This window comes from Myotis myotis, unplaced genomic scaffold, assembly GCF_014108235.1.
Source record: "Myotis myotis isolate mMyoMyo1 unplaced genomic scaffold, mMyoMyo1.p scaffold_m19_p_10, whole genome shotgun sequence".
NCBI lineage: Eukaryota > Metazoa > Chordata > Mammalia > Chiroptera > Vespertilionidae > Myotis > Myotis myotis.
In genome coordinates this window covers 12204405-12437355 of record NW_023416314.1, presented here as the reverse complement: position 1 = coordinate 12437355, position 232951 = coordinate 12204405, and the positions used below count along the sequence as shown (strand labels likewise).

The 232951-nt window shown below is 41.8% G+C and overlaps 3 protein-coding genes, 1 long non-coding RNA gene and 1 pseudogene across 9 annotated transcripts; 4 read left to right on the top strand and 1 right to left on the bottom strand.

Annotated features, from left to right (window-relative positions):
- The first annotated feature begins 9532 nt into the window (after positions 1 to 9532).
- Positions 9533 to 10723, top strand: LOC118662654 (annotated as a pseudogene).
- A 25868-nt stretch (positions 10724 to 36591) lies between these two features.
- EXPH5 (exophilin 5) lies at positions 36592 to 110511 on the top strand. Of its 5 annotated transcripts, none has more exons than XM_036324515.1 (6): positions 36592 to 36926; positions 77900 to 78060; positions 80935 to 81097; positions 90485 to 90533; positions 99141 to 99276; positions 102297 to 110511. In XM_036324515.1, exons 1-6 carry the CDS (start codon positions 36808 to 36810, stop codon positions 107666 to 107668), a joined length of 6000 nt encoding a protein of 1999 aa, XP_036180408.1. In that variant the 5' UTR covers positions 36592 to 36807; the 3' UTR covers positions 107669 to 110511. The 5 variants fall into 5 exon arrangements, with proteins under 5 accessions (XP_036180408.1, XP_036180409.1, XP_036180412.1 ...); XM_036324516.1 differs by lacking the exon at positions 36592 to 36926 and adding an exon at positions 56655 to 56822; XM_036324519.1 differs by lacking the exons at positions 36592 to 36926; positions 77900 to 78060 and adding an exon at positions 90283 to 90398 and having other exon boundaries at positions 80965 to 82050.
- A 6797-nt stretch (positions 110512 to 117308) lies between these two features.
- POGLUT3 (protein O-glucosyltransferase 3) lies at positions 117309 to 141576 on the top strand. The gene is made up of 8 exons (XM_036324512.1): positions 117309 to 117552; positions 127224 to 127421; positions 128191 to 128477; positions 131184 to 131400; positions 133349 to 133545; positions 135377 to 135571; positions 137228 to 137332; positions 138654 to 141576. Exons 1-8 carry the CDS (start codon positions 117351 to 117353, stop codon positions 138777 to 138779), a joined length of 1527 nt encoding a protein of 508 aa, XP_036180405.1. The 5' UTR covers positions 117309 to 117350; the 3' UTR covers positions 138780 to 141576.
- On the bottom strand, positions 123824 to 146018 carry LOC118664423. Of its 2 annotated transcripts, none has more exons than XR_004970317.1 (3): positions 145816 to 146018; positions 138341 to 138459; positions 123824 to 123976 (listed from the first exon to the last, which is right to left on the bottom strand). It is a non-coding gene; the product is annotated as an uncharacterized LOC118664423 (long non-coding RNA). The 2 variants fall into 2 exon arrangements; XR_004970316.1 differs by lacking the exon at positions 145816 to 146018 and adding an exon at positions 145046 to 145369.
- CUNH11orf65 (chromosome unknown C11orf65 homolog) lies at positions 145364 to 221437 on the top strand. Its single transcript, XM_036324513.1, has 9 exons — positions 145364 to 145523; positions 152356 to 152450; positions 163544 to 163636; positions 199898 to 199951; positions 200312 to 200512; positions 202131 to 202258; positions 208301 to 208471; positions 217637 to 217692; positions 221033 to 221437. Exons 2-9 carry the CDS (start codon positions 152364 to 152366, stop codon positions 221128 to 221130), a joined length of 888 nt encoding a protein of 295 aa, XP_036180406.1. The 5' UTR covers positions 145364 to 145523; positions 152356 to 152363; the 3' UTR covers positions 221131 to 221437.
- The last annotated feature ends 11514 nt before the right edge of the window (positions 221438 to 232951 follow it).

Below are 232951 nucleotides of genomic sequence, written 5' to 3'. Positions count from 1 at the left end.
ATGTCCATGTAAACATGATTCACAGCTAAGCCATGAGTACTCCCTGCCTGGTATAACTTGCTCTTTTTCCTAAAGTTAATAATTGTCTCATTTATTCCTTACATAGACTTTTTAAAAATATATATATATATATATATTTCATTGATTTTTTACAGAGAGGAAAGGAGAGGGATAGAGAGTCAGAAACATCGATGGGAGAAAAACATTGATCAGCTGCCTTCTGCACACTCCCCACTGGATATGTGCCTGCAACCGAGATACATGCTCTTGACCGGAATTGAACTTGGGACCCTTGAGTCTGCAGGCCGACACTCTATCCACTGAGCCAAACCAGCTAGGGCCCTTACATAGACTTTCAACTATCTTATTTTAACCTCACCTATATCCTGATTTTAGGGAGACCTGGCACCACCAATTCCACCCTCTCAGTAGCTTTGCAGTGTGAAGCAACTTGCTTTTTGCCTCTGTTGGTTCTGCTAAGTCAGTTAACACCAGTCCATTTACTTTTTAGCCTCTAAAGTTTCATTCCCAGTTCTTTTTTCTGTTTTCTTTGTCTTCTTGGATTTGGGGACATGTTAAATCTCTATTATAATTTTGATGGCATTTTAGCAGAGAGTAAAGGTAAAGAAGTGTATTCAGTCCACTTTTTAATAAAAACTCCATTGCTGAATATTTTAAATAATCTATACTAATAAAAGGGTAATATGCTAATTAGACCAGACGTCCTTCCGGACGTCATTCTGGATGAAGCTGGGGCTGGAGAGAAGCCAGCCTGGGTCCCAGGTGCCTGCCGGCAGTCAGAGAGAAGCAAGCCCAATTCCTGGGTGCCAGAGGGAAGCCAGTGCCGGCAGTTGGGGGAAGGAAGGCCTACTCTTGCATGAATTTCGTGCATCAGGCCTCTAGTAAGCTATATCACTCAAATGAAGACACAATGTTTTGGTTTATAAAGACAAAATTATTTAGTTAAAAAGAAAAAAGAGCCCCTAATGTATTCTTGTAACCATCTGAGCATTAAGGTCACATTTCGCAGCATGTCTTAGGAGACCCCTCGTGAATTGGTTCTCTACACAACCTCATTCTATCACCTAAGCAGGGCCACTGGAGAAAGGCCAGGACCTTTCAGATTACCCATAAACTAGATGATGACTTACTCTACCAATGCTACTGCTGCTCCTAATTTCTCTTTGCTTAATTGTCTTCATTTTTTTTTTTATAAGATAGAAAGACTGACATTTATCTCATTGAATGTGTTTTTATCAGATCAGGCCAGGAAATCTAGGCTACATTGTGAAAAGTGGCCTTTTAGAGAAGAGCTTCTATAGAAACACTGAAGTACTGTCGGTTAGCTAGCTTGCCTTCCAAGGCTTATCTGGATGAGCTGTTTTCCAGTTTTGTGTACTGACAGAAGTATTTCATTACTCACTGTGGATTAAGTTGAATTGCCAATTCCCCACCCACTGTATCAAAACAAAAGCAACTTAAAAGAAGAAGGAATTGAACAGAGCGTAGACTGTGAAACCACAGAATCTTAAATGTCACTGAGGTTTCAATCTATGTCCTTTCCTGCTTCATGAAAGCAGAGATTTGGCAGGTGAGATCTTACTTCTTAAACATTTCAAATGAAACCAAAAGAGCCAGTCAAATGAGGGCTGCTCAAATCTTAAAGGATGAAAGTTGCTATTCAGCCACAGGATAACTTTACTACTGCTGGAACATTTTTGTTTATAATATAATTGAACAGGAAGGGCCTGGAAACTGAGCTCTCCATGGACTTACATGCCAATATAAACCCTGCACCCAGAACGCATGCTAGACACAGTTGTGTTGACTCTTGGAGAAGTTTGCCTTTCACAATAATGCCAATTACACCATGGGGACATCTCTAATGCACAAGCCCCACCTCAAGTACAAAACTTTATTACAAGACAATGAGCATATACTGGCTTGTTTGTTTGGGACAAGCAATGAAAATGAACCTGCTCCTAAGAAAAAATTAGAACAACTGTGAGTTAAGAGGGCAAATCTGTTGAACAGGTCTTTCAAGTTGGTGGCCCTGAACCCTTGGGGATATTGGATGCAAGGTTTTAAAATTTCATATTTTCATTTCAATGATAATCAAAGCAATAATATAAATACTATAGGGATAATATTTTTTAAATATTAAACAGGCCATTTTTTGTTTTCCTTATTAATCATGTTCCTCAATAACCTGCTATCATTCATGCTAAACTAGATGGTGCCCCAGGAAAAAAAGGTATAAACTAGAAGGAAAATCCATTAAATGGGGAAGATATGGTAAACTTACTCCAAGACTAGGAAGGGAAGCAGAAACCCTCTGGAATGGAAAAGAGATGGAGAGAATGAGCCAAGAGGTCAGAAACCAATACCTTCCTCCTCATTGATTTCCCAATCCTCTCTCTTCCTTGTTTTTTTCTTCTCCATTCAAATGGCTTCTTCCTAAAGTAAATCCTTTGGTAGCTCTTTTAGGAAGCATCTGTGAGTGGTAAATTTCCTCAGATATGTCTTTTTTTAATATTTAATTTAAACTATTTATTGTTGGAGGTATTACATATGTCTCCTTTTTCTCTTGTTGACATCTCCCTGTCCACTCGCGCCCCCCAGCACATGCCCGCACCCCCTCAGATAAATCTTAAAATACATTTATTTTGCCTTATTTTACCATTTCAGTTGAATGATCATTTAGTTAGAAATAGAATTCTAAGGTGATAGTTTTGAAATTTCTATTCCATTGACTCTGAACTTGATAAGTCCTGTTTAAGTCCATTGTTGTTTTAACTAATGTTTTCTTTTAGTAAAAACTAGAGGCCCGGTACACGAATTCGTGCACCAGTGGGGTCCCTCGGCCTGGCCTGTGGGATTGGGCCAAAACTGGCTCTCTGACATCCCCCAAGGGGTCCCGGATTGTAAGAGGGTGCAAGCCAGGTCGAGGGACCCTATTGATGCATGATTGGGGCCAGGGCCAGATGCGGGAGATTGGTCAGCTGGGGAGGGACCACAGGAGGGCTCCAGGGCATGTCCGGCCTGTCTCACTCAGTCCCGATCGGCTGGACCCTGGTGGTCAGTGCATGTCATAGCGAGCGGTTGAGCGGCCTTAGCATATCATTAGCATATTATGCTTTGATTGGTTGAACGGCTGACCGGTCGACCTGACACTTAGCATATTAGATTTTTATTATATAGGATTGTAAAAATATCTTGTTGTTTTAATGTTTTCTTTTTATTTTAGGTGTAATGTAATTATTTATCCTGAACATTCATGTCTTTCATTAATTCAAGAAAATTTTCAGTCATTATCTTTTGAAATATTGCCTTTCACTCTCCATTTGTTCCTTTATAAACTATTAATACACACTGGACATCTCCCTTCTTTCTTCCATGTCTCTTAAACTCTCTTTCATTTTTTCCATTTCTTAAACCCTTTGATATTCACATTTTGTGTATGTTCTCTTAGTTCTATATTTCAGGTCATGAATTCTCTATTTAGGAAATTATGTTTTTAAGCGACAATTATATTTTTTAGTTTTTCTTTCACGAAGTTCTATTTTTAAAGCCTATCTTTTGTAGTACCTCATTTTCCTATGCTTGTTTTTCTTTCTTATCTCTTAAATTATTTTTATAAGATATATATTTTTTATAGTGCTATAAGCTGACGTTTTAGGGAGGAATGTTTGGAGAATGTATAAATCTATTGTTTATTGAATCCAATAACTTTCACGGATGGCAAATTGTTTCCTCTTTTGTTTTATAATTTTCAGAATGTGGGTTTATCTTCAGTGGGTAGTTTTTCTATACAAACTTGAATTTAGAAGTTCCCTCCCAAATAGCTTCTTGTATATTTGATTTTTGCTTTTGCCAGGCTGCTGAGTGGTACCACCAACAGGGACAAACTTTTACATTCACTTTTTTTAAATCCTCACCCGAGGATATTTTCCCATTGATGTTTTAAAGAGAGTGGAAGAGAGAGGGAAAGACAGAGAGAAACATTGATGTGAGAGAAACACATAGATTGGTTGCCTCCTGCACGAGCCTCAACCAGGGCCTGGGCCAGGGAGGAGCCTGAAACCACAGTGCATGGCCTTAACCGGAATTGGACCTGGGACACTCCAGTCCCCAGGCTGAGTTATCCAAACCGGCCAGAGCTACATTCACTTTTTTATGTGGGGTAGGGTGGGGTTGCAAGACAAGATTTTCTGGACCATGAAGAAGTTTCAAATCTTACATGGGATAAATTCGGTATTTTCAGACTCCAAATCCATACCTGAAGAAAACTTGGGGCTTTGATTTCTTAGGCATTGACAAGTTTCCTTTGAGTCTCCCTGGAACAGTGGAGAAAGTTTTTCTAGTCCTTTCAGAGGTACATCCCTTTCAGTATCCCCGCATAGGTTTAAAGTCCATGTCCCTAAATATTAGCGTTAATTTCTAAGTCTGAAAATTACCTCTGCCCACCCTGGTGTCTGCATAGTGAGCTGTGTGTTCAAAGTAGTACTCGTGTTTAATTCTTTTACCAAAGTTAAAAGGTGTGTTTTTTTGAGGTGATAATTCAAAATTAAGGGTCATTTCATAGAAAACAAGACTTTGGCCTTAGCCGGTTTGGTTCAGTGGATAGAGTGTTGGCCGGCAGACCAAAGTGTCCCAGGTTCAATTCTGATCAAGGGCACGTACTTTGGTTTCTGGCTTCTCCCTGGCCAGAGCCCTGGTCAGGGCGTATGCAGGAGGCAACCAATCGATGTGTTTCTCTTACATCAATATTTCTCTCTGTGTTTGCCTCTCTTTTCCATTCTCTATAAAAAAAATCAATAGAAAAATATCCTCAGATGAGGATTAATAAAAAAAGACTGGTTTCATAGAAAAGTGGATGCATTGAGGATTTCATTTCCTTGTATGAAAATGATATGAATGACTTTGACTGTTATAGGCCAATGAGAGAAAAAAAAAAACCACACAATAAGCAAAGGTAATACATGAATTATAGGTTCAAATCAAGTGCAAGCTTAATGTATAAATGAGTGGAAATTTTATAAGTAGTCCAAATAGAGACAAATGGTGGAAGAATTGAACGGAATCCTCACATAGCAAATATTGTAAAGGGCATGTTGTCATACATGGGAGAATTCCATCTTTGTACATAGACACTTTCAAGAGCTCCTCCTCAAAAAATGGATCACAGCCCTGCCAGCACGGCTCAGTAGTTGAGCTTCAACCTAGGTATGAACCAGGAAGTTATGGTTTGATTCCAGTTGGGGCACATGCCCAGGTTGCGGGCTCAATCCCCAGTGTGAGGTGTGGAGGAGGCAGCCTATCAATGATTCTCTCTCATCACTGATGTTTCCATCTCTCTCTCCCTCTCCCTTCCTCTCTGAAATCAATATTTTAAAAAATGGATCACAAACTCCAAATATGAGCATGTAGACAGACATACACCCCACTTCACCTGTAAATCTCTAAACAAATGTCATATTATTTTGTCTATTCAAACACAGCTGAATTTTTAAAAAATTATTCTCTTGTAATTTTATATTTTATTTATAAGTCTAACATATATGTAGACTAAAAGCAAAAATTAAGCCTTCTTGTGCCAGGGGAGCATACAAAAGGTGAGGAAAAAGATGGGGTAGGATACCGCTTATAGGAGTCTCTGACAGGTTAGATCCATACAGTCATTCTCAAAGCATCCTGCTTAAGTGGTTTGGGTAGCTTTTGCTTCGACTTAATTTGCTTATTTTCAATTTTCCCCAAATTATGCCATAAATTCATTATCTATTCACTAATCAAATACAATCCAAAGGCACTTTTAGCCTGTCTAGGACTTCCCTGGTTTATGTCTGGTGTCAATAGAAAATACAGAAAGGATAGAGAAGAAAGGCCTTGCTTGTCTGTCTGCACCTTTTCAAGGTGTCTCAGCTTTTCATATCCACAAACAGGAGGTACATCCCCTCTAGGCTAACAAGACTTAGTAAACAGGTAAAGCTTCCACCTCTTTCTGAACCACGGAACTATCCATGGACTAGACCTTAGTCATCTTCCTTCCCATCCCCTTCTTTCCTCTTTCTTCCATCATCTCCCTTTGTCCTCAAACATGATGCACCATTAACAAACAATACTCTCAGAGCGTCTAGGGAGGACACTGGGCAAGGAGAGGAAGGGCTTATTTTCATTCTCATGCAATGGTTTTAGTGGAATGTATTTGCTAACACACTAACCCTTGCCTATGAAAGAGAACACTGAGGACCAAGAAAATGTGTGTGTGTGTGTGTGTGTGTGTGTGTGTGTGTGTGTGTGTGTGTGTGTTTATTGGGGGGAGGGAGTAATACAGTGGATCCTAGAGTTCAAAAATCCAAAATAGCTCTTGGTAATATCCTCATGGTCCTTATTCTTACCTTACACATTTATTTCAATGTTAAAGAAAAGACAGCCTTGGGAACTATCTTATGATTTCCTATTCCAAAACGGGAGGCTATTTTGGGTTAGGTTAGTCTTTATGTCATTTTAAGAGATTGACATCGAAGCAATTGGCATGGCTTGTTACAAACCTCCGACCCTGTCTATTTTACTCAGTTGTACTCTAACATTTTCTACTCCTCTGCTAGGCTGAGAATTCTTACAGGCCAGGGACCACAATCATTAGCATTATACTGAGCAGAGTTCATGGAATATTTAAGGGATAGAATGGAATCATGTTATCCCTAATTCACTCTTCTGCCTCCATCCAGTGCCCTGGAATGTGATCACCCTACTCAAGTGTCACAGTGATGCTGAGCACAGCAAAAGGGAAACAGCCTCTCAGGAGAAACCAGGAGGGCTCCTTCTAGTCAACACACACAGGCCAGGGGATGATTCATATAATCCCAACCAGGCAATCATTAGACAATAGGATTTCAAGTCAAGCAGCAATTATGAGTCATAAGAGTCATGCTCTAAGTTTGAGTATCCAGGTTTGTTTTGCTCCTCAGTTACATAAGTAATGGGCAGCACACCTTCCATACAGACAAAAACAAAAGGCCCAGATCATTTGAGTTTTTTAAATTTAAACACTCATTACATACATATATGTTTTAGTTTTATGTCTATAAAGGAAATAAAATGAATCATATACATTTTCTTCAATTTCATAAGTCTTTTGTTTGCATTCCTAGGAGTTATATTTATTTCCCTCAAATATCTACTCAAATATCACATCCTAAATTATTGTGAATAGATATTTGAAGTGAGGACTGGAGAATACAGTTTTTCCCATAGGAAAGCCTCTCCTCACATAATTGGCATAACTGTTGCTCTTGAGAAAACATGAAATCTGTTTTCTCTCTTTTTAAAAAATATATTTCTATTGATTTCAGAGAAGAAGGAAGAGGGAGAGAGATAGAAACATCGATGATGAGAATCATTGATCGGCCGCCTCCTGCATACCCTCTATTGGGGATCTAGCCGGCAACCCGGGCATGTGCCCTTGACTGGAATCAAACCCAGGGCCTTTCAGTCTGCAGGCTGACACTCGATCCACTGAACCAAACCAGCTAGGGCTCTGTTATCTCTTAAATAATATAACTGACAAAGCATCATCGCAATATTAATAGAGGTGCTTAGTAGCAAAAGGGGGACAAAAGCTTAGAACCCCCTTAATGAGGTTTTTGGTAGAAAGAAATAGGCCACTTCTCTTTCTTGAGCCTTTTGAACCTCTTTGTATAGCCCTTGGCACGACTAAATTTTCTCTACCAGTCAACGTCCTTAGCAATTTTGACTTCCCACAAAGTGTCTCCCACACAATAGTGTCCAAAATACAGTTGATAAACGACTAGTGAATGAATGAATGCATTTCTCGACTTTGACATGCTGGGCTTATGGTAGGTCCTTCATATGAACTTGTTGAACTGCTTTGACACTATTGTCAACACTTCTGTCAGAGCTGCTGCTCCTCATGCCACCTGTTGATTTTGACAGTTGCCAAATAAACAACACTTGTATACACATCCCTACAGATATGACTCAGAAATAGAGTGCTGTGTTGTACCCTGGTCATTTGACTCAAATCTTCCTGCTTTGTAATGATCTATGTAGAGTAAGAACAGAGCATGAAACACAATTCCTTCCCCCATCATTGGTGGCTGTAATGTCTTTACCAGTTTTACTTCAGTCATCAGAGCCCGATTGATATGCTTTATAAATGTGAACTTAAAAATCATAACTAATCAGCACGATTAGCTATATGTGTTTTAAGCTACCTGTTGTGGACAATAGTAATTCATTTGGCATGTCTTGCTGAGCATTAGCACAATAATGAAATCTGACGACAGTTGCCTTTTTAAAAAAATATATTTTTATTGATTTCAGAGAGAGAGGGAGAGGGAGAAAGAAAGAAGTATCAATAATGAGAAAGAATCATTCCTGCACACCCCCTACTGGGGATTGAGCCAGCAACCCAGGAATGTGCCCTGACCGGGAATCGAACCATGATCTCCTGATTCATAGGTCAATACTCAACCACTGAGCCATGCCAGCCAGGCCTACAGTTGCTATTTAAATTTTACTAATTATATAGTTAAACTCTATATATGATCACCTTAATCTTCTTGTCACTTGTTAAACTTTTTTGAAAATGTATTTTTCAATCCAGAATTATAAAGGCTTTTAAAGTTTATTCTGATAATAATGTGTACAGGAATTAATAGCCCAACTTTTTTGAAATACTAGTTCAGAAATTCACATAACTTGTAAACTTCTTTTTTATAAGTACCATGCGCTAACTGATTGCACCACTGGAGCTCCTAAACTTCTTTTTAAAAAAAAAAAAATATATATATATATATATATATATATATATATATATATATATATTATTGATTTCAGAGAGGAAGGGAGAGGGAGAGAGATGGAAACATCAATGATAAGAGAGAATCATTGATCAGCTGCCTCCCGCAGGCCCCTACTGGGGATCGAGTTGGCAACCCCAAGCATGTGCCCTGACTGGGAATTGAACCACCATGACCTCCTGGTTCATAGGTCGATGCTCAACCACTAAGCCTCACCCTCATGCTACCTCAAATGGTAACGAAATAACTGATTATGTTCCTGGGATGTTCATAAAAAAATGAGGGGTGGTGCCCTTGCCAGTTTTGCTCAGTGGTTAGAATGCTGGCCTGTGGATCAAAGGGTTGCAGGTTCCATTCCTGGTACCTCGGTTGCAGGCTCACCCGGGAAGCAACCACTAATCGAGGGGTCTCTCTCACATTGACGTTTTTTCTCTCCCTCCCTGTCTCACCTCCTCCCTCCCTTCCATCTCTTTCTAAAAACAAAACAAAAAACAGTGAAAGGTGGAATAATAATTTCACAGTATACACATATCAAATCATTATGTTGTATACCTTAAACTAATACAATGTTATATGTCGATTATATCTCAGTAAAATGGAAAAATGTTGAGGCCCATGACTGCTTCTTCTCTCCCAGTCCCTGCCTCTCGAGAACCATGTACCCTTTGGTGCAGACAAAAAACAAGCAGCAGTTGGACAGGAAGTGAATGGCACTGAAACAGATTTCCAACATCAAGTGCTTGGGGGTTGGCAGAAAGTTCTTGAACATGACAGTGTTAGACTGAACTACAAAATGAAATTTGTTATCTACTTAAACCACCAAAAGCAAATGCCCTGTACTATATTGGCTGTCTGTTTTTTTTAATAGCGAAATCTGGTGATCATTAGGCTGCCTCAGCAAGTGGCCTTGTTGTCATTGTTCCAGATACCAACCCTCATAGCTGAAATATTAAAGGAGAAGGTGAGTCTGACCAGTGCTGCTCGATGGTTGAGTGTTGACCTATGAACCAGAAGGTCATGGTTCAATTCCCAGGCAGGGCACATGCCCAGGTTGTGGGCTCGATCCCCAGTGAGGGGCGTGCAGGAAGTATCTGATCAATGGTTCTCTCTCACCATTGATGTCTCTCTCTCTCTCTCTCTCTCTCTCTCTCTCTCTCTCTCTCTCTCTCTCTCTTCCTTCCCCTTTTTCTCTGAAATCAATAAAAATATATAGTTTCTAAAATAAAGGAGAAGGTAAGGTAAGAGCTGGGACTTTGGCACTGGTGCTGAGTTTTATGTGAATGCCACTGGAGATCCTTGGAACACTAAGCACAGAATGTACCCATATGTAACAGAGGAGCTTCCCAACTCATAAATGCCAGTTTTCCAGTGGACCCCCAAAGGATGTCTATTTTTGGCCACTCCGTGGGAAACCATGGAGCTCTCATTTTTGCTTTAAAGAATCCTGGAAAGTATAAATCTGTATCAGCTTTTGATTCAATTTGCAATTCAGTGCTCTGTCCTTGGGGCAAAAAAACCTTTAGTGGATACTTTGGAACTGATCAAAGTAAATGGAAGCCTTATGATGCTGCCCGTCTTGTAAAGTCCAATCCAAGTTCTCAGCTGGACATACTAACTGATCAAGGAAAGGATGACCAGCTTCTTTAAGATGGACAGTTACTACCTGACAACTCGTAGCTGCCTGTACAGAAAAGAAAATCCCTGTTGTTTTTATTTATTTATTTTTAAATCTTTGTGGTTGAAAGTATTATATATGCCCCCTTTTCCCCCCAGTGAGCCCTTCTAGCCCACCCGTCCCCCCAATCCCTATTGTTTTTAGATTGCAAGAGGTTATTAATCATAGCCACTACTTCATTGCAACCTTTATCACTAATCATGCAAAATAGCTACATGCCTAAAAAACCTTAGATAAGAAAATCTCTTCAGGATTATAAAAATTGTAATAAACAGAATTGTAGGGGAAACTATTTGAAAACAGTGTGTTTCATAATGCTAAAAATGCTTCATCCTATGTAGTTGAATCACTTTCTGAATAAATATATAAAATCTGAAAAAAAAACCCTGGGAAATGATTGATTGACTAACCGTATTTTTCTGTCAATGCCAGCGAATGACAGTCTTGAAGGACTCGGAATTTCTGAACATGTTCCTTTAAGGGCTCATTGTCCGGGGCATCTCTAACGCATCTAATTGGAGCACAGGGAGAAATGGTGACATTGCCAATGGAAGCAAGGATGTTGAGGAATCTAATGCAACATTAATACATACGTATCAGCTAAGGAGTTAGTAACCGGGATAACTTTATGTCTGACTGAGAAGAAGCAGCACTTCTATTTAATACCAAACACTATACCATAAAGGAATTATATGTAAGAAATAGATGTGCATTATTTAAATCTTCTCCAGACAAATGTAACTTTAGTTCAATAGTACCTAATAATAAAACGTTAATATATCTTATTGCTTTTTGTGTATTAGGAAGAGATATCTACACTCATGGTCAAAAGAACTCAGAGTACCAGCTTTGCCACTTACTGCCAGTATGTCCTTGGTATGCCCTTAGATGAGTTACTTAAATTCTGTGAGACTCAGTTTCCTCATCTTTAAAGTGGGGGTAATAAAACCTAAATCCTAAGCACAGTGCCTAGAGCTCAATAAATGTTCATTCCTCTATTAAATTTAAAAAGAGTTTTGACAAGCTCTAGTAAAAATGGAAACAAATTGTCAGATTTTGCTTCTCCAATGTCAAAAGTCATTAATAAATTTATCAAGTTCATGTATCACATTGCAAAAGAACTTAGAAAAAAATAGAAGTAAATGTTCTGGTTCTAGAGCCACAAAATGTTAGTGAAAACAAACAAACAAGTCTATGATTTTGAAGAAAGACTCAGCTGCCCTGTCCAGGTAGCTCAGTTGGTTAGAGCGCATCCCAAACCACCAAAGTTGTGGATTTGATCCCCCATCTCGGCATATACAAGAATCAACCAATGAATGCATGGATAAATGAAACAATAAATCAATATTTCTCTCTCTCCCTTTCTCTCTCTCTCAAATCAATCAATAAGTAAATAATTAAAAGAAAAGAATCTTCCCCTTGTGAGGGAAAAAGATGCAGTAAAGGAGCAATACAATGCAGTGGGAAATAAAAAAAGGTTTTGGAGACCATTAGGGTCACAGTCTAGCTCATTTATTAGTGTATAACCTTAAGCAAGAAACTTACTACCTTTAAGGCTCATTTTCTTTATTGCCAGGCAAAGGAGAATAGCATATTTCATTGAACTTAATAGTCTGTATATTGCCAGTTAAACACAATGCTTTCTTATAAGGTAGAAGTTTTATTTCATACTTATTTAAAGAGCTCCTTTAAAAATATTTAGGTAGATTTTAATCATATCATTCTCATATCACCCTGATCCTATATAATAAAGAGGCAATATGCAAATTGACCACCACACCCTCACAAGATGGCTGCCTATGACCAGGCCGGCAGTGGGGTTAGTGAGGGATGACCAAACGACTGAACAGCAGACTGTGTGGGGCGACCAGGCTGGTGGGGGGGCCATGAGGGGTGACCAGGCCATCAGGGGGGGCAGTTAGGGGCAACCAGGCCGGCAAAGGGGGGCAGTTGGGGGCGACCAGGCTGGCAGGCAGGTGAGCGATTAGGAGCCAGTGGTCCAGGATTGTGAGAGGGATGTCCAACTGCCGGTTTAGGCCAGAACTGGCAGTTGGACATCCTCCAAGGGGTCCTGGAATAGATAGAGTGCAGACTGGGCTGAGGGAACCCCCTTCCCCCATGCACAAATTTCGTGCACCGGGCCTCTAGTGCATAGATAAAAAGACAAACTTAGCAACATAAATTACTTAATATATCCCTCAAATTTTACATAGAGACAGCCCTCTGAGTCACTTTGGACTCAGAGTCATTGGTGTCCCCATTTTTCTTCACAATACTGGCATGTCATTAAGAGCATGGGCAATGCTTATTTCTTAAAAGCTGCCTCTACTATTGCTTCTAGGATGTTTTTCCAAGTCATGCCTTGATGCTGCCACTTTTATGACCCCAGAGTAACAACCCCATTTGCACACAAGTAGGCAATGACAACTACTGTCATCATGCTGTCTTTCTGACAGTAGCTATGAGACATCACACACCATCTAATGTATCCTAAGATGCTAAGTGTGAAAAAATGAGCATCTTAGAATTGTGAGATTTGGATAATACTAATCTTCATAGAACTACAGTGAGGATTAATAAGAAAATACAGAAAAAGGATTAATAAGATAAACATAAATAAATGGTAGCTATTTTATTACAGGGAAATGAGAAAATTGCGCCACTTCTGATCTGGGCTCCTCACCATGTTCCTGGGTTGCTCATAAATACTGAATTAGCTTATTCGATCCTTATGTATTGTAGACTTACTTGAGGATTGGCATTTTGCACATGATGGACTTTGCAAGTCTAAAGCAAGTATTGCCAAATAGGAGATTCATTCCAGTCTCTTACTCCTTCCCTCCAAATTAAAAAACAAAACAGCAAAAAGCCTTGTGGTCTCCTAAAATCATGGCAAAATCACCAGATGATGACCCTCTTTTTCCTTTTTGCTCTTCACCTCCTGGGTCTCACTCATCCCCCATCACCGCCATCTGACCTGCAGGTCCATTTCCAGTTTACATTTAGAAAGCCACTTCAGGCAAATGGCAAAGAGTGTATCAAAGGAAACATCAAAACTTCTTTCAAGGGTAAATGAAAACTAGTCATAAGAATTACTTGGGACTTTTAGAAGACAAAAGCCAACAGCGCAATGATGGCACTGAGCTTTGTTCTTTTACTCGGTTCTGCAGTGAGAGGTCTGAAGATCAGGTTAATCTAAAACAGGAAGGAAAGGGAGAGAAATCTTCCATGCACTTTTCTTTTTATTTTATTTCATTAAATATATATATATATTTACATATATAAATAAATATTTACATAAATTATATATATATATATATACATATATATAATTAGAGGCCTGTTGCACAAAGAGATTCGTGCAATAAGCCTTCCCTTCCCCTGGCTGCCAGCACCAGTTTTCCTCCAGCACCCGGGACCCAGGTCTTTGCTCCGGCCGGTGCCTTCAGTCTTCGCTCTGCCGCTTCACACCTTTGTATGCAAATTAACCGCCATCTTTGTTGGATTAATTTGCATACTCTCCTGATTGGCTGGTGAGCATAGCAGAGGGATGGCCAATTTACATGTTTGTCTATTATTAGCAATTATATATATTGATTTCAGAGAGGAAGGGAGAGAGAGATATATAAACATCAGTGATGAAAGAGAATCATTGATTGGTTGCCTCCTGCACGTCCCCTGCTGGGGAGGATCGAGCCTGCAACCCAGGCATGTGCTCTTGGCCAGAATCCAACCTGCGACCCTTTAGCCCGTAGGCCAGTGGTCGGCAAACTGCAGCTCGTGAGCCACATGCAGCTCTTTGGCCCCTTGAGTGTGGCTCTTCCACAAAATACCACATTTTTAGCAAAGGCCAGCTTAGGAGTACCCTAATTAAGTTAATAACAATGTACCTACCTATATAGTTTAAGTTAAAAAAATTTGGCTCTCAAAAGAAATTTCAATTGTTGTTCTGCTCTGTTGACTAATGAGTTTGCTGATCACTGCCATAGGCCAATGCTCTATCCACTGAGCCAAATGGGCTAGGACTTCTGCACTTTTCTGCAGAGGATTAAAGCAATAGTGCAAGGCTGAGCCTCTCTTACACCTTCGCTGCTCAGACACCACATGCTCTCTTGTAAACTTTATAATTTGTCCTAATTGGTCAGGCAGGTCCCACAATAAAGCTGGACCAGAGCAAATTCGTCAAGCCAAAAACCTGCTTGGGATGGAAATGTTAAGGGAAAATTAGCAAAGGATAGTGGGTAGGAGTGGGCCAGGGAAGAATGACCAGGCCCACATCAGGCAGGACGACATCAGATAGGACAAAGCTTTTCAATATCGCACTACTGACATTTTGGCCTAAATAATTCTTTGTTTGGGCGGCTGTCCTGTGTAAAGAAGGATGTTTAACAGCATCACTGGTTTCTACCTACCAGATACCAGTAGCGCCCCTCTTATCCCCCTCCTCATCCTTGGGTTGTGACGATCAAAAATGTCTCCAGACATTGCCAATGTCCCCTGGGAGGTTAAATTGCCCTTGGTTAAGAACCACTTACATAGAACCATGTGAACAAATCAAAGATCATGGATTGTTGTGAGATACCAAGGTCCCAAAAGGAGTCCGTGTACAGAAGACTAATTCAAGCAGAAATAATTCTCAGTGTTGTAAATGTTTCCCTCCATGTCCTGCGTGGTTCAGGGTTCAGGATCTGGAAGAGAAGCCGCACACAAATGAAAGAGAAAAGACAAGAGATAATTTGAGAATATTGGGGGCCAGGCGGAGAAGTCCAACTCAAGAGGAAGGACTTCCACCTGTGCTCAGGCCGCACCAACCATTTTATAGTCAGAGGTAAACAAGGTAGTGGTTACCAGAGTTACACTGTTCTTGTGAGTTTCACTTGTTTTGACCATAGTTACACTTCCTGCACTTCCCTCAGCCAATTAGCATCCCAGATAAGATCTAGGGAGTGTTATAAGGTCAAGCCTAATTATGCTAAGAGGACTGTGCCCTCTAAGCTGGGACTTGTTTGTGACTTTGCCAACAGGTCAGTCTGAGGCTTAACCCTATATCAGCTCCCCCCACTTGGGGGCAAAGGTTATGTGTTTCAGCCCACATCCTGGGCTCACTTATTCAGTCTCTCTCCCCCACCCTGTCCCCTCATTGATGATGAAGCTGGCCCCCCGCAGAGAGCAGGCCTCTAAGACAGAAGTCTTTGCAGTCTCTGCTCCAGCACTTCCTTCTACCAGCAAATGTAGGTGGCAGCCCAGTTCTCCTAGCTCAGTGGTTCTCAACCTTCCTAATGCCGCAACCCTTTAATACAGTTCCTCATGCTGTGGTGACCCCCAATTTCATTGTTACAAATTGAACATAATTAAAGCATAGTGATTAATCACAAAAACAATATGTAATTATGTATGTGTTTTCCGATGGTCTTAGGCGAGCCCTGTGAAAGGGTCATTCGACCCCCAAAGGGGTCATGACCCACAGGTTGAGAACCGCTGCCCTAGCTGCTGGGAAGGAGCTGCAGAAAAGCATAGAGGACTCCTCCTTCTGGACTCGGCAAATGCGCCTTCACCGTGTGCAAAGGGACAAGTCAGAAGAACCGAGCGTAACAGTGGTGTATCTGAAGCTTCCTCTGCTTCCAGAGCTTCATTAGCTTGTCCTGAATGCCCATGTTGGAAACTCAGTCATCACAAAAGCACCTTCCTTTTGAACTGAGGTGTTAATAGGTGACGAGCAGAGCCTTCCAAATCTTTATACTTTAGGGAAGTGCAATTTGAACACCCCAAAACCTAGTGTGGTTACAAACTTTACTGTGTATACTAGTAAGTATTACCTTACAGCACTTATTAAAATGTAGAGCCCTTAAATACATTTAATGGACTATTATTCAACCTTCAGAAAGAAAGAAATTCTGACACATGCTACAACATGGATGAAGCTTGAGGACATTCTGCTAGTGAAATAAGCTAGTCACACAAAATACAAATTGTGATTCCATGTATGTGAGGTACCTAAAGCAGTCAAATTCATAGAGACAGAAAGTAAAATGATGGTTGTCAGGGCTGAGGTTGGTTGGGGGTAAGGGGGAGTCATTTGTTTAATGAATATAGTTTTAGTTTCGTAAAATGAAAAGAGTTCTGGAAATAGGTGGTAATGGTTGCGCAAAAATGTGAATATTCTTAATGCCAATGAATTGTACACCTAAAATGGTTACAATGGTAAATTTTATGTTAAAATACTAAATTAAAAATGCAGATACTTGGTTACCACCCACAATTTGTTTCAGTTCGTCTGAATAGGCCCAGAAATTTGCATTTTTAATAAGTAACCTAGCTGATTCTTGTTTTTAGATAATCCTTTCAAAAATACTAGTTAGTAAAGGAACTAAAATCTGAGATCAGCTAGAAATGTATGATTTGCCAGAAATTCCAGGACACAATTTTCTTCAATGAAGACAAGATTTTAAAAACTGGTTCATGGGAAGAGCTCCGGAAAATCATAGTACAGAGTCCCAGGGCTAAAGAAATGTTTCTAGATTTGATCTAAGAGAAGGTAATTAGCAGACACATGTGATCTTGTTTGCTGTAACCGTGGGTGGAGGCATGGAAGATTAGTAAAGGGGAGGGATTCCTCACATGCGTAAATCACCGTGTGAGGAAAGTGGTAATAGCTTGGCATTTAGGTAATTACACATGCAAATCAGAAGAGCATATATATATGAGCCAAACAAAACAAAGACAATTATGAGCACATTCTAGAGCCACCATGCCCGTCGTACCACCATTTCCAGCTGCCCCGATGTAAGTACCAGCAAAGACACGATTTCCAATTGTTTATACTCTGTTAGATATGTATAGAGCAAAAATGTTTTCTTTGGAGGGGATTTTGTACATCCAGTGAGGAAAAAATATGATGGATTCTTTTCCAATCAACTTCATATTCTCCCACACTAAAACCCACATGACATTAAATAAATATAGGTCTAAGTAAGTTTTTGAAATAATTATTATTTTCAATGTTAACATTGACTGGGAATATAAGAATTAGAGTCTTTCAGTTCTTCCAGTTCTTCAAGGAATGTGAGTGACAAGCAGATGGTAAAGGGAACACACAGAAATGAGGCACTTCCCCCCTTTTTCTAAAATCTTATGTTGGTAGTGATATTCTCATTAGTAATATTTTACATTTGTGTTGTATTGATCTATTGTCTGGAACAGCTTCTGTTCATTCTCAGATTCAAAGTATGTCCAGAGAACCTGTATTTTTCAGACCTCCTAACCTTGTCTGTTCCTCTTGAGCCTCAATTTGATGGCTCTTAGACGGCCACAATGAAGAGTCCATCATTTGTGATTTTTGTAGTCTGTGAGGGTAAATGGAAATGTTCTCAACCGTTTGTAATTTTAAAAATCGATAAGTGGGTTCTGGCTGCTGTGGCTCAGTGGGTTGGGCGTTGCCCCATGCACCAAAAGGTTTCTGGTTCGATTCCTGGCCTGGGTGTTTCCTTTCTCTCTCCTTCTCCTTTCCTCTCTTTCTCTCTTTATCTCTCTCTCTCTCTCTCTCTCTCTCTCTCTCTCTCTCTCTCTCTAAAAATAAATTTTAAAATATTTTTTAAAATCGATAAGTGGTATAGAAAAAAATTGAACCTAGAGCCAAATGTGTGAGTTTAAAATAAAAATAATTAAGATATGATTCCTGCTTCACAGACTTTACCATCTAGCTAGGGGAGAGAGGTATGTAAACAAAAACTGCAGTAAAGAATTAACCCTTTGAGTGCCAACCAATATCCTAGGAACTATGCTAAAATTGCCAAGGCATTTTGAGTTAAGGTTTTTAAATTTTTTTTCCCCCACATAAAGCGTGAACTACTACCATCTAATAGTGACACTGCAGGAGGAGCGCGATAGCACTCCCGGCACTTTTGGCGAAAGACAGGAGGAGCACGATGGCGCTCCCCGGCACTCTAGGGGTTAATTCTAGGTGCTGTGATAAAAGTCTCTATGTGTCAACCGAGGCTTGGGGGAGGGTATCAGCAGGCAAGGATGAATCATGTGGGGAGAAGTGGGGAAAGTCTTCATGTGCACAGTGAATCTTGAGCTAAGTGTTTAGTATGAAACTGTCTTTAAAAGGCTTAAAATCAAGATGTTCACAATCTCTATAGAGAGTCCAAATAAAAAATATATGAATAAACAGTGGATTATTTAGCATTAAATTAATAGTGTGGGACTGATTAATAAGTCAACAAGCTTTTGGAAAAGTGGGTTGGAGCAGGCGCTTTATAAAGGAAGTAGAGGGGAGCCAAGCCGTAGGGTGGGCAGGAAATGGATAAGCGCAATGGAGGAGACGAGGGAGCACAAGCAGAGAAGACACCTGAGCCAACGCCTGGGCCTCCAGGAAACCAACTGACTGGGGTTGTCTGGAGGGACAACAGGGTCAATGAAGATGGGGCTGTAGAGGCAGGCAGGGGCTTTTGAGGATTCGTGTAGAACAAGCATGTCAAACGCAAAGGCTAACACAGGCCAAATAAATGAGGCATGCAGCCCGCGGGCCACGAGTTTGACATGCTTGATGTTGAAGGTGATGTCAATATCTCACAGATTTCTGATCAGGGAAGTAATGTGCTAAAGGCAACATTTTGGGAAAACAAGTCCAGTTTCCATTTGGAACTATGAAGAGCTTGGAGTGGAGGCTGGGAGGCCAGCACAAAGGCTGCTGCGATTCTCCAGGCGGAAGGTGTGGTGGGCCTTGGAAGGGAGAGCCGTGCAGAATAGGGTGAGAAGGTGGGAAGGGACCGTAAGTCACTGTCAGTCACTGCCTCCCATGGTGAATTATTACATCTGCATTTCTAGTCACCCTTTTCTCTTTTATGATTGTAAATTCCATATTCTTTTCTAACCAGCAATACTGAAAGTCAACATGATCAATTAGGATTCTTTAAATTAAATTTATTGTGGTGACATTGGTTAATAGGATCATATAGATTTCAGATGTAGATTTCTATGATACAAGATCTGTATATTGCACTGTCTGCCCACCACCCAAAGTCAAATCTATTCACATCTTTCAGAATGATTCATTATCACATAGGTCCACCATAGGATGGTCATGGCAAGCAACTTTGTATATTCTTTTTTTTTTTTTTTTAATATATTTTTTATTGATTAAGATATTACATATGTGTCCTTGTCCCCACGTTACCCTCTACCCCCCACCCCCCCCACCCCCGCTCATGCCCTCACCCCCCCGTTGTCCATGTCCATTGGTTAGGCCTATATGCTTGCATATAAGTCCTTTGGTTGATCTTTCCCCCTTACCCCCACCCTCCCCTACCTTCCCTCCAAGTCCCGACAGTCCAATCAATGCCTCTCCGTCTCTGGATCAGTCCTTGTTCATCAGCTTATGTTGTTCATTATATTCCACAAATGAGTGAGATCCTGTGGTATTTATCCGCTCTCAAGTTCCATCCATGCTGTGGCAAATGGTAAGAGTTCCTTTTTCTTCTTCCTCTTCTTAAAGAATACCTTTCAGCATTTCATATAATGCTGGTTTGGTGGTGATGAACTCCTTTAGCTTTTTCTTATCCGTGAAGCTCTTTATCTGACCTTCTATTCTGAATGATAGCTTTGCTGGATAAAGTAATCTTGGTTGCAGGTTCTTGCTATTCATCACTTTGAATATTTCTTGCCAGTCTCTTCTGGCCTGCATGGTTTCTGTTGAGAAATCAGCTGACAGTCGTATGGGTACTCCCTTGTAGGTAACTGACTGTCTTTCTCTTGCTGCTTTTAAGATTCTCTCTTTATCTTTTGCTCTTGGCATTTTAATTATGATGTGTCTTGGTGTAGTCCTCCTTGGATTCCTTTTGTTTGGGGTTCTCTGCGCTTCCTGGACTTGTAAGTCCATTTCTTTCACCAGGTAGGGGAAGTTTTCTGTCATTATTTCTTCAAAAAGGTTTTCAATATCTTGCCCTCTCTCTCCTTCTGGTACCCCTATAATTCTGATGTTGGTACGCTTGAAGTTGTCCCAGAGGTTCCTTACACTATCTTCATATTTTTGGAATCTCTTTTCTTTTTTCTTTTTCGGTAGGGTATTTTTTGTTTCTTTGTATTTCAAATCTTTGACTTGATTCTTGGGATCCTCTTTTCTGCTGCTGGATCTCTGTAAATTATTCTTTATTTCAGTCAGTGTATGCTTAATTTCTAGTTGGTCCTTTTTCATGTCCTCCATGGTCTCCCTATACTTATTGAGGGATTCATTAAATTTATCGGCGGTTTCCATAAAATTCTTGAAAAACCTTATAACCGTGGCCTTAAACTCTATATCCAATCGTTTGCTTTCCTCCATTTCTGCCATTTGTGACCTGTTTCTTTGTCTCCGCATTTTGGCAGCTTCCCTGTGTTGATAGAGTGGCCCTGTGCGCCAGGTGTCCTGTAGGGCCCAGTAGCTCAGCCTCCCCAGTTACCTGGGGTGGACACTCTTGGTGCACTCTTGGTGCCTTGGTTGTTGTAGACTCACTGGGAGGAATTGACCTCCAGGCCAATTGGCTGTGAGAATCAGCTGTGTCTAAAGTGGGAGAACTTCTGTGCTGAAGACACCCTTCTGGGGCAAGACTTGCTTCAGTGGGGCTTTGGTGCTCACTGAGTCTGCTCCCTGAGTGCGTCCCTTATGGATCTGAGGAGTTGCAGTCTGGATGGACCCCCTCTGACCACTGGGTACAGTGGCTCCTGGATCTAAGGAGGTGCTAATTCAGCCTCTGCCTGAGGCCACACAGCAGGAGCCACGAAGAGGCTCAGCTGTGAAGCAATGCAAGCCGCTGCGGGGCCTTGGGCCTTCTCTTGGAAGTTCCAGGTCTGCCTGGTTCGGCTGCAGTTAGGTACATTCACATGCAAAAGCCTCTGCGGCAGCCTGGGTGGGGCGGGGTCTCAGGGAGTCAGAGGGCGGAGAAAGCGGCCATGGCCGATTCTCCGCCCGGAGTCGCGCGTCTCAGTGTTCCGGTAACGGCTGCAAGCACCTCTGAGGGAAAGCCGCCCTCAAGTTCGCTCGCTGCCGGACAGACCAGCTTCTCCCCGTGTGAGACCTGGGTCCCCAGAGACTTCCCGGAACCGGAGTTCAGAGCCGTCGGGAGTTTGTGATTCAAAAAGACAGCCGCGTCCTCAGGTGCTACCCCCTTTCCTCGCGCGCGCGCCGCAGTACCTCTGCACTTCACCTCCGCAGCGCCTCTGGCTCTCAGCGTGCTTTTCTTTCCTTCTAGTTGTGGAATTTACACTCAGCCAGCCTTCCTGTTGTTCTGGATGATGTTTGCTCAGTCCTTTGGGGTAATTTTCAATTGTTGTGTGAGGCAATAATTTCCCGGTGTTTACCTATGCCGCCATCTTAGTTGCTCTTGTATATTCTTTTTAAAAATATATATATTTTATTGATTTCAGAGAAGAAGGGAGAGGGAGAGAGAGACAGAAACATCAATGATGAGAGAGAATCATTGATTGGCTGCCTCCTGCACAACCCCTACTGGGGACCCAGCCCACAACCCGGGCATGTGCCCTTGACCAGAATCAAACCTGGGACCCTTCAGCTAGGGCACAACTTTGTGTATTCTGATCCATCAGAGAAACCTTGAAAACCGAGTAGCTTTTCAGAGGACCCAGAGTTAGCAATGAGAGCAGCATGTCTCAGAATAAAGGTTCTCTCGCCGAAACCGGTTTGGCTCAGTGGATAGAGCGTCGGCCTGCGGACTGAAAGGTCCCAGGTTCGATTCCGATCAGGGGCATGTACCTGGGTTGCGGGCATATCCCCAGTAGGAGATGTGCAGGAGGCAGCTGGTCGATGTTTCTCTCTCATCGATGTTTCTAACTGTCTATCTCTCTCCCTTCCTCTCTGTAAAAAATCAATAAAATATATTTAAAAAAAAAAAAAAAAAGGTTCTCTCAATCAAAATCACTCCTATATAGGGTTTCTCAACCTCGGCACTATTGACATTTGGGACCAGATAATTCTTTATTGTAAGGGGCTGGCTTGTACATTGTAGGACTTTCAGCAGCATCTCTGGCTCTACAGTAGATGCCAGGAGCACCCCCTCTCCCCAGTTGTGACAATGAAGAACGAGTACATTTGCTGAGTACAGAAGGAAGGTGTCCTTGATGGCTTTCTGCAGCTCCTGCCCAGCAGCGAGGAGAATTGGGCTGCTACTGGCCTTTGACAGTAGAAGATAGTGCTTACGCAAAGGTTTCAAAGCCGTCTGTCTTAGAGGGCTGCTCTGCCAAAGGTTCTCCAGAGGTGCCAAAATCACCCTCAGTTGAAAACCACTGCTGAAATTTATCATGCAGTTTAATTTTTAGAAGAATAACATTTTCTCCTATGCTTTACTGAGGCAGATATTTTCCATTACTGTCACTGTAAACTTCAGGCGAGTGCTGCTCATACACTGAGTCTTTGAAGGATGAGAAAAATCCAAGCAGCGGAGTCACTGCTTCTTTGACCAATTCATTTTGGAAATAACAGCTACAATTCATTGGCAGTGAAAGGTTCTCTACCTTGAAGCACACTTACAAGGGGCTTCACCATCACACGCCAGCTCCATCTGGAACTTTGGGGATAATTGGTTTGGTGCTCTTCTCCCAGAAATTTTTTTTCTACTGAAACACCACACCAATCCCTGTGATCTAGCTCTTGGAGAATGTCTTTACTGTCCAGGGACCTCTTCTTCTTCTTCTTTTTAAAAAATATATTTTTATTGATTTCAGAGAGAAAGGGAGAGGGAGAGAGAGATAGAAACATCAATGATGAGAAAGAATCATTGATCAGCTGCTTCCTGCATGTCCCCTAGTAGGCATTGAGCCTGCAACCCAGGCATGTGCCCTCAACCAGAATCGAACCTGGGACCCTTCAGTCCACAGGCTGACACTCTATCCACTGAGCCAAATTGGCTAGGGCTGACCTCTTTCTTACTCCCAGTCCCTTCCAAGTTAGTCTGCTCCAACTCAGCTCCATACAACTCAATTTTACCTCTCTATCTGGTTCACTACATGATCTCTGAAACCCTTATTAACTTTACCAAATTATTCTATACATTTATAGGCTTTCTTTACAGTGTTCCTCTCCCCTTTAACCAAAAACTGATTTTGTTCTCATGACTTGGATTCCCTCCTTGAACAGAGGTGATGGCCACTTCTTGTGTTGTCGCCTTCCCTTTACTCCTAGGGCCTCAGTTATTGGCATTCTCTTTGACCGCCACATTCACTTCCAGACCAGATTTCTGGCCACTGTTCTTCAGTATTCTTTCCTTTAAAAGTTATCTTCTCAACATTCTTGTTGCTGTTCCACCTTCTCATCTATAAACCAGGACACTTGCTTATAGAACAGGGATTGGGGTCGGGAAATCTTTTCCTTTGAGTTCAAATTTTTAGTAATAATATTCATAAAATAAATATGAAAATCACTAAGGATGAGAGAGTAATGAGGGAAAGATGAATTGAAAGGAAGGAAAATAGATTCTCTTGCATCAGCAAAGACATTCAGCCCTTTCCCCAATTAAATACAGTAAAAAAAACCCTGCCTACCTCCAAAAATTAACCTAAATCAGATCAAGTACCATCAGAACATCTTCTGTTCTACCCTGGATCACTAGATATATCTCAAATGTATATTTAGTTACTTATGGATAATGGTCTTGTTAGGCTTCCCCAATATCATTCCAGAATCCCAACCATCTTTTTCCTTAAATTTCTGAAATCTGTATTGCTTCTTCTAGAAAATGCCTTTCTTCCCTCCAGCTCAATCCTTAAGGGAGCCCTGCTCCTTATGGTAATTAGGTGTTATTAGGAACTGCTCTCTCCACCCACAGGTGGAGGCCATATTTGTTGCAGGATTCAGAGTTATGTGGAGCAAACAGGCCATAAATCAGTACAGAGTGGCTATGCCTTTGACCCAATGCTGTCCTGCTGCACGAAACTTAAGCTTTACATTTTAAAAAGATTGAATTAATAATGACATTATGTTTGATACATTGAGTTCATATTTGAACTATTTCCTTGATTACTGGAGTGAAGATGGGGAGGTTTATAATTTTATTAACATAGACAAATACAGTGAAATATAATTTTTAAAAATTTTATTGAAGTGAAATTCACATAACATAATATTAATCATTTTAAATAGAAACATTCAGTGGTACTTAGTACACCTACAATGTTATATAACTACTATCTAGTTCCAAAATATTTTAGCATTCCAAAAGGAAATCACACCCATTGAAATATAATTTTTAAACCAGCCTAGGAAATTATATATGATTTGCACAATACTAGTAGTAGGCACTGGGTTTCTATTTGTTTTTCATATCTTACTGATCCCTTATAACCCACTTTGTGTTAAAGACAGTTTTAGTGAAGAGGGAGTCCAAGGATCACAGTCAGTGAATTACACAGAATAAAACTCTCCTAGCCCAGATAACCTTCCTGGAAATTTGATGAGTAACATGGATTTTTTATAGAATACACTCTTCAAAAAGAGAGGTGTAGGGGATGGGGGCAAATAACAGTTTGAAATGACCAAAGTAGGAATTGGAGGATATTAAACTAAAAAGAGGAACTACAATAGAGAAGTAAAGAACAGTGCTTGGCACATGCCAGGTGCTCAAAAAAGTGTTCGTTGACTGAATAAGTGAACACTCTACTCCCATAGGAATTAATGAAATAACCCAGAACGGATGAATGGGCAGATGGATGGATGAATGCATGCATGCATTGAAAATGGATCTAGCATGCAAGGAGTAGTGTTTCAATGAGCAATTGATAAGCCATGGGAGGAAGCACAATAAATGTTTACTATGTAATTGCAGCTGGACCAGCCTTAAAAACAAATAGGAAAAAGATGTAAAGAATTTATTATTTTTGTATTCAAATATTTACACTTGAGGCAAAAAGATGTCTCCATAGTTTTGCTGATTATCATAATTAACTATTTGAAATTAAAAACATTTTATACTGAGAGAAAACAGCTTTGAGGGATAAATATTGATTGAATTTGAATACTTAAGGTTTTAAAAAAGGGCCTGGAAGTAGAAGAGCTAAGGTTTTAAAAAAGGGCCTGGAAGTAGAAGAGCACCTGCTATTATATAAATTGTTGTTTATAAGCTTGGATTGCTCCTCGTATAGTCATAAATTTGCATGACCTTTCTTAGTCAGTCGTGAGGATACTATTTATGGTTTGCATTTTCTCCCATATGACTATTAATTGAAGTATGCTATTAATTTTTTAAAACCATCTATCCAGTAAACCCCTTGACTAGAAGAATGTCTAATATGATACATACCATCATTGATTATTGGTATTGTAACAGGATTAATTAAAGTACTGGCAAATTTTTATCTACAGGATAATTAGTTGAATAGGATTTAGCAAGACTTAGAAGTTATTCTCTTCTGAGAGTATTCATTTCTGCCCAATTACACTCAAATTAGATATTTAAACTCAGGGACCACAAGCAAAGACAGATATTTTTACCTTCAGCAGGATTCCATTAGCTGAAGGGAAAACCTCTATTGCAGGCAATTCTTTTTCATCCACAGGCTTAGCTAGAGGAGTTAGCTTCTTAATGCACAGCAACAACTTTCTGTATTCTTTCAACTGCTCATATGTAGAAACTTATGTATCATGATCCTGTTTGAAGGCACTTGATAACATTGTACCTGTCATCCACTTTGCCACTTGCCAGCTGTCCTAGCCCGTTTGGGCTGCTATAACAAAATATAGTAGACCAGGTGGCTTATAAACAACAGACATTTATTTCTCAGACTTCTGGAGGTGAGAAGTCCAAGATCAAGGTGACAGGAGATTCAGGGTCTGACAAGGATCACTTCCTGATTCATATACTGCTGCCTTCTCTCTTGTCCTCACAAAAAAGAAGCTCCTAGGAGCGCTCTGGGTCTCTTTTCCAGAGCACAAATCCTATTGATGAGGGCTCCCTCCTCATGACCTAATCACCTTCCAAAGGCCCTGCCTCCTAATACCATCACATTGGAGGTTATGTTTTAACATATAGTAAACTATAACCGTGTGACACAACAAATATGACTAGAAAAAACAATTGGGTATCATAGCAAAGGTGATGGCTCAAATCCTGAAATCTATGTGGTTTAGGTACCATTTGAAGCATGCCCATGTATCAGAACAAATGTCTAGTAAAGGCAATGAAGGACCAAAATTTACTTAGAACATATCCCAATTAAGAAATGAAGGTTAAGTTAGGAGGCCATAATTAGTAGTTAGATCTACTTAAAGTCTTCCAACCTTGTGGTCCTGGTAATGAATTTAGAAACAAGAAATGAAATTATCAAATTCTATTTAATGAAAATTTGTCTGCTTAATTCACAATACAAGTTTTGAAGAACTATATAATCTTGGTACTGTGGTAGTCACACTAAGGAGATAACTTTATCTAGTTTGAATAAATAGATATAATCTTGGTACTGTGGTAGTCACACTAAGGAGATAACTTTATCTAGTTTGAAATCTAGGTTTTTTTAATCAAAAAGAGAAAAAAATAAAAAAAATATATTCATAAGCTCTCTTTAAATGCACCGAGGGGAAAAAACCTTCCAGTTTAGCCTGAGCCACGATTTGATTTGATGTAAACAATATGTTAATTAACCATAATGGTTTAGTTCATTAGAGATTGCAAACAGGCCGCTGTGCACCAGTGGATGGGGAAAGGAAAATGTATGTAGGTTTCAATCTTTCTCCTTTCATTCTGAGGGGCCTGTTTTCAAAGCATGGAAGAAGCTGAGATCAGTCTTCATATTAGATTTTCCTTTGCTCTTTCTGTCCTACTCTCCCTCCTGTCCATGCAATACAACAGGGGATGTACTGGTATAGGGAAGTGTCTCTTCTCATCTCCCTCTTTCTTTCCAAGTTGCCCAGATAGCAATCTCCTGGACTCAAAGAGTAAAATCAAGCTCTCTGGGAAGAAACCAATGTATGGCTTTGATTTTGAAGAAGTGAGTTATTGAAATATTTTTTTAAATCTACTGAGAGCAGGGACAGCATTCTTTCTCTCAGGTTGGCAGTGCTTATCAAAGTCTCTATCCCATCATCACTATGGGTGCTCTCACTTACCCTGCTCCTTTTTACTGATGAGAAGACTCCCCAACAATGAACAAAAAAGATTTTCCAGGTGTCACTTCATGTGTTCAAAGGATATTTATTGAATGTCGCCTGGTCAGTGTGGCTTAGTGGTTGAATGTAGATCTATGAATCAAGAGGTCACGGGTTCGATTCCCTGTGAGTATACATGGCTGGGTTGTGGGCTCCATCCCCAGTAGGAGGCACCAGGAGGCAAGCAATCTATTTTCCTCTGTATCCCTCTCCCTTCTCTCTCTAAAACTCAATAAAAACATACTTTTTAAAAAGGGGCATTGTTTTCCAAAAGAAAAAGCAACCATACCCAGCCAGTGTGGTTCAATGTTTGAGCCCCATGAACCAGGAGATCACAGTTCAACTCCCAGTTGTTGTGGGCTCAATCCCCAAGGGGGGCGGGGCATGGTGCAGTAAACAGCCGATCAATGATTCTCTGTCATTGATTTCTCTCTTTCCCTCTCCCTTCCTCTCTGAAATCAATAAAAATATATTTTTAAAATAAGAAGAAAAGGAAAAGAAAAGGAACCACAATGGAAATAGGCAGAATTGTTCTAAGAAAGAATTTCTAAAGAATGAATACCACAACCAGTTACTGAGGTTTTATAAGAAACAGCAATAATCTTATTTCTGTAAAACACTTCAAAGTTCTCAGAGAAACTTCAAAATCATTTTTTAAAAATATATTTTATTGATTTTTTACAGAGAGGAAGGGGGAAGGAGAGGGATAGAGAGCCAGAAACATCGATGAGAGAGAAACATCGATCAGCTGCCTCCTGCACACTCCCCACTGGGGATGTGCCCGCAACCAAGGTACATGCCCCTGACCGGAATCGAACCCGGGACCCCTCAGTCCGCAGGCCGACGCTCCATCCAGTGAGCCACACCGGTCAGGGCCAAAATCATTTTTTGATCCCACTAGATTGTGAAATCATCTTCTGCAGAGGTCTTTCGGTAACAATATTAAGAGCCTTATCAAACTATACACAATGTGATTATAATTGAGCTATGAATATGTGTGTATACACAGTTGTTTTCATTAACTATATCTATACACATATATATGGACAAGAACTATAGGATCATATTCAAATATAGAAAAGAGTCCCTGAATTAGGATGATAGGATTATAAATATCTTTTTTTCTCTTTTACTGCTTTAGGTGTCATTCTGTTACTTATTTTTCCTTACCCGAGAATATGTTTTTTATTGATTTTAGAGAGAGGAAGGGGAGAGAGAGAGAAACATCAATCAATTGCCTCCTGTATACACCCCAATCTGGATCAAACCCGAAACCTGGGTATGTGCCCTGACCGGGAATCAAACCTGTAACTTTTTGGTGATTGGGTGATGCTCCAACCAACTGACCCAGAGCTAGTTTCTCTCTCTCTCTCTCTCTCTCTCTCTCTCTCTCTCTCTCTCTCTCTCCCTTCTCTCTCTCCTTTCTTTCCTTTCTCCCTTTCTCTTCCTCTCTCCCTCTCCCTCTCTCTCATCTCCCTTTTTCTCTCTCATTTATACATTATTTCATCAGAACTACTATGTGCTAAGCACTTCACATACATTGTGGCATTTAATTCTACAACTTTATGAGGTGGGTACTACTATCACTCTTATTTCACAGATAAGGAAGTGATATGACCATCCAGGGTCACACATCTACTCAACTGCACAGCCAGAGCTTGAACCCAGGACTCCTGACTCCCAGCCCATGCCCTTAGAATGAGATCTAAACTCCCTTGCCCTGACCTAATGCCTCATGTTGTAAGGCCCATGCCTATCTCCCCAACCTCCTTTTATGTCCCTCCTCCTTCCACCAATGCCCCATTTTTGCCATGGTCCAGAGACGTCAGCCCAGAGTATGTCAATGTCTTCCCCGCCTCAGCATCTGTGTACTTGCCTCTGCTTGGAAACCCCTTCTCCTGGTTCTCACCAAGGCTGAAGCATTGCCCCTCAGCTCTCGACTTCATGTCACTTTAAGGTAGTCCTCTGTCCACCCCATGTGAAGTTGTCTCCTTTTCTCCAAAATCACTCTCCGTCAAATCACCCTGTTAATTTTCTTCAGAGCACTTATTATGCTCAGTTAGTCTTTTATTTATGTATCTCCTTAGGTATTGTCTGTCTCTCCCCTCAGGAGTGCAAACTGCATGAGGACAGAGACCTTGTTTGTCTTTGTACTTCTGTGTTCCCAGCAGCTGGCACAGGGCCTGACACATAGCAGGTTGAACAGATACTAAGGGACCTTAACAACTAAACCACATTACCTGGGGCGGGGAACCCAATGGGTTATTTCTTGCATAAAAAGGATATAAGTTCAAAAGACATACATAGCATACAAGTCTATTTTTACCCACATTTTACTCAAATTTAAGCCACTTTGAGGTCATCTGTACATTTATTTTCCCAGTTCTTCATGTCTAACTTCTTAGCCTGCAGGTTTCAGCTTAAATGGCACCTGGCCAGAGCCTTTCCTGATCATCTCACGGAGTATGCCACCCGCCACCCCTCCCAGCCACCGCTGTGATGTTTGTCTGTTATCACACTCTAAATTTCTATTAATTTGTTTCTTTTTTTTCTTCCCCCCTCAGCCCATTCAATGTATTTTTTGTTAGGGCCAGGACATCTTTATGTTAACACTGTATAGACAGTGTCTAGGACATTTCCCAACACATTCTAGACATTCCATAATTAATTGTTAAATGAATCAGTGCACTGGTCACCTATAGGTATTCTCTTTTTGTTCTACTAGTTTGTAAATGGATTTCTTCGGGATTTTTTTCTAAGTAGATAATCATCATCTATAGTCAATTCTTTCTTTTCTGAGAGTTATACTCATTACTTTTTCTTTCCTTTAATGTATCAACTAGAACAAAACAATGTTAGATAATACAGGTAATACCAGGCATCTTTGATTTTTTTTTTTTTACTTAATTAATTCACCACTAATTATGGCACTGGGATGAACATTACTTACCACACCAAGGAAGCATCCTTTTAATCCTAAGATTCTGTGTTTTAAATTCAGTTTAGTTCAAACAAAAAGCAATCTGGAAATTTATCAAAGGACTTTTGATCATACAGTATTCTTTCTTTGAAATACTAAAGTGCACTACGTTAATTATAATACTCTTGCATTTCTAGAAAAACTGCACTTAGTCATTTCATAGATTTATGTTTTTAATTGATTTGCTTTAGAGAGAGAGGGATAGAGAGATAGAAACATCAACAAGAAAGAAACGTCAACGGGCTACCTCCTGCATAACCTCATGTGACCTCTTGGTTCATGGTCAATGCTCAAACACTGAGCCACACCAGCTGGGTTCATTTAATGTTTTCTATCTTCTAGAAATGTTTTCTAGCCTTTTTCTTAGGATTTTCCCCCCTATCTCTTTAGTCACAAGGAGAATTATATTGTGTTTGCCTGTCTGTGTAATAACCTAGTTTTTTCAGGTGTTGCTTTCAGGCTAACAACAAATTCACATAATGCCCTAGGAAACATGTACTTCTTTTGAGTTTGGGAGCAGAGTCTTGGGTGTTTGTACAAACCTCAGAGTCCACCACCTTCTTCCTTTATCCTTCCCCACCGCCTTCTTCCTTCATCCTTCTCCACCGCCTTCTTCCTTCATCCTTCGGGCGCAGGGGGAACACCGAAAGCCCCTCACGCCGAGGATGTGAGGCAAGGTGGAATTGAATGTTTAGGACTGGGATGAATAGCAAATGTGTGCTGCTCAGTTCCTTGATTTAGTCAGGATTCTTTGTTTTTATCAGGTAGATGTTGGTATCTAGACCTCATCCGTGTTGAATTCTGACATGAAAGCAGGAAGCTCTGGCCCCCTTGCTTTATATGGTACTTCGGATTTCAGATGGGCTCAGTGACCTGTTTAAACACTTCAAAAGCCTTTATGAATCTTGCACAGTGTTTCTCTTACTCAAAGGGCCATTATCCTAGGGAGCTCTATGCAGCCATGTAAGGGGTCGTTATAGAAGACTATTTAATAATATATTAGATATCTATGAAAAGGGGGGCTATATAAGGATGTAAATAAAAATATTTTTAAATAGCAGATTATAGATCATTGGTCCTTTTTTTTCTTTTCTATATTCTTATATTTTTATATAATGGACATTACTTGGGGGCGCAACCATTCCCTTACTTCTCTGTGCAGGTACTTCCATGACTAGAGTAACTTCCCAGCCTCTCTATCTGGTCCTTACTTTCTCCTTCTCAAGGTAGATGGAGGAGTAAATCATTTGATTGGAGGGTAGTAAGGGTATGAAACTCCATGACTCATTGCTTTTTGAATGAGTGAGACCAACCAGTAGGAAACTTTAAGTACTGGTGGCATTCTCCCTACCATCTTCCTACCACCAATGATATCTGCACCCCAGACCCAAAGCTCCCTCTGGTGATCTGTGTCAAGGTCTAGACTGGCGAGGGATGAGACTGGTGAGCCCATTTGGCTGTAGAACGAAGTCACATTCTTCCATTAACTTAACAGTAAGGAAGCTGAGATTTTTCATCTCCATCTGTTTGACTCCTATGTTTGTTTGTTTGTTCAGTTTTCCCCAAACTCAAGTAGTCAAAGAAAATGTTACTTTTAAAATTGTAGGCTGCTCTGTGAGCGGATAATATTAACAGGTGCCGTTTATTAAGCATCCATCTTGTCAATTGCTTTATTGCGTCATCTCAGTGAAATTTTACAATAATCTTCTAAGGCTGGTTCTATTATTATCCTTGTTTTTGTAGGAAACAAAAACAAACCAAAAAACTAACATTCAGAGAGTGTAAATGCTGTTCTTCATGGAACATTATTCTACAATTGTGGATTCAGGACTGAAGCTTCAGGGAAACCAAAAAGGGAGTTTTCTGTCTAGATTTGCAAACTTATTCACTACTGTTAGAATAGTGAAAACTGAAAGGAACAACTGTGCAAACTCTTTCCTTCTTGGAGTTTCGCGTCTCTTGTTTATTAATAAAGTCCTGTTGCCAACATCTAACATTCAAGCCGACATGTATTTGCTTGTTTAACTGAAAGCTACCACCCAAACTCACCCCAGAGCAGATGTGTGTTGGGGTGGGAGGGAACCCAACCCCATGCTAGAGAGATGATTTTCAAGGGCCTACTAGGGGCTTAAGTGACTTTAGGTGACAAAAATTCAGATATTTAACCAAGTATGTGATCAGCATTTCTCTTGGCTGAGTGAACTGCCAAGGGAGGGGGAAAAACTAAGGCATCTATTGGGGATTTGGCCAACAGACTGGAGAAACAGGAGACTATGGGAGATTTCTAAAGATTATTGCTATCTATCCAGCTGTTATTACTAAAAAAACCCCACAAAACTGATGAGTATCGCTTTAGCTGGGAGGCTGGGCAGGAGGTTGCCAGGGTTACCAGATACTAAAGTGAAAAATAGTTGCTTAGAGCCCATCATGCAACACTTTGAGAATTATTTTTACTTTAAAAGCATGATGTTTATAACCCCACAGAGATTATTCTGTATGGTTTCTAGAGCAAGCCTCAATGCCTTGCAAATTTCTCATTATAAAACCTCAATGTTAAAATGTCTCAATTGAATGCCCTGCTGTGCCACCACCCAGGGCTGAAGCATGCCTCGGTGACGATGTCTGAGGTGGTCATTCAAGGGTCTGAGCTCAGCCTCTACGCCCTGTCTACCCTCCGTTCTGGCCATCTGATCCAGTCTCAGGGTTTTGGCTTTTAGCAGATGACTCCCAAACCTACTTCTCCATCCCTGTTTTATTAATTTTCTGCCTCACATTCTCACTTTTGCTGAGTGTCTCCATAAATTGCAGGTACCTCAATCTCTTTATGTCTAACACTGAACTGTCAATCTCTTTACAAACCATATGCTTCTTGTGTCATCAGATAGATTACTTTCAGGCACTTCTCTTAAAAACCTGCATCATCTTTGTGACTCCTTCTTTTTTTTTTTTAATATATTTTATTGATTTTTTTACAGAGAGGAAGGGAGAGAGATAGAGAGCCAGAAAGATCAATGAGAGAGAAACATCGATCAGCTGCCTCCTGCACACCCACCACTGGGATGTGCCCACAACCAAGGTATATGCCCTTGACCGGAATCGAACCTGGGACCTTTCAGTCCGCAGGACGATGCTCTATCCACCGAACCAAACCGGCTAGGGCTGTGACTCCTTTGACCCTCATATCAAATGCGTTACCAAGTCTAGCCAACCAATATCTTTGGACTCCAACCCTCTTTACTATTCCCACTTCCACTGCTTTAGTTCAGGTCCTCTTTGTCCTTTCTCCCACATCAGCATTCCAGCACAGTGGTGTCCGTGCCACCATCCTCACTCTACTCTTCTTATTTCCTGCTGCCACAGCCATCTTACCATTGCTCCATTTCAACTACCTCATTGTCATCCTCAAACCCTGTGTTGATGCCTTATTGCTTACACCTGGAGTCCAGATTCCTTAGCCTAGCAATCATAGTTGGGTCTCAGCCTTATTTACTCTTCATATGCCCTATGCCCTAGCCTGGTGTTTCTCAACCTCATTTTCATTACTGTCCCCCTAAGGAGCCTTCCAAGGAATTTTTTTTTTAAAGAAGTAAGTGTCTATCATTTTCCTTTTTTAAAAAAATATGTTTTTTATTGACTTCAGAGAGGAAGGGAGAGGGAAAGATAGAAACATCAATGATGAGAGAGAATCATTGATTGGCCAGCTCCTGCATGTCCCCTACTGGGGATCAAGCCCGAGACCCAGCCATGTGCCCTTGACCGGAATCAAACCTGGGACACTTCAGTCCACAGGCTGACGCTCTATCCACTGAGCCAAACCAGCTAGGGCTCGAGGATATTTTTCTTAATCACCCCTCTTACGAAATGTTAATGCCACCAATATACTAGTGTATATCTGTTTATGCATTATACACATGTTTATGTTCTATACTTTATATTTAAAAGTAAGATGTTTTCACCCACCAAGAACCAATTTTTGCTTCATTAGGGGCAATATCTTCCCTATTGACAATGTATACTCTAGCAAAAACAGATCACTTACCAATTCCTGAATATGTCCTTATATTTTCTAGCTTCCAAGTGTTTGTTCACTTTGGCTAATAGTCAGAGGAGTTGAAAGAATATGAGAAGATTCCTGGCGTGTAAAGCTGCCTTGCCTGGGATTGACTCACACATCTCCTCTCAGCACCCTCCATTCTTCTGTTGAAAGCTGACCTTTGCTGTTGCAACCCAAATACCCTGTCCTCCTCCCTCTCATCCACTCAGAAGGAACCAGCTTCTTTCTGTGCCCCAGTAGAACCTTCTTTATGTCTCTATTGTGTTCTTCTTTGCAGTGTAGTGATTTTGCTTTTTGTGCTATCTCCCCTACTGTACTATAAACTTCCTAAATACAAGGACTAACTTCTTCACGGTGTACAATGCCTGCAAACAGTAGGCACCAGTATACATTAGTTAAACTCAATTCACTGATACCCTGGGGACAGGAACAAGATAAAAGTCTACCAGTGCTCACATTAAAAAGTCCTACACGCATGCTGAATAAATGAACACGCTAATGAATGGGGGTGGGGGGAAATGCACATTCCTAAACCAACATCACTAACACAGAGACTATGTATAAAGGAATGTGAGTGTTGTACAACATTGGTGAACTGAATTGATTCCTGCTGCAGAGGAATAACAAACACCCACTGAAAATTATTTGAATGGCTACCTGCCTACATATGTCTTGAACAATGTTGCTCAAGTTGAGTAGAGGACCCAGAGGCCAAAACATAAGTAGCCATTTTTGACACCATGATTTTGTGACATCACCACTACATAAGAAGTGACCAAACTGAGGCCTTGGGCAGGGAAGTTGATCTGACCAAGTTTATTTTTGTGTGGAGAGTGAAGCAAAAGAAACAACATTTTCTGGAAAAGATTTGATAATTTTAAAATATCAATATGGATATATTTAGAAAGTGCCATCATATCTTTGAATACTACTTTCTAAGAAAACCTGTTTCTGTGGTTTCATAGGATTACATTTGGCTTTAGTCAGAGGATTAGGTATTTGAAAGTGGCACTTGTATTGCTTTTCTTATTAAGACGATCAAATCTTTTTTTAAAAAATTTTTATTGAGGGCAAATTTCTCAGTCTTTTTACTGGTTGATGCTTTTTGGACTTTGTTGTTGTTAATCCTCATCTGAGGATATTTTTTCCATTGATTTTTAGAGAGTGAAAAGGAGGGAGAGAGGGAAGTGGGGAGGGCGGGAGAGAAGTCCATGTGAGAGAGAGATATGTGGGTCGGCTGACTTCTGCAGGTCCCCTAGAGGGATCAAGCCCAGAAACCTGGAGTGCATGGGAGGACGCCCAACCAACTGAGCCACACCATCCAGGGCTAAGATCAAATCCTACAGAAAGCTACAAACAGGTGCTTCCTATTATTCTTTGCCTCAGGGCTTTCTCCTTAAATGCCATAAACAGTTTTATGTTGTTTCTTTCCTAAAATCTGAAAATGACTTTTGTGGGACAATCGGATGGGGGTGGGGGGGCATCTGAAGGATGAGAGGCTTGGCAAAAAATAATTTATTTCCAAGGATGCTTTAAATTCAGCCCTTGGGACTAGTCTGCTCACAGAGACTTATAAAGTGTTCAGCCCTCTCCTGCCTTTCAAATAAGGTAACTAATCTTCCTTCAGCCCCTTTAAGGCGCCTACCGGTGATTCTACTTCCAATGGGCCCTTTACTGAAAAGGGAGCTTCGTGGCGAACCTCTTTCCTTTGCCCTCCTATTAAGCCAGCTCAAGTTCTGAAAGCAAACAGCAACAGCCAAAACAAATACTTTGGAGCCAACACTTAAGCCTCAGCCTCACTTAACAGCAGAAGTAAGTAGGTTTGTTGGTTTAGCAAACAGGATAGGAGGTGGAGGGGTGGGGAGGGGATGAGAAGGGGCCCGCCCCTTGGGAGCGGGATTGGTTCCCTCTCTCCCTTTAGCCGTTCATCTGGCACCTCGGCTGGGTAGGTGGAGACAAACTTGTCGTTCAGGTGGTGTCAAAATGAGCCCCGTAGGTGTGGGCTGTTCCCTAAGTTTGTGGTTTTAGATTTTCAAAGGGACAGACTTATTGGCTATGGGACCAAGACTTCTGTAGCTCGAAAGATGTCATCGTAACAGGAGGCGCCAAGGAGCTTAAGGGTAACTCACGCACGACCCAGAGAAAATGACGAACGTTCCTCGGGGCTTTGATTTTAGTTTCCTAAATGACGACGAAGCCAGGAAGATCCTTCAGGTGCTGGAAAGAAATGAGGAGCTGCAGAGGGCAGAGAAGGACAGAATCAGGTACAAAGCCGATGCGTTCTCTTTTTCCCTGGACCTGCGTCCGGCTGCGGCCGGGGCGTGGGGGAGGGAGGCGCGGAGCTTTCCCGGGACACCTGTCTGGGGTCCTCAGACGCGCAGCATCCCCCGGTGCGCAGCAGCCGGGGCAAATCTGCAGTGAGGTTTTCCCTTAAGGACTTTGGGGTGCCTGGATGGTGCTCTTTCTGCACAGACGGGCTCGGGTCCCGCGGGGTGGGGAGCGCCCCTGCCCTCGCCTGGCTGGCGCCTCGTACTCCGGGGCGCTTCTCTCCGAGTGGGTCCAGCGCAGCTGCCCCGCCTCCGCCAGGACCCGGGGGTGGGACCCGCCACTGGGGTCCCGCCGGTGGGACTCTGGCGCCTCGCTCGGCTGCCTCCCGTCCGTCTCAGGCGGGTGAAATGGGACAAGGGCGCTGCGCCGCGTGGAGCGGAATCCCGGCCGCACGCACCCGGGTGCTTTCACAGCTCCTCGCCCAACACTCTCTCGGTCGCAGAAACACCTTTCCCCGCCCCACGCAGACGGTCAGCGGGGCCAGGGAGGGCTGACCTCTCACCGGAGGCGAAATGATTCCCCACCCCGAGGGCTGGAGCTCCGGGAACTTGCCAAACTGTCCGGAGTGAACCGGGCTGGGGCTGGGATGCGCGAGTAGGCTGGGATGGGTGGGGCTCCTTGCTGGTGGTGCTATGGGGAAGTTGCCCGGGAATTTCACCCTTGACCTTACTATGCGGTGCTGGAGGTGAGGGAATGAAATCGAGAGTTTACAACCTGGGAGGTAAATTAACCAGTTTTTCTGTTGGGGAAGTGTGGGTTAAATCCTGGAATTGGTGCGGGAATAGACCACCCAAAGCCTGCTCAGTTGACTGTGGAAAGGAATTCACTCTCAGCCCAAAAAGCATGTGGCAACGACTGGGATTTGGAAAGCTGCTTTGTTTGTGAGTGATATTTGTTGTTGGTGGTGGTGGTGATGTGAGTTCTAGATTTCCACCTCTTATCAATTATCTCACTGCCCATCTGCCCTACCCCCAGTTAAAAACCTCCAAAGATCCTCTTCACATAGGGAAACCCTAGCTGGTCTTTGTTGTAAAAACAATTAGAATACCCTGGGCCCGATGCCCCATCTTTTCTTTTCCACTGGCTCCTGTGGGGATAAATGAATAGTTGAAGTTTGAAGATGTGTTTTTCACACCATCATACTCTGCCTTTCAAAAAATACACCCACCCCATCATTTCCTCAGACAGTGTTTAAGTGTGTCCTCATGAACACAGTTTGTCCACACCCACACACCCACGTGCATGTACCTACACATGTGGATGTGCACTATACACAGGCACACCCAACCTTGAAAAGAACTTTAGAACTGCGTGCAGTTTGTCTTCAACACATAGTCCGAAAGCAATAAGAAAGTGGTGTTGCTCTCAGTGTGTGTTCTTGGAAGTGTTTCTTGTCTCTGCAGAGGATGGGGCTTAAGTTATCCAGTGCTATGTATTCGGGGAAATTGAGGGGAGAATTGGGAACTATCGGGAGGGATGGGAGCTTCCATTTTGGATATTACCAACGTGGCTTCTCATGAACTATATAGTCTTAGAAACAGTGATGTTGCCCTGGCCCGGGTGGCTCAGGTGGTTGAGTGTCGTCCGATGCACTGAAAGGTCATGGGTTGGATTCCACCTGGTCAGGGCATATACCTGGGTTTTGGGCTCCATCCCCAATAGGGGCATCCAGAAAGCAGCCAATCAGTGTTTCTCTCTCACATCAATGTTTCTCTCTCTCTCTCCCTTCCTATCTCTCTAAAATCAATAAAAACATATTTTTAAAGAAATAGTAATATTCTTTATTTTAATTTTGATTCAATGGAATTTTGACTTTCTATAGTTGACCTGATGCTTGCCTTGTGTTTACTCTATAGCAGGTTTTGGTGGTCATGTCAGCTGACTTCAGTGGGAACTGCAACTACCCATCAGTGGCAAAGGCCATGGGCTAAGCAGGAAGGCCTCAGCAGGAAGGCTAAAACACATTTGCTGATTTCATGGCACTCCTATCCTAACTGGAACATCAATAGAAAAATTAATACCATTAACTATTAAAGTACTAAAAATAATTACCCCAAATTTAAAAAATATAAAATATATTTTATATTAAATATGTATATTTAATATATCCATATATACATATACATATTTTAAATATAAAAAATTTAAGGAAAGTAGGCACTTGGGCCAAATGCTCAAGGCAATTATATCTAATGCATTCTTTTCCCTGGATCCCACTACCAAATACCTGTCGCTGGATAGCAGTCTCAGTGGGATTGTTCTGCCTTCCGACCCATGTGCATCGGTTTTAATAGCAGGTACTGGCATGCAGAGAAGGCCTGAGATAACGTGTCAACTTGGCTGCCTCTTCTGCTTATTTTCCTGATATGTATGATCATCATATTTTCCAAATCAAAAGTCAGAACATGTGACTTATAATTCAAGATTATTATTTGAGACTCTGGGAGGCCTTTTTACTACATTGAAAAACAGTCTCAAGATCTCTTGGCTAGGATAATTAGGGACCAAATGAGGACGTTTGGGAAGTTTGCTGGTTGGGGGACAGCTGATGATTTCAGTTACCCATAGCTGTGCTAGGCTTGAGGAGTCTACAAGACAACCAGGAAAAAACATTTTGTAGAACTACAGTGTCATGCAGGGCCAGAGATGTCCAGAGATGAATGTTAAAGGAGTGAGAATAGTTGAGTTCAAGCAGAGACGGCAGACAGCCCCATTTAAGAAAGGATCCTGAACACACAGTACTTTCCCCTGTTCTCTCCTTATTGGTCCCGGACCTCATCTGGCTCCAGCTTCCTAGGAAAATATTTGCATTAAATATTATAATGTTTTTAATATATAAAGTTTATTCAAATTTTTAAGAAAAAACACCAAGATTCAAAATGATAGGCAAAGGTAGAAACAAATCATTCATGCTAGAAGATATCCAAACAGTAAACAAAAATACTACAGGAGCCGAGGCCGGTTTGGCTCAGTGGATAGAGTGTTGGCCTGCGGACTGAAGGGTCCCAGGTTCGATTCCAGTCAGGGGCATGTACCTTGGTTGCGGGCACATCCCCGGTGGGTAGTGTGCAGGAGGCGGCTGGTCGATGTTTCTCTCTCATCGATGTTTCTGGCTCTCTATCTCTCTCCTTTCCTCTCTGTAAAAACTCAATAAAATATATTTTAAAAAAAAATACTACAGGAAAACATTCACCCTCACAGTAATGAAGAAATGAAAATGGAAGTAACTACAAGATACCATGTTGCACCTTTAAAAATAACATAAAAAACTAGTGTGGGGTTGCAGTGAAATGGATAGATTCAGTGTATTGTTAGTGGCGTTGTAAATTGAATACAATCCTTTTGGTGAACTGTAAAGCGATACCTGTACATAATGCCTTACCCTTGACCCAGTCGTCCAATTCTTGGATATTTTTCATTAGTAGGAGATTAGGGAGGAGAAAATGGCCACACCAACATTTATTCAGTGCTTCCTTCTTATATAATAATAGTAATTACTATGATAAAAAATAACAGTATTTATTGGTCTCTTACTGTATACTAGGCACAGTACTAAACATGCTATCTATATTTAATTAATCCTCCAAATAACCTCATTAGGTACACACTTCAACTTTCATTTCACAGAGAAGGAAACAACTTACAAAGATTGAGTATCTTGTCCAAGTTAAGCGAGAGAGCCAGAATATAATTCCAGACCAATCTCAAAACTGTTTTACCCATCAGCATTGAATAATCCCCACAACCATCCCTTGGGGTGAATGTTATTAATTAATGACTTTGTGTAGAAGGGAAACTGAAAGTTAGCAAGGTTAAGGAACTTGCCCAAGGTCACATAGTTCATAAGTGGCAGAGCTAGATTTGGAACTCAAATCTGTTTGGCTTCAAAGCCTATATTTTTCCACTATACCATATTTTTTCCTGAGGAAATAATTTAGTAGAGGAAAAACAAGAAATATAGTCTCAGATATTTTTTGCAGTATTTCCTATAATAGCAATATAGTTGGAAATTTCAAATCTAAATGTCCAATAGAGCACAGTCCTTACGAAGGACAATTGTGAGGAGATAATGACTGTATCTCACCCGGAGTGATATTATAGTTCTATATTCCTGACTACCTTGGTTGTTGTTTAGCTACCTCAAGCTTATCGTATATAAAACTGTGGGGAAAATGCAAATGTGGCCTTGTTTTGTGAAAAAGCAGAACAAAAAATAGCGCCAATGCTATCATTGCACTTTCTTCAGGACATCTGTGCATGTGCTCAGCAGCTGGAAGAAAATGAGCAAAAACCTGTGCCTTTTGATGAATTTCTAGGGCTTGATGCAGCTTCTGGCACATGGTGAACATTCAGTAACTGTTTGTTTTTTAAAAAATATGTTTTTATTGATTTTAGAGAGAGAGGAAGGGACAGAAAGAGAAATATCTGACTGGTTGCCTCCCACATTCCCTGACCAGAGACACACACTCCGACCAGGGACACACACCCTAACCAGACAACTGAATCCACCTGGGCATATGCCCTGACCAGGAATTGAACTGGAAACCTCTCAGTGCATGGGGCGATGCTTAACCAACTGAGCCACACTGGCCTGGGCCATTCAGTAAATGTTTACGAAAAGCATGGGCTTGCCCTGACAGCTGGGAGAGCCTGTCTCCCGTCCTCAAGCCCAGCACTGCCAAGATGGAAAGTCAGGCCTGAGGGAGAGGAGGCCTGCAGGCCAGGCAGGGGTTCATGCTGGGCACAGGCCATCTTGGAGGCTCTGGGAAGGCAGATGAGGGGAGGGCATAGGATTTCATGGCTTGGAGGACAGGGGACACCAGGGACAACCAAGGAGCTTGCCTTGTAATAGGCCTCCAATAAACACTTAGAGGAATTAATGACTTGCACTGGCTGAAGTCAAAGGCTCCTGCAGTCCCTCTCCCCACTTCTGACTCTGTTTTGCCTTCCTGTATATTTCAAACATCCTCTGCCCAACCACACAAGATTTCTCCTTCCTTGGAACCCTGTCATGCACTATAATTTCTGTGTTACATTTATTCTCTTGTGTGAGTGTAAGATTCGTGCTATAGAAATATTTTCAGAGCCAGTTAAGGAGATAGAAATTGCCATTTAAAATCCAACCTGGCAGTTCCACTTCTTGTTGGATTGTGGACAGGATTTTTTCCTGGAGGTATTCACCTGGGCGTGACTTCTCAGGCCTTACACAGACTGTGGTTCTGGCCAGTGTGAAGAAAAATGGCTGAGAATTTGAATCCCTATTTATCAATTCTGAAAAGTGTCTTACTTTCTACAAGTCTTTGGAAAACACAACTACCTACCTATCACCCCCACTCCCACCCACCCACATCCCATAAATGTAACTGATATGGAAAGTACCAAGAGATTATATCAGCTCACAGAAGAGATATCAATATGTCAAAAATGTTTAAGTATAAGATGTTACAGAGCCTGACGTAGTCCCGTTGAAAAATGGCATGTCCAGATTTGGCCTATCCTTGCTCAATGGCAGGATTGCAGCCCAGGAGGGTTTCCCGAAACTTAGTTGTCTGTGAATGATTTCACTGGTGTCCTTGAGCTGTGGCGCAGTCCTCAGAGGGACTGCAGAACCAAAGCGGTGAAGTGGGTGGAAGCTGGTGGAAGCTGCCGCGTGCTAGAGGGATTGGAAGCCAGGTGCACAGGTTTCCTGTCTCTCCTAAGCTTCCCGCCTGCTCCCTCCTCTCCCAGCCTGTGAATCTGCCTCTGGCTGAGAGACAGACTTTCAGGAAACATCAGATGCCAGACCCTGTGAGGATACAGCAGAGAAAAAAAGAAATGGATTCTGCCGCGATGGCTTCGCACTGTGGTTGGTGGTAAATCCTGCAAGGTGAAGGTGTCCATGTCAATGTAGCTTCTCCTCCAGTAGCCCTGTGTGGCCTGGGGAGGGGGCCGTGAGAACTGCCTGGGAGTCAGTTCTGGAGGCTTGAGTGTACCTAATGTAACAAGGTCTGAGACGAACATGGATCTCTAAGGTGTCTGCACTTCCCAGTAATATCCAATTTAAGTCAATTCCTTTAAACCAAGGGGAGATCTTTCTCTCAGACACCTTCTCCTGCCTACTTACTCCTGTGGGTTGGTCTCCGTGGGCAATACACATGGAAACTACTAGATCACAGTTCCATATCCCAGGGTTGGAGAGAGTGTCCTTGTTAGGCTTTGTGACATTATAACTCTCTTAGCTTCTTTTCTATTTTCTTTTATCCTCATCGTAATCTGATAAAGCAGGTATTTTTACCTTTTTGTAAAGCTAATAACAACAGTAATAATAGCTAATACTTATTGACACTTGGCTCTGTTAAACTCTTCAAATGCATTATCTCATTTAATTCACAACAGCCTAATGAGTTAAGGGATTTTTTTTTTTTTTAAATCTCCATTCTACAGAGGAAGCTTAGAGAGGATAAGCAACTTGATTGAGATAATACTGCTAGGAAACTCTGGCCGGGTATCTCAGTTCGAGCATCGTCCCAATGCCAAGGTTGTGGGTTTAATCCCCGGCTAGGGCACATACAAGAATCAGCCAGTGAATGCATAAATAAGTGGAACAGCAACTCAATGTTTCTCTCTCACACTCTCTCTTCTCCCTCTACCCCCCCAATCAATTTTTAAAAAGCTGCCAGGAAGTATTGGATCTGTGAACTCCATGTGCACTTAATCCCTGTGCTGTACTGCCTCCCACAATGAAGTATGAAGAAGTTAAAGTGATCACCCCACAACTTGTAACAGAGCCAACCCTGACCTCTTCTCACTACAAAATTCTTGCTATTTCTACTGACCATGAGCTAATTTTTTTAAGTGCTGACTATTTCTTTTGACAATAAAGAAATGCAAGATGTTTGCCTTTTTAACTTTCACACATACTTTTGAAATAATTTGTTTTTAAAACATACTTGAGTGTTTTGCTGCCCTTTTCTTTATAGTGTTTTAGTAACATTAAGGTAGTCATGGCTAGGTTGGTTTCTGTACATTGATTGTGGTCAAGGGTTGTAAGGGATGGAGATTCTAGTCGTACTCAATTCCTAATTAAACGGATCTTAACTTCTGTAAGGGAATACAAAGGAAATGAAAGATCTGGAGAAACCACATGAAGGACAAAGAAGTTCAGGTGAAGGTTAGTCAGAAATATTTTTCCTCCTGTTAGCATACTTGGGCCTTGAAACTGAGAGACAGCTAGCTGAGAGCTTTGCTAAGGCGATTCGAGTCTGTTTTGCTGCAGTTAGTTATCTGCACAGACTGTGATATTTGAGAGCCGTAGGCTCACCTTCTTCTCCTTCTCAGGAATGTTTCCTTATTGGCATTGCCAGTGGCGCTATTTAAAGGCTGGATTTAAAATATCACCTTAGCATATCACAGGAGCCAGCTTCCTCATTCCACTGTGTTAGACTTTCTAATAATGAAAGAGGAAAGTGGGGTGCAAGGACCAAACTCCCCAAAGAAATGGGGTGTTTTACATTTATATCAAATTAGCCTTGGTCTCAACTTTAAAACAACGCATTGCATATCAGCTGAAGGGAGCCAGGGGTGGGGGTGGGGGTGGGGGTGGGGGGGTGGCGGGGGAGGCTGTTGGGAGGGATGGTCACCTGGCAAGCTCTGCTCTGCTCTCCAGGTCTGTTCTCAGGAGTCAGGGAGGCCAGCCTCCCTCGCAGACACTTGGGAAGAGACAGTTCCAGGCATGTCTCCCAGCTTCTGGTAGTTCCTCGGCGGTGGCAGCATAACTCCAGTCTTCACATAACTCTCCCTGCGTGAGTGTCTGTCTCTGTGTCCGAATTTTCCCTTTTTTGTAAGGACATCAGTCATATTGGATTAGAGCCCATCCTAAAAACCTCGTTTTAAGTTGATTACCTCTGTAAAGACCCGGTCTCCAAATAAGTTCATATTCTGAGGTACTGGGAGTTAGGATATATATATATATATATATATATATATATATATATATATATACACACACATTTTTGGAGGATACAATTTAACCCTTAAGAGCAAGGCTGGTTCAATATTTTAAAATAAATTACTGTAAACCATTCTATCAACTGTCTACAGAAAGCAGAAAAACACATGATCACAATAATTAATGCAAAAAAAGCGCTTGGCAGCCCTTGGCCAGTTTGGATCAGTGGAAAGAGCATTGGCCCACGGACTGAAGGGGCCCGTGTTCGATTGCAGTCAAGGGCAGGGCACATACCTCAGTTGCAGGCTCAATCCCTGGCCCTGGTTGGGGCATGTGCGGGAGGCAACCAATTGATGTGTTTCTCTCACATCAATGTTTCTCTCTCTCTGTCTCTCCCCCTCCCTTCCACTTTCTGTAAATATCAATGGAAAAATATACTCAGGTGAGGATTAACAACAACAACAAAAGCATTTGACAGAATTGAACATGCATTCATTATTTAAAAAATCTCAGCAAGGCCCTGGCCAGTGTGGCTCAGTGGTTGAGTGTCAACCTATGAACCAGGAGGTCAAGGTTCAATTCCCAGTCAGGGCACATGCCCAGGTTTCTGGCTAAATCCCCAGTGTGGGGCGTGCAGGAGGCAGCTGATCAATGATTCTCTCTCATTGTTGATGTTTCTATCTCTCTCTCCCTCTCCCTTCTTCTCTCAAATCAATAAAAAAAAAAATTAAAAAAAAAGAAGGAAAGACAATCCCCCAAGAAAATCTACCGAAAAGAATAAGTCCCAGAACTAGTAAGTGAATTTAGCAAAGTGGTAGAATACAAAATCAAAATACCAAAATCTACTGTGTTTCCATATATTAGCTATGAACAATTAGAAATCTGAATTTAAAATTTTTATGAAAAAACAAAGGAACTGAATAGGCAAAATAATTTTGAAAAAGAATAAAATTGGAAGAATTATGTGACTTGATTTTAAGACTTTCTATAAAGTCAATTTAGCATGGTATTTGTGAAGGGAAAGACATATAAATTAATGGAACAGAATTTAGTCCAGAAATAGACCCCCAAAATATCTCCAATTGATTTTTTTTACAAAGGTACACAGGCAATTCAATTAAGGGTAGTTTTTTAACAAGTGGTATTAGGATAAGGAGGCACAAGGCTAGAAACATTTTTATCACCCTAAAATAAAACCCATTAAACAGTGCCTCTCCATTCCCAGCTCCCTTCAGTTGCTGGTTACCACCAATCTGCTTTCTGTCTCTATGGATTTACCTATTCTGGATGTTTCATTTAAATGGATATGGAGCCTTTTTGTGTCTGCTTTCCTTAGCATAATGCTTTTGAGGTTTATCTACCTTGTAGCATGGATCCGTACTTCCTTTCTTTTTGTGACTGAGTAATATTCCATTGTGTGTAGATACCACAGTTTGCTTATCCACTCTTCTGTTGGTGAACATTTGGGTTGTTTTCACCTGTTTGCTGTTGTGAATAGTGATGCTATGAACATTCATCTATAAGGATTGTTTGGGCTTCTTTTGGGTACATACCCAGGAGTGGAATTACTATGACATTCGGTAATTCTGTGTTTAACTTTTTAGGAACATTAAACTATTTTCATCCACATTCACTTTATACAGTGTATATTTTTATTTATATAACATCTAACATAAAAATAACCTTTCCAAATTGACTCCTAGTCAGCATAATTTTGTGACTGCATACTATTCTCTTGCATGTATTTTATAATTTAATTAACCATTCCAGTATTTTAGCCATCTTGATTTTTTTTTATTGGTATGCTAAATAATCTGTGACAAACCTTTGTGCTTACATCCTTAATTCAGCTGAAATTGTCTCCTTAGGGTAAATTCCACAAAGTCAAATCGTTAGTTTATAATGTAAATATTTTCTAAGTTCTTGTTGCATATTACCAAATTGCTTTCTGAAATTGTTCTACCAAATGGCACCTTGACTGGCAATGTGGGAAGCCTCTATTTTGCCACACCCTTCTCAGCACTTGATGGTTTTATTATGTTTTTAAAGTCTAATTTTGTAGGTTAAAGAAAAAAGATTCTTATACTGGTTTAATTTCTAAAAATGTTTATAATGACCTTAAACTTTTTGATGTGTTTACTACTCATTTACACTTCATGATTTATGAATTGTCTATTCATAGCTTTGCCCATTTATGTTTGAAGATTTGTATTTGGGTTGCTTCTTGTCACGAATAACAGATCAAACCATGGCTTCTACAAACTGGGGATAAACTTTTCTGACATAAAAAGACATCTGGAAGTATGCAGTTGCAGGCTGGTGTAGTGTGTAGGATGTCAATCAGCATGGTGTATTGGCAATGCAAGATGTCTGCAACGCCTCCAAACAGCACATCCACGTTCAAGGCAAGAAGAAAGGGGACAGGATTGAGCCAACTGCCTCTGTCCCTTTTATTACTGAAGTAATAGCTTCTCCAGAGGCCATCCCACTAGATGTCCCCTCACATTTCACTGACCAGAACCAGGTCTTCAGGTCACCCTTCACTGCAAGGGAATTGAGCAAAAAAGGATTCAAATGCTAAGCTTAGACCAATCATGACCCATCCCCTGGGAATGAACACTTTGTTGCTCACAACAAAACTAGAAAGGAGGAGGCACCTGGAGGACATGGATTCTAGAAGGCAACCAACACTGATACAGAGTCTCAGTGTGGGTTTGTTTTTTTCTGCCCGGCCAGTGTGGCTCAATGGTTGAGCATCGACCCACAAACCAGAAGGTCACGTTTGATTCCCAGTCAGGGCACATGCTCGGGCTGTGGGCTCGATTCCCAGTAGGGGGAGTGCAGGAGGCAGCTAAACAATGATTCTCATCATTGATGTTTCCCTCTCTCCCCCCTCCCTTGCTCTCTCTGAAATCAATACAAGCATATTAAAGCCCTTTAGGAGTTCATTGTCTGTGTAGTAATCAGGGTCCCACCATGAACACAGAAACTACTCCCTATGTAAAACAGAATGTAGTGCAGGGAATTGGCAACATGGTGATAAAAAGAAGCAGAGAAACCAACTGGGACAGTGAGAAAACTAGAGATTGGTAGCAGCAAGAGGCCCGGAGGCAGTGCTGCGTGGTAACTGGCTCTCCCCGAGGAAAAAAGCCCTGATTTTAGCATGGGCCAATTTGATGCTAGCAACAGTTTAACAACCAGCTTGCCAAATTCCTAAATATTTACCAGCCTGCTCTTGTGAGTCAGTACAAGCCAGCTCTAGCACTCCACCCGCTGGAAAGGAAAAGGGAGCAGGTGGTGTTACCCACGCCCACAGGCCAGAATCCCCCAGGAGAAACTGGGACCCTGGCAGGCCCGCTTGGGGATTTGGAGAGACAATCACTAACTACCAAGAAGTCCTCCATGAGACAGGGGGAGGACAAACAGTCTGACTTTTCCCTTCTTCTCGCCCACAAATCTCCTGACCTGTGCCCGGCTGAAGCCGGCTGGAAGCAGCCGACCAGTAGTGAGAGCCTGGGAAATGCGGCTTGTAGGGCTGTCTCCCAGCTGCACAGAGCAGAGCCGGGGAGAGACCATTGCTGTCCTCCTCCTTTCTCTCCATCCCTGTTGTCTTTTCCTGTCGTCCTTTAGATTCTGCATTTTCTCACTGCCTTATATTGCTAAGGCTTTGCTTCCCTGTCAGAAAATTCTCAAAAGGGGAATTTTCCTTCCCCTTATCCTACACTGCGGATCATGCCCGTTCTGTGCCCTTCTGTGGGTTCTCTCTTGCTTCTTGCACCTTTTGGGAGTTGCTCTGTTCTGCTCTTCCCTTCTTTGTGCTACTGCTTCTGCCACCTGGATATTCCGCTATGCAGTCTCCGTCATGCTTGGGTGAGTCGGCGTTTTGTGTGGAGACGGGGAGTCTCACTCAGCGCACCAGTGGTAGAGAGGGCTTTGCAGAAAGGTTGCACGTGGACTGAAACTGGAATTTGACGGACTCAGGGAACCAAGATGGCTTTAGGGACCAGCTACCCACTCTGCTTGCATGCCACAGCCCGCACCATCCTTCCAGGATGCCTTCGATTCCCTCTCATGATGAGGCTGAATTCTTTAACTGGCCGATGTATTCCACATCAGCTGGTCCAGATTCCGAAGCCCATGGCTGTCCACGCCAGGTCACCTGATGCATCTCTAGCCAACCTGTGGATGGGCTGCCCTCCAGTCAGGCATCCAATCTGTAGCACTGCCCGGGGCAAAGCTTAGTGCTGGGTTTTCTCAGCAGGGGCTATCGCCCATCCAGTTCACCTAAGAGTGATGTCATGTTGGCATGGCAGGCACTGGGATTTACCTGTCCAGAAAGGGGGTGCACTTGCTTTCACTCTCCTCACTCTGCCTCTCCTCTCTCTCTGCCCACCTGGGCACTAAGATCCATTTGTTGTGTCTTCCTGCCTCTTGTGATGGCAGGTCTTGGCCCACAGACTCTAACACAGAGATTCTCAACCCTGGTTGAAATGACAACTGTCTGGGGAATTTAAGAAATTACCAACGCCAGGCCCATGGACACTCTGGCTTAATTGGTCTGTGATCAGGTTGGGCATAGGTGGGGTTTTTCTTTTTTGGGGGGGAGGGGGTTCGTTGTTAATCCTGACCTGAGGATATTTTCCCATTGCGTTTTAAAATTTATTTTTGTTTATTTGTTTTTGTTGTGTTGTTGTTGTTAATCCTCACCCCAAGATAGTTTTCCATTGATTTTTAGAGAGTAGAAAGGAGGGAGGGAGGGAGGGAGGGAGGAGGAGAGAGAGAGAGAGAGAGAGAGAGAGAGAGAGAGAGAGAGAGAGAGAGTCATCAATGTGAGAGAGAAGCACATTGATTGGTTGTGCCCCGACTAGGACCGGGGATCGAGCCTACAACTGAGGTACATGTCCTTGACTGGAATTGAACCAGGACTTTTCAGTCTCAGGCTGATCCACTGAGCCAAACCAGCTAGGGCTTCATTGCTTTTAGATAGAACAGAAGAGGGGGAGAGAGAGAGAGAGAGAGAGAGAGAGGGAGAGAGAGAGAGAATTGACATGAGATAGACACATTCATTGGTTGCCTCCCGCACGCACCCCCATCAGGGCAGGGAATGAACCTGCAACCCAGTATGAACCCTAGACCAGGAATCAAACCCATGACCCTTCGGTACCTGGGCTGATGCTCTAACCACTGCTCAGGGTCAGGGCAGGCATGGGTATTTTTTATAAGCTCCCCGGATGACTCTAAAGTGCAGCAAGGATCCCATCTTGGCTGCCTGGGCACTGGGCACTGACTTCACCTGTCACATCTTTCCTACACTCCTCACCTTTCCGTGAGTGGCACTGTTGATTTCTCAGGAAACTCTCTTGTTTGGGAAGGGAAAGCCTGGAGTCCTAGCAAAGAACAGTCAAGAGGGTCATAACTGACATCAGTGTAGTAAACCTTGTTTCTAGAACTTTCCCACTTTATAATTGCTTGATAGTGAAAGGAGTTTAGAAACAGGAAAGGCAGTTTTAGAGAAGGGGAGTCCACGGAAGAGGAATGCATACGTAATGGGAAGAGATGGCTCCAGACTAGAATGTTTATCTTACAAGAGGAGGGGGGAGCACTGAGTGGGTTCTGAAGCTTTAAAACTTAGAAACTGATACCATGTAAGGAACAAGGGGAAAGTGACCAATTGGGAAAACACAGGGGACATAAATTAAGGAAGGGACCAATTAGAAAGTGTCATGTTCAGACAAAGAGGCTAACAGCATTCATAAACCCTTAGACAAAGAGACTTGAGGGACTAGGTTTTTCCCATCTGCGGAGCCCTTCCCAAGGGGAGTTTGTATATGCTTACAATAAACTTCCACACTTTGCTTAAAATCTTTTCGTCCACGAATTTTATTCTTCAAACTTCGTAGGACAAGAAACCACAAGGAGAGTCCGAGAGCTTGCGAGTCCACGTATCAATAGGATCAAAAGGTCCTTCTGTCCCTGGAAGAATTGCTTTTTACTTTTCATTGTTTTTATTTTGTTTTACTGCCCACTAAGTGTGGCTTACACAGAAACACAAGTACTGTAATAGCCATGAGCTGGTTAGATCCTGGTCTGTGAACTCACTTCCTCGAACCCGACTCTAGTCATGGGTTCTTCACACTGGTGGTTCAATGGGGAGAAACGGGAAATGGCTCAAGAGGGGCAACATAGAAGCCCAGAGAGTTCTGAAAGGCTAAAGCAGCCTGGTTTCCATCCAAATTGGCCAAAAGAAAGAGGCATTAGGTCTCTCTCTCTCTCTGATGTTTCTGTGATTCTTCAGGAATTCTTGACTAGTGACTTTTAAAATATTAGTATATGTAATTCTTAAATACTAGAGGCCTGGTACATGAATTCATGCGTGGGGAGTGGGAGGTAGAGGGGGAGGGTCCCTCAGCCCGGCCTGCGCCCTCTCACAGTCTGGGGCTCTAGTAGTCCGGGACCCCTCGCTCCTTACGGCCCGCCTGCAGTGGAGGCGAGAGAGGCCTGTGCTCGCCAGCCATGAAACTTCTTCCTTCTGGCTGAGTGACACTCCCACTGTGGGAGCGCACTGACCACCAGGGGGCAGCTCCTACATTGAGCGTCTGCCCCCTGGTGGTCAGTCCACATCATAGCGACTGGTCGTTCCGCCGGTCATTCCACCGTTCGGTCGATTGGCATATTAGGGTTTTATTATAAAGGATATGCCTTCCACATTCACTTGACTCCCTCCCATACCTTTTAAGGTAGAAAGAGCAGATACCATTATCCTCATTTTTTCTGGATGAGATATTATCCATATTTTTCTCTTTTCCCAAAGAGTCTCAAGACCATAGTAATACCCAGGTGTGGACGTGGGACAAAACATAGGACTCCAACTGTCCCCTGTGGCGCTTGTGCAGCATGTCCTGTGGCTCTACAGGTGAAGCAATCCAGACACGGGCAATGGACATGTGTGGAAATGTGTAGGTTCAAAGGGGAGTTAATACCTCCGCTTTCAGGGAGTTAAATAACAGGAAGGGAACATGTGTGTATGATCTCAGTAATAGCGGTGTGAGGTCAGACTGAGGCCCTCCATGATTTCCATCAGCTACTGTCACACCAAGTGAGCTCATGATCTAAGTGAGACCCAAGTGCTGTCCATTTAGCAAAGGTTCGCACAGGACCGCCTTCACTGCCGGCAAGGGGCTTGCAGCACTCAGCCCCTCAGTGAACATCCTGGAGGTGCTGCAGGGATACAGGCCGGAGGGAGGAGGGATACAGGCTGGGGTACAGGATGGTGGGTCTGAGGAGCTCTGACGACAGGATCCTCAGAGGCCCCCAGATGGGCTGAGGACAATTTTATAGGTTTTAATTAAATCCCCTAAACAGCCAACATTTTTATTTAACTTGTGTCAGAGCCCAGATGGCAAAACGAGTTTTTTTCTTGTGTTTTGTTTTTCATTTTTAGGCTTTTAAACTGCAGGACTTTTTACAGCCTATTTTAAAAATTGCCGTCATGCACTCCGTGTGTGCTTCTGGAACGTTCCTTCCCTCCGGATGCTGGTGAGGTCCATGAACATGGACTATGCATGTTAGAGGGCAGGTCTAGGTTGCCGGCTGAATTACTACATTTGCACTTGAGCTTGCACTCCCCTCAGAATCACCAAAGGCCAAGTGAAAACTCTGCTGGCTCCTCAGAACAGAAAAAGCCCTGGGCTCAGCTGGGCGGGGCATTTCTGACAGGGGCCTTCCCCCTGGGGAGGATGCCGGGGGGCACCTAGCCACCCCTCTGCCCTCTCTGCTCTATAGTTGTGGGTTATGCTCTAGCACTGGCTCCATGGACCACTGGAAAGGCCAATAAATTAGGTCATGTCTGTCCACTGCCATCCAGGCAAAACTCTTAAAAAGGCTTATGAGTAACATATTCCCTCCAGGGTAGCTATCTACACCTTCAAAGCCACACTGGCCCCACCCTCACCTAGTTCTGCCTAGCACTCACACACCCAGTTTTACTGAGCTCTGGCTCCAGTTTCTTCCCCAGCTTTTTTTCACATCCCCATGTGTCAACTTATAACACCTTGTTCTGGCCTCTTAAGAGGAGGGATATCACAGGAGCAAAGTGGTACATGTCTTTTTTTTAAAAAAAAAAAAATCTATTTAAAAATATATCTTTATTGATTTCCAAGAGGGAGGGAGATAGAAACATCAATAATGAGAATCATCGATTGGCTGCCTCTTGGGTCATAGGTCAACCTTCAACCACTGAGCCACGCTGGCCAGGCAATAAGTGTCATTTTTTTAATTATAAACAGCTTACATGTGCCTAAAAACCAACTAACAAATGGTGTAAATGCCACAATTTCCAAACAGTGCTCCAAAACAATGATTTAGTTTTATCATAAAGTGATTAAAATGCTTTTCTGTTTTCAGCTCATCTCCGAGGGCTACAGGCACAGGCTCCTAAAGATGGGAGCTTCTGCACCTCTAGCGGCTGGGTCTCTTGAGGAGGGAAGCCAGGTCCCCACACTCCTTTGGCTTGGATCTGCCTTCCTTCCTGGGAGGCAGATAGTCATCAGTCAACTGGCTGCCAGATACTATTATTGGAAAAATGCATAGATGGTCTTTCCCTGTTGCTAGTGTGAATGGGGTTCTTGGGGTGCTACTGGAATAAGCATTTCCAGAGGCCCCCACGGGAGATGAGATGTGGTAAAAAGCTTTATTTTCATAGAATACCATCCCTTTAGTGAAGCCCCATTTCCCTTAATCCAGTCCTGGAAGAAGCGCAGTTGAGGACCCAGTAGAGCTAGAACAGCGGTTCTCAACCTGTGGGTTGCGACTCCTTTGGGGGTCGAATGACCCTTTCACAGGGTTTGCCTAAGACCATCGGAAAACACATATATAATTACATATTGTTTTTGTGATTAATCACTATGCTTTAATTATGTTCAGTTTGTAACAATGAAAATACATCCTGGCCGAAACCGGTTTGGCTCAGTGGATAGAGCGTCGGCCTGCGGACTGAAAGGTCCCAGGTTCGATTCCAGTCAAGGGCATGTACCTGGGCTGTGGGCATATCCCCAGTAGGAGATGTGCAGGAAGCAGCTAATCGATGTTTCTCTCTCATCGATGTTTCTAACTATCTCTCTCCCTTCCTCTCTGTAAAAAATCAATTAAAATATATTAAAAAAAAAAGAAAATACATCCTGCATATCAGATATTTACATTACGATTCATAACAGTAGCAAAATTACAGTTATGAAGTAGCAACGAAAATAATTTTATGGTTGGGGGTCACCACAACATGAGGAGCTGTATTAAAGGGTAGTGGTATTAGAAGGTTGAGAATCACTGCATTAGGCTATTGTGTGGAGGGTCCACACGGCCCCTGGCCATGTGGGCAAATGCAGAACATGAGAGCTTCACAGGCCAGGAGTCAAGGCACTATGCCAGGAGGCAAGAGAGAAAACTCCCTTGTTTAGGAGCTTAAGTGTCTCAAATCTTCCCGTGCTTGCAGTGGCCACACCTACTCTGGCCAATGACTTGTTCCCAGGGGTGATTGACAGATAGTTACCTTCCCTATTTCACCCAGACTTTACTGAGCATGCGTCTACTCTGCCCTTGTCCAGTCCTTCCCCAGAGGATCTGCAGGGAACAGACCAGTGCCTCCCTGGCGAGTGTTAACTGCAGCTTCCTGGCAAAACTGTCCACATGACATGCCTACATTGTTTGGCCTTTCCTTTGCTCCTTTCCAGTAATTAATGAACTAGGTTAATTACATTGACATCAATATGACAAGCTCCTCCATTTGCAGCATGAAGGCAATTAATTGTCTTTCGACCCTGTCACTGCCTCAGGACCCTCCGCACACACAGTGCCTCCCGGCATCAGGGGTCAGAGGTCTGGGTACCTCTGTGTCTACTTTAGAGTCAGAGCCCCACAGAATAGATTTTTTTTCATATTATGATTCAACAATATTTCTGTTAGGCATCAAACACTTCTTTAGCAGATACACTGAGATCCTACTATGAACCTAGGGTTAGGGGCAGAAATAGAATATTGGGGACTAGCTACAATTATAAGAAATATTAATCATGCTCTGTTAACTGTGATTGATCTGATTTGAGAAAGCACATTCTAACCTCGCCCTGGGACATGGGAGCTAACATTGGAATGCAGTACCTCCTCCTTTCTCAAGACCTGCCTACATTATGAAAAGATTAATAACCTTGTGGCTGAAACTATCTGGTTCAGGAGGCACCCACCCTCTGCAAACCGCCCCCCACCATCCCTGGCCCCAGCCCGAATTGCCTGTAACCATTATCCCGGGCCTACTTTCCCATGCCTGTAATTCTTACTCTCCCACATAATCTTTGCTTCCTACCCAATATAAGCAGCTGGCTTATGGGGAGGGGCAGAGCAGATTTTTGTGGATGACCTGCTGCTCTCCCATACTGCCGGCAGTATTGGAATAAACGCTCACATATGATTCAACCTTGTTCCTGCTTAATTGGCTCAAGTAGTGCCAGGCAGCACAGACCCATTGGTTATCCAATTACACACTATTATCAGAGATACAAAAATGCTCTCTACAATCTCTCAACATCGTGAGGGAGATAGATTTAAAAACAGTATCTTCACTAAAATGCAGCAGGTGATAAAATAGTTGCCCGCAGGGATACCGAGGCCATGTGACCTTATGTGAGGTGTTAGGGAAGACTTGCTGGTCATGGTGCCTGAACTGAGTGTTGAAGGAGGTGTGGGGCAAACAAAGATAGGAATGGAGCGAACAGCGTGAGATAAGGCACAAGGTGTGAAAGGTGAAGGGGAGCTGGAGGCACTGTCAGCAGTGCGTATCAGTAGAATGAGAGGCCATGACTGACCAGGGAGAGCCTGGTACAAGCTAGAGGCTAAGCAGAGTCGCCAAAATGCTTAGAGCAACAGTGACAATGTGAAATGGCTGTGGGTAAAGGGTTAAGTCTGGGTTCGAAGAAAGATGTGTTTAGGAACCTTGACTAGAGATGAAGAGAATGGGAGCGACTCAGGAAATACGTGGAAAGTTGAATTAGCAGGACTTAGTGGCTGACTGGCTGGGGGAGGAGGGAGAAAGGGGCGTGCAGACGAACTCAGGTTCAGCTTTGACGTCTTTGGCATTTGCGCTACTGTTTACCCGGGAACTGGTGGATTCAAGTGGACTCTACACTTTGCGAGTCCAGAGTGAGGTAATATTTCTGAATACTAAAGGCACCAATTCCTATGAACATTTAAAGATGTGTAGATACATTACCTCTCAATGAACGTTATTTCTTGGCAATAGAGGTCGTTTCGGGCCTGCGAGCAGGATTGGGGGTGAAGTGAGGAGTGCGCACATATCCAAGCAGAACCCTGGCAAGGGAGCTTAGCCGTGTTCCCAGCTCCAGATGGCCTGGGGGAGGACTTCTGGGGAGAAGCTGAAAGCAGCAGAGGGACTGATTGGCCCACAGGGACACCACCCGCACACGCTGAGGGGGACAGCCTGGCAGGCAGCAGGTGCCCGGCCAGCCAGATGCAACTGCACCTGGTCTCATTTCCTCCCGGTCAGCTTTGGAATTCTGTCAGGAGCTTTATTTCTCTCCTATTCTAAGCAAAAATAATTAAGACCAACTGATCCCTGAAATACCCTCCCCCACTCCCTTCAAAAAAAGCCCCAAGATATTTCAAGTGGCTATTTACCTCTGTAAAGTAGCAGCGAGCCGGCTTTTCAGCAGCACCCTCCTCTTCGGTCCGGGATCTGTAGAAATGTGTTTCCCCTTCAGCCAGTGATGGATTCTCTGTCTTCGGTGTGCGCTGCCCACCATCTTGGGGTGCTGGGGACCTTGGTTTGAAAGCTTGTCCAGAGTCACCGAGGAGAGAAGCGAAGCCATCATTCTACCGTTGGCTGCCCAGCACCTACCAGGTAAGCTGTTGTACACCAAGATGAAGCCCTTGGCAGGTCCTCTGGACCTGGTATTCCAGAATCGGCTTGAATGTATTGAATGCACATCTCTGGGTTCAAAGCAGCAAGGCTGAGAATGTTATCTCCAGCAGGTGATAAATGAAAAAGATACCCCTTTCCAAGTTTATCATGACGGGAATTTACTTAAATAAATCCCAGCATCTTTGGGGGATTAAGATTAGTGATATTTTCATTTTTATTAAAATAAGAGATACTTGACAAATATTTTGAGGACCTACTCTTTGGATGGGCTATGTAACCTACTATGATAAATACAAAGTGTAAAACTCAAGGAATGGATAATCTATTTGGGTGGACAGGACGCAGAAAATTAAATAATGTTATAAGGCTGCACATGGCTAAGTGCCCTGGTGAGTGGCATAGATAGACAGTAGGTTCTTGGAGTGAAAAAAAAGGTGGATAGGAACTGAAGTTATTAGGAAAGCCTTCAGAAAGAGGCTAGCCTCAAAGGGTAACTGGGTGTAGGTAAGTGGAAGGTGAGTAAAGGGAGAATGACTTGCAGTTATGACTTGTTAACACTTCCATTGAGCCTATTCTACATACCACACTTACTGAACTTTAATTAGTAGCTAGAATATGTAAATCTTCCATTCAGAAAGGCTATTTATGTCAATGTTGGTAACTAAAGTCCTTTAAAAAAAAGGTTTGTTTGTCTGTTGTGGGTAAATGCTGCCTTGCTAGAGCATTCCATCCCACCTGAATTCCTCCCCTCCCTGCCCAGGGAACTGTTCACCTTCAGTGGCTTCTACTAATCGTCCACTGATTTTTAACAACCTTGCACAAGAGAATGAGATTTAGGCTAACTGGCTTTTCTTTTTTTATTCTGTAAATTATAAGCAGCAGCATAGCATGAAATAATTTCTGATAAAATAGAAGTTAACTATGTGTTTAAGGGTTATGTGGTAACTTTCTCCACACCTCAGGTTTTTAGTTGAATGGGCTGAATCAGGGAGCAATCTCCCAGTCTGTTAGTGTTTGTGTGAGTGACAGGCATGAAGCCACAAAAAGAAATCTTTAGCTTCCCCACTCCAAGCCCTGTTCTTAACATGAGAGTGTAGGAAACCTCCAGAAGATTTTCATGATCTTAGCATTGACCTTCTCCTCAATACTATCTGTGTGTATCTATCAAGAAATTGAGAGAATTTCAGAGTTTAGGGATTCTTAGTTAATAGCCCAGGGACACAGGATGGCAATGAAAATATTAATAGATAATGGTTGACCTCCATGAATAAATTTTGACAGTTTCTGCTGATTACAAGGCCAGCAAATAAAAACTTCTTACGACAACTTAAGCAAAACAAAAACAAACTGTGGGGAGGAAAATAATTTTCCTTCTACCCTTCTAGGTTCTTCTGGTTGGTCTAATAATCAAATTGACATGAGATAGATTAACAGGGGAAAATAACCAAATTATTAACATATGTACATACCTAAGAATATGGAGCCAGAGGACAGTTTGGGAAAATTGAGGCTTATTTGCCACGGAGCTAAGAAGGGGGGAGGTTGTGGTTTGGGACATCAAAGGGCAGGAAGGCAGTTCCTATGGAGATGTAAAGCACATGTTTGGTAAACAAATGTTTTCTGGGTTTTCTCCCACCTAGTTGGTATTAAGCCATAGTTATATATCATGATAGCTCCCTTCCTGGAAAAGGTCCTCTATCTAAATTATTTCAGGTAGTTTAGGGAAAGGTCAGATGGTTTTCCTGAGTCTTTCATGTCTTAAAAATAACCAGCTTAAAACAGTCATTATCCCATAAAAGGCATTTTCGGGGGTTGCAAACTCTGCTTCCCTCAAAACAAAAAACAATTTTCATTTTCCATTTCCTTTGCTCAGATTACTCTCTGCTTATCATGGCCTTCACACACACACACACACACACACACACACACACACACACACCCACCACCACCACACCACCTCACCCCCGCACCCCTACACCCCTCACACCCTCCCCCCCACCACCGCACCACCTCACCCCCGCACCTCTACACCCCTCACACCCTCCCCCCCACCACACCACCTCACCCCCTCACCCCCGCACCCCTACACCCCTCACACCCTCCCCCACCACCACCACACCACCTCACCCCCGCACCCCTACACCCCTCACACCCTCCCCCACCACCACCACACCACCTCACCCCCGCACCCCTACACCCTTCACACCCTCCCCCACCACCACCACACCACCTCACCCCCGCACCCCTACACCCCTCACACCCTCCCCCACCACACACTCCACATCTACTTTCCGAATCATTGAATCATGCACTGGAGAATGTGCATCACTGGTGAAGAACAGTGGTGGATTCAGACTTTGGCCCCTTAATGGGGCTTAGACTCAGTAAGTCTACTTCCTCTGTTACAGAGCCCAAGGTCGTGTGCCCAACGCTTCGAAAGGCCAAAACTCAAAATGTCAGTTTGAGTAAGGAAAGGTGTATTGATTGAGAAGGAGCCAGCCAAGAGGGTGGGAGACCTAATGGTGTCTCAAACCCATCCTGCTCACTAGACTTTATTAATGGTTTTCTCAGGGCTTAGGGGAAACAGGTGTGCAGAATTGCTGCTGGGGCAAGTTTTAACTGGAGAACCTTGGAACTTGGCCATTTATAGTAAAGGGGCGTTAGCACCGATCTTCCTGTACAAGAGACCCTTGGCTTCTGAAATGGTTCCTGTGTTCAAGTTCAGGTTCTGTCCCAGTTCTTTGGTTCCCGGTTGGGGGATAGGAGACCGATTCAGGTGCAGCTGGGCATGCTTTGACTGCATTACTTGCGGTTTTGGTTTGCTGTCTCTGAAAAGTAACCCAGGTATCTTGTTAAACAGCATGGGACCATTTTGAGCTGGTTCTGAAGTTATACTATCTGTCCTTTGAGGCCCATCTTTGCAAATGCTTTCTCAGACCTTAGCCAGAATTCAGCTTATCCTTCTTTATGATCCCAAAGCAAGAGAGTGGTTTTCTATTACATGATAGCAATATAATAAGAAATATATATACAGATATATATGTGTGTGTGTATATTTGGTCTTTGTTCCCTTTCCTGGCACAGAGCTTCTTACACCCCTGCAATTTCCTGAGTGGTAGGGGTCAGAGGAGTATCTTTTCATAATAAGTCCCTTTCAACTACACCTGAGTTTACACTAAGGAGGTGACTCTAGAAGGCTGGGAGTTGGTTGCCAGAGGAACCAACCCTGTGATCGGAGGGTTGGAACTTTTAGCCCCACCGGCCAGTGATTTAATCAACCATGCCTGCATGATGAAGCGTCTCTAAACAACAAAGTTCAGAGAGCTTCTGGGTTGGTGAACAAGAATGTGTCTATGTGTCAGGATGGTAGCATACCCCAAATTCCATGGGACAGAGTGCCTGTGCTCAGGACCCTTCTGGGCCTTGTCCTATATATCTCTTCATCTGGCTGTTCATTTGTATCCTTTAAAATATCCTTAGTAATAAATTTGTGATAGTAAGTAAACTTTCATTTCAAACTATTATTTTATCCGAGTTCCGTGAGCTGTTCTAGCAAATTATTAAGCCTGAAGAGGGGGGTTGTGAAAACCCCGGATTTATAGTTGGTCAATCAGAAGTACTGGACTTGATAGTGGGGTCAGTTTTATGGGACTGCGCCCTTAACCTATGGGGTCTGCACTGACTCCAGGTAGTTGGTGTCAGAGTGTTTTGAGTAGAGAAACCTCCCCTTTTAATGATTTGTCCTGTGTTATATCACAGCTATTTTATGCATATTTTTTTCACTCTTACATCTTAAATTTCTTAGTGTCTTCAAATTATTCTTACAAATTTTCTTACTCATTATAGTTGAACTGATTTTTTATTTTTTTTTACTCAAAAAACATTTCTCAATCCGTTAACTAAGCGCCTGCACTGAGTTAGATCATAGGCAAAGAAAAGACTGTGTAAGGACGAGCATTGTAAACAGAAGGGAAAGTTGGAAACACATCCAGAGGTCACAGCACAGAGTTTAGAATGGTTGGTACCCAGGATTTAAATGAAAGGATAATGGGAAACAATCCAGATAGGTATGCACGGGCTCTGGTTATGAAGAATTGAGCTTTACAGATGAGGAAAAGGAGACACAAAGATGTCATTTGATCGGCCCAAGTAACAAAGGAATTAGAACCCATCATCTGATTGCACCCACCATCCAGGCCCAGCACCCTCACAGAAGCTCAGACAGTGGCTTTATGCAACCCTGCCAGGTTGGGATAATTGGCTGGGAAAAGATGAAGATATTATTAGAGAGTGTCCAGGACAATCATGTCTGTTTAGTTCAGCCACATATACCTCTCTTTGTATTTGGCGCTGCAACCTAAACTGAGGCAAATAACCAAGAAAATTCAGGACACTGAAGACGCATTCAGCGCTGCTCTATGGCATGCTGTAGTCGCCAGTCTGAGCCCCTGCTTAGAGAGGCACAGACCAGTCTATGAGTTGCCTTTGAAACAAATACCAAGAGTTGCCAAGTCTGCCATCTTTTTGGTCCTTTTCCTTGAGTTTTAAAGAACTAATATTTTCTTTTTCTTTTTTTTAATATATTTTATTGATTTTTTTTACAGAGAGGGATAGAGAATTAGAAACAACGATGAGAGAGAAACATCGATCAGCTGCCTCTTGCACACCTCCTACTGGGGATGTGCCTGCAACCAAGGTACATGCCCTTGACCGGAATCGAGCCTGGGACCCTTCAGTCCGCAGGCCAACACTCTATCCACTGAGCCAAACCGGTTAGGGCTGATCACAAATTTTGTTTGTTACTGAGAAGGAAGAATTTAGATACTAAAATCTGAAAGCAAATAACATATAACAATATTAACAGTAAAATAACTTTTACACAAATGTTAAGATTCCATAAATAAAATATAGAATTAGGAGAAGACAATGCATTTGTACAACTAGCATTATTTCATTTCACCCCAGGTACTGATTCTATTATAGAATCATTCTAGGAGTGCTTCTTACGAGTATGGGTAAATACTAGTAAGTGTAACTGCACATAAAGACAAAACTTAAGAAACTTCTAGATGAGATAACACCATATGAAAACACCATGTGTGTTTGGGATAACTGATCAGCAGAGTAATAATTCTGACAACGTGTAGTATAAGGATTCAGAGGAAAATGTGCAAAGTAAAGCCCTTTAATGGAAGTGGAGCGTTGGCTTGTCAGCTCAGTAGATGGAGAAAAAGAGTTTAAACCAAGCTAATTATGGTGCGGTAGGTGTGCTAGAGAGGACTTGGAAAAGGCAGCAACCATTTGGATAAGGGTTGCTCTGAGGGTTAACTCTTTTTGAAAATATACTACAAACTGTAATCCAATGAGCTTTAACTAACTGATACCCATATCAATCTTTCTCTGAGCTGGGCAGTGAATCCTGCAGGGGATAATGATTTGCAAGTAATGGACTTTCTGAGTCTCCGTGATCCCTGATGGGAATCCAGGGCATTTAGGAAACCATGGGGCATTTTCTTAGGATTCTGTGTCCTGAAGCAAAGACTGAACAGCTATTTGTGAATTATCTTTCTTTGCTTAGACATTTGGTCAGTAGTATATGTGGGTAGGAGTGGAAGGAAGGAGCCTCATTTTGCAACATTAAGTTCCTTAAAGTTAAGGCTACTTCCAGAATGTTGAATTTGGGTTGGTTTTCTAACATCTTCAAGTTTTCATGATAGAGTGAATTAATTTGAATATAACAATTGTGGATCTTAATTACAGTGGAGGCAATGTAGTCATGTGACCTTTCGGCCTGGACCTGGAATGAACTATGGGGGCATCACTTACTTCCAACCATGTGGAATTGCCTAAGCTACTCCTGCGCTGTCCCCTTTCTGTCTTCTTTTCCTGGCAGGACATGATATAAGAGATTAACCAATGAACTTATATGCTATGCATAATCCATGGACACAGACAATAGTGTGGTGAAGGCCTTGGGGGAGCTGGGAGCTGGGCGGGGGAGCCAATGTGCGGAGAAGGAGGATATCTGTAACACTTTCAACAATAAAGATACATTTTTGAAAATTTAAAAAAAGGATTAACATTAAATTACCCGAATACAAGAAAAAAGCATGCTCTGCATTCTTATTGATAAAAATGAAGGAGAGGTGCACTAGATCTGTATGTGTACAGTTCTGTCTTATTACCTAACTCTACACAACTAGCAGTAAAGAAGTGAAATCATATGGTATTTGCCTTTCTCTGTCTGACTTACTTCACATAGCATAATAATACCCTCCAAGTCCATCCATGCTGTTGCAAATGGTAAGATTTCTTTTTGTGTGTGTGTGTGTGGCTGAGTACCATTCCATTGTAAATGTACCACAGCTGCTTTTTAAAAAATTTTATTGTTTAGGTATTACAAATAGTAGTACATATGTCTCTCTTTTTTTTTGCCTTTGGGGTATACTTACCTTAGAAAAGAAGTCATGAATGATATATGATATGATATGATTTACTTGTTCCTGTGGAAAGTAATACAATAATGAATAAATAATAATGCAAGAATACACTCTGTTTTGAATATTCACAACTAGAAACCTACTCCCCCCCCCGTATTATAACATACCATAATAATATATACATATGCAAATATGCATATAAATAAATATATACTATAATGACAAATCCAAGATATTGAGATCATTCACTTTATGCATCAGAATTTATTGGCTCCAACCTGCTGTACAGGTGTGCTAGTAACAGCCTTACAACAGGTGTTTATGTCTAATTCTGCAGCTATGATCAGCTTTCTGAAACTTGTAGAACCCAACACCCAATTTGTATTAACTCTTTTTTTTTCACTGTTACATCTTTTACATTCAATATTATTCTATATTAATTCTAGATGTACAGATAGTGGTTAGATATCATATACTTTACAAAGTGATCCCCCAATATTTCAAGTACCCATCTGACACCATACATAATTATTACAATATTATTGACTATATTTTCTATACTGTACCTTGTATCCCCATAACTATTCTGTAATTACCAATTTGTACTTCTTAACCCCTTCACCTTTTTTACCCAGCCCTCAACCCTTATTCCCTCTGGCAACCATCAGTTTGTTCTCTATATCTATGAGTCTGTTTCTGAACACATTTATTTTATTCTATAGATTCCACATATAAGTGAAATCATATGGTATTTGCCTTTCTCTGTCTGACTTACTTCACATAGCATAATAATACCCTCCAAGTCCATCCATGCTGTTGCAAATGGTAAGATTTCTTTTTGTGTGTGTGTGTGTGGCTGAGTACCATTCCATTGTAAATGTACCACAGCTGCTTTTTAAAAAATTTTATTGTTTAGGTATTACAAATAGTAGTACATATGTCTCTCTTTTTTTTTCCCCCACTGACCTCCCCCCGACCTCCCCTAGCCCCCAGCACTTGCCCTCGTCACTCCCCCCCCCCACCCCCGCCGCCCCCAGTGTCTTGCGTCTGTTGGTTGTGCTTCTATGCATGCATACAAATCCTTCAGTTGATTCCTTACTCGCCAAACCCTCCCCTATCTTCCCGCTGTAGTTTGACAGTCTGTTTGATGCTTCTTTGCCTCTGTCTATTTTTGTTCAACAGTTTGTAATGTTCTTTATTATCCATAAATGAGTGAGATCATGTGGTATTAATCTTTCACTGACTGGCTTATTTCACTTAGCATAATGCTCTCCAGATCTATCCATGCTGTTGCGAATGGTAAGAATTCCTTCTTTTTTACAGCAGCATAGTATTCCATTGTGTAGATGTACCACAGTTTTCTAATCTATTCATCTGCTGATGGGCATTTAGGCTGTTTCCAAATCTTAGCTATTGTAAATTGCGCTGCTATGAACGTAGGGGTGCATATACCCTTTCTGATTGGTGTTTCTGTTTTCTTGGGATATATTCCTAGAAGTGGTATTACTGGGTCAAATGAGAGTTCCATTTTTAACTTTTTGAGCAAACGCCATACTGTTTTCCACAATGGCTGCACCAGTCTGCATTCCCACCAGCAGTGCACGAGTGTTCCCTTTTCTCCCATCCTCTCCAGCACTTGTCATGTGTTGCTTTGTTAATGATAGCTGCTCTGACAGGTGTGCGATGGTACCTCATTGTTGTTTTGATTTGCATCTCTTGGATGATCAGTGACTTTGAGCATGTTTTCATATGTCTCTTGGCTTTCTGAATGTCCTCTTTCAAAAAGTCTCTAGGTCCTTTGCCCATTTTTTGATTGGATTATTTATCTTCCTTTTCTTAAGTTGTATGAGTTCCTTGTAAATGCTGTAGATTAAACTCTTATCAGAGATAACATTGGCAAATATGTTCTCCCATGCAGTGGGCTTTCTTGTTTTGTTGATGGTTTCTTTTGCTGTGCAGAAGCTTTTTATTTTGATGTAGTCCCATTTGTTTATTTTCTTTTTAGTTTTACCACAGCTTTTTAATCCCTCTTGTCTGTTGATGGGCTGTTGGGTTGCTTGCATCTCTTGGCTATTGTAAGTAACGCTGCCAATTTGCATTAACTCTTGCCTTACACATTTTAGTGGAAGATGTCTGAGCAGATGTATAAAGGGGAATAAGTAGGAAGCAAAGGCTAAAAACGCTAGTTTTCAATTCTCTTGTATTTATTTGTTGGTTTATTCAACAAATATTTCATCACTGCTTGTTGTGTTTTCAGAAAGTCCCGTCCTCTGCTTAGTGAGCTGACAGACTAGGGGCAAGACAACTGGGATGAAAAGGAGTGCAGACACAGGCTCTGGGAAATAATACCTGTAGTCACTCAGCACCTGTTATCGTGCTGGGGCACAGGGGTCAGAAGCGAGGTAGAAGCCTAGCTCTTTCACTCACCACGTTATAACCATAGACAAGCTGTTTTACCTTTCCTGGTTTCAGTTCCTCTTACTGTAAAATGAGGATAATCATGTCACCTCACCTGTGGTGATTAAATGAGATAACTTATGTGGAAGCACCCATTGCAGTGGCTGTCACAAAACATATGCTTAGCACTTAATGACAGGCCCAATTTCCTCCCCAGGGAGCGCAGTGCGGTTGCGGGGTTCGGGGTTCCCATAGCACTCAGCCGCATTATGAAGGTACTAGAAACAACACAAAATTTTACCTCCATCTCCCGTAAATGCACTCTCTGTTTGAATCTGGAATGTGAAGGAGCCAGAGAGAAGCAACAGGCAAAGGCCATGAAAGGGCAATTGACACCTGGGAACAATATGAAAGACTGGGACTCTTCAGGCTAAAATACAGAGGCCCAAACAGGTACATGATGAGTAACTCAATATAATCTGGTAAATACAGAGGTGACCCTGGGTGCTTTCCCAGGTGGCGTGAGTAAAAAGAATAAATGGGTTTTAAAAAGATAAGATAAATCTAGGAAAACAGAAAAGCCCTGATATCTACATGAAGAATCGGGCCTTAAACTCTCAGTTTGACCTTAGAGTGGATGGACAGCCAGACTTTCTTCAGCACCTTCTTTAGGGTGATGCATTGGTAAGATGTCACTCGCTGTGATCTGAACTAGAATGGGAATTACACATCATTGGTATTACTCAGACAGTTTATTTCCGCCCTCTGTTGTGACTGTGTGTCACGTGAGGATAAATATCCAGGAAGGTTACAATTCCCAATTTAAAATATAGAAAAGACTGTCTTTTATTCTAGATTGGGCAACCCCAGCCACAGCCGTTCAAGGGGATTAAACGGGCTGATTATCCAGTGTGGCTTGCATGCTGGTGCCATTATTTTGCTGCTACTCTTTGAGTTCTAAAGATCTGTTGTTTTTGTCATTGTTGCTTGCTTTAGACAGTATCGCTTTTCTTTATCTGAGCTTCCCTTCCCTCAGGCTTCCTTCGGTGGCTTAACTTTACTCTCAAAAGAACACATTTTCCCCAGAAACCTGCTTGCTTTTCTAATCCCTGCCCTTCCCTGAGTCTTGGCTGCCAGCTGAACCGAAGAACAGGTTCTGGTGACAGGGGAAAGGCTCTCAAAAAACAATCTTGTAAGAAGTTCAGCAGGTAGAGGAGCCAGGCCCTGGATTGCAATGCTGTTGGGGCAGCCCTTGACCAGGGCTTTTGCTTTCTTTACTCTGCCCCTTCCTGGCTGAGAGCTCACAACAGTTGTCCTAAAGCTTTCCCTAGAGGATGAGCCCTAAGAAATCTGTACCTGGAAGTATCACCTTTCTGGGGCAGAAAAACAAAGGGGCAACACTTGCCTGAGTTTCCTTGGGGTTTGGGGATTTTGTAAAGGTCTTTCAATGGACAGACTATCCAGCTTCCTTGTGGCATTAACCCAACGTTTAAGCTCTGACTCAGAATACAATTCCTGCCCCATGCACACCATCTGTGGTTTTCTTCTGTGTGTTGTGGCTGCTGGGCAACACGAAACAAAAATGTGTTTGAATTCCTCTATGGGAGGAAAACTTTGTGCTGCTTTGCTCTCTTATAATTCAGGCAACAAGCCCACTTTTCCAGGACTCGGTGTAATTGAACAATTCGTTCTACGGTTCACTGATGACTGAACCTGGAAAGCCAGTATGGGGTGGGGGATTTGGAGACTATTTGGCAAAAGGTCCTTGAAACCAAGAGTAGACAGTTGATAGGGATCTAGATGCTTAACTGCCTAGAAGTCAGAACAAGGTGGAATAAGATGGGTCAGGTACAGGAAGATCAGCTATGAAAGTACACCATGTGTACAAAAGCCAAGAAAGTAAGAAAGTGGAGGAAAAAATGTGAGTGCTGAGACAAAAAAAGCTGGGTGAAAACACACAAAAAAAGAGGAATTGATGCCCTTGGCGAGAGGAACTGGTAAAGGGAACTATATTGAGAAATAGTTGAGATTTTTCTGACAAGGAAATGGAAGATACAATTCCTGTCTTAGGGCTTCAGGGACTTGCTTGCTTTCAAAATTTGTCAATCATTTTTAAATTGTCATTATCATATTTTTAATTGGCAAAAGTAACTTTAAGCTTATACCAGCTGCATTGCTTAGTAGTGGGGTTAGTAACACCCAGAGGCAGCGAGATAGAAGATGAGGAGGACAGGGGCTTTAGAATTGAAGTGCGATTTCTTGTCCCAGTGCAACAAATCCAGTCTGTCGAGTTGAATGCCGTCTCTAAATGTGGACATCTGTACCACCGAGTGTTGTGAGGATTAGCAAAAAAGATGTCAAAGTCCTTAGAGATAGTAGGCACTCCATACATAGCATCTGCTGTTAATATTTGTTGTTATTATTATTTCACCTGAAGACAGGGAGGTTGATGTTTTAAGGCCCTTTTTAGTTTTATAAGATTTCTTAATGATTTAAATCTGATGTAGGAATGATGAGTCTTTTGATCAGACATTTTAGACTAGAAGATATCTTCAAGATGATCTCATCTTTGTTCATGTTTTGTTTTGTTTTTAAATATATTTTATTGATTCTTTACAGAGAGGAAGGGAGAGGGATAGAGAGTTAGAAACATCGATGAGAGAGAAACATCGATCAGCTGCCCCCTGCACACTCCCCACTGGGGATGTGCCCGCAACCAAGGCACATGCCCTTGACCGGAATCGAACCTGGGACCCCCCAGTCCGCAGGCCGATGCTCTATCCACTGAGCCAATCCGGCCAGGGCTGTTCATGTTTTTAAATTGTGCATAACAAACCATCCCAAAGCTTAAAGGAATTCTGATCATTAACTCACCAGTCTGCTGGTTGGTGAGGTGCTTCACGGGGCCTCCCTCTGAACAGGACCTCATGCTCAAGGAAGCTAGCCCGAGATTCTGTATGCGGCAGTATCAAGATTCCAGGAGGGAGAGAGCAGAAGCTGCAAGGCCTCGCTCGCATTTCACTTTGTCACTTTCAGCTGGTCTGTGCAAGCACAAGGCCAGCCCAGGTTCAAGGTCGAGGAGAAGTGACAAAGTCACATGGAGAAATGCCTTTAGAGATGAGAGGAATTAGGGAGGCCTGCTTTGTAACAGGGTACCACGTCATCTAACCGTCCTTAGCAAACCAGGAAAATAAAGCCAAGGAAGTTAAATATTTGGCCCAGATCATCCAAATAAACCTGAGCCGCCCCCACTGCTCTTTCTACTACCTGAAGGCAACTCAAGAACGGGCTAGGGTTTGATTCACAGAAAGCAGACAAGTGGGGCCAAAGAATGGAGATAAAGGGACAACTATCATTTACTGCGCACATTGCAAATGGGTAGGACATGATCAATTAGTCATGGAAATAAATATGAGGACAAACACCTGCTCAGAATAAAGGTGAACCAAAAAAAAGTGAGTAACAAAGATCAGCAAGGGCACAGTCGGAGAAAATAAAGAAGGGGATTTGATTCATTACTCAAGGATGGAAAATAAAGGAAACAAATCTAACTCAGGAGGACGAACCTCAGGGGGCAGACTCATTCGGGAGATGCTGGAATGGAATCCAAGGCGGCACAGGGCAGGCTAAGATTCCTGCGAATGAAGGAGGAGCATTTTGCCTCGGAGTAGAGGGCCAAGACGATATGGCCCAGCAAGAGAAGACCTGATTTAACTTAGTCACGTTAACTAGCCTGGGGCTAGGACAAATTACAAGTGTAGTCAGCAGTCCTCATGATAATGTTGCGTCAAGCTGGACTGATGAAGCAAACCAGTTGTACACTTGTAATTTATCTATATGCATGCCATGTGTAACCCCAAGGTTCTTCTCATTGGCATAAAGTGGGTTGTCTGCTCTAGATGGCTGGCTGAGTGTATAACAAGCCAATGTAGATGAGGAAGAGTTCCATGCAGGGTGGCAATGAACTTGGTTGATTTCCACTTGTTAGCAAATGTTACCCCTGTCAGACTAAAGCCAGCTGAGACTTAAAAATACTGCCCTCTTAAGTCTCACGTATCAGGGCACCCTACTTTATGTTCAGAATTTCTTTTGCTAGTGTTGAACTAATTTGATACTTTACTTCTAAGTAAATGAATGAGTCTCAACCACTGGTTTACCATTATGCTCCTTTTACTACAAAAAGCTCACTTAACCATTATTAATGTACAGGCTATTTTATAGTACACAGCATGCTTGAGTGTCTAAGACTAAGGAGCTGAGCTATAAGTACGCAGGGAGTTTAGATGTTTGTGGCATTTCCCGGTTTCCCTTTCTGGGTTATCCTTACTTTAAAGGCTACAGCTATTTATGTTTTGCTTCATTGGTAATAGGTAAACACAGTGCTATTTTTTTTTTTTTTTTACTACTTTACCCTTGAATTTTCTGGCTGTACATGTTCCCCACTTTCCTGACAACGCTCCCCAGGGTTAATCTTGAAATAGTTCTTCTTTAAAAGTTTTTGAATTTCTCCAAAATCTTGCCCTTTTATGTATCTGCTTGTAACTACTGTCTGCGTTTTATTTCTCATGGTTTTCATGAGACAAATGTTAGCATATGCACACCTACAAATCAACTATGTTTTACCTACTCTAGCCTAGGCAGAATGCATTTTCTATGGCCCAACATTCACATTTAATCAGGATGAAAGTCAGAAACCTGGGAGAAGTATTTAGAGCAATTAGTTCATATTTTTATTAATCATGCCTTCGTCCAATGAAAAACTCTGAGACATGGATTCATAAATTGATAAAATGTACAACTGCCAAAACACAAAATGTAATTAGTAAACAAACATGGGAAAGTGTGCAAACCTTACTATTTATCAAAGAAATGTAGCATATTTTGTTAAGCAAAGAAAATAAAAAATTTTTGAAAGAAAAATAGCCACCCACAATCATACCTTGAAAGTATTAAATTCGGAAAATAAAAATACTCAAAATAATATTATCAGTCTCCCAAGGATGCCTAATGATAGTCTTGCACATTGCTGGCACGAGTGGTAATGCTACAGCCATTTTGAGTAGCATTTGGTAATGTGTATGAAGAACCACAAAAATGTTTTGACTTTTTGACCAATAATTCTACTTCAGTGTCTGTCATAGGCACTATAAAAGTAGAAAATGCTCCTGATACTCATTACAGCAGTATTTATAAGGGGGAAATCTCAATGTTCCACACCAGAGCAATAATAAATAAATTATGGAAAATATACCAGCTTGAATATTGTACAAATATTTAATGATTGCTCCCAAGATCAGTAATGTTAAAGGTGTTTATAATGTTGGGGTTTTGTTTTTGTTTTTTTAGATTATATGAGCATTGTGTCTATGAATAGCATCTTCTATGTACCCATGAAAATAAAAAATCTGGGAGTCTTCCAGACATGTCTCTGTCCCTAACCCTACAAAGTCACTTCACCTCTTGGTGGACACTTGGGGGTCAATTCTATCTCTCCTGTACGCCACTGGAATTTTCTCTCCGAAGGCAAGTCAGATGTGTCATGCCCTGCCACATCCTCAGTGCTTTCTCATTGCTCCAGAACTGAATGCCAAGCTTTCACCCAACCCCAAACACTGCGTGACCTGGCAGCCAGCTGCCGCCTCCTCTCCCTTCAGTGTCTTCTCTACCCTCAGCCAGGTGGGCCTCGTTTCAGTTCCTTGGGTCTTCCTTGGGCCACTTGCCCCACAGCTGCTACTCTTCTGCTTAGAAAACTCTTCCTGCCCATGACCCTTTGCCTCATCCTTTATCCTTCAACCTTCAGGTCGTTTGTCATCTTCGTAGGGAAATCTTTGCTGCTGCCTCAGACCATGTCCCCTTCTTACTAGTATATGCTCTCATCACATCTATTTACTTTTTAATAGATGCTATTAAAAGGGTCACAGGTTCTAGTCCTAGTCAGGGCACATGCCCAGGTTGAGGGCTCAATTTCCAGTTGGATTATCTGTGGGAAGCAGCCAATCAATGTTTCTCTCATTTGACCTCTCTCCTTCTCTCTTTCTCTCTTTCTCCCCCTGTCTCTCCCTCTCCCTTCCTCTCTTTAAAATCAATAAACACATATTTTTTAAAAAACATACCTGCTCTGCTCACCATTATACCTCTGTATCTGCACCATAGGAGGCCTTCCACAAGTACATATTGAATAAGATTTATTACAACCATGTGAAAAACTGTCCTGCATGTTCAATGTAAGCATTTTTGCCATAAACATCTTTGCTGCAAATATTTTGACCATACGACTAATTGGTTGTAAGGCAATTTCATGGTAAAAGACAAAGTAACAAAACAGAAAAGAGGGATATTGCCTGGCTGGTGTGGCTCTGTGGTTGAGCATCAACCAATGAACTGGGAGGTCACAGTTCAATTCCCCATCAGGGCACAGGCCTGGGTTATAGGCTCCATCCCCAGTAGGGGGAGTGCAGGAGGCAGCTGATCAATGATTCTCTTTCATTGTTGATGCTTCTATCTCTCTCCCTCTCTCTTCCTCTCTCTGAAATCAATTAAAACATTAAAAAAAAGGGAGGGGGGGGATGTGTGTGTGTCTGATACTTTAGTAAGGGAAGTAGCAATAAAGATAGGAGTGAGCTTTTGTCAGAGGGGTGGCAGTGGCAAAATGGGAAGCACTAGTGCAAATTATGTAGGCTGGACCTAATGATTGTTGCCTAATGCTTTTCAAAATGCAAGTCTGGGCAGGATGGCCTCTGGCTTCCTTCTCAATTATTTTATAAAATGACAGTATCATGGCCCCAAGCAGGAGCCTGCGTTGCAACTACCTCAGTTCATTGCCTTTAACTCCAAACTTGCCACTCTGAGCTGTCTTGCACCACCACCTTCTTAGTAGTGCAAGGCCCCTAAAACGTGTGCTTCACTGAGGACCCTGGGTAAAGGGCAACCGCTGCAGAGTCACATGAAATTCTCTCCAGAACAGCAGACCTTGCCAAGTCTGAACCCAGCAGCAAGCCTCACTTTTTCATCGGTGCTATGCCAAGCTGCCTCTTCATGGCAATTGTCAGGTTCTTCAAACTCCCCTCTCTGCTCTGTTTGCCTCAGGGCTGTCTCCCTCTGGACTGAGCACTTCCCATTTCCAAACACTTCTAGGAGCCTCCTGAAATAGAGGAAAATGACCTTTAAAACATATATATATGTTTCATTTCAGAGCGGAAGGGAGAGGGAGAGATAGAAACATCAGTGATGCGAGAGAATCATTGATCAGCTGTCTCTTGCATGCCCCCAACTTGGGATCAAGCCCACGACCCGGGCATGTGCCCTGACTAGGAATCGAACTGTGACCTCCTGGTTCATTGGTCAATGCTCAGCCACTGCGTAACACTGGCTGGACATAATGATCTGCTTTTTAAAAACAATCCTAAGGTTCTGGTCAAGATGGCGGTGCAGGTAAATGTACTCAGAAACCCTCACAACAATATCAAAATTGCAACTAAACAGAACAACCACCATGCAGAATCACCTGAAATCTAGCTGAACAGAAGTCCTGTAACTAAGGATATAAAGAAGAAGCCACCTGGAGACTAAAAGGAGGGGCAGAGAGTCGGAACAGGCTGGTTCCATACCCCTGTGTGGCAATGGGAAGGGATATCTCGGCTGAGGAGGCTCCCCCTAAGGAGTGAAGGGTTCCAGTCCCACATCAAAACGCCCAGCCCAGGGTTTGAGTGCCAATAAGTCCCCAATAACTACTGGCTGTGAAAACCAGAAAAAGAGATTGTGGCTGAGTGAGAGGAAGGCGCTGGAGCCCCAGGTATTCCTCTTAAAGGGCCCAAGAACAGATTTACTTGGACTTACTTCCTCTGAGCTCCAGCATTGAGGCATCACTCTGAAGGCACCAGGGACGTACAGAGGGAAACTGAATTGTATGGCATCAGGGCAAGGGCCGGAGGGGGAGCTTTATCCTAGACAGAAGTGCTGGCAGAGGCCATTGTTCCTTTGCTGAGTCCTCCCCCAACAAAGCCAGAAGGTAGGCACTATATCTAAGTCTCCATCAACCTGACTAACACTATTTGTCTTGCCCTAGTGATGCCCTGAGACCTTGCCCCAGTCAACTTTTGGATCCATCCAAGTCATTTCCAGTGGCTTTTCCATACAAAGGGCCTGTCTTGGCTCATTCTTCAGACTTTCCTAAAATTCCTCAAGCAAGCAGCATCTGGCCTCTGCATGGCATCTACCCCTCACTAGTTGATCCCAGGCCTGGTACAAGCAGCAGCCAGCCTTAGTTTGCAGCTTAGCCTGGACTGGGTACCTGCAAGCCCGGCACAAGTAGCAGCCATCTGCAGATCATTTTATAGCTCATGTTGGGTGGCCCCAAGTAGGGAATAAGTGGCAGCTGGCCTTGGCCTTCGCCTCCCAAGAAGCACCGGAGGCAGTGCACCCACTAAAGAGCTTCAGACGACACCAAAACACCACCCAATCATCACCACAAGCAATGCACTCAAAGGGTGGACATGATGAGTACCAAAGCCCCACTTAAGTGAGTCCTGCTCCATGAAGTCAGCCCCTGTACAGCCAATCCTCCATTGTAGTCATAGCCAGTCCTCAAAACCATTTGACCTGGGTGGGGGCTGAATCTCTCCCGTTGAGGTGCCAACAGCAATCAAGGATAAACTACATACACTAGGACAATGCACACAGCATACATAGGGCACACCTGCAGCACCCAACGCTGGTGTCTGGGGAGGCTGTACCACTGGGCCCTACATAAGGCCACTCTAGCAAGTTCAGGAGATATAGCAGCTCCATCTAATACATAGAAGCAAACACAGGGAAGCAGCCAAAATAAGGAAACAAAGAAACAAGTCCCAATGGTTATAAGGATGCTCAAGGAACTTAGTGCGAATGTCAACAGCATAAAAAAGGATATGAAAACCATAAAAAGAAACAGTCAGAAATAAAGAATACTGAAATGAAGAATAAATTATAGGGAATCAGCAGTAGACTAAATGAAGCAGGGAATTAAATCAACGATTTGGCAAATAAAGAAGCAGAAAACACCCAATCAAAACAGCAAAAAGAAAAACAAATCCAAAAAAAAAAAAAAAATGAGGAGAGTGTAAGGAGTCTCTGGGACAACTTCAAGCATATCAACATTCACATCCGGTGGGTGCCAAAAGGAGAAGAGAAAGAGCAAGAAATTGAAAACCTATTTGAAAAAATATGACATAAAACTTCCTTAACTTGATGAAGGAAATAGAAATACAAGTTCAGGAAGCACAAAGAGTCCCAAACAAGATGAACCCAAAGGGGCCCACATCAAGACACATCATAATTAAAACCCAAAGGTTAAAGACAAAGAGAGACTCTAAAAGCAAGAGGAAAGCAGTTAGTTACCTACAAGGCAGCTCCTATAAGACTGTCAGCTAATTTCTTAGCAGAAGCTTTGCAGGCCAGAAGGGATTCAAAATATTCAAAGTGATGAAATGCAAGGACATGCAACCAAGATGACCCAGCAAAGTGATCATTTAGAATTGAAGGTCAGATAAAGAGCTTCAGCCCTAGCTGGATAGAGCGTCAACCTGTGGACTGAAGGGTCTTGGATTCAATTACAGTCAAGGGTACGTACCTCAGTTGCAGGCTTGATCTCAAGCCCTGGTTGGAGCACATGCGGGAGGCAAGCAGTCAATGTCTCTCTCTCACATCGTTTATTTTCTCTGTCTCTCCCCCTCCCTTCCACTCTCTCTAAAAATCACCTTGGGAAAAATATCCTTGGGTGAGGATTAACAAACAAACAAAAAAAACAGCTTCACAGACAAGAAAAAACTAAAGGAGTTCATCTCCACCAAGTCAGTATTACAAAAATTATTAAAGGGTCTTCTTTGAGAAGAAGGAGAAAGCCCTGCCCTGGTGGCTCAGTTGGTTGGAGTGTTGTCCTACAGACCAAAAAGTTGTGGGTTCAGTTCCCAGTCAGAGCACATACCTAAATTGTAGGTTCAATCCCCCATCAGGGCATGTGCGAGAGGCAACCAATCTCTCTCTCTCTCTCTCTCTCTCTCTCTCTCTCTCTCTCTCTCTCTCTCTCCCTGAAAATCAATAATAATAAAAAACCCAAACACATATCCTCCAGTGAGGATTTTTAAAAAAGAGGATCCCTGGCTGGTTTTTATCAGTGGTTAGAGTGTCAGCCCACAGACCCTAGGGTCGCGGGTTCAATTCCCAGGCAAGGGCACCAAAAAAAGAAGAAAAGGATAAAATACATGAATAGTAAGATGGCAATAAATACATCTCTATCAACAATTACTTTACATGCAAATGAATTAAATGCTCCAATCAAAAGATACACAGGGACTGAATGGATAATAAAACAAGCCCCTTACATATGCTGTCTGCAAGATCCTCACTTCAGATTGAAAGACACACACAAACTGAAAGTAAATGGATGAAAAAAGATATTTCATGAAAATGAAAACAAAATAAAACAAAAAAGCTGGGGAAGCAATACTGATGCCAGATAAAATAGACTTTAAAACAAAGGTTACAAGAAGTGACAAAGAAGGACCAAGCAATTCTGTTTCTGGGTATTTATCCAAAGAAATCCAAAACACTACATCAAAAAAAAATACACCCATATGCTTACTGCAGCATTATTTACAATAGCCAAGCTATGGAAGCAACCCAAGGGTCCATCAGCAGATGAATGGATAAAGAAGTGGTGCATGTATACAATGGGATATGACTCAGCCATAAAAATAAAAAAAATAATAAAAAAGGAAATGTAGCTATCTGCAATAAGATGGGTGGGCTTAGAGGGTATTATATTAAGTGAAATAAATCAGACAGAGAAAGACAAATGCCAGATGATTTCACTTATATGTTAAATATAAAAAACAAAATAAGCAGAATAGAAACAGACTTAAAGATACAGAGAAAATTCTGATGGTTGCTAGATGGGAGAGGGGCAGCCGTGGGCAAACTACGGCCCGAGGGCCGGATCCGGCCCGTTTGAAATGAATAAAACTATTGAAAAAAAAGACCGTACCCTTTTATGTAATGATGTTTACTTTGAATTTATATTAGTTCACACAAACACTCCATCCATGCTTTTGTTCCGGCCCTCCGGTCCAGTTTGAGAACCCATTGTGGCCCTCGAGTCAAAAAGTTTGCCCACCCCTGGGTTAGGGGGTGGTTGAAAAAGGTGAGGGGATTCACAAGTACAAATAGGCAGTTACAGAATAGTCACAGGGATGTAAAGTACAGCCTAGGAAATATGGTCAATAATATTGTAATAACTATGTATAGTGTCAGATGGGCACTAGATTTACCAGGGTGATCACTTTGTAAGTTGTATAAATGTCTAATCACGAGGTTGTACACCTGAAGCTAATATAATATTGTATGCCAACTGTAATTTAAAAACAAAAAAATAAACAAAAAGCCTATTACAACCAATGATTAAATGAAAACTTAGAGTAGCTTTTCATTTGAAAGAGGACTAAGCAGAATACAGTAGGGGAAAAGGAAGAAGTAATGATAGAATTTCGGTTCTGGTATTCTGAAAGTGGGGGGCAGACACATTTGTGCTTGGGTTTCCTTTGCCAGCTATCTCAAATCACACTGCTTCTTACTACCTGAGTATTAGCTCTCTGTTCATTCATGGGCTTTTGTGTTTTTGTGTTTAAAGAATTCCATTATCTAAGACCACTTACATTCAACAATTTCTTTTCTGCAATTTCTTTTATCTTTGACCACTGGATGGGCAAGTAAATACCCTGTCTGTTGTATTCATTGTTGAATCCCCCCTGCCTACACAGGGACTGGTACATGGATATTGCTCAATAAACATGAATGAATGAATGAGTAATCAGAACTAGAATATTCTAGTTTCAACATGTCATTAAAACATCTGTCATTCAAATGCATTTTAAGTCAGGTTTGCACAATGTTCAAGACAGGTTGTCCTCATGGATTTGATTATTTTGACTACCAGCAAAAACTTATTTTTTTATTTGTAAGTGAGGATTGTTAGTGTATTTGTTAGAATACAACTAATATATATACACATACACAATCGTGACAAGGAAATTCTGACTACCACCAATTTCTGGCCTCCCCCCCCCCCCCCAAAAAAAACTTATAGTTTATGGAGAGTCTCCATTAGGTAAAGTTTAGCCCATCCACATGAGTTTACACTTGATGTGAAGAATTTAAGGGTGTATTTTATATTTTTCTTTATTTCAGCAAGCTCCAGAAGACCAAGAGGGATATCAGATGGCTTCAAGGAGTGACTGGTGAATGGTTTGAAGAAATTCAAAGAAAAAAGTTTTGCAATGAAACAGATGTCAGCCAAATGTTAAAACAACCCCTTACATACAGGCTAAGGAAGGGGATGGCAGAAAATGGTGAGAAAAATTTTACGTCTCGTTTGTTGTTTTTCTTATGGCACAATATTATAGATAATGGCTCAATGGCTCTTGACTCTAACCCATTTATCTTTAGGACTATTTTGAAATAATATGATACAAAACTGTCATAACACACACAATGAAAAGCGTGAACTGATCCAGAGACAGAGAAGCATCGATCAGATGCTCAAACCTCAGAGGGAAAGTAGGGGAGGGTGGGGGAAAGGGGAAGAGATCAACCAAAGGACTTGAATGCATGCATATAAGCATAACCAATGGACACAGACACCAGGGGGGTAAGGGTCTGAGTGTGTGTGTGTGTGTGTGGGGGGGGGGGTAATGGGGGATAAGGACACATATATAATACCTTAATCAATAAAAAAAGAAAAAAAAGTGGTTAAATAAAAAGATAAGGAAAAAAAGTGAACTGAAAATGTACTATAATATCTGGGATATCTGTTATTAGAACCAGGCAATATAATACAGTGGTTAAGAACACAGACATTAATAGCCCTGGATTCAAATCTCCACCGTATGTACATTCTCCATTCTTTCAGAATCCATGTGACTCTATTCAAGTTACTTATTCTCTATAAGCCTCAATTTTCTCATCTTTAAATGGGTATGATAATTCTTACCTCACAGGGTGGTTGTGAGAATTAAATAAAATTATATGTATAAAGTACTAGGCTGGATCACAGTAAGCACTTAGATTAGTGTGGTGATGATGCAGAAGAAGGAGACAGGAGAGGTGGGGAAGGATGGGATGGTGTAGAGGAGATGCGACCCTTTTGATACTTTGGTAACTTAAACCCTGCAAGCTCCAATAAACATCTTCTGTGGACAGCCTAACTATGTGACATCCAGCATGTCATTTACCTTCCTTCACCAATCACTTTTTTAAAATCTGTAAATAAGGATAACAAAACCTTTCACAGAGCTATAATGAGAATAACAAAGTACATTAGAAGTTATAAAATATGTACTATAACAGTATACAGTACCTTTCTACTGATAGTCACATTGACTACTTTTGCTTATATGTGACTAACATTAGTGACATCAGAAAACATGTAACAATAATTCTAAACTTACATATTGACAGTATTTTGTAACTCCCATAATAAACAAATACATCTAAAAGGACCCACATTTCAGATATTTAGATTAACCCCATATATATGTACTGAAAGGGTTAAAGAGAATAAAACAGGGCAGAGAGAAACTTACTGTGCTTAGCAGACGTCTTGCAGAAAGCTTGCAGCCTTGAGCACAGCATAACTCAGATAACCAGAAGACACCTGGCATGGGAGGAACCAAGGACGGACCAGACCTTTATGTCAGCAGAGTGGCTTGCAGCCAGCAAAAATTAATAAAAACCTATCTCTCCCTGCTCTCTTCTCTGATGCCTTTCTCAGTCTCAGCCCACTTGCACCCAGGTGTCGGGAATAAAATCTCTTTTGATACATTATAGCCTCATGTCATAGGTGCGCGACCCCGGCCCATCTCTGAAGCTTTCATATACTATGGTGACTTTCTCCTTACCTTGAATTCCTCTAATATTTATAAACTCAGCATGCCCAAAAGATGGTGTGCTACATGTGCATAAATGACTTTGTATGTGTTCATGTTGCCTTAGAATTTTTAGCACTCATATATAAAGCTATATGCTATCTATACATCTATATTCTACATATTTGTATTGCATGCATATGTACATATAAACCATATATGTAGCAATATATAGGGAAATAGATTCTTTACTTTAAACGGCTTAATTTCCTTTTCCTTTCATCTCTTTGATATGAAAGTTACATTGTACCTATCACGATGTTTTAAAATACTAAAATAAAAATTTCTGAAGGACAGGGTGGTTAAGAGCCACACGAGAACTGAATGAGGTCCCCAACACCTAACCTTAGATTTTCTTTATTTACTAGAGGTCTGGTGCACGAAATTCATGTGTGTGGCGGGAGGGGGGAGGGTCCCTCAGCCCCGTCCATATCCTCTGGCAATCCCAGACTCCTCAGGAGATGTCCAACTGCCAGTTTAGGTCCAATCATCCCTGCAGGATCGGGCCTAAACTGGCAGTCGGACATCCCTCTCACAATCTGGGACCACTGACTCCTAACCACTCACCTGCCTGTCTGCCTGATCACCTCTATCCACTCTGCCTGCCTGCCTGATTGCCCCTAATTGCTCACCTGCCTGCCTGATCACCCCTAACCACTTCTGCCTTGGCCCCCACTGTTGTAGCTTCATCCAGAAGGATGCCCAGAATGATGTCCGGAGGTCGTTAGGCTGTCCGATCTAATTAGGATATTACACTTTTATTATTATAGATTTTTTTTTTAAATCCTCACCCAAGGACATGTTTCCATTGATTTTTAGAGACAATGGAAGAGAGAGGGAAAGACAGATATCGATGTGAGAGAAACCCATTGATTGGTTGCCTCCTGCCCGAGCCCTGACCAGGGCCCAGACCAGGAAGAAATGTGCCTTTGACTGGAATTGAACTGGGACCCTTCGGTCTGTAGGCCAACGCTCTATCCACTGAGCCAAACCAGCTAGGGCCACCTCACCTTGGGTTTTAGATAGCCATGGGGAAGACAGGCTGAGTAAATTCCCAGGGCTGGTGCAGGGGAGGTACCCACGTGCTCCGCAGTGCACATGGATCTTCTCCACTTGGCAGAACCATGAGAGGAGAGGCACAGGACTCCCCTCAGGTCCTGAGGTCTCCATGTGGAGATGCCTGCTGCGCCTCCAAACTCCAGAGAGAGCGGAGGGAAGAGAGAATAAAGCCTTAGTTCCATGAGATTCGTTTACCTGGAAATATTTTAATGACGCAGAATTTTTACAATTTTCTTTTAGATCCTCTGGAATTACAAGCATCCAGATCTAAAAACACACCTACTCCAAGAAACCCAACACCCGTTCCCTCCCGGCTGAGCTTCAGATCCTCGTTTGCTTCCCTGTTCTCATTCAGAAAACCCAGGAAGGACACTTTAAAGCTTCAGTCGCTGGGACAGAAAGGGTGAGTCAAATTCAGGTCATGTGACAGCTCATTAGTTACCTGATCCCGGAGGCCGGCAGCCTGTGTGTGTTCAGAATGTTAATGTTTGCTCCCAGAATTTAAATTTAGATACTAACGCAGGAAACAGGACTTAGCTTGCAGAGGGACAAAGTCCTTATGAAACTTGGCTCACCTGAAATCCCACTTCTAACCAACTGCACACGTCCCAGGTAATAATTACTGACAATTTTCCCACTGCTCCAAATGCCTGGTCTATGCCTTGGTCCGGCAGATATACTCAAATCAAAGCAACTTCTTCCTGGGGGAGTAGGTGTGTCTGTGGTGGCAGAGAAAGATGGGGCACGAAATGAGCATTAATGAGATAGGCGAAGAGACCCCGGGCAGATCAGAACCATTGGGATGCTGTTGCCCAGAATTTAAACTTCAGGTGAATGGGGGCAGTGGGAAGCTTTGGGAGCAGTGGAGGCACAGCCCCAGATGGCTCCTGATTTAGATCGGCATAAATCAGGTCTACTTGACTCATATTGCTGGATTGTTTTCTGAAAAGCAAGCAAGACTGTTTGCTTCCGAGCAATTGAGCTGACTGCTAAATATTTTCAGCAAGCCTTCCTGGTTAAAGAGCTTCCCACCCTCTTAAGGTGTTGGCCTGGCGCGTGGTGTGTTCCGGGTGTGCGTCCAACCATTAAGAGTGCATTGCAGTGCTTCGGTAAAAGGTGTTAGAGGTCACTCTTGCAGAGAAACAGTAGGCAGCCAGCAGCTGGTGGGGGGTGATGAGGCTCCTGGACTCAGGAGACAGTTCTGTCCCCTCCTCTGGGGTGGATGGAAGGCTCTTTGCTCCTAGCTTTCACCGGAGGCTCTTTGGTCTTTGATGAAATAAGAAAGAGCTGAACAAGATGTAGATTTACGTGACTGTCTCCACCAGAGTCACTTACAAGCAAATTCTCTTCAAAGAGGTGAGTCGATTTGTTGTTTTGTGTGTTTTTTAAAATGTTTTAAACATCAGTCATTCTCTCATTTGGGAAATTAAAATGGAGGAGTATTTCCTTTGTAGCTAAAATTTCTTTTAAGGAGAAATCATCCTATGTGTATTGTAGCTGGGACTTGTGATGTAATCTGTGTTTTAAGTGATTTTCTTTTAAGGCAGAGTTTTATATTGCTGAACAATCTAACATTAGCAAACCAGGAAAAGTTGAAAAACCTGTTAGCTCTATGGACAAGTTATTTCCAAGCTCAGGTTGCAAGTTACTGGAGAAGGGGATCAAAGAAGATAAAAGATCTATGATCTTCATTCTGGGTGGCATGTGTCTTTGTTATACACCAAACTGAAAAGAAAACTGAAACTCCTGCAAAATTCTGTTTAGCAACCATCCTTCTCATCTACCAAAATGACGTGTAGCTTTCTTTTAACCAGATGAACTGAAACATGTAACACAGCGTGCAGAAATTAAACAGATTTTGTCATTTTTAAGTGTACACGTGTGCTTAGCTTTAAATATATTTTACTTTTTAATCTTTAAATATATTTTACTTTCAAAACATAATTAGGAATAAATATTTATTAGTTATGCTGGTGCGAATGTCATGAAAGCACTGTTTCTGCTCCTAAGAGGTTTCAGAGATAAAAATGTAAAAATATGTCCTTTTTATTTTTAAATATCAGTTTGACCTAACTATTTGGATATAAATCCTGAACGTGTACAGTTAAGGAAGTGTTTTCCTGTGGTAGGAATATCAGTTCCAAGGGGCTCTTTACCCTTAAGTAGAAATGAACTTTCTTTGGCAGTTCCGATCTTTCTAAATACAAAATCGACCTCCAAAATACAGACTCTGGTTCAGGAGCTGCTCCTTGCCTCTGAGTGCAGCAGGGGAACTGGCACAGGGCCCCGGCGACGTGCAGTCATTCGCGGCCAGTTTTTACTTGCTGAAGTCATCAAGGTTTGACTTTGTCACACTCCTTGCTCTGGAGAACAAGTCAGCAAAGCAGTTTATAGGATTTTGCAAATCACAGAAGGAGAACCAGCCTCTCAAGACAAAATCCAGCCTTCTGCTCAGCCCTAAAAGAGTTGTGTATCAGAGAGATTTCTTTTCCTCTTTTAAGGTATGGCTTAACTGAGCAATGACACTGGATATGGGGGTAACACTCCCCATGGCGGGGGGGGGGGGGTAAGGGGGTGGGGGGAGGGATGAGAATGGACTTTATCATTTTACCAGATATGCTTGTTCCTTCTAGAAAGGCCCAGCCAATAAGAGCAATGGCATTTTGAAGCTTTGATTTCCTATTGTCAGTGCATGAAAAATCATGGCAACACAGTGACCTTGGGAATTGATCAGAAGGCAAAAAGTTCTGTCATTTCTGCTTCAAATAGCACCAGTTTCGCCTCCAAAATCTATGCACTTCCCATATCACTCCATTATTATTTGAATCCTATATGGAATGGTCATACAGGACCCTCTGTGACCCCCAGCCCCAGGAAAGAAGAAAAATATTTTCCATTCATGTTTTATTTATTGCCGGCCAATCCATTTGAGAAAAGCATGCATGTTTAAATGTATCTTTCCCCCGGCATTTCCTTGTAAGCCGTACCTCCTCATGTCTTGCTATGGGGCATCGAGAGCCTGTGGCATATAGTGCTCACCCCCCACCACAGAGTGTCAGTCACTCCATTTGCCCCACAGATTCCTTCCAGAGTTCGACAAGTCACCCTCAGTGCATGTCATGAGCTTACAAATGCATGGCTGCCAGTGGCATCTACAGCTGTTCCTTGCTTATTCCAGACCCCAGGGGGTTGCAGAGGTGCCCTCCCCACCATGAGTAGGTGGTGTATGCGCCTCTCTGTTTCACGCTCCAACATACTGCAAATAAAGTCGCTCCTTCAAGGGGGCCACGCCCTCATGTCCACACACATTCTCAGAGCTGTGCAGCCATGTGGCACCAGCCCATTATGCCGTGTGTAGGGATATGGACTTTGGTTCCCTGCTCTTTCCTCTGTTGTAATCCCAAGGGCTGGGCAAAGTGCAAATACAAGAGAATTAGTTCACAGGCTCATGTACAATTAAGCTTAAGATCACTTCTTTCCTTCCAGGGCCATCACAGTGCTTGGCATATAGTAAGTACTCCCTCCTTAGCGAGTGATAACTGCTATCCTGGAGTGAGTGTATGCATGCCGACTACCCTGTTCCTTTAGGATCATTTTTTCCCCCTTGAGATGCAGAGTTTTGGTGGATCCAGCCAGCCACGCCTCAGACATGCCCAAATTTGCCTGATCCATAGGGTGTACACAGCTTAGGCACTCCAGCTGCAACCTCAGTTTACATAAGCAAAAAGTTCAAGTATTATTTTGGAAAACTTGAAAGGCAGATTCATATTTTCCTAGATTCTGGTTGGTTGTTACTTTATTTTCTCTTCCATGCCCTACAGATGTCCTACTGTGCTCTCTCCCCCGCCCCTACTTGAGTGCCTGTGCTTGCGTGGAGCACAGACGTCTGAGACACCCAGACTGAAGAAGTGAGAGTAAGGAGCTCCTTCTTAGGAAGGGCTCCACACCAGGTGTGGTGTCCACAGACGAACAGCGGGTGTGGAGACAGCAGGGCGAAGCAGGACAAGCGGAGTGGTCTTGAATTTCATCGCTGGGTGGCCAGTGGTTCCCCATTGATCTGATTGATCAGTATCATAATCTCATCAGCAATTTGAAATTAATGGCAGCCCTGGCTGGTATGTTCAATGGTTAGAGTGTCTGCCTGGTCAAGGGCATGTACCTGGGTTGCAGGTTCACTCCCCACCCCACCCAGTCGGGCGCGTGTGGGAGGCAACCAGTCCATGTGTCTCTCTCACATTGATGTTGCTCTCTCTCTCCCCCTCCCTCCCTCCCTTCCACTCTCTCTGAAAAAGCAGTGAAAAAAATATCCTCAGGTGAGGATTAACAAAAATAAAAAATAAATAGAAATAATGACAGATAATCAGCCCCCAACCTTCAGACGCTGATTAAGAAGTTCTGAAGTAGGGCACAGGGATGTTTATTTTTAGTTTTAGTTTACTTTTAATTCTGCAGGACGTTTGGATGTTCATTCAGGGTTGGGAACGACAGCAGCAGAGCTTCCTACTCCCTCTGTGCTAAGGGCTGTCAGAGTTCTTGGCGTGGGGGCCAGCAGCCAAGGCGATAGTTTGTCTTTCATTTATCAAGCTTTTGCCAAAGCCCTACTCTGGATCAGATACGATGTTTAGTGTTAGAGATAAAATCGTGGAAATAAGGCCAATCTCCGCCTGGAGGGCTTTGTAATCTAGTAGGGAACACCAGATTGCTGCCTCTGGTTGGGCAGGAGGTGCACCGCATCATGTTCTCTAGGACGTGCCAACCACATCAGGGTCATCGTGGATTCGGGTATTTATTATGGCAGTTTTCTGGCAAATGACAGTAAGGATCTTGAGGAAGGGATGCCCTTCAGAATTCACACAGGGATACCTTCTGACCACCCTGCAACCTGGGTGACAGCCTGGTGTACTGACGACTATGGTAGAATATGGCGAGTGCTATGGTGGATGCATGGCATTCCTGCCATGAGGACATATAGGAGAAGCACTTAGCTCAGACTGCAGGATCCAGGAGGCTTCCTGGAAGAAGAGAACCAATGTTTGAAGGACGCGGAGGGCTGAGCTAAGCAAGTAAGAGTTGGGATGTTGCACCGGGCAGAAAGAATGACACAGCAAAGATCCGGAGACTGGGAAAGGCAATCATCTGGGTCACTGAAGTTCAGTGAGCCAATATAATAAGGTGAGACTGATAGGAGATGGGATGGGAGAGGATTGCAGAGTCCAGGACAAAGGGACTCACAAGTGCAGTGCTAAGGAGTTTGGACTTGATTAATGTGGTAGACAGCAGGGAGCCATAAGTCATGTTTTAAAATAATACCATTCTTTTCCTTAATATATATGTTATATATGTTTCTTTATTTTATGTATATATGCATATATAGCAGACATAAATCACCCATGACTCACTGGACAAACACTAGTATTTTGGTGTATTTCATGCATGTGTGTGTACATATGTATGTAATTTTTTCATTGATACTTTTTTTAAAATATATTTTATTGATTTTTTACAGAGAGGAAGGGAGAGGGATAGAGAGTTAGAAACATCGATCAGCTGCCTCCTGCACTGCCCCCCCTCCCCCACCACTGGGGATGTGCCCACATCCAAAGTACATGCCCTTGACCGGAATCAAACCTGGGACCGTTCAGTCCTCAGGCCAACGCTCTATCCATTGAGCCAAACCTGTTAGGGCAATACCTGACTCTTTAGCAAGGGGTACTGACCTCTTTTCCCTTAGGTTGTCAAATTAATAAAAAATGACAGCAGTCAATATAACAATAGCCACCTGGTGTGCATGAATCAAAATTATACCTATTTTTGTCAGATCAGCAAAAAATATAATATTTTGAGGGTGTGCAACAGAATTTTAGTAATTAGTTTATGTGTGCCATGAGATGAAAAGGTTGAAAATCACTGATGTAAAGAATGGATTGATTAGAGCAAAACCTGGAGACAGAAAAACAGTTAAGGGACTATTGCAATAATAAAAGCAAAAGATGATAAAGGTCTTAACGAGGGAAAAGGCAGGGAGATGTAGAGATGGGGTGGTTTTGAGAGGGATTTCTGTGTTTGAATCAACAGGATCTACCCGACCATGAGACAGGACAGAGTGGATGTGGAAGGAGACATGCAGGGTCTGAACTGCCTGTGTTCACCCAGGTGGAGGTCTTCCATGGGCAGTAATTAGAGCGTGCCCACCAATACTTCGGGGAAATGACCCAGGGCTTAAGTTAGGGAAGAATATTTTTTCAAAAGAATGTTCTTGAACCCTAGCCGGTTTGGCTCAGTGGATGGAGCATCAGCCCAAGGATTGAAGGTCCTGGGTTTGATGCCAGTCAAGGGCACATACCTCAGTTGCAGGCTCAATCCCCTGGTCGGTGCACATGCAGGAGGCAATCTATGTGTCTCTCTCACATCAATGTTTCTCTGTCTCTGTCTCTTCCCTGTCCCTTCCACTCTCTCTAAAAATCAGTGGAGAAATATCCACTGAATGGGGATCTCTGAATGGTATCTGCAAAGGGATAGAGACAAGAGAGAATATTTTGGAGGAAGAATACATTTCGTAAGTCTAGCATACAGGTACCTATAGAAGGATGGAGGTTTTCTAGGGGACTCATCAGATGAAAGAAAAGCCTAGTTGAGATGTTGGAGTATCCTATCTAACAAAAGGATATTATGCAAATTAACCGTCACTCCATCACAAAGATGGCGGCACCCATAGCCACAAGAGGGCGGCACCCAGTCCCCTCAGCCCCTCCGCTGGAGTGTCCGGTCCTGTTAGCCCTGCTCTCTGGGATTCACCTGCACCCGGCATGTTCAGGGGAGGCAGCTGGGAGCAGACAGATCCTGGGTGGGGTAGGGAGCAAGCGGGAAGGGAGGAGGTCAGGGCGATTCATTCCAATGGATCTCACTGCAAGGCTTCATTCAAATGCAGAAAGCTCTCCGGTGACGTCAGGGCCTCGGACCTCGCCTCGGGCTTCTCTGAGTCACCCACCCTCGGGCCCACAGCTCACCAACTTCAGGGAGGGAGGATGTTTGAAAAACCGGCCTATCTGGGTGGAAAAGAGGGCGGAGGCATCCCTCTGTTCGCTTCTGTGTGTTTTCTCTTTGTAAATCCAATTTTTGCCTTTTGTTGTGGTTGTTTTCTACACTCTAAGGGTGACCTGGCTTTTGATCGCAGAAACAGACGCCTCTACAGTTTCACAGCGGACCTCATGGACAGATTCTGTTGCCTCGCCCTCAGAAACCAGCAGGTGTATACGTCGTGTTCACGGAAAAACATGCAAACCCGTAGAGAACTTTTATGAGTTTACTTGAGCCAAACTGTCCACACTTGCCGGGAAGCAGAATCTCAAGGGGTTGGGACAATGCTCCGGAGAATGGCTGTTTTTTTGCTTTGTTTTATTCATTCTTCTTTTTTTATTTTTTATTTAATATATTTTCATTGATTCCCAAGAGGAAGGGAATGGGAGAGACGGAAACATCATCAGTGAGAGAGAATCACCAGTCGGCTGTCTCCTGCACGCCCCCAACTGGGGATCAAACCCACAACGAGGCAAGCATCCCACCTGGCTGTGGAGAGCCTCTGGGTCGCAGAGAGCCTCTGGGCAGTGGGCACGGAGCGGCCAGGCCTCGCAGAGAGCAGAGAACCACAGGGAGTGGGCCTGAGCTATCAGGGCTCCCAGATTGGAGAGGGTGCAGGTTGGGCTGAGGGACACCCCCCACCACCACCACCATGCACGAATTTCATGCACCGGGCCTCTAGTACCTTATAAGATTTTAAGTAGGAAATTGATACTTATCGAGATTATATTTGCATTTTTTAGACAGATTTCTCTAGTGATAGGAAAGAAAGGATGGAGAGAAGTCCAGGAGAGAAACTGGGAGTTTGATATAAGAATGAGTGGAGTTGGAAAAATGGGGATATAAGTGAGAGATCTTTAAGACATGGCATCAGTAGGATTTGAGAGTAAGTGCAGAAGATGAGGTAGCTTTGTAAACCTTGAAATCACGAAGTCCAGAGGATTTTGCCAGCATAGCTTTCATGATACCACTGTCGCTTTTATTTCCTCTATGAACAGAAGCCATTCACATCAGAAACATAACTTTTAGGAGGCCCTGGGGGTGGGTGCAGAGACTCTGGGCCTCCAAGCCAGCTGAGTCCTGTCCCCTGCGGCCTAAATCCACAACCTCACACAGTTTTGCACACCCTCAGGGAGCATGCATCCTGAAACTCCTCCATGGCACTCTGTCCCAGGCATCCTCTAAAGTCGCACCTTCTCCACCTGCCACTCTCAGAAACTGACTCCTGCCCCCTGCCCACATTTTCATCCCTCCTTTTCAATCAGACTGGGGCCTTGGGAGCTGGGGAGAGTGTGGAGCTGTGTGGGTGCACGGGAAGGCTGCAGCCCCTCGGGGCTCTGGAAAACTGTTTAACAATCTGGCCGGTTCTCCTGGCTCCTGAACATTTGAATTACTTGCCCATTCCCAGCCTCCCTTGCTCTTTCGCATCTCCAGGCTTTTGCTCTGGCTGTCCGTTGTCTCTCCTACCAGTTTAGCCCTCATCTTCTCCCTGCCCCCTTCCCTGTTCACCCCAGGAAGTGTTCCCTGGCCCCTCTGCATTTTCAGCGCATTTTACTAACATCTCTCTATTGTCCTTACCGCATCTTGGCTTGTATTTGGGCTCCTTAGGTATCTAATCTTCCCAATTATAAATGCTCTCAGAGAGCAGGGTCCCTGTGGCAGTGGGCCGTGTTTCCTCCAAAGCACTCAAAATGGTACCAAGCAGGTAGGAGGCAGGCAAGCTCAGTAAGGCTGTAGGGAAAGGAAGAATTAAAATAAAAGCAGTATTTAACTTATAAATATTATTAATATAGAGCAGTGATTTTCAACCAGTGTGCCACAAGAATTTTTATAACATGCAATACCTGACTATTTAGTCAGGGGGCACCGACCTCTTTTCCCTTAGATTGTCAAATAAAAAATGACAACAGCCTGGCTGGTGTGGCTCAGTAGTTGAGTGTCAACCTATGAACCAGGAGGTCACAGTTCAATTCCTAGTCAGAGCACATGCCCGGTTGTGGGTTCAACCCCCAGTAGGGGGCGTCCAGGAGGCAGCCGATCAATGATTCTCTCTCATCGTTGATGTTTCTAACTCTCCCTCTCCCTTCCTCTCTGAAGTCAATAAAAAAAATTTTTTTTAACCACAACAGACAACACAATAGCTGTCCTGTGTGAATGAGTCAAAATTACACCTATTTTCTATCAGATCAGCCAAAAAGACATTTTTGGTGTACCACAGAATGTTAGTAATTAGTTTATGTGTGCCATGAGATGAAAAAGGTTGAAAATCACTGATGTAGAGCTTGGGCAGTGTCTCCTACCTTCTCTGTACCCCCATCTCCTGGCCTGTGAAAGGGGAATAGACATAGTACCCACTTCATGAGAGTGATGTATTTAAATGAGTTAATATGAGCATCTGCGAGAGCACTGTCTGCACATAGGCTAAGCACTCAACAAATGTAACCATGTTGCTATTACGTCTCATGCTGTGTTCAAATATGTAATTTCTCCTCGACTCCCTGGGTGACAAAGATGTAAAAACATCCCTCCTAAGCGATCATAGGAAAAGATTTCTGAAACTTTTTTCAACAATGCACTAACTAAGAAATCTACAGAGCAGTAGAAATACATCTTCTCCAGATAACAAGGTATAATGGCAGATGGCTGTTGATTTTCCTCCTGGTAAAAAAGTTAGGCACTTCTTCAAAGAAATTATTTCAACTTCTTTCCACAGGTGTGACGGCCACACGGGAGCTCCTGTGTCTGTGAGGGGAACTGCTGTGGTAAGTAACTGGAAACGTAAGGAATTCAGAATTAATGTAATCCCTGGTTGGCTACCTATTTCAATAGGATTCTTTTTGGCTCAGCGTTAAAATTACTTAGGAAACTTGGATTTCTCCTAGAGAGCTCACAGTGTTCCATGCGTGGTTGGTTTCCCGTTGGCTCTGGCTCTGCCAAGCAGGAGCGAGGCCACTGGGGGTCCACTCTCACCACCAGTGGCATCTCCGATACTTTACCACGTGTCCCTCCCGTTTAGGGCTAAAGCGGTGGGCGGAGGAAGAGGCAAGAGGCATCACCGCCACTTTTGCAAACCCATGTGGGTCTGGGCTGGACCTTTTTGGGTACGATCATCATTCGTATTCAGAGAGGAAGCCACTGATCAGTGGGATGCTTTGGGCCGGAACAAGCTCACAGGAGGGTACAGTCCCCACATGACTCTCCACCAAGGGCTTAGATGGGAATCTATCTGTGTGCTCCGTGCTTATAAGATTGAAAAGCGGTACATCTTCTATTTCTTGTTTGTTCATGGTCCTCACTTTGGTTCTACACATGCCTGTGACTGTCTGAGCCACTCGTGTGGTTTGGAGCTGAAAGAATGAGAATTTTGGAAGAGATCTTAGAGTGCAGGAGGAGGTAGAGGTATTCTTCAATTCATTGTGGTCTTAGTAGTCTTACCTCTCTTGTTTTTGTTTGTTTGTTTTTGCAAAAAGCATGGGGGAGAATTCTGGTGAGGAAAGCATATAAACAGAGGTCCTTTGAAAACAAAGTGAGCCCCTTTTCCCTTCTGAGTAATGCTGCTTCGTTCCTTCTTTCTGGATGACACTGAACCTTGTCACTCTCCTTTATATGCTTGAGCCCCAGCCAAGACACCAGCACCAGCTGCCATTCTCAAAGATCATTTCAGTTAATCCCCAGAGGAACTGTGCCAAGTCCCCATTTGAAAGATGAAAAAACGGAGGTTTAGAGAATGTAAAGATCATGCTCAAGGTCAGTGGTAGAGTCAGGGTTAGAAATGCTGGGTCTCTGTAACTCCCAGGCAGAAGTTAACGATGCCTACAGCGGCGTCAGCCCCCAAGCCCTGTGTGCCCATGAGCCCTGGGTGCTCACTCCCTGCAGACTCTCCGTTAACAGAGGAGCAGTGGACTGAGGGGGCACACACAGAGCTCTGCTCCCTAAGAGGCAGAGCCTGCTCCAGGATGCTTCTGTGTCCGCGCTCTTCCTTGGAGAGAAGCGCTCAAGCTCACTGGCCTCTCCCATCTGAGAGCTGCGGCCTCGGAAGCAGATGAGGAATGTAAAAAAAAATGCAAATGCCTAGAAGTTACAAAACAGTAGAGCCAATTTGGAATTCTCGGGATTTGAAAACCCAATGTGGGGATTAATAGATTTCTTTCTTTGGCACTGTCAATTGCTGCTTGCATTTAACTATTTCATTGCTCGTAGCGTGTTGATATAAAAGGTCAGAACTGGGAAAATACATGCAACTCGCACCCCTGATTGTTGATCCCAGTTAATAACTTTTATAAGAAGTAGGAGGGAGAAAATAATAAAACTACTGTCTAAAACCGGGTGGGGACCATCCAATCTCTGGGGTGTATAAGGCCCACAAAAGCATTTGGTCTGGCCCTGCCAAGCCATTAGGGGTGAGTTAATTAAATGTTTGACCAACTATAGCAGGCTCCTTTTTAAGTTGATAATTTTGTATGGCCCCAGAATGACGTTATAAATATCCAAATGACCCTTAGCAGAAAAAAGGTTCCTCACTCCTGGTCTAAAACAAAGGTTTTGTATGATATGTAGGTTTCCATTATTTATTCATGGAAGCTCTATCCCCTTAAGCCTGCAGGAAGCTGGAAGTTGGCTGTTGATGCCAGAGGGATTCTTGCTAAGGTTTAAGGTAATGAACTTCCCATTACTTGGTTGGCAACCTGGCAGGAATGGTGCAAAGAGGATTCTGGTATTTTATAGGAGACTGTGCTACATTATTAGATAACCTTCCACTCAAAATAGAAGAAAACTGCTATTTAAACATTTTGCTTCGGTTTAAAAGAAACAAAGGGTTTGAGCTAGCCGGTTTGGCTCAGTGGATAGAGCGTCGGCCTGCAGACTGAGGGGTCCCGGGTTCGGTTCCGGTCGGGGGCATGTGCCCTGGTTGCAGGCGAGTCCCCAGTGCGGGGTGTGCAGGAGGCGGCTGGTTGATGTTTCTCTCTCATTGATGTTTCTAGCTCTCTGTTCCTCTCCCTTCCTCTCTGTAAAAAATCAATAAAATATATTTTTAAAAAAAGAAAAAGAAAAGAAACAAAGGGTTTGAGAAAACAGAGAGAAATTTAGAGACATGCAGCTCAGAGTTGCTCGCACCCTCAGTGCTATTGCCATTTGAGGCTGGATAATTCTCTGTTGGGGCTGTCCTGTGTATTGTAGGATATTTATAGTATCCCTGGCGTCTACCTACTCGATGTCCATGGTTCTCCACTCAGTTGTGACAATCAAAAATGTCTCCAGCCCTGGCTGGTGTGGCTCAGTTGGTTGGGCATCGTCTTGTGCACCAAAATGTTGCCAGCTCAATTCCCCGTCAGGGCACATGCTCGGGTTTTGGGCTCCATTCCCTTGAGCAGGAGGTAGCCGATTGATGTTTCTCTCTCTCTCCCTCTCCCTTCCTCTCTTTCTAAAGCATCAACAAAACTATTTTTTTTTAAAAAAATATCTCCAGAAATCGCCAAGTGTTCCTTAAAGAACAATTGCTGTCAGTTGAGCTCCATCTCCTTACAGGTGAGAAATCCAAGGTCAAAGTAATCGATGAGAATAGAAACAAAACATATGGCCTTGGCCACTTGATCACTCCTCAGATCTGAACCAATTTTGGCGGGGCCTACTGTCAGGTAATATGTCAGCTGTGGGATCCTAGAAACACACCTCCAATGTACTTACCACTCTGGGCCAGTGTGGGCTCCTTGCGGCCAGGACTGTCTGCCCACCTGTGTGTATGCCCACGGCCTGGCACAACCTGAGCACTCAGAGACTGAAAGAAGAAATGAATGAGTGGTGGTTTTCAGCCACAAAGCGCGTTGGTGAATTTGACCTTTGCCGGAAAGCAGACACAGAACAAATTCAGGAACGTCTTGGAAAATTACTTTGTTGACTGTACCAAGGCATTTGATAACATCGGCGGGCTTAGACTTCTGCTCCAACAGCTGTTCTGCAGGTTTGTCTGCTCCAGGAAGTTCTCAAATAGTTTAAGGTTACTCTGTGACAGGTTTGTTTGTCTCGTCATGTCAGAATTGCAAACTATATCAGTAGAGTGCATTGGGTTGCTTTTAAAAGGCCTCATGTTGCTCACATGTGATTCACCATGTTTGAGAATGTCACTGAGATCCTAAAAGCCAGCATTTTGAGACTCTGGCCTCTAACCCTGTGGGACATTTTTCTAGCTCATTGTCAGTGCTCCAGGAAATCTTCTGAAACCACACAAGAGTAGTAATGACTAACAATACGGACTTACTAAGCGCAGGACACCATTCCAAGCTGTTCTACAACTATTCATTCATTTCATCTTGTGAGGTGGGGGTTTTGCTGCTGCTGTTATTATAATTTTTCCCCCATTTTACCAAAAAAAGAAACTAAGGTACAGAAAGGTGTGATAACTTGCCCAAAGTTATACAGCTATTAAGGGGCAGAGCCGGGACTTGGATCTCTATGGAACTCATGTGTTTAACCATTACACTTTCTCACCTCGGACATGCTTTTCTGAATCCTAATGTTATAAATATTCAGCATCTCCACTTCGTAATAATGTGTACTAGAGATTTTATAAATGTAATTTTCTACCTTGGCATATTGTAAATCAGCCCATAATGGTGGGCATGGAGAGCATGAAATGTTTAAAGCAAAGTTCCTGTCTTCAGAGAATTTACCATCTAATTGAAGATTTGTACATGAGTAAAAGCAACAGAGTAGAAAGAACAGGGTTAGGGATCAGATCCAGTGAGTGTGAGTAGCCAGTGCTACCATTTATTATTCATATCACTTACCCAAGACTCAGTTTGTTCATCTGCAAAATGGGAATGATAATCCTTACCTCATTCACAAATTTGTTCTAAGGATTAAATGAGATAGGTTATTTTGAAAGTGTATTGAAAAATGAACTTAGGAGTAATTTAAGAGTTGATGAGAATGTAAACGACTTTGCTGTGACATAATAGCTATCATACCAGAGGCGCATACAAATATACTGTGGTCATTCATTCTTCCTGGGAGAATTGGAGAAGGGCTCACAGAGACCATGATATGTGAACTAGACTCTGAAGGGTGAGCTAATATTTTCCAGGAGGAGAAGAGAAAGAGCGAAGGCCAGGAGCAGAGACGTGGAGGCCGAGGAAGATGTGTGCAGCATTTTAGAGAACTGTGTGGTACACTCAGAGCACGGGGCCCTTGAAGAGAGTTGGGGAGGGAAAGGCTTAAATCAAAAGCTGGAAAATTATTTGGTCAAAATTTTGCTGCATAGAGGTGTTTCAACCTCATCTTCTAGGCCAGGAATGGAAAATACACTTTATTTTTTATGGCAGCCTCATGGCATGGAACATTATTTTGGGGGGGATTCTGAGGCCAAAATTGAGCCCTGACAGGAACCGTGTGCTTTGGGCCCGGAGGATGTTACCTCTGCTCTGGGTATCGAGAAATTCCAGGTGTTGTCCAGCGGCTCTAAGACCTGTGCTTGGCCTCGGAAGATGCCTATCGCTAGGGTACAGGACACTGATAAGCTAGTAAAAAGTAGTGAGAGGTGATTCAGCCTGGGCTCCGTAATCCGACAGCCTGGAAATGAATCCTTCCCACTACCCCTGCGACCTGAAGCAAGTGACCTGACTTCTTGCAAACACACTTTTCTCAAAGTGGGAAAAATAATAGCACCAACTGCACAGAGTTGTTAAAATAATGAAATAAAGTAACCCATATGAAGCCCTAAGCACATTGCCTAGAATAATTAGTATATAGTTGCTGTTGCAGCTAATAATAATACCTCACATACAGCTTAAGCAAATGGGGTCCCTAGGGCACTGGTAGAGTTCAGTCTTCTCTGTCTGATGCCTACCACTGACTAGCAGTTAATTTAAAAAAAAAAAAAATTTTATTGATTTTTTTACAGAGAGGAAGGGAAAGGGATAGTTAGAAACATCGATCAGCTGCCTCTTGCACACCCCCTACTGGGGATGTGCCCGCAACCAAGGTACATGCCCTTGCCCGGAATTGAACCTGGGACCCTTGAGTCCGCAGGCTGATGCTCTATCCACAGAGCCAAACCAGTCAGGGCTAGCAGTTAATTTTTTACGTTTCATCACTGGAAAAAAATTCTTGCAGAATTAAAGTTGAGTGTAAGTAAATTCTCCATATTTTATCTTATTCATATAGTTTAGATCTCTCTGTGTTAGAAGCATTCTTAACATGTTGGGTGAGCAGGGTTGGTCTTGAAGTAGAGGATCTGGCAGACATATAGCCAAAGGAGGTTATTTGCAAGGTCTCTAGGTGGTAGTAATCTTTCCCAGGTTAAAGGGGTTCATCTTTTTACCTGAGCCCTTGGTTCCTATATTTTCATTTTAATATATATTTTCATTATAAAGGGTTGTGATCCAGGAGGCCACAAGAGTGTACTCTGGTCTACATAGAGGAAATCTGACATTTGTGTGGGTGTTAAAATGGCGGAGATGCCCAACTGGCATGGCTCAGTGGTTAAGCATCAACCTATGAACCAGGAGGTCATGGTTCAATTCCTTGTCAGGGCACATGCCCGGGTTGCAGGCTTGATCCCCAGTGTGGGGCATGCAGGAGGCACCCAATCAATGATTCTCTGTCATCATTGATGTTTCTATCTCTCCCTCTCCTTTCTCCTCTGAAATCAATAAAAATATATATTTTTTAAATGTATGAGAGACAATGAATTCTCTTAATTAGATGTTCCTAGTCTGTACCAACTACCAGACTGCAGATTTGGTAAGAATGGACTTATACGATGCATGACAATTGTTATTATCACAAATGAAGACTTGGAGAGACAGTAGGAAGGGCACAAAAGAGAACAATGTCTTGATGCAATTTTACAAAGAAAAGAATTTAGCTGTAACTGATCTCATTTCTCAAATGATTAGCTTCTGGTTTTATTACCTACAGTTGGTATCTCACTAGTTATGTTTTGCTTCTAACGTTTGTTCACTTCTGAATTTTATATTAATGTGTTAAATTATATGCAATGACCAACATATTATGATTGGATTGTTTCTTATTAATAAATCTTCCTTGTATGCATTCAGTTATGGCTTTCCCATAGAACTAAATGCCACAAGTCAATGAAATTTGGGCAGGGCTTCTATAATAACTGACCTAGATCTTGAGAAAGAAAACAGGCGGGAGTGAAAATACTAGATTGTGAGGAATGTAGGGATTAAGGGAACCTGAGCTTTAGAACTGGACAGACCTGTGCTGGAGAAGGAGAGAAGTTGGAGTTTTGGAAAGATTACAGATTTGTGCTGAGGCTTTCAGAGTGAGATGAAATGTAATAGTGAACATCAAATGGGAAGGGAAAACTTGGGAAAGGAAAGGAGTCAAGAGGCAAGGACTGGGTCGCAGAGGGGACTGAAAACAAAGACGCCAGAATGGTTCAGGGATGGGTGCAGGATTAGCTGAGGTGGAGTCAGGAGTGACAGAGCCAGTTTGGCAGAGGAAATGCAAATGGAGTTGTGGCGCAAGAAAGTGAAGGTGTGGGAGTGGATAATTCCCCCAAGGTTATGAGGACAAATTAAGCTTGAAAGTAGGGCAGTGATGGGTTTGATGAAATCAAAATAAACATTTGCTAGTAAAGAAAGCAACGTTAGCTCTACATCATTCTCCTAAATCCCGTAAAGCTAGCAATGATTTTTGAAAAATTTTACAAGGTCATACTTTTCAGCACCTGGGTTTCCAAACTATGAATCAGCATCTTGTGTCTTTCTGGTAGGGTCTACCATTCTGTGTGAACTCTTTGGATAAAAGTACTCCTTCCCCCCGCCCCCCACCACCACATCCATCAAGTTATTTAAAAAATAGTTTATTGATTTTTAGAGAGAGAGGAAGGGAGAGAGAGAGAGAGAGAGAGATCCATACATTGATGTGAGAGCTACTGAGCTACACAGGCCTGGGCAAGTTCACAAAATTATTTTTTAAATTTAATTTTTTCCATCACCTTTTGTCCCCTCTATGCCCTCTGCCACCGCCATCCACCTCCCACCCCAGAAATCACCACACTGTTGTCCATGTCTATGAGTTCTCTTTTTTCTTTTTAGCTCCATCCCTCCTCCCTTTCCCCAACTGATCCACCACCACCACCACCAGAGCTGTCTGCCAGCTCTCTCTGAGTCTGTCTCTATTTTGCTTGGTAGTTTAGTTTGTTCATTAGACTCCACATTTGAGTGAAATCATATATATGGTACTTGTCTTTCTCTGACTGGCTTATTTCACTTAGCATAATGCTCTCCAGGTCCATCTGTGCTGTCCCAAAGGGTAGCATTTTCTTCCTTTTTATAGCAGAGTAGTATTCCATTGTGTAAATGTATCACAGCTGTTTCATCCACTCATCTATAAATCTTGGCTTTTCTAAATAACACTGAAATGAACACAGGGATACATATATCTTTTCAAATTAGTGGTTTGGGTTCCTTCAAATAAATTCCCAGAAGTGTAATCACTGAGTCATAAGGCAGCTCCATTTTTTATTTTATTTTTATTATTTTTTGTTAATCCTCACCTGAGGATATTTTCCCATTGGGTTTGAAAGAGAGTGGAAGGGAGAGAGGGAGGGAGGGAGGGGGGGGAGAGAGAGAGAGAGAGAGAGAGAGAGAGAGAGAGAGAGAGAGAGAGAGAGAGAAATACCAATGTGTGAGACAGAGACACATCAATTGGTTGCCTCCCACACATGCCCGGACCTGGGCCAGGGATCAGACCTGCAAACCAGGTACATGCCCTTGACCAGGTATCGAACCTGTGACCCTTCGGTGCAGGGACCGACATTTTAACCACTGAGCCACACTGGCCAGGGTTCCATTTTTAACTTTTTGAGGTAACTCCATACTGCTTTCCACAGTGGCTGCACCAATCCGCATTCCCACCAACAGTGCAAGGATGTGGAGAAAAGGGAAGTTCACAGATCTTAAGGTCCACTTCCAGCTTCAGCTAACCACCTCTTGATAGAATAGGTACAGTGTTAAGAAATCTAAAATTCTAGCCATTGGGGCCACGGAGACAATACTCCCAACTTAAAAGAGTTCAATTTCTTTCCTGTTTTTGAAGAATTTCCCTAAGGTTTGTGTAGTGCCGTTTAAGTTTGTAGGAGTCTTTGGCAGAGAAAGACTCAATATCTTGCCTGAAGACTCATAGTAAAAAGAATTGACATAGGTAAGGAGAAGTTTGTGATCACTTGAAAATGACAGAAACAACAAAACACTATTAAGTTGAGGAACAAATGTTAGAAAAATTGATGGCAGTCCTTCGAGTAGTACTTTTAAGCAATGAAAATTTCTGTGGGAATATGTGAGTATTCTGTCTACAGAAGTTCCAGAAAAATAATATTGCATTTTCTATTTTAAAATCAGCAGGCAAAACGATACAATTCACCTCTGGAAAACCACCCAGTGGGCAGTGCATTTGCGCCCAGGCCAGCAGGCATGAGGGAGGGAAGCAGTGTGCCCCCGTGGGGTACTTCTGTGCTAGACAACGAGTTTTTCCGAGGTAAGTCTATGCATTAAATCCTCTTTGCAACTCCCTAAACTAAAGCAAATAATTACAGTTTATATGAAAATCCTCAAAACATATCAAACTCTACTTTATTTTTTAAACCCTCTTGTTTACCTTACTTAAAGAGGATGCTGTTATATGTTAGTAACACAAATATTAAAGACTCTTAAGTTTAAATATAATCTAAGCAAATATTCTCGGACCAAGGCTGATAAATCTATGGAATGGTCATAACGTTTAATATTTAACCTCAGATGAAAAGGAAATGCACCTTTAGGAAATGTATCAATAAAGTTTACTGTTCTTAGTAAGCTTTTATTGTTACTGATTAGGACCTACCTAAATGCACTGTGATGAAATCTAATTGTTGTTAAACAGTTAACCTTGTACGATAGATAGCAATAAAGAAAGAGATTCCAAAAGTACAACCCACGCATGGATGCTATTATTATGTGAACATAGCTCGCCTTTACATAGGTTATTCTGTATCAAAAGAAGCCTGGCCACTGGAAAAGTAACTCTGAAGTCACCCCCGGCTTCACTTGCAGAACTAAATTCAATTTGCAAAGGGCAGTGACATCACCTAAGCCCTGTAGTTGGGACAGGTGAGGGGGTCAGTGAGAGGCACCCAGCTGACTGGCAACCTGGGGACCCCTTCTAGTAAGATGGTTCCCGGCAGACAACTTGCTTCCGAGGAAAGAGACCCAGAGGAAAAAATCTGTTTCAGAAAAGGGTTTTGCTGGTAGAGGAGAGCAATGGTATATGAAATGGAAAAAATGACTTCGCCTCTCTGGAAATAAAGAGGAGAAGCAGAACAGGATATTTGAAAAAAGAAAAACAAAACACCTCAAGAGTAGTTAGTAAAACAGCATTGCCAGTTTGGGATTCTATGGGGATCTAAGGAGTGGTTCCCTCTGAGGAGGATTCCAGGTGATTTTACCTCTTTCGTTATTCTTTCCTGTATGTTCTGTTATAGCCACCTATTGCTTTTATAGTCAGCAAAAGACTTTATTTCAGGAAAGAAAAACTACGAGCAGCTTTAAAGGGAGAATAGCATTCAAAGAGATTTTGTTATAATTATTTCAAAGGCAGATTATGTTACTCATTACATAGTTTTGGGTTTTGTTTTGTTGTTGTTGTTTTTGGAGTATTTCCTTTTTTGCCCCACCTATAGTTTGGCATTGCTTGGTTATTTTATTTGTGGATATGTGGGATAAATGATTTCAGAGATGAGATAATTTTTTTTTTCATTAAAGCACTGACAGGATGATTCCCTGAGGAATTCCTTAGTTACAGATCGTTAAGGCTCCAGATCAGTTCTTCTACTGGCTGTGCAAACTTAATAGCACCAACTTACAAATAATACAGGGTAGGGGTGATCCAGAACAGAGGCCCCAAACCCCTTCAGCACCTGCCCTAATTGACATGTCACAAGTACATCCCACTTACATTCACTCAGATACTGATATGCCTCGCTTTCCCTATCATTGAAGAGTTAAAATCAAATACTTTGATAACAAATAATTTTAAATAACCGAGGAGAGTGCACCATTTTATGTAACTCAGAATGAAAGATTTCTGTAAAAACACCTTAGCAATTTAAATAATCCCCTAACTTGTTTCTCATAAAGACTTTACCTTCTTTAATGAACATTTCTTCAATAAAGGTGTCATCGACTTATAGTCATTGTGACATGAATATGGTAAAATTATATCTACTACAATGTGGGCTTTAGGGAATCTTAAAACTTTAGAAGATTATGGTCCTATTTAAATTCTAACAGGTTTTTATTGAGAAAAAGATGTCAAATATGATTAAATAAACACAATTCAAAGAGATACCAACTGCAAATACCCTGTGACTGGTCTGAGCACAGAGATGTGGACCTAGGAAGCCCGAGCACTGTTCTGGGGTTGGCCTAGGTCCTTGGCATGAGAAGGAGGTCAGTAGGTCCTAACTTGGACACCATTCTCTGACCTTGCTACTGAGAGAAAGATAAACATTGTTTGACAGTGGCCATTCACAACCTTGTAACATTGTGAGCTCATAGAGAAATCATCTCTATAATCCATTAAAAGAAATAGTGAAAAGTGAACTTTTACGGCACTGAGGTGGCCTTGCATAGCGGCTGCGTGTATGGCCTCCGGAGACAGACTGCCTGTATCCATGTACATACTAGCGGCGTGACCTTAGCAACTTACCTCATCTCTTTGTGCCTCCGTTTCCTCATTTTTAAAACAAGAGTAGTAATAACACCAAATCTTATAAGGTTAGGTGCGGATTTAATGAGTTAATAAATTTAAGTGCTTAGAATTGTGCATGACACATAGGAAGTGCTATCTTAAAGGAGTGCTAATGGGCCTTATAAATAAGTGGAACTACAAAAATCAGTGTTTCTCTCTCACTCTCTCTCTCTCCCTTCCTCTCTTTCTAAAATCAATCAATAAATTTTTTTCAATAAGTGAGTACTAATAGGTCTTAATTTTTCCAGGAAAAACAATCTACCATTAGCAAATCATTTAACAATATTGTATAGAACTTTAAATTTTATGAATTGCTCAAATCCATCCAAGTATGTTTATAAATTAGGTGTTAAACTTTTGGTGGTAATACTGTTTTCTTAATGTAGAACTGAGAAATCACATGTTGTTTACAGACTCTCATTTCTATTACAATCCTCTGAGGTAAACATGGCTGTAAATACTTTAGCCACTTAGTGACACAAAAGAAGTATTAAAAGAAGCCACGATTAAAACCTGTCATTTGGGAAAATGTAGCTTTATGTCCATTAAGGCATTATGGAAGGTTAACTTTGAAAAACTATGAAAAAGAAACTTTCATTACAGCTTTGTAAAAGTCAGACTATTGTAAAATTATAATCAAAACTAATGTCATCACATCTATGATAATATGATAAATATAAAATTATTATGTTTCTTCAAGAGGGGCCCCAACAACTCAAGTTATTAGGCTAAAATGCTATACCAAAATGTCACTCATATTCTCCTTTCAGTTTTAGATGACTTGGATAGCACTCTGGCTCAGGAGCAGTCTTCAAGCTCAGTGAATTCAAGAACGCCTCTCGACTATGGACCAAGAACACAGTTCAGTCATTTTTACTCCAGTGGGAACCGACATGGTAATACCACCGGAAGGCACAAAACCCGCTCTAATGAAACTTCTAATATGTCTTTCTATGACATCCTCAGACCAGGAGCTCCTAGAGAAGGATTTAGAACCTTTTCTCCTAGAACAAGGACCATTTATGATATGTACAGAACAAGGGAGCCCCGAGTTTTAAAAGAAGATTATGCGCAAAAGAGTGCTTTCGGCAGCACTTCTCTGTGTTTTGACAGCAGGCAACGATTAGCCTCCCCAGCCACAGGGCGTTTCACAACGAGAAGCATACATTTTCCAGCCACTACTCAGAACAAGAGTGGATTTATGCCACCACGCCACCAGCAGAGCCCAAAGAGAACCCCTTTATCATCCATCATATGGAATAGATCAGATTCTTCTGGAGAGAGGCCGAACCAGGAAGAGTTCCTGAGGGCACCATCACCAATGGAAATTGACCCTGCTGACCAGTATATGTATCCCCGGTGTTTTCAGGAGACTAGGAGATATGAATTTTATCGTTCACAGACTATTTACCAAAATGTAAGTTTAAATTCCCCCATGGATAGCACAGTGAGTCCGGACCCGTTTGAGAACTCAGAGAACATGCCATTCTACCGTCAAGACAACCCATTTGCGAGGTCTTTTTTTAGCAATACCTTTGGACGAAGCAGGCAACAGAGATTTAGACAAAGTCCTTTCGGGGGCCAACAGGAAGAACATGCTCCCTGGTCTGGCTTTCGTCAAAGTAGGAAACTTTTCACTTCTGACAGAGACTTTGAAATGACTTCCCCTGAGGCAAACTGTGCATCAGCTGGTCACAGCCAGAATGTTTCTTCCCAACACTGGGCATCATTTTCACCTAGCTACAGAACAAATATTTCCAGAGACCATGAAGAGCCATATCCCTGGCAGTTTGATCCTCAGACGTCTACACTAGAGAGCATGGAGGTGTCACAAGGTAATGGAAACCAGATGACTCATTTTGGCGCGCCAAATATGTGCTCCACGGTGGGTTCAAACTATCACATCAAATCCAGGGGGTTAGGATGTCAACAGGACAGTTCTCCTGTAGAAGTACATGGAAACAAAGAACCTTACTCATTTGGAACTGCTCCGACTCTGGCATCCTCATTCAGAAGTTCCTTTCCCCAGATTTCTGATGACAAAGGGAATCGTCAGGGTCCCAACTTTCAGAATCCCATGGTCACTTGGCAGAAAAGTAAGCCTGCCTCTCTTCTAATAAGAAGCTACACAGAAGTCACTGTGACCAACAGCGATTCAGTTGATTCCCCACCTCTTACTCAAAGCCATCCCAACATCTTGGCCTCAGAAGTGAATGATGAGCAAGACTTGAATGGATCTATTTTGGAAAAAGACAAACAACTAAACAAGATGGACCAGACAAACACAACAAGTGAAAAGCCCCAACCTGTTTCAGAGACAGTAATCTCTAATCCTTTAGCTGATTTTCAAAGTTCCCTCTCCCGAGACTCAGCCAAAACCAATGGACTTGTTTTTAATGCATCTACCACAAAAAGTTCAAAAAAGTCACCCCAAGTCATTTCTGGGAAAGATGTCTCCAAAATTCATATATCACAGAGAGGTAAGGCCAATGAACCAAAGAAAGATCAGAGTTACACTGAAAACAGAAAACTTGGCCCAGCAACTTCCTTTCCTTTCATTCAGGAGAGCAGAATACCATCATTGATTCCCAGCCCAAGTGAAGGTGGCCTCCAGGAATTAACAGTAAGTAATGAAGCTATTTCAAGTACTACTGAAAGTAGCCACTGGAGCTCTGAATCTACTGGTAATCAAAATACACAGTCACCAGAAATGTCTGCTATTTTAGATACCAAGGAAGAACAATGTACCAAAACTCATTCCACCAATGGTAGCAAGTCAACTGCGGGCCACAATATCCCATGTGATTCTTTAGGTCTGCCATCAGGTACAGCACCAGATTCTTCGCCATCAAATAATGGTTTCCTTGGTGCTCTGATAGGTCCTTCTACTACAGTGTTCTCTGGGAAAAGTCTTTCAGGCAAAGATCCATCTTTGAGAGAAAAAGAAAATGAAGACAATAATAGCAAGCATCAAAATAATCCGTTTACCTCGAGCCCTTCAGAAAATGAAAGCAGAGATGCTAGTTTTGTGCCTATCCATCACAAAGTGGTTGATATCAAACGCCATTCACATTCTCCTGTCAGGGCTGGAAGGGGAAAAGGAAAAGTAAGACGGCGTATATCCTATCTTGAAAAGTTGAGCAAAACAGAAAGTAAATCAGCACCCACAAGTGGCAGCAGTAGCCTCGTGGAGGTGAATCCAAGTGATTCCACGGCTCCTGAGCTTCACACAATTTACTGTAGCTTACCAAGAACAGCAGCCAGTTTCCCCATTAAGAGCAGAAAGTCAGAAAGTAAGATAATGGCTCCTTCATTTAGGAATAAGCCACTTCCACGCCAATCTGAAACTGACTTAGAGGATCCAATAGGGAGAGACACATCAAACAAGTTCAGCCCCAGTTCTTCTGAGTCAGAAATTAGCTGTTCCAAAGTAGTTGCAGACTCTGCCTCAGCTGGGCCTAAAGCCACAGAGAGGATGACAAACACTGGACCTGCTTTCATTAGAAAAGGACCCCTTCCATTCCTCATCAAGAGGGCTGTGTCATGTCCTTTAGGGGTACCACATGCCTCCCTTGGAAAAGATGAGAGAGAAAAATGCTTGATCACAGACATGGATGCTTCTGCTATAACACTACGACCTTGGGAGAAAACCATGAACCCTCTGGAAAGTGACTCATCTGTTAGGGATTGTTCTTTAACCAAAAGACACCACGGAAAGGAACACTGTCAAGAATGCACTGAAAAGGATGGTAAAATTGTTGCCTCCAAGACAGGTACATTTTCCCTTTCAAATGAAGACCCTTTACCCCTTTCTTCGGCTATGTCAGGGGGAAAAAGTGGGAAAACATTACATAAAGTTAAGACTACGAGTATGTTTTCTGTTTCGGGTGATGAAGAGAATGTAAAGTGTCTTGAGATCGTGTCAATATATTACACTCTACCAAGGAAACACAGCAAAAAATTCTGTAGCCTCCTCCAAAAGTATACTGAAAATATTGACGCACTTACGGAATCAACTAAAGTGGCATCTGAAACATTCCCTGATACTTTAGAAAAAGAGAAACTGAATCATTCTACACAAGAGCAGTCAGGAACAACTTCATCTGAAGACCTAACGTCTCAGGAAAACAGCAGTTGCCTTTCTCACAACATTGAGAATGAGACTGTTTTACAATTACCAAGTATTGGGCCCTCAGAACCCACACTACAGGAAATGGCTTCTATTGAGGCAGATGTTTCTCTTCATAAAGGAGAATCTAAAACTAGAGAAACTTCCCCAGGTAACTTAGCTAAAACACCTCTAGGTGATTCACAAAGCAAGAAAAAGAGGGGGGGAAAGATGCAAAGTGAAACCCTGCATACTTCATCAATGCCTCAGGGGGAAAAAGTCACAGAAGAGAAATCTGAAAATTGTCAGCACTCCATTAAATCTGCTGACAGTGGTCCTTCTAATCCTCCAGCCCATTCAGAAGGGAACGTTGAAAATCTGAAAACCAGAAGAAGTTCTGGGGAGTGTGCAGGTGGTGGTGTAGCCATCACAACTACTGGAAGCACAAAGTGTCTTCAGAAAGTCAGCACGGGCATCGCTAAAGATGACCGCTCCAATGGATTGCAGCCTAGGAAAGTCAGAGGAGCAGATTTCCAAAAAAAGACGGATAAAGCACTTTCTGACTCAGAAAGCCAAGTCTTTGCTCTTACTCCAGCTTTGCATAAACTACATCTCGCTGAGGAGACTTGTTCAGGTGAACGAGATTTGGATAGTTTGCAGTTGGAACCCAAAGAACTACCTCAAAGAAGCCAGGAGGTAACTCTGACAAAGAAGGGGAAGGCTAAAGATGAAACGCAGGGATTGGCAGGGGATCAACTCTCACTTCCTGCAGGAAGCAATAAAAACAAAACCAGTTTGGATGACCTAGAAAAGGGGAAAAGCAGATCTTCCGTTAAACACAGATTGGCGACCATGTCCAAAGCAAGCAGAAAATTTCCAGCTAAAGATGTAAGCCCCAGAAGACATATAGCTACCATCTTCCCCCAAGGTGAGAACAGCTCTGGCTTCGGTGGTTTATCTCTTGGCACACCAGACTGCAACCCACTGTCCCCTGAGCCTACTCCAAAGTTCACAGAATCTACAGATGAAAACAAGTTGAATCATGATGGAATGGATGTGAAGAAATCTGAGGACCCTTTCCAGATTACTATGATATCCAACAGAGAAGCTTCCACACACTTAAGCAATCAGAAGTCTAGCAGCATTTCACAACCATGTCAGGATGAGTTTAGAAATATCTCAGAATCACCACCAAAGCATGAGAATTTTAAAGATGTAACAGTAGTTCAGAGTTTGGAAAGAGAGTCGGGAGCCCTGGCCCAACCCACCTTCACCAGCCTCAGCAAAGCTGATTTCTCCAGCCATTTGAGGAGGCTGACCCCTCGTCTACCATTGGAGCCTACGGAGAAATCTACAGTGAGCATCCCACTGGCCACGTGTCAGCAACAACAAAGGAGCAGTGCATCTCAGGAGTGGGAACCTGAGCCACACCCCTATCGTTCAAAGAGTTTAAAAAATATCCACGTGCACGGCAATCTGCTACGCCAAAGTCATCCTCCGAAAGCCAGGGAGCGCCATTTTTCTGAAAGCACTTCTATTGACAATGCCCTGAGCCGCCTGACCCTTGGGAACGAATTCCCTAACCACAGTGAGTCCAGTCGAAGATTCAAGTCCTTTTCTGAACTTTCCTCCTGTGACGAAAATGAAAGCTGGGCTTTGCAGAGTGGCAGGGCAGAAACGGGTCCCAAGTCAGCAACATCTATATCCAGACCTATTGACTACGGGATATTTGGGAAAGAACAGCAGTTGGCTTTCTTGGAGAATGTGAAGAGGTCACTCACACAAGGAAGGCTATGGAAACCAAGTTTTCTGAAGAACCCTGGCTTCCTGAAAGATGATACAGTTCACCCTCCTAACCCAGTGGAGTCATCGAGCTCAGATTCTCCTAGCAATCTGACGCCAGAAGGTGGGTTACCTCCAAATGTACCACTTAATATCTATGAAGAGGATCCGCTGGACTCAGACTGTGACACAGACACAACCACAGATGATGAGTACTACCTGGATGAAAATGACAAAGAGTCAGAACTGTGAGGCTTTTTTCAATAAAATGCATAACCTTTTCTCCAAAAGCTTATAGTGGAAATTAAGTATAATTGTGTGTGTCTATGGGAAGAACAAATATATAAAAAAGGAAAATCTATTTGGGCAGTACCTGCTCTGAAGCAACCCAAATTCTTTTTCTTTTTTTTCCCTCTACTTTCGGAATTCCACAGCAACCAATTCTCATTCTGAGGGATTCTCTGCTATTTTCTTCCTCTCTATATATATCCTTAGCCTTCCTCCCCTACACCCAGTTTAGTCTCTAGTTCACGGTTCAGTATTGGCTTTCTGCTCTATTTTCCCCCTGACTTTTTTTTTTTTATACCTTCCATTGTGATTTACAACCCTAATATCCCAAACACATACAAAACTTACTAGTTACCTAGTCCAACCGCAAAACTCTATTGCCCTCCTCTGGCCCACACCCCATATCATGGCATTAAATAGAATGTAGGGATGATGACAGTGGTGTAAATAGTATCATCCTGTTTAACTCATCAACATTTAGGAGGTTTAGGGTTTAGGGTTTATTTTCTTGGACAAAGAAAAAAGAATTTTTTATAAGGACAGTCCTGTTGTATCCACAGTGGAGCCAGGGAGGCACATGTCTTGAGTGCTTATTGAGATGATAGATAAGGAGCTGAATTCCTAGGAAGCCAAACAACACTTGTAGGAATTCCTTTGAAATTGTAAGAATTGGCTGAATTCTTAAGAGCTAAATTTTAATTAAGTCAAGGACCTGAGGGGACAGAAGGCTTGGCCACAGAATTTCTGCTTAGGAAAGAAGCATAACTGAGTGGTGGAGACAAGTAGACACCCCTTCTTTAGACTGAAATTCCTATTGCAGCTCTCTAAGCAACTGGTTTCTCCCATTTCCATACTACATTTTTCCATTTCTTCATTGCAGGATTGAATACTTTTTTCCATGTGGGACATTTTAGTCATAAGTTTCCAGTGGTAACCTTGGCCAAGTCCCTAACCTGTGGGATCATTTACCAAACCCTTAGAAATAACAAGGCAGAGCTTCTAAGGGCTTGTCACTATGATTCTTTCAGTAATTTATCCGACTAAATAACTTCCCATACGCTCTGATAACCTGACTTTCCTAACGCTTTAGTTGCCATGCAGAACTTCAGCGGGATTTCTCTCCTCCTAATCAGAATAAAGATAATTTGCTAAAACTATAGAAAGCATGCCATCTTAGTACTGTGAAGGTCAACATGAGTGGGCTTACACTTGTTTGCTTTATACTTCCACACTAGTCTGTTTTATCCATATAAATTAAGGATAATGATAGGTGTTGGTGACCTGTATGGAGATCTGGAACTGATAAAATTCAAGACAGTGCTATATTATCATTATCTTCTTAATCATTGCCTGGCTTAGAAGCAAAATGCTAGGGCAAGTTTATGTTGTTCCCATGCAACTCAAAACTAATGAAGATGTGGTAACTGACTTGAAAGCTAATCCTTAAATCCGTAAATTGTTTTAAACTTCAGGCTCTGACCAATCTTGATCTTAAAGAGACTGATAATAGAATTTAAAATCAACTATTCTATATTTTTTAATTTGAATTTGTATGGTAAAAAATAAATAACATTTAATATTTTGTGTTATGAATGTTTGTAAATTCTACCTTTCCCTTTTTCTATTTATCTGCTTATTTAAGTAAAGTTTTCATAAACCATGACCTATATTTTCTATGTAATTTAAAGATATTCGATTAATATTTTAATATTGATTGACTTTTTTTAATGATCAGCTTTTGAGTTCTATTTCAGTAAATATCTGAGTCTACATGTATGCTACAAAAGAGGAGATGAAGTTAGCTTATTTTTCACTGAGTTTAGGCTATATTAACATTGAAACAACATTGTTAACATAAGTAAGTTAAGGTGAGGAATCTTTGCACTGGAATCTACTATATCTGGTTTCAAAGGTAACTGATGGCCAGCACTCACTTGCACGATTTGTAATGTTTGCTGTTGGTTTGGCTTAAGAATCAAGAAAACAGAAAATGTATTAAAATAGCACCTTCTATAGTTTTATACTTTTATAAAACACTTCGTTAAAGAAGTACAGAAAATTTCTATGTATTTTAACATAAAAACTACTGCTTTTTAATATTCATTTTTGGTATAGCTGTAGTAATTTATAATAGTAATTTTTATACTTATAAATGGAATAATCCAGGAGGGAATCAATACTAATAAGTATCTGGTAAATTATTAACTTGTTTAGATAATGGACTTCTAAAGCCATAGATTTTTAAATGTAAAGTCCATTTAAAATAGGTCCTAATGAGGTTATTTTAATTTTTAGAGACTTTTCACTAAAGAATTTATTCCCTTACATTGTAAATACATTGATGTTAATAAAACTTCAACTACTCCTAACAAGCTTTTGGCTGATAATAAGCTAATAAAAGTGACTGTAGGAGGTAAGTTTGTGCCTGTATTGGAGGTGATGAAAGAAAGTCCACTTAGGTGATGGTGAAGATGGGAATCAAATTGGAAAAACTGTAAAAAGGATGCCAGCGGATTAAACAGACCTTACTGGTAAGAGTTTATTGTTATGTTAGTAGTACTGCTCCAGAATATCCCAGTTAGATGTACAGTGTAAATGTGTAAATATTTTATTCTCAAAGCAAGTTTGTGATGTATTACCACTTAGGGGCTCTTTGTAACAGGAACTCCTATGTCCTGAAACAAATAAGCCTTAAGCACTTTTGTTAAAATGTTGTCAAATAATCCTTTTATAAACCTGTTCTCCAGATGTGAAATGAGAAAAGCACACCCTTAAAACAATACCTGTGTTGAAATAAATGATTTCAATAAATGCACTGTTTGACTTAGTTTTCATTCCCATCCTCAAATGATGATTTTTTAAATGTGAAAGTTTCAGGAAAACTACAAAGGGAAGAGGCACAGTACAAGAGTATTCAAACACATCTTTTTGGTGATTATTGAATATCAACCATATGAGTGGTTTTAAAAAAAACAGTGGCCTCTCTCTTCTTCTCTTTGTACCCCAAAACAGACAACCAACAAATGAGATCATTGAACCCAGTTGCCTAACAGAAGAGGAGTGAATAAAGTCTAGCATTTCTCTAAGAGCTCCCACATTTATAGAGGAAGAGGGAGCTGCATAGAGCTGGGTCTTCCTGCCCGGTAGCAATGATGAAAAATAAATAGGTCTTTGTAATGGGAATATAAGACATGCAATGTTAATTCCTGCTCAACTGTAGGGAGCAGCTCTAAAGTTAAGCCTCAGATCGACCTGTGGCAGAGCCACAAACAAGTCCCAGCTTAGAGGGCAGGGCCCTCTTAGCATAATTAAGTTTGACCTTATGGCCGCCCCCTAGGTCCTTCCTAGGTAGCTAATGTGCTGTGGGAGATGCAGCAAGTGCTGCCAAGACAAGTGAAACTTACAAGAACATTGTAACTATGTTGACCACTACCTTGTTTTTCTCTGACTATAAAATAAAGCCTCAGCTTGCTGGCTGGATCCTTCTCTGTGGCCTCATCCAGGCACAGGAGATCCACCGAGCCCCAGCTATATTCTCTTTGTCTGTCTTTGCTTTAATCCTTCACCACCCCTCCTCAGGCTCACCAAACCCTTGGCTGTGCTGGCACGGCACACTCAACATTGGTAGGTCTGAGGAAATAGACACTAAGCTAAAACCATGACACAGAATTGAGTTGATTTGGAGCTGTTGTCTCTGTTATGACTAGGAAGATGCAGAATCAGGAAGTTGAGTGAGCCAGCATACTGAATCACCATATTCATTTTCCCCAGAAAGCAATAGAAATAAAAGCAATAGTATGTATAGACTTACACAGAAGAATGTTTATTGCTACAATGTTCGATTATAGCAAAAACTGGAAATAAAGTGAATACCTAATAAAAAATGATTGAATATATTTATGGGACATACACATATGTAATATTACCATTAAAAAGTATAAAATAAAACCACATACATTGACTTAGAAGAGTCTGCATGAGTACTGTTGAGTGAGAAAAGCAAAATCTCATTTTTGTAATTATTAACAATACACCTGCATGTGCATGTGTACATACAGAGGGATACATACAAGGCTGCTTTGCGGCAGGGAGTTGGGGTAGGTAGAGGTGGGAGGTGGGGGGCTGTTGGGAGGTATGTTCAAGAACATCAGGAAAGAGAGGAAGGGTAGCAAGACCCCCTCAAAAATGTAAATACACCAAATATATATATATATATATATATATATATATACACACATATATACAGACAATAGGGAGGGTGAAAGCCTGGGATGGGGAAGCGGAGGCAGCTGGGAGAGGTCAATGGGGGAAAAGAGGGACATATATAATACTTTCAACAGTAAGGATTTTAAAAAGAAATATACTGTATGTATATAATTATATTATGCACTTCAAAATATCAGTGGTGTTACACATGAGCAGAGCAAGGACAATGGGCCGGGTATAGAAACTCACCAGGGCAGAACACTCTGGATGCCTAGCGAGGGCAAAACTAGGAAAACAAGAACCTCACCCCGGGGTAAGCTGTCCTCCCCTAGCATATCACTGGTCATGTGGTTTAGAACCCTGACCTTTTCCTCCCTAAAGATAACATCTAGGCCTCAGTTGCATTTCAGCTCCAGGCCCAAAAGCAGCAAAACCAGGCAAGTGACACCCTGGCTGCCTTAGGACCAGCTGCATTGACTAATGACCCCCTGCCCTGGCAGTGACCAATCAATGGAGAACACGACCCTGAAAGAGCACACCTGGAAAACTGATGAATAGTCTTTTAAGAGCCTCCCATAAGACCTCCCCTAAGATTTCCACCTGAAAGAAAGATAAATGTGCTCAGGACAGAGGACCCAGGGTACACTCTCCCTTCAAGGAGCACACCCATGCCATTCCCCCTGCCCTTCCCCCCCCAAGCACGTTTCCCCCAACCTCTAAGGCAGTGGTTCTTAACCTTCTGGCCCTTTAAATACAGTTCCTCATGTTGTAACCCAACCATAAAATTATTTTTTTTGCTACTTCATAACTGTAATGTTGCTACTGTTATGAATTGTAATGTAAATATCTGATATGCAGGATGGTCTTAGGCACCCCCTGTGAAAGGGCCGTTCAACCACCAAAGGGGTCGTGACACACAGGTTGAGAACCGCTGCTAAGGGACCCTATGAGACTTGCAACCAGGGCAGCAATGAGCAGTAGCAGCTGATCTGGGCTAAAATGGACCTTTTATAGAGAGGTTTGAGACTCCCTGACCCAGCTGCAGCTTGTTTGAGAGATTTTAGCGAAGTGTGAAGCCTAAGCAAAGACAGGCCATTCATATGCAAAAGTCACTAAACACAGGTTGGGTGGAGTTGTGAATTGGATAGGGCAGGGTCTCAGGGAATCACCAGGGTGAAGCAAACAGAAATGACTGCCAGTCAGCCCTGCAACCAGGGAGGTCCCAGCATAGGAACAATGACCCCTGTGAGTACCTCCGTCTGGGAGAAAGTCACCCTCAAGTTCCTGCCCTGATGCCAAATAATCCAGTTCTTCCTTGCATGTGTCTGTGTCCCCCAGAGCCTTACCTTGGCACTGGCGCTCAGAGGAAGCAGAACCTTGTAAGTTCGGTTCATGTGTTAGCTCTTTAAGAGGAACCTCTGGGTCTCCAACAGCCTCTGTGTCACTGAGCCCCAGTCTGCACTGGTTTTTACAGCCTGTAGTTATGGGGACTTCTTTTCCCAGCTCTGAGAGCCTGGGCTGGGGGTCTGGTATGGAGCTGGGACCCCTTGCTCCTCCGGGTGGCCTCCACAGAGATGATCTTCCTCCCAATAAAAAAGCAGCACACAAGGGTGCCAGTCCAGTCTGTTCCGCACATCTGTCCTTCCTACCAGTCTCAGTGTGCTTTCTTCTTTACTTCTCTAGCTGCAGGACTTCCATTCAGCCAGCTTTCCATGGTTCTGGATGATGGGTGATCTATATTTTAGTTGTAATTTTGATGTGGTTGTGGGAGGCAGCGAGTATAGGCATTTTATGCCACCATCTTGGTTCTTCCAGCAACTGTGTTTTAAGAGGAAGTATACCTATTCTATGAGATTCTGAATGCAATATTTAAACCAAATATCTAGCCATTACAATTCACTCTAGGAACTATAATAAATACAAGTTTATATCCCCAGTATCTTATAGAATACATGACAAATTGCATGCTGAATAGATATTATTAAAATAATTAAATATTTATGCATTTTATGGGATCTAAGCTTGCCTAAGCCCATGTAAGTTTTTTTTTTATTAATTAATGATATTGAAAATGAGACAGTTCTCTAATGTCAAAGGAGGAATTTATCATAAGAAACAGAGTTATCCCTAAAACCAAGGGTGGAGATGCCACTTATGAACTGTACCAAGCCCGTATGGTGCACTATACAGAAAACTCTCTAAGTTTTCTCCTCCATTTCATCTACAAGGCAAAAAATGGTAATGTTTACATTGCCTCTGTTTAAGAGAACCGTCAGTTACAAATTGAAATCCCTTAACTCTGATTTTTAAATTCCCAAAGAAAAGGTTCTGATTAGTCCAGCAAGAGGCAGGTTCCAAACTATGGGCCAATCAATTGTGGCCATCCATGGGTTAAGGTGATATTTTATAAAGCCTCATTGTTAACTGTCGATTGGGGGGGGGGGGGGGAGAGAGAAAGAGAGAGAGAGAGAAGTAGTTACTAGAAGGGGGTAGAAATGCTATGATCTGTGTGGACAATCAATAGCTGTGAAGTTTACATAGCTTTAATGTGACAATTCCAGGCGCCAGTGCAATACATAAAAGTATACTGAATATATAGGCCTTCCAGAGTCTCACATAGACCATAATTCCATGTGTCTGAGATTGGAGCTCAATATAGAGATGAACGTCAAAGGGAATAGAAACTTCTTGAAGTCTATCATTTACTTCGAGATTATTTTTCCCCCATTGATTTTTAGAAAGAGTGGAATTGAGGAAGAGGAAGAGGAGGAGGAGGAGGAGGAGGAGGGGGAGAGAGAAACATTGACGTGAGAAAAACACATTGATTGGTTGCCTTCTGCCCACTAGGGGCTGGGGATGGAGCCTGCAACTGAGGTACATGCCCTTGACTGGTATTGACCTGAGACCCTTCAGTCCCAATGCTCTAACCCAGCCGTGGGCAAACTACGGCCCGTGGGCCGGATCCGGCCCGTTCAGCTGTTCTATCCGGCCCGCGGAGCCAAAAGAGCAGAGGGTTCTCTTGCTCTCCCCTCCGCTCCTTCACCAGCAGCAGTGTTAACATGTATTAGTTCACACAAACGCTCCATCCATGCTTTTGTTTCGGCCCTCCGGTCCAGTTTAAGAACCCATTGTTGCCCTCGAGTCAAAAAGTTTGCCCACCCCTGCCTAACCACTGAAGCAAAACTGGGTAGTGTGACTTTTCTATTGCCAGAAAAGACCTTCTCCCCCTCTTCCATGATTTTCATGTTTAAGCATGGGCATGATCTCTTTCAGAAAGCCTGTCTGAATTCCACCAAGATTAGGTTAACTGGCCTTCATATGACGCACTAATATTGGGAAAGGCAGTTTGCCATGGGCCCTGACATCTCTGAGTGTTTTTGATGAGTATGCCAAGAATGAACGTCCTGCCCAGCTGGCATGGCTCAGTGGTTGAGTGTCAACCTATGAACCAGGAGGTCACGGTTCGATTCCTGGTCAGGGCATATACATGGGTTGCAAGCTTGAGCCCCAGTGTAGGGTGTGCAGGAGGCAGCCGATCAATGATTCTCTCTCATCATTGATGTTTCTATCTCTCCATTCCTCTCTGAAATCAATAAAAATATATATTTTTTAAAAGAATGTCCTTGACCACTCTTTACCCCTGCCAATTGTCAAGTGTTTGCAGCAAGCCACCTTGAAGGAGGAGATAACATCTCCGTACCTACACAGAGCAGGCTTAATTCACCTTACTCTAAAAGCAGTAATCCTCTAAATTCCATGTGCTTCTCTTGCAATGCAGGCATCCATGATAGGCCTTTTGCATTGTCCCCACTGGATCTGGTGGGGTGGGGTGAGGGGGCGGGGGTGGTATATTAGTTTTCTAGAGCTGCCATAACAAAATAGACTGTAGACTGGGTGGCTTAAACAACAAAATTTATTTTCTCACAGTTCCGGAGGCTGAAATCCAAGATCAAGTCGTCTACAGGTCTGGTTTCTTCTCAGGCCTCTCTCCTTGGATTGCGGATGGCTGCCTTCTCACTGCATCCTTACATGGTCTTTCGTCTATGCCCAAACTCTTCTGACGTCTCTGTGTGTGCCCAAATTTCCTCTTCTTATAAGGACACCAGTTCGATGAGATTAGGGCCTGCCCCAGTGCCTATTTTAAATAGATCGTCTCTTTGAAGGCCCTATCTTCAAATACAGTTAAATTCTGAGGTTCGGGAGTTAGTGCTTCAATAAACAAATTTCGGAGGAATACAATTCAGCCCATAACAGGGGTCATGGAGATCCAGCACAAACCACCATGAAGCTCTGGCTGCTGCTTTTGCAGTGACTAATGAAGCTCGGTCTCTGACCCAGGGGTCTGTGTCTTTTGCAGTGTCCATGGAACAATAAAGACTAACTTGTGAGCTTGAAGGTAGGCTGAAATCCCAGACCCCACGCAGCTCCTGGCACCCATATTTTAGCAGCCATTACACTATTTACACTGCCTCTCTTTCTTGTCCACTAAACCACAGGAGCTTTGAAGTCAAAGTATAATGTCTAAAACATAGTAGACAGTTGAATGAATGCTTGTTGAGTAAATTCAATTTGATTTATGATAAAGAATCTGGCCGAGACATCTGTTGATCTGAAGCGAGATCCGCTTTTAAAGATATGGATTAAGAAAGAAAACAGGTTGGTACAGATGCAGTATTGCTAAAGGAGTGCTCAGATACAATTATATGGCTTCTTTGACATGTTCTTAATAAAACTGGGTGTTACCACATGTGTTACATAATTCATTAGGCCATATTTTATTATCCAGTACCAGCTAACCCTCAGATTCTTTCTCTGGAAAATTTTTTTCAAAGTTTGATTTTTGGAAGAAAGTGAACAAAATGTTTCAAATTTCTTTTTATTTTATTTTAGGTGCTAGCTAGAGCAGAGGGAAGCTTTCAACTTAAAACATGCAGACACAACCAGTGAAATTCCCTGTCTAAAGGCATTTCCCCTAAACGATATAAAATTCTTCCCTGCTGGGTCTTTCATTCCCTCCCCCGCCAACCCTCGGCAGTCACCGCAGAGGTTGCCTCCTTTAAAAAAAATCCATTTTCCTCTAAACAGCTGACAAATTCAAGCAACAGGTGAGGCCCGGCGCGCCAAGGCCTTGACGATCAAGGGTGCTACTCTGATCCTCGGTCTCTCTTTGCCAGACCTACGATCCCGGCTCTCCACGCGGCCGAGTAGGCTTGGGGGGGACAGGGGGACCGGCCCATCGCCCACCCTCTTCAGTGCGCAAGGCCCACGACCACCCCGCGCCCCCGCGTGGCCGCCCGCAGAGAACCGGGGGCGGGCTGGCGGAGCCCAGGCGCAGCCCCGCCCGGGGTGTGCCCGCCCCGCCAGTGCCCGCCTCCGCTCGCGGCGCTCCCCGCCCCGCCCCTCCCCGCCGCCGCCGAGCTGGACCCAGCGGCCCGGGACCATGGGCCGCCTCCCGCGGGCCCTGCTGCTGTCGCTGCAGCTCGCCCTGCTCGCGGCCGCGGGGGCCCCCGAGGCGCCGGTCAGCGCGCCGCGGAGCCTGGTGTGGGGCCCCGGGCTGCAGGCGGGCGTCGTCCTGCCCGTCCGCTATTTCTACCTGCAGGCCGTCAGCTCCGAGGGCCACAACCTCACTCGCTCGCCCGCAGGTAGCGTCCACCGCGGGCCTCCCTCGCCCCGCCGCCCGCTCCCCTGCGTCCCCCGCCGCGCCCCCGCCGCGCCCGCGCCCCTCGGGAGTCCGCCCGCCGCCTGCGTGGCGCCCCTCCCCTGGCGCGTCGCCCTTCCTCGGTCTGGTCACAGCCGTTTCCCTCCGCCTAGGTCCACAAAGGGGGAAGGTCGCAGTTGAATGAATGAATGAATGAATGAACCCTGAGGGCCCTTTCTCCGTTAACGCGCTGGGACTGACGTTCCGAGTGCGCGGCGCCCGAGGTGTTAACGCAGGAAGATACGTTAGTGACACACCGGAGACCTCTGATGAGTCCCAACTGCTTCAGCTCGTAGGGAGGAGCGCCTTCAAGTAGTGAGTCATCAAGCCCACGAATCGCTGGGCTCACACTGCTGGGGCCCGATGGGGTGAGAGACAGTTAACTCCTACACTAAGGGAATGACTGTCAGATCAGCAGGCAGGAAGAAGGCGGTTTTGCCTGCTAGATTTTGGCTTTCCTACAGTTCTGAGTTCTTGAAAGCAGATGGCAGGAGTTGGAGAAACTCAGTACAACTCATGAGGTGTTCCCTCTCCCGAGGGTGGATCTTGCCCTGAATCCCTGTGCCCAGCTGTCCTCCCACGTTCTCCTTCCCATGTACCTTTGCAACTTATTACAACTAGTCCTGCTGGTTTCAAGCGGTTACCAGTCAGGATTTGTTAATTTGTGTCTCAAATTTATGTTCAGCCAACTGGCACCCTGTTTGATCAACAAAGAATCAATCAAAATTATTCAGTGCCTCTCCTTCCCCTGCCAGTGGAAAACGATGACTACTTAGTTTTAGAAAGACTTTCCACGGGCCTAAGGATCAGAAGACAATATTCTTAAACCCAGATTCAAAGTCCTTCACTATGCGGTGTATTTTTCTTCCTTATAGTTTCTTCATTTTCTAAAACTAATTTTATTATGCTCTAAGGTGGTGGAAAGAAAAGAAGGTGGAAAACTAAAAAAAATAATTTCTACATGAAAAAAAGAAAAATTACATGATCCAAAATGAAATACTGCTGATCTTACTATTAATGAAAGAGCTGTAAATTCAAATAAAATTCCATTTCTTCTTCTAAAAATATTGGCAATTTTTTAAAAGTAGTAATACTCAAAACTGTTAAGGGAGCAATGAGTTACTCAGTGACCTTCATCCTCTGCTAATGGAGCCCAAATTGGCCAAGCATTTCTGGAAAGTAATTGTCCAAATGTAGCAATTCTTAAACATTTACAAACCTAATGTACCAAAAAAAAAAAAAAAATGATTTTCAACAGTTAGAAAATGTCATTTGTAAATGTACCTTACAAAAAAATGCCTTTGGCCTTTAATCTGGTGGTCTGGTTCCTAGGTATCTGTCCTGAGATAATGATCAGAATATAATAAAAGATTTTTATATGCAAGGATAGTCTTGCAGCATTATAATTGTTTATTATAGTAAGTTTATTTTTTTTTATTATTATTATTGTAAGTTTAAGTAGCCAACTATAAGGTAATTGCTAAATAAAGTATGGTACCTGCATGTGATGGGATATTTGACAGCCATTAAAAGTAATGTTTTGCCAAAGGGCTGTTGGAAGAGGGAAATGGGAAGTTGTTGAGTTCGTATAGAGTTTCAGTTTGAAAAAGGTCTTGAGATTTGTTGCACAACAATGTGCATATATTTAATGCTACTGAGCTATACAATTAAATGGTTACACTGGCTGGGTAGCTCAGTTGGTTGGAGCATCCTTAGCTACACCAAAAGGTTGTGGGTTTGATTCCTGGTCAGGGCACATACCTAGATTGCCAGTTCGACCTCCAAGTCAGGGCGAGTACAGGAACAACCAACTGATGTTTCTCTCTCCCCTCCCCCCTCTTTCCTCTCTCTCTAAAATCAATAAACATACACTCCGATGAGGATTAACAAATTGGTTAAACCCTGGCTGGTGTGCTCCATCAGCCCACACAAGGAGGGGTCTCAGGTTCGATTCCTGGTTAAGGGCACATATCTGGGTTGCAGGTTTGATCCCAGGCCCTGGTCAGGGCATGTACTAGAGGCAACCGATCAATGTGTCTCTCTCACATTGATGGTTCTCTCTCTCTCTCTCCCCCTCTCCCGCCCTCCCTTCCACTCTCTCTAAAAATCAATGGGAAAAATATCCTCAGGTGAGGATTAACCAAAAAAAATTTTTAAGTAGTTAAGATGGTCAAATTTCTGTTACTTTTTTTTCACAATTTTTAAAAAATTTGAAGTAACTTATTAAAAGACTAGAGGCCCAGTGCACCAAATTCGTGCACTTGGGGGGTGGGGGGTGGGGAATCAGCCCGGCCTGCACCCTCTTGCAGTCCGGGAGCCCTTGGGGGATGTCCTGGAGGCAGGAGAGGCTCCCGCCACCACCGCTGCACTTGCCAGCTATGAGCCCGGCTTCTGGCTGAGCAACACTCCCCCTGTGGGAGTGCACTGACCACCAGGGGACAGCTCCTGCGTTGAGCATCTGCCCCATGGTGGTCAGTGCACATCACAGTGACCAGTTGTTCCACCATTTGGTCGATTTGCATATTAGCCTTTTATTATATAGGATTATTTAATAACTAGGGACCCAGTGCACGAATTCGTTCACCTTGAAAAGAACTGTGGGCCTCGAGGCTGTGGTAGGCACAGGGGTGGGTCTTGGCCCATTCTCTGTGCCCCAGCCTAGCCCATGCCACCACAGGTCCCAGTCGCCTGTCTGTTGGCAGCCCTGCTCCCACCACTGCCAAGTGATTGGGGCCAGCACCAGCAGCAGGTGCGAGCAGGGCCCGCACCGTCAGTGGGTGCACACGACAGCTGCTGTCCCAATTGCCCTCAAGAACAGGGGGAGATGGAGAAGCCCTCAGGGGCAGTCAGGGCTGGCAGCCGCTGCTCGCACCCGCTGATGGTGCCGAGCAATCAGGACTGGTGCCTGGCACCGGCAGCTGGTGAGAGTGGCGGCTCCGGCACCAGCTGCAGGTGCGAGCGGACCTGGCGCTGGCAGCAGGTGCTAGCACCAGGCAGGACCGTGGTGTGCGGGAGCAAAGAATTTTCAGTAACCACCAGAGGCTCGCCCCGATGGCAGCGACTGGCTCCCCGCCTTGGTCTGGAGCCCCTGCTCACCTGCTCCACCATCCTGCCGCGGCCGATGCCCGCCATGTTCCACGCACCCCCCTGGTGGTCAGTGCATGTCATAGTGACTGGTTCGGTTGTTCGGTTGTTCTGGTTGTTCTGCCATTTGGCCTATTTGCATATTAGCCTTTTATTATATAGGATGTTTATATTTGTTAAGGCTGGAATGAACAGGAAACAAACTATGTAGTTTCATTCTAATTTTGTAATCAGTAAATTAACCTGTACCTCACTCATTAGTGTCATCAGTGGTTATAGCAAGAGAGTAAGGAAATTTTCAAGAAAATTTTCCCCGAAAATGGTTATATTGTATTTTTAGTCAGGAAAAAGTTTTAAGAAAAAAAAAAAAGACTTTCACCAAGTCTTCAGACAACCTCACTTTCATTCCCTTAGACTCCACTTGTTTCCTTTCCTGCCACTTGATTCCTACCTTCCATTCAAAAGGCTGTCCTATAGTCTGAAAAACAAACCCACTAGTTTCTCACATCTCCTGCCACCGTCATTCATTTGTAAGTTCTGAAATTTTTTCTTCTCCCAGAACTAATTGGAAAAGAGGCAATATTTCCACAAGCTCTAGATTGTCTTACATGACTAACCCAGATTCCCTTATTACTGTAATTATCACTCTCACTTAATAGTATCTGAATACCATTGTTATGTGGCATATCTTCAAGTACAGAGATAGCAAACATGTTGTGAACTTGAGTGGTCTAAATCTGGAGATCTCAACTGGAGTCCCCAGACAGAAATTAGGGGGTCTAAGACCTTGGACGGGGAAAAGGACCTATCTATATCTTGATTTCTCTAACTTCTGACTTAAACTGAGTATTTCCTTCTATTATGAATATAGGCAGAACCTATTGGTATTTTTGTATTCCAAGCATTTAGCACAATGTCCGGCAGAGATTCTCAGTAAATATTGTAGAAGAAAAGAAAGAAGGGGTAGAGCAGGGGTTCTCAACCTGTGGGCTGCAACCATCGGAAAACACATATAGCATATCAGATATTTACATTACAATTCATAACAGTAGCAAAATTACAGTTATGAAGTAGCAACAAAAATAATTTTATGGTTGGGGGTCACCACAACATGAGAAACTGTATTGAAGGGTCGCGGCATTAGGAAGGTTGAGAACCACTGGGGTAGAGGGAGGGTGGTTAGAATATGCAAGATGGTAGAATACAAGTGCGTTTGACCCTTGAACAAGGTGGGAGTTATAGGTGCTGTCGAAAATCCACGTATAACTTTTGACTACCCCAAAACATAATTATAGTGTTTTTCCATGTCATAGGGGATTGGTTCCAGGACACTCACAGATATCAAATTTCACAGGTGCTCGAATTCCTTATGTAAAATGGCGTAAAACAATGCATACAGTTAGCCCTCCACATCCATGAATTCCCAACCACAGATCAAAAATACTGTTTTCAGTCTGTGGTTGGTTGAATCACAGAGGTGAAACCTAGGGAAATGGGGGCCCAATTGTGTATTTATTGAAAAAAAATCCGCGTATACGTGGACTCATGCTGTTCAAGCTCATGTAGTTCAAAGGTCAACTGTATTCATTTTCTACTCAGTCCCCTCCTGTCTTCATCAGGGATGACATCACTATAAAATAGTCTTACCTCCTAGTTGTGTAGCACTTTACTTTTTAAACTTGCTTTATTTAATTTGTTCTCCTAAATTGTCTCGTGATACAGGAAGGATAGTCTTTTCACTTTACATATAAGAAACCGAGGATCAGTGAAGCTAAAATGCCTTGCCCATGGCCCCACAGCTACTAAATGTCAGAGCCAGCTGTGGGATACCTAGTTCAGTGCACTTTCCCTTTAACCAAATCACCATAATAGAATTGCCGGTGCGTGGTCTGCAGGCAGCCAGGCGCTTTTGGAGGCTTCCATGCAGCCTCAAGGCAAAGCCAGTTGGCCTTCTGGGACTCTGTTCCCTTGGTCATGTGGCTCAACACTTTTGTTGCAGCTGCTGAGACCCTTAATAAACTTCCTGAACAATGGGGTTGGGGGCTGGCGATAGCTCCATTCAACCAGGAGTGCCAGAGGTCATTCCTCCAACTTTGAATTCCGGGAACCCGTATGCTAACATTACACGTGTGACCAGGTGGATTCAGGATGGGCTTTGAAAGAAGAAGGATCCATCCAAGCTGTGTTCAAACACTGGCTCAATTACTCCTATGCGTGTGACCTTGGGTGAGTTACGTAACTTCTTTCAGGGAGCCTTGGTTTCCTGGTCTGTAAAATGACGGTGACAATACCTACTTAACAAGTTCTTGTAGAAAAAAATAAGGTAGCCCTAGCCAGTTTGGCTCAGTGGATAGAGCATTGGCCTGCAGACTGAAGGAAGGAGCTGTCGGCATATACAGGAACACTGAAGGGTCCCGGGTTCGATTCTGGTCAAGGGCACATGCCCGGGTTGCAGGCTCGATCCCCAGTAGGGAGCATGCAGGAGGCAGCCAATCAATGATTCTCTCTCATCATTGATGTTTCTTTCTTTCTCTCTCTCTCTCTTTCTCTCTCTCTCTCTCTCTCTCTCTCTCTCTCTCTCTCTCTCTCTCTCTTCCCCTCCCTCCTTCTTCCTTCCTCTCTGAGATAAATTAAAAATTTTTTAAAAAAATAAATAAATAAGGTAGACAATGCATGTGAAAACCTCAAGCTCATGGACTGGTTAGGTGATTTTTTTTTAATGTTTTTTATTTCTTTCAACTCAAAAGTCTTCAGAATTTCTGATTCTAATGATGTAAGACTTTGATACTGGCAACCTCTTTTTGTCTACACAGTCACTGCATTCTCAATTTATTAGCTTTTGAATTTGTGGAGCAGAAAAACTCAAGCTGAGCTTCAGTTCTGTTCCATTATATTAGCCACAGGGCAAATGAGAATCCACATTTGGTCCTTTTGAAGCAATTTGCAATTACATTCTTCTCATTTTCTCTTTTATGAGATTGGAATTGCTTATTTCTATTTGGTCATTATTATTTTGCATTGAATCTAACATTAGTTTCATGCCAACAATGACAGAGGCATGAAGGATTCCTACAAAAGTAGCCAAAAAAATCACACAGTCATTACTATGCTTGTCTTCTATTTGTTTTGTTTATTAAAATCATAAATTTATGGAGAGCAGGACTATCTAGTCAGGAGACAAGAAAACTTCTGTCCTGTTTCTAGTCTGGGAGGGAATCATGGAAATGGCTCTCTGGTCCCCAGGCTCTGCCTTCCTGGTTTTCAGTCTTCTTGCCTTTCTGGAACTAAGTGGAAAATAACACAAATCAAAAGCTAATGTGTTTCATTAAGCATCTCAGCTAACCGGCCAACATTTTAAATAATTTCACATTATATTATTACCTTTCTTTTACAACCACCCCCTATATTTATCTATTATAGGTCATTTCTTCTGGCAAATGTCCGTCATAATTTTGTCACATTTATCTCAAATATCTAAAAATGTATGTGCTTGGTACGTAATTATTTAATAGCAAGATGTCAGATACAACATTACTGTTACTAAATCAAAGAGACTGAGAAACATTTCTCCTGACCCACAAGAAAAAAACATAAAACTGGTGAAGACCAAAAGAAAATAGAAAAGTCACTTGCTACATTTAGAAACTAAAAAGAGGAGATACAAACTTTTTCAGTAATTTAAAAAATATATACAAAGGTGGGCAAAAGTTGGTTTGCAGTGGGGAGTTTGTGAAACGTATAAGTTATTTTTTATTATTTATTTACTAGAGGCCTGGTGCACAAAAATTTGTGCACTCGGGAGGGGAGGGGGGGTCCCTCAGCCCGGCCTGTGCCCTCTCACAGTCTGGGACCCCTCGGGAGATAATGACCTGCTGGCTTAGGCCTGCTCCCAGGTGGCAGAGGGCAGGCCCAATCCCTAGGTGCAGCCCCTGGTCGGGCTCAGAGCAGGGCCGATTGGGGAGTTGGGGCGCTGCCCCCTGTCATACACAGATCAGGGCGATCGGGAGGTTGTGACTCCACCCTCAGTCACGCTCAGGGTAGGGCCGATTGGGGGGTTGGGGCACCATCCCCTGTGACACTCAAGGCAGGGTCGATGGGGAGGTTGTGGCGCCACCCCGTCATGCACAGAGCAGGGCCAATCAGGGGGTTGGGGCATTTCCCCCGTCATTCACAGAGCAGGGCCCATCAGGGGGGTTGGGGCTCTGTACCCTGTCACGCACAGAGCAGGGCCCATCAGGGGGTTGGGGCGCCGCCCTCTATCACCCACAGAACAGGGCCGATCAGGGGGTTGGGGCGCTGCCACTCTCACACTCAGGGCAGGGCTGATGGGGAGGTTATGGCTCTACCCCGTCACACACAGAGCAGGGCCCGTGGGGGGGGGGGGGGGGAGGTTGGGGCGCCGCACCCTGTCACACATAGAGCAGGGCCGATCAGGGGGTTTGGGTGCTGCCCCCTGTCACGCTGATCCCGGTGCTAGGAGGCCTTGCGGCTCTGCTGATCCCGGTGCTGGGAGGCATATTACCCTTTTACTATATAGGGTAGAGGCCTGGTGCATGGGTGGGTGCCGGCTGGTTTGCCCTGAAGGGTGTCCTGGATCAGGGTGGGGGTCCCCACTGGGGTGCCTGGCCAGCCTGGGTGAGGGGATGATGGCTGTTTGCAGCTGGTCACACACCCTTCAGTGTGGGGGTCCCCACTGGGGTGCCTGGCCAGTCTGGGTGAGGGGCTGAGGGCTGTTTTCAGGCTGGGGGTGACTGAAGCTCCCAACCGCTCCTTTTTTTCTTTTTTTCTTTTTTTCTTTTTTTATTCTGGGCCAGCTTTAGCTTTGAGGCTTGGCTCCAGCTCTTAGGCCTCCGCTGCTGAAAGTAGGTTTCTGGCCTTTGCTTACAATGTTGCGATCCTGCTGGCTGCAGCCCGGCAGGTTTCTGGGGTTTTGTTTAGCTTCTATGTTTGTTACATAGTTGCTTGCAGCTCAGAGGCCTGCAGCAGCAGGCGGGGAACATTGGAGTCCTCCGACACTGAAGCAAGCAAGCCTCATGTTAGTTTCAAGCTGCCTGGCTGTCGGCCGCCATCTTGGCTGACAGTTAATTTGCATATTGCCCTGATTAGCCAATGGGAAGGGTAGCGGTCGTACGCCAATTACCATGTTTCTCTTTTATTAGATAGGATTATTGTATTATTTGTTATGAACAACTATAAACCTACTTTTTCCCACCCCTGTATTAAATATGCTTAATTTCACAGTGAGGGATATGAGATAAAAGAATACTTTGGTCACAACTTATTGTTTGTTAGGCTGTGGATTTCAGAGGATTCACCACTTTTTAAATATGATTAACTGTGGTTAGGACACTAATTGATCTTTACTTATTTATTTTTTTTAATCCTCACCTGAGGATATTTTCCCCATTGATTTAGAGAGAGTGAAAGGGAAAGAGAGGAAGGGGAGAGAGAGGAACATTGACATGAGAGAGACACATCTATTGGTTGTTTTCCTACTTGAGCGATTGAACCTGCAACGGAGGTACATGCCCTTCACCTGGAATCGAACCCACAACCTTTCAGTCCACAGGTCAGTGCCCTAACCACTGAGCAAACCAGCCAGGGCAGATCTTGATTCTTAAAGCTTCTGAGTATCAGATCTGCACTGAAGTCAAATACATCCTCTGCCCTCTCTGAAGAAAAAGGTCTCAACGTTCATACCTGTGCCACAGTAATGTTAATCACAGCCACTGTATGTCAAAACCTAAAGTCAGCTATCTCCTGCCAAAAGAGAAGGGGGTTTCTAAGTAGGTATTATTTACCCTCGAACAGAAAACCCATGGAGTCTTGGAGTTATAAGAGGTATTAGATCATCCTTGTGTAACTGTTTCAACCTGAGAAATCGAGCTTAGAGAAGTGCACTCTAGTAGTTACAAAGGTGTATGAGCATGTGTGTGTGTGTGTGTGTGTGTGTGTGTGTGTGTGCGCGTGCACGCGCACGCGCACATGTGTGTATTTGTGTATGGTCGTGTAACTCTCTAAAATCTCTCTCTACTTAAAGAAATGGGCTTAGATGTACAGCTTGAAATTTGGGTTAGCAAAAGGAAACATCCTCAGAAATGAGGGTTATTTGATATTAAAATGCTTTACAAAGAAAGCTTGTGTATGTCTTAAAAGGAAAAGTTGGATTGCCTTCAAGTTCTGTTATTTTATGATTCCCAGACTTTTAACTACCTGGGCTTTTACCTACCCAAAAGAGAAAAGATCAAATAGGCAAAAAGTTCACCTCTTCCTTGCTTTTTTATGAAGTAATTTTGTTCATGCAATAAATCTTTATGTGAATGACTAATGAATCAATGTTGAGTCAGGTCCCTGATTTGAAGACATAAACCAGAATAGTTTATGGCCTCAAGGATCTTTCAAACTAAAATGATTTTTTTACCATTAATAGTAGAAAAATTAGAAACTCCTGTGTAGAGACAGCTATCCACTAATTGTTACAACAAAGCGACTTTGAAGTAGTGGAGTTATTTATATATTTTTTTCTTTCAGGTCAAGCACAATTTAAAGTAGTAATCAAATCTCTTTCACCTAAAGAGTTAGTCCGGATTCATGTCCCAAAACCTTTGGACAGGAACGATGGAACATTTTTGATCAGGTATAGGATGTATGAATCTGCCAATGAAGGGCTGAAGATAGAGGTCCTTTATGGTGATGAACATGTTGCCCAGTCTCCCTATATTTTGAAAGGTAAGTGATTATTACATAATTTAGAACCTTATATGTAGATTTCATGCTTTTCAGAATGAGTTATGATGACCTTGAAGTCATATGGAACAAAGTAAAGCTCAATTTAACTTGAAATTTAAGGGAAGCTCAATTTAACTTGAAATTTTAAAGGAAAGACAAACTAAGTAACTTAAAGAGATATAAGTGATAATAATTATAAAAATTTACATATTTAGCTAGGTAGTTCCATTTCCAGTACTCTTCATTCTTCGCATAAGGTAAGTTGTGTCACCTTCATCAACCATTTATAACTCACTAGGAATTTATCAGCTAATTGGCCCAGAGTATATTGGGAGAGATCATGTGCTATACTAGATTGTCTAGCAGTGGTCGGCAAACTGCGGCTCGCCACATGCAGCTCTTTGGCCCCTTGAGTGTGGCTCTTCCACAAAATACCGACTTCTGCGCATAGGCCACAAAGTTTCAATCGCACTGTACGTGTGCGCCCGCACGTGGTATTTTGTGGAAGAGCCACACTCAAGGGGCCAAAGAGCCACATGTGGCTCGCGAGCCGCAGTTTGCCAATCATGGACTTAGGGGATTGCAAAAGGGAGACAGAAAATAGGAGCACAGGACTCTTACATAACTACTTTCACCACTGACATGTTTAGGGCAGATTTTTCCTGATAATCTTAGAATTCACCAAGAAGTCATCCCACGTTCACAACAGGGGCAGAAACAACTGCTTGCCTTGCGCTGGCTAATAAAGTGTGTGCTTTGCCTTCCCCAGGACCCATCTACCACGAGTACTGCGAGTGTCCAGAAGAGGATCCCCAGGCTTGGCAGGAAACTCTGTCTTGTCCAACCAAAGAACCACAGATTGCCAAAGATTTTGCTTCTTTTCCCAGCATTAATCTCCAGCAGATGCTAAATGAAGTTCCAAAAAGGTTCGGGGAAGAGAGAGGTGCCATTGTTCATTACACAATTCTCAATAACCACATCTACCGGAGACCTTTAGGGAAATACACAGACTTCAAAATGTTCTCAGATGAGATCTTGTTATCACTGGCCAGAAAGGTATGAGAATGAATTCATTGATTTTTTTAAAAACAGTATCATTTAAGTACTTAGTTGTAACATTTAAATGCTTAGGAGAATAATGGCAAAAGATAGAACTGGATTCCAGGCTTGGAAATGTGCACGTGAGGTGTCCACCTCCCGTGTGTCTGTAAGTTCTCCATGTCTATGGCTCTCCCTTTCCTTTAATATTTACAGGAAGTGGCTTCACCCTCCATCCCAAATAAGTAGGGCACAGGGTACTCCCAAGGTTTCTGTGAACTCTCAGACATTTGTAGCCTCAAGGCCACTGCCAGAAGTTCTCCGTTCCTACTGAATATTCCTTCCGTTCAGGTTTTACTTTCTGCAGCTGTTTTCTTCTTGTCACCTCAGAATGACTTGAATTTAGAACACAGCTTCCTTGCTGTACCCTAAACACCTCTGAAAGATACTGTGTATGGCACATTTTGTTGAAGGGTGGAGTAGCCGAGAAAGGTTATTTTGTACCCATACATAGTCAAATCAATCAATCAATCAATAAACAAAAGCCTTTAAAAATAGGTATCCCTGTACTTTCAGTCATCCACCTCCCACTCCAAATCCTCTATTTAGCCCTTCTTTTCCCATTTGTAATACTCTTAAGTAGAGTAATTCAAAGCGATTTTTGTCCTGTTTCCCTGACCATGTAGAGTAAGGGGTGAAGATGGGCAATTTGACGTTTCTCATCCAGAAAGACCATCGAGGTAGTTTTCTAAACCAAAAGCCAACTTTCTTGATATGAGTTGTATAATTTCCCAAGCACACTGAATGTGTGGCTGCAATCATTTCTGATTTTGACTAGCAGTTGCCTCCCCTCCCCCCACCAGTCCACAATATGAACATATGGGCAACTGATCCTGAAGGTGGTGCTTCCTTCCTGGGCTGCCACCAGCCCCCCTGCCCTATATTCCCCTATCTTGTATTCAGGTGGTTCTTAACTAGGAATACATTTGCCCTCAGAGAACATTTGACAATGTCTAGAGACATTTTTTGTTGTCACCACAGGAGGGTTACGACTAGCATCTGGTGGGTAGAGGCTAGGGGTGCTGCCAAACATCCTACAATGCACAGGACAGCACCACAGCAAATAATTACCCACAACTAAATGTCCATAGTGCTGACATTGAGAAACTCTGCTCTGTAGTGAGGACTCCTAATCTGGGCTTTATTAATGAGCTTATACATTACTAGTGCCCCGGTGCATGGGTTCATGCACATTGAAAGGAAATTAATTAGAAGGTGGCCAGCAGGGTAGGACTGGGCGAGACAGGCTGGACATGCCCTGGAGCCAACCTCCCGTGGTCCCTCCCCAGCTGGCCACACCTGGGGCGGTGCTGCAGCTCGAAGGGCGTCTGCGGAGTGAACGCGGGGTCCCTCTGGCACATAAGGTCCCTCAGCCTGGCTTGTGGGGATCAGGCCGAAACCAGCTCTCCGACATCCCCCAAGGGGTCCCAGATTGCGAGAGGGTGGTTCTCAGGTGACATATCCCAGAATTGGGCTCCCTCCTCTCTGGTTCCAGGGTGCCTCACCCGAGAACCTAAGTCACCGCAACTTGGCAGCTCCTGCGTTGAGTGTCTGCCCCCTGGTGGTCCTTGTGCATCATAGCTACTGGTCGGACGGTCGCTTAGCCTTTTATATATGTAGATATGAGAAAAGCAATAGGGTGAATAGTCACATCCCTTGACCTTCCGTTTTGTTCCAGGTTCTTTGCCCAGTGACTGGGGTGAAATCTAAGAGAAATGAGTCTCACCTCTGGTCTTAGAGCTCCTCTTTCTCATGGGACTTGTTTTTGTGATTTGGAAGTGAGGGTGGAATGTGAATACAAACAAATAATTGTACCACAACATGGCAGGCCTGAGAGAAAAGTAGGTACCAGGTTAAAATGCCTGGGAAGGGGAGTCATAGTGGAGGTAACATTAGCTCTGGATGAGAAAGGAAAGTGCCAAATGAATAAGTAGGAGAAGAACATTCCGGCCAAAGAGAATTACATATTAAAGTGGGTGGCATTTTCAGAGAGTGGCCAAAAGTTTACTGGCACATAAGCAGATAGAAGATAAGGCTCAAAGGTAATAATAGGACCTTGAGTTCTAGCCAGAGAGTTTAGACCTTGTCCTAAAGGCTTAAGCCTGGTAGTAACATTAACTTTGGTTTTAGAAATGTGGGCAGCAATGTGGAAAACATATTAGAGTGGAGAAGAGTCTAGCACCAGAACACCTAGGAAGTGAGCTATTACAACAATCTAGGCAAGAGATGATAAAGACCTAAACTAAGGCATTGACCGCGGAGGTGGAGATGGAGTAGCAGATTCCAGAATCAAAGGTAGAAGCGATAAAGAGAAGGAAAACAAGGGCTTGAGTCTAACTTTGTAGATTCTCACGTAGGCAGCTGCCAGAAAGAAAGCCACTCATTCATACCCATCTGTACAATTTCAACTTCTACACTACTGACCAATTTAAAATGTCACCCCTGAACAGAGATAGCTCACGCTTGATTAAGTGAATTGACTGTGTATTGTCCTCATCCTTGATTCTCTGATACCACTGATGACTAAGGCATTCTTTTCTCTTTTGCTGCTATTTTCAGATGTTTCATTTTATCAGAAATATTTAAGAAGGCCAAAGAACTACAACATTTAGTACCAAACATGAGGTCTTCTCAGCACTGATGTTTATATTTTTGTTTATTTAGGTCCTTCTCCCAGATTTAGAATTTTATATTAATCTTGGAGATTGGCCTTTGGAACATCGAAAAGTCAACGAAACGCCTGGCCCTTTACCTATCATTTCATGGTGTGGCTCTCTGGATTCACGAGATATTATCCTTCCGACGTATGACATCACTCACTCCACACTTGAAGCAATGAGGGGTGTTACAAATGATCTCCTCTCTATTCAGGGAAATACAGGTAAATTCAAGTTCTAAGAAAAAACTTAGATATAAAAAAAGGTGAAGGGGATATATTAGTCAAGGAGGGTATATGTATATATATTTAAATAACCATTTTTCTTATTTTCTAACCCAGGAAAAAGAGAAACAGCATTCTATATGCCAAAGAGGTTTCTTTAGGATTCTTCTAATCCAAAAATTAAAGATACATGAGCAGGGCTAGTGATGTGCACACCTCTCAGAGCTGAGTCTCTTTTGAGTTAGTCACTCTATTAGTCAGACTACTATTTGAACATATATATTTGGTAAAATTGTCACTGAATTCTGGCACCAACGTTTTTATATCGCTAGATGAAGTGAGAGATAATTTTGAAAAGTATAAAATGATATATATGAGAATATGATAGCAGTATCATTTGGATATTCTTACTTCCAACACTGTGTCTAAGAAATTCTCCCCTTTCCTCTTTCTGCTTCTCTTGATTCTTTAAAACCTGAATTCCTTTCCCATTTTTAATGGCCTTAGGTTTATGGCACAACACACCTTTTCATTACACTGAACTCTCTGAGTCGAAGAAAGCCTGCCTTCTCTTTATAGCCTCTTTCTGTTTACTGTGGATTGGTGGACTGATTTAATAGACAAGACCAGAGACGCCTTGTAAACTATCTAAAGATGATGTGAAAGGAAAACTGACCTACTTTTTATTTGATAACAGGGAATTTCTGAAAAGTGTGCTAACATAGTAATGAGTCTGATCCTCTCCAATTTCTGTGTCTTGTGATTTATCCCTTAGAACACTGACAGATGTTAATAATGACCTCTCTTTAGAATAATAGAAATATATTTACATTAAGTATTCCATAATATTTCCCTACTAGGAAAGAGAATATAAATATATATATACCTGTGTATATGTATACCTGTGTTTATATATATGTACTAGTATATGTACTAGTATATGTATATAGATACACATAATAGCATATTAGCAAAAGTCTTCCATGTATTCAGAAGTGCTGTGCTCATAATTCTGAGCAACCTAAGGATTAAAGATGCGTGGGTGTTACTTACATATTTTGTTCTGGTCACCTTGTCTACAGACAAAAGCTGGCTCATTTTGTACTATGAAGCACAGAAGATGGAAGAAGTGCCCTGTTCGGTGTTACTCAGTAGTTAGAGCATTAGCCTGCATGCCAAAGGGTCTTCGGTTCGATTCCCAGTCAAGGGCACTTACCTAGGTTGCAGGTCCGATTCCCAGCCCCAGTTAGGGCGAGTGTGGGAGGCAACCAATTGATCTGTCTCTCTCAAATCAGTGTTTCTCCCTCTCTCACTCTTCTCTCCCTCTCCTTACCTCCCTTCCACTCTCTCTAAAAAATCAATGGAAAAAATATCCTCAAGTAAGGATTAACAAAAACAAACAAAAAAGATGGAAGAAGCTAATGCCTTGGTGAACAGGCCAAATCGATGAATCTCTCTTTGCTTTGAACTTGGTCCAGTAATATTTTGTATATTTTCTAATGTTGCACAACAGAAACTCTAACATTTGAGTGAGCTCTCCCTAGCAGACAAAGAAATGAAATTAGAGCATTCTAATCCCATAATGTTTGAAAATAGCATTTCCTTTAGAACAGGGGTGGGGAACGTCCAGCCAGAGGGTGGTATTAAGGCCCACAAAATCATTTGGTCTGGCCCTGCCAAGGCATTAGGGGTGAGTTAATTAAATGTTTGACCAAATATAGCAGGCTCATTTTTAAGCTGATAATTTTGTATGGCCCTCAAATGATATTATACTAGCAAAATGGCCCTTGGCAGAAAAAAGGTTCCCCACCCCTGCTTTAGAAGACGTGGTGATGATAAAAGAGCTTTAACCTCATAGATGCCAATGTTAGATTAAAGATGATTACATTTACCACATAAAAGTTTTAATTTTTTTTTTTTTTTTTTTTTTATGGTCTCAACCTTCTAGGGCCTTCCTGGATCAATAAGACAGAGAAAGCTTTCTTCAGAGGTAGGGATAGCCGAGAGGAGCGGCTCCAGCTGGTGCAGCTGGCCAAGGAGAACCCACAGCTCCTAGATGCGGGAATCACGGGGTATTTCTTTTTCCAAGAGAAAGAGAAAGAGCTTGGAAAAGCTAAATTGATAGGTTTCTTTGATTTCTTTAAGGTATGCATTTAATTCTTCCTGGGTGGGTCTGAAGTGATAAATTTGGAAATAGCTGGGCTTGGGCCAATTTCTCCTGTCTTGTGAGCTGGCACACACTTGCTTAGCAGGCCTGGGAATTACAAAACTCCTGGTTTCCTGTTGTATGTCTACCAAACAACTCAGAACTTCACTTAATACTCAAAATATAGCACGAGGCTTAACCTGGAGTTTGGGTGCATTTCTTTGTGTGCTTTTTTTCAGTAAACTGGATATATAAATGTCTTCTACATAAATGGTCTCAAATGCCTTTGTAAGTGGAAAGAGTATAAATCCCATATTAGTAACATAGGAGCTAGAGTTGAGGTTAAGTCCTGCCTCTGCCGCTAACTGTGGGGCCTTCATGTCTTACTGCCTCTGTCCTGTGAACACGGGTGCTGCTGCCTCGCTCCTCAGGGCATTGTCCTGAGTTCAGAGGAGACAGAGATGTGAACAGTGTGACAAAACCTGACTGGCTAGTAAACTCCTTAGTATCGATTATTTAAGAAAAATTAATTACTAAATTTCTGAGTATATCCTGTTCATCTCGGTGTCATATAATTATGAGAACGAGGTATTTGGACTCAGAGAATAGAGGTTTATAAATTTCTCTGAATATTAGTTTTCTCACTTAAAAATATATATTTTTATTCATGTCAGAGAGGAAGGGAGAGGGAGAGGGAGATAGAAACATCAATGATGAGAGAGAATCATGGATTGACTGCCTCCTTCATGTTCCCTACTGGGGATTGAGCCTACAACCGGGCATGTGCCCTGACCTCTCTTTAGAATAATAAAAATAGAATATAAATATATGTATACCTGTGTATATGTATACCTGTGTGTGTGTGTGTGTGTGTATATATATATTAAATATATATATATTTATGTATATGTATATGTATATGTATATGTATATAGATACACATAACAGCATATTAGCAAAATTCTTCCATGTATTCAGAAGTGCTGTGCTCATAATTCTGAGCAAGCTAAGGATTAAAGATGTGTGAGTGTTACTTGGTTACATAGTTTGTTGAAACTTCATCAATTGGCTGCATCCTGCATGCCCCCTACTAAGGGATAGAGCCCACAACCCAGGCATGTGCCCTAACTGGGAATCTAACAGTGACCTCTTGGTTCCTGGATCAGTGTTAACCACTGAGCCACACCAGCTAGGTTATTGCCTTCCTTTTTCATGGGTATAAGAAAAAAAAAAGTATAAGAAAAATTTTAAATGGTTATCAATATTCAGTTTAGTAAATATAAAACCTTTGAGAATCGTTTTCCTACGTTGTTACAGAAATATGAATTCTCCATTATAGTTGAAGTAGGTATTCCTATTACCTAAAATTATTTAAGATTTTATCTTTAAATGCATTGTATTTCTTTTTTAAGAAAAATATATTTTTATTGATTTCTGAGAGAAAGGGAGAGCGATAGAAACATCAATGATGAGAGAGAAACTTCATCAGTTGGCTTCCTCCTGCATGCCCCCCACAGGGGATCGAGCCCACAACCCAGGCATGTGCCCTGACGGGGAATCAAACCGTGACCTCCTATCTCATAGGTCGACGCTCAACCACTGAGCCATGTCGGCTGGGCTGCATTGTATTTCTTAAAATTGACCCGCTAATATGGTGTTTATGATGTTAATACAGAGAAAATACGAGTTACAAAATAAAATATAAACCTGCTAAACAATAAAGTTAGGAAGTGGAAATGAATTCCTTTATGTGTAGTATTATAGTGTTGATGAGAAGCATAAGTGAAGCAAATGTTAAAATGTTTGTTTATGTTTGTTTTAACCTTTTAGTACAAGTATCAAGTGAATGTGGATGGGACCGTGGCTGCTTACAGATACCCGTATCTCATGCTGGGGGACAGTCTGGTTCTGAAGCAGGACTCCCCGTATTATGAACACTTTTACATGGCACTACAGCCCTGGAAACATTACGTGCCAATTAAAAGGAACCTTGCTGATTTACTAGAGAAAGTTAAATGGGCCAAGGTATACTTTCTGAATTTTAGTTTCTTTAAGCAATAACAAATGCACCAGAATTAGTTCCAGGAATTCCATGTTGTAACCTGGTCTTTTCTATCTGTAACTTGCATTTGGAGTATTTTTGCTTGTGTGTGTATATGCACAAATAGTGATTCCATGAGAAAGATATACATGTTCTATAAAACACTGGACTTCAAATATAAAAATCCTCAAAAATGTTGACAGAGGACATATCAAGTGATAATGATATTGGTTCTTCAGCTACTTCATGTTTATATATACATATACACAGGTATACATATACACAGGTATACATATATTTATATATACATATACACAGGTATACATATACACAGGTATACATATATTTATATTCTCTTTCCTAGTAGGGAAATATTATGGAAGAATTAATTTAAATATATTTCTATTATTCTAAAGAGAGGTCATACTTTAGTTCCAGGAATTCCTTCATGACACAATTTAATTTGACATATTTAGTCAAAAGAAATATTTTCTGAAGTTTTTATTCTCTTGAAGTAGCTGAAGAACCAATATCATTATCACTTGATATGCCCTCTGTCAACATTTTTGAGGATTTTTATACTTGAAGTCCAGTGTTTTATAGAATATATATATCGTTCTCATGGGATCACTATTTGTGCATATACACACACAAGCGAAAATACTCCAAATGCGAGTTACAGATAGAAAAGACCAGGTCACAGTGCTTTATGCACAAGAAGACATTTAAGTCAACATGGTGCTCTTTTCCCCCCTCAGTTAGAAAAAGGCCCAAGTTCATAATGAAGGCATGATATACAGCATCCAAGAATCACAAGTCTCCCATAAAATAAGAATTCTTTTTAAAAAGAAAAGTATTAAAAAGTGATTGTGTTTTATTATGAAACTATAAAAATGTACCCTTTTATTATAAGACTTTACTGTTTCTAAGAAGCAGTATTTGGTTAGGGAAATCACTGGGTGCCTGAGGCAGAATAATTATTGTGACCCTTTATAACGAGTCAGAATAACTTGCAAATGGCTTTTCCTATGGGCAGCATGGTAGAATATTAGCTATTTTCCCAAAATATAATTAGGCATGCTGACTATTCCTGCAACTAAAGGGACAGCCTGTGGGTACTGGTGACTAAATTTTTATTGCAACAGCAATATAGTCTTTCATTGGTAACATTTTATAAGAAATTTGGGACTCTGATTGCATATTTAAATGGCACTTTTAAGAGATGTTGTAACATGAAAACTGACTCATTCTATTCTAGCTTGTATTTTAATATCAAACAGAGAAGGCTAGAATGGGGGAACAGATGAGGAACCCTAAACTTCCTGGGTGCCTAGGAAAGTACCAAGGTAGTCACAATAGAAGCTGCATGTGGGTTTTTGCACTTTGTGGGGACGGGGGGAGCTGGTAGTGGGCCTGTGGAATAGGGTACAAACATGCATGATCATTTCCACGTAACAGAGATGTCTAGGAGAGCACTTTGTCCATTTCCATAGCCTTGTTCTTAGGTGATATTTTCATCACAATCCATCTCTCCCGTGCAGTGCATATCCAACCCCACACCTGTCCTCGCTCACACTCACTTTTAGCTTTGTGGCTCACCGGAGTCATTTTCATTCATTGTTTCTTTTTCAACCTTTCAGGAAAATGACGAAGAAGCCAAGAGGATTGCCAAAGAAGGGCAGTTGACTGCCAGGGACTTGCTACAGCCACACAGGATTTACTGCTACTATTACAGAGTACTGCAGGTCAGTGCAGAGTATCCATCCTGCGGGGTCATGCTTGGCCTGAATGCCTCACTCTGGGGGTGCTACTGAGATTGAGCTTGTGGACTCTGGTTAAGCCAAGGACCAGCCTAAAGGAGGAAGAGTACTAAGTCTCTTGGTAGCCAACATATTTTATCTCCACTCGGTATTACAAAAACAATGCTTACAGCCATACAAAAATAGATGGAACAGTCCTACTATCTTGCCAGTGCCTTTTTTCTTTCTTTCTTTTTTCTTTTTTACTAAATGCCTTAAGGGATTCATCATCTAGAAAACTGGAGTAGAGGTCAGTAACATCTCTTCCCACTCGAAATGCCCACCTCTTTGTTCTTCCTGCTACTTACGAGTCCTGCTTTTGCTATCATAGTATAGGATAGAAAGCAAATATTTAGCTTCCTACATAAAACAAACAAATGAAAAATACTTATAATAGTACTAATACCTTAGAGCTAAATAACGAAGTACTGTACAAATGTTTATTGGGAATCCACGGATTAGTTCTTGTGTAACTACCTTTACTCATTAAAATCTAGCCAGGGAGAAAAAAAAATAAGAACATATGTTCTTGTTTTGAACCTAAACTTATTTTTCCTGTGAGCAGAAAAAAAATAAGTTTCCTCAGATGCTTGTTGATACCAACCTCTCACAGAAAAATTTAAATGATGAATTACACCGTTTACCAGAAACAACCTTTCCCTTAGATGAGCTCTGTTCCCTCTGCTGGGCTGGTAGGCGTTTCCCTCCCTACAACATTAATTAGGCTCATGTGTTCATGTCAGTATTTTGTTGGGTTTGGCCTTGACAAGGAGTGTCCAGCTCAATGTATTTGAAACCACTGAACTGAAATATCCAATTTTTAGGAATATTTGTCAGTGGCCAAAGGGGAGGGACATTTCACAGGCCTGTCACCATTTACCATACCTAGAGTGCATGACTACAGGCCTAAAGGAGAGATAGGAGAGAGCCCCAACTTTATTTTGAGATGCTTACCATCTGATTTGAATATTCAGTAAAGTTAATTACTCATTGACGCGCGGAGGATAAATGCTAACTGGTGCTGTTGTTTCCAGAACACTTGGCTTGACATCCTTGTTGTAGAGGCTTCCTACCTACACATAAAATTGTGGATTAGGGTTCCTTGTTAGGTTATGAGATATCACACTAGTACCTACAACAACTAAAGTGAAAAATGTAACATCAGACCTTTGGTTTGCAGCCACTAGAAGTGACAGCACGATTGGGAAGGAGTAAGGGGAATGAAGTGTGGACTAATCTTTTTGTTGCCTTTAAAACCACAATTCAGAATTATGCTGAGCGCCAGTCCAGCAAACCCGAAATACGTGATGGAATGGAACTTGTTCCTCAGCCGGATGATAACACATCCATCTGCCAGTGCCAGGGGAAGAGACCTTCAAGAGAAGAACTTTAAGTCAGCCCGGATTTACACTCCTTTGTAGGCCGGCTGCATCTTCAATGGAAGCATCCAGACAGAATCTAAGCTACGAAGAACACAGCTTGCCAAAATACAAATCACTCTCTAGGGAATGTATCTACATCATATTTATTGGTTTGGTTTTTTTATTCATTGTTTGCTTTCGCTCTTCCATTTCCAGTTATGAAGAAAAAATATTTGGGCAGGGTTGTTTTTTCACCCCCCTACCACACAATTTCTCCTTCTACAAGCTGCTTTTGACATTCAGTAACAGTTAGCTTCCTCTGGGAAAAATCTGATAAGAATAAGGAAGAAGAAGATGACTCTGTTATGAATGGTAGCTGGGATTCTATGATGGGGAATATTTTTTAAAAGCTCACACATAGCTTTTTAGCTGAGTTTTACCTACACCTGAAATAAAAATAAGGAGAAAGTGCCTTAAGCTAGTAGTTTCCAATCTATCACAGTTATTAAAATAGATGAACGCCCCCGACGGGACCATTCATTATCTATATACTAGAGGCCCGGTGCACAAGATTTGTGCACTGGATGGGGGTGGGGGGTTCCTCAGCCCGGCCTGCACCCTCTCGCAGCCTGGGAGCCCTCGACGGGTGTTCGACTGCCAGCTTAGCACAGCCACAGAGGTGGGAGAGGCTCCCGCACTCACCATCCATGAGCACAGCTCAGAGCTTCTGGCTGAGCAGCACTCCACCTGTGGGAGCGCACTGACCATCAGGGGGCAGCTCCTGCCTTGAGCATCGGCCCCCTGGTGGTCACTGCGCATCATAGCAACCAGTTGTTCCTCCATTCAGTTGATTTGCATATTAGCCTTTTATTATATAGGATTGAATAAAGGTAACTGCAGTCAGGTGGGGATCTGTAATTCTTTTTAATATTTTAAAGGGATACTTGAAAACCTCTGCAACAAACTGCAGGAAGCCTGGTATCTTGGGATTGACTAATAGCTAACCACAAAGGCAAGCATCCTCACTGCACCCCTCCTCCATTTCACTGGGTTGCATTGCCAAGATTAAACAAATGGAAATTTCCTCTGCCTTTAGGGTCCAAACTTAAGACTTACAGCCCAGAAGTTCGATGCACATTCCTTGTAATACCAGTTCAAGGCTGAGTTACCTGAAGAACCACACTCCAAAAAAACAAGAACTATCCACACTCCCAATCTTAAAATACTGACTCCCCTAATTGAAATATTAACTTAATCTGGAAAACAGTGTAACCACTTAAAAGTAGTCATATCTATTCTTTTTTGAAAAACAATAAGAATTTTTCTTAACTAGATAAGAGCAAAATCACATTTAGGAACAATGTAATCAAAGCCAAGTATCCATGGAAAACCCTAAAACCCAAGTTTTCCAAATGCAGAAGTGCACAGCATAAAATAAAGGGCAAGCTGTAGTTAGACCAGATCTTAATGAATCTATGTCATTGATATATGATACATGGAGTTTGGACTCGTCAAAGCTGAGATTATAGAAAGTTTGCCCTCCCTCATATCTCCCTGTCCTCCAAACCCAGGTCCTTTTTTTTTTTTTAAAAAAAAAAAAAAGGTATTTTATTGATTTTTTACAGAGAGGAAGGGAGAGGAATAGAGAGTTAGAAACATTGATGAGAAAGAAACATCAATCAGCCGCCTCCTGCACACCTCCTACTGAGGATGTGCCCGCAACTAAGGTACATGCCCTTGACTGGAATCGAACCTGGGACCTTTCAGTCCGCAGGCCGATGCTCTATCCACTGAGCCAAACCGTTAAGCCAACTGTTAGGGCAACCCAGGTCTTTTTTGATGGCTAATGATATTTTGTTAGAGACATCTTAAATTTTTAAAATTTATATCACCTGCCGCCAAACAGTTAAAATTGAGTTGAGATAAGCCAGGCAGCTTCTGGCTGTGGAACAACAAGGATGTGCTTAAGAAATTAAGTGGAGCCCCTCGAAAAATTCCACTGGAAGGGAGCAGCCTTCATAAATAATCCTCCATCATACCAACTCAGTCGTGGCTTTAAAATGAGTGAGTTTAGATGGCTTCCTGGTTTGTTGACATGAATATACTTTGGTAAAAATGGGATTACTAAAACCATGATTTTTTTCCTTCTTAGTTCAGACATTACCCATGATTTCCATTAGTCATTTTTAATACTTCGGTTTTCATGAAAAATACCTGATCTTTAAAAGGAGGAGAGGGATGTAAGGATATACAAGTGAATATAATAACTGCATTTGTCTAAATATCAACATTTGTTGCAGTCTTGTTTTTATTAATAAAATGTTGGAAACATCTTAAATAGCCATCATTAGGGAATTGGCTACATAGATATTGATACATAAAGGAATACAGTACAAGCAAGAATAAAGTAGCTCTAAATGCACTATTATGAAAGATTTCCATAACAGTGTTCAGGGGTGGGGGGAAAAGCAAGTTTTTTCAGAACAACATGTATAATGCGAAACCATTTATGTAAAAAACAAAAATATATCCATGTGGTTGAAAGTTTGAAAGGATATTCACCAATATCTGAAGAGGGGATGAAGAAAGGGAATTTTTGCTTTATACCTGTGTGAGATAGTTAAAATGTTTTTACTATAAGTGTGAATCAGACTATAAAATAAATAAAAATGCAAACCTAGCAAAAGACAATAAATGCACAAAAGATATACCTAGGAAAAATGGGTATTTATATTTTCTATTATGCTGTTTTTAAATCTATGTTTAGAATGTTATATCATGGGACATATTATATATACTTTTTTAATAAAGTACATTTTGTAAATAAAATTTTGAAAATTATAATTTTTTAAAACGAGATTATATCTCCTTAGTTGGGACTACATCAAAATAAGAAGCTTCTGCACAGCAAAACAAACCATCAGCAAAACAAAAAGGGAGCCCACTATATGGGAGAACATATTTGGCAATGATACATCTGATAAAGGGTTAATATCCAAAATATATAAGGAACTCATAGAACTTAACAAAAGGAAGACAAACAATCCAATTAACAAATGGGCAAAGGACCTAAATAGACACTTCTCCAAAGAGGACATACAGATGGCCAAGAGACATATGAAAACATGCTCAAAGTCACTGATAACCAGAGAGATGCAAATTCAAATGACAATGAGGTATCATCTTAGACCTGTCAACGGCTACCATCAACAAATCAACAAATGACAAGTGCTGGCAAAGATGTGGAGAAAGGGAACCCTAGTACACTGCTGGTGGGAATGCAGACTGGTGCAGCCACTATGGAAGACAGCATGGAGTTTCCTCAAAAAATTAAATATGGAACTGCCATTTGACCCAGTGATCCCAATTCTAGAATTATATCCTAAGAAACCCAAAACAGCAATCAGAAAGAATGAATGCACCTCTATGTTCATAGCAGCACAATTTATAATAGCTAAGATCTGGAAACTGCCCCAGTGCCCATCAGTAGATGAGTGGATAAAAAAGCTATGGTACATTTATACCATGGAATATTATGCAGCAGTAAAAAAGAAGAATCTCTTACCCTGTAAGATAGCATGGAGGGACCTGGAGAGTATTATGCTAAGTGAAATAAGTCACTTAGAGAAAGACAAGTATCACATGATCTCACACATATGTTGAATCTAAGTAACAAAATAAACTGATGAACGGAGTGGATCCAGAGACATGGAAGCATGGAACAGAGTGAGGAATCTGAGAGGGAAGGCGGGGGGAGGATGGAAATAATCAACCAAGAACCTTGTATGCATATATGCATGGCCCATGGCCACAGACAAAGGAGCCATGAGGGTCTGGAGCAGGGCGAGGGGCTGGAGGCAGTCAATGAGGGGAAAAGGGGGACATATGTAATACATTCAACAATAAAGAATTTTTTTTTAAAGAGGTACTATCTGGCAAAAATCCCAATGAGATTGAAAGAAAGAAAAAAAGAAAGAAAGATACTTTTAAAGAACTGAAAAAAATGTTTACATGTATTAGAGCAATTAAAAGAAATCTGAGCCTATTACTAAGAAATTACTGAATTCCTCTGGATCAAATTAGAGGCAAAATAATATATGCTTGAATTGTAACTATTATAATTATTTCTACAGTAATTCAGATAGCTATGTCCTTAAAAATACGTAGGGATTATTTTATTTTATCTTGAATTTTAGAGGACATTTATTAAATCTGGGGACAGTGAAATAAGGAAGGGCCTAGGAAAACAGGAGAGGGATTAGGTGGGGAAATGAGGCTAGGCTTGGCTGCTTTGTCTCATTAAGAAGTCAGAGAAGGCCGAAACCGGTTTGGCTCAGTGGATAGAGCGTCGGCCTGCGGACTGAAAGGTCCCAGGTTCGATTCCGGTCAAGGGCATGTACCTTGGTTGCGGGCACATCCCCAGTGGGGGGTGTGCAGGAGGCAGCTGGTCGATGTTTCTCTCTCATTGACGTTTCTGACTCTCTATCCCTCTCCCTTCCTCTCTGTAAAAAATCAATAAAATATATTTAAAAAAAAAAAAAAAAAGAAGTCAGAGAAGGACACATATGTAATACCCTTTGTAATACTTTAAGCAAAAAAAAAAGTCAGAGAGCCGGACCTGGGTGGCTCAATGGTTGAGCATTGACCTATGAACCAGGAGGTCATGGTTGGATTCCCGGTCAGGGCACATGCCCGGGTTGCAGGTTCTATCCCCCCGTGGGATGCAGCCGATCAATGATTCTCTCTCATTATTGATGTTTCTATATCTCTCTCCCTCTCCTTTCACCTCTGAAATCAATATGAGGAGGAAACTGGTCTTGCAAGGCGGGTCAGGCCATAGAAACTGTGAACAATGCACTGCCCTGGGGGGAGGGGGGGCTGAGGGGGAGAGGGTTGCTATGCTGGTGCTAGGACAGGCCATCGGATGTGGCCTGAGACCTGGGGGCCTTCCTGCAGGGCCACGAAGGGGGCAGGGGGCATATCTGCAAGACAAAGACCCCAGGAGACTATATACAGACAGGCTCTCTGTGTGTTTCTTCACTCTGATTTGGAAATTATTCCCGGAGTCCACTAGTGTTAATAAACGGGGTCCCTCCCTTTCTCCAGGAAGCGTGCTTGGTATTTCTTTGGTCTTCTGTAACAAATATATATATATGAATAAGTCAGAGAAAGGGGGGCCTTGGGGACAGGTTCAGGAGGTTTGCCCAGGACTAACTGCCACTGCCCATTGCTGCTCTGGTTGCAAGTCTCCTGGGTCCCTTAGAGTTTAGGAGATGCATGCCTGTGTGGGCAAAAGAGGGGGAGGGGCAGGAAAAGGCACTGGCATTGCTCCCAGGAGGGAGAGCACACCTGCAGGGCTTATTTTATTTTTTAAAATTTTTATTGTTGAAAGTATTACATATGTTCCCCTTTCTCCCCCATTGGCTCCCTCCAATCTGCCCCTGCCCCCCCGTGCAGGATTTATTTTAAAAGTAACATATAAACAAGGCAATGACCCTTAAATGTGTTTTTCTATTTCATTTTTTTACATTTAAAAATATTTTTTCTCAATTATTTACTAGCTTAGTTTTGTAGTTTTCTAATTTTAATTTTAAAAAATTTGGTAAAATATACATAAGTTTACCATTTTAACCATATTTAAGAATACAATTCATAACATAAGTACATTCAACAATGTTGTGCAGTTTTGTAGTTTTGAATAAATTCAAATTTAAACATAGTTTCTACAAGATTAAAAAATTAAGTACAAGTATACATAATGCTTCCATGATTATATTTTTACATATAACATACATAGCTCCTGTATGCTAATGCATCAAGGTAACCACATGGAAGGGAACTACAGCTCACCCCTCCTGCTTATTATGATTGTGAGAATGATTTTAAAGAACTCTGGAAGCTCAATGAATCACTGAATTAGCCTACAGGGAATTTCTTCAGCACACATGTTATCATATAGGAAATGTTCTCTTCCAGTGTTTTCCCCCCACAAATCATCTTTCTTACAAAATAATTGTATTACATGCAGGAGCACAGGAAGGAAATACCAGAGCTGGGCAGTTTCTAAACAGGAGTATTTTACATTGCAATAATCATTGGCAAACTAAAGCATTGCCCAAGTGTGAGACATTTAGATTTCAAGCAACTCAAACTTGCTTTAGATGTGCGGTATTTGTATCATTTAAGATTGTCTGAAAATTCATTTACGAGGTCACCTGTTTTCACTTAAAAACTGTTTTAACCAGCTCAAGAGCTTCCATTCAGAAGTAGCATTGGACTGCGGTCGGGTGTCACTTACTCTTTGATCCTGGGCAAGACCTGTCAAATCACTGGAAAGATCCGTTTTCTTATTTGCAAATGAATCAATTAATTAAATAGAAAAGGTTTCACTGTGTATCTCCAACATCTTTAAAATCCTGGTTGAAGTGACCGGAATTTATAACATACTGAGTCCAATTTCGCAGAAAATCACTTTGGTTTTTCTCCTAAAAGCCGTGGCCTGAAAGCCACTGACTGTGGCCTTGAGGGCTTCTAACAGCTCCAACCCCCCTCACGTTCTACGGCTTCGGATTCCAGGAACGCGCGGGTGGAGGAAACAGAAGAGCGAGGGGCCGGGCCGGGAGAGCCGGGGGCGGGGGCGGGGGCCGGGAGGCGGGGCCAAGAGGAGAGACGGACGGGAACTAGGACGTCACTTCCGTCTGCGCAGTTACCCAGGGCAGAAGCCAAGCCCCGAAGCCAAGCCCCGAAGCCGAGCCCAGGCCAGCGGCGATTGGCAGGTGAAGGGAATGGTGTCCCCGCCCTCTCAGCCGCGCCTCCCCGCCTTTTTGGAGACAGGTTCCACCTTCGTCTCCGAGCCCTACAGGCCCCGAGCTGTCGAGGCCCGTGCTGTGTCCGGCGCCTGGTGGACGTTCCGTTTCTCTGTAGCGCCCACTAGGTCCCCAGCCTCCGAGCCCGCGACCCGCCCCTCCCGCTTCCTCCGCCCGCCCGACCGCAGCTCCGCACCCCGCGCCTCTGCGGCGATGCCGCGCCTCCACCTTCGGGCCGAGGGGGAAACACTCGCTGACCAACCTCACATGGTTCCGAGACTTCTTCCTGTTTGACCCCTGAAATGGTTTTTCGCTTTTCCATTCAGTTATTTAGAGATGGAAAGGGAAAGGCGTTTTTCAGGAGGAGTTTAGTAGATGTTTTCCTTCGCCTGCCGTTGGCATAGGATCACAGGAAAGAAGGAGAAGCGGAACTGCCAGGCCGGTGAAGAGCACGGAACTTGATTCAGTAACACAAGTAGGAGAAGCGAAATGGGGAGTGTAGGCTCTGACCCCGGGGTGTGAGCCTCGGCGCTGTTTCCCAGCTTTCTAAAGCGAATGGAACGGAGAATCTAGCGATGTATCGTGCAGGCTTTTTTCGTGCAGTTTGACCAGATTAGCGGAGCCATGACATGTTAGGAAAGTGATTGATGTGGGACAGAGAAAAATTCTGCATCTCAGAATCTGCAAGTAAAATCTTTTATTACCTGAACAGTAGTTTGATAGCACTTTTCAGTATCTTAGGATTTATGAAGTGGTCTCACGTTGGTTAATTTCTTTGGAGCCTCCTGATAGCCTATGGCCTCAGTATTGTTTTTATGTGTTTTTTTTTAAATCTAAGGCCATCAACTGTCCTTACTCCCCTTTTTATCCCTGGACCTTGGCCTCCTAAACCTACTCAAAAGACTTTTACCCTTAAATTTATCTCTCTCTTTCACATTTAATTTCTCTCTCACGACTGGATCATGCCCAATAACAACACGTGTTAATCTCTCCCATATTTAAAAAAAAAAAAATCCCTTGAGCCCTGGCCAGGTGCTCAGTGGTTAGACATCGGCCTGCGGGTTTGATTCCGGTCAAGGGCACGGACCTCGGCTGCAAGTTCTATCCCGCCTCCCTCTGGTCTGGTGGCGAGGGAGCAACCAATGGATGTCTCTCGCTCTCATATCCTGTTTCTCTCTCTTTTTACCCCTTCTTCCCTCCCTCCTCTGTCTCTAAGTAAAATCAATGGAAAAAATATCCTCAGGTAAGGATTTAAAAAATAATAATAGTCCCTTGGATTCATTCCCAGCAACTGGCCACCACCCCATATCTCTGCTCCCTCCAAAGAATCCTTACTATCCTCAGCTTTCTCACTTCCTCAACACACCCCAGGCTTTCTTCCTTGCTGCTCCACCAACCGGTCAGCAGCAAGCTTATCGGGGCAAATCCAACTTATTCTCCATGTCCTTGACCCTCCAGCAGCATTTGACACAGCTGAGCACGCTCTTTTTTCGTGACACACATACAATGTAATTATTTCTCAGTAATGCGAGTGCCTCGTTTCTGAATCAGAAATTTTTGAGCCCTGGAAGATATTCCATCAATATTTTGTACCGTTCATAATGTCACGGTGACACACAAGTTAGCGTGCATTAACATTTTCACCACTATTTTCTTAAATTTAGACAACCAACAAAACAGTAAATCGAGCCCTGGTTTGTGGTGCTGGTCAAGTCCGGTGATGTCCATATTCCCACCCTGGCCAATTCCAAGCTAGGACCATGGCCTCAGCAACTGGGAAGAGATGTGCTGCAGTGCACTGCCATCGTGTTTCCACCAGGCAGATACCCGTAGATGCTATGCGGAGACCAAGTAATACCTAACTGTGGGTGCTTTTGCTCCCCAGAGGACGTTTGGCAATGTCTGGAGATATTTTTGTTTGGTTGTCACATCTGTGCTACTGGCATCTGGTGGGCAGAGGCCAGACATTCCGCTGAACTCCCTACCATGCATAGGACAACTCCCATAACAAAGACTCCAGTTCAATGGTGATTATAAAAGAATCAGGGACATAGAAAGGGAATGGACTGACTATTCTTGGGGGGGAAAGGGGTGTGGGAGATGTGGGAAGAGACTGGACAAAAATCGTGCACCTATGGATGAGGACAGTGGGTGGGGAGTGAGGGCGGAGGGTGGGGCGGGAACTGGGAGGAGGGGAGTTATGGGGGGGAAAAAAGAGGAACAAATGTAATAATCTGAACAATAAAGATTTAATTAAAAAAAAACAAAAACAAAGACTCCAGTTCAAACTACCATTAGTGCCATTGTTGAGCAAGCTTGCAAAAACATCAGCAACCTCAAGAAAATTAGAAGTAAAATATAGTGATGGGGAGGGAAAAAAACGTTTACTCTCTTAGGTCCTGTGATTGGAGCCTGCAAATTAAACTGACAAAAGACAGACTCACAGGAGAAAAGGCATAAAAATTTTATTTGATGTTAATATTTCAATTTTACATGCACACAGAAAAGGAAGGCAAAACCCAAAGAGGCTGTTAATATTGTATACCATGATAACAAATGGAGGTAAGTTTGTGAAATGATAAGACATAGGAAGAGAAGTTTAGGAGTAAACTAATCGAAGAAAAGGGTTAAGTAAGGTTTGTTGATGCAGACCCACCTTAGTGCCATTGACAATGGTTATTTTCTTCCTCCTGGTATGGGAAAGGAAAAAGGCAACACCTTCTCGAAGGGAAGTTACCTCTTTCTTTTAGGCAGCTAAACTCAGGGTAGAGAGCTTTGATTACATCTGCTGTTTCTCAGTTGTCTTCAGCTCAATATAATCCTTATGCCAAAGTGGATATTTTGGGGTAGGATATTCTGTTCCCCTTCAATAGTAAAATAATTAGTAAGTTAGGAGTTTTGAGTATTTATTACCTTTATTTAATTTAATTGTAAGTTAAGTTAAACTTTAATGATTGCGGTTAGCCCGGCTGGTGTGGCTCAGACATTGAGCATGGACCTGTGAACCAGGAAATCATGGTTCAATTCCTGGTCAGAGCACAAGCCCGGGTTGGGGGCTCGATCCCCAGTGGGGGATGTGCAGGAGGCAAGTGATCAATGATTCTCTCTTACCATTGATGTTTCTATCTCGCTCCCCCTCTCCCTTCCTCTGAAATAAATAAAAATGTACTTTAAATAATAATGACTGTATTTAAAATAAGCTCACAACATTTTTGCAATTGAAAATTTGATTATTCTGAGCCAGTGCAAGCCAGCTCCAGTTCACCATCCTAACCATGTGAGTCAATTTCCCATATACAGTGGGGCCTTGACTTATGAGTTTAATTCGTTCCGAGACTGAGCTCGTTAACTCAAATTACTCTATCAACTCAATGCAAAAAATCGGCCGAGAACAGCCGGTATCTCAAAAAACTCATTAGTCGGGACACTCGTAAGTCAAGGCCCCACTGTAATTGTAGTCTGGCTCCTGCCTGCTTTTTTTTTTTTTTTTACCTTATGTTCTGCTCCTCTGCCTCTTCTCTAAGCTCCGATGACATTTTCTTTCTTTCAGCCACTTGAAGACACCAAGCTCCTTATCTCGAGACATTTTTATCTTCTGCTCCCTGTGCCTAAAAACCTATCACTTTCCTATCATTGCCTGTTTGCATCATAAAAAGTAATGTCTCCTCTTAAAGAGACCTCCCCTGACTACTTGTGCTGAAATACCCGTCATTCTTTATCCCACTACTCTTATCTTTTTCTTCTTTATTGCACGTGCACTTCTTTTGTTTTTTACCTCCATATTTTAAATATCATGTTATTCTACTTATTCTTCATTTCTTTTAGATTAGCTATTTCTGGTAACTTCCTACAATGTGAAATGAAAATTAGCTCTCACACCAAACCACCACAACACACACACACACACATATCTATACTAATAAAAGGGTAACATGCTAATTAGGGTGGACGCCTTCCAGATGTCCATCCAAACAAAGCCACAGCGGCTGCGAGGCCCAGGGCTTAGGCCTCACAGCCGCTGCTGCCGGCAGTGGCAACAGCAGCGGGGTGATGCGGGTGGTGCCTTCCCCTGATCAGCCCAGTTGCCTCCCGCAGAGGGAGGCCAGACTGCAGCTTAGGCCCACACCCCAGGGGGAGCCTAAGCCATGTGTAGGATATTCCCTGAGGGCTCCCAGATTGTGAGAGGGGGCAGTCCTGGCTGAGGGACTGCCCCCCGTCCCCCAGTGCACCAATTTTTGTGCACTGGGTCTCGTGTGTGTGTGTGTGTGTGTGTATAAAACCCACAAGCTGGGCTGACAGTTGTGAGTGCAGCAGCAGTGACGGGAACTTCTCCCGCCTCTGTTGCAGCACTAAAGATGCTGACTGTGGCTTAGCCCTGCTCCCCCTAAGCGGTTGGTCAGACATTCCTCGAGGCCTCCCGGGCTGCCAGAAGGATGTCTGACTGCCAGCCTAGACCTAATCTCCTGGGGAACAGGCCTAAGCAGGAGGTGGACATCCCCCAAGGGGTCCTGGACTGCGAGAGGGTGCAGGATGGTCTGAGGCCCCCCATCCTCCGAGTGCATGAATTTTTGTGCACTGGGCCTCTAGTATTGGAATAAAATCTTACATTCATCCCTAAAACCAAATCCCCTTAGTCCCCTGGTCCCTCCCCAGAGACAATCACTGTTACCAGTTTCATTCCAGAAAAGGCAATGGGAAAAATATATGTCATGGCCATTTCACTTCTAAAAATCTATCTAACAAAAATAGTTGCACAGGTATACAATGATGTATAAGTTTATTCACTTTGTAATTGTAACAGCTAATATACAATCTGAATGTCCAATAATAAAGAATAATTAAATTATGGCATATCCATACTTAGGAATGCTGTACAACTATAAAAAGAATGTATTAATTTGGAAAAGTCTCCAACACATATTGTTAGGTAAAGAAAGCAGAAAATATGTACAGTTTTATCACATTAATACAAACAAATAATCCTGTATGATATATGTATATGTGTATATATAATATATAACCATGTGCATGTGCATGTATACATATATATTGTTTAAATTTATATATATGAAAAGAGCTGGAAGAATCACACATCCATTAACAGAGAAATATAATCTTTCAAGAAAGGACTTGGCTAGAAGAAATGGAGGATTTTTTACTCTACAGTTTTATATTGTTTGAAATTTTTTCTCCAAAAATGTATTTATGTACTATTTATATAATAATTTTAAAGTAAATAAATCTCAGCAGTAATATGAATAATTTTGAATTTAAAACAGTAATGAGATGTTAGGTAGGGAATGCTATTTACATATTTTTCTAATGTCTGAATATTACCCTGATCCTGTGGTTAATTATGAATACCAAATATCGCATTCTGTATGTTGACTGGTGAAAAAGAAAATATAAGAGTATACAAGACCAGTGGACAAGAAAATATAAGAGTAGCCCTAGCCAATTTTGTTCAGTGGATAGAGCATCGCCCTGCGGACCAAAGGGTTCCAGGTTTAATTCTGGTCAAGGGCACGTACCTCAATTGCAGGTTTGATCCCTGGCCTTAGTCGGGGTGCATGCAGGAGGCAACCAATCAATGTGTCTCTTTCATCATTGATGTTTCTATCTCTCTCCCTCTCCCTTCCTCTCTGAAATCAATAAAAAAAATTAAGAAAAAAAGAAAGCAGAAAAAAATATTTAAGAGTAATGAATCTGTATTACAAAGGCCACTTTACAAATCGATGGAGCAAAAAGAAATGACAAGATTTGGAGGCAATTGACTAATTAAAAATGAATAATAAAATTAGAGCTTTATCACACAAAAAAAGAGTAATGAATCAAGGTAATCACATTTCAAAATTCAGTATAATTATTTTTCTATTTTTTCCTCACATTTTAAAAAATTTAAATTTTTTCTCCTTTAATTCTCAGCCGAGGATATGTTCATTAATTGAGAGAGAGAGAGAGAGAGATCAGTTGCCCCCTCTATGCACCCTGACTGGGGATCAAACCGGCAACCTAGGTATGTGACCTGACTGGGAATTGAACTCCCAACTTTTTGGTGTGCTGGATGACACTCCAACCAACTGAGCAAGCTGGCCAGGGTTTTTCCTCACATTTTAAAATTAATGAACAACATAAACTGATGAACAAAAACAGATCCAGAGACAGAGAAGCATTGATCAGACCATCAAACCTCAGAGGGAAGGCAGGGGAGGGTGGGGAAGAGGGGAGAGATCAACCAAAGGACTTGTATGCATGCATATAAGCATAACCAATGGACACAGACACCAGGGGAGTGAGGGCATGAGTGGGGGAGTGGGAGGGGGTGCTAAGGGGGGGTAAGGACACATATGTAATACCTTAATACAGAAAATAAAATTTGATATGATTTTTAAAGTTATGATACATCTCAGATGTCAAAGCTATCTTTTGTATTTACCTTACTTAATAATAGAAACAGTGACAGTGTCCTTAAAAATTATTAAAACTGATTATTACACTATTTACAAAGAAGAATTTTTTTTTTCCCCTGAAGTATCCTGAAATACACAAATAAACTACACATTGTGCCTTCTCCACCTGCTGGCTAGAAAGAGTATATCTTAAAATAGCAGTTTACTCAGTTTGGACTATGATAAAGCATCTCAGAACCATATCGCTACTATAAATTTAACATATGGCATTATTCATTCATTCATACAACTTTATTTAATTTTCACTGAGTTCTAGTGACATTTTCATAATGGGATATATAAAGTAATTTTAAATATATCTATTTGCTTTTTTTTTTTTTTTTTTTTTTTAGGACTTTAAATGTCTTTGGTACAAGAAAAGGAATTTGAATTTGCAAAGAGGGATAAAGCTGCCAGAGTCATTCAGAAGGCCTGGAGAAGGTTTCTCGTGAGTTTTTTGTTTGTTTGCAGCTTTATTGCTAAATAATTTAGATATCATAAGGTTCACCTGTTTAAAGTGTACATTTCAGTAGATTTTAGTATATTTAGAGTTGCTTTAAAAGCAGACTGTTTTTTAAAGTTTCAAAAAGTTAATTATCTTATTAGCCTCACAAATATTTATGGAGTTCCTAATCTGGGCCAGGCACTTTGATAATAGCTACTATCAATGAAAGTATCACTAATTGTCTTATTTGGCTTTCACCTCTAAAAACTTATTTATTGACTCTGGAATCAGGTTTGTGAACAGGTGTTAGGGATACATTCACTCATTAAATATTAATTGAATACCTACTCTTGAGGACTTAAAGTTCAATAATACACCATACCTGGGTTAATGTATTAGTTCCTTATTATGCTTTAATATGGGTAGAGCTGGTCTTCTTATCCAGTAAGGAATATTCCAAGTTGATTCCCTGGTTAGGTGAGAGCCAAGAGCTAAAATGACTTCACTTTTCTCTTTCTGATAGCAGCAGCACTCTCTCTGCTTGATAATTTTGTGTGAAATCATATGGCTGTGTTTCTAGCACAGAAGAACACCCTTGTATCAGTTAATCACATTTTGCAAAGTAGCTTCCATTTTTTCCTCTATTGCCACTATCAAAGCCATAAAACCTATTCTGGGGGTAGCTATTAATTTTCAACACTAAAATACATTTTTTTCTTAAAAATCTATTCCTTTGATGATTTCAATCAGCATACTTATCTAGGCTTAAGGGTTGTTTGTTTTTTTTTGTCATTTGTAAGTTCTTTTATCTTACATCCAAATCCAAAGAGCCACATGCTATTAAAGCCAACTATATTCCTGGCACTGTGCTAGCATTTTACAATACAACCTTGCCCTTAAAGAGTTTCAGTAGAGAAGACATGCATATAAACAAACAACTTGTATATGTGTGGTAGACTGAGCACACATTTTCACTTTCTATTCCTCCAACACCCCACTGAAAGAACAATATACAGAAACTTAACCCATAACACAGAGAAGAGAGTTCGTGAGCAAATAAGAAATTTTATTTCACTTATGGAAAACCAAAACAGGTGGTAGCATCCTGTTGGACAAAACTGTGTATAAGACTTGTCTAGATATACCTCAAAGGGGCCCCAGTGAGAGAGCTAGTTTGCCATTGCAACCCTCGAAAGGATGTGGGTTAGGATTCAGCAATTTAAAAAGCCTAGAAGAGAATGACTGTAAACAAGGGGGCTGACTGAAAGTCTGTACCAGTTGACTCAGTGGTTGAATGTTGATTTATAAACCAGGAGATCAGGTTTCAATTCCCAGTCAGGGCATATGTGGGCTCAATCCCCAGTGTGGGGTGTGCAGGAGGCAGCCAATCATTGATTCTCTCTCATCATTGATGTTTTTCTCTCTCTCCTCCTCTCTGAAATCAGTAAAAAAAATATATATATATTTTTAAAAAGTGGTTAGAAACTCTGAACAAGGGCCAACCATGAAAGTCATGGTTCAAGTATAATGCAAATGAAAATAGTTTTAAGATATAAAGAGAGTACATTTGATCCTCATTCTAGATACATTCTACTTCAGGTAGCTAAGAGGGTGACTTGTAAATAAGGATGCATAGTTTTAGCATATTATGTGGCCTTAGAATAATTTGCATAGTGATAGTAATGTAAATATAGATTTTTTTCTATCATTTAAATATTTTTATCAAAATAATGTGTCTTTCTTTAACATAAATAAAATAATGTAGATGCATACTAAAAAGTCTTTTATGTCACTTCACTGTTTTCCACCTTCATCCCTAAAAGCAACCACCTAAACTGTTTTTTGGATCTTCTAGTAGTTAGTGCCATGCTTTTAAGTAACATATATATAATAAGTAATATATATATAACATATATATAATATAACATTTATATAATTATTTTTTATTTGTCAACTTTAGAAGTGATTTGAAAAGATAGAGAATTTCTTACCTTTTACAACCCTACTTATTATCTCCCCTCCTGGTATCATAAATTATTATTTTTTCAGTTCTTCTGTTTGTTACCTTACTGCTTTAAAAAATATTTAAACATATATTTCTTGTTCCATCATGCTATATAGCATTATTTGACAACTTATATATGATGAAGATATAAATATCCCTACCCTTTTCTTCACTTAATCTCCCAATATCCTAACCCCAAATTTCTATCACCTCTACTACTATATTGTCAATATTTACTTGGAACAGTTTTTTATATATCCTTAATACAAGTCCTTTACTGAATATATGTATTATGAACATATGGCACCACAAAAAGATACTAATAAAACTTCAATAACTGACACTAAAGAAATGGAGATCTCTGAACTGTCTGAATGATCCTCTTAAAGAAGTTCACTGAATTACAAGATCATATAGACTGAAGTATGGGTGTGTACTTTGGTGGAAGCATTCCTTCCATGGTGCTAAGATTTTTATAGCCATAGAGCCCAAATGTATGAGAGGAAGCAAAATTTTCACTAGTGGATCATTAGAAGTAATATTGAGAGGAAGCCACTTTCATTTCTACCCCTTGATTCTCAGAATCATAATTGTTGGCTCTGGGCAAAATAACATCATATGCTCGTTATTGATTCATATGATAATACTATGACATAGAGAACATCACCCTTATCTGAAAGGTGTTATTACTGGAGCTCTAACTGTAACTGAGTCTCAAAAATTCCACTCCACCATTCTCACAGGCCAGTTAGTTTAGGGCATCGCTTTTCAAACATTTTCATCTGATGGCACACATGAATTAATTACTAAAATTCTGCAGCACACCAAAAGATACATATTCTTTGCCCAATTTGACAAAAAAAACAACTGGTATAATTTTTATTCCACTCACTCTGGATGGCTGTTTTTGTGTTGGCTGTTGTCATTTCTTTATTTGACAACCTAAGGGGAAAAGAGGTTAGTGCCCCTGACTAAATAGTCAGGTATTGCATTATTTTAAAAATGCTTGCAGTATGGTCCTGAGGATTAAAAATGGTGCAGAGTAAGTGGATGCTGCATGGACATGCTCCCAGGAACAAACTGGAATTACACTAAAATACAGAAAAATTTCCTGAATAATCAATGGAAAACTCCCCGGGGAGAACACTGGTACCTGAGGACCAGAAGTAGAGACCACATAGAGACTGGTAGGAGGGGCAAAGGTGCGAAAGAGCTGGCCAGGCACCCACAGATAGCAACTAAAGTCCCTGAGACATATCTCAGCTCTGGGGGGTTGCCACTGAGAACTCTGGGACCTAATCCGCAAGCTGGGCCACTCAGCAGAGAGCACCAAAACTGAGAAGGGTACCCACATAACATCTGGCTGTGAAAAGCAATGGGATACTGTCTGCCAGGGAGTGAGAGCTGAAAATCCAGGCGTCCTGTTAAAAGGCCAATGCACAAAATTCCCTGTGGAACTACCCACCTTGTGCTCAGGCAGAGGAAGGGTGAAGTGGACTGGAACTCTGAGAGCAGAAACCAGGACTGGGGAGAAAAACCAAGATGGCGGCACAGGTAAACACCGGAGATTGCTGTTTAGCACAACCACTTCAAGAATACAACTAAAAGACGGAACGGACATCATCCAGAACCACAGGAAGGCTGGCTGAGTGGAAATTCTACAACTAGAACAGCCGTGGGCAAACTACGGCCCGCGGGCCGGATCCGGCCCGTTCGGCTGTTCTGTCCGGCCCGCGGAGCTGAAAGAACGGTGGGTTCTCTTGCTCTCCCCGCCACTCCTTCACCAGCAGCAGTGTTAACATGGCAAGGTCGGGAAACACAGCTGCAGCTCCTTCTTCTGAGTCCAGTTTAAGAACCCATTGTGGCCCTCGAGTCAAAAAGTTTGCCTACCCCTGAACTAGAAGGAAAGAGAAAAGCATACCGAGACTCAGAGGAGCTGTGGGGTGGAAGTAAAGTACAGAGGTATGGAGGTGCACGCAGAGAGGGCTGGCAGCTGAGGACACAGTTGTCTTTTTCAATCGGTAGGGAGTCTCAGACCACAAGGGCATAATATTAGAAATAAACTACAATAAAAACAACTCAAGATACTCAAACACTTGGAAGCTGAATAGCATGTTATTAAATATTGATTGGGTTACCGATGAGATCAAAGAAGAAATCAAAAACACCCTGGAAACTAATGACAATGAAAACACAACAATCCAAAACCTATGGGACACAATGAAAGCAGTCCTGAGAGGGAAGTTTATAGCTCTACAGGCCTATCTCAAAAAACAAGAAAAAATGATAGTAAATCATCTAACTCTACATCTCAAAGAATTAGAAAGAGAGCAACAAGAAAAGCCCAGAGTGAGCAGAAGGAAGGAGATAATAAAGATTAGAGCAGAAATAAATGACATAGAGACCAAAAAAACAATACATAAAATCAATGAAACCAAGAGCTGGTTCTTTGAAAGGATAAACAAGATTGATGAACCTCTAGCCAGGCTCGCCAAGAAGCAAAGAGAGAGGACGCAAATAAACAAAATCAGAAACGATAGAGGTGAAATAACAACAGACCCCACAGAAATACAAATGATTGTTAAAAAATACTATGGATAACTCTACTCCAACAAACTAGACAACCTTGAGGAAATGGACATATTCCTAGAAAAATACAACCTTCCGAAACTCAATCAGGAAGAATCGAAAAATCTCAATAGGCCAATAACTATGGAAGAAATTGAAGCAGTCATCAAAAAGCTTCAAGCAAACAAAAGCCCTGGATCGGACAGCTTCACAGGGGAGTTTTACCAAACATTCAAGGAAGAACTAAAACCTATCCTCCTCAGACTACTACAAAAAATTCAAGAGGAAGGAACACTTCCAAGATCATTCTATGAAGCCAGCATCACCCTAATACCAAAACCAGGTAAAGACAACACATTGAAAGAGAATTACAGGCCAATATCCCTCATGAACATAGATGCCAAAATACTCAACAAAATTCTAGCAAATCGGATCCAACAATACATCAGAAAGATCATACACCATGATCAAGTAGGATTTATCGCAGGGATGCAAGGATGGTACAATATATGCAAATCAATAAACGTGATACATCACATAAACAAATTCAAAGATAAAAATCACATAGTCATATCAATTGATGCAGAAAAAGCGTTTGAAAAAATTCAACACCCATTTTTGATAAAAACTCTCAGCAAGGTGGGAATAGAAGGATCATATCTCAACATAATAAAAGCCATATATGACAAACCCACAGCCAACATCATAATCAATGGACAAAAACTAAAACCATTTCCCCTAAGAACAGGAACAAGACAGGAATGCCCACTCTCACCACTCCTGTTCAACATAGTACTGGAATATTAGCCATTGCAATTAGACAAGAAAAAGAAATAAAAGGCATCCAAATTGGAAAAGAAGAAGTAAAACTGTCCTTATTTGCAGATGACATGATATTATACATAAAAAACCCTAAAGACTCCATCAAAAACTATTAGACTTAATAAATGAATTCGGCAATGTAGCAGGATACAAAATTAACGCCAAGAAATCTATGGCATTTCAATACACCAATAGTGAACTTACAGAAAAGGAGACTAAAAAAAATAAAATCCCATTTACCATCGCACCAAAAAAATTAAGCTACCTAGGAAAAAACTTAACTAAAGAGGTAAAAGACCTCTACTCAGAAAACTACAGGACGTTGAAAAAAGAGATAGAGGAAGACATAAAGAGATGGAAGAACATACCATGTTCTTGGATTGGTAGAATCAACATCATTAAAATGTCCATACTACCCAAAGCAATCTATAAATTCAACACTCTTCCCATTAAAATACAAACAGTATATTTCACAGACCTAGAACGAACTCTCCAAAAATTCATCTGGAATTAAAAAAGACCCCAAATAGCTGCAGCGATCCTGAGAACGAGCAAAGTAGGTGAGATCTCAATACCAGATATCAAGCTGTATTACAAAGCCACTGTTCTCAGAATTGCCTGGTACTGGCACAAGAACAGACACATAGATCAATGGAATAGAATAGAGAGCCCAGAAATCAGCCCGAACCAATATGCTCAATTAATATTTGACAAAGGAGGCAAGAACATACAATGGAGTCAAGATAGTTTCTTCAATAAATGGTGTTGGGAAAATTGGACAGATACATGCAAGAAAATGAAACTAGATCACCAACTTACATCATACACAAAAATAAACTCAAAATGGATAAAGGACTTAAATATATGACAGGAAACCATAAAAATACTAGAAGAATCCAAAGGCAACAAAATCTCAGACATATGCCAAAGCAATTTCTTCACTGATACAGCTCCTAGGGCATTGCAAACTAAAGAGAAAATAAGCAAATGGGACTACATCAAAATAAAAAGCTTCTGCACAGCAAAAGAAACCATCAACAAAACAACAAGAAAGCCCACTGCATGGGAGAACATATTTGCCAATGTTATCACTGGTAAGGCTTTAATCTTCAACATTTATAGGGAACTCATACAACTTAACAAAAGGAAGATAAACAATCCAATAAAAAAATGGGCAAAGGATCTAAATAGACACCTTTCAAAAGAGGACACTCAGAAAGCCAAGAGGCATGAAAACATGCTCAAAGTCACTAATCATCTGAGAGATTCAAATCAAAACAACGAGGTACCACCTCACACCTGTCAGAATGGCTATCATCAACAAATCAACAAATGACAAGTGCTGGAGAGGATGTGGATAAAGAACACTTGTGCACTGCTGGTGGGAATGCAGACTGGTGCAGCCACTAAGGAAGACTGCATGGAGTTTCCCCAAAAAACTAAAAATGGAACTCCCAGTTGACCCTGTGATCCCACTTCTAGGAATATATCTCAAGAAACCAGAAACACCAATCAGAAAGGATATATGCACCCCTATGTTCATAGCAGCACAATTCACCATAGCTAAGATCTGGAAACAGCCTAAGTGCCCATCTGTAGATGAATGGATTAGAAAACTGTGGTACATCTACATGATGGAATACTATGCTGCTGTAAAAAGAAGGAACTCTTACCATTTGCAACAGCATGGATGGATCTGGAGAGCATTATGCTAAGTGAAATAAGCCAGTCAATGAAGGAAAAATACCACATGATCTCACTCATTTATGGATAATAAAGACCATTATAAACTTATGAACAAAAATAGATACAGAGGCAGAGCTGCCTCGAACAAACTGTCCAACTACAGCAGGAAGGCCGGGGAGGGTTGGGGGGCAGGAGGGAGGGGCGGGTAAGAGATCAACCGAAGGACTTGTATGCATGCATATAAGCATAACCAATGGACATAGGACACTGGGGGGTAGGGGAGGCCAGGGGATTGTCAAGGGCGGGATAAAAAAGGAGACATATGTAATACTCTTTGTAATACTTTAAGCAATAAAACAATAAAAAAAGAAAAAGAAAAAATTAAAAAAAGAAAAGAAAAAAAGAAACCAGGACTGGGGACTCAGAGGATAGAGCTCAGAAGGCAGACACCCCAAGTTTCCTGGGCTGAGTCATTTTCTCATGCAGAGGAGGACATCTTTCCCACATACACATTTGCCTTGCCTGGTGGGAAGACAGTTGACACACCCTATTGGAAAACACCTTGCCCAGAGGCCACTTAAGAGATTAAAAATAACAATTAGCCTCCAGGGAGAAGCAACTGCCCCACCCTATTGAAAAAACTCTCACCACACCTGAGGAATCCTATCAGTCTGTGAGCAAAGTTGGTCTCTGGAGACTTTGAGTCTGCCTGATCTAATTAGTCAGAAATAGCCTTTAACACTGTCCTGCACTAGAGATTGAGAGGTGTAGAGGATCTACCTAATACATAATCACAAACCCAAACAGAAAGCCAAAATGAGGAGACAAAGAAACAACCCCCAAATGAAAGAGCAAGAGAATTCTCCATAAGAAGAGAGAAATGAAGCAGAGATAAGAAATTTATCTGAAACAAAGTTCAGAGTAATGATGGTAAAGATGCTCAATAGCATGAAAAAAAGATATAGTAAGTATGAAAAAAATTACAGTCTGAGATAAAGAATGACATTGCACAAATAAAGAACACATTGGAAGGAATACACAGCCGATTAGGGGAAGCTGAGGATCAAATCAGTGCATTAGAAGACAGTTGAAAATATCACTCAATCAGAGAAACAAACAGAAAAAACAATTAAAAAACAGAAGGACAGTTTAAGGTAGCTGTGGAATGTAATAATATTAGAACAGCAGATGTGCCTGAAGAGGCAAAAAGGGAGAAAAGAATAGAGAATGTGTTTGAAGAAACGATGGCAGAAAACTTCCCCTACCTGAAAAAGGAAAAAGTCACACAAGTTCAGGAGGCACAGAGAACCTCCTGCAGGAAGAACCCAAACAGGCCCACCCCCAGACACATCATAATTAAAATGCCAAAAATTAAAGACAAAGAGAGAATCTTAAAGGCAGCAAGAGAAAAGAAAACTATTACCTACAAAGCAGTTCCCATAAGGCTGACACCTGATTTCTTATTAGGAACCCTACAGGCCAGAAGGGAATTGTATGAAATACTCAAGGATCTGAGACCAAGATTACTATATCCAGCAAGACTATCATCCTAAACAGATGGTCAAAAAAGAGCTTCCCAAAAAACAAAAAAAAAGCTAAAGGAGTACATCACCACCAAGCCAGGATTACAAGAAATGCTAAAGGGACTGCTGTAATGAGAAGAAGAAATAGAGAGATAAACCTAGCCATACAGAATTAAAATGGCAATTAATAAGTACCTATCAATAATAACCCTAAATGTAAATGGATTAAATGCTTTGTAGCTGAATGGATACAAAAACATGACCCAACTATATGCTGTCTATAAGAGACCCACCTCAAAACAAAAGACACACAGAGGATGAGAGTGAAGGGATAAAAGTGCTTGCGACCCCAAAATGCTTGTGCATACTGGTTGAAAATTGCTGGTTTAGTGTGATAAGGAATGGTCATATCAGTGAATTTCATGCACATGGGCCCATTGGTGTACTACATTTGCTGTGAAGCAATTTCTCTGATAAGAACTAATGCTATGTGCAATACTATGACAGTAAATGAAGCATAATGAAAGTATACAGATGGTGTGTACACAGAAGGGTAAAGTGTCACTTCCAGTGAGTATAAAGTGTTGCACCTTTCATAATGGAAATGTTTCATCTAATCAGTGTGCCACAGGAAGCTGACTAATTACCCCAAGGAACGATGCCATATCAAGGGCTCAGTGTTGGTCTATGTTTTGGCAAAGTGGCCATTCAGCAGTCGACAGTAGCTAAGCCGATGAATAACCTCCAACTTTGCTGGATCGCCACTTTGTTCATGAGCAAGGAGAGCAGTGGCGGGGGGAAAAAGGCTGGCTGACTCCAAAGAACTAGTCACTTTGCCTGTATGATTGTTAAGAGTCTTCTTTGCTGAGATTGCTTTCGGGTAAGCATCCATATGGACACAAATATATACACACTTGGTGTGCATTTGGGAGTGGGTGGTTTGACCTCTTCTTCAGACTTTCTTGTCTCCAATTTTCTAACCATGTTCTTTCCAAATTCCTGAGCATCCAGTCAAACCATCAGTCACTGCCCATCAGTAGATCTGTACCTCTGATCATCTTTCCTTCCAGGCACAATCTACAACCATGTATGCTGCTTGAGATTCTGTCCCATGGAAGGATTTATCTTCATGCCTGTCCTTCAGGGTCACCCCTGCGTGAGGCCAATGTCTATATGGAATTTCTTATAGGTCACACTTTGAGCTTCACTTCTTGAGGTCTGCTAGGTCTCGACTTTGACCAATAAAATGAAGAATAACTGATGCTGTATGACTTACAAGACAAGGTCTTAAGAAACCTTGCAACTTCTACTTTTCTCTCTTTGGTATTTTGAAACTCCATGCTGTGAAAAAACTCAAACTGAAAGTATATGTGGAGATAGAGTCCCAGCCAACACAGATGTTCCAACATTCCAAGCTGAAGACCCAGATATATATATATGTGAGGTCATATTAATCACTCAGCTCCAGCTGATCTGGCAGCTGACTATAGGCACATATCCAAAACCTGCAGAAGTTCCTTGTCAACCCACAGAAAAAAGTTGTTGCTTTAAGTTTGGGGTGGTTTGATACAGTAATCTACATATTTAGAAGATACTATCCAGATTTTAAACCATCATAATTTTTTGATACTCAATTTTGGGTTTTACTTCAAGGAAATTATATCTTCCTTGCAGAAATAATATCTATGTTGATAGTGACTGCACCTTCTTCCACAGGCAGTTGAAATGGGGCTTCAAATTGTCATATTGGTACTATGGATTTACTTCAATATGAATTTATTTGATTTGACTTAACATAAGCAAACTAAGAGGGGGAGGCAGTTTACCAAGAATTATTAGGGGTTTTTGAGGGCTAGGACATGACGAGTGGGTTACCAAAGAAACAGTTTTCAAAAATTGAAGAATTTTTTTAGGAATTGTTTGACTAAATTTGTGCCAACATGAAAAATAGGGTTTGTAAATCAGTGGAATTACTTAACAGGAATGAAGAGGATTCTATAATGATGATAATAGGTAATATTTATTGGGTGCTTTCTTGTGACAAAGATTGTTCTAAGTGCATTACAAATATTAACAGATTCATTTTTCATCAACCTGTAGGTAGTTACTATCATTCCCATATTTTAGTTAAGCTGAGGTTAAGCAACTTGTCCAGGGTCACACAGCAGCAAGTACTAGCAGTTGAACCCGGACAATAGTATGCCAGAGTCAGTGTTCTTAATCACTAGCTTGTATTTTGTCTTTCTCCTAGATTGGGTTCTCCAGAAGTAACCCAACCAAAGTTCTAGATATTTTATTTATAGCTGTTAGTAATACAGTTACAAACTTAAGGCTAAAACTTGTGAGAATAATGCCAATATTGCATGGCTTGTCAAAGGAATCCCTGCATGGATCATATATCTAAAATCTAGTTTACATATATAGAATCTATTTTATAGTTTATACTCCTTTTGCCCAGTTTTGACCATAAAATTTTATGTTTGAACCTTTAGAATATCGCTATTTTCCAATACTTTAAAAGTCTGATTAATATAAGAAGACAAGGAGAACCACGTCACATAATAAGATGTATTAATCCTAAAGAGGTAAGGACATTATTTATTGATACGGCATTTTCCCTTCTTAAAATTGTGTGGCTACTTTATAAATTCAATGTGATTATATTTGTTCGTTTTACAAACATTTTTAATGAAGTATTGTACACATCTGAAAAATTCATTATACATAAATGTATAATGTATAACCATCATACTTCAAACCAGTGCCTTCAGGTGCTCTGCAATTCACTGCCAACTTCCTTTCTTCCAAAAGAATAGTAGCCACTATTTTGAATTCTAATATTGTACGTTAGTTTTCTGTTTTTAAACTATATATAAATAGAATCTTATAGTATACTTTTGTATCTAGCTTTGTTCATTCAACATTATCTTTATGTAGCTAAGTTTCATTCACTTTGTTAACAATAATGGAAGTACTCTGTTTTATTAATATGCTAGAGGGCCTGTGCACAAAATATTGTGCACTCAGGGGGCGTCCCTCAGCCGGGCCTGTGCTCTCTCACAATCTGGGACCCCTTGAGGGATGTCTACCTACTGGCTTAGGCCGGCTCCCTGGGGGATTGGGCCTAAGCTAGCAGTAAGACATCCCTCTGGCAGCCCAGGAGCCCTCGGAGAATGTCCACTTGCCAGCAGGGAACAGACCTAAGCTGCAGTTGGACATCCTTAGCTCTGCTGAGGAGGCAGGAGAGGCTCCCACCACCACCGCTCTACTGGCAGCCATCAGCCTGGCTTGTGGCTGAGCAGAGCTCCTCCCATGTGAGAGTGCCCTGACCACCAGAGGGCAGCTCCTGCATTGAGCGTCTGCCCCCTGGTGGTCAGTGTGCGTCATAGTGACCAGTCATTCCCAGTCCTTCTGCTGTTAGGGTCAGATTGCATATTACCCTTTTACTATATAGGATAGAGGCCTGGTGCATGGGTGGGGGCCGGCTGGTTTGCCCTGAAGGGTGTCCCGGATCAGGGTGGGGGTCCTGCTTGGGTGCCTGGCCAGCCTGGATGAGGGGATTATGGCTGTTTGCAGCTGGTCACACCCCCTTCAGGGTGGGGGTCCCCACTGGGGTGCCTGGCCAGTCCAGGTGAGGGGCTGAGGGCCGTTTTCAGGCTGGCGGGTGACTGAAGCTTCCAACCTCTCCTTTCTTTCTTTCTTTTTATTCTGGGATTTATTTACCTTCTATGGCTGTCACTGGAGCTGAGAGCTGGCTTTAGCTCTGAGGCTCAGCTCCAGCTCAGACCTCGGCTGCTGAAAGCAGGTTTCTGGGCTTTGTTTGGCTTCTGTAATTGAAACTTTGTTGCGACTCCAGCTCCGAGGACGGCTGACTGAAAGCAGGTTTCTGGGGATTGTTTAGCTTCTATAATTGCAACATTGTTTCTTAGACTGCAGCTCAGAGGCCGGAAGCAGCAGGCGGGGAACCTTGGCTTCCTCCATCACTGGAGCAAGCAAGCCTCCTGTTCACTTCAGCTGCCTGGCTGCTGGCTGCCATCTTGGTTGGCAGTTAATTTGCATATCGCCCTGATTAGCCAATGGGAAGTGTGTTGGAGGTATGGTTAATTACCATGTTTGTCTATTATTAGATAGGACTAGAGGCCCATTGCAGGAAGATTCCTGCAAGAATAGGACTTCCTGTGGCTAGAGAAAAGCAGAGAAGGGAGCGAAACCTGCTGAGATGGGTTCCCCTCCCACCCCCAGCTGCTGTGGCTGCATTTGCCCTCCTTCCCCCAGCAGCTGCGGCAGGGTTTCCCCTCCCGCCCCCAGCTGCGGTGGCTGGGTTTTCCCTCCCACTCCCAGCCGCTGTGGCTGGGTTTTTTTCTCCCACTTCTAGCCGCTGCGGCTGGGTTTCCCCTCCCGCCTCCCGCCTTCGCAGCCTTGTCTCCATTCCTGTCTCCACCGCCTCTACTTTGCTCCCTTCTGTAGTGCTTCGCTTCCATGTTATCTTTAGTCTTCGCTCCCAGCCGGTATATGCAAATTAACCGCCATCTTTGTTGGTGGTTAATTTGCATATCATGCTGATTAGCCAATGGGAGGCGTCTCAAAGGTATGGTCAATTACCATGTTTGTCTATTATTAGATAGGATTGCTATTTACTCATTCTACAGTTGATTGACATTTGGATTTTTTTAAAAAATTGAGGGTATTATAAAGATTGCATCTGAGATTATTTTTATTTTAGTCTCCTGGTGCACATATGCATGAATTTCTTTTGATTTCTACTCCACCTGGAAATGGAATTGCTGAGTGACAGGATATGCCAAACTGTTTTCCAAAGTTTAACTAATTTATATTCATCATCAGAGGTCTTTTGGAATTCTTGGTGCTCTACACCCTCAACAGCACTTAATATTGTCAGTTTTTAAATTTGAATTTCCCTGATTACTAATTAAGTTGAGAATCTTTTTGAGGAGTTCAGCTCCTGGCTATAATCCTATGTGACTTTTCAGGCCTGATTCCAGGCAGTTACAAAGGCTAACTGGCCTCTCGGAAAAGAAACCATACTTGGCGCACAGCCAAAGTATTATAGCCTCTGAAGGGAGATGCACTGAAGGACTCAGGCCCCCAGGTGGGGCCTGCTTTTGTTACTTACACTGCTACCCAAGTATCTTCATTCCTAAGTCTCTTTTTCTGAAGCCGTGGCCAGAGGTCTTCAGGTACCTTTGCAGATACCTTCTTATAGGAGAATTCTTGAAGACACTTTCCCCACTCTGCCTCAGTCCACTCTGACCCTCCTTCATCAATACCACCCCACCCCCACCCTCACCACACACACATGCACACTTCAGAGTCTATTAAACAGCCAGAGCCTTTTGTTCTAGACACCCTCAACAGTGAGAGGACACCCACAAATTTGCTGATGCACCTGACTCTACCGCTGGGAAGTTCCATGGGGAAAAAATGGAACAAGTGAGATGTTGCTTCTTTCAGTTTTAGACACGTTAACTCTTGCTTATATTACTGGGGAAAATAATGAAAAGCTTTCTATCCTGCCTTGGCTACTGTGGCTCAGTTGGTTGGGCGTCCCATACACCAAAATGTTTAGGGTTTGATTCCTGGTCAGGCCCAAGGTTGCATGCTCAATCCTTGGTATGGGGCATGCAGGAGACAACTGCTTAATATTTCATTCTCACATCAATGTTTCTTCCTCTCTCCTTCTCTTTTCCTCTCTTTCTAAAAAAAAATCAATTAAAAAAGAGAAAATATTCTTGAAATAGACATTGGCTGAACTATATTGCAAATACCACTAATAGTACATTTTTGTAGTGTGTCTTACTATAATTTTTATATTTAAAAATATTGGGATTTTTTTATTGTATTGTATTGAATATTTAGATCAATTTGAGGAAAACTGACATGTTAATATTGAGAGCTCAAACCCATGATTGTGGGAAACATGGAAATGTGCTGCCCAAATTCTTCTTTATAAGAGGATTTTATCCAGTCATAGGGAGTGCAACCAGCAGACAGCCCCCAGCTGTGAGCATCTTCAGTTTCTATTTTACCTGCAGAGAACTGTTACCCAAGGTCAGCTATTTCTAAGGCAGCTGGCATCCAGTATGGGGTAAGGATAGGGGGAGGGGAATGGGGAAAGGAATGTAAAGTCTAGTCTGAGGTAGAACAACTCTGTTGGGCAGTATTCACTTTAGAGCTCCCAGCAAGATTGGCCCAGGTGTTGAGGGGTCTGCATTGCAGTTCAAATCCTTCCTTCCCCTGGCTTTCATAGGTGTTTATTCCTAATAAACATGTGACACACAAATTTCATATCAGCATCTTCTTCCAAAAATCCAAATCTGCCATGTTATTAAGCTCTTCTATACTTTCTCTTAATAATGCTGTTTTGTTTTCTGTATAGAGGAGTTGCATATCATTTCTTAGCTTTATATCTTGCATTTTTATGCAGCTATAATGGTAATTAGAAAACTTTAGATGGACATGCTCCCAGGAACAAACTGGAATTACACTAAAATACAGAAAAACTTCCTGAATAATCAATGGAAAACTCACAGGAGAGAAACCTGATACCGGAGGACCAAAAGTGGAGACCACATAGAGACTGGTAGGAGGGGCAGAGGTGCGAAAGAGCTGGCCAGGCACCCACAGACAACAACTGAAGTCCCGAAGAGATATCTCAGCTGTGGGGCAAAAGTGGTGCCACTGAGAACTCTGGGACCTAATCCCCAAGCTGGGCCCCCCAGGAGAGCACCAAATCTGAGAAGGATACCCACCTAACATATAGCTGTGAAAAGCAACGGGATGTTGTCTGCCAGGGAGTGAGAGATGAAAATCCAGGCGTCCTGTTAAAAGGCCAATGCACAAAATTCCCTGTGGAGCTACCCACCTTGTGCTCAGGCAAAGGAAGGGTGAGGTGGACTGGAACTATGAGAGTAGAAACCAGGACTGGGGACTCAGAGGATAGAGCTCAGAAGACAGACACCCCAAGTTTCCTGGGCTGAGTCATTTTCTCATGCAGAGGAGGACATCTTTCCCACATACACATTTGCCTTGCCTGGTGGGAAGACAGTTGACACACCCTATTGGAAAACACCTTGCCCAGAGGCCACTTAAGAGATTAAAAATAACAATTAGCCTCCAGGGAGAAGCAACTGCCCCACCCTATTGAAAAAACTCTCACCACACCTGAGGATGATTGCCTGTGGGGCAATTCAAGTGGGAATCCTATCAGTCTGTAGGCAGTCAGTCTCTGGAGACTTTGAGTCTGCCTGATCTAATTAGTCAGAAATAGCCTTTAACACTGTCCTGCACTAGAGATTGAGAGGTGTAGAGGATCTACCTAATACATAGTCACAAACCCAAACAGAAAGCCAAAATGAGGAGACAAAGAAATAACCCCGAAATGAAAGAGCAAGAGAATTCTCCAGAAGAAGAGAGAAATGAAGCAGAGATAAGAAATTTATCTGAAACAAAGTTCAGAGTAATGATGGTAAAGGTGCTCAACAGTATGAAAAAAGGTATCTCTATATATAAAACTCTAATATGCAAATAGACCAAATGGCAGAACAGCTGAACAACCGATAGCTATGATGTGCGCTTACCACCAGGGGGCGCGCGGGGGACATGCCAATAAGTACCTAGCAATAATAACCCTAAATATAAATGGATTAAATGCTCCAATCAAAAGGCACAGCGTAGCTGAATGGATACAAAAACATGAGCCAAGTATATGCTGTCTACAAGAGACACACCTCAGAACAAAAGACACACAAAGGATGAGAGTGAAGGGATGGAAAAATTTTTCCATGCAAATGGAAAAGATAAAGAAAAGCTGAAGTAGCAAGACTCATATCCAATGAAATAGACTTTAAAATGAAGGCTAGCCCTAGCTGATTTGGCTCACTGGATAGAGCATCGGCCTGGGGACTGAAGAGTCCCGGGTTTGATTCTGGTCAAGGGCATGTACCTTGGTTGCAGGCACATCCCCAGTAGGGGGTGTGCATGAGGCAGCTGATTGATGTTTCTCTCTCATCGATGTCTCTAACTCTCTATCCCTCTCCTTTCCTCTCTGTAAAATTCAATAAAATATTTTTTTTTAAAAAAAAATGAAGGCTATCACAAGAGATAACAAAGGTCACCACATAATTCTAAAGGGATCAATCCAACAAAATATAACCATGGTAAACATATATGCACCCAATATAGGAGCACCTAAATATATTTAAAAAAATTTTTCTAGAGGACTTTAACTGAGAGATCGACAACAGTACAGTGATAGTAGGGGACTTTAACACCCCTCTGACTTCACTGAATAGATCTTCCAGACAGTAACTTAACAAGGAAACAGAGCGACTAAAGGACACACTGGATCAGATGGATTTAATTGACATTTATGAACATTTCACTCCGACACAGCAGAATATACATTCTTCTCATGTGCACATGGAACAATCACAAAAATAGACCACATGTTAGGGCACAAAACAAGTCTGTACAAGTTCAAGAAGATTGAAATCATATCAAGCATCTTCTCAGATCACAGTGGCATGAAATTAGATCTCAACTACAGTAAAAACACCCCAAAACATTCAAACACATGGAGGTTAAATAGCATGTTATTAAACAATGAATGGGTTACCAATGAGATCAAGAAAGAAATAAAAAAGTTCCTGGAAACAAATGAAAATGAACACACAACAACCCAAAATTTCTGGGATACAGCAAAAGCAGTTCTGAGAGGGAAATTCATAGCACTACAGGCATACCTCAAAAAAAAAAATCAGCAATAAACTATTTATCCCTACAACTTAAAGAACTAGAAAGAGAACAAGGAAAGCTCAGAGTAAGTAGAAGGAAGGAAATAATGAAGATTAGAGAAGAAATAAATAGTATAGAGACTAAAAATAAAAATAAATCAATGAAACCAAGAGTTGGTTCTTTGAAAGGATAAACAAAATTTGATAAACCATTAGCCAGACTCATCAAGAAACAGAGAGGACACAAATAAATAAAATCAGAAATGAAAGTGGAGAATTACTGTAACCACTGAAATCACAGAAATACAAAGGATTGTAAGAAACTACTATGAACAACTGTATGCCAGGAAGCTGGACAATGTGGGTGAAATAGACAAAGCCCTAGAAAAATGCAATCTCCCAAAACTGAATCAGGAAGAATCAAAAACCTGAAGAGGCCAATAACAACTGATGAAATAGAAGCAGTATTCAAAAATCTCCCACCAAACAAAAGCCCAGGTCCGGACAACTACACAGGGGAGTTTCTCCTAACATTCAAAGAAGAACTAACCTCTATATTCCTAAAACTATTTCAGAAAACCAAGGGGAAGGAACACTTCCAAACTCTTTTTATGAGACCAGCGTTATCCTAATTCCAATTCCAGATAAAGACAGTACAAAGAAAGAGAATTACTAGCCAATATCCCTGATGAACATAGATGCTAAAATCCTCAACTAAATATTAGCAAATCGGATCCAGCAATATATTAAAAAGATACACCAAGACCAAGTGGGATTTATTCCAGAGATGCAAGGCTGGTACAATATTCGCAAATCAATAAATGTGATACATCACATAAACAAATTGAAAGACAAAGATCACATGATCATATCAATAGGTGCAGAGAAAGCATTCACCAAAATCCAACACCTGTTTTTGATAAAAACTCTCAGCAAGGTGGGGATAGAGAGGAAGCATATCTCAAGATTTTATAGGCCATATATGACAAACCTACAGCCAACATCATACTCAGTGGGCAAAAACTAAAACCATTTCCCCTAAGAACAGAAACAAAACAGGTATGCCCACTTTCACCACTCCTGTTTGGCATAGTACTGGAAGTGCTAGCCATAGTGATCAGAAAAGAAGAAGTAAAAGGCATTCAGATTGGAAACGAAGAATAAAACTGTCATCATTCCCAGATGACATGATATTGTACATAGAAAACCCTCCATCAAAGACTCCATTAAAAAATCTACTAGACTTAATAAATGAATTCGGCAATGTAGCAGGATACAAAATTAATACCCAGAAATCTATGGCTTTTTTATACACCAATAATGAGCTCACAGAAAGAGAAACTAAAAAACAATCCCATTGACCATTGCAACAAAAAATTAAGATACCTAGGAATAAACTTAACTAAGGAGGTAAAAGACCTGTTCTCCAAAAACTACAGGACATCGAAAAAAGAGATAGAGGAAGACATAAACAAATGGAGGAATATACTGTGTTCATGGATTGGGAGAATCAACGTCATTAAAATATCCATACTACTGAAAGCAATCTATAGATTCAGTGCAATCCCCATTAAGATACCAATGGCATATTTCACAGACCTAGAACGAACTCTCCAAAAATTCATCTGGAACAAAAAATAGAGCCCAAATAGCCACAGCAATCCTGAGAAAGAAGAACAATGTGGGAGGGATCACAATACCAGATATCAGGCTATATTACCAAGCCACAGTTCTCAAAACTGCCTGGTACTGGCACAAGAACAGACATATAGACCAGTGGGACTGAACAGAGAACCCAGAAGTCAAACCCACGCCGTTATGCTCAATTAATATTTGACAAAAAGAGAAGAGCATACAATGGAATCAAGACAGTCTCTTTAATAAATGGTATTGGGAAAATTGGACAGATTCATGCAAAAAAATGAAACTAGATCAACCATGCACAAAAAATAAACTTAAAATGGATAAAGAACTTAAACGTAAGACAGGAAACCATAAAAATCTTAGAAGAATCCATAGGCAGCAAAATATCACAGATATGTCATAGCAATATCTTTACTGAAACAGCCTAAGTGCCCATCAGCAGATGAATGGAATAAAAAACGGCGATTCATCTACACAATGGAATACTACACTGCTGTAAAAAAGAAGGAACTCTTATCATTTACAACAGCATAGATGGACTGTATAGCATTATGCTAAGCGAAATAAGCCAGTCAGAGAAAGATAAATATCACATGAACTCATTTGTGCAATATAATGAACAGTATAAACTGTTGAACAAAAATAGAGTCAGAGAAAAAAAATATTTTAGAATATTATAGAAATAATCCTGTTATTTGCAGATTTTTAATATTTTTTACTACTTTTGTAATTTTATAGTATGTTGTTACAGTTTTGATAATATTTTTTTTCATTGCAGAAATTTATTTTTTTTTAAATTTCATTATTGGTTAAGGTATTACAAATGTGTCCTCATTCCCCCATTAACCCTCAAACCCCTCCCCCCCCACACACTCATACTCTCATCCCCCTGTTGTCCATGTCCATTGGTTTGGCTTATATGCATGCATACAAGTCCTTTGGTTGATCTCTTCCCCTTACCCCCACCATCCCCTACTTTCCCTCTGGGGATTGATAGTCTGATTGCTGTTTCTCTGTCTTTGGGTCTGTCTCTGTTCATCAGTCTATGTTGTTCTCTATATGCCACAAATGAGTGAGATCATGTGGTATTTATCTTTCTCTGACTGGCTTATTTCACTTAGCATAATGCTCTCCAGTTCCATCCATGCTGTTGCAAATGGCAAGAATTCCTTCTTTTTAACCGCAGTGTAGTATTCCATTGTGTAGATGTACCACACTTTTTTGTGTTTTTTTTTAAATATATTTTATTGATTTTTTACAGAGAGAAAGGGAGAGGGATCGAGAGCTAGAAACATCGATGAGAGAGAAACATCGATCAGCTGCCTCATGCACACTCCCCACTGGGGATATGCCCGCAACCAAGGTACATGCCCTTGGCTGGAATCGAACCTGGGACCCTTGAATCCGCAGGCTGACACTCTGTCCACTGAGCCAAACCGGTTAGGGTGTACCACAGTTTTCTAATCCACTCATCTGCTGATAGGCACTTAGGCTGTTTCCAAATCTTAGCTATGGTAAATTGTGCTGCTGTGAACATAGGGGTGCATATATCCTTTCTGAATGGTGTTTCTGGCTTCTTGGGATATATTCCTAGAAGTGGGATCACTGGGTCAAATGGGAGTTCCATTTTTAGTTTTTTGAGGAAACTCCACTGTTCTCCACAGTGGCTGCACCAGTCTGCGTTCCCACCAGCAGTGCAGAAGAGTTGCTTTTTCTCCACATCCTCTCCAACACTTGTTGTTTGTTGATTTGTTGATGATAGCCATTCTGATAGGTGTGAGATGATACCGCATTGTCGTTTTGATTTGCATCTGTCTTACAATTAGTGACTTTGAGCATGTTTTCATGTGTCTTTTGGCCTTCTGTATGTCCTCTTTTGAAAAGTGTCTAGGTCCGTTGCCCATTTTTTGATTGGATTGTTTATCTACCTTTTGTTAAGTTGCGTGAGTTCCCTGTAAATGTTGGAGATTAAACCCTTATCGGTGATCTCATTGGCAAATATGTTCTCCCATGTAGTGGGCTTTCTTGTTGTTTTGTTGATGGTTTCCTTTGCTGTGTAGAAGCTTTTTATTTTGATGTAGTCCCATTTGTTTATTTTCTCTTTAGTTTCCATTGCCCTAGAAGCAGTATCAGAGAAGAAATTACTTCGGCATATGTTTGCGATTTCGCTGCCTGTGGATTCCTCTAGTATTTTTATGGTTTCCCGTCTTACGTTTAAGTCCTTTATCCATTTTGAGTTTATTTTTGTGTATGGTGTGAGTTGGTGGTCTAGTTTCATCTTTTTGCATGTATCTGTCCAATTTTCCCAACACCATTTATTAAACAGACTGTCTTGACTCCATTGTATACTATTGCCTCCTTTGTCGAATATTAATTGGGCATAGTGGTTTGGGTTGATTTCTGGGTTCTCTGTTCTATTCCATTGATCTATATGCCTGTTCTTGTGCCAGTACCAAGCTGTTTTAAGAACAGTGGCTTTGTAATACAGCTTGATATCTAGTATTGAGATCCCACCTATTTTGTTCTTCTTTCTCAGGATTGCTGCAGCTATTTGAGGTCTTTTTTTATTTCAGATGAATTTTTGAAATGTTCGTTCTAGATCTGTGAAATATGCCATTGGGAATTTAATGGGGATTGCATTGAATCTATAGATTGCTTTGGGTAGTATGGACATTTTGATGATGTTGATTCTACCAATCCATGAACATGGTATGTTCTTCCATCTGTTTATGTCTTACTCTATCTCTCTTTTCAGTGTCCTGTAGTTTTTCACATATAAGTCTTTTACCTCCTTAATTAAGTTTATTCCTAGGTAGCTTAATATTTTTGGTGCTATGGTAAATGGGATTGCTTTTTTAGTCTCCCTTTCTGTAAGTTCACTATTGGTGTAAAGAAATGCCTTAGATTTCTTGGCATTAATTTTGTATCCTGCTACATTGCCGAATTCATTTATTAAGTCTACTAATTTTTGGATGGAGTCTTTAGGGTTTTCTATGTACAGTATCATGTCATCTGCAAATAAGGACAGTTTTACTTCTTCTTTTCCAATTTGGATGCCTTTTATTTTTTCTTCTTGTCTGATCACAATGGCTAGTACTTCCAGTACTGTGTTGAACAGGAGTGGTGAGAGGGGGCATCCCTGTCTTGTTCCTGTTCTCAGGGGAAATGGTGTTAGTTTTTGCCCATTGATTATGATGTTGGCTGTGGGTTTGTCATATATGGCTTTTATTATGTTGAGGTATGATCCTTCTATTCCTACCTTGCTAAGAGTTTTTGTCAAGAAAGGGTGTTGAATTTTGTCAAACGCTTTTTCTGCATCAATTGATATGACTATGTGATTTTTATCTCTCAATTTGTTTATGTGATGTATCATGTTTATTGATTTGTGGATATTGTACCATCCTTGCATCCCAAGGATAAATCCTACTTGGTCATGGTGTATGATCTTTCTGATGTATTGTTGGATCCGATTTGCTAGAATTTTGTTGAGTATTTTGGCATCTATGTTCATGAGGGATATTGGCCTATAATTCTCTTTCATTGTGTTGTCTCTATCTGGTTTTGGTATTAGGGTGATGCTGGCTTCATAGAATGAGCTGGGAAGTGTTCCTTCCTCTTGAATTTTTTGTAGTAGTCTGAGGAGGATATGTTTTAGTTCTTCCTGAATGTTTGGTAAAACTCCCCTGTGAAGCCGTCTGGCCCCGGGCTTTTGTTTGCTGGGAGCTTTTTGATGACTGCTTCAATTTCTTCCATAATTATTGGCCTATTGAGATTTTTAGAATCTTTTGGATTGAGTTTTAGAATGTTGTATTTTTCTAGAAATATGTCCATTTCCTCCAGGTTGTCTAGTTTGTTAGAGTTGTTCATAGTATTTTTTTTTTAACAATTCTTTGAATTTCTGAGGGGTCTGTAGTTATTTCACTTCTTTCATTTCTGATTTTGTTTATTTGAGTCCTCTTTCTTTGCTTCTTGGTGAGCCTGGCTTGAGGCTCATCAATCTTGTTTATCCTTTCAAAGAACCGGCTCTTGGTTTCATTGATCTTTTGTATTGTTTTTTTGGTCTCTATGTCATTTATTTCTGCTCTGATCTTTATTATCTCCTTCCTTCTGCTCACTCTGGGCTTTTTTTTTGTTATTCTCTTTCTAATTCTTTGAGTTGTAGAGTTAAATGATTTACTGTCATTTTTTCTTGTTTTTTGAGGTAGGCCTGTGGTGCTATAAACTTCCCTCTCAGGACAGCTTTCATTGTGTCCCATAGATTTTGGATTGTTGTGCTGCTATTGTCATTAGTTTCCAGGGTGTTTTTAATTTCTTCTTTGATCTCACTGGTAAACCAATCATTATTTAGTAACATGCTATTCAGCTTCCAAGTATTTGAGTTTTTTGGATTGTTTTTATTGTGGTTTATTTCTAATATTATGCCATTGTGATCTGAGAAGATGTTTGGTATGATTTCAATCTTCTTGAATTTGGGGAGACTTTGCTTGTGACCCAATATGTGGTCTATTTTTGAAAATTTCCCATGTGTGCTTGAGGAGAACGTATATTCCGTGGCTTTGGGGTGAAATGTTCTGAAGATGTCAATTAAGTCCATCTGATCTAGTGAGTCATTTAGGATTGCTGTTTCTTTGCTGATTTTTTTTTCCTAGAGGATTTATCCGGTGATGTCAGTGGTGTGTTTAAGTCTCCTACTATAATTGTGTTGTTGTTGATCTCTCCCTTGTTATTTTCCAGGAGGTTTTATGTATTTGGGTGCTCCTGCATTGGGTGCATATATGTTTATAAGGGTTATATACTCTTGTTGTATTGATCCCTTTAGTATTATGAAGTGGCCTTCCTTATCTCTTGTTATGGCCTTCACTTTGAGGTCTATTTTGTCTGATATAAGTATTGCTACCCCAGCTTTTTTTTCATTTCCATTTGCCTGAAAGATATTTTTCCATCCCTTCACTTTCAGTGTGTGAGTCCCTTCTTCTGAGGTGGGTCTCTTATAGGCAGCATATATATGGGTCATGTCTTTTTATTCATTCAACCACTCGATGTATTGATTGGAGCATTTAGTCCATTTACATTTAAAGTTGTTATTGAAAGGTACTTGCTTGTAGTCATTTCTATTTTTATGCCTGTGTTCTTTCTTACCATTATATTTCTTCCTTTTACCATATTCCCTTTAGCATTTCTTGCATTGCTGGCTTGGTAGTGATAAACTCCCTTAGCCTTTTTTTGTCTGCAAAGCTCCTGATTTCCTCTTCAGTTTTGATTGATAGTCTTGCTGGATAAAGTATTCTTGGATTCAGTCCTTTGCTATGCAACACTTTGTATACCTCCTTCCATTCCCTTCTAGCCTGATGTGTTTCTGTTGAGAAATCATTTGATAATCTGATGGGGGATCCTTTGTAAGTAACTCTTTGTCTCTCTTTTGCAGCCTTTAAGATTATCTCTTTGTCTTGTACATTTGCCATCGTTATTATGATGTGTCTTGTTGTGGATCTTTTGGGGTTCATCTTGCTTGGGACTCTCTGTCCTTGTATAGCTTTTTTCTTCCCCATATCTGGGAAGTTTTCTGTCATTATTTCTTCAAATAGATTTTCTCATCCTTGCTGCTCTTCTTGTCCTTCTGGCAGCCCTATTATGCATATGTTACCTCATTTCATGTTGTCCCAAAGCTCCCTTAGGCTCTCCTCCTGCTTTTTAATTTTTTTCTCCAGTTGCTGTTCAGATTGAGCTTGTTTCTCTGCCGTATCTTCTAACTCACTAATTCAGTCCTCTGCTTCTTCTAGTCTGCTGTTGAAACCTTCTATGGTGTTTTTGATTGTAGCTATATCACTTTTTCATTTATTCCTGATTCTTGCATAGGTTGTTGATTTTCTCATCCATCCGGTGAATGAATTGTACAACCATTACTCTGAATTTTTTTTCTGTCATGATGCACGCTTCAATTTCATTAATTTCCTTTCTTGGCAACTCCTCATTTTCTTTCCTCTGGGGGTTGTGTCGTCTCCCCATTCTGATTATCTCCAGATGATTCAAACGTTGTGTTGCATGGGCCTGAGCCGTGTGCAGTGGGAGCCTCACACCACTCTAGTGTCACTGAAGAGCTCTGACACTAAGATGTGTGGTTGTCCTGGGTTGGTGGGAACCAGGTTCGCTCAGAGTCAGTGTTGCCAGCACTCAATGTGGCCTCGTGTGCGCCCTTAATCAGGGACCCTGCCTGCACTGTGCTGAAACAGAGACCTCCCCTGGAGTGTGTTGAAAATCAGAGCCCCTTAGCGTGGGCCAGGAGTCAGAGTTCCCCATGAATCCAGTATCAGAGTCTCTGTTGCTTTGCGCAGCCTCGCATTGAGAATCAGGGTCCCTGTGTGGCCATGCACCAAGAATTGGAGTCACTGGCTCTTAGTATGAATGCACAGGGAATCAGGGAATCCCAGGCTCAGGTGATAAGAAACACAGTCAAGTCACTGGTGCTTGGTGCTGCCTCCTGCCCAGAGAATCGGGGACCCTGGGCCCACGCTACATGGGACCAGTTCCCGGTGTTCGCGCGTTGGCTCCCAGGCCAGGGCACCTGTAGCCAGTGCTGTACAGGACCAGTTCCCAGTGTTCGCACACTTCCAGGCTAAAGTTCCTGTAGCAGCACTGAGGCCCAGGCAAGGGGTGGGTCTATCAGTTACTATGGCGCTGCCCAGGAGCCTGCGGGGAGGGGATGGGCTCTGTTACTCATGGATCTGCCCGGGATTTTCTGGACTGTTGGTGTCCGTGGGTCTGTAGCTGTGGTCACAGGTCTCTGTCCCCAGTGGCTGCAGGGTCCTGGTTTGCCTCTGAGATCAGACTGGGTGGTGCTGAGGCCAGGATCCTAGTCTCAAGCAGCTCTGTTTCCAGTTTTGGTAATATTATATTTAAAATATTTTTCTTTAAATATTAATGTTTATTGCATGTAATATATTTAAAAGCATTTTCTTGAAATATTAATGTTTATTGCATATAAATGGCTAATTATTTTGTATCTACAATATGGTAATACATTTATTTTGTATACTGTAAAAAAATTAAAGTTGACATACAATATTAAAAAAGTAAGAAAATTTTATTTTCCATTTTTGCACTAGTATAAGAAGATAATCCATTTTTGTTAATTAGCTTTGTTCCCAGCAACTTTGCTATCTTCATTTATTAATTCTAATAATTTGTACATAGATTCTTTCAGATATTCTACATAAGCAAGCATGCTGTTCTCAACTAATGAGTCTTATTTTTTTCCTTTCCAACCATTACACATTATTGATTTCTTGTTTTTGCCCTTTACACTAACTAGACGCAGTGATGGCGAACCTATGACACGCGTGTCATAGGTGACACGCGAACTCATTTTTTGGGTTGATTTTCCTTTGTTCAATGGCATTTAAATATATAAAATAAATATCAAAAATATAAGTCTTTGTTTTACTATGGTTGCAGATATCAAAAAATTTCTATATGTGACACGGCACCAGCGTTAAGTTAGGGTTTTTCAAAATGCTGACATGCCGAGCTCAAAAGGTTCACCATCACTGAACTAGAGCCTTCAATAAGTTGGTGAACAGAAGTAGTGACAACTGTCTCATTCCTGATTTCAAAAGGAAAGGGCTCACATCGAAGCTGGGCTCCCTATGTGCAATCTTGAAATTATCTAGTAACTTCCTCTTTCTCCTCTACACCATCTCTACAGCATCTAATTTGAGGTGATATCCTTTTACTTTCACTTAAAACCTACAAGGCAATTTGCAAGCTTGTTGAACTTTTGATATACTTTCTGCATTTTCCCTCCATTTTTGGTACTTTTACTCTATTTACATGTCAGGTCACAAAACCATCAATACTGTTTTCTCTCCCTAAGAACCGTCATTTAGTCTTAATTCTACAGGAAAATATATGTTTGTGGTACCTTTGTAGATATTTGGTTTTTTGAAACTCATTCTCTAGTAGGCACCTCAGGAAGGACTCAGGAGACAGTATTCCCTAAATTTTGTGTGTTTTCATAACAGTATGCCTGTGTCTTCATATTTGAAGGTCAGTATGGTTGGTATAAAATCCTTACCTCAAAATTTCTTTCCTTGAGTAGTTTTAATATGTGGTTTCATTGTCCTCTGGCATAACATATTATATTCAAAGTCTGATGGCAATCTGACTTTTTTCCTAAGTGACTTGTTCTCTTTTGCAATTTTTTTCTTTGAGGTCCAATAGTTTAACTAGAATATTAGCTGTTATAGGTTGATTTTCGCAGGTATGAGATATACATTTCACTATGAATTTTCAAGTCTGTTTTATTTCCAAAAAAAAAATTAAATTTAAATATTTTTTATATTTGTTTTGCATCTTGTTTTGGTTTTCATCTTCAGGATTTCCATTCTGTATGCATTGAGTCATCTTTGCCTAATGTGTGTATATGTGCATATCTCTGTCTGTGTGTGCCATTTTCTCTTAAATCACTTTTCACTTTATTTCTTTTTTATTTAAGAATTTTTTATTCTTTGAAACTTGTGTTCATTCATATGTAGGTTCTGTGGTGGTTTTAAAACACAGCCACAGAAAGGCATGATAAAACATTTTAAGGTGAGGAGCCTCTGGGACAACTTCAAGCGTACCAACATCAGAATTATAGGGGTACCAGAAGAAGAGAGAGAGCAAGATATTGAAAACCTATTTGAAGAAATAATGACAGAAAACTTCCCCTACCTGGTGAAAGAAATAGACTTACAAGTCCAGGAAGCACAGAGAACTCCAAACAAAAGGAACCCAAAGAGGACCACACCAAGACACACCATAATTAAAATGCCAAGAGCAAAAGACAAAGAGAAAATCTTAAAAGCAGCAAGAGAAAGACAGTCAGTTACCTACAAGGGAGTACCCATACGACTGTCAGCTGATTTCTCAACAGAAACCATGCAGGCCAGAAGAGAGTGGCAAGAAATATTCAAAGTGATGAATAGCAAGAACCTACAACCAAGATTACTTTATCCAGCAACACTGTCATTCAGAATAGAAGGTCAGATAAAGAGCTTCACAGATAAGAAAAAGCTAAAGGAGTTCATCACCACCAAACCAGCATTATATGAAATGCTGAAAGGTATTCTTTAAGAAGAGGAAGAAGAAAAAGGAACTCTTACCATTTGCCACAGCATGGATGGAACTGGAGAGCGGATAAATACCACATGATCTCACTCATTTGTGGAATATAATGAACAACATAAACTGATGAACAAGGACTGATCCAGAGACGGAGAGGCATTGATTGGACTGTCAGGCCTTGGAGGGAAGGTAGGGGAGGGTGGGGGTAAGGGGGAAAGATCAACCAAAGGACTTATATGCAAGCATATAGGCCTAACCAATGGACACGGAAAATGGGGGGGTGAGGGCATGAGCGGGTGGGGGGGGGGTAGGGGGTAACGTGGGGATAAGGACACATATGTAATATCTTAATCAATAAGAAATATATTAAAAATAACATTTTAAGGTGAGGGAATACTATCCTATATAATAAAAGGCTAATATGCAAATTGACCAAACAGCAGAACAGCTGGTTGCTGTGACACGCACTGACCTCACAGGGGGAGTGCTGCTCAGCCAGAAGTTGGGCTCACAGCTGGCGAGTGCAGCGGCAGTGGCAGTAGTCTCTCCTGCCTCCGCTAAGGACCTCGCCTGCCAGCTTAGGCCTGGGAGAGGATGCAGGTTGGGCTGAGGAACCCCCTACCCCAGTGCATGAATGTCGTGCACTGGGCCTCTAGTCCTATATAATAAAAGCCCAGCAACCGAACAGCAAAATGACCAGTTGACCAGTTGCTATAATGTGCACTGACCACCAGGGGGCAGACACTCAACACAGGAGCTGCCCCCTGTGGTCAGTGCGCTCCCAGGGCGGGAGCACTGCTCAGAGGGTGGGTCCACAGCCACTCGTATGACCAGGATGAGTGGCGCTCCTACAGTGGGCTCATTTCCCCATCAGTGTACGAATCCATGCACCGGCCTCTAGTTCTATAGCTTTTTTTAAAATAAATCTTTATTGTTCAGATTATTACAGTTGTTCCTCTTCCCCCCCCCATAGCTCCCCTCCACCCAGTTCCCACCCCACCCTCTGCCCTTACCCCCCCCCACAGTCCTCATCCATAGGTGTACAATTTTTGTCCAGTCTCTTCCCACACCCCCCACACCCCTTTCCCCCCCAAGAATTGTCAGTCCACTCCCTTTCTATGCCCTTGATTCTACTGTATTCACCTGTTTACTCTGTTCATCAGATTTTTTATCACTTGATTTTTAGATTCACTTGTTGATAGATATGTGTTTGTTGTTCATAATTTTTATCTTTACCTTTTTCTTCTTCCTCTTCTTAAAGAATACCTTTCAGCATTTCATATAATACTGGTGTGGTGGTGATTGAACTCCTTTAGCTTTTTCTTATCAGTGAAACTCTTTATCTGACCTTCAATTCTGAATGATAGTGTTGCTGGATAAAGTAATCTTGGTTGTAGGTTCTTGCTATTCATCATCACTTTGAATATTTCTTGCCACTCCCTTATGGCCTGCAAAGTTTTGGTTGAAAAATCAGCTGACAATTATATGGGTACTCCCTTGTAGGTAACTGACTGTCTTTCTCTTGCTGCTTTTAAGATTTTCTCTTTGTCTTTTGCTCTTGGCATTTTAATTATGATGTGTCTTGGTGTGGTCCTCTTTGGATTCCTTTTGTTTGGGGTTCTCTGCGCTTCCTGGACTTGTAAGTCTATTTCTTTCACCAGGTAGGGGAAGTTTTCTGTCATTATTTCTTCAAATAGGTTTTCAATATCTTGCTCTCTCTCTTCTTCTGGCACCCCTATAATTCCGTTGTTGGGACGCTTGAAGTTGTCCCAGAGGCTCCTTACACTATCTTGATATTTTTGGATTATTTTTTCTTTTTGCTTTTCCGGTTGGGTGTTTTTTACTTCTTCGTATTTCAAATCTTTGACTTGATTCTTGGGATCCTCTTGTCTGCTGTTGGATCTCTATATATAATTCTTTATTTCAGTCAGTGTATGCTTAATTTCTGGTTGGTCCTTTTTCTATCCACGAGGGTCTCACTAAATTTATCAGCAGTTTCTAGAAAATTCTTGTAAAACCTTATAACCATGTTTTTGAACTCTATATCCAGTAATTTCCTTTCCTCCATTTCTGTCATTTGTGATCTGTTTCTTTGTCTCCGCATTTTTTATGCTTCCCTGTGTTGATAGAGTGGCTTTCTCTGCTAGGTGTCCTATAGGGCCCAGTGGCTCAGCCTCCCCAATTACCTGGGGTGGACACTCTTGCTGCACCCCTTTGTGGGCTATGTGCACAGTTTTGTTGTAGTTAAGCCTTGATTGTTGTAGGTATCACTGGGAGGAATTGACCTCCAGGCCAATTGGCTGTGAGAATAAGCTGTGTCTACAGTGGGAGAACAACTTCTGTGCTGGAAACACCCTTCTGGAGCCAGACTTGCTTCAGTGGGGCTTTGGTGCTCACTGATTCTGCCCCCTGAAGGTGTCCCTTATGGATCTGAGGAGTTGTAATCTGGATGGTCCCAATCTGACCACTGGGTACACAAGCTCTTGGATCTCTAAGGAGGTGCTAATTTAGCCTCTGCCTGAGGCTACCCAGCAGGAGCTATGGAGAGATCTGCAGGTTCCTCTTCCTTGTTTGAGTTTTGGAGGTGCCCATATGAGGCCCAGCTGTGAAGCAATGTAAGCTGCTGTGGGGCCTTGGGCTTTCTTTTAGATGTTCTGGGTCTTTCTGACCCAGCTGCATTTTTTTAGGTAATTTTAGATCTCAAAGGGCCAGCCCATTCATATGCAAAAGCCTCTATGCGCAGCTTGGGTGGGGCGGAGTCTAAGGGAATCAACAGGGCAGAGAAAACAGCTATGGCAGAACCTCAGTCCTGCCCTAAGAGGCCCCGCGTCTCAGTGTCCCACGGTAATTGCTGCAAGCACCTCTGAGAGAAAGCCGCCCTCGAGTTCCGCCCGATGCCCCACAGTCCAGTTTCTCCCCATATGAGTCTGGGTCCCCAGAGATTCACCCGGAACTGGAGTCAGGGCTGTTGGGAGCTTGTGCTCCCTCCCGATTGCAAAAGACACCAGCGTCCTCCGTTGCCAGCCTCTTTCCGCAAGCGCTCAAGCCTCCATACCTGTGCACTTTACTTCCGCACCTCCTCTGAGTCTCAGTGTGCTTTTCTCTTTCCTTCTAGTTGTAGAATTTCCACGCACCCAGCCTTCCTGTGGTTCTAGATCAGCCATGGGCAAACTACAGCCTGGGGGCCAGATCCAGCCCATTTGAAATGAATGAAACTATTGAAAAAAAAAAGACCGTACCCTTTTATGTAATGATGTTTACTTTGAATTTATATTAGTTCACACAAACACTCCATCCATGCTTTTGTTCCGGCCCTCCGGTCCAGTTTAAGAACCCATTGTGGCCCTAGAGTCAAAAACTTTGCCCACCCCTGTTCTAGATGATGTCTGTTTTGTCTTTTAGTTGTATTTTTGAAGTGGTTGTCCAAGGCAGCAATTTCAGGTGTTTACCTATGCCGCCATCTTGGTTTCTCTTTCTATATCTTGATTGTGCTGGTGGTTATGACTGTATCTAATTACCCAAAGTCATCAAACTGCACAATTATAATGAATGAACATATTGTTTGCAAATTATACTTTAATAAAGTTGAGAAAATCAACAAAAATTAAAGGAAAGGGCTCAGTTTTTTCAACATTATATATGAGTTGTGCTTTAGGAATTATTTTTTAGAGAGACCTGTTATCTGATTAAGAAAGTTTCCTTCTATTCTTATTGAGCTAAAAGAGGTGGTATTTTTTAATCCAAAAATGAATGTTAAACTTTATATATAAAATATTTTTCTGCTTTGAGATATTTTTCTTTTATTTGAATATTAATTCTACTTAGTATTCCTGGGATACACACATTTCGATGATACTGTCTTTTTTTTCAATTGCAGTTTACATTCAGTATTATTCCATATTAGTTCCATGTGTATAGCATTGTGTTTAGACAGTCATGGACTTCAAAGATTAGTAACTCTGGTATTTCAAGTACCAACACGGTCCCATACATAGTTATTATAATATTATTTCTATAATCTCTATACTGTCATGTACATCTCTGTGACTATTCTGTAACTACCAATTTGTACTTTTTAATCCCTTTACCTTTTCACCTAGTGGTCATAATGTCTTATCCTTTTCATTTATTTTATTTTTTATTGAGTTTATTGGGGGTGACATTAGTTTGCAAAACCATACAGGTTTCAAGTGTACAACTCAATAAAACATCATCTGTACACTGCATCGTTTGTCCGTTGCCCAAAGCAAAGTCTCTTTCCATCCCTATTTATCCGTCTCTTTGCCCACCTTCACCTATCCCCTATCCTCCTTTCCCTCTGGCTATCACTACACTTTTGCCTGTATCTATGTGTTATTTATATATGCTTTTTGGTTAAATCCTTTACCTTCTTTCATCTAGTCCCCGAACCACCCTCTACCCCCTAGCAGGTGTCAGTCCATTCCTTGTAGCCATGACTTTGTTTCTATTTTGTTCATCAGTTTATTTTGTTCATTAGGTTCCATATATAAGTGAAATCATATAGTATTTCTACTTTTTAAATATTACTAAATTTAGTTTGCAAATATTTTGCTTACATTTTTATACCTACATTTATGCAGAACATGTAATTTATTCTTACCTTGTCTGTCAGGTTTTGGTATCAAATGTAGCTGGCATCCTATCTAATAAAAGACAAAAAGGGTAATTAACCGAACCTCCGCTACGCTTCCCATTGGCTAATCAGGGTGATATGCAAATTAACTGCCAAGAAAGATGGTGGTTAACCGCCAACAAAGATGGCGGTTAATTTGCATACGCGCAATGATGGGAGGTGAAAGGGGAAAGACGGAAGAACAGTGATCAGGAACTCAGGCGGCAGGCAAGAGCTGGGGGGCGGGCAAAGGCCGCCTTTGCCCACCCCCCAGCCGGTGATTGCCATCAGCCGGGCAGCAGGCCAGGCGGCACCCGGGCACCCCAGCACCTGACATGCAAAGGTTGGGGATGAAATGACTTTTCCCAACCACATCTGCAAATATCCTGGGGAAGGCATCACTGAAGAGTTCACAACTCTCTTACTTGGCAAGGAAAAAAAAAGTTGGCAATGGAAACAATCCCTTACATCAAAGTTAAGGTCCCTCTGGGTAAAAAAGAATATTTCCAATGTAAAGGAGGGAGCAGGCAAAAATAATAGGTTTTCATGACTTCCACTGAAGATTGAGCATATGACAGAGTCAAAATGAACATACAAATTAAAACAGACAGTGGACATTCAAATGACCTGAATCAACTGTCACTGTTTGTCCCAATAGCAGCAATGCTTATGTGATAATATAGTTTAACAAACATACAAAACAAGTCACATGATAAGAGAGGTTCAGCTTCTAAAGTAAATTGAATATGTTCTTTTAAAATTCTAATGTCCTTCCCTCTGACTATAATTCTTAATTTTCCAATCAGAAAATTACCCCAGGTGATCCAGTAACATGTAGAACTCCAGTAACCGAACTTATTTAAAAAAAAAAACATCCCAACCATTTTTAAAATATTTAAATTGATATTTTAGGGTTAAAATTATAGAAGATATTTAGATCCAAATATATTTTCTGAATAGAAAATATTTCAGTTTTTTATTTAAAAAAATAAACATAAAAAAATATATAAGTGATACATTTTCCCAAGGAACTCTGAATTAGTACCTTTCCCTTTAACTTTCTTCAAATTAAGAGAATCTATGGAGTTCCCTATACTGCACACATTTTAATGAAAGAAGACTTTCTAAGAGCATCAAATACATGTTTTCTTATTTACAAACATATTCTCTCTCTCTCTCTCTCTCTCTCTCTCTCTCTCCTATCTAATAAAAGAGAAACATGGTAATTAGCCGTAACTTCGCTACCCTTCCCATTGGCTAATCAGCGAGATATGCAAATTAACTTCCAACCAAGATGGCGGCCGGCAGCCAGGCAGCTGACGCGAACATGGAGGCTTGCTTGCTCCAGTGACGGAGGAAGCCAGGTTCCCTGCCTGCTGCTGCTGGCCTCTCAGCTGCAACTCTAAGAAACATTGTTACAAATATAGAAGCTAAACCAAACCCCAGAAACCTGCTTTCAGTCAGCCGGGATCTCAGAGCTGGAGTCGCAACAAAGTTTCAAATACAGAAGGTAAACAAAGCCCAGAAATCTGCTTTCAGCAGCCAAGGTCTCAGAGCTGGAGCCGAGCCTCAGAGCTAAAGACGGTTCTCAGCTCCAGTGACAGCCATAGAAGGTAAATAAAATCCCAGAATAAAAAAGAAAAAATAAATAAAAGAGAGGTTGGGTGCTTCAGTCACCCGCCAGCCTGAAAATGGCCCTCAGCCCTTCACCCAGACTGGCCAGGCACCCCAGTGGGGACCCCCAACCTGAAGGGGGTGTGACTAGCTGCAAACAGCCATCATCCCCTCATCCCGGCTGGCCAGGCACCCAAGCGGGATCCCCACCCTGACCTGGGACACCCTTCAGGGCAAACCAGCCGGGCCCCACCCATGCACCAGGCCTCCATCCTATATAGTAAAAGGGTAATATGCCTCCCAGCACCGGGATCAGTGGAGCTGTGAGGCCTCCTGGCCTGGGATCAGCGGAGCCACAAGGCCTCTTGAACCCGGGATCAGCGAAGCAGCGAGGCCTCCCAGCACTGGGATCAGTGGAGCCGCGAGGCCTCCCAGCACCGGGATCAGCAGAGCCGCAAGGCCTCCTGGCATCGGGATCAGCGGAGCTGTGAGGCCTCACTGCCCCTGTGTCAAGTGGAGCCGCAAGGCCTCCCAGCACCAGGATCAGCGGAGCCGCAAGGCCTCCCAGCACCGGGATCAGCAGAGCCATGAGGCCTCCCAGCACTGGGATCAGTGGAGCCGCGAGGCCTCCTGGCACCGGGATCAGTGGAGCTGCGAGACCTCCCAGCCTGGGATAAGCGGAGCCATGAGGCCTCCCGAACCCGGGATCAGCAGAGCTGCGAGGCCTCCTGGCACCAGAATCAGCGGAGCCGCGAGGCCTCACTGCCCCTCTGTCAAGCCAAGCCATGAGGCCTTCCAGCACCGGGATCAGCTGAGCAGCGAGGCCTCACTGCCCTGGTGTCAAGCGGAGCCGTGAGGCCTCCCAGCACTGGGATCAGCGGAGCCGCAAGGCCTTCTGGCCCCTGGAGCAGCGTGACAGGGGGCAGCGCCCAAACCCCCTGATCGGCCCTGCTCTGTGCATGACAGGGGATGGTGCTGCAACCTCCCCATCGACCCTGCCTTGAGTGTGACAGAGGGCGGCACCCCAACCCCCCAATCGGCCCTACCCTGAGCATGACTGAGGGTGGCATCGCAACCTCCTGATCCGCCCTGCTCTGTGCATGACAGGGGGTGGCACCCCAACTCCCCAATCGGCCCTGCTCTGAGCCCGACCAGGGGCTGTGGGGCAGGCACCTAGGGATTGGGCCTGCCCTCTGCCACCCGGGAGCGGGCCTAAGCCAGCAGGTCGTTATCTCTGAAGGGGTCCCAGACTGTGAGAGGGCACAGGCCGGGCTGAGGGATACCCTCCCCCTGCCAGTGCACAAATTTTTGTACACCGGGCCGGGCCTCTAGTGTGTGTGTATGTGTGTGTGTGTGTGTATATATATATATATATATATATATATATATATATATATATATATATATATATCTTTAAAATATATTCTTACTGATTCAGAGAGGAAGGGAGAGGAGAGTGATAGAAACATTAATGATGAGAGAGAATCATTGATCGGCTGCCTCCTACACGCCCTGTACTGGGGATCAAGCCCACAACCCGGGCATGTGGCCTGACCTGGAATCAAACTGTGACTTCCTGGTTCATAGGTCAATGCTAAACCACTGAGTCACACCCACCAGGCTCAATTCTTATTTATAAATTCATTCCAAGGACATATACAGCTTGAAAAGCTTTGGAAGCATTTTTTAAAAAAACTAGCTTTTAAGTAATAAGAAAATAGTTATAGAGGAAAGTTTAAATTAAAAGAAAAAAATTGTTTTAATTTATTCAAGAGTGGGAATATCCTCCATGAAAATGTGTACCTTAACTGTGGATGGCTGGGTGGCCTTATCACACCTTAGGAATTCAAATGCTTTTTACAGTGACAAGAAAGAGAGTTTCATCTCATTTCTCTCCCAGGGTAGATGTCTGTCAACAGAAGGTGGACATCAATAAAAGGAGGGGCTTACACAATCAATCCAGAAAGTCAGCAATCTATGAATAATCCAGAACCCAGTATTTATCTCCTCTGCCACACACCCTCCCTCCCAGCCAGTGAGCAAGATAATTACTCTCAAGTCAAACTAAATGCCCCCCCAGTCACAGTGACCCAATGCTGACATACAAAGCATACAAATAATTCTCACTCTGGCATAAAAGTGACAACTTTCTTGGAAGAAAAGCAGATACTGTAAATTTCTCAAAGTCTTCCTGAAACATTTTTTAAAGTAATTTTTACTTCTTTAGAAAAAATGCATACATGGCAAACCATCTGTAATAAAAGGTCCATTCTATAAAATTTTACCTGGTCCTACTCATATCTGCAATCATAATCATATTTACAGACAAATATATCTATACTAATAAAAGAGTAATATGCTAATTAGACTGGGAGACCTTCCAGATGTTCTTCTGGACAAAGCCATGGTGGCGGGGCCGAGGTAGAGGCGGTTAGAAGCCAAGAGGGGAGGGCAGTTGTGGGTGATCAGGCTGGTGGGGGACGGGGCCGTTGGGGGTAAGCTGACCAGCAGGGGGGCCAGTTGGGGGCAAGCAGGCCACCAGTGGGGGTCAGTTGGAGGTGATCAGGGCAGTTTGGAGTGAGCAGGCCAGCAGGGGGACAGTTGGGGATGAGCAGGCCAGTGGGGAGGAAAGGCCAGCAGGGGGGTAGGCCAGCAGGGGGGGCAGTTTGGGGTGATCAGGCTGGTGGGGGGGCATTTGGGGGCAAGCAGGCCGGCAGCGGGGGGGGGGGGGGCGAGTTGGGGGCAAGCAGGCCGGCAGGCAGAGTGGTTAGAGGCAATCAGGCAGGCAGGCAGGCAGGTGAGCGGTTAGGAGCCAGCAGTCCCAGATTACGAGAGGGATGTCCGACTGCTGGTTTAGGCCCGATTCCTGTAAACTGGCAGGACATTTTTCGAGGGGTCCCAAATTGGAGAGGGTGCAGGCCAGGCTGAGGGATACACCCTCCCCTGTGCATGAATTTCATGCACCGGGCCGCTAGTTCTAAAATAAGTTAGAAAATGTTCCTTCTCTATTTATTTTTTAATTTTTAAACATTGAATGTTATTTTTTCCTTAAATGTTTGAAAGGCTTTACCAGTGAAGTTTATCTGTGCCAGACGTTTTCTTTGTGGGAAGATTTTAAATAACAAATTTAATTTATAGTTATAGGTCTATCCATATTTTATATTTATTCTTGTGATAGTTTTAATAAGTTGTATTTTTATAGGAAGTTATTTTATCTAAATTTTCAAATTTATTTACAAATTTATGTTCATATTATCCTCTTAAAATCTTTCTAATGTCTTAAAACTTATAATAATCTTTCTTTATTTTGTTCTTGACATTGGTTATTTTTTTATCTCTTTCTTATTTATTTATATTTTTAATTGAATATATTTTGTAGGGAGTGGCTATAGGGTTAAGCCTTGGACTGACCTGTTGGCAAAGCCACAAACAAGTCCCAGCTTAGGGGGCACAGCCTTCTTAGCATAATTAGGCTTGACCTTATGATGCTCCCTAAATCTTATCTGGGTAGCTAATGGGCTGTGGGAGATGCAGCAAGTGCTGCCAAAACAAGTGAAACTCACAAGAACATTGTAACTATGGTGACCACTACCTTGTTTACCTCTGGCTATAAAATAAAGGCGCAGCTTGCCATCTGGATCTCTCTCTCTCTCTCTCTCTCTGTGGCCTCAGCCAGGCACAGGAAGATCCACCTAGACCAGTGATGGCGAACCTTTTGAGCTCGGCGTGTCAGCATTTTGAAAAACCCTAACTTAACTCTGGTGCCGTGTCACATATAGAAGTTTTTTGATATTTGCAACCATAGTAAAACAAAGATTTATATTTTTCATATTTATTTTATATATTTAAATGCCATTTAACAAAAATCAACCAAAAAATGAGTTCGTGTGTTACCTCTGACACGCGTGTCATAGGTTCGCCGTCACTGACCTAGACCCAGCTTATTCTTGCTGTCTTTTCTACATCCTTTGCTGCCTGCCCCCCCCCCCCCCCCCCCGGGCTCACCAAACCCTTGGCTGTGCTGGCACGGCACAATATTTGATATATAAGATTGTGTAAGTTTAAGGTGTTCAACATGTTAATTTGCTACATTTAATAATTATAATATGATTCCATTGTAGTGATAATTAGCACTTCCATTATGTTACATAATTAATCTTTCTTTGTAGTTATTGGCATATTGAGTTCTAGTCTCTTAGCAAGCTTGATGGTTATAATACAGTATTGTTTTCTATATTCACTGTACTGTACCTTAGATCTCCAGGGCTTATTTGCTACTCATTGCAAGTTTATACCCTTAAACAATATGTCTTATTCCCCCACTCCTCATCTCATGGTAACCACCATTTTACTCCCTGTTTTTATAAGTTTGGCTTTTTTAGATTCAATATATAAGTGATGTCATACAGTACCTGTCTCTCTCTATCTGACTTATCTCACACTATACGTTCAAGGTCCATACATGTTGTTACAAATGGCAGGATGCTTTTCTTTTCCATAGTTGGATAATATTGCATTATAAATATATGGATTAAGAAAATGTAGCATTGTGCATATGTGTATGTTTGACACACACATATTACCATATTACATCTTTTTTGTCTATTCACTCCTTGATTGGTACTTAGGTTGTCTTTTTTTATTGAATTTATTGGGGTAACATTGGTTAATAAAATTATACAAGTTTCTGGTATACAGTTCTATAATACATCATCTATCTATTTTGTTGTGTGTTCACCACCCCAAGTCAAGTTTCCCTTCCATCACCATTTATCCCCCCCGTACCCTCTTCTACCTCCCCCCATCCCCATTTAGGCTCTTTTCATGTCATGGCTATTGTGAATAATGCTTCAGTAAACATGGGAATGTATATATCTCTCTTTCTTAACTAATCTCATTGGGTTTTCTCAATTTTATTAGTCTTTTCAAAGAACCAACTTTCAGCTTTGTTGTTCCTTTCTATTGTTCATTTATTTTCTACTTCATTTTCTGCTGTATAGTATATCTCTCTATATTTTCTTTGAGTTCTATTTGCTGTTATTTTTTAACTTTTTGAAATGGATGCTAAGTTTATTGATTTTCAGCCTTTTTTGATATATAATATACATTTTTATCTATGCATGGCTTTAGTGACAGTGTACAAGTTTTGATACATCAAATCAAACTCAATTCAAAAGATTTTTAAATTTCTAATTTGATTTCTTTTGTTTATTTGAAATTTTTCCAAACATTTAGGAATCATCATCTTTTTATTATCAATCTTGATCTTAATTGCTCTGTAATTTCAATCCTCTGTTATTTTCAATTTTATATATTTTTATTTGTTCTTGAAAAGAATATGTACTCTGCAGTTGTTGAGCATAGTGCTCTACAGATGTCAACTAGATCAAATTTGTCAACTATGTTGATCAAATCATCCATATCCATATTTTGCCTAGTTATACTATCAGATACTAAGAGAGGTATGTTAAGATCGTTCGCTGTGAATAAAGACTTGTTATTTTCCTGATACTTTATATATTTTGAGACCATGCTGTTGACTGAATATCAACTTAGGATTATTTTGTTTTTCTTGTTAATAGAACCTTTTCATCATTACAAAGTATCTCTAGAAATAATCTCTGCTTTAAAGCCCAAGATCTCTGATATTAATGTAGCCATATCAACTATTTTTTTTTCATTATTGTTTGCATGGTACGTCTTTCTCATATTTTATTTTCAACATTCTGTGTCTTTTGTAGGCAGGTAATTGTTAGTTAACTGCTTTTCATTTTTTTAATCTAGTAGGATACTCTGTCTTTTCTTGGAGCATTTACTCCATTCACATTCAATGTAATTGCTAATATTTTACTACTTACTGACTATATGCTCAAATGCTCTATGTTATTTTTTTTAAATCCTTTCTTGACTTCTTTTGGGCTGATTATTTTTCTGTTGTTACATTTTCCCTCTCTATTATCATTCTTTTATGCTTACACAAGAGATTGCATTATTCATATTTGACTTATGAAAATCATATAAAATTGGCATTTTTCTTTCTTCCCAGGAAATACTTCTCTTTTCATTCTCTTAATAGTGTCCTTCACAGAGCATTTATTTTAATGAAGTCCATCTTACAAATTTTTTCTTTCACATTCATGCTTTTGGTGTTGTATCTAAAAAGTCAACACCATCTCTTTGTCACATCTACTGCGAGGATGAAGACCAGTCTCAGCAATCAAACTGTCAACATTCCAGAAAATGTTGACATCACTCTGAAGGGATTCACAGTTATGTGAAGGGCCCCAGGGGAACCCTGCAGAGGACTTCCATCACGTCATCAATGTAGAATTCACTCTTCTTGGAGAGAAAAAGAAGAGACTTCTGGTTGACAAATGGTGCAAATAGGAAGGAACTGACCACCATTCACACTATCTACAGTCATATACAGAACATGATCAAGGGTGTTTCACTGAACTTCCCTTACAAGATGAGGTCTGTTTACACTCACTTCCCCATCAATGTCGTTACTCAGGAGAATGATTGTCTTGTTGAGATCAGAAATATCTTGGGCTAAAAATACATTCACAGGGTTCAGATGAGGTCAGGCATTGCATGTTCAGTATCTCAAGCCCAGAAAGTTGAGTTATTTCTTGAAGGAAATGACTTGAACTTGTATCAAATTCAGCTGCTTTGATTCAGCAGCCACAACAATTAAAAACAAGGATATCAGAAAAATTTTGGATAGTATTTATGCTTCTGAAAAAGGAACAGTTCAGCAGGTTGATGAATAAGATCTAAGTTTCCAGCTACAGAAGCAGCAAGGTGCTGGATAATTCCTCAGACTTATTTATGAGATTTTAAAGATGAAATAAACGCCATATACTGATTTTGGGGAGAAAAAAGTCACCACCAAACCCAATGTTACCCTCCAATTTTCTCCTATATTATCCATTAGGAGTTCATAGTTTTGCATTTTACATCTAGGTCTATGATCCATTTTCAGTTGATTTTTGCGAAAGGTGCAAGATCTGTGTCTAGATTTGTTGTTGTTTTTTAATTTTGCACGTGGATGTATAGTTGTTCACCATTTGTTGAAGATTATCCTTTCTCCATTGAATTGTCAAAGATAAGATAAATGGTGGTAATGATTTTCACAACAATTTATTTAATACCACTGAACTGTATATGGGTAAGATATTAATTGTTATATGTATATATGTTATGTGTATTTTTCCACAATAAATAATGAAAAATAAAACAAATAAACTAACTAAAGATAAGTTGACTGTATTTATGTGGACAGCTTTCTCTTCTGTTCCATTGATTTATTTATTCTTTCAACAACACCACATTGTCTTGATTATTGTAATTTTCTTAGTAAGTCCTTAAGTTGGGTAGTATCAGCCCTCCAATTTTGTTCTCCTTCAACATTGTGTTGCATATTCTAAGTCTTTTTCCTTTCTATATAAAATTTAGAATAATTTTGTCCACATTCACAAAATAACTTATTGGTATTTTGATTGGGATCGCATTAATCTACAGATCAAGTTGTGAAGAATGGATATCTTGAAAGTATTGAATTTTTCTAGTTCAGGTACATGGAATATTTCTCCTTTCATTTAGATCTTCTTTTATTTCTTTCATCACAGTGTTGTAGTTTTTCTCATATTGATTTTCAAATATTTTTTAGATTTATATCTAATTTTTTTTTACTTTTTTGGTGCTAATGTAAATGACATTGTGTTTTTTATTTCAAATTTCAGTTATTTGTTGCTGGTGTATAAGAAAGCAATTCACTTTTGTATGTTAACATGATACCCTCCAATATTATGATAATTGCTTATTAGTTACAGAAATGTCTTCATTGACTCATTGCAAATTTTGAGAGAGAGAGAGAGAGAGAGAGAGAGAGAGAGAGAAAGGAATGGAGAGGGAGAAAGAGAGAGAAACATAGAAATGAGAGTAAAACATTGATCAGCTACCTCCTGCACTCCCCACCCCAGCCCCACCAAAGATCAAGCCCGAAACCTTGGCATGTACCATGATTGGAAATCAAACCAGCAACCTTTTGGTGCATGGGACAATGCCTAGCCAACTGAGCCACACGAGCCAGGGCTCATTGGGATTTTTATAAAAGACAATCATGTTATCTGGGAACAAAAACAGGTTTTAAAAGATTTTTTCCTATTTTTATTTTCTTTTATTATTCTCACATTAGCCACAACTTCCAATATGATGTTGCATTGGAGCAATGAGGGGTATCTTTGCCTTGTTCCTGATCTTAGAAGAAAAGTATTTAGTTTCTCACCAATAAGTATGATGTTTACTGTAAGTTTGTTGTAAATGTTCTTTACCAAGTTTAAGAAGTACCCCTCTATTCCTAGTTTGACAAAGATTTTTGTCATGATTGGTGTTGGATTTTGTCAAATGCTCATTCTGTTGATACAATCATATGATTTTTCTTCTTTAGCCTATTTATATAATTTAATAATGGCCTGCTGTACCTGGAATGAATCCCATTCAGTCATGTTGTATAATTCTATTTATTCATTGTTGGACTTGATTTGCTAATATTTTTTTGAGGATTTTTACATCTGTGTTCATGAGATATATTGGTCTATAATTTTTCTTTCTTGTGATGTATCTGTCTAGTTCTGGTATTCAGGCAGTGCTAGCTCCATAGAATGTGTTAGAAAGTGTTTCCTAGAAGGGGTGGTAGAGAATTAGTATTTCTTCCTTAAATACCTGGTAGAATTCACCAGTGATCAATTGGGCCTGGTGCTTTCTGTTTTGAACGGTTAATTATTGATTCAATTTTTAAAATAGATATTGGTCTACCGGTATTCAGATTTTCTATTTCTCCTTGTGTTAGTTTTGGCACATTGTTTCTCTCAAAGCATTGATTCATTTTATATAGGTTATCAAATATGTGGGCATAGAGCTGTTCATAATATTTAGTACCCTTTTTTATATTTTTTATTGATTTCAGAGAGGAAGGGAGAGGGAGAGAAAGATAGAAACATCAATGATGAGAGAGAATCATGGATCGGCTGCCTCCTGAACACCCCACTGGGGATCAAGCCCACCTGGGCATGTGCCCTGACCAGGAATTTAACTGTGACCTCCTGGTTTACTATAGGTCAATGCTCAACCACTGAGCCACGTCGGCCAGGCCAATATTTGTTATCCTTTTAGTGCCTATGAAACCAGTAGTGATGGCCCTTCTTTCATTTCTGATATTAGTAATTTGTCTCTTTTCTCTTTTTTCTTAGTCAGCCTGCCAGAAGCTTATTGATTTTATTGATCTTTTCAAAGAATCAGCTTTTAGTTTCTTTGATTTTCTTTATTGATTTCCTGTTTGTAATTTCATTCATTTCTGTTTTATTTTTTTCTCATTTCTTCTGTTACTTTTAATTTGTTTTATTTTCCTAGTTTCTTAAAGTGGAAGCTTAGATTACTGATTTCAGATCCTTGTAGTTTTCTAATATATGTATTCAGTACTATAAATTGTCCTCTAAGCACTATTTCTGCTGCATCTCACAAATTTTGATAAGTTGTATTTTCACTTCATTTAGTTAAAAATATTTAAAATTTTTAGTCTTGAGATGTTTTAGTTGACCCATTTGTTATTTAGAAGTGTATTGTTTAATTTCCAAGTTTGGGAGCTTTTCATCTATCCTTTTGCAACTAATTTCTAGGTTGTTTTTTTTCATTTATTTTTTTTTAAATATGTTTTTATTGATTTTAGAGTGAGAGGAAGGGAGAAGGAGAGAGGGAGAGAAAGGGAGAGAAACATCAATGCGAGAGTGAAACATTGATGGGTTGCTTCCTACACATCCCTCCTTCCACCCCCCCTCCCCCCCCGCCCACCCCCCCCCCCCCCACCCACCCCCACAGGAAATGGAGCCTGCAACCCAGAAGGTACCCTGTCTGGGAATGGAACCTGCCACCTTTTGGTTCATTGAACAATGCTCAACCAAATGAGCCATACCAGCCAGGGCTAATTTCTAGTCTAATTCCACTGGGACCTGAGAGCTTACTTGATATGATTTCTATTCTTTTATCTTTGTTAAGGTGTGTTTTTATGGCCCAGAAAGTGTTGTATCTTGGTAAATGTTCCATGTGAGCTTGAGAAGAATGTATATTCTGCTATTGTTGCATGAAGCATTCAATAAATGTCAGATCCAGATATTGATGGTGCTGCATTGTTTAATTATGGCCTTATTAATTTTCTGTCTGCTGAATCTGTCAATTACTGATGGAGGGGTTTGAAGTCTCCAACGATAATAGTGATTCCTCTAGCTGTCCTTGAAGTTCTGTCCATTTTTGCCTTACATATTTTGATGTTCTGTTGTTAGACAAATATACATTAGGGATTGTTATGCCTTCTTAGAAAATTGACCACTTTATTATCATGTAATATTCCTCATTATTGCTGATAATTTTCTTTGCTCTGAATTCAGCTTTGCCTGAAATTAATATAGTTGCTTAGCTTTCATTTGATTGGTGTTAAAGTGCTAAATCTTTCTCCATCCCTTTGCTTTTAACCAGTTTGCCTTTATATTTAAAGTGAGTTTTTGTCGACAACATATAGTTCGGTCTTATTTTTTTATCCACTCTGACAGTCTCTGTCTTTTAATTGGTATGTTTAGACCATTGACAGTTAAAGTGATTATTGATATAGTTTGATCTACCATTTCCTAACAGTATTGCCTAAGGGTATTTGTTGTCCTTGTTTCCTTCCTCCCTTCCTTCCTTCCTTCCTTCCTTCCTTCCTTCCTTCCTTCCTTCCTTCCTTCCTTCCTTCCTTTCTCTCTCTCTCTCTCTCTCTCTCTCTCTCTCTCTCTCTCTCTCTCTCTCCCTCCCTCCCTCCCTCCCTCCCTCCCTTCCTCCCTTCCTTCCTTCCTTCCTTCTTTCCTTCCTTTCTCCCCCCCCCCCTCTGGTTTTATTTGAGCATTTTATATGGTTATATTTTCTCTCCTCTCTTAGTATATCAATTATACTCCTTTTTAACTTTTCTTTGGTTGCCTTAGAGTTTGTAGTGAACCAATTTACAACTACCCTAAGTCCACTTTAAATAACACTGTTACACTAAATAAAATCTCTCATAAACTTAAGAAACAAAGTCATAGTAGAGAGAATGGAACTTCCTCAAATACACAGTCAACACCCCCCCCACCCACCCATTTGAGTCTGTAGATGGTAGAAGATAAAGAATTAACCTCAAATATTCCAAAGAGTATAACTGAGTTTCCCATAGTCTTTCATGGTTGAGAAGATAGAGACCTGTCAGCATCACATCTTGAGAAACTGGGAAAAATTAGAAGTGAACAAATTAGATATGGATTACTAAAACTACAATTCAGACTTGACCCAGTCCAATCTCTGATTGGATTGATTTGATCAGCCCCTCACCCTAGCTGATTAGAAGAGGAAGCTATGCACTTATGATTTGCCTACTTTAGTGGGAAAAAGATATATATATATATATTCATACATAAAAGTATAAATTTTATGAATATATAATTTGAGATCCTATTATAAAACATCTTTATTCATATTTGAAGTATGTCCATATATGTGCATATCCTATCTAATAAAGAGGTAATATGCAAATTGACCATCACTCCAACACAAGATGGCCGCCTCCCTGTGGACACAAGATGGCCAGCAGGGGAGGGCAGATGGGAGGGACCAAGCCTGCAGGGGAGGACAGTTGGGGGAACCCAGGCCTGCAGTGGAGGGCAGTTGGGGGGACCCAAGCCTGTAGGGAAGGGAAGTTGGAGGGGGACCCAGGCCTGCAGGGGAAGGCAGTTAGGAGCAACCAGGCTGGCAAGGGAGGGAAGTTAGGAGTGACTGGGCCAGCAGGGGAGGGCAGTTGGGGGTGACCAGGCCTACAGGGGATGACAGGGGTGACCAGGCCAGTGGGGGAGGGCAGTTGGGGGTGACCAGGCCTACAGGAGAGGATAGTTAGGGGTGACCAGGCCAGTGGGGGAGGGCAGTTGGGAGTGACCAGGCCTGCAGGGGAGAGAAGTTAGGGGTAACCAGGCTGGCAAGGGAGGGAAGTTAGGGGTGACTGGGCCAGCAAGAGAGGGCAGTTGGGGGCGACCAGGCCTACAGGGGAAGGCAGTTGGGGGCAACTAGGCCGGCAGGGGAGGGCAGTTAGGGGTGACCAGGTCAGCAGGGGAGGGCAGTTAGGGGCAATCAGGCCAGCAGGTGAGCAGTTAGGCATCGATCAGGCTGGCAGGTGAGTGGTTAGGGGGTGATCAGGCTTGCAGGCAGAAGTAGTTAGGGGCAATCAGGCAGACAGGCAGGCAAGCGGTTGGGAGCCAGCAGTCCTAGATTGTGAGAGGGATGTCCAACTGCCCGTTTAGGCCCAGGGATCGGGCCTAAACGGGCTGTTGGACATCCCTCTAGGCGTCCCAGATTGGAGAGGGTACAGGCTGGGCTGAGGGACACCCCCCGCAACCCCATGCACGAATTTTGTGCACCGGGCCTCTAGGTATGTATAATTTTTACTCAGAAGAAAATTATGTAAAACTAGTGTTTTTTAGGCTTTATGGACTAAACAATTTAGGATAGCATCTATTTTCTTATCTAATTTAATATTATTAGGAGACAGGTGAAACTGTCTTCTAATAGAAGACCAAATATTTTTTTCTCTATTTTCCATTTGGTCCAGGGCACTAAAATTTAGAAGACCAATTATATACAATTCTTAAGAAATTTAAACATAGAATTTTTTTTATTTAATAAAAGCTAGTTAGGAAAAATCATCTGATGTTAAACTCAGATTGATCAATCACAATTTTTTCTCTGAATTTACCTGAGGACTTATTTAAACTTCAGTTTTATGAATAACAAATAATTTTACTTTTATACTTATATATTGCATAGAAAGTAAGCATAGTTTCATATTATTTTTCTAGTTATCATGTAAGCTGTTTTACTCTAAGATAACTAAAAGAAATTAAAATATCTTCTAATTTAAAAATAATTGAGGTTTAGCCACTTGCCTTATTTTATAAAAATTCAATATTTAGCAACTATTTTAACATGATAGAGTGAGAAGTAGTGAATGGTATATACAGAATGTTAAAAAGTAATATTTTTTATAGGCAGAGCTTCTAGATGCTGCAGCTGGCATTCATGTACGGTTCAGATTTGGTGGTGTAAGTATGGATGAATTCTTATTTGTAGTTTTTTTTAAATATATTTTTATTGATTTCAGAGAGGAAGGAAGAGGGAGAGAGAGTTAGAAACATCAATGATGAGAGAGAACCACTGATCAGTTGCCTCCTGCACACCCCCACTGGGGGTCGAGCCCGCAACCCAGGCATGCGCTCCTGACCGGAATCGAACCTGGGACCCCTCAGTCCACAGGCCGATGCTCCATCCACTGAGACAAACTGGCCAGGGCCTTACTTGTACTTTCAGAGCACATTTATATTTAATTTTAAAGATGTAATTGTTTAAATGTAAACCATTTTGTTATTAGATTACAACGGTCCTTTGTACTTTTCCATCTACAGGCTAAATTTCCACCTGACATATACTATAAAATTTTTACTGAAAGACACATTGAAGATCTGTGTGCTAATAGCCCTAGAGATTACACAAAACTTTCAGCAAAATATGCATCTCATATTAGAAGTGATAATCTTCAGAAACAGGATTGTAGAGGCTGGTATCGTCGTATAGAGAACAATGGCTGGAGGCTTGTTTCTGATAGAGTAAGAAAAAAGAAATATTAATAATTTTGAATGTTTAATATTTATAAACCAATTTATCTTTTTAAAAAATAATTTTAAATTACATTTAAATAGTAAATCCTAGTAATTTAGTTGATAAAAATTGCTTAGTTAACTACTCTGGGGTTACTAATGATACTTCAAGGTATAAAAATATATCTCTTTTTTTCTTACATTTATTTCTACTTTTAGTAGTTTTGATTGAAGCCATCTTTAGGTACTCCCTGGTACTCAGCAGTTTACCATTTTGATATCAAAGCAAATGTGAGGATATTGACTCTGTATTATACGTGGACTAGAAATGGGAGTTATTTGAGAATATAACATTTTCTCTTACAGAGCTTATAATAGCAGAGACTGGTGGAAAATCATTTGAATTTTCATGGTTGGGAAACTTAACATGTATTCATATTAATTGACCACAGTGATTTTAAATATACATAAATCCTAATGCTATATGTGATTCAGGAACTTTTCTATAGACAGCCATGTTTAATCTCTTTTGTGGAAATAATTCCTACTTAAGGATATTTGTAAGGTTACATTTTATAGGTTAACACGATCTGGTTCTGTAGCTCTAGATGTCTGTTTATATTGCTTCAAATATCTTCATCAAATCTTCAGTCCTCAGATGATAGAATGTGGTATGTTGAATATACTAAATATGAAAAGTGAAAATGATCAAGGTATGCATTTATTCAACAAACTTGATTGCATACCAACCATGTGTCAGGCATTGTACCAAATGCTAAGGATATAATAGTAAATAAGAATAGTTGCTCTCCTCAAGCAGTTTCCCTTTTAGTTTGGGAGACATTTAGTAAACAGGATATTTCAATATAATGCAATAAATATGTGCTTTAATAGTGGCAAATATAGAATGTTGTGAGGAAGAGCAAACTCTCCTCATTATTTAATGTGTGTGTGGTGGACGAAGGGGGAAGAATCAGAAGTAGGAAAATAGACTACCAGTTAGGATACAGTGTCATACAAGGGAAACCATATACTCTCAGGACATAATGGTGAGACTTCTGTGTTCTTGGAACCTACCTATACTCCTTAAAGATTAGGGTCTTCAAAAGCCACCAGCACTAAGAATAGGTCAGGTCTGTTCTTGTGAGAAATTAAAACACTTAGAATATGTCTATTCATTCAACAAGTACTTATTAAGTACCGCAGTACACTAGCACCTGGTCAGTCTTTCTGTGGCATGTGCCTCTAGCGGTGGTTCTCAACCTTCCTAATGCCGCGGCCCTTTAATACAGTTCCTCATGTTGTGGTGACCCCCAATTTCATTGTTACAAATTGAACATAATTAAAGCATAGTGGTTAATCACAAAAACAATATGTAATTATATATGTGTTTTCCAATGGTCTTAGGCAACCCCTGTGCAAGGGTCGCGACCCACAGGTTGAGAACTGCTGCTCCCTGTGCTATTCACCCATCACTAAATTAGAACTACCTTTCAAGGGTTTATCTTACCCTCTATTTCTACCTTGGCATATTCGTATTGAGCACTCAGAATTTATTGTGTACAGTCAGATAACCTCACAATCAGTATTTCAACATTTTGTATATTCTTGTTTTATTTCTCAATAGTTTTGGTTGTCTACTGAACATGCAATTGGAGACAAAAAGGAAACCAAATTTCATTTCTCTAAACTGAAAAGAAGACAAGATATAGAAAAAAAGAGAAAAATTAGAAAAATAGAATGGATGAGGCAAATGTAAGTTGATGAAAGACTTACTAAAAAGTATATAGTATTTTAAGGTTTTATTTTTTTGCTATTATTACTAAAATAACTATGTTATATATTTATTTTTCAATATGATAGAAAGCTTTATTTCCATGGAATTATACCACTGGGTTTCCAAAGTCCCATTTCCCTACAGAGGAAGTGTAGCTGGGATTTCTTTCTCTCTTTTTTTTTTTTTTTTTTTAATGTTTTTTATTGATTTTTTTAGAGAGAAGGGAGAGGAAGAGATAAGAGACATCGATAGACTACCTCCTGCGCATTCCCCATGGGGATCGAGCCTGCAACCTGGGCTTGTGCCCCTACTGGAATCAAACTGGCCACCTCTTGGTGCATGGGATGATGCTCTACCAATTGAGCCACACCAGCTGGGTTGGGGTTTCAATAGAGCTAGAAGCAAAACCAGTGTCTAGAGTTTCCTTTCCACGTTGGAGCCAGTCCAATCCAGCATCAGGCTAGCTGCAGTCCATTAATGCGGGTTGGGGAGAGTGTCATTCATGCACCAGGCCTCTAGTTTAAAGTAGTAAAGGGATGCCCTGGCCAGTGTGGCTCTGTTGGTTGGAACATCATCCCTTACTCTGAAAAGTTCCCAGTCAGGACCCATACCTGGGTTGTGGGTTTGGTCCCAGTGTGGGAGGCAGCCGATTGATGTTTTTCTTTCTCTCCATTCCTCTCTAGAAAGTCAAATAAAAATAATAATAATTAAAAGGAAGAAGTATCTAATCTTAAGTGTCTGGACATATGAGAAATTAAAACATGGAGAAACTCATAAAAAATCCATTCACCCCCAGCCTTCCAGAAGTTTCTGATTTCTAAATGCATTTTTGTTGTGGCATGAGTATTAGTTAATAAATATGGGCCAGTTGGTACCATCATTTAATTATTCTTTCATTTAATCAATGTCTACTAGTTGCCTTTTATGTTCAGGGAAGAGATTATAGAATTGAAAGATTGCAAGTTCCATGAGGGAATTTCACTTTTGAACAGATTGCTTTACAAATGGTTGACAATAACTATCTATTAAATGAATAAGCCAATGAAGAACTCTAGAAAAATGATGAAATCATACTTTCTTAAATTTGTGCTCTAGCTAACCAACTTAAATCAAGAGGCATGTTTCTGCTTCTATAAAATGCATTAGCTTTCATAGATCATTATCCATTTAAAGTCTGACAAAGCAAAAACTTCCTGAGGTCATGGGTGTATCTTCTCACTGTCACATCTGTTGCCATCCAGGATTGTGTAAGTCTTCTTTTATTGAATACATACTATGTGCCAGCGGTTGTTGTAAATGTTTTATAGGGTTTTACACTTCCAATGTAGATCTTAAAATGAAAAACAATAAAAATGTTATATTCTAGTAATCTTAGTAAGGACAACTTCTGTCTATTCACTCAGCTCATGTTTGTGGGATGCATTAATTTATGTGCTCAGACTAATATAAGAGAACAGTACTTTATTTAAAAAAAAATATTTATTGTTGAGATTATTACAGATGTCCCTCTTTCCCCCCCCCCATTGTCCCCCTCCACCCAGTTCCTGACCCACCCCTGGCCTTCACCATCCTATTGTCTATGTCCACAGGTAGTGCATATATGCATATCAGATCTTTGTTTAATCTCTTCCTGCTCCCTTACCTCCCTTCCCTCTGAGAATCATCAGTCTGCTTCATTTCCAGGCCTCTGATTCTATTTTATTCACCAGTTTATTCTAATCATTAGATTTATTATTCGTTTATTTTGACATTTAGATTCAATTCTTGATAGGTATTTATTTGTTGCCATTTTGTTGTTCATATTTGTGACCTTTTTCTTCTTCCTCTTCTTAAAGAATATCCTTCAACATTTCATATAATACTGGTTTGGTGGTGATGAACTCCTTTAGCTTTTTCTTATCTGTGAAGCTCTTTATCTGATCTTCCTTTCTAAATTATAGCTTTGCTGGTAGAGTAATCTTGGTTGTAGGTCCTTGCAATTCATCACTTGAATACTTCTTGCCACTCCATTCTGGCCTGCATAGTTTCTGTTGAGAAATCAGCTGACAGTCGTATGGGCATTCCCTTATAGGAAACTAACTGCTTTTCTCTTGCTGCTTTTAAGATTTTCTCTCTTTAGCCCTTGGCATTTTAATTATTATGTGTCTTGGTGTGGTCCTCTTTGAGTTCCTCTTGTTTGGGGGTCTCTGTGCTTCCTGGACTTGTAAGTCTATTTCTTTCAACAGGTAGGGGAAGTTTTCTGTCATTATTTCTTCAAATAGGTTTTTAGTATCTTGCTCTTTCTCTTCTTCTGGCACCCCCATAATGCGAATGTTGGTATGCTTTAAGTTGTCCCATAGGCTCCTGACATTATCTTTATATGTTTTTATTCTTTTTTCTTTTTTTTTCATTTTTCTTTTTTTTTTATTTATTGCTTAAAGTATTACAAAGGGTATTACATATGTGTCCATTTTATCCCCCCGCCCTAGACAGTCCCCTAGCCTCCCCTATCCCCCAGTGTCTTATGTCCATTGGTTATGCTTCTATGCATGCATACAAGTCCTTTAGTTGATCTCTTACCCCCCTACCTCCTGCCCCCCAACCCTCCCCGGCCTTCCCGCTGCAGTTTGACAATCTGTTTCAGGCAGCTCTGCCTCTGTATCTGTTATTGTTCAAAAGTTTATAATGGTCTCTATTATCCATGAATGAGTGAGATCATGTGGTATTTTTCCTTCATTGACTGGCTTATTTCACTTAGCATAATGCTCTCCAGTTCCATCCATGACATTGCAAATGGTAAGAGTTCCTTCCTTTTTAGAGCAGCATAGTATTCCATCGTGTAGATGTACCACAGTTTTCTAATCCATTCATCTACTGATGGGCACTTGGGCTGTTTCCAGATCTTAGCTATGGTGAATTGTGCTGCTATGAACATAGGGGTGCATATATCCTTTCTGATTGGTGTTTCTGGTTTCTTTTTACTGTTCTGGTTGGGTGTTTTTTTCCCCCCTCACATTTCAAATCATTGCTTTGATTCTCAGAATCCACCACTCTGCTGTTGAATCTCTCTATCTTATTCTTTATTTCAGTCAGTGTATGCATAATTTCTGACTGGTTCTTTTCCATTTTTTTGGAGGTTTCTAGAAGATTCTTGAGTAACTTTATAACTGTGGTTTTGAACTCTATATTTGGTAGTTTGCTTTCTTCCATTTGTGACATGTTTCTTTGTCTCCACATTTTGGCTGCTTCCCTGTGTTTCTTTCTATGTATTGGGCAGAGCTGCTATGTCTCCTTGAGTTGGTAGAGTGCCTTGTGTAGTAGGTGCTCTATAGGAACCAGTGGCTGAGCCTCCCCAGTCACCTGAAAAGGGAGCTCCAGGCACATCCTTTTGTGTACTGTGTGCACAGTCTTATTGTAGTTGAGACTTGACTGCTATTGGTGTCACTGGGAGGAATGGACCTCCAGGACAATTGGCTATGAAGACCAGCTGTGACTACAGTGGGAGAGCTACTATGCAGAAGACAACCCCATGGAGCAGGACTTGCTTCAGTGGGGCTTTGGTGCTCACTGAGTCTGACCCTTGAGTATGTCTCTTATGGATGTGTAGAGTTATAATCTGATATGATCTGATGCTGACCACTGAGTACACTGACTCTTGGGTCTCCAGGAAGGTGAAAAGTCAGCCACTGCCTGGGGCCACCCAGCAGAAGCTACAGAGAGATATTCAGATTCCTCCTATTTGTATCGGGTTTGGAAGTGCCCAGATGAGGCCCAGCTATGAAGCAAGGCAGGCTGGTGCTGGTGCCAGGTCTTGGGCCTTTTATTGATAGGTTTGAGGCTCCCTGAACCAGCTGCAACTTGCTTGAGAGATTTTAGCCTGAGCAAGGACAGGCCATTCATATGCAAAAAGCCACTGCACACAGGTTGGGTGGAGTTGTAATTTGGATGAGGTGGGGTCTCAAGGAATCACCAGGACAGAGCAAACAGAAATGGCTGCCAGTCATCCCTGCAATCAGGGAGGTCCCAGCATAGAAACAATGATCCCTGTGAGCATCTCCGTCTGGAAGAAAGCCACCCCCAAGTTCCTGCCTCGATGCCAGAAAATCTAGTTCCTCCTCCTTTGTGTCTGTGTCCACCAGAGCCTTGCCCTAGTGCTGGAGCTCAGAGGAAGTGAGACCTTGTAAGTTCAGTTGGTGGTGCTGGTCTTTTAGGAGGAGCAGCTGGGTCTCCAGCAGCCTCTGTGTCACTGAGCTCCAATCCACACTGGTTTTTACAGCACATAATTCTTTTTCTTATTCTTTTTGTTTCTCAGAGGGCAGAGGTCCCGTCTCCGGTTTTCCCGCAACTTGGCGCTCCGTGCTCCAGTCATCTGCCTTGCTTTGCCGGGCTGCCTCCTCCCATCTGCCTCGGGCCTCCTCTCCATTGTCCCCTTTCTTCCACACCACCCAGCCAGCTTCTCCCCGGGACGCGCTGTCCTCCCTCCCCCCGTACCCGGGTGAGTCCCCTCAGGGTCTCCTCTCACGCCACCCCACAAACGGACCCCAACCCCCGCCCATCAGCTTCTCCCCCTTTGCCTTTTCTTCTCCCTTGAAGATTCCTCCATCTATCCCGACCCCGTCACTCCTCCCTCTTCTCATTCTCCTTCCTCTACATTGGCCGGCACCCTCCCACCAGCGCCTCTTCCCCCACTCACTCTACAGCACGTAATTCTTTTTTTTTTTTTTTTTTTTTTTAAAGGTTCACCATCGCTGCTCTATCCACTGAGCCAAACCGGTTTCGGCAGAGAATGATGATTTTTTTTTTTATTAAATATATATTTTATTGATTTTTTACAGAGAGGAAGGGAGAGAGATAGAGAGTTAGAAACATCGATGAGAGAGAAACATCGATCAGCTGCCTCCTGCACATCTCCTACTGGGGATGTGCCCGCAACCCAGGTACATGCCCTTGACCGGAATCGAACCTGGGACCTTTCAGTCCGCAGGCCGACGCTCTATCCACTGAGCCAAAACGGTTTCGGCTACAGCACGTAATTCTTATTGCCCATAGGTACTTCTTTTCCCAGTTCTGGGACCCTGGGCTGTAGTCTGGTGTGGAGCTGGGACCCCTTGCTCCTCCAGGCAGCCTCCACAAAGACGATCTCCCTCCCTACTAACAAAGTGGCACATGTGGGTGCTGGACCCTGTTCCGTGCCTCTGCACCTCTTACCAGTCTCAGTGTGCTTTCTTCTCTACTTCTCTAGGTGTAGGGATTATATTCAGTCAGCTTCCCAGAGGTTCTGGATGATGGTTGTTCTGTATTTTATTTGTAATTTTGATGTGGTTGTGGGAGGTGGCGAGTACAGGCATTTACCTATGCCACTATCTTCTGTTTTTGTTTTTTCAAGAGAACTGTACTTTAGAAGTATGGGCTTAAAATCAGATTTGGCTCTGATATATATATTACATACATATTATTGAACAATTTCTTAATTTCTCTAAGTCTCAATTTCCTCATGAATAAAATGGGAATAAAAATAGCTGTCTCAAATGGCTGTCTTTTTAAAGAGAATGAAACAAGATGATGTATCAGAAGTACCTGACACAAAAAAGATGTCGATAACTCTCTTCCCTTTTTTTATTCCTCTCTTTCTCTTTCCTTCCCTCTTTATCATTAGCAATGTGACCTTCTAAAAGTTACTAAACTCTTTTAGTATTTCCTTATCTATAAAACAAGTTGGCCAATTATTTGGCTCCAAGATCCTTTGATTCTATAATGATATGATTCAGTGATATAATAACTTAGTGTTTTTTTATATCATAAAAATCCAACTTACTGAGAGGTAATTTTGAAATGAAGCTTCTCTGGTTAGTGTGGTTACTTATGCTGCTTTGCTTTTTCCAAAAGATCCCATCACAGAACTTGGTTTAGAGGTATTTGAGTTAAGTAGGATAAAAAGATGGTTTATATTTAAATAGTATTATAACAATATATACTAAGTGCATCTATTAGTAATTATGTATTCCAAAGGATTTTTGTCTCTCTTCCTTTCCTCTACTTAGGTACTATAAAGGACACCTGGAGGCTAAGTCAACAAATCTAAAAACTCTAGGTTTAATTCACAGAGCATCAAAGGGGCTAATAAAATCTATTGAAGATGGCGGAATAGATTCTGTGATGGAATGGGAAGTGGATGAAGTGCTGAACTGGACAAATACACTGAACTTTGATGAGTAAATACATGTTACTATTCTTGGGGAACAAGGGCAGGCATCATATTTTTATTTCTAATATTTTCCACTCCCAAGTTGAATCTAGGGGGTCACAAACATAATCTCCTCTCCCCAAAATGAGTATGCATTACTTGTTTGAAAGAAAGAAGAAGAAATGAGGGTGAAAGGTATAAAAGGGATGATCTAAAAATAGAAAAAAGAAAAACTAGAAAGGTGTTCTTTACTGTCAGACTTTATTCTTAGGCCTTAGTCTAAATCTGCTTTATTTTTTACTTTGGGATTTAGAAACAAGGCTAAGAACATGCAATTAATAATATGAAGAATTTCCTTAGTGTATAGTCCTTGATCTTCCCAATGTGAAACATTAAAAAGTTATTCTTTTTCAGTGACATACTATGGCCCTTGGAAAACTAATTTTTTAGGAATTTTTTGGTGTGTGATGAAATTCAAAAATATTTAATATAACCATCAGGGAAATTCAAGTTAAAACCACAGTAAGATCCTACTTCAGACCCACTATGATAGCTATAATAAAAAAGATAGATAGTAACACATTGTCAAGGAGATGAAGGAATTAGAACCATTATAAACTGCCAGTGGAAATATATAATGGTGCAGCCATATTGGAAAATAATCTGGCAGTTTCTCATGGTTAAACTTGAACTTGCCATATAATTGAGCAATTGTAGTCCTCGGTATATATGCACAAGAGAAATAAACATGTTCATGTAAAACTTTTACATAAATGTTTATAGCGGCATTATTTACAATATAACCAAAAAGTAGAAACAACGCAAATATTCATCAACTGGTGAATGGGTAAATAAAATGTGGTATATCCATACAATGGAATATTATTCTACAATAAATAGAAATGCTGATATATGCCACAGTATTGATAAACCTGATAAGTGAAAGAAGCCAGTCATAAAGGACCACATATTATATGATTCCATCTATATGAAATGTGCAGAGTAGGCAAATCCATAGAGATGGAAAGTAGATTAGTGGTTGCCTAGGGCTGAGACTTATGGGGATTGGGAGGTGATAGCTACGAGGTACATTTTCTTTTTGGAAAATGAAAATGTTCTGAAATTGACAGAGTACACTAAAAGCCATTGGGTTATACACTTTAAATGGGTGAGTTTTATGGCATGTGGATTATATCTCAAAAAGATTTCAATATATTGAATATTTACTCAGCTACAGTAATGAATGTGAATATTGCACAGATGAAAGGCAGAAAAAATAAAATGAAGATGCTGTGTGTGAAGAAACATAAGAAAAAGGAAGAGAGAAAAGAAAATAGGATAGAAAAAAATCAACATGTCATTCTATCTAATAAAGAGGGAATATGCTATTTGACCCTCACACCATCCCAAAGGTGGCAGTGCCCACAGCCAATAAGGAGGAAATATGCTAATACACTGTCCTGCCCTCAAAGATGGCAGCATCCATAGCCAATAAGGAGAGAATATGCTCATTGACTGCCACGCCCTCAAATATGGTGGTGCCCACAGTCACAAGATGGTGGTGCCCAGTCCCCTCAGACCCGCCATGTGCCTGCCTCCAGAGTCCCCCAGTCCCCTTTGATTCTATAATGATATGATTCAGTGATATTATAACTGCCCAGAGCCGGCCAGAGGCACAGGCAAGCCTTGGATGGTGGCTGCCCAGCCGATGCCCGAGGTGCAGGCAAGCCTCGGCTGTTGGCTGCCCAGCCACCCAGGGCTGGCCTGAGGCGCAGGAAAGCCTGGATGGCAGCTGCTCAGCCACTCAGAGCCAACCAAGGCTCAGGTAACCAGGGCCAACTGAGGCCTGCGCTGCCGGCACTGGCAGCAGCAGAGGTGTGATGAGGCGTCACCTTCCCCTGATCGCTGGGTCACTTCCCACCCCTGAGGGCTCCCGGACTGTGAGAGGGGGCAGGCCGGGCTGAGGGACTCCCTCTCCAGTGCATGAATTTTCATGCACCGGGGCCTCTAGTATAACAATAAAACAGCCAGAAGAGAATTGAACAAGAATCAGAGAAGAGCATAATGAAAAAAGGAAAGATGACAAAGGAAAAGAAAGAATAAGAAAATAGGAAAAAAACAATAAGAAAGAAGATAAGGATATATTAGAAAATATAAAGGGAAAGATAAGAAGAAATGAAGAACTAATTATTCATAGTAGATAGATGCTCTAAGATATCTTGTACTAATAGTAAAAAGAGATTGTTGTGATTCAGTATTTTGTCCAAGCCATAATATTGGGATTCCCTATCGACAGCACGTCTGTGATTTTTGGGACACTGAATAAACACAGACGATAATAATGATGCAAGAAATGACATCCAAAGAAAGGAACTGTAATGCTGTACTTTTAAAACTTTTTTAAATATATTTTTTATTGATTTCAGAGAGAAAGAGAGAGGGGGAGAGAGAGAGAGAAACATCAATGATGAGAGAATTACTAATAGGCTGCTTTCCACATTCCCCACACTGTGGATCTAGCTTGCAACCTGGGCATTTGTGCTGACTGGGAATCAAACCATGACCTCCTGGCTCACAGATCAACACTCAATCTCCAAGCAATGCAGGCTAGCATTTTTAAAAAACGTTTTTTGTATAAAATTTTTGTATAAACTTTTTAAAAAATCAAAAGTATATACATTTAATATTATTTTGTATTAGTTTCAGGTGTACAGCATAGTGGTTAGACAATCACATACTTTATGTAATGCTATACTTGTACTTTTTTCCCCCTAAGGGTAAAAGTTGCTGGGTAGAGAATGGGGTGGCGGAGGGAGGAAAGAGTGGTAGGTCAGGTTCATTTTTAATGAGCTTCTGAGAGCAGGATAGAGAATTGTCTCAAGTAAGCTTTTGAAATCCTGATTAGCCTTTCCCTTATATTGTTGGCTAATTCAAGTGAAGGCCAGAGAGCTTTAGTGAAAGATTTCCCCAAAATCTACCCCAATATCCTATATTCCATCACTATCTACACTAATAAAAGAGAAACATGCAAATTTTTTTCAGTGTCTTAATTATTTATTGTGTCATCTATTTTTAATTTTTTTTAATTAAATCTTTATTGTTCAGATTATTACAGTTGTTCCTCTTTTTTCCCCCCCATAGCTCCCCTCCCCCTGGTTTCCACCCCCCCCCCTCTGCCCTCACCCCCCCCCCTGTCCTCATCCATAGGTGCACAATTTTTGTTCAGTCTCTTCCCACATCCCCCACACCCCTTCTCCCCCCCCCCCCCCCAAGAATAGTCAGTCCACTCCCTTTCTATGCCCCGGATTCTATTATAATCACCAGTTTATTCTGTTCATCAGATTATTTATTCACTTGATTTTTAGATTTACTTGTTGATAGATGTGCATTTGTTGTTCATAGTTTGTATCTTTACCTTTTTCTTCTTCCTCTTCTTAAAGGATACCTTTCAGCATTTCATATAATACTGGTTTAGTGGTGATGAACTCCTTTAGCTTTTCCTTATCTGTGAAGCTCTTTATATGACCTTCAATTCTGAATGATAGCTTTGCTGGATAAAGTAATCTTGGTTGTAGGTTCTTGCTATTCATCACTTTGAATATTTCTTGCCACTCCCTTCTGGCCTGCAAAGTTTCTGTTGAGAAATCAGCTGACAGTCGTATGGATACTCCCTTGTAGGTAACTGACTGTCTTTCTCTTGCTGCTTTTAAGATTCTCTCTTTGTCTTTTGCTCTTGGCATTTTAGTTATGATGTGTCTTGGTGTGGTCCTCTTTGGATTCCTTTTGTTTGGAGTTCTCTGCGCTTCCTGGACTTGTAAGTCTACTTCTTTCACCAGGTAGGGCAAGTTTTCTGTCATTATTTCTTCAAATAAGTTTTCAAATTCTTGCTCTCTCTCTTCTTCTGGCAACCCTATAATTTGGATGTTGGTACGCTTGAAGCTGTCCCAGAGGCTCCTTACACTATCTTCGTATTTTTGGATTCTTTTTTCATTTTGCTTTTCCGGTTGGGTGTTTCTTGCTTCTTTGTATTTCAAATCTTTGACTTGATTCTTGCGATCCTCTAGTCTGCTGTTGGGACTCTGCATAATATCCTTTATTTCAGTCAGTGTATGCTTAATTTCTAATTGGTCCTTTTTCATAACCTTGAGGGTCTCACTAGATTTCTTGAGGGTCTCACTACATTTATCAGCAGTCTCACCAGACTTTTTGAGGGTCTAAATTTATTGGCGGTTTCTAGAAAGTTCTTGAAAAACCTTAAAAGTGTGGTTTTGAACTCTATATCCAGTAGTTTGCTTTCCTCCATTTCTGTCTTTTGTGTCCTGTTTCTTTGTCTCCGCACTTTTTATGCTTCCCTGTGTTGATAGAGTGGCTTTCTGTGCTAGGTGTCCTATAGGGTCCAGTGGCTCAGCCTCCCCAATTACCTGAGGTGGACACTCTTGGTGAACCCCCTTGTGGGCTTTGTACACAGTCTTGTTGTAGTTAAGCCTTGATTGTTGAAGGTAACACTGGGAGGGATTGACCTCCAGGCCAATTGGCTGTGAGAATCAGCTGTGTCTGCAGTGGGAGAACTTCTGTGCTGGAAACTCCAGGGCAAGACTTGCTTCAGTGGGGCTTTGGTGCTCACTGAGTCTGCCCTCTGAGTGTGTCCTTTATGGATCGGAGGAGCTGCAATCTGGATGGTCCTAATTTGACCACCGGGCACACTGGCTCCTGGATCTAAGGAGGTGCTAATCTAGCCTCTTCCTGAGGCTACCCAGCAGGAGCTCAGCTGTGAAGCAATGCTAGTTGCCCTGGGGCCTTGGGCCAGCTGCAGTTTGTTAGGTAATTTTCAGATTGCAAAGGGCCAGGCCTTTCATATGCAAAAGCCGGCACACAGCTTGGGTGGGGCGGGGGTCCCAGGGGATCAACATGGCGGAGCAAGCAGCTATGGCTACCCTAAGAGGCCCCGTTTCTCAGTGTCCTGGCAATCACTGCAAGCACCTCTGAGAGAAAGCTGCCCTTTAGTTCCGACCGATGCCAGACAGTCCAGTTTCTCCCTTATGAGTCTGGGTCCCCAGAGACTCGCCCAGAACTGGAGCTCAGAGCTTGAGACTCCCTCCTGATTGAAAAAGACAGCCGTGTCCTCAGCCTCCAGTCCTCTCCGCATGGGCCTCTGTACCTCTGAATTTTACTTCCGTACTGCACCTCTTCTGAGTCTCGGTATGCTTTTCTCTTTCCTTCTAGTTGTAGAATTTCCACGCAGCCAGCCTCCCTGTGGTTCTGGATGATGTTCGTTTTGTCTTTTTGTTGTATTTTTGAAGTGGTTGTGTGAGGCAGCAATTTCAGGTGTTTACCTATGCTGCCATCCTGGTTCCTCCAAAACATGCAAATTAACCATCACTCCATCACTCTGCTACACCCACAAGCCATGCCCACCAGCCAATCAGGAGTGAGTATGCAAATTAACCAGACTAAGATGACAGCGGCCACAAAGCTGGAGTGAGCAGGAGGCTTGGGTTGCCCCTGGCGATGGAGGAAGCCAAGCTTCCCGCCTGCCCTGGCCGGCCCTGGGCTCTTCTCAAGGCTACAAAGTTTCAATTATAGAAGATAAATAAATCACAGATACCTGCTTCCAGCCTGCCCTTGCCTCTGCTCAAGGAGGCGCTGAAAAAAAAAGAATGAAAGGAGAGGCTGGGATCTTGTGTTGCCAGGGGGTGTGGCCAGCCTGAAAATGGCCCACAGCCCCTCACTCAGGCTGGCCAGGCATCTCAGTGGGGACCCCCACCCTGAAGGGAGTGTGGCCAGTCTGAAAATGGCCCTCAGCCCCTCACTCAGGCTGGCCAGGCACCCCAGGAGGACCCCCACCCTGATCCAGGACACCCTTCAGGGCAAACCAGCCAGCCCCCACCTGTGCACCAAGCCTCTATCTATACTAATAAAAGGGTAATATGCAAATTGACCCTAACAGCAGAACAACTGGGAATCACTGGTCACTATGACACACACTGACCTCCAGGGGGGCAGACGCTCAATGCAGGAGCTGGCCCCTGGTGGTCATTGTGCTCCCACAGGGGGAGCTCTGCTCAGCCACAAGCCAGGCTGATGGCTGTCAGTACAGCGGTGGTGGCAGAAGCCTCTCCCGCCTCAGCAGCATTAAGGATGTCCGACTGCAGCTTAGGCCTGCTCCTCGCTGGCAAGTGGACATCCCCTGAGGGCTCCCGGGCTGCCAGAGGGATGTCTGACTGCCAGCTTAGGCCCAATCCCCCGGGGAGTGGTCCTAAGCCAGCAGGTGGACATCCCCCAAGGGGTCCCAGACTGCGAGAGGGCACAGGCCGGGCTGAGGGACTCCCCCGAGTGCACAGATTTTTGTGCATCCAGCCTCAAGTTGGAATATAATTAGAATGATGCAATTGAGTGTGAGGGGAGGAAATAAACAGGCATCTCAGCCACCTGCCATACCCTTCTCTGGTAGGGGATTACATTTCTAATGGTATCTTTGTGGAAGAAAGGACAAAAACATTAAACCAGTAAGACTTGAAGTGGTTTTTTGTATCATATACTCTATGTTGGATGAGATGAATACACCTAGCTATGACATGGAAAGACTAACAGAAAATTTCTTTCTTTTTAATGCAGATACTTCACGCTTCCAAATTATGTACAATTTCTAGCAGTTTATTCTCTCACTTAGGCACAATCATAATTTGGAACCAACTTTGAATTCTTAGGAAGCAAGTTTTTCTACTGAGCCCTGGACAACAAATATTTCAAATAGAATCCAGTGTGATAATTTGGGATTATTTCAGTAGCCTTACTAATCCCAAGCTGCTGATTATGAGGCAAGACCAAACTTTGCAGAGATCTTCCCCCAGCCGACTGCAGACATTAGGTATAAGCCAGCACCTTCTTCCCAGTGCATTTATGGTCTCCACACTCTACTTTCCCGTTAGATCTTTGCAGTCATCTAGATGTTGGTAACTCACCTTGTTTGATGAGAATTTCAGAGTCTGACATTTTTCTTCAGGAGAATTGGTAGCCACTAATTTCTTGGAGAGTATCCTTCAAAATCTGTGGGCAGTTTTCACTTGTCAGACCATTAGATTGACATAAATGTGTTAAACACTGATATTGAGTGATACAAACCAGGTTCTTCCCCAGCAACTTTTGTGCTAGCCCCTTGTCATGACGGATGGCCATGTGCATCTGCAGATGCGCATTGCAACAATATCAACTGAGCACAATATTATAATTTGGAAGAATGAATAGAGACAGCTTCACTGTTGGACTCACAGACACTGATGAGTATTGTTGTAAATTCTGCAGTATCTAGAGATGTGTTGCTGTAGGCACTTAGAATGTGACCCCCCACGTCACCATCACTGAGCTGCCCGCAATGCTGCAAGGTGGCTAATGTTCTTGTTGGATTTTCAGGGGCATATACTCTATCTACCAGATGGTCCACTTTCAGGATCTTCATAATTTTCAAATTGCATATGAATTTTGAAATAACCTAACTAATCAGCAGTTGGGGTATCTTAAATAATTTCCTGATGATCAATTATTAACTGTGTTGGCGAGGGATCTTTGCCTATGTGTGTGGGGGTAGTTTCTATATCTGAAGCTGTTCCTTCAATTTCTAGGATATGTAGTTACATGGCCTCTCTGGCTAGGGACTTCCAGACCACTGAAATGTTAACTTTGCATCCCTGAGGAATTCATTATAGATTCTGCATGTAGAATAGTAATTATTCTATAATTACTATCTTAAAAATGTCCTAGAGAGAAAGACAAATTAGCGCTATGATATGAGCAGTATGGTAATGCTATCACCAGACTGTTGCTTCTATTTATAAAACTTAGATTTTTTTTTTATCACTGTTTTTATTAGTTACATATGTTCCTTATGAGAAGTTCTTTTTAAATAATTGTCCTAATATCCGGTAAAGCGAGGCCAGTGATCAGCCTTAGTTAAACAGGGCATATGTTTGTAACCAAGACTGTCAGGTGTCCTTGAAGGTGGAATGAAAACCTCTCGGTGTGTAAATCCAAGGAAGCGGGTGATAGACACCCAGCTCTTCATAGTGATCCTAAACAGTCGCTGAAAGTCTGCCTAAATGTAAGGTCCATCCGGATTGACCTGTCTGCCAAGAGGTCCTGGGAAGAGGCTCTTGCACTTTTTTATGTAACAGTGACCCAGCAATATCCCATTTAAGGCCATAGAATAAAGTTCTTGGAGCAAGAAGAGCTGGAGTAACAAAAGGAGCTGACTTTAGACACAGTACTTAAGATATTTAAATGTTCTTGGATAACATATACCTTCCTAAAACAAAAACACTTCAGGAACACAAAGCTAGTAAGAGTAATTCAGTGGAATAAATGAATACTTGGAATATCATTTTTTTACACGACAATTCCAATCCTCCTCATACATTCTCTGCCAGGCCCCTTTCAGTACCTCCTGTGACCAGTTTCTTACCTGATTTCCGGGGTGCAGTTGGAAGAAAGGAGACTTGGGAAAGGGGACACAGAGCCTAAAATGAAGTGGAACAGTTGCAGGAAACCTGCCTTTCAGAGTATTTCCTCATGAGACCTTGCCCTTCCCTATTTGACCTCTTCTCAGGCTACCCTGGTTTCCCTATTTCAGTCTATCTAGGGAACTGAGGTGGCAGCTGCATGTGCCCTATTTGAATGCGACCTCTCATGTTTACAGCACACTGCAAAGACTGCACATTGCTCTACTAACATCGTAAAGCACATGCACTAAATTTCTGTTAACATGTCAGAGACAGTAGGTCTGGCAATCCAGAACCAAGGACAAAGATTTTCTCTTTTTCCCTCCCAGAGAATTTTCTGTCCATACTTTTTAGAAGTTAACTAACATCTTAGTAGGTATTCAAATGAAGACATGATCTCAAAGGAATGGAACAGGATAAGATGAGGAGAGGTGTGCTGAGGGACCCAGGGCACTAGGATGGTACATGGTGGGTACCATTTTTAAACTTCCTGCAACTTCCTGTCCTAGAGGTTGTCTTGGGTGCATGAGAGCTACTTGGAGGTGGGAAAGTCATGAGGATGAAACATTTGGACAAGTGAGTTTGTTGTCATTGCAATTTCACAAAGGAAGTGGAATTGTAGAAGTAGCCTAAGCGTGAACTGATAAGTCAATTATTTCCTAGTAAACCAATTTAATTTAATGTCTATATAATGTGCTTAGGTATGTTGCCAACTGGAAGGAAATTGCTACAAGCGACTCTTCAGTTAACTTCAAAAGTAGGTGATTTTTAGCAATACTTTATGGGAAGTTCTTCTGAACAAAAATGATACATTCCACATATGTACACATTTCTTAGCACCTAACATTTCCACACCCTGCACAGTATATAGACATAAGTAAATTTGCCAAGTCATTATTATCTTATAGTAAGACTGTCAATTGGAAATAGAAGGATTTTTTATTTTATATAGGGTTAAATTTTTTTCCAGTTTGAAACCATACTTCATTTTCAATGTAGCTAGAAATATCCAATAGCTATTTTTAAGCAGAAAAGAGCTCCTTTACTTTTCCTTCTTATAGCATTATTAGCACAAAAAATAACATTTCTGTTTATAAATGATACTGAGTGTCTATAAAAATGAATGTATTTTATTTGTGGAAATTAAAAATTTTAAAGCACAGAATACATTTTTAGAAAACCAATTTTACTACTTTTACCCATTTATGGTTAACAGTTGGAATGTTAGAATGTACTTAGGTAATGTATAGTTAAGTAAATCAAATCAAATAAGGAATTCAAAAGCAACTGATCTTCTTGAGTTATTAATGAATCCTTTTCTAAAGTTGCATACTTCATGGTTTCAATTATTAAATAAAAATTATTTAATGAGCAAACTTCACTTGACTAAATAAATGCCTCAAAATATAAGAAGTAATGTTTAGGTTCTATGCCACTCTTGTCCCTCAGTGGTCCATAACACAGAGCAGTTGAAGAAGCACAGCATCATAACCCAGAAATATCAACACCTAACATAGCCAAGTCTAATCATGGTTGTTGTATAGTCTGAGCTTAGGAGTTCTCTCCTGCTGTCATCTGTGGGAGGCGGTAACACGGAGAAGTTACAATTGTGGAGAGCTGGTTCAGAGTGCCTGATGTTGATTTTTGGCTCTACTGCTTACTGGCTGTGTGATCTTGGGCAAGTTACTAGTTCAGTTTCCTCTTCTGTAAAATTAGATTAACAATAGTACAAGGTTATAGGTAGCAATGACGTACTAAGGAAAAACGTGTGAAGAGCTTAGACTAGTTCGGTGATGGCGAACCTATGACACGCGTGTCAGAGGTGACACGCGAACTCATTTTTTTGGTTGATTTTTCTTTGTTAAATGGCATTTAAATATATAAAATAAATATCAAAAATATAAGTATTTTACTATGGTTGCAAATATCAAAAAATTTCTATATGTGACACGGCACCAGAGTTAAGTTAGGGTTTTTCAAAATGCTGACACGCCGAGCTCAAAAGGTTCGTCATCACTGGACTAGTTCCTGGCAGGGAATTCATACTCTATAATTAGCCCTAATCTAGCCACTGTGTCCAGCTCATTGCTACCACCACACCACGGTCCAGGTTGCTATCATCCCTCTGCAAGCTTGTGTGACAGCCTCCAAACCCATTACCCCTTTCCCCCCTCCCCCCGCCCCAGGCCATTCCCCACACAACAGACAGTGATCTTTCACAATGTAAACCAACGCAATTAGAACACAGGATCCCTTCTTTAGCAATCCCCATGTGGGAGTGCTCACTTACAGTGTTTTATAGTATTAACTCATTTGATCTTCAGCCCAATGAGTTCTATCATCTGCATTTTACAGATGAGCAAGCAAAGAGATGGGTTACTTGCTCAGGGTCTCACAGTAAGAACCTGTGAGGGCTGCCAGCTCCAGAACCCATGTTCTTAACCAGGACCACTTCTGCTGCCTCTCAGTTTTCACTGCGCTTGGAACCAAGTCCCGACTTTAGAATGGCTCTGGCTCTGGCTCTGGCTTAGCTTTCCACTCTAATCATGTCCCACTTGCCCCCTCACTCACAGCCTCTTGCCTGTTCCTCAAACATTCTGTGGTTTCCACTTGGGGGTTTAATGGAGTTGGTGGTCTTCTACAGAACAGTTTTAGGGAACTATCTTCACTAAGGGCAGGGAGTTGTCCTGTTTGCTACTGAATCCCCAATGTGTGTAGCACACAGTAAGTTTTCAATGACAGATCAAAGAACAGAAAGGAATGACAAGTAAAAAAAGTGGGAGCATAGAATATAAAATATTGAGTTAAAAGATTACAGCCCTAGCCGCTTTGGCTCAGTGGATAGAGCATTGGCCTGCAGACTGAAGGGTCCCAGGTTTGATTCCGGTCAAGGGCACATGCCCAGGTTGCCGGCTCAATCCCCAGTAGGAGGCAGCCAATTAATGATTCCTTCTCATCATTGATGTTTCTATCTCTCCCCCTTTCTCTCCCTCTAAAATATATTTTAAAAAGAGAGAGCGATTACAGGCATACCTTGGAGATATGGCAGGCTCAGTTCCACACCATCTCAATAATGCAATAAAGTGAATCATAATCTTTTTGCTTGTGGAGGGTCTTGCTTTCCATTTGTTAAAAAAAAAAAAGCGATATCTGTGAAGCATAATAAAGTGAAGTGCCACGAAACGAGGTCTGCCTGTACCGATGGCAGACAGATGGAAAGATACAGTATGATGATTGGAAGGAGCACAGGAGAAAGTGAAATTTATTTTAAGTGGGAGAGGTCTGCATTTATAGCTGAAGTCAGTAGAAGGTGAGACATTGAAGGTGCTGGCACTGGAGAAGAGGAGAGAATATGTGCCACTTCTTCAACAGCACAGGGTAATCTAATCCAGATATTTGGAAACTTTAGCTCTAGAGAGAGAAAAGGCTTCTATTCATTTATGAATAAAAAACTGTTAGCTAGTAGTGAATTATTGGGCACTAACTAAACGCCACGCGGAATGCTAAGTCCTTTACATGCACATTACATTAATTCTCACAAAAATGATTAGGTATGCACTGTTGTTAGCTCCATTTTATAGATGAGGACACTGGAAATTAGGTTAAATAACTTGCCACAAATTGCACAGCTAATCCTATATAATAAAAGCCTAATATGCAAATTGTCCCCTTGACCAAGAGTTCAATCAATTTGACCAGGGGGCGGGGCTGTCCAGGCAAACCGCGGGAAGAGAGGCCCTGGCCCTCGACAGTGGCATGCAGTCACGGGGAGGGAGGTCCCAGCCGGCAGCCAGCAGCTGTTAGGGACCCTATCTGTGAACAGATTTCATGCACTGGGCCTCTAGTTAGTAATAAATCAAACTCAAACCCAAGTCCTTCAGAGCCTTTTGTAGAGATAAACAATGAAATATAGTAGGAAACAGTAGGATGAACTAAAAAACTTGGGACATTTATGGCTTCAGTTAAGTAGGATATAAAGATAGGTGCTCTAACAGTGGTGAAAGGAATGTGGAATAGACCTTAGCCTGGTATATTGAATGAGTATATCTTATCGCATCAGGCATCTTTCTAAACATTTGTCATTCCTCTCTCTCTAGGTTTCAGGTTTCAACAAGAACAGAAATATATATATGACTATGCAGCGATATCAGAGGGCATGGGAACATCAAATAATACTTCATATGGAAATACTTAAGAAGAACCAAATTTTACTAGCCTAACACCTAATTCCCCTTATGGAACATAAATATAAAGTACTCTTTTCTTTTTTGAGCTATAGCCCTTCAAACCCTTATTACATTCGCTATACTTAAGAGATAAGTTATTCTGACTAGAATGACATATATTCTTGGCACAGAATCTACCCAATTAAGGAAGATTAAAAAGAAATAGAACATTGGACTAGATACAGTGGTCATAGAAAATACAGAAATTATTTCTGGTATTCTGAAAACTGTAATATTCTGACCATCACACTTAAATAAATATGCTTAGGTGCGAAAATCTTCAGCTTGTTTTTCTTCCTTTTTGAAGTATCTTCTACTTGAGCAATCACATCAGGCAGAATTCTTTTCACATTAAAAAAAAGGGGGGGGAGTGGGGGACAGTATAGCACATTCTCTTTTTATTAGGAAAGCAATAGGCTTACTAGAAGCCCCAGCCCTAGTCACCTTAGACATCCTTGAACAAAACGAGATCACTGGGGCACCCTTAGCTGAAGAAGCTGGAAAAGCAAGAACCTGTCTTTTGGCTTCCACAGTGGGAGGAGTCGAGGACTGCAGATGACTGTTGAGTCAAGAAAGAATCCACCACACCCTCCAGGTCTAAGCACCCTCTACTGCTGCCTGCCATCACACTTATCACACCGTCTTTAAAAATCTGTCTACAATCCTAATGACCAGAGCTTATAGCCCCAACTATAAAAAAAACAATTAAACATGGCCCATGTGACTCAGTGGTTAGAGCATCGACCTGAGCACCAAAGGGTCTCAGGTTTGATTCCAGTCAAGGGCACATACCTAGGTAGCAGGTTGGATCCTCTGAGGGTTGGGGTGCCTGCAGGAGGCAACCAATCAATGTGTCTCTCTCACATCTATGTTTCTTTCTCTCTCTCTCTCTCTGTCTCTCCCCTTCCCTCCCTTCCAATCTCTAAAAACCAATGGAAGAAATTTCCTTGGGTGAGGATTAACCAAAAAAGAAAACAACCCCCCCCCCCCACACACACACACAGACATATACACACAAATAAGCAGTAACAGACCTATTGTATTTAAGAAAAACATATTTATTGAAATATAATTTACATATAAATTCACCCATTTGAATGTTGAGTTTTGACAAATGTAATTTTCACAACAATTAAGTCATAAAGCATTTCTATCACCCTCAAAATGTGCATCTTTGCAGTCAATCCACTCATTCCACCCCAAGCCCTGGAACCTCTGATCTTTCAATCACTACAGTTCTGCCATTTCTAGGATGCCGTATAAATGGAGTGATACTACATGTAGCCTTTTTTGGTCCAGTTTCTTCCATTTAGCATAATGCTTTTGAGAGTCACTCTGTTGTTGCTTGCATCAGTTGTTCATTCTTTTTTAAATGACAGTTGTATTATTAAACCACAATTTGTATATCCATTCACCAGTCAATGGGCGTCTGGTTGTTTCCAGTTTGGGATCATAATGAATACAGGTGCTATGAACATCCATATCCTCTTCTTTATGGGGACATGTTTTAATTCCTCCTGGGAAATACCTGGGAGTGGAATTGCTGAGGCAAGCAATCTATATATATAAAAGCCTAATATGCAAAGTGTCCCCTCGGGAGTTCAACCAACTAGGAGTTTGATCACTTTCTATGATGTGTGCTAACCACCAGGTGGCAGCACGGAACAAAGGAAGGCCCCTGCCGGCAGCCAGCAGCCGGGGAAGGGGAGGCCCCGGCCGGTGTCCGGCAGGCACTAGGGACCCTACCCATGCACGAATTTCGTGCACTGGGCCTCTAGTGACTATATATTAACTGCTTTATAAGAATGTTTTTCTGAAGTGACTGTAGCATTTTGCATTTCTACCAGCAATGAATCCGTTTCAGACGCTCCACTTGGTTTTGTCACTTGGGGTTGTCAGGTGTTTCATCTCAGTGGTTCTAGTGGACGTATAGTGAATGTTTTCATTGTGACTTTAGTTTGCATTTTCCAAATGCCTCATGATGTTGAGGATCTTTAATGTGCTTACTTACCTTTGGATATCTTTTTTGGCAAAATGTCTGTTCAAATCTTTTACCCATTTTTAATTAGTTAAATGTGTATTTTGTTAAAAGATTTTAAGATATATATTCAAAACAAATCCTTTATCAGATACTGTTTTGCCATTCTGTGACTGGTGTTTTCCTTTTCTTAAACAATGTCTTTTTGGGAGAAAAGTTTCTAATTTTAATAAAGCCTCAGTTACAATTTTTTCTTTATGGTTCATGCTTTTAGTGTCTTGTCTAGGAAATCTTAAACCAAGGTCACAAAGGAGTCCTTATCCAGATTTTATAATTTTAGCTCTCACAATTAAGTATATTTTAATTTAATGATTATATACTAAAGGGTGTCCCAAAATTCACGCAAGAAGTAATTTTGGTAGAAAACACAGGTTTATAATTAAAAATTGTAAATTTTTTATTGATTCATAAAGTATACAGTATAGGGTTATGTATGGAATAGCATATAGGGTAAATGGCCTCCACGGCTTTGCTGGCACATACGTACTCTTTTGTTGAAATTTTCCATGACTGTTTTGCATAAATGTGGCTGAATTTCATTGATCACCAAAACGGGAAATTACACGACCAGGAAATGACTCATGCAGTAATTGAATTGTTTCTTGGGCTGAAATTGTCACATTTGGGGTTCAGAAAATCCACGAGTGATTGTTGAGAAACAAATGCATCCACAACGTGCCACTGTTTGGTGTGGATTTTGGGCTGGAGGCATCATCGGACCATTCGTCTTCAAAAATGAGGCTGCTCAGGCAGTAACAGTTAATGGTGCTCGTTATCTCGACATGATTATCCAGTTTTCTGTGCCTAAATTGCAAGATACGGATGTGGACGACATGTGGTTTCAACAAGACGGTGCCACATGCCATACAGCCCAAGAAACAATTCAATTACTGCATGAGTCATTTCCTGGCCGTGTAATTTCCCATTTTGGTGATCAGAATTGGCCGCCCAGATCATGCGATTTAACACCGTTGGACTTTTTTCTTTGGGGTTTTTTGAAGTCTAAGGTTTATGCCAACAAGCCCACAACCACCCACGCCTTGAAGGAGGAAATTGAGCACTGTATCAACAAAATTCAGCCACATTTATGCAGAACAGTCATGGGAAATTTCAACAAAAGAGTGCATATGTGCCAGCAAAGCTGTGGAGGCCATTTACCCGATATGCTATTCTATACATAACCCTATACTGTATCCTTTATGAATCAATAAAAAATTTACAATTTTTAATTATAAACCTGTGTTTTCTACCAAAATTACTTCTTGCGTGAATTTTGGGACACCCTTTAGTATAGTGGGAGGGAAGGTTTGAAATTCATTTCCTTGCATATGGATATGCACTAATTTTTAGGAAGACTATCGTTTCCCTATTATGCTACCTTGGAGCCCTAGCTGAAAATGGCATATATGTGAGTCTATTTCTGGATTCTTTATCCTGTTCCATTGATCATTTTGTCTTGTCTTTATGGCAATACCATTTTTGTTATTATGGATTTAGCTTAAGTTGACCAAACTTGGTTTTTTTTTTTCTTTTTGTTGATCCTCACTTGAGGATATATTTTTTTTCCCATTGATTTTTAGGGAGAATGGAAGAGAGAGGGAAAGACAGAGAGAAACATCAATGTAAGAGAAACTCATCGATTGGTTGCCTCCTGCACGTGCCCGGACCAGGGCCTGGGCCAGGGAGGAGCCTGCAACTAGGGTACATGCCCTTGACTGGAATCAAACCCAGGACCCTTCGGTCCGCAGGCTGACACTCTATCCACTGAGCCAAACCAGCTAGGGCTTGTTTTTTGTGTTGTTGTTTTTTTCTTTTCAAAACTGTTTTGGCTATTCTAATTCCTTTGCATTCCCATAAAAATTGTACCAGCAGATTGTCAAGTTCTAAAAGAGAAAAAAAAGCCTGATGAAATTTGATTGGATTGCATTGATTCTATATATCAATTTAGGAGAGAGATGCCATCTTAATAGAGCATATTAATCCATGAATATGGTACATCTCCCTGTATATTTAGGCCCTTGGTTTCTCAGTAATGTTTTGTAAATTTTAATGTATAGGTTTCATATCTTTTATAAAAATTATGCCAAACTCCCTGGCCAATGTGGCTCAGCTGGTTAGAGCATTGTCCCAGCAGCAAAGAGTTACTGGTTTGATTCCCAATCAGAGCACATGCCTAGGTTACAGGTTCGATCCCCCATCAGAGTGTGTGTACAGGAGGCAGCCAAATGATTTTTCTCTCATAAATCGATGTGTGTGGCTTCTCCTCCCCCCTTCCCCCCCCAATCAGTAGAGCATATCTATCCTTGGGTGAGGATTGGCGAAAAAATTATGCCAAACTATTTTTTTATGCTATTGTTTTTACATTTCATTTTAAACTGTTCATTGCTGGTTATAAAGAAAATTTCAGACACTTAATTTCCTGATCTAGTTGACTTTTATTTGACAATTCATAAATTGGAAAGCATTAAGTCTAGAAGACAGGAAAGAGTTTCCAAGGGTTGTACAAAGTGAGAGAGTTTCATAGACCAAAGTGAGCAGGAACAAGAAAGTTACACTGGGCACTGTTAATTGTTACACAGAGTGCTTTCCTTATACGGAGCAAAGGGAAGCTTGGAGCAGGGTTAGGTAACTGGTGCTAAGCAGGCACGTGCTCATTGGTTGGCACAGAGTTGTTTTCTGGGAGAGCTGAGTACAGGAATTTAGTTAAGCTTTCGTTTGCTGACATGGGGTTTAGCATAAGCAACTCCATCTTGGGCCTAGTCAGGACACTTTGACACTAGTACATAGAAATATTATTGGTATTTTGTATATTGACCTTTATCATAATTACCTTGTTAAACTCACTGGTTCTAACTTTTTAATTAAAAATGTGTTTTTTATTGATTTTAGATTTTAGAGACAGGAAGGGAGAGGGAGAGAAAGCATCAATGTGAGAGAGAAACATCGATACATGCCTCCACTGGGGATTGAACCAGCAACTTTTTAGTGCACAGGGCGATGCTCAAAAAACTGAGCCACTCAGGCAGGGCTGGTTCTAGACTTTAAAAAAATATAGATTCTAGAATTTTCTACATAGGAGACATCATCTGCAAATGATTATAACTATACTCCCTTTACAAACTGTCTTTTTATTCCCTTTATTATTATTATAATAATACTAGGGGCCCAGTGCACGAAATTCGTGCACTGGGGGTGGGGGGTGTCCCTCAGCCCAGCCTGCCCCCTCTCACATACTGGGAACCCTCAGGGAATGTCCTAGTGACAGCTTAGGCCCGCTCCCTGCTCCCCTTGGGGAGTGGGTCTAAGCCGCAGTCTGGCCTCCCTTTGTGGGAGGTGACCGGGCTGATCAGGGGAAGGCACCAGCCCCATCACCCCGCAGCCAGCAAGGTTTTTTCATCAACACAGACACCAGTCCCTTCACCATAAAAAAATGACAACTTTCTTTAGGCATTTTCAAGATGTATCTTTCATATAATAATAATTTATTATTTTTTTATCCTCACCTGAGGCTATGTTTCCATTGATTTTTAGAGAATGTGGAAGAGAAAGGGAAAGACAGAGAGAAACATCAAAGTGAGAGGAACACTTTGATTGGTTGCCTCCTGCATGAGTGCTGACCTGGGCCCCAGCCAGGGAGGAGCCTGTAACCTAGGTACATGCCCTTGGTCAGAATTGAACCCAGACCCTGCCATCGGCAGGCCAAGGCATTATCCACTGAGCCAAACTGGTTAGGGCAGGATATGACATTTCTTAGCCCTCCAGCAGCGGACCTTCGTTTTTTTCATCAGGAGTGTGGTGAAAAACCCTAGATCACCTTTTTGGATTCTTATTACCCAAGTTACTAAGAATATTACCAGTGGCATACAGGGAGCTTAGCCAATGAGCGGTCAGAAAAGGTGCTTCCTCTGGAGTTCACACCAATCGCCAGCTTGGCCCCCCGGCCCAGGCCTGACACCTCTGGCCCAGGCGTCAGGCCTGGGCAGGGGACCCCCATCTCCCCCTGATCACCAGCTCCACCCTTGCCCAGGCCTGACGCCTCGGCCAGAGATGTTGACCCCCATCACCCTCCGATCGCCGGATCGGCCCCTTGTCCAGGCCTGACGCATCTGCCAGAGGTGTCAGGCCTGGGCAGAGGACCCCCATCTCCCTCCCATCGCCAGCTCCACCCTCGCCCAGGCCTGACGCCTCGGCCAGAGGCGTTGACCCCCATCACCCTCCGATCGCCAGCTCGGCCCCCCGCCCAGGCCTGACACCTTGACCTCCATCACCCTCTAATTGCCAGATTGGCCCCTTGCCCAGGCCTGACGCCTCCGCCAGAGGTGTCAGGCCTGGGCAGGGCACCCCCACCTCCCCCCAATCACCGGCTCCACCCCCCGCCCAGGCCTGATGCCTCGACCTCCATCACCCTCTGATTGCCGGATTGGCCCCTTGCCCAGGCCTGACGCCTCCACCAGAGGTGTTAGGTCTGGGCATGGAACCCCTATCTCCCCTCCGATCACCGGCTTCTGGGCAGCTTCTGGGGTCGCACACAGGGGCCTGGATGGCGGCTCTCACGCTGGTGGCTGTGCTGTCCCGCCCTGCCTGCAGTATGCAAATTAGCCACCATCTTTGATGGCGGATAATTTGCATATCACACTGATTAGCCGATGGGAGGCGTAGCGAAGGTATGGTCAATTACCATGTTTGTCTATTAGATAGGCCTAGAGGCCTGTTGCACAAAGAGATTTGTGCAATAGGCCTTCCCTTCCCTTGGCTTCTGGCACCAGTTTTCCCCTGGCACCCAGGACCCAGGCCTTCGCTCTGGCTGGGCTCCAGCCAGAGGCTCCCCCCCCAGCCGTCAGGCCTTGTGGCTCCGCTGATCCTGGGGGCGTGAGGCCTCGCTGCTCGGCAGGCTTCGGGTACGTTTGGCTTCGCTCCACCGCTTGGAGCCTAGTATGCAAATTAACCGCCATCTTTGTTGGTGGTTAATTTGCATATCGCCCTGATTAGCCAAATTAGCCAATGGGAAGCGTAGCGAAGGTACGGTCAATTACCCTTTTTGTCTTTTATTAGATAGGCTATCTTTTTTTTTTTTTTTTGCCTTAGTACAGTGTTAAATAGACCTGGTAAGAGTAGCATTCTTACCTTCAGTTTATTACATCGATTGATTTTCAGATATGAAGCCAACTTGCTATTCCTGGAATGATGCCATTTGGTCTTTATCTTTTTAATCCTCACCCACAGATATTTTTTTCCATTGATTTTTTTTCCCCAGAGAGAATGGAAGGAAGGGATGGTGGGAGGGAGGGTGGGAGAGAGGGAGGGAGGGAGGGAGGAAGGGAGAGAGAGAGAGGAACGTTGATGTGAGAGAGACACATGGATTGGTTGCCTCCCACATGCACCCTGACAATGGCTGGGGAACAAATCTGTACCCCAGATAGGTATCCTTGACTGGTATTGAAACCATGACCCTCCCATCCCCAGGCCAACTCTAACCACTGAACCATGCAGGTCAGGACTGCCATTTGGTCTTTATATATTAATGGACTTGATTCACTAATATTTATAAGAACTTTTGCAACTATGTTCATGAAGGCCTACTGGTCTTTTGTTTTCTTTTTTGTAATTTTTGATATAAGGATAATCCTGATCTCATAAAATGGGCTCTTCTAATATCAGTAAATTTGTGCAACATTGGGATTATATCCTCCTTAGAAATAGAAGCCATTGACACATCAGGATTAAATTTTTTTTGTCCTTTTCATGCCTTGAATTTGAGAGGCTCATGAAATACACCTGTTCATGGTGTTTTACACTGCGGTAACTTAAAACAAATCTACAGTCAGCTGATTACCCTTTTCTTTCTTAAAATACTTCCAGCTCTTACAATCATGGATATTTTAAAAACATTGTTTAAGAAATAAGAAATATTAACTCTAATAGTATTAATAAAGAATTTTAATTCTATAGTGAATATTCCAACACCAGGAAACACTAGGAGACAATATATCAACCAAATATTAAGATCTACTAGCAAGGTTAACAACATTACACAGAATCAGGTTTCAAAAGTGTCAATTGAAGAACATGTATTGCTTCTGAAACTCATTTCTTGCAATACCACTGATCAGAGCTAATATAAAGTATACAATCCTTTTGTTTGCAAGAATGACTCACCCACACCCATTAGAAGGACTACTATAAAAACAATAACAGGTATTGGCAAGTATTTGGAAAAACTGGAGTTCTTGCGTAGTGTTAGTGTGAATGTAATATGGTGTAGCTGTAATGGAAAACAGTATGGTGGTCCTCAAAAAAACTTAAAAATAGAACTACCATATGATCCAGCAATTCCACTCTGGGTATATTCCCCAAAGAGGTAAAAGCAAGGTCCTAAAGAGATGTCTGTATAGCCAAGTTCACAGCAGCATTATTCAAAATAGTCAAAAGGGTGAAGCAACTCGTGTATATCAACATATAAATGAATAAACAAAATGTGGTATCTATACATACAAAAGCCCAGTGACCGAACGGCGAAACGACCAATCACTATGACGCGCACTGACCACCAGGGGGCAGATGCTCAATGCAGGAGCTACCCCCTGGTGGTCAGTGTGTTCCCACAGAGGGAGCTCTGCTTGGCTGACCCACAGTGGGAGCAGCCGCTAGCAAGCCCAGGGTGAGGCCGAGTCTCTGCACCTATCAAATACCTGAGACAATCCAGACCCTGGCCTGCCCCCACCAGCTGATGCAGGCCCTCTAAGGTGTGTTCTCGAAAGAGCATAGGCGATGGCAAGAGGGGATGTGACTGTGGACCCCCCGGGGAGGCTGCCCTGAACATCACTGAGAAACAGGACCTCTGAGGGCACGACTGAGAGCAGCCATAACTGCTCGCTATGCCCTGTTGATCCCCTGGGACCCCACCCCACCCAAGCCACAAGGCTTTTGCATATGAAAGGCCTAGCCCTTTGCAATCTGATAATTACCTAACAATCTGCAGCTGGCCCAAGGCCCCAGGGCAACTTGCATTGCATCACAGCTGGCTCCTGCTGGATAGCCTCAGGCAGAGGCTAGATTAGCACCTCCTTAGAGAGCCAGGAGCCAGTGTGCCCGGTGGTCAGAGTGGGACCATCCAGATTGCAGATCCTCAGATTCATAAGGGACACACTCAGAGGGCAGACTCAGTGAGCACCAAAGCCCCACTGAAGCAAGTCTTGTCCCAGAGAGGTGTCTCCAGCACAGAAGTTCTCCCACTGCAGACACAGCTGATTCTCACGGCCAATTGGCCTGGAGGTAAATCCCTCCCAGTGTTACCTACAACAATCAAGGCTTAACTACAACAAGACTGTGCACAAAGCCCACAAGGGGGTGCACCAAGAGTGTCTACCTCAGGTAATTGGGGAGGCTAAGCCACCGGGCCATATAGGACACCTAGCACAGAAAGCCACTCTATCAACACAGCGAAGCATGAAAAAATGCGGAGACAAAGAAACAGGACACAAATGACAGAAATGGAGGAATGCAAACTACTGGATATAGAGTTCAAAAAACACACTTTTAAGGTTTTTCAAGAACTTTCTAGAAACCGCCAATAAATGTAGTGAGACCCTCAAGAAATCTAATGAGACCCTCGATGTTGTGATAAAGAACCAACTAGAAATTAAGCATACACTGACTGAAATAAAGAATATTATACAGACTCCCAACAGCAGACTGGAGGATCGCAAGAATCAAGTAAAAGATTTGAAATACGAAGAAGCAAAAAACACCCAACTGGAAAAGCAAAATGAAAAAAGAATCCAAAAATACGAAGATAGTGTAAGGAGTCTCTGGGACAGCTTCAAGCGTACCAACATCTGAATTATAGGGGTGCCAGAAGAAGAGAGAGAGCAAGATTTTGAAAACCTATTTGAAGAAATAATGACAGAAAACTTCCCCTACCAGGTGAAAGAAATAGACTTGCAAGTCCAGGAAGCGCAGAGAACTCCAAACAAAAGGAATCCAAAGAGGACCACACCAAGACACATCATAATTAAAATGCCAAGAGCAAAAGACAAAGAGAGAATCTTAAAAGCAGCAAGAGAAAGACAGTCAGTTACCTACAAGGGAGTACCCATATGACTGTCAGCTGATTTCTCAACAGAAACTTTGCAGGCCAGAAGGGAGTGGCAAGAAATATTCAAAGTGATGAATACCAAGAACCTACAACCAAGATTACTTTATCCAGCAAAGCTATCATTCAGAATTGAAGGTCAGATAAAAAGCTTCACAGATAAGGAAAAGCTAAAGGAGTTCATCACCACCAAACCAATATTATATGAAATGCTGAAAGGTATCTTTTAAGAAGAGGAAGAAGAAGAAAAAGGTAAAGATACAAATTATTAGACAGGTACATGCAAAAAAATGGAACTAGATCACCTCCTTAAACCATACACAAAAATAAACTCAAAATGGATTAAAGACTTAAATGTAAGTCAGAAAACCATAAAAATCCTAGAAGAAAACATAGGCAGTAAAGTCTCGGATGTTTCTCATAGCAGTATTTTTTCTGATATATCTCCTCAGGCAAGGGAAACAAAAGAAAAAAAATACACAAATGAAACTACATCAAAGTAAAAAGCTTTTGCACAGCAAGGAAAACCATCAACAAAATGAAGACAACCCATGGAATAGGAGAACGTATTTGCCACTTTTCTAAAGAGGACATACAGATGGCCAAAAGACATATGAAAAGCTGCTCAACATCACTAATCATCAGAGAAATACAAATTAAAACCACAATGATATATCACCTCCTGCCTGTTAGAATGGACACCATCAATAAATCAACAAGTGCTGGCGAGGATGCAGAGAAAAGGGGACCCTCGTACTGTTGGTGGCAGTGCAGATTGGGGCAGCTACTGTGGAAAACAGTATGGAGTTTCCTCAAAAAACTAAAAATGGAACTGCCTTATTACCCAACAATTACACTCTGGGAATATATTCAAAGAAACCTGAAACACTACTTTGAAAGAACATATGTTCATTGCAGCATTACTTACAATAGCCAAGGTTTGGAAGCAACCCTAGTGTCCATCGGTAGATGAGTGGATAAAAAAAACCTGCGGTACATTTACACAATGGAATACTACTCAACCATAAAAAAGAAGGGACTCTTGCCCAGCTGGTGTGGCTCAGTGGTTGAGCATCAACCTGTGAATCAGGTCATGGTTTGATTCCCAGTCAGGGTACATGCCCAGGTTGTGGGCTTGATCCCCAGTGTGGGGCTTGCAGGAGGCAGCTGATCAACGATTCTCTCTCATCATTGATGTTTCTCTCTCTTTCCCTTCCTCTCTGAAATCAATATATATATATATATATTTTAAAAGGGGACTCTTACCTTTTGTGACAGTGTGGATGGATCTAAAGAGTATTATGCTAAGTGAAATAAGCCAGTTAGAGGAAGACAGTACCATATGATTTCACTTTTATGTGGAATCTGATGAACAAAATAAACTAACAAAATAGAAACAGACTCAGACACAAAGAACACTGACAACTGTTTGAGGGAAGAAGGGTTGGGGGTCTGCGTGAAAAATGTGACAGGGTTAAGAAAAAAAAGTAGACACAGACAATAGTCTGGTGATTGCCAGAGGGAAAGAGGGGTAGGGAAAGGTGGAAGAGGGGAGAGGAGAGGTAAATGGTGGCAGAAAAGAGTCTTGACTTTGGGTGGTGAGTGCACAATGCACTATGCAGATGATGTGTTAAAGAGCTGTACACCTGGTTTACAACTA

Bases quoted from the DNA above. Each gene is read 5' to 3' on its own strand.
- POGLUT3 (XM_036324512.1), top strand. From the start codon at position 117,351: ATGGGCCGCCTCCCGCGGGCCCTGCTGCTGTCGCTGCAGCTCGCCCTG. The intron at 128,478-131,183 runs GTATGAGAATGA...TTGTTTATTTAG, and splicing joins TGTTATCACTGGCCAGAAAG to GTCCTTCTCCCAGATTTAGA. The intron at 133,546-135,376 runs GTATGCATTTAA...TTAACCTTTTAG, and splicing joins GTTTCTTTGATTTCTTTAAG to TACAAGTATCAAGTGAATGT.
- CUNH11orf65 (XM_036324513.1), top strand. From the start codon at position 152,364: ATGTCTTTGGTACAAGAAAAGGAATTTGAATTTGCAAAGAGGGATAAA. The intron at 200,513-202,130 runs GTAAGAAAAAAG...ATTTCTCAATAG, and splicing joins GGAGGCTTGTTTCTGATAGA to TTTTGGTTGTCTACTGAACA. The intron at 202,259-208,300 runs GTAAGTTGATGA...TCCTCTACTTAG, and splicing joins ATAGAATGGATGAGGCAAAT to GTACTATAAAGGACACCTGG.
- EXPH5 (XM_036324515.1), top strand. From the start codon at position 36,808: ATGACGAACGTTCCTCGGGGCTTTGATTTTAGTTTCCTAAATGACGAC. The intron at 81,098-90,484 runs GTGAGTCAAATT...TTCTTTCCACAG, and splicing joins CAGTCGCTGGGACAGAAAGG to GTGTGACGGCCACACGGGAG. The intron at 99,277-102,296 runs GTAAGTCTATGC...TTCTCCTTTCAG, and splicing joins AGACAACGAGTTTTTCCGAG to TTTTAGATGACTTGGATAGC.